This window comes from Triturus cristatus, chromosome 1_2 (genome assembly GCF_964204655.1).
Source record: "Triturus cristatus chromosome 1_2, aTriCri1.1, whole genome shotgun sequence".
Lineage (NCBI taxonomy): Eukaryota > Metazoa > Chordata > Amphibia > Caudata > Salamandridae > Triturus > Triturus cristatus.
This window is the reverse complement of record NC_140580.1, coordinates 1,000,896,563-1,001,184,920: the sequence shown is the minus strand read 5'-3', so window position 1 is coordinate 1,001,184,920 and position 288,358 is coordinate 1,000,896,563. Positions and strand designations below refer to the sequence as shown.

Below are 288,358 nucleotides of genomic sequence, written 5' to 3'. Positions count from 1 at the left end.
AGAGGGCTGGGGGCAAGGGGGCAGGGCAGGAGCAGCAAGATGACCATGGAGGTCAGGCAGGTTGGGCACTAGAAACAAGACACACCATGGAGAGCAACAATGAGACTATGATGGCATACACACAGACCATGGAGGGAAGGTGGGAGGGGGTCAGGGGCAGCTAGCTGACCACACAGGAAAGGTGGGAGGGGCCATGGCAGCACAGAAGAACATGCATGGCAAGCGGGAGGGTTAGTGGCAGCACAATAGCTATGATGGGTAAGAAGGAGGGCGCAGGGGCATGCATAAAGGACCATGGAGGATAGAAGGGAGGGTCAGGACCTGGGCACAGACAAGAGAGTTTAGGGGAAGGGGCCTCACAACAGACCGCACGGGGCAGGCAGGAGGAGTAGTTGCAGCACAACAGACCAGGGAGGGCAGAAGGGTGTGGCAGTAAAATGAACCATGGAGGAGAGGAGGAAGGGGACAGGGGCATGGCATGTGGACAGGCAGGGTGGAGGTGGCAGGGACAGGTTACAGTCATCTGACAATGCTAAGCAGGTGGGAGGGGAGTGCAGCTCAACAGAACACTCAGAGTAGATAGGAGTGGCAGGTCCATGGAACATGGTGGGCAAAAAGGATGGAGCAGGGGCATGCACAAAGAGGGCAGGGGGAAGGAGAATAGGGGCAGCAAGCTAAGCACAGAGGCTAAGCAGGAGGTCAATGATGGGCCATAGAATTGGGCAATGGAGGGCAGGAGGAGTGGACTGGTACATCATGCTAAATGGAGGGCAGTGGCAGCACATCAGACCATGCATGGCAGGAGGGAGGAGGCTAGTCCGTGGATTCAGACAACAGAGGATAGGGAGGAGGTGGATGGGACAGCAAGCTAACTGTTCAGAGAAGGTGGGTATTAGGAACTTTATTGTTTTTAAAATGTGTGTCTGTGCGAACTACTTAAAATATGAACAAGTATGCAGCATAATCTCACTTTTATTCTGGAAGAAGAGAACGTTTGTGACTGTGACTCCGGGCTCACTTGGCAGAAACACCCCCTGACCCTCCACCCCCATCGCAAAATGTAATGCCCGTGAAAAGGGTAGGTGGACGCAGTGTTATATAGAACATAGTCCTGGGAGCACGATTGAAAATGAAAACTAGATATAGTATATGGTATAAACTATGCACCAAAAAGAGTGATATAAGATAAACCGGGGCGTGAAATATAATATGCAATACATTGTGCGCAAAGACAGATTCATTGGAGAGCGCGAGATAGCACAGGCACTAGCGTGTGCTATGCGATATGCGCCTTGGAGTGTAATATGCACAGGGCAGTGTTGTGTAACCTAACTAGTCTCTAAAGTTGTAATATAAAATATGTGCTGAGGAGTGTAACGTTGCATATGCACTGTGACAAAGATATGGATCCCAGATTGTAATATGTATGGCATAGCACTGTGCGTTATAACATAGGCATCGAGGAAGGCACGTTAGATGGGGCAATATAACCCGTGTGAAGGCAAGTGTGGCATGACATATTCACGGGGTGGTGTTACAGTGCACATGGGCTAGAGAGTGTCATAGCATACGCACTAGCTGGTGAAATACAACACAGAGGTGTGAGGCACTCGGCGGGCACTGGTGGGTGTAACACAGCATTGGGCTCAGCCAGGAGCACGCTGTGACTCTCAAGTGAGGTTCGTCTGCTTTCCATAGAGTAAAATAAAAAGTATTACACATCCGGCGGTGGATGTGTGTTTTATTAACCGTGAGGGGGGTTTCTTGCATAGTTTGGTCGAATTTTTGTCGAATCCCCTTTGAATGGCTTGGTGTGCGTGTATATTAAATGTGCCCGTCAATAGCTACCCATGTTTGTATAAATAAACGCCAAGGGTGTCTACTTGGAGAGTACCCACCGGCGGTGCCACCGGGATTAGGCACGGTAGGGCGTCAGACACGTCAGAGCTTCACTAGCGGTGTAAATACATTCCATGTGGATTCATTCTATGAATAGTCGCCTTTTAATGAATATCACGCAAATCGTCATAGTGATAGGTACATACGGCTTGTCCAGCATGTCCTAGGTGTTTCTATAAATATATATTTTTTAAAAATAATAAAAAACAAAGGCCGGCCCCGGGGTGATGGGGTCCCCGGGGCCATAAGTGGCCTGAGGAGGGGGGCAACGCAGCCCCCTCCTAAAGAATTTTTTTTAAAAACGGCCATGACCCTGGGCCGATTAAGGCCTTGGGAGGGCCAAATTAATTTTTTTCAACAAAAAAAGTTAGGGTGCAGGCCCTGGGGGATGGGGTCTCCAGGGCCAGTAAATTAGAAAAAGAAGGGGGGCCACACAGCCCTCCTTCTTAAAAAAATTAAATAAATAAAAGACCGGCATCGCGCTGGAGGCCACGCCCCCTCCTTGCAGCACTATGCAAGCGCGCCCCCTGGCCAGTTGTAAGTTGGGGAATTAATTCCCCTTCAATACTGAGGGTCCCTGAGGGCCAACTAGCCCAACAGGTATCTCCAGTATGTGCCAGGGAGCTGCGTTGCAGACAGGTGTTCTTAGGCCACGCCCCTTTTTTCACCTCTATGCAACGCAGCTCTGTGGCGCTTACTGGGCTAGTTTGACCCTAGGGACCCTTAGGATTCAAGGGACCTAATCTTTCAATTTAGAACGGCCACAGGGCGCGTTGACACAGTGGTGAAGGGAGGGGACAGGGCCTGAGATGACGTGTGCACTGCAAACACGCCCTGTGGTGCATTTTAAGTTGGGGAAATAATTCCCTTTCAATCCTGAGGGACCCTGGGGGCCAACTAGCCCACCAGGTGCTTCCAGTAAGCGCCACTGCTCTGCGTTGCAGAGAGGTGGTGCAGGCTGTGCCCCTTTTTACACCTCTCTGCAATGGTGCTTACTGTACGTACCTAGTGGGCTATTTTACCCCTAGGGATCCTCAGGATTCAAGGGGACTTAATCTCCCAACTTAAAAAACGGCCACAGGGTCTGTTTACACAGTGGGGAAGGGAGGGGACGGGGCCTGAGGTGACGTGTGCAAACACACCCTATGGCGCATTTTAAGTTGGGCAAATAATTCCCCTTCAATCCTGAGGGCCTCTGGGGGCTATCTAGCCCACCAGGTGTTTCCAGTAAGCGCCACTGAGCTGCGTTGCACAGAGGTGGTCCAGGCCGTGCCACTTTTTACACCTCTCTGCAATGGCGCTTACTGGACGTACCTAGTGGGCTATTTTACCCCTAGAGATCCTCAGGATTCAAGGGGACTTAATCTCCCAACTTAAAAAACGGCCACAGGGCGTGTTTACACAGTGGGGAAGGGAGGGGAAGGGGCCTGAGGTGACGTGTGCAAACACGCTCTGTGGTGCATTTTAAGTTGGGGAAATAATTCCCTTTCAATCCTGAGGGACCCTGGGGGCCAACTAGCCCACCAGGTGCTTCCAGTAAGCTCCACTGCTCTGCGTTGCAGAGAGGTGGTGCAGGCTGTGCCCCTTTTTACACCTCTCTGCAATGGCGTTTACTGGACGTACCTAGTGGGCTATTTTACCCCTAGGGATCCTCAGGATTCAAGGGGACTTAATCTCCCAACTTAACAAACGGCCACAGGGCGTGTTTACACAGTGGGAAAGGGAGGGGACGGGGCCTGAGGTGACGTGTGCAAACACGCCCTATGGCGCATTTTAAGTTGGGGAAATAATTCCCCTTCAATCCTGAGGGCCTCTGGGGGCTAACTAGCCCACCAGGTGCTTCCAGTAAGCGCCACTGAGCTGCGTTGCAGAGAGGTGGTCCAGGCCGTGCCACTTTTTACACCTCTCTGCAACGCAGCTCTGTGGCGGTTACTGGAGGTACCTAGTGGGCTAGTTGGACCCTAGGGACCCTCAGGATTCAAATGAACTTAATCTCCCAACAAAAAATGGCCACAGGGCGTGTTTACTCAGTGGTGAAGGGAGGGGACGGGGTCTGAGTTAACGTGTGCAAACAAGCCCTGTGGTGCGTTTTAAGTTGGGGAAATAATTCCCCTTCAATCCTGAGGGACCTTGGGGGCCAACTAGCCCACCAGGTGCTTCCAGTAAGCGCCACTGCACTGCGTTGCAGAGAGGTGGTCTAGGCCGTGCCCCTTTTAACATCTCTCTGCAACGCAGCTCTGTGGCTCTTACTGGCGGTACCTAGTGGTCTAGTTGGACCCTAGGGACCCTCAGGATTCAAGGGGACTTAATCTCCCAACTTAAAACGGCAACAGGGCGTGTTTACACAGTGGGGAAGTGAGGGGATGGGGCCTGAGGTGACGTGTGCAAACACGCCCTGTGGCGCGTTTTAAGAGGTAGTTTTAATCCCCTGCCCTATTATATACTAGGGGCTTACAGAGGAGGTCATGCTGATCACAGGGGGACCCCAACGCATAGTGTTCCCTAGTGTATGTAGGTGTTTTCACTGTATTCTGAGTGTCTTTTAACATAGCACTGGCTCTAGGACTGGTTAGTCAGACTCAGTTACCACCAGTATCCGTCTGAAAAAGTTGAGGGTACAGGATGATTTTGCAACAAGGCTTCTTTCTGCTCTTCTGTTTGTTCTTTCTGCACGTTATCCTTCTTCCTGCACTTTTCTTCGTCTTTGAGGACTTCTGTTGCTTCTTTCGCATTTCTTTTTTTTATTTCTGTGCGTTTTTTCTTCTTTCTTCACATGTCCTATCCCTGTAGGCATAGTTAGAAATTAGCATTGAAAAAACCTTTGAAATTCACTGAAAAAAACCATAGGTTTCAGGCACGTTATAGTTAGGAATTAGCATTTAAAAAACCTTAGAAATTCACTAAAAAAACCATAGGTTTCAGGGGCGTTATAGTTACCTGGACTTTTCACTCGTACAAAACCATTGAAATTCTCAAAACAATGGACATACCAATATCAGTTACAACAACCTATTCAGTAATTCTAAGATCCACATACACATCCACTCATTCACCAACAGTCATATACAGTCACTCATACATGTACTGACTCATCATATGTACTCATACACCTATACATCCTGTTACACAACGCCACTCATCCATAGAGTTACTCACACACATAGTCACTCATGCTAATAAAGAATCAAACATCCATTTACTTGCATATACAGTTATACACACACCACCACACTTACTTCTACAGAAACCTACACATACTTAGTCTTTTAAACCATCACTTATAGAAGCACATACTTATTCATACTGGAACTCTTTCAATCTCTCACTCTCACATATACTCACTTATACACACCAATAGTCACATATACTAGTTTAAAACATATGTAGTTACTCATAAAGACACTATTGAGACAGTCATTCACTCACTAACACACCCATGCACACACTCATCCACCCATTCAGTCCTGCACTTATGCTGTCTTCAACGCATACAAACAGTGAGTCACTCATTCATGCACCTATGCACTACGTAATACCCCCCACCGAACCATACAGACACTCAGACACTCATATTTATACTAAAAAAAACAACTAATAACCTATATAGACACTCATGTAGCTACTCACCAACCCATGCAGCCACTTATACACAAAGAGAGAGACTGATACAGATATTTACATATTTAAACATTACTCACTAAGCCATGTATTCACTAAAATACACTTAATCAGTCAGTTATACAATCAATTTTTCAAAAACAAATCATCCATTTAGACACTTATATACCCATGTATTCTTCCATCGACCTTGAGATATACATATATAAAACATATGTAATTTTCAGAAAAACACACATTCACTGGATGATGTCATCAGTGATGTCATTTGAGATGTCATCAGTGATGTCATCAGTGATGTCACTGACCATGTCATGAGTGATGTAATATGTGACGTCATCAGCAGTGCATTGCGGGCGCGCGAGTTATAGTTAGCTGAACTAACTATAACGGGGGAATTTCAATGGTTTTGTACGAGTGAAAAGTCCAGCTAACTATAACGCCCCTGAAACCTATGGTTTTTTCAGTGAATATATATATATATATATATATATATATATATATATTCCTCATGTCTGCCCTCCTCCTATCTGTGCTGCTGTCAGACAACAACAAATAACGTGAATTATTTATGTATTTAATGTAAAGGTGGTGGGGCAGGAGTAATTGTATGGGCTGCTTCGCTAGTGTAAAGGGACTTCTCTCAGGGATTGGTGGGGGGAGCAGGCTGTCTGGTTCGAGTTTGGGGTTTAAGCTTCGTTTGGGCGGCGTGGATTAACAGTATGTACTCCGTTCCCCGAGCCGGCGTTTTTACTATTGATTTCCCTGAAAGTTCCACACGCATTGAATGCAGCAAACACACACAAATGCGGTCTACCTGGAAAAAAAAACGGGGGGACCTAGATGCTCGCCCGTATGGTGTGGAGGTTTGCAAGCATATAGTCTAGAAAAGGTTATTTTGGGGATCATAGTAGTAGAAAGGGGTTTGGGATGAGTCAGAGTGTGGAGGTAGAGGATATATTGAGAAATGTATAATGTGAAAAATAGGGTAGTGCATTGGAGAGAGTGGAAGAATGAGGTATGGGATGGGTCAGAGAGTGGAGGTAGAGGATATATTGAGAAAGGTATAATGTGAAAAATAGGGTAGTGCATTGGAGAGAGTGGAAGAATGAGGCCTGAGATGAGTCAGAGAGTGGAGGTAGAGGATATAGGTATAGATGCTGAATTAGGAGTAAAGAAATAAATTTAAAAAATATACGTACACAGAAGATATATATATTTATTATATATGGAAGGTAATATATCTTCTTTGTTGTTTGTTCACGGGGCTCTGTAGGGCACAGAGAGGCTGGGGCTACAAGATTAAGCGTACCATCTAGTTTAGAAATTAGTGTGGGTGCAGAACTGTCCGTGCAGAAAATCACCAAGTTACTGACGTCAAAATGTCTCTCACTGCAAACAGCAATGCCAATTCAGTACCAAGTATGAAAGCAAAGACTCAGTAATGCTGCAGATGCGCCAATGATTGACAGTTGGCATCTGCTAAAACAGGAGTGTCCAACATAGGTTAAGAAGGCCCAAAACACAGTCAAATCTTTAGGACATCCACATAAAATTACATAGAATAAATGAAACATGTAGAGACATTCTAGGAAGAATTCGATTTTGATTTGGAAATGCAGACAATACAGGTGGCTAATCACTGCACATTTCACTAGGGGTGGGCGGAATTTGCGAAATTCACTTTCGCAAACTATCGCGAAAATGTTAAAAATCTCCGCAAACACACGGAAATATCGCGAAGACGCCGACGTTTTTTTCCCGCCCGTTCGCGGTATTATCTGCGTGATCGCAGCTCGCCAACTTACCCATGCGGTTGCTCACGGGCGCGGCCATCTTGTTTTCACTTGTCTCGCGGTGCATGATCGCGAGAAGAAAGACGTGCTCGCGCGATGAATGACGTGATCGCGCGATGAATGACGTTAATACGGGCACGAATTGTCGCGAGACAGCGCAAATGGCTACCAACAATCCAACATCTCGTGGAGAACGCGACTGGATCGGGAAAACTTGTCGGCGAACGCGGGGATTCAGGTAAGGCGATCGCGCGCACGCGAGAATGTATTTTTTTACAGCGCGAGCAAGAAAAAAATTTCCGGTAAGATGCGGATTGCTGAAATGTTGACATTTTCGCGCTCTCCGCGAAACGCGAAAATGTCAAATTATCGCAATTTCCGCGAGCGGAATGGAATTTTCTCCCAGGCCTACATTTCACTACTTTGCGAAGTGAAAATTCAAGGGATCAAAGTAAAAAAAACATCCAGATAACAACCTAAATATCATCACCTTAATTTCTTGTCAACATATAGAGCGCATGTTATCTGACATAGTGGGGTTTAGCCCTGATGGGGAGGGAGCCAGGATATGAACATCAGAAGAGGTATAGCACGCACCGCGCAGTTTAAAGTTAAGACTGCACATTTTAGTCAGACGGAGGACAGGTTCCAATTTACCATAAAAATCACAAAACTAGTTATGTTGGCATTAAGAATTTGAACGAAAAATACACATCTGGGCAGCTGCGGTGATAACAATTGGGGAGGAATGCTCCAAAAGGCGGTGTAGATGGCCCCCTGCCCACCCCCAAGCCATGTGCTTGTAATTATCCTGTCATCTCTGTGTGGATCCTTAGAGTGGAGCATGAATAACAATACTGCTAACCTGCTGGGTCTGAACTGCTGCTTTTCAAACGCAGCATATTTAAACTATTGTACAACACTTTCACTTTGTGAAATCCAGCCATTGATTTGTAGAGCTCAGCTGGCAGTTGGTACAAGAGGCGCAACTAGAGCCAAATTTCAAGAGGGGCTATGAAAAATTCCGGGTGGGAGGGTAATTATTCCATTAATAGTGGAGACGAAGGGGTGAAAAAACAACAAAGCCTCGTTAATACGTAAATGGTCTTTTAAAGACCTGAGAAGTACTTTGGTGCGGCTGTGCTAAACTCAAAAACTGTCTGCGTGTCAGCCCGGGAAGCTGTCTCGGGGCTGACACACACGACAGGGGGGGGACATGGTGCTGAAACCCTTTGAGCCCAATGAGCTTTGCGCACCCGTAACTTGGGAGGGGTCGCCTTATTCCAAGTGTGGCTTTAGTCAACAGCAGAGGCATGCTGGGACTTGAAATTCTATGTTCTCGGATCAAAGTATGGGTCTGCGAGTCCCAGTATGCAAATCGTTAATTAAAAAACTCAGGACACGATGGCTGCTTAGCAATGTGGCACACAGTTAGATAAACACTCAGGGCTGTTTGTGAGGTGGTAGAGGGGAGGTGGCATGAATAAGAGGCGGGACGGTGGAGGGGGGGATTGGCGCACCTTTACTGCCTTCTTTCTGAGAGTCTGTGTTCTGCCGAATTCTGAAAATATTGTTTCATAAGTAAAGTTGAATGTGGTGCTGCTGGGCTGTTTCCGATAATACTCGCAAGGCACAGGAAATAGATCTATTAAACAGCCATAATGTAGCATTTGGGGCAATAGCACTGCAAATAAAATCACTAATTTGCACAGGATCACACACCCTGTGCAAGTTCGTATCAGGAATTTGATCTTTTGAGTTTCCAAACGACTGCGCTGCCAGTCAACTTGTCACACTTCCTTTACTAAATTGACAGCCAGCAGCCAAGCTCTCATACAATGCACCCATGCTAGGGAAACAAACAATGCAAATCCCACAAAGAGAGCAGCAGCTGTGGAGTTTCTGTTGCCCAACAACACTTCCCGGAGTGACCTTTTAGTAACAGATTAAATCAACTGAATGTGGGGCGCTTGTATAAAATCTAAATGCAATTGGGAGTGGTTTTATATGCTTTAGCTCCCTCTAGTGGCCACCCAGTGGAACATGTGAAAAATCAGTGACACTCGGTTTAAACCGGGTCTGCTGATTTTCAGCCGGTAGGGTGCTGTCGTGTATACTCAGTTTTAACCGATTTCCGGACAGCCTAGCTATAGTATATATACTTATAGCAGAAGAAAATCCTCACCCTGCCTTGAGTTAGTGTTGATTCACCACATCCTCCCCAGCAAGTGTGTGATCAATAATTGGTGTAACTTTAATTTAGTCATGCCTCTATATAAATCACACAGCCCGTGGGAAGAGGGTTAGGGTTTGATGAATGGTTGGGAAGGTGGATTTGAGGGAATGGTTTGACAAAGACAAACACTACACATGGACAACACATAACATCTTGGAAGCTGACCATCATATAAATCTGTTTAGAGAGAAAAAGGAAATGCATGCATGATGATGATAACTTGATGAGTGTAGTCCTAGTCTAGTACAGGGCAGTACATTATTAATTATTATGCAATTGTCTTGTCTGTCTGCCCCCAGAGAAACCCAAGTTACATACATTTTATGTTCTGTTGTTATACCGGGCTTCGTCTGAAAGATAGCAAAGAAAATTAAAAAATATCTGTAGGAGTCAAATATATGAGCAAACATAAACAACAACACACACAGTCGTAATGATTGAAGAAAAATAATTAATCAAATGAAAATGATACTGTAATTATTACCAAATTGGGAGTTGCATCTCCGCATTCCTCTTGGTCCTTTCTTGGACTGTCCGTCTGTCAATCTTGTGTGCCTGCCTGGTGGATGTAGTTTGGTAAGGTCAGGGTGAGTTGTTTTTCCCAGTATAGCGCAGGGTAAAGGCCGGCCTGTAGATGGAAAAACAAAAAGGAGAAAAGTTAAACTGCATAAATTAAGGGGGAGTGCAACAAGAAGACTTTCAGAGGTGGCATGGCTAAATCATGTCTGTTTCCAGCAGTTACCTCCAACAACAGGAGCAGGCCCGCCTACCCAACCTCCACTTAGCTTAGAATTTGAGGCAGACAGCACTGAGCACACATACACACACAGCAACATAGCATTTTCCAAATTAAGTAACAAAATCAATGCACCGCAGTCAGTCACACCACCACGCTCACCTCCACCACTACACAGACATGTAGGTCTGGTGTTGTTGTTTACCTGTTAGGCCACTTCATAAAATGCCCTGAGTTATTCCATCAATTATCTACTGACTGACTGCGAGTATGGTATGGTCATGGTGTCCAACTCTGTAGTGTCCTGAGTGAGTCCAGACTAAAAAATGCACTGGATTGGCCTGCAGTAGTACAATTTTGTATTACAAAAGGGAGACATTGACTTGAGTCCCTTTTTTCGTGTGTAGATTAGAATACTAGTAGACATCATGCACAACAAACACCAATCACTCAGAGTCAGCAAGCAATGCATGCCATCATTTACCTGTTCTTCTGGGTCAGTCCCTCAAGGCTCAGAAAGGAGGATAGATATATTGTCAGGTTTGGAGGGACTCAAGACGGGCACACATTTCACATTTGTTTTACTATTCTCCATCCAAAGTCTTGCTTGAGGGAAATGGATTTAGGGCGAGTCAGGTCTCGGAGGAGTGGACTGACTGCACACAGTTACAACTCCAATCCGGTAATAAAAGAGTAAGACGGTAGTGATGGATTTATTGTGATTCGAATGAGAAAGACAGTGACACACACACAAATAATAAAGTAAATAATATTTGTTAGCTATATCTTTTTGGGGGGCTTTTTTTATGGGCTTCAAAGGAAGAAAGAAAGTAACTCGAAAGCCTAGTTGTCACAGAAGTAGAGCTCGTTCTCAAACTCTAATGGTTCACCCAGAAGTAGGTCACCTAACACACTACTTCCATGACCTGAGTCGCCATCATAATCTCTCTGCTGTGCTACTTCAAGTATGGTGTAATCCGGATAAAGTGCTGATTAATTTTGATCATTGTTAACCTCCCCACATTTTGGGGTGAGAGACTGGTCCTTCTCACTGTCAGAAAAGCACCAACAGCACTAAAAACATGCTCAGAAGAGACACTTGCGACAGGGCAAATCATAGTTTATCGCCAGCCTGCTTTGCACTGGCCATTGGCACCTTTTCCCATACCAATACAGCAATGGGTATTGATCAAAGTAGACCTCTGTTGGGTCATCCAGATAGGCCTGGACCATCCGCTCAATGCTCATGGGTGCTCCGCTTTGCTCGGACTCTTTTGCCTTTGCCTCAGAACTGGACTTAAGCCCTGCCTGTAGAAACCATTCCTGTCCCAATTTTGAGGCTCATGCTCCTGTTCTTGTTATTGTTGATGTTGTTCTTGGTGTTGTTGGTGATTTTGGCTGCTGTGAGCAAGCTGCACTGCCCTCAGGCTCTAAAGTTGAACTTGAAGGCTGACCTGCAGTACTGTTTGTGCCCTGGAGGAGAGGGCCTCCAATTCCCAGCTGTTCTTTTTCTAGCTGACTGCCTTGCACAGCTATCTAAGTTTTGTAGCTGGCAACATCCCCGTCTGAAAAAGGAATGAAAGTGTGGAGTAACGGTTTGTACCATGGATCAAGAATTGTGGCACAGATGTAATGGTTGGATGGCACAATGCCTGTTTGCACCCTTGTATTTTCAGATAAGCGAAAGATTAAGCTCTCTACCAACTCATATGCTTTTATCCCTCCACATCTGGAGCAGCGGCCAGGGCGACTGACTCCAGAACCCGGGGGGTCACGGTTCGATCCCCGGGGAAGGCGGCAGATCAGCCCAGCACCATGTGACTCTGGGCAATAGCTCGCTTAATCTTCCTGGCGGTCCCCAGCGCCTTGACACCTTTGGGTAATTGTTTGCGCTTTACAAATACTGGACATTTAGATTTACATTGCAGACACCTCATTTAGCTGTTCCTGTAGCATGTGCAACAATGGGATAACTTGGTCCATAGTACAGTCCTCCTTGCTGACTTCACGTGTGAAGACCTGGAAAGGAAGCAGCATCTCTGTCAGTCATTTAACTAGGCCCAATTGGTTCATCTCAATGATCATGCATTTCACAGTTTCATACCCTCTTTGCATGACTTATTCATTGATTGGTCTGTACTGCTCAAACAGATGTTGAAGCGTGTAATAAGTTGAGTTCCAACGTGTTTGCATCTCCTGGATGAGTGCTTTAACTGGCATTCTATTATCATGTTGAATGATCCTCAGCTGCTTCCGGGCTTTAAAAGAATGGCTAAAATGTGTGCAGATTCTTCTGCAGGTGGTCAGTAAGTTTCTGACTTGGTCTTTTTTTTCATACGTCTTGAACAATTATGTTAATGCAGTGCACCAAACCCAGAACCCTGAAATAGCCCTAACTATATTATTGCTATTGTCCGTGGCAACAAAACCAATGTTAAGCCTTCTTGGTAGCAGCTATTCAAAGACCGTAGTGTTAAAGCCTTCCAAAATGTTTACAGCATTTTGGGATTTCTTCATGGCGAACATGGCTACTGTAGCACACATCCGAGTGCCATTAAGAATGTCAGCAGTATCAAGACCTGCAGATATCTTTTCTTTAACCCCCACAAAAGAGATCCAGTGTGCAGTGATGCACATGTAATCAGTGGCTTGGCAACTGGTCCACTTGTCTGTTGTCAGGTGGATAGTGTGAACAGCCCGACACTGTTCAACATCTACATGGTCCCCTTCACACAAGTGGCTCGCCATCACAACCTCAACATCATCTCCTATGCCGACGACACCCAGCTCATCCTCTCCCTCACCAAGAACCCACACAAAACCAACCTCCACGAGGGTATGAAGGCCGTCGCCGACTGGATGAAGAACAGCCGTCTGAAGCTGAACTAGGACAAGACGGAGGTCCTCATCCTCAGACCCACCCCCTCAGCGTGGGACGACTCCTGGTGGCCGACCACACTGGGAACAGCACCGACACCCACCGACCAGGCACGCAACCTAGGATTCATCCTCGACTCCTCCCTCTCCATGTCCAAGCAGGTCAACGCCGTCTCCTACTCCTGCTACAACACCCTCCGCATGCTTCGCAGGATCTACAAGAGGATTCCGACTGAAACAAGAAGAACGGTGACGCAGGCCCTCATCAGCAGCAGACTGGACTACGGCAATGCACTCTACACAGGGACCCCAGCCAAACACCTACGACGAATACAACGCATCCAAAATGCCTCCGCCCGACTAATCTTCAATGTCCCCCGCCACAGCCACATCACCCCCCACCTGAGAGACCTACACTGGCTCCCCGTAGACAAGAGGATCACCTTCAAGCTCCTCACCCACGCACACAAAGCACTCCACAAAGCCGGACCAGCCTACCTGAACAGCAGACTCAGCTTCCACACCCTCACCCGCCAGCTCCGCTCCACCAATCTCGCCCTCGCCGCTGTTCCCCGCATCCAACAAACAACCTCCGGTGGCAGATCCTTCTCCTACCTCGCCATCAAGACCTGGAACACCCTCCCTTCCCACCTACGGCAGACCCAAGACCAACTCACCTTCAGAAGACTCCTCAAGACCTGGCTCTTCGAGCAGTAGCAGCACCCCCCCCTCCCTCAGCGCTTTGAGACCCTCACGGGTATGTAGCGTGCTCTACAAATTCTCTGATTGATTGATTGATTGAACAGCACTCTGCTGCAAAGCTTTTCCAAGCAATTCCAGCACGTCGTGATGTAGTGCTGGAACAGCAACGCTGGCAAAATAGGACCAGCTGGGAACATTCCATTTCGGGTAGATGGCTGCCACAAATTCAGGAAAACCCACCCCTTCCACAAAAGAACAAGCATTTGCAATGCAATCGGTCTCGCCTTTGGAAACCTATATGTATTTAGCTATGCAGCACATTAGCCTGGGTGCTGAAGATCTACTGTTCTTTAAAATGGAGGGAGATTAAGCACCAAACTGCGTGACACGCCAGGTATGGGAACACATGGAGAGAAATATTGCCTTTCAGCGGGAAATGGTATAGTCCAAAGCTCTGTTTTTAAAATAAAATCCGGACCATCGGTGGTCATATCACTGAAGATACAAGATTTGCAAAAAATATTTTTATCTACGGGTGCTCATGGAAGAAAATTTCTATGGACTGGAATCTAGAGCATGCTAAAGTGATTCTGGTATTTTACTGACCTCTGCTGGACATTTTCTATCAAGACAAATAGAGGCAGCTGAACAGAAAATAAGTCCTTAAGCGGAAGCAGACAAGTCCTAGGGCTGATCTCCAGAGCCCACATAGTACATACATATATAAGTATACAATAAGTATATACTAAAGTATATACAAGAGGTCTCGAATGCGTGACCTAAACACACAAAGAGGAAAGAAGGAGGATGAGAAAGACTTAAGTACCGTCACAAAGGGAGACAGCAGGAACCAGCCAGGGGAATCAACGAGCCAAGGGTGTCAGGTACTGGATGAAAGAGGCCTGGGGTGGTTTCAATTCTAGAGAGCCCTAGTATTCGGCCTGCTGACATTTATTTAATAGGGCTTCCGAGCAAAGCTTTGGCCACCGGTACTCATCATTTGACAAATTAAGCACTGACCCATCTGAAAAATATTTTTCCTTCGACGATGCACACAGCACTCCTCCCACTGTGGCGCAGTGCTTTCCTAATCACATTCCACTTGCAGGCTCCCGCACCCTGTGTGTGTAAGTGCTTCGGGCTCGTGCTCTGACCAACTTGCTCCTTTAATGGACTGTAATGGTAATGAAGTTCCTTGTGCGCTGCAGGGCTCGGGGTTTCCTGCTCCGGTGTCCCGGTGGGAGAAACACCGAGCAGCTGAAGCACGAGGCAGGAAACGCGGAAATTACCAGAGAGCATAGCTGCCATGGTTTTAGATTGCTATGTGTGACATTTTCATAATTTCTGTGTAATTATGAGTGCCATTAGAACCACTATGAGTGACACTTTTCTCGCCAGCAAAATCAACCAATAAAAGATGAGGGAAACATAAATATCAGAAATCTGACCTATTTGAGCAACGAGAAAGATCTTAAAACTGCTGCAAATTCATGAGGTGGCTGAGTCATAATTACAACGAAATTATCAAAATATCATACATAGCAATCTGGAACCTTGCAGATAAGAAAGAGGGCGAGTATCACTTCACATGACATAGCATTGAAGACCATGCCCAAACTGTTCTTGACACCGAGTCTTGTTTACTTAAATATTTCATAAAAGGGATTGGAAGTATTTGTTTTATTCTATTGCTATTTTATTGCTTCTCATGTGAAATGCTGATCATATTATAAACCTGTGAATTTTGGTTGGCATAATGTATTGACTAATAAGAATAGAAAGGCAGAAGCAATGCCAATTAGACAAAAATAAAAGAAAAGGAGCATGGTAAAACAAGGAGAATAAAACAAATCACTTTTACCAGGTGGTTTTTTTGTCCAAGACGAGGCCATGCAAAAAATTCATGTGATTGGAAAAGGTTTTTCACTTGAAGTGGGGTGAACTAAGGGGCATAAGACCCTTGCGCCACTTTTGTGTCACATGGGAACATGGGAAAAGTCACGCAAGAGTGGCGCAAGGGGCTTGTAAATGTGCCCCAAAGTCGGTAAAGCTGTCACTGCAGGGGCCACCTTATTCATAAGCGAATGCTGTAAGCAGGAAAGTAAGACTTGTGAAGTAACTACTAATATTAGCCTCAGATGTCACCACTTGGAAAAAAAAAGCAGACAGCTAGAAAGCAGGTCACATGGCTCCACTAAGAATTAACACTAAAAAGAGCAAGGACTTGCGTTTATACTGCAGAACCACCTAACAGGGTGTGAGAGGCCCCAACACAGCGCCCAGCTGCCTCGGGGCCTCTAGCGTACATTAATTAGAGTCAGCTGACTTGCGGACTCTGGCTGGTGCAGTTAGCAGTGTCATGACAGCATGGTGCTGGGCAAGCCTCAGGAGAGGCTGGGAGATACACATAGTGGTCGCAGCAGGCTGTATTATTTCAAAATGTAACACCAGTGAAGTGAGCAGTCCAGGTGTCTGGCGCACCACAGCTACACAATTCACTTACTTGAACGAGTCAATAAACTAAGAGAACTGCATGTACTCTGTAGCAAAGAGTAACCTTTTAAGTAATTTTTAAAACATTCTTACTGCATATTTGCTATGCCGTGGGTTTTAGAACAAGCTGCGCACGGTTCACCCTGCAGCAGAGCCAATCTTCTTCCTGCAGAGTACATCTTCTTGCTCTTGCTGTGACCTGGGAAATGTCTGGTAGCCCCAGGAGATTGTCACATACAGGAGACTGGTAGGGCCAGGACAGGTAGGGGACACGTTTGTACTCAGCAAGGAATGTTCGAGTACTTAAATCTTGGATTTATTTTCATTAAATCCCGGATGTTTATTTTCCAGTGTAAAAAACACTTAAGCCGCTCTTCTTAACAAATGGATAAACCTTTCCTCTTGAAGCAATATCGTGATCAGAACAAGAGGACAATACTCCCTGGGGCTCACAATTGAAAATGTCTGAAATCAGTTCTTAAGTGTGTTGGATTGCTGAATTTTACTTAGTCCACATGTATGTAAATAGAGAGTTTTCATATTCTGCAGTGTACATCGAAATGATGGTTCTGAGATGGACAGTTTGATTGTCTTGAAAATAAATTGCTGCAAAGTCATTTTGTTTGGAGCTCTGCTGCCCTCTTGTGGGCTCTGTCGGCACTGACATTGGTGCGGCGAATAAGGGAAAGCCGGAGAGCATACATTTTCTTTTGTTGCGGGGATTCTGCTCATGCACAGAACTATGCACAGGAAACCAGGACCTCAGTGAATTGTGGTGTACAAAAAAACTCACCTCAGTACCCAGAACCCCTATCTCATTCATTCTCCATATCATCTCGAAGCTACCAATGATTAGACAACCCAGAACAAGCGACTTAGAATACTCTCAGGAATGGTGGGAATCAGAAACACCTTTTTGTTATTATTCTCATATCAGTCCACAACAAGAGTAATCAGATACACGGAAAAGTTTAAAATGTTTATTTTTAACTACGTGCTCTAAGGTGCAGTACTTTGGCTAACATAAGCAGACAAGTGATTGAAAATAAAACCATCAGCATTGTTACAATTCCATAGAAAATGAAGGGAGAAATCATATTAACCCCTTCAGTGCGACGCGGATTACCGCGCTGTGCTGAAGGGTTCGTGCGTGGGCAGGGCCATGAAGGAGCGGTTCCGTCATCCGCACAGCGCAACCGATGCGCATGACAGAACCGCTCCGTCATACGCATTGAAGGGGTTAAAAATTATAGTGGAAAACAAGTCCTATAATACTTTGTGAACCACCCTTCCTTGGCTAGTGAACTAGTTTTATAAACTAATAGAAGGTCTCTAGGTTTGAATGGGGAACCCCATACCTCAAAGATCAGCTTAGGTGGATCACATCACAGGATCAGCTCTGCTCTCTGTGTCTGGAAAGGTTTTCTCCAAGTGCCCGAATCATGCATGCAAATGCAATATTAAAGGCAACTGAGTTTCAGATATTTGCAGCTGTGTGCTTGTTGTGTCTAGAGCGTGGGCGGATCAACCTGAATTCAACTGCATACATTGTTATTTGACCTTGACGGTTTCTGCACACAGTGTTCAGACTAAGGTCACAGTGCACGTCTAGGGATGTGAACAACAGACCGTTCTCATGTAAAGAAAAAGCAAGCAAGCAGTTTTACTTGTAATAACAGCTACCTGTAGTGTTGTGTGCAAAAAAGCAGCAAAGTGGCAAGATGGCGTTTAACTTCTAAAGCGCTTATGCTAACATAGCAATGTGTGCACATAAAACTCTGCCTCCCCTACACCATCCCTTGATCGGACCATGCACAGAATAGGGAAGCAATGTAGGAATGCAGAGTTAAAGTTCGAGTGAGACAGAACCAAGTCCATATATTGCCAATTTATATAATTGGTAGTGAAAGTTCAAAAAATTTGTTGGGAAAACGTAAAAAATTAAAACATCTCTCAGGGGTGGTATACAGCCCATTGTGGAGTAAAAAAAAGAAAATTAAAAAAATTTGGATTAGGACGTGCGGAAGATGGAAGATGGAAAACTGGCAATTTAATCCATCAACGTATAGGCCCAATATGTTGAAACTGCCTCCAAGAGGAAGTCATTGTAATGTTCAGTAAATGAGTCAGCCATCCAGTCAAGTAAAGTAAAGGAACATACATGTTCTTCGACAACCGGAGCCTCTAGCACCATCAGACGACAACTTGCGTGTTCTTCAAGATAACTTTGCATCAGGAAGTCATGGGCTGCAGCATATATATCCCAGTTCCATAGGATTCCGTGCGCCGCTCCACAGGCCATAATCCCGATACCAGAACAGTCCAACTCATGAGCCACTAAGGGACTCGTTAGTCGATCGTAATCCGAGGCAGGAGACGCCGTGTTCGACAGGCACAAATCCAGAGCCCATTCGAATGGACAATCTAGGCAATGGAAAACAGGTTGCACGCAAATAAAGTATGAGAACCGGAAGGACAATCTTTAGGCTACGCTCAAAGTGGCAAGTGGTAGTGTTCCATAGTATTCAAGCATTCGGTTGCGCAGTTGAAGCAGCCAGCGCAGGTTGTCTTGTGGCACAGATCGTGCAGCCATTGCTGAGTAAACAAATCAACAGCAGCACACCAACAGTCAAGGCGACAATTAACGGAAGCCTGCCGAAGACGCTGTAAAAAATAGAATGAAAAAATGCCGGTATCACACCAAATATTGTTTGGAACGAGGTCACAAGGCCGGAGCCCACACCTTTGAAAAAATGCACCAAGCCAGCTGTTGACGAGGCATTGAATATAGTGTGAATCAGAGCACCAAAATGAAGTGGGAGATCAGTATTTAAAAGCGCATGCACCTCGGTGCGGGTGTTTGCTACGTGAAGGTCAGATGTTTCACAGGAGGAAGTCAGGGCGACTTCTTTTTGAGACAATAGAGCCCTTATTCTGCTCATCTTGTTGAGCTCTGCTTTCAAGGTTGGAATTGAAGGCCAGATGGATACATCCAGTCTCCCATGCGGGGGTGGAAAAAGGACATTCTTACAACAGACTACTCGTTGTGAGACAGTTACAATGTACGGAATCCTTACTAGCATCCCGCAGCATGCTCTATTATTTAAAAGCAAATAACTACCGTTAGCTAATAACGTGAAAGTGGGTGTAATCACTGGTACAGGATTTCCCTTCAGAATGCAAGCTAAATTTGGTGCGTGAACGTTGCATGCGCCATGCAATTGGATGTTCCTGCAGACTACTGAGTGATCAGGTGTGGAAGTGCATTCTTCTCCTTTTAAATAAACCTCTTTACCCTCTCTCAGGCACCTGTATGTAAATGGGAGTGACCAAACTTCATGCAGGAAAGCGGTACCCAATGGTTCGTACCTGCCTAAGGCATAGTGTTTTCATACATGAACTGAACTTAAACAATGGAAATGGTAAAGTGATCAATCCATGGATAAGCCACACAGCTGAGTTTGATTCGGCCACAGAGAATGGTAAAGGTTCCAACTTTTCAATATGCAATAATGAGTATGTCGCATCCTCCATGGACATGAACTGTTGTTTATCAGTCAGATTAAACAGTAGGAATAAAGATGATGGGCCCGATTCACGGAACTAACTTAAAACAAAATCCTAAACTTACTACCAATTTGATATTCACAGAAGGCACTTACTCATTTTGGTATTCACAGAAGGCACTTACTCATTTCGGTATTCACAGAAGTTAGGAGTCTTAACTTTAGGACTCCTAAATGCCTTCTGTGAATACCGAAAGTCTTAAAATTAGGATTTTTCTCAGTTTAGTAATAGTATAGTTAGGACTCCTAACTTTAGGACTCCTAAATGCCTTCTGTGAATACCGAAAGTCTTAAAATTAGGATTTTTCTCAATTTAGTAGTAGTAAAGTTAGGACTCCTAAATTTAGGACTCCTAAATGGCTTCTGTGAATACCAAAAGCCGTAAAATTAGGATTTTTCTTAGTTTAGTAGTAGTACAGTTAGGACTCCTAACTTTAGGACTCCTAAATGCATTCTGTGAATACCGAAAGTCTTAAAATTAGGATTTTTCTCAATTTAGTAGTAGTAAAGTTAGTACTTCTAACTTTAGGACTCCTAAATGCCTTCTGCGAATACCGAAAGACTTAAAATTAGGATTTTTCTCAGTTTAGTAGTAGTAAAGTTAGGAGTCCTAACTTTAGGACTCCTAAACTGAGAAAAATCCTAATTTTAAGACTTTCGGTATTCACAGAAGGCATTTAGGAGTCCTAAAGTTAGGACTCCTAACTTCTGTGAATACCGAAGTGAGTAAGTGTCTTCTGTGAATACCAAAATGAGTAAGTGCCTTCTGTGAATACGTAAATGGTAGTAAGTTGTCTTAAGTTAGTTCTGTGAATCGGGCCCGATGTGTTCATGTAGTCCCAGGGAACTTTACCAGCCTTGAATGTGTGTAAAGTCCATGCAAACTGCATTATAGAACGCAATTGATTTTGACCATGGTATAAAACAGACATATCATCCTGTACAATATCCACAACAGATGAACCAATATTATCTAATGTGCAAATTCTGCAAGAAAGGGTGTTAATGCTATTATCAATAACAGCAAGCACTTTTTCCAAATTAGCTTTATCAATAGCTCTTAATCTAGAAGCAGCTTCAATTTGAGATGATTTCCAAACTTTGTTGTAAATAGCATACACCCATCTTTTGGATCTGCCACCCACATGACCCTTAACAAAATCATTCACATCTACTTTGTCATTTAATTTCGATAAATGATGTTTAACTGACGCTAAGGTGGAATGTGTAAGCCAGTTTTGACATAATTCTCCTACAGAATAGGTAGTAACAAAATGGGAAGATTCAAATCAGGGATCCAGCCTAACCTGTGTATAACCGGGGAGGAGACCCAGAAAACGATGCGGACAGGAATCTGAACTTTTATGCCATATTAACCATCCTTCAGGATTTAAGTTGGAAATATTGAAGGATGTCTTAGACCTGTCAGCCCTTTGGGTGGTCCCTCCTCATCATTATTTATTTTGTCCCACTTTTGCCTCAAACCCTGTTATAATTTTTCCTTTTTGGGAACCACCAGACTTTTTAGTGTTGATGCAGGGTCAGGGAACCATTTTCCCTACCCCTGGAACTTCTGTCTGAGGGCCTGAGACACAAAATGGTGGCCACCCATTGTCACCTGTGACATCACCAGAACCTCCTGGAACATTCTAGAACCCTGTGACAGTGGGAGGCAGTTTAGAATGTTGGGAGGCCATCTCAGAGTGGCAGTTGGCAACTGACTGGAGAAGAGAGAGGACAGAGGTAGAAGGAGGTCGGAGTAAGGCAGCAGAGGTGGAAACCAGTGCTTGGAGTGGGGTCCAGAAACCCACCCTTGATGCTAGTCTCTACTGACCAAGCCCAAACTAAAGCCCTGTGTGGGATCAAGACCAGAAGAACCATCTTAAAGAACTGAATATTTGGAACAGGCCTTAAAGAAGAAGAACAGCAAGTTCCTGACCTGTTCAGCAGTGTCCCCCTGGAGTCCTGACGTCGAGAAGCCTAGAGACCTGGGGCCTGAGGTCGAGAAGCGGCGCTGACAGAAAGCAGACGTCGTACCCGGAGCCGCCAGAGGTCGAGTGAGGGCGCCAACAGAGGTCGTGGAGAGACACCGGAGGTCGAGTAAGGAGTCACCCGAGGTCGGGTGAGGGCGCCGACGGAGGTCGTGGAGAGGCGCCGGAAGTCGAGTGGAGAGTCACCCGAGGTGAGGGCGCCGACGGAGGTCGTGGAGAGGCGCCGGAGGTCGAGTGAAGAGTCACCCGAGGTCGAGGTGAGGCGTCGACGGGGGAGTGAAGTCCGCCCACCGGAGTCGCCGGAAACTGAGGTGAAGCGCGCCGGAGGTCGGGAGTGGAGATCGCACTCCGGAGACACCAGGAAGTGGGGAGTCCGAGTCCCTGTGACGCCGGAAGGTGACATTGAGTCGAGACCGCCCAGCGACATCGAGCTGAGGCCGCCCAGCGACATCGAGTCGAGACCGCCCAGCGACATCGAGTCGAGACCGCCCAGCGACATCGAGTCGAGACCGCCTAGCGACATCGAATCGAGGCCGCCCAACGACATCGATCCGGAGCCGCCTCACGGCGTCGACACGGTGCCGAGCGGAGCCGATCATCTTGAAAAGGGCAGTAAGTGGTAGAGGGGGCGTCTGAGGTCCCGTGGAGCCCTAAAAGACCATTCTAGGGGCTAGAGGGGTGTTAGAACCAGCCTGGGAGTGCCAGGGGTGAACTGAGACTGGTACAGTGACCTCCATAAAGGGTTGTGTAGTTTGGAGGGCCAGATCTTTAGACTACTCTTGTTCTGCCTCAGCCTAGGCCCCAGCCTTGACCAATCTAGTTGGGACACCCCCATGCCATCCAAGTGTCCTTAAGTTGTGTATGGGCAAAGTAAGACCAAGTGACCTCATGAAAATGATTTGAACTGTAACTGTCATTGATTGTTTTACTTTATTTATTGAAGGTGCTTTATTTATTGTCATCCACTAATTTATTCCTGCACTATATTTATTGTCTGACTGTATTTATTTGCCATCTGTATTTATTGCACATCTATTTATTCTCTGCTTAATGAGGACCTGAACCTATTTATTGAAATTCCAATGTAGTATTATTTATTTGACCTGCTCTTTTAAAGGAAAATCTTATTGTATTGTATTTATGTTATGAAACCTGCAACTAAGAGAAAATAAGATAAAGACATATATATATTTTCAACTTGACTTGCATTATTTTTACGGTGTAGTGTCGTTTTTGGAACGGATGAACGCATGGTTATTGTGTGGGTGTGACGTACGCTTAACACGGTGCCTGACACCCAACCGCTCGAGCCAAGCTACCATTGTGCTGGGAACCTGGTGACTGCTAACCCGGTTGCCCGGTTTCCAACATAAAATTGGTGTTCAGTGGTGGGATAGAGCTGTGCTTGCGTCTACTCGACAATAACTGTGGGTAGTCCATAGGCCTACACCGGGAGTTTTCTCCAAGCGGACTTCCTAATTTTGAGTTTTGTTTTTTCCAAATTTACTTCTGGTGGTGGGAGGAGGTATTACAAAAGGTACCCCCCTGCATAGCTTCTGTAAGCAACTGTCTTCTATCCTGAGTGGGCAAAATGGAGTTTGTGTTGGAGGATGTGGAAACTTATACTGTGGCCCAACTCAGGGAGTTTTGTCAGCGAGAGGGGGTGTTTTGTCCCCAAGGTGCAAAGAAGGGTGAACTCCAGACCAGCTTCAGGGCTTGGGGGGAGGCACAGCGAGAAAGTAAGGTTGAGAAGGAGGACAGGGATGGAGAGCCTGACAGCGAGGGGGCTGGTTTGTACCAACCTGAGGTGGGGGACCTAGTGGCGGGGCCCAGAACACTTTCAAGGAAGGGCAGCAGTGTCTCTAGCCACGGCTTATTAGAAGCAGAATTCACTGACCGGAGGGAGAAAAGACAGCTCACATGAGAATTGGCGAAGCTGGAGAAAGAAAAGGAGGAACGGAGGATGGCTCACGAGTTGAGGCTCAGGGAGATAGATCTCCAGATCCTACGGGTTGGGGCACACCCTGTTCCTAATGGTGGCAGCGAAGAAAGAGAAATCACCAGGGAATCCAAACCCTATTTGCCAAAAGACATAGTAGCTAGCTATAGTGCGGGTGATGATATCGCCAGGTGGCTAGCAGCCTATGAGGTCTCTTTAAAAGTCCATGGGGTTCCAGAGAAATATTGGGGAGGGGGATTGTATAGATACATGCCTCCAGCTGGTAGGGATACATTATTGGCCCTGGAGCAGGATGAGCAGACCCACTACCCCACCATGAAAGTGGCGCTCGTGAGGAAGTTTGGACTAACACCCGAGAAGTACCGACAGAAGTTCCGGGGTAGCCACAAACTGGGCACACAGAATTGGGTGGATTTCCTGGACTATGCAAAGAAGGCATTAGAGGGTTGGATACAGGGCAGTGAGGTGAGGGACTACGAGGGGTTGTTTGATTTGATGTTGAAGGAACACCTGCTCGAAAAATGTTCCCCTGAACTGCGTCAACACCTGGTGGATAGCAAGCTGACCAATCCCCGGAAGCTTGCTGAGGAGGCGGACATTTGGGCTAGTACCCGGGTGTCCACAAGGGGGACTGGAGGGGACTCTCAAAAGACCGGACAGGGCGCCCCCCAGAAGAAAGAGGGAGGGGAAAAGAAAACGGAGTTCTCTAAAGGCCCCCAAAATAGTTTCCAAGGGAAGGAACAGGATTCACCCCTAGGGCTAACCCACCCAAAAACCCTAATCCTGGCCAGAGTCAGCAGCCAAGGGTTGTCCATTGCTTCGAGTGCGGTGGTGTCGGACACTATAAGGGAGATGTGAAGTGCCCGAAAAGACCACCCCCTCCCATCGGAGGAAAGACCCCCGGAGTAGCTAGTGTAGTGCTCGGGGAGGAGATGCCTTTAAATAAGGGGAGGGAGTGGGTGGGCGTCACTCTAGTGTCCCTGGGAGAACGGGAGATGGTTCCTAAGATCCAGGTGCCCGCAAATACCACAAAGTATGGGCAGTGGGTCACCATCAACGGCCAAAGAGGGGAGGCTCTGAGAGACACAGGAGCCAGTATGACTATGGTACGTAGCCAGCTGGTGTCTCCAGAGCAGGTGATTCCCAATGCTCTCCACCCTGCCGCGATGGCTGACGGCAGAATGGGCCACTATCCGGTGGCCGAGGTTCCATTTGAATGGGAAGGGGTTGCAGGGTTACTTCGAGTTGCCGTAAGCCCTGCCGTGCCAGTCGATTGTCTGCTGGGGAATGACATGGAGCATAATGCTTGGAAGGAGGTGGAATACCGGACTCATGCTGAGATGCTGGGTACACCTGACTGGGCCTGTGTCAGCACAAGGTCTGCGACTACCCGGAGGGGGAGTTCGTTTAGGCGGGAGCCTGGAACAAAGGCACAGCCGGCTGCCGATCAAGGGAAGAACCGAGGGCGGGAGGAGCCTGCCTCGGCATCCGCGCCCCGTGTGACGGATAGGCCACCGGAGGTGGTGGACCAGGAGTCCGCGGAGGGGGATGTTACCGAACTAGAGAACCTACCCATCCCGGCCGAGTGGCACGTGGAGGGAGGGCCGACCAGGGAGGAATTCTGTAAGGGCCAGAGGGAGTGTCCTACACTTGAGGGACTGAGGCGACAGGCCGAAGCCCAGGCAGCAGGGAACGTTGAGGGGAACTACAACATTTACTGGGAGGATGGCCTCCTCTACAGTGAACCCAAGGCACCCATGCACGGATCGTCACGGGCCTTGGTTGTCCCTCAACGTTACCGAGCCTTCCTTCTGGAATTGGCTCATGAGATCCCCTTGGCAGGACACCTGGGGCAAGACAAGACCTTTGCCCGTCTTGTCCCACACTTTTATTGGCCTCAAATAAAAGTGTCGTCCGACACCTACTGCCGGACGTGTGTGTCTTGTCAAGCCAGTGGGAAAACAGGGGTGAAGCTGAAAGCTCCCCTGGAACCACTTCCTGTCGTTAGCACCCCCTTTGAAAGGGTGGGCATCGACATTGTGGGTCTGTTAGATCCGCCTACTACAGCTGGTCACAGGTTTATCCTGGTTCTGGTGGATCATGCCACACGGTACCCAGAGGCTATACCTCTGAGGACCATTACTGCACCTGTTGTGGCTAGGGCCCTGATGGGAATCTTTACCCGAGTGGGTTTTCCCAAGGAAGTTGTGTCCGACAGGGAGACCAACTTCATGTCAGCATACATGCAGGCCATGTGGAAGGAGTGTGGAGTGACCTACCGGTTCACCACCCCTTACCATCCCCAGACCAATGGTCTGGTGGAAAGGTTCAATAAAACCTTGAAAGGCATGATCAGAAGTCTGCCTGAAAGCCTGCGGAGGAAATGGGACGTCCTCCTACCCTGTCTATTGTTTTCTTACAGGGAAGTGCCACAGAAGGAAGTGGGCTTCAGCCCCTTCGAGCTTTTGTATGGGCACCCTGTACGTGGACCTCTCAGCCTGGTGAGAGACGGATGGGAAAGAACTCCCAGAAAGCTTCCCCAGGACGTGGTGAGCTACATGCTGGCCTTCCGGAGCCAAATGGCTAAGTTGTGGAAGCAAGCTTCTGACAACTTGGAAGCCAGCTAAGCAGTGATGAAGGCGTGGTATGACCACAATGCTCACCCGGTGGAGTTGGAGCCTGGCCAGAAGGTGTGGGTGATCGAACCAGGAGAGCTTAGCGCCCTCCAGGATCGCTGGTCAGGACCCTTTGAGGTGTTGGAGAAGAAGGGTAAGGCTACCTACTTGGTTGATCTGAAGACCCCTCGCCAGCCCCTACGGGTGCTGTATGCCAACCGCCTCAAACCCCACCATGAGAGGCCCGAAGTCATATTGCTGATGGTGACTGACGGAGCAGAGGACGTGGAAAGCGAGCCTCTCCCCGACTTATTTGCGTCTCAAGAGAAGGATGGGTTGGTGGAGGGAGTGATTCTCTCCCCGTCCCTAACTCCTGAACAGCAGGAGGACTGCCGCCAGGTCCTGGGGCAGTACTCTTCGTTGTTCTCCCTTGTTCCGGGTAGGACTCACCTGTGCGTCCATGACGTGGACACAGGAGACAGCCCACCTGTGAAGTCAAAGATCTACCGGATGACAGACAAGGTGAAGGCCAGCATTCACAGTGAAGTCACTAAGATGCTGGAGCTAGGAGTGATTGAACCTTCCAGCAGCCCCTGGTCCAGTCCGGTGGTACTAGTACCAAAAGCTACACCACCGGGGGCCCAACCGGAACTGAGGTTCTGTGTGGACTACCGGGGACTGAACTCAGTAACCAAGACTGATGCTCATCCGATTCCAAGAGCGGATGAATTGATTGACCGGCTGGGAGCTGCCCAATATCTGAGTACCTTTGACCTTACTTCCGGGTACTGGCAGATCTCTCTGACTGATGGAGCTAAGGAAAGGTCAGCCTTCTCCACGCCCAAGGGCCACTACCAGTTCTGCGTGATGCCCTTTGGGCTCAAGAACGCACCTGCACGTTTCAGCGTCTGGTGAACCAGATCCTCACTGGAATGGAGAGTTTCTCTGCTGCTTATCTGGACGACATTGCCGTCTTCAGTAACAGCTGGGAGGATCACTTGCGTCACCTGCAAGCTGTTCTCCAGGCCCTGAAACACGCTGGTTTAACAATCAAGGCCAGTAAATGCCAGATCGGGCAGGGGTCGGTAGTGTACCTTGGACACTTGGTGGGTAGGGGAGCGGTGCAACCCCTCCAGGCGAAAATCGAGGCTATCATGGCCTGGGAACCCCCCAAGACTCAGACTGAGGTCCGAGCTTTTCTGGGCCTCACCGGATATTACCGCCGCTTCGTGAAGGGGTACGGTACCATTGTGGCCCCCCTCACGGAGCTTACGTCCAAGAAGCAACCTCGACGGGTAGTCTGGACGGAGGCTTGTCAGCAGACCTTTGTGAAACTGAAGCAAGCCATGTGCGAGGCCTCGGTCTTAAGGGCCCCAGACTTTTCCAAGGAGTTCATTGTCCAGACGGATGCATCGGAACATGGCATTGGGGCAGTGTTATCGCAACTCAATGAAGAGGGTCTGGATCAACCCGTGGTCTTCCTATCCCGGAGACTACTTCCCAGGGAACAGAAGTGGAGTGCAATAGAGCGTGAAGCCTTTGCCGTGGTATGGGCTCTGAAGAAGTTGCGGCCATACCTGTTTGGCTCGCACTTCCTAGTTCAGACCGACCACAGACCCCTTCGGTGGCTGATGCAGATGAAGGGGGAGAATCCCAAGTTGCTAAGGTGGTCTATCTCCCTACAGGGAATGGACTTTCAGGTGGAACATCGGCCTGGAGTGGACCACGCCAATGCAGACGGTCTCTCAAGGTATTTCTGCCTTAGTGATGAGAACTCCCAAGGGGTTGGGTAGCTCTCCCCACTTTCAGCTGGGGGGGACGCGTGTTAGACCTGTCAGCCCTTTGGGTGGTCCCTCCTCATCATTATTTATTTTGTCCCACTTTTGCCTCAAACCCTGTTATAAATATTTACTTTTTGGGAACCACCAGACTTTTTAGTGTTGATGCAGGGTCAGGGAGCCATTTTCCCTACCCCTGGAACTTCTGTCTGAGGGCCTGAGACACAAAATGGTGGCCACCCATTGTCACCTGTGACATCACCAGAACCTCCTGGAACATTCTAGAACCCTGTGACAGTGGGAGGCAGGTTAGAATGTTGGGAGGCCATCTCAGAGTGGCAGTTGGCAACTGACTGGAGAAGAGAGAGGACAGAGGTAGAAGGAGGTCGGAGTAAGGCAGCAGAGGTGGAAACCAGTGCTTGGAGTGGGGTCCAGAAACCCACCCTTGATGCTAGTCTCTACTGACCAAGCCCAACCTAAAGCCCTGTGTGGGATCAAGACCAGAAGAACCATCTTAAAGAACTGAATATTTGGAACAGGCCTTAAAGAAGAAGAACAGCAAGTTCCTGACCTGTTCAGCAGTGTCCTCCTGGAGTCCTGACGTCGAGAAGCCTAGAGACCTGGGACCTGAGGTCGAGAAGCGGCGCTGACAGAAAGCAGACGTCGTACCCGGAGCCGCCAGAGGTCGAGTGAGGGCGCCGACGGAGGTCGTGGAGAGACACCGGAGGTCGAGTAAGGAGTCACCCGAGGTCGGGTGAGGGCGCCGACGGAGGTCGTGGAGAGGCGCCGGAAGTCGAGTGGAGAGTCACCCGAGGTCGAGGTGAGGGCGCCGACGGAGGTCGTGGAGAGGCACCGGAGGTCGAGTGAAGAGTCACCCGAGGTCGAGGTGAGGCGTCGACGGGGGAGTGAAGTCCGCCCACCGGAGTCGCCGGAAACTGAGGTGAAGCGCGCCGGAGGTCGGGAGTGGAGATCGCACTCCGGAGACACCAGGAAGTGGGGAGTCCGAGTCCCTGTGACGCCGGAAGGTGACATTGAGTCGAGACCGCCCAGCGACATCGAGCTGAGGCCGCCCAGCGACATCGAGTCGAGACCGCCCAGCGACATCGAGTCGAGACCGCCCAGCGACATCGAGTCGAGACCGCCTAGCGACATCGAATCGAGGCCGCCCAACGACATCGATCCGGAGCCGCCTCACGGCGTCGACACGGTGCCGAGCGGAGCCGATCATCTTGAAAAGGGCAGTAAGTGGTAGAGGGGGCGTCTGAGGTCCCGTGGAGCCCTAAAAGACCATTCTAGGGGCTAGAGGGGTGTTAGAACCAGCCTGGGAGTGCCAGGGGTGAACTGAGACTGGTACAGTGACCTCCATAAAGGGTTGTGTAGTTTGGAGGGCCAGATCTTTAGACTACTCTTGTTCTGCCTCAGCCTAGGCCCCAGCCTTGACCAATCTAGTTGGGACACCCCCATGCCATCCAAGTGTCCTTAAGTTGTGTATGGGCAAAGTAAGACCAAGTGACCTCATGAAAATGATTTGAACTGTAACTGTCATTGATTGTTTTACTTTATTTATTGAAGGTGCTTTATTTATTGTCATCCACTAATTTATTCCTGCACTATATTTATTGTCTGACTGTATTTATTTGCCATCTGTATTTATTGCACATCTATTTATTCTCTGCTTAATGAGGACCTGAACCTATTTATTGAAATTCCAATGTAGTATTATTTATTTGACCTGCTCTTTTAAAGGAAAATCTTATTGTATTGTATTTATGTTATGAAACCTGCTACTAAGAGAAAATAAGATAAAGACATATATATATTTTCAACTTGACTTGCATTATTTTTACGGTGTAGTGTCGTTTTTGGAACGGATGAACGCATGGTTATTGTGTGGGTGTGACGTACGCTTAACACGGTGCCTGACCCCCAACTGCTCGAGCCAAGCTACCATTGTGCTGGGAACCTGGTGACTGCTAACCCGGTTGCCCGGTTTCCAACAGGATGTATTAGTAATGAATGACTGCAATTCATCAAGGGACAGATCTGTGTGATTATCCCAGGTTGGATAAGCGGCCAGATCAGAAATAGTAGGGGAATTCATCTTTTTAGAAGTAGCCAATCCAAAGCAGGTGGTCTGAAAAATGGTAGAATTCAAAAACAACATGTGGTTCGGGATAAGGCACGCACGATGCAGAACTTCTGTGCATTGTGCCTGCCAAACTTTAGAACCCCAAACAGATTTAAGATCAATGGTATCTTTCCACAGCTCATAGCCCCCTATAGCCAATTCATCCATAAAGGACATGGAATACAACAATTTAGTATGGGTCAGTCTAACTTTGGAAGCTGGCTCAGCAGCCATTTTGAAATAAAAGGCTTCAGGTTTAGATACGCTGAAATCAGTAAAATATGTAAATTTTTTCACTAGAGTTTTGGAGCTGCCTTCAATAGGAGCTGGACAATGTTCCCATTGCGTATAATTAATGACATTTCTAAATGTAGAGCTTACAAATCTTCAGGATCAAAAGCAGCATAATATTTCAAATCAGAAAAAAGAGCCTCTACGGCTTGGACATCCCAATCATCAGGGCGTATGTTTTGTTTCACAACATCCCCCATAGAAGCACGAAGTACATTGGGGACATTAATCACCTCTGTGGGACCATGAATTTGAAATTTTACAGCATCCCATACAATCCCATCTAACACAGGCCAGGCAGTAATATTAACAAAAGTCTGGTCTCTCTTCATGATGTGTGATGAGGAGTGGGGTGCCAAATTTCCATCAATAAATCTAATTGCAGATCTTTCGGTCAGATAGTGTCCATTTACTAGACAAAAAAATACAACCACAAATCCAATCGACATAAACAAAAAAATAGATATGAGCCCCAGACAAATGTAAGTCCAAGGGGGAATTAAAACATTTCTTTTAAACCAAACAGCAAAAATAGAAATTTTCGATCGGGCATTCGATGTTGTAGAGTTAGTGTCAAATGAAAAACGTGACTTTTCAACTGCACTCGATTGTAAACCAGACAACAACACATCTGTGGGATAAGTATACTCAGAATCTTCAACTGGATCACCAGCCGGTGGAGGCAATAAAGGATTTGCAACTGTATGCATCTCGATGGCAACGTCAGGCCTGTTGGTATTTGCCGGAGCCAAAACAGAATTTCTCAGCATTGCTGGACAAGAGACTGCTGGAACCATACTAAGACGAGTCGACCACTCGTTGTAGTTTAACATTGTCAATGGAGATGTACCTGTTATCCTTGCGACCAGGAAGTGGAGGTAAAATAACTGTTCTTGTACCCTGCATGGCAAGCACTGGAACCAGTGCACGATAAGAGGGGCCGAACTCCTTCTTTTTCTCCACCTTCTCACAGACCAGGTCACCAACTCGAGGTAGCCAGCCCACAACCGGAATCTGAAGTGCAGCATCAGTTGTGGAGGGCAAGTGTTCCTTTGCAAGACTGTTTCGCGTCTCTTGTAGAGTCTGTAATACAGCAGAATGATCATCTACGTCAAAGGGTGCTGCCGACGCTGCCATGTCTAGACCATCAAGGTCTGGGACAAACAGCATTTCGTATGGGGTCCGCCCACCCATAGGCCTTCTAGGGAGATTATTAAGTGCATGTTGAACGCTATACAAATGGGCCAACCAGTTCGTGCCAGTACCTAAAACCCGAGCTGTCAGGGATTTCTTTAAGTCACGGTTTATGCGTTCCACAACGCTATTGCCCTCAGGCCGGTATGGAGACGAACATTTGACTTGGACCCCCAAAGATCTCATGGCATCCTTGTACGCCTTAGAGCCAAATGCAGGACCCTGGTCCGAATGAAGGGTACCACTTGCAAAAATTCCCATAAAGACACGCAAATCCTTGATGACTGTTCGAGCATCAGCACTCCGTTGTGTCCAGACCCATAGAAAACATGTGCACGAATCCACTGCAACTAAGATGTACTTATACGCAGTATCAGAGGAGAAAGGATCGTAGTGATCTAAATAAACACACCCAAGTGGTTTATTAGATATGTACAACTGAGTTTGAGGTGTACGCGCAGCAGTTGAAGGTTTAATCTGCTGGCAAATGTCACAATTAAGGACATAAGCACGAGTCTGTTTATACAAACTGCGCCACCAGTAACGTTGTTGTAAGATAGTAACAGTCGCTGAAACCCCAGCATGGGCAGAAGCCATACCTTCGTGAGCGGCTGTTATCAAGGAAAGTCTGCAGTCCGCGTTGGGAATCAATCTGTCACCAACGTTGTTAATCCTCGCATAGGGAACTTTATCAGGACTTAAATGATAAGAGTATTTAGAAGGGAAACCCCGAGGGTAATTATCACCCTTCTCTCTTGCAGCAATTGCTGCCAAGATGTCATCATCAATCTTACTTTTGGATCTTGTAACTGTTGCTACTAGATATGTTGCCATTGCTGTTTTCGCTGCTTCGTCAGCTAAACTGTTGCCAACAGCGTGGACACCTACGCGTTGGTGCCCAAGAGTATGAATTACATTCACGAGCGACAGACGTTGTTTAAGTTCTGTGACTCGAACCCAAAGCATTTTGTGTTTGATTGGGCTACCTTTGGAATCACGATATTCATTTTGAGACCAAAAGAATAAATTGTCATTGTAAGACTGAACACAGTAAAAAGAGTCACTCACTATAAGAGTAGTCACTTGAGGATCAGCAAACTCCAGTGCAAGCACCAGAGCACGAAGCTCTGCCAACTGGGCGGTACAATCACCCAATGTCTGCGTGTGCACGACATCAGACTTGAATTCTCCATTCAGAAAAGTACCTGCCACTATTGGGCAGGCTGCTGAATAAGCATGCTTAGATTCCGTCGCCGGTAGCACCGAACGGTCAGTGTAAATGATACAATGGTAATCCTCAAGCGGGCACAAGGACAGGGGAGCTGGATGAACAAATTCATACTGCAAATACTCCTGAGTCTGCAATGAGGCCTCAAAGATGAAAGTGACATCTGGAGACGTCAATGAAGTGGCCCATTGTATCCAACGTGGATGCAAAGTTTTTGAATTCGGTACACTGGCTTTCGTCACTGCCTCTAGGGCAGGATGCGGTGTGACAACCAACATGCGTTTCCCTTGCGACAATGCTCTCTCTTTCAAAAACGCCATCTGCACTGCAGTCAAAACGTTTTCGACAGTGGAAAAGCGCATTTCAGCCGAAGTGTACAGGTGTGACTTGTAAGCAATAGGGACTGTGTCGCCCTCATTGAACGTTAAGTACGTGAAACCCACTGTGCCAGGCACAATTCTTATTACCAGGTTTGTGTGGTTATCACGCGTCAGTAAGTATTTAGAAGCAAGAAAATCAGCCTGCAAAGATTGCAGGATAGCTGAATGATCTGGCAGCCAGCTCGATTTGGAAAAAGTAGGTTGTATCAAGGCATATAGTGGCTTGATACGCTGGGCATAATCGGGAATGTAAGTACGCCCGAAATTTAAAAAACCCAGCAAAGACTGGTTTTTTCAGAGTTGTAGGAGCGTGTAAACATGCGTATTCCTCCAGGAAGTGAGGTGCTAAACCCCGACCTTCATTGTTGAGTTCATAGCCCAAAAACAACACTGTATACTCTGCAATGTGTGATTTTGCAAAGTGAAATTTGTAACCGAAGTCCACAAACATAAAAATGATGCAGCCAACGCGACACAAATGCGGACATAATTAGTCGTCTGTGAGATAGATGTCATCAACATACGAGTACGCATCAGGGTCAATGCTCTCCAACAGAGAGACTACACGTGCGGCAAAGACACCAGGACTGTTTTTACAGCCCATGGCTAATCTTTTAAACTGTTTATGTTTGTCGCCGGAAGTAAAGGCTGTCCATTGACTACAAATAGAGGACAGGTTATGGCTATAAAAGTCATTGGAGATGTCAAGAGTGGTCTTAAACCTTTTTCTCACGAGACTATCAACGAGGGAAGAACTGTGGGTATTTTGTACCGCGCACATCCGACAATGAGAGTTCAAATGCCGCTAATCCAAAACTAGGTGGTACGAACCATCAGGTTTGGTTACAGTGAAAAGAGGATTATTCATGGGTGACACACATGTTTCAATTACACCTTGATATTCCAATTGTTCAAGGATATCTGCGACGTGAGATCCAGCTTCTCGGCGCATGGGTTGTGGCTGTGGCATAGAACGTAACGGAATCTCATGGCTTGGTGATAATTTATCCCACCCAACCTGAGTACGATACAACGCCTGAGCAAGCACTTGTGCCCACTCTTCTGCAAAGTTCTGAGCCTGCTCCTTCGGCACAGTGTGTGTGTAAGATGGGAGGATTACCTCCTCCCCTCAGGGAGCGGCCAAAACAAAAGCTAGGGGCCAGTCCGCCTCTGCGAGCAAAATGTCATATGTAGAGGTCAGATTCTCCCCAAAAATCCCTTTTATGGTACGTTGTATGTCACCTTCAATTAAAAGGACTATGTCATATAGTCTGTCAGGGGGAGCCACTCTAGTGTCAGCGGTTTCTACTGTAATAAATGTGTCCGTTGCTGTCGCCTTCAGATATGGACGCAGCGCTTGCCGCACTATAGTAACCTCTGCTGCGCTGTCTAGTAGCGTTAGTGCCCATGTCAGGTTCCGAAGCTGCGTTCTCACTATCTGTGGCATACCTCGCTGTTAGTGCAGCAACTTTCTTTTTCTGAATCAGAGGTCGTTGACGTGCAAATTTGTCCTGCTTTCCTTTACCGCCAGCTGGGCAGGGCTGCTCACGTCCTTGGGGGGCACCCCGACCTTTGCCACGTTCTCCTCCACCGGATTGTGAGACTGATGTTTCCTGTGAAGAACGAGGAGAGCGTTGTTCAGGAACCTGAAATCTATCAGGAGACCTAATTCTAGTGCGATCTAGCAATTCATAAGTGCGTTCACTAGTCACTTGTACCGGTGACGTGGGACGAGACCCCTGTTTCTGTTGCTGCTTCCCTTGTTTCTTAGTTTTTCAATTTTGTTTAGGAATAGTTGGACGGTCATCTTTAGAAGACTTAACCGTCTGAGTTTGCGGTTGTGCTGCTGTTTTAGCAAAAGGCTTAACGCCCAAACTATGGTCCTTTAAGCCTCCGCAATAATTTTCAGTAACTGCCGGGGTTTATCGACGTCGTTGACAAGGCGCAGGGCATTCGACACCTGAAAGTTAACCGCATCTTCCTTGACATTAGCAAGGATGAGATCAGCAACTACGTCGAACACACCGACAAGCCTCATTCCTAACTCGACCGCCGCCTTCGGACCATGCTGATCCTGAACACGCTTGATCACATAGGGCAGTACAGTCATAGACGGTGTGCCGAAGCACTTCGAGTAGACCACTGCAAACACTTTACCTCAGTTCTCACAATCAGTTACCTCCAGGACTAAGTCTGTCTGCAAATTAATGGTAAGGATCCTGTGTTTTTCCACAGGGGTAGAATTGGGAAATATCGCTTCCAGCTGGTCAAATTTCTCAACAAGACAATAAGGCATATCGTCCTTATCCTGGGGGCGCTTGCCCATTACCAAATTAACCATGACGGGACTAATAGTAATCCCGGCCGGTCCAGCAGGTTGCGTCGCAACTCCAGGTGCCCCCACCTGGACATTGCGAGAGACGTATTGCACTAAAGCCCTATGCACCGCAATCAAGGCGGTGTGGAGTTGACATAAGTCATCCAGCGGGGCTAGCAAATATCGTGGATGTGGTGTGGACTGGCCAAGTGGCCCATGGAATAGACAAGGGACCTAACCAAACCGGTGTAACGGTGTGGGGGAGGGCGCCATTGAACCAAATACAATGCTGCCAATCAGAAATAGGAATCTCTTACGTCCGATATGACGTGTAATTAGCTGGAACAGCTGTAGGAGTATATGCGTGAAACGTCTTATCATCCACATTCACCTCCGGAAAAGTAACCCAAGAGTAAAACAGCTCATAGGGGAACGATGCATCGGCACTCACTACAAAGATAATAGACATTCCATCGTCTGGCACCCTGAACTGCGTCAAATGACGCCGGAGAGGTGCGCTGCAATAGCGACTTCAGCCATAAGGACGCAGAGAAGAAAAATAATCTATATGAACCCGTAGCACAAAATGGGTAGTAATTGAAAAAGAAAACCTTTTTAATTGTCATGCTTGAATAAACCTATAAATCAACTATATATGGGTAGGTTTAAACCGTCACTCCCGTCAACCGGAAACAAGAGTGAGGGTGTTGTGGACAAATATAAACACTACTAAAGCGTCTCAATCATAAGACCAAAACGTTAGGTGCGCCATGTTGCGGGGATTCTGCTCATGCACAGAACTATGCACAGGAAACCAGGACCTCAGTGAATTGTGGTGTACCAAAAAACTCACCTCAGTACCCAGAAACCCTATCCGACTCTCATCAGTGTCTCATTCGTTCTCCGTATCATCTAGAAGCTACCAATGATTAGACAACCCAGAACAAGCGACTTAAAGTACTCTCAGGAATGGTGGGAATCAGAAACACCTTTCTGTTACTTTTCTCATATCAGTCCACAACAAGAGTAATCAGAGACACGGAAAAGATTAAAATGTTTATTTTTAACTATGTGCTCTAAGGTGCAGTACTTTGGCTAACATAAGCAGACAAATGATTAAAAATAAAACCATCAGCATTGTTACAATTCCATAGAAAATGAAGGGAGAAATCACATTAAAAATGATAGTGGAAAACAGTTCCTATAATACTTTGTGAACCACCCTCCCCTGGCTAGTGAACTAGTTTTATAAACTAATAGAGGGTCTCTAGGTTTGAAAGGGGAACCCTATACCTCAAATATCAGCTTAGGTGAATCACATCACAGGATCAGCTCTGCTCTCTGTGTCTGGAAAGGTTTTCTCCAAGTGCCCGAATCATGCATGCAAATGCAATATTAAAGGCACCTGAGTTTCAGATATTTGCAGTTGTGTGCTTGTTGTGTCTAGAGCGTGGGCAGATCAACCTGAATTTAACAGCATACATTGTTATTTGACCTTGACGTTTCTGTACACAGTGTTCAGACTAAGGTCACGGTGCACGTCTAGGGATGTGAACAACAGACCGTTCTCATATGAAGAAAAAGCAAGCAAGCAGTTTTACTTGTAAGAACAGCTACCTGTAGTGTTGTATGCAAAAAGCAGAAAAGTGGCAAGATGGCATTTAAATTCTAAAGCGCATATGCTAACATAGCAATGTGTGCACATAAAACTGTCTCCACTACACTTTCGTCTAATTGCTGAACCGCGGATATTGTCTCATCTGCAGGGTGGGTTATATAATGTCGTGACCCTAAAGCACTACGTAAAACAGATTAGAGTAAACCAACAAGAATTGGCAATGCAATAGGACTCGCATTTACGTGAGACCTATTGCATTGGAAATAGCAATGCGTGCGTGCGTGTGATGAGGCACGAAGGGGGGCGGCGGCGAGAAGGCATCGGACTGCAGGAGGGGGGGCACAGGAAGAAAGTAGTCTGTGCTGTGAAGGGGCCAGTAGCCGTGGAAGGACACAAATGACTGACATGGCTGTTATGAGGAAAGACTAACCAGCTTAAAACCAATTGGAAGGCAGCATTTAGAATCTAAGCCAATGAAGAAAATGGGCCAGAGAGTGGGCGGAGCTTACACAAAGCTTCCACACTATAGTGTATACTGCATGCCTCACAAAGCGATGGCAGCGCATTCGTGGTACAACGCTAGGTGAGACCTAAGAAGAAGAAAGTAGTCTGTGCTGTGAAGGGGCCAGTAGCCGTGGAAGGACACAAATGACTGACATGGCTGCCGTGGAAGGACACAAATGACTGACATGGCTGTTATGGTGAGGGACTAACAAGCTTAAAACCAATCGGAAGGCAGCATTTAGAACCTAAGCCAATGAAGAAGATGGGCCAGAGAGTGGTCAGAGATTCCACAAAGCTTCCACAGTATAGTGTATACCTCATGCCTCACAAAGCGATGGCAGTGCATTCAAGACCTAAAAAGGGAGGAGGTCTGTTGCTAACATTTTAGCCAGCTTCGCGTTGTACAAACATGCCTTTGGGTGGTTGCGTTCGTACAGCCCCTCCGACCTAAACATGCTGAGAATGGTAGCCTGGATTTTTTTCTCTTCTGGTGCCACTGATGCAGGTGACTTGACGCCAGATGTCAGGCTCAATGCACATTTTTCGTGGTGGTACTCACTTGCCTTGGACCCCTTGGTGTCTCAGCCTGACTCTTGTGCCATTGCGATGTTGCTGATTATGATGTGGGCTGTACCACTGCACTGCGGGGGACAGGGCTGCTTTGTGTAATGAAGAAAATGTCTCCTTTTTGTTCACCATCCACCGGCGTCGGATCTTCTTCTTCTTCATCCCCTCCACCAACATGTGCAGTTTTTTGGCCGCTAAGGTGCACCTCCCACGGGATCAAGTGGTGTTTTCTTGGATGGGTTGTTTGGCCTCTGGTACCATTGTTTGTACCAATCTTACCCCGACTAACACCTTGTCCACAAATGGAGCATATAGCAATGTTCACCTCCTTCTTGCTAACCGAAAAAAAGTCCCAAACTGGGGAGGTCAATTTTCTGATGGTGCTGGTGCCACTTGCAATGTCGGGTGAACTGGTAGGTGGGCGTGACGTTTGACTCTTTGCAGTACCTACTTCTACTGAGGTGGTTGTGGTGGATGTAGGTCGCTGCCGGCAAAATATGGAATCTGGAGGTGGTGTTGGTGGTATCATCTGCGTTGGTGGTGTCCATGCCACATCCCTCACAGCAATTGGGATGGGGTAATGTCAGTCTCCACTGTGGTGGGACTATTGTCAATGATGACTGGCTCGCCATCATTCTCCTCTTCTATATCTACCTCCATAACTCTAAGTCTTTCTGGAACCTTCCTTTTCCCTAGCCTTGTTTCGTTGCTTGTCTCACTCTCAGACTGAGGTGGCTTCCAAGTGGCGTCTAGATCATCAGAAGGGGGGCCTGCAGAAGAAATTGATGGACTAACCGTCCTTTTCCTTGCTGGGGATCTGGAAGATAATGGATCTTCTGAAAGAATAGCTTGCTCTTCTTCTTCCTCTGTAGGAAGTTTGATCTCCTGAACTGCCCCTACTTTGGGAGGAACAACTACTATTGGGGTGGTTGCTGCTGTTGTTGCCCACGTATCTGATTTTCCTGCATTGATTGGGTACTACTTTGTGCACCTAAAAGCAAAGAAGCAAGAAGAACATCAGTGAAAGTGGCATTCATCATTGTTGTGTTCAATTACTACTAGTACAAACAAACAAATATAATATATAACTTAGTGTGTGGTCACTCTTGTTAGTGTCATTAATATTATTAAATGTATTACCTCAGTTATTAAAAAAACATAACAATACAGTGTAGCTTTTTTTGTGAGACTTTGACAACAACAAAGGCTTTCATGGTGTACTGTACAGTACGCTCAAGAAGGATAGGAAAGAAGAACAAAAACAAAAATACAAATGTAACGGACCCGGTTTGGCATTGTGCATCACATGGGATGCAGCATTCAGAGTGCTGCAGCTGACAATGTATGGAAGCAATAAGACAAGAGGAATAAAGGAAAGACATACAGGCCTATGGCAAAAGCACACCAACTGCCACCACAAAATGGCTGCCAGCCACATGGTCACTCACATCTACAACAAGCAGCAGGCCTGGAAAACAATGAACTCAAGCAGGCCTATATGGACACAGACTTTACAAAAAGCTCCCTGGCCACATGGGGAAGCTCAGCCAAGGCAACTGCTGGCCCACTATTACAAACACACTCACACACTGGCCAAACAAAGGAGGCATGCTAAACAATACATCTTTAATGCAACAGTGCCAAAAACAAAAATCCACAGGGCTAAAAAAGATTTGCAAGTTACCACAAACATCCAAAAAAGGCAAATGAAAGCAAGTGAAATACCCCCAAAAAACGAATTTTGCATTTCAGTCCAATGCCATCCATGCCCTAAATGATGTTTAAATTCAACAGACCCCACAGAACAGTTGTTTCATGCACCCATGGGTAGCTCTGGGACTATTGGTTGGAAAAACCCATCGGCAGACTAGGCCACATAGTGAATCAATTCAAATCAATAATGCAAATTTATTAGAAAATGTGGTGAACTGTGCTAAATTTTTTGCTTGGTAAAAGAAGAAAAAATTGCATGCAAAACAGCAACCAGCAAGAAGGCATGGCCACCGCAAAGAAGGCATGCAGGCCTAATGCAGAAGCACAATGCTGCCACTTCATAAAACGTCCACCAGCCACATGGCCAGGCCACAACAACAAGAAAGGGAAGACAGACAATGCAGCCCTCTGGCAAAAGCACACTGGCTGCCTTCACAAAATGGCCGCCAGCCACACGGCCAAGCCACAACAACAAGAAAGGGAAGTCAGTAAATGCAGCCCTAGGGCAAAAGCACACTGGCTGCCTTCACAAAATTGCCACCAGCCTCATGGCCAGCCTACCACAACAAGAAGCAATAAGCCAAGAGGAACAAAGGAAAGACATGCAGGCCTATGGCAAAAGCACACTAACGGTCTCCATAAAATGGCCACCAGCCACATGGTCACAAAGTCACAACAACAAGCAGGAGGCCCGGGAAAACAAATAAACAATGAACTCCAGCAGGTCTATCTGGACAGAGACTTTACAAAATGGCCCCTTGCCACATGGGGAGGCTCAGCCAAGGCAAATGATGGCCCACTATTACAAACAAACATACTCACAGCGCTTGGATGCTTCCGGTACAGCACTGGGATGCTTCTGGATAGCCATGCGCTATATAAAAAATCCTTCTATTCTATTCTACTCACACACTGGCCAGACAAGGGAGACAGGGTAACAACACATCTTTAATGCAACAATGCCAAAAACAAAAATCCACAGGGCTAAAAAAAGGGTTGCAAGTTACCACATACATCTAACATAGGGACATAAAAAAAAGTCAAATTCCCCCCCAAAAACACATTTTGAATTTCAATCCAATGCTATTCATGCCCTAAATGATGTTTAAATTCAACAGACACCACAGAAACAGTTGTTCCATGCTCCTATGAGTAGCCCTGGGCCTACTGGCTGAAAGGCCCATTGGCAGACTCCTGGGATATATAGTAAATTAAATAAATATTGCATATTGATGATTTCAAAAGTTTGAGAAAATGTAGTGAACTGTGCAACATGTTTCCTTTATAAAAGAAGAAAAATTACTCACAAAGAAACAACTAGGCCCCTACTGAAACTACAGGCCACCCACCACAATAAATTAAAAAAAAACGATGAAAAGTACAAATAAATCTAGGTGCATTGCCCCAATCAAACAAACAACACCAATTTTCCAACTTACCTGTGAAATCTCAAATTCAAAAATCCTCAAATCCAATGATATATGGTGAAGCAGCCACTAACAGTGATCCTTCCAGATCCAAATCCAAATGAAAAGTGAATAGGAGATGGAGAAAGCACTGGGTGGAGCCTGCTGGGCATGAATGGGAAGGTGGAGACTCGGGGGCACTTCCTTCCTTCTAAAAAACAAAAAGTAAAAAAAGCACTCCTTGCAGCCAAATGTCCATCTGAGGAGTTTTTTTAAAACCAAATTGTCATTTCGAGAAGCTTTTGATGCTGCTCGGTAGATAAACTTCGCCAGATTGCAGATTCTGCGTATTCGGGATAGTGTTCTTCGCAAAACTTCTGGCGGAAGTCTGATGGCATGTCCGAATGACGTGTTCGCGATCGCAAACTCTTGCGGGACCATGCGACCACCTAGCAAATCTCATCAGAGATCGCAGGCACCCGGTAATGTTGCTCCCATGCAAGCAAAAACACATTTCGGGCATGCAAACAAAAAAAACAACTCTGCTCCGCTACGAGGAACACTGAGTTGACAGAAATTCGCAAACTCCACGAACGAAGCTGAGTTTTACGCCCAGGGTTAATCACTATATGTGCGTGGAATCGTGGGAAGGGGAGCGTGTTTCTGTTTGGTGTTGCTTGTGCTTGCTACATGTCCCGTGAATGCATTTTTATGCCTGTGCGTGATGTGCAACATGGCCCTCCATTTTCACCTCAGATACCTGACTTGGCTAATGTCAATTCTCAACCCTAATTTCTTGTCTGCAATCTTCCTTTTGGGCTAATTTTGGGCGAATGTTTCTTTAAGCTTTGGGCATTTTCCTCGAGCAGTATTATTCATTGTTTCCCTTGCCCAGTGGGGAGAGGGTCAGAGGCTGCTCTTTGGATCTTTCCCCCTACCCTATACCCTAACTTTGGGCGGCTTTTCTTTTAGTTTTGGGTGTTTTCCTTGAGCAGTATTATTCGCAGGGAGAGGGTCAGAGGCTGCTCTGTGGTTCTTCCCCCTTACCCTATACCACCCCTGTTGGGTCGGCTGTCAGGGACGGCTGTTTCCTGGATGGAGCCTACAAGGTTTAGGTATTGTGAGTGGACTATGCTGCTGGAAATGGAGATGAGCCTCGAAGGGGAGCACCCGGTGCCCCTCGTTCCCTCTCGAGCAGGGTTACAGACTCAGATGCCTCAATCCCTGGCACCGCCTCCCTGGGACCACACCCAGTTTTCTATCAGTGTTTCTGGTGGGCCCGCTGTTCCTAGCTTTTGGCTGGGGTCTCTTATGATCTGCAGGCTAGATACAAATGTTAACTGCCTAACAAAATTGATAGTGAGAGGTAGAGAAACCCCCAGCTGAAGTCTCTAATTCATTATCATCCTGATGGTGCCAGATTTCTGAAATCAAAAAAATCGGGACACCTCACAAAAATAGTAATAGGACAACAATTTCACATTACAGAGGGGCGCAGAATGAATTGAAAGACAAGACCGTCACCCACGCACTCATAACCAGCAGACTCGACTACGGAAACGCCCTTTATGCCGGGATCAACAAGTGTCAGCTCCGCAAGCTCTAAACCATACAGAACACCGCAGACAGACTCATACTCGGCATCCCTCACGCAAACACATCACTCAACACGTGCGGAACCTCCACTGGCTCCCCGTTGAGAAGAGAGTCACTTTCAAGATACTTACCCACGCCTACAAATGCCTCCACAACACCGGACCCCAGTACCTCAACGAAAGAATCTACTTCCACCTACCCAAAAGAAACTTTCGATCCACCAACCTCACCCTCGCCAAAACCCCTCACATCCGCAGAGCCAGAACAGGTGGAAGAGCCTTGTCCTACACCGCAGCCAAGACCTGGAACGAGCTCCCAATCAACATCAGACGCTCCCCCTCCCTGAATATCTTCAAGAAGACACTCCAGACCTGGCTCTTCGACTGAACGAAGCTGCTACTCCCCACCCCCCCAGCGCCTTGAGACCCTAACAGGTGAGAAGTTTGCTTGCAATTCCCCTGATTCACCTATGGAGCTAGCACGGACCCCGAGGCGTTAAGGGGCATACTATCATGGGTGCTATTTAGCCTCGTTTCTGCAAAGGATTGGCACCTATTCCTGCACCAAAACTCATAAAAGCTAATTCAATGGAGCTTCTCTTAAAACATAGGAAACTCTGTGGGAACAGATAACTAAAAAGAAAAAACTGGACTGTCTGGGCAAATCTGAGACATCTGTTCACATTACTCTGAGGCTTCCTAGCCTACTGACTTTTGCATGTGAGGGCAATGGAGGTTTAGGATACTAACATCCCAAGTGCAAGAAGAACATTGCTCCCGTCACCCGGGATGGCTTCCTTTTTAACTAAAATGGAGGCCTCCATTGACTCAGAGGCTCATGGGTCATTTGGGGGCGCTGTTGGGTATCCACACCACAAAGGAAACGTCAAGCTTGGGTGTGATGCCCAAGGAAATTGGGACATGTTGGCCTGGTGATTGGAGTACGACTCATTAGACTTTGGTTACAGGACCTGGGTGACTGCTCTTTAAAAAGTTTTTTCCTTCCGCCCCCTCGCCAGTCTGTCCTAACCCTGGAGATGGCCAGTGAACCTTCCCTGAAGGATCAGCACCAGAGTGGGGCCTACTTTCTGTAGGTGCTTTAGACAACCTGATTATTCTGTGTTCCCACAGACTCGTCATCAATGTCGGACCTAATGTTGACACCTGATGACACAGACCACAGAAGCCCTAAATTCCTGGAAGCAATAAAACGTTTTGAAACCCCAAATACTGTCTGTCGTCCTTTCTGTTTTGATACAATTTTTGGGAAAAGTAGTTAGGGGGATGCTGGTCGTTTTATCATCGGAGGTGAACTACTGGGGGATGAGTCGTTGGGGTTCATACTGCCTGTCTTCATCTACTGGGAGGTCTACTTGGCTGTGGATTCTGCTTCTGAGATTGTGTGAAGGTTCTACTTCCCCACACTGTCACCCCTCCTTGCTGTGGTTGTGGCCTTGGGACATCTGTGCTGGGTTCACTTTCTTTGGTTGTTACTGCCATTTGCTTGCCCAGTTGCTTCATCCCTACTGCCATTGCTGTCATCACTTGTTTGTGCTCCGCCTCCTAGGCTGTCTTTTTGGAACCCTCTAAAGTTTTGTGGTGGAACCCCCATTGTGACTGGTGCCATCTGCACAGCTGCTCTGTATCTCAGTGGATAATCCTTTCTTAATATTATTGTAGAAAAATATGACTTGTGGGCTGATACGCCTACGGTTGTCTGGTTTCTTGTCCCCATCTTTCCCTCATTCTATTTAAGAGATTGTTTATGCTTTCCTCTGGCTCCATTAGCCCTCTTACATTTGGGTGGTGAGAGAATAGTTTTCTCAGGGCGGTCCGGAAGCGGTGCCTGTGCGAATTAAACGTGGCCCCATCATGCTGGATATTTGTTAGCGTGATTGCTGGAACGTGAGCTTGGGTGAACACCAGGTTAGTCTGCTCCCTGATTGGACTGCTTAGCAGACTGTTTATAACTCCTATCGCTAGGTTCATACCTACGATGTTTTCCTCGAAGCACACAATCCTTTTCCCTGCCCCATCCAGCAATGATGGTAACTTGGTCCTCAACCCATCTTCCATCATGGCCCAAAGCACATATACATCCCTGCCACACCCTTCTGTAGTACTGGCCACACTTTTACGCAAGGTGACTACACAGGTTTCTCCTCAACATAGGATTCTCATCTGGTGAGGCATCACTGCTTGTCGAGGAAGTCCTTAATAGGGTTTCCTCCTTCATGCCTAACGCAATCCTCCACTACTGGCAGCTCCTCTGGCTCAAACAATCCTTCTCACAGCCAAGACCTATCATATTGGTACCTCTCCTCAGTCCAATATGCTAACAGGTTGCAAAATGGGTAAGTAAAAGTCCTGCCTTCCTTTGTCATGCACCCAAGTGGGGGCAGCGTGTATCCTCATCGCTGCTCCCCTTGTGTGCACGCACAGGTACCATATTGTTTTTACTACATCGCGTGTGGGTAAGCAGCAGGCTGCCTTGTTCCTTTGTCTCTTGGTCAGCCCCTCTCCATTGTCAACTGAACAGTGTGGCTCTGAGCCCTGCTAGTAGCCTTTTATCTACTTCTGATTCTTCCTAGCACTGCACCCTGTGCCTGGCCCCGCTTTCCTTGTAAAAATAGTGCACTGTCCTATATTCTCATTCTAACTCCCGGTTGCACGCCCTTTCTCTCTTGAGCATCAGCTCACACCTCTCTTCCTCGCGCCATCTGGTCTGCCTCTTTAGCTTTGAGCTCCTCTCTGCTTTTGTTAGCCTTGCTTCGCTTTCAAATTCGCTCTGTTTCTTCCTCGGCTATTTGGACACACCCTGTAGCCCCACGCTCGTCATAGGTTCGCGGAGGACTGGAGCTCCAATCATATCCCAAGCTTGCTGAGTTACTATCGAAAACCGCCACAGACTTTCCAGATACTCGTTTTCACTCACCTGAACCGGTGGAATGATTTTTTTTCCTGCCTTTGAGGTGTCATGTGTCAAGAGTACTGTATGGGGAGTTGAGTTTCCCTAGGGACTTGGGCTGCACTGGAGGTGTCTCGGCTCACTTGCTTTTAGATTTCTTAGGTTTGGACTAAATTGTCCTTTTTCAGTGGGGTGTTCATCTGCTTCTACTATTATTGAGTTTGACTATCCTTATGCAGGAGAGCTTTTATGAGTACATCCATTCCTGAATATGGTGGGAGAGGTGCTGATGCCTTGCTCACTATCGGCATTGTGGAGTTATCGATTTGAACCTCTTCGAAGATTGCCCATAATTCTAACACTGACTCTCTTTTGTCTCTAATCTGTCCTGCATATTTAGGGCCTTATTACGACTTTGGCGGTGTGGCATAACAAACTCACATTACTGGATTGAAGTAGGCTCCAAAGACCAACTGAGAGCGAACTATGAGTGAAAACGGTCAAATTGAAATTGGAATTGGGCTGCCAAAGGATTTTACCTCCTCTTTGTTCAGGAAACATTTGTCCAACGATTCAAACCAGATCGCTTTCCCAAGCTATCTGGCTGTGGAGTTAGATATGCAAGTATTGAAGCGTGAGTGAAGCAAACTGATATGAGTCAAAAACCTTCACACCAAAGAAGATACTTTATGGTGGCTGGAAGAGAGGTCGAAGGGTTTGAGGGGTGTTTGGACAAAATATTGAGCTTTTAATTTTGTGATCGAAAATAGTGTGTCACAAATATCGTTAGTGCAGAAATATTGTCACAAATAATATAGTTTTAATAAATAATCTTTATTTAAAAATAGTTGTAAAAATATATTTTTTTCTGTAATTTAATATTTTGTAACCATAATATTATTTTAGGTGTTAATATTGCTAGTATAATTCTTATTAATGTTTTGGAAGGTTCTTCGTAATTTAAAATTATTAATTTTAAATGTTTTAATTCTGTTTATCATTTAAAATGTAGTAGCGGGCTGTTGAGTTCCAGGGGAATAGGGTGGGAAGTAAATTAAAATACAATTTATTTAATGATGTTGCTAATTAATTATTGAAATTATTGATTTATAATTATTTAAATAGTTTATTTTTAAAATAGTTACTTTATGTATTTAAGTTTCATTTGTTATTTGTATCCTATAATTTCATGTGTCAGTTTTCATTAATTAATTTTATTGCAGTGGAAGGACTTTGGTTTTTGCTGGGGAACATGGTGACGTTTTAAAAATGACTAATACTTTTATGCTAATGGTAAATGATTTTTAATTGTTTATTACTGATGTAATGAATTATTCCTTAAATTACTTTCTTTTTGAATTGTTGGACTTTTTAATTTGCTGTATATTGAAATGTTATTTTCGTATGTAATTAGTATTTTAGTAGTTTGTTGTTGATTTTGTAGAGGAATTGGGTGGGAAGTTAATTAAAGGATAAATGATTTAATTGTAATTCTAATTACATTTTAACTGTTAATTATGTAATTGATGATTAATTATGTAAATGTTTGTTTTGCAATTGTTCTGTCAATGTATACTTTTATAAAATGTTAGAGTATATTTAAATGTATACATCTATGTTAGTAATGTAGAATTTACTAGCGGGTTGTTTGTTTTGCAGGGGAGTCGAGTGGGAAGGTATTGGCACTATAATATATGCTTAATTAATTGGTAATAATATATAATTGATTAATTGTTATGTTTTTTATATTTGGATCTGTTATGTATATTATTTGCATTATTTATTTTTTGATTGCTTTTAATAATCATGCTTGACCCATGCACTTTTTTATGTAAAATTGAGGTTTTTGAACTCATTATGGCGCCAATGTCTTTGTCCATCGGTAAACAACGTCCCTTCTTCAGTAGAGTTTAATTTGTTTATTTTGAAATTTAGGACTGGTTTAGTTGTTTCATGTTTGTATATGTGCCTCGCTCCAAACTATGGAGGGTTCTCGACGAAGCAGGGATAGCTCCAGAACTGCTAACATTACTCGTCCGCTTGCACGAGAACAATTATGCACGAATTAGGTGGGGAACGCAGGGGGAGGTTACTGACACATTCCCTGTAGAGCGTGGTGTTCGGCAGGGATGTGTCCTGGCACCCACGTTGTTCTCCCTGTTTATTAATGGCATTGTAGAATATCTGAGCCGTTCGCCCACAGACGCTCCCGTATTGGCTGGAACCCGCGTGCCTGTTCTCATGTTCGCGGACGACACACTGATAGTCTCACGGACACCTAGTGGCCTGCAGAAGGCGCTAAATGCATTCGGTGAATTTTGTCGAGAACGTGGTCTTGAAATAAACACCTCCAAAACAAAGTTTATGTGCTTAAATAAGAGAAAATTTTTTAGAGGTGTTATTAAATTCAACGACACCCCGCTGGAACAAGTAGAGGCATTCACATATCTAGGGATATCCCTCCAGAACAATATGAAGTGGACAAACCATATTGATATGGCTGCCCTAAAATTTCATCAGTTAGCGGGAGCAATTGTTTCAAAATATAAATCATCCCTGACTAAACCTATCACTCCAGCCTTAGAGATTTATAATATGAAGGCTATTAGTGCTGTATTATATGGATCAGAATTATGGGGCTTTGGCAACCTGAAACAACTAAGTCTAGCTGAAAATAAGTTCTTACGTTGCTTAACGGGAGTTCCCCGAAGTACCCCAATGATTCCATTAGCCTATGACCTTGGTAGGAAAAGAGTTGAGGATTTGGCACGATTGCGCCAACTCCTTTATTGGCGACGCATCATGGTCACACCGGAACTTGCCCACTATGCTACCGCCCTAAAAGACATTATTAGGGCTGACCAATTTCATTCTATAGCATGGCTTAAAGAAATCAGAGACTTATTAATAAAATTAGACCTGGGGCATCTATGGAATGATTCAAATGAGTTAAAATTTCCTCCTAAGTCTGCACTCAAAAAAATGTACTGGGACATGATTATAACATCTGCTTTTAACACTGGCCAGAATACCAATCTAACAGGACGATATCTCGACATCAAATGTATTCCATCTTGTGAGGCTTTTTGGGATTACATAGAGAGGCCTTTTGATAGAAAACTGTATTTTCAGTTTAGAATTGGGTCTCTCCCTGTTAAAGCATTTACTCAAAATTGGTCATCCAACCATGATAATTGTTGTCCTCACTGTCGAGATTTGATCGAAGATGCTGGTCATTTATTATTTGTTTGTCCATTGTATGTTATTCCACGTCGTAGATGGATAAAACCAGTATGTTTAAATTTGGGAATACGTAGATACAAGGATGCCCTGAGGACACTCGAATCTGATTGTACCCCATACTTGGTTATTGCTGTAGCAAAATTCTTGGGGTGGGCCTGGGTAATACGTTCAAGCACCCTAAAAATGCTAGAAGATGGATAATGAATATCTGACACCAAGGACATTGTTCCATTTTTATCACAAAGGTTTGTTTTAAATTGATGGTATTAATTCATTGGAACTATTCGCCAGCATCATGGTTTAATGTATTTTTAAAGATTGTACATTGTTTTTAAATATAGTATTTATATTTATTGTTAGGATGTAAATATGCTTTTATGACATGCTGTCGAATAAAGCTTTGAATTTGAATTTGTATATGTATTTTTCAACACAAATGTCTTTTGTCATGTTGTTTCACAATTGTGTTTTGCTTTATGTCACAATGAGCTTTGTATGACATTGTATCAAATGAGTTTTGTATTATGTGGTGTTCTTTAAATATGTGTTTTCCATTTCAAGACATGAATAAATAAAATTAACTGTCTTGTGTTTGAAAATAACTCAAATTAAGCTGAATTAAGCTTGGCACTCTAGAATTTTCGGTCTAAGGTTCCTTCTGAATGTGAGTGGAATAGTCTTCCTGGACATTCTGTTTGTTGCCAATTAGTATAGTGGTCCAGTCCAGGTGGTTGAGGACCCAAGCCTTGCTTGTTTATACTGTTAGCAGGGCAGACAATGTTCGCAAGGCTACTATTTTTATAATTTATTATATACACATCTAGTGTTCCCTAGCCAGCCCTCACTAGGCTCCCTAGGCAAATTGTCATGTCAGAGAAGGAAACCTTATCCTTTACTGAGGACCATATTCAAAGACTCATTTCTGACCCATCCTTGTTTTCAACAGTTACACTTAGTAGTTCTGCAAAACAGCAGAATATTTCTGATAAATTGATTAGGCTACAGAAAAAACATACTAGAAAATAATTTCATGGTCACTTCTTGGTTGAACATCTAAAAGCTGGACCATCCCATGGGGTCTCCTGGTTAAGAACGTTCCTGTAAAATTTAATTGAGGACACATAATATAAAAAGGGTTTCAGTTATATTAACACCAAGTGCAGCCGTGACTTGATGGTCCACTCTATTGAGACGGCGCAGCGAATTTACAAAAAAGAGGCAGAGGAAATTGAAGAACAGCTACAGGCGATGAAAGATAATCATACAGCAGCAGAGGCTAAAATTTTGATTGATAAAATCGAAAAGGACATTGCAGCCTTTAAGGACCACACAATTAACTTCAAGGTTAATAAATTTGAGTAGGAAAAAAAAGCCTCTAAAATTGAAGATGTTTATCCTTACTTGAAGGACGATTTTTATTCAAAACCAGACTCATGAAGATTTCTACCAGAGTACCAGGGGAGGTCTAAACAGAGATTCTTGACATTTTCGGACACTTCATCTTCGGAATCGACAGGGGACTCCGATCCAGGGGAGGGGTCTTCCAACCGCAACCAACAAAAGAAGTCTTTTTGAGGGGACGGCCAACAGAAGCCACACGGGAGGTACAAACAACAGCCATGGGAGATGAGAAGCCGGAGACAATATTACAAGTCATGAAAATTTCGTCGATCATCAACCTGTCTGATATGATTCTGACTAAGGCACAAACCAAAGTTTTGGAAATGGGGCTCACCTTTGTTCCCGAGGTGCCCATGGATTTCACAAAGGTCAAGATGGAAATTTTGGAATTTTTCCAGAAGATACACCTAAGAGCATTTTTTTTGGACAAGGAGGACACAATGACATCTGAAGCATCTGGGCTATGCAATAAATCCACTTTCTGCCCCCGACACATAGGTGCCGATTCCGATCCGTTTAAAATTTTCCCCGTACGAATCGTATCCGGATTTTTTTCCGTACGAATCGTACAAGTCCCGTACAAACTGGCAAGTACGATTCGTATGTGGAAAAGTCCATACGAATCGCATTGGGTGAATTCCCCGACACGTCCTCGGGTCGGGAAAAGTGTCCGACACGTCCCCGGACAGTTTTACGTACGAATCGGAAAAATGAAGTCCGAGCGCGCAAGTACGATCCGTACCGTCTGTCCGATTGTACAACCGGATGGAAAAAAGACCGTCCGGAGTGAACTCCTATACCAACCATGGAGATGTCCAAACAGGTGCCTGGCACGTGCCGAACACCCCCCCTAGCCCCCCGTGTGTACGCGCCGTACCCCCAGCCCCCCCGTGTGTATGCGCCGGTCCCCCACCCCACCCGTGTATGTCCGGAGCGTACCCCCACCCCCGTATGTACGGAGTGTACCCCCACCCCGTATGTCCGGAGCGTACCCCCACCCCCGTATGTACGGAGCGTACCCCCACCCCCGTATGTACAGAGCGTACCCCCACCCCCGTATGTACGGAGCGTACCCCCACCCCCGTATGTACAGGGGTGGGGGTATGCTCCGGACATACACGGGTGGGGTGGGGGTCCGGCGCGTACACACGGGGGGAGCTGGGGGTACGGCGCGTACACACGGGGGCTGCGGGTACGTCACGTACACACGGGGGGGCTGGGGGTACGGCGCGTACATACGGGTGTCTGGTGGGGTGTTTGGCGCGTACCGGGCTCCCTTTTCCTCACGCCTCGCGGCGTACTTTGCTTTTCCGGCAAGTTCTAGGTGCCGTAGAAATATTGCCATCCGGAGTGCTGTCGGTACGAATCGTACTTGCTGGTACGTAAAAAGCTGCCTCACTCCGTACGAATGTCGCATATGCGCTATCCCGGATCACATTCGTATATATTTTTTCGTCGGTCGGTGTTTTTTCTGATTCGTACGGAAATGGTGTTTCCGTACGACTCGTACTTGCATGTTTGTACGGTCTTTTTACCGGGTACGAGTCGGACGGAGAAGACGCTCCATCCGACGATTCGTACCCGGTTTCTCCAGGATCAGAATCTACACCATAGTGTACCAAAGAATAGCATAGCATTCTAACATGCCGTTTGGTCCTCGCTCAATGTACTTGAAAGAAAGCTGGTATATATCAAGAGAAATATTTCACAAGACCACAGAAAAGCTATTATGGCACTGAAGGACCAACAAGTAGTAGTCATTAAGCCAGCCGACAAGGGCAGGGCAGTGGTCATCTGGTCCCAGCAGGCCTATTTGGCGGAGGGAAAAAGTCATGTAGAGAATGCAGTATGGCATCTTATGCATTCCACAGGACCTTACCAATGAGATTGCCCATGAAATTTCGAACGCAGTTGCTGATGGCATTGACCAAGGTATATTTGGACCTAGGGAAGCAGAGTATCTAATAAAGAAACACCCAAGGATTCCAGTATTATATTTTCTTCCAAAGGTGAACAAGGATGCCACCAATCCAACTGCCCGCCCCATCGTGTCGGGTGTGATTCCATCTTGGAACCATTGTCTAAATATGTAGATGTTTTTTTAAAGCCATTTCTTCATGAGGTTTCATCGTACCTGGGTGATACCATGGACTTTATGAATAAAATTGAAGGTTTTCCCTTTGATACACACGTACATATATTTGTCATGATGGATGTCTCATCCTTATATACCCAGATCCCTCAGCAGGATGGACTTGATGCTATGGAGGCATGCCTGTAACCTAGACCACACCAGGTGCCCACAGATTTCATCTTGAAGTTGGCAGCAATATCTTTACGACGTAACTTTTCAAATTTGATGAGAAATTCTTTGTTCAAATCAAAGGGACCACCATGGCTTGTCACTTTGCGCCAGAAATGGCTGTGCTGTATATGGCCAAATATGAACAAATGTTTGTATATCAGAATAACCCTTACAGTACCTATATTAAGCAATGGTATAGGTATTTTGACGATGTGTGGTGCCTCTGGGAAGGGCCTGAAACAACTCTGAAAGAATTCCAAGTATGGCTTAATGATCGTAGCCCGGATATAAAATTCAGTCTGGCGCATAGCAACAAGAGTCTTCCTTTTTTTGGATGTTAATGTGAAAACCTCTCCAAGTGGGCTGATTACTACACTACATACCAAATCCATGGACAAAAACAATGCTTTACATTACCAAAGTTACCACCCGTTGAATCTCAGGACAATTTGCCATACAGGCAATTTTTGCGCATTAGGCGTAATTGTTACAGACGTGAGGAATTCGAGTTACAAGCCGAGGTACTGGTTAATAAACTTAGGGATAGAGGGTACCCGAAAAAAACTGCTAAAATACTCTTTGAAAAGAGCATGGTTCACCCCTCAGGAACATCTGCTGACAAAGAAACCTAAGAGGCCAACTGATTGCATTGTGTGCGTGTCTGTTTGGACCCCATACACATCCTGGAAAAAAGATCATACGCAGTAATTGGCATTTAATTGAGGGTACCATACCTGACATAGGGCTTCCATTGTTTGCATTAAAAAGAATCTGAATATTGGGCAACAAGTCACCAGTTCAGCGGGAATTCCTAAGAAACCAGCCACTTTAAGTACAATGCTAAACCTTCACCCTATACAAGGCCATCATAAGTGTGGAATCTGCTCAGTCTGCAACTCTACTGAAGAAGGGACGTTGTTTTCTGATGGACAAAGACATTGGCGCCATAATGAGTTTATGAATTGCAAATCTAAAAATGTGGTGTATGCCATCACATGTCCATGTAGAAACACTTACATTGGGAAAATCAGTTAAGAAGTACGTCAGCGTATTGTTCAACATCGTTCTCGTCTTAAAAATAACATTCTGACTGCTCCCATGGTGGAACATTTTGTGTCTCTGAAACACAAACACAATGATTTTACCTGAACTGTTCTGTCCCTCATAAAGAAAACAAACAAAGAGGAGGTGACCCTGAAGTTCTTTTGGCCCAGAGAGAGCTCTTTCTCACTATGAAATTTGACACAGCACTGCAAGGGCTGAATGAACTTTCAGAGATTGTGAAATTATAGTGGAAGTTATTCCACTTCCAGTTTCTGTAACTACATGGTCCACAATGCATTGTGTTTGATGACTTCAGTGTATTCCTGCTGGGTGAGGTGGTCAGCTGGTTTTAAGAACCACCCCTCGCTGGTTGTTGCACAGATCTCTAACGGAATAGATTTTAAACGCGCTGCTTTGCACCTGTGATTGAAAGCCAGGCAATTCGCATTGTGTCTGCACTTTCCGCCGGTTTAACTTTCAGGTGGGCGGACACTTACGATGTAATAGCATTCCTTTACTATTTGTAGGGAGGTTTAATTTATCTGTTCCATGGAGGTCGGCAAAGCCGTACCAACAGAATGCAGTGACTTTCAAACAACGATAAGGTAAATCAGTGGGTTACACGCTTGAAATTTTACATCTTGCCACAATGTTCCCATATTTCCGTTGCTTTCACCCTGAAGTTGGGTTTTATAACTGTGGAAATTTAGGACTGGTTTAGTTGTTTCATGTTTGTATATGTATTTTTCAACACAAATGTCTTTTATCATGTTGTTTCACAAATGTGTTGTGCTTTATCTCACAATGAGCTCTGTATGACATTGTATCAAATTAGTTTTGTATTATGTGGTGTTCTTTAAGTATGTGTTTTCCATTTCAAGACATGCATAAATAAGTTTATCTGTCTTGTATTTGAAAATAACTCAAATTAATCTGAATAAAGCTTGGAACTCTAGAATTTTCTGTCTTATGTTCCTTTTGAATGTGAGTGGAATGGTCTTCCTGGACTTCCTGTTTGTTGCCAATTAGTATAGTGGTCCAGTCCAGGTGATTGAAGACCCAAGCCATGCTTGTTTATACTACTTTCCAAAAGTGGCATTTCTAAAAAAGTAATGTTAAATTCAATTTTAACAGTACAAAGGTGTTATTATTACCTTTCCAAAGATGTAAAACATGATACAGCTACTGCTTTCGGTTCAGGAATTACAGCTGAAAGTGTTTTAAGGAATTCCCAATGTTAACCTATGAGAGGAGTAGTCCTAACAGTAGTGAAAAATGAATTTGGGTGTTTGTCACTACCAGGACATGCAAACGTTAAAGGTACATGTCCTACCTTTTACTTACACAGCATCCTGCTCTATGGGCTACCTAGGGCCTCCCTTATTGGTGACGTATATATTATAAAATGGTTGTTCAAGAATTGACAAAGGGTTTTAAATGTCAATTTGAAGTGGCAGTGACTGCACACACAGGCCTTGCAGTGGCAGGCTTGAGACAGGGCTGAAGCGCTACTTGTGCGGGTGGCAAAAATCAGTGTTACAGGCCCATTATAGCATTTAATTTACAGGCCCTGGGTATATGGGATACCACTTTACAAGTAATTCAACTATGCCAATTGGGTATACACCAATGTTACCATGTTTAGGGGAGAAGCACATGCACTATAGCACTGCTCAGAGTCCTAAGGCCAACAACAAATATCAGCAAATAGAGGAATTTTGGGTCAGGACCCCCCTAAGGATGACAGGTCTAACAACATTGTATTTTATTTAACTATAATGATATTTTGAAAATATTCCTTTACATTTTTAATTTATTTTTTTTAAAAATGTATTCTTACCTTGTTTTGATAATATTTTCTTCTATTATATTTTATTCCCTAATACGTCCCACTTCACATTTTAAATTAGAGTGATTTCATCATAAGGGAGGGCAAATCGACTTCTATTGAATGGTATCTTAGAGGTCATATCCTGTCCTGTGTAAGTTGGCACAGGTCTCTCTTGCAGAGAAAAACTTCTAAATGGAAAGAAAATCCACAACATGGACTTAAGGAACATTTCAAATCTCCCAAAAAGGCTACTATTAGTAATCCTCTTAGTCCCTTGAAGCAACTGTGCTTAGCCTGCTCCCTAAAAGGCAATGGAAGAGATATGTGAACATGTCATGCCATAATACAATGTGACCAACTGTGCCGAATCCCTTACCTTCCATATTGAGAGTGACCTCAACTTCAATGCATACAATGCTCCCAAAAACCATGGCCAACTGACATCATGTATCACTGATTCACAGAGTGATCCAATAGAAGAGTTGGGACGTCATTTATAGTTTGGCTGATGGTCCGTTAACCCATACCCTCAAGGGGACTTTGGCCTCCACTACCCCGCTGAAGAACCGCACGCCAAAGTCAAGATCCTCACCTATGTGTGTGCTCAAGTATGAAGGTTAAATATAATGAGCATCAAATCTCTGATGTAATTATATCAAGGTAGGATTTGAAACCAAAGGATGTCTTTGCAATCACACATTCACACAGCAAAGAACCCTCTCTATCTCTACCAGCATTTAATGTCTTCTTTAAGTGCCAGGAGGGTGGCTTGCTGACAGAAGAGGTGGACACGTTAATTGATCAGAGGTGCTCACATCCACTTTGTTTGATGCTTTCTTTACACGTATTTCCCATTGGCACTTTTCGGAATCTTTCATGCGCATGAAGTTTAGAAAGGAATTTACGTACATCCCGAGGGCAATATTCACATGTCTGATCCAAAAACAAGCGCGAAAGGAACGGAGGTGCACACCTAAATTATTGCCTAACTGTATAGTCTGAAATCTACTTCTTTTTGCTTAGCTACTGGTGCTACATTGCTGCACTTGCTGTCATGCCAAGTGCCTAGTCAAACGCAATAAAATACTAGCAAGAAAACTTGCTGGCACCGTGCACTGTTCACTGTGTTTCAATACAACCCTACTAGTTACACAGTGTTCTAAATAAATAAATCAAGGGATACTCAGAATTAATTAATTCATGAAATCTCTTATTTTCAATCTCTGTTGTAACCAAATTATAAATGAAACCATGGATATTTATCCATCATGATAACCCTAAATATCAACAGTGTTCACATGGTTTACAATTTGTTTATCATAAACAGTACATAGCAAAAAGGTAATTATTTATTCCATGTAATTCTTCTGAAAGCCCGATGCATTTCGGGACTGTGTCGTCCCTTCCTCAGGGGCCAACCTATAAAGAAAAATAAAAGTTTGCTTACTCAATGATGCATTCACAAATTATAAAGCCAACCACATATATGAGTTACATTACCCACATTGACTGCTGATCAAACATATTCATATTGCGGTCACTGATGACCCTGTGAATAGTGAGTCATACTGTGTCATACTGTGTCTATTATTTTTGAAATGTAAAAGTGGAGTTAATAACACACTGTGTACACCCAACGTGGAATACAGCTAACAAACCAAATCATGCCACATAAATACCTCCAGTAAAAAATGCTGCGCGATGTAGTATGGCTTCAACAAGCAACCTGAATCAAATAAATAAATAAATGGCAAACAACACAAACTCTAATCTTCCGATGTCCCCACCAGTGGGCCTGCCCCAATGGTCTCCATCACTCACCTCCTATGTCTTAATGAACGCCACAGTTCTCCCAAATACGATGTCGATGCTTATACCAAGGTGCTAAAAACACAAACCACAGAAAACTTATTTCCAAAAACAAAACAGACTGCAGGTGGATCACATAATCGATGATATTAACGCAAGTGTCACTCGAGTGATCTATCAAAGTGTCAGGCCAGCCTCACTGTAACAAAAGGTATCAGCCCCATCAGCTCAATCACTGTGGCCCAGATTTACAAAACTCTCACACAACTCAACGCAGCACCCAAAGTAGGGGGGAGAGGGACAGAGGAGGACAGAGCTATACCTACAGAAATATGGCACTCTCCTCCTCTCGCCCAAGTGCCGGAGCACAATCAGGCTGCTGGGTGCCAAGCACACACCGTTGCGCCATAGTGCAAGGGTGTGTGTCTATTACAGGTCTTGTACAGGAAGGGTACCCTTCCACTACAAAATACTATGCTAAGACTAACTTTAAAAGTTTGCCACGTTGAATGTGTGCTGTACAGTACAGCACACATGCAAAGTGGGAAGCGTTCTGAGAAATGAAAGCATTTCTCATTTTTAACGCTAACTTCAAAGCGGTGTTATTTTTATGCGAAAACCCTATCTAGTATGGTTAGTAGATAGGGTTTTGCACCAAAAGACATGGGTGGTTGCATGGGAATGCCCATGCACTATCCATGGAAGGACCTTTGACACAGAGTAATGCAAAGCAGGGCTCTGCACTGCTTTACATTACTTTAAGGAAACTTTGTACCGCAAGACAAGTTTTGCACTTGAAATTACATTAATGAAAAAGCATATTGCGCAGGTGTGCGTCATTTTTTTTATTCAAATCCAGCAATTTCTTCAGGGCCTCCACTGTCCCTAAATTGGATTTTAGAATGGCACAGTCATTCCCCAAGAACATTTCAGTATACACTTATGTAGGAGCCATCACAGAATAATGTCGACACTTAGGGTTTGGCGTAATCACCTTTTCCTTTTTTTAAATCTAACTCCAAATAGTTTTCAATAGGTTTGGAGGTTCTTCCTTCTCAGCCTCAGTATACTTTATGTTGTCTTTTAATCCACGAGACCCTAATTCTCCTCTGGGAACCTTGGTTATTCATGCACCGTTACAGGGTGCATGTATATCTTGGTCTATAACAGTCTCGCTTTTAAATGTAGCTGATTTGCTGTGCTTTTACTTCATCCTTTTTCGAAACCTATCTACTAGCAGTGTTCTCTACTGTAATGGGTCTGCATTGACAGGTTAAAATTTACCTTTCAACTCCAGCCAGAGGTTTCCACGCTATGCACCTTTCACATTGTACTATGTTTTTAAGGCATTTAAGACTTCCCAAGTGGATGCCATCATCCTAGCTTAGGCCCAGTAACCTGTCTCCCAATCCTGGATACACTACTTCCTTTACCTCGGATCATTCTCTCATAGAATCTCCATGACAACTTCATGTAACCTGTAGCACTAGTTCCATCAGGAACGCAACCTCTTTCCTAGAAATCGTGGGGGTCTAAATTCAATCAGAAAAGATCAGTAATCAGCCTAATCTAGTCTCCCCCCTCCTTTATCCAAATGGCTCCCCTAACAATGTGTCTGCATTGGATGGGGCCTTGTTACTTATGTGGGGAATTATATTCTGAGTGCAGCTCACTCGTCTCAGAGAGTCTGGGAGTACCTTTAGTCCAACCGTCACTTTTAGAAAGATAGTCATAAATGTATTTAGCCAACACTGCATCAGGTGCTATGATACACTGTGGCCTAAAAGGAGTCACCCATCCCTCATTCACACTCTCAACCATCTGTCCTGCGGGCTGCCACTCAACATCTAGTGAATAAGAACACATGGTAACCAAAGCATCTATCAAGAAGATCCTGGAAATCCACCTAGACGTATACACTTGTAAAAGTCCCCTCACAGCAATGGTCATCCCAGTCTCAAGGACTGGCACTGCGAGTTTGGGCCTGAACTGGGAGGCAAGGTACTCTCCCATGCTGATTATGTGAGGTGCCCTAAGTAGCATGTGAAAGCAGGAATGACCCTAGGCTATGTTTCTGATGACTTTTTTATCATCACCACCTCCTTCTGACAGGAATGCCCTGTCCTTTCCTTTCACCTCCTCCTTTAGACTTCAAACTCCACCACCACTCTCTTCAGAGAGAGAGAGAAAGAAAGAGAGAGGGACAGAGAGAGGGGGGAGAGAGTGAGAGGGAGAGACAGAGAGAAAAGTAACTTGTGATAAGGAATCACATGAGCTTTTCCAAGTGGCACGATCACTTGACCATTTGCTGTCCTTGTAAAGGGGCTTTATTTCTTAACACTCTCGGCCACAGGCAGCCATCAACCCACACCAAACTATACAATAATCTAAATGCCCATATCAGATGGAACCTGCACCAAGCCATACCTAATTTGACTTCTATCTAAACATCAAGTTTATCACATCAACCAGCACTTGTACAACTCCAAAATATAAAGTGCCAGCTTATCCTAAAGGTAAGTAGATGTGGAGTTAGGAATAGTAAATCTATACTTACTAATATATGCTTACCTTGATAAGTTGGTCATCGACATTCTAGAGTCAATATAGGTGCATATAGATTTTATTTGCATCTATATTTTTCCATACAACTGCATAAGTAAACCATACAGTGGCTACACCCATGTTCCTGAGGTTCTCATTCTGTCTGATGATGTACATATGGTCCTGCAAGGAGGCTTTAACTCTATCAAGGGTCACTACCATGCACAGATCCAACCTTTGGCCACGTATTTTTTAAGTGTCTGGCGCTGTGAGGTACTCTTATCACAAGCACAGTTGTTGCTTTGCAACGTTATTGATCAAAGTTGCAGAGCCAGCAAGAAAGTGGTAGCAAAGGTAGAATTTTGCAGTAAACCTGCCACAGAGATCAATTAAATGTGAGCAAGATAAGGGATAAGAATGAAGAATTAGTCATTATAGACTAAGAGCCAAGAGATAGGTGCACACAATCATTGGACTTTAAGTAGCTTTTACTGTATAAATTCACACCCAGAGGTTTGGGTGGAGAAGAAAAGACCTTACGTGGGAGACTGACCAGACCGTTGGGGAGATCCACAGTAACAGTGATGCACCTCCCACCTTCAAACATGCTTGTAGTCTGGTGGATGGCAGCAGTGGTTTGCATTGCTGCGGACACATGCCCGGGTGAGTTTCAACATGACTAATTGTCCTTTAACCCAATTATTCTTAATTTATCCTGTCTTGTAATACATAATATGTCCAATGTATGTTTAATAATGTATATTTATCTGAAAATAGTTACACCCACCTGAAGGCATTCTTACCAGTATGGAAATTCAGTCTTCATAGTCTGAGAAAATAACACTCTTTCTCCAAGATAATCACTCCATAATAGTTAGTATATTAATTTTATTTCATTAAGGTACCAGTCATCCAATCCAAACCATTGAATTATGGTTTTAAATAGGGAAATGTAATTTTATTCATGTCATTTGCCATTTGTATGCAATTAAGATGTTTGTAAGCACATGTTGCTTTTACTTAACCGCCCTGAAGAAGCAACTGTGTTGCGAAACACGTGTTGGCTGTGTTGCTCATGCTTATATTCAAATGACGAATGTTACTCTGACCACGTTTTGTATTTGAAGACTGGTATCTGAATGAAATAAAAGTCAGCTACTGATTATTAGGGAGTGGTTAGCTTGAAGAATGAGTGTTTTTCTCAGAATATTAAAACTGAATTTTCATATGGACTAAACATCGGTTGGTGACTGGTGATCCGCGAATGTTAGCGCCGGGACAATCCTACAGCCATCTTTGATTATTTCTGTATTCTTACCTATAGCCACCTACTCACAAACCCTGTCTCCAGAGCTGACGGCCACGGTATCTGCCAACTTACTATCCAAGACACTAAACAAAGGAATCAAACAAAATATCATGTATTGCTTGAAAAAGGGCCAGTCTCAGTGTTAGCAGAAAAAAAAGTGCAGCGTATGGACCTGATACATCAATTTTGCATGCCATCAGCTCACCGATCAGTCAAGTAAACCTAAAAAACATAAAAGACTAAGATTAACATAGAGGTTTATGGATTTAATATCTATCCATTTTAGCTCATTTATAAATTATTTGGGAGAGGTGTAGAGCTGGTAGATGTTTGTTGAATAAATATTGTTCAAGCAACAGCTTGAGCTTGCCGCTCAGGTTTTTCTCTCTCTGGAGTTTCTTCTGTTTTTTTTCTTTTCTTTATCTTCTCTCAGTTCTGTGTGTTATTGTACACATGGTATATTAATGTTTGAATACTTCGGATAAAGTACCCTCTGCTGTACATTTTATAGAGGAGTTTCATGGCAATATATAGGAACGAGGCAGAATGACAGCAAATGTTTTCTAAACTGATATGAGAATCTCACTAGCAGCATTTATGTGTTATGAAAGAGACGTTTTTGTGAACACATACCCTTGCTGAGTACGGGTTTATGTATGGTGTTTGTTTCTTATATACAGATAATTTAGGGATCACCCCAGAAGGCATATAGAACACATTGCTCCACAAGGATGATTTTAGAACAACCGAGTTTAAATCCCTGTTTTCCTTCTTGATCAAATTGCTCATCCTTAGCAAATTGCTAATTCTTTCATTACTTCCAGTCCTTTAAACTCCAAATTTTAGCAAGGGCTTAAAAATAAATTAACCATTACTTCTGGGCATTGTCTAAAATAAAAACTGTACATTTACTGCTTTTCTCACCCATGGACTTTGATTGTTGATTAACCTTTCAAAGATTTGATTTCAAGCTTTGAGTTCTACATAAATGTGTGGCACACCTTAGATTTTGTGTTTTACTGGCATCATTGATTTGCCCCACTTCCCTTTTATCTAATTGGTCAGCAGTCTCGGTTACACTCGGTACTTCAGAGCTCGGATGCAGACAGTGAGCGGCATTTAATATGCAAAGTAATGTCATTGTATGGAGTCCATTAGCATATTGTGGCATATCTTCCCTCATTTAAATATTCTAAGAAAACTTGTTAGAAGATACATCTTCAAACAATGGAACACAATCAGGTGTAAACTTCAGGATGCTTTTACATAGTTTATGATGCATATTAAATTAAAGACTACACTATAGGCTTTCTTTGGAAGAACACACACAGACGGCACACTTCTTGTCAGATGGTAAGCAAAGGTCTCAATTTCCATGTGGCCAGAGAAAGCAATTGCTTGTCAGTGGTGCATGTCCTCAGACAGATGGCCTTTCACTTTTTAATTTTTCATTTCATACTTTATTTTATCCTGTTGGACTTGGCCCATCTTGCAGGGTCATCCCAAAACTTTTTGCCTTCCCCCTAGGCTTTTTGCTGTAATGGCGTTGGTGGGTTCAGGATTCTGGACACTTTAGCGCTGGTTAGCAGTGCAAAGAGTGTGTGTTGTCGGCCTCACATAGGCTTAAATTAGGAACCCCCATGGTAGAGAATATATATGCCATGTTTTGTATGTGTCTGGAATGCAAATGTTAAATGCTGCGCAATGGTGTACGCAGGGTTCTTTGCAATGCTTTAGAAATGTCACTTTTAGAAGTCACCGTTTCTGTCTGCTTTGTGCCTGCCTGCCTGAAGTGGGTTGCAGGACTAGTGATCGAAGTGACCAAGGCTGACTCCGCCCCCTGGGGTGTGTCCGTCTCACACACCCCCAGCTTTTGGAGGGAAGCATGGCAGACAGGGTGCTCTTCACATCCCCCGAAACCAGTTGGGACCGGTTTCCCCAGAGAGCCTTCTAGAAGGTTCTGGCCCTTTCTGGTAGGTGGGGTGAGGAGTGCATATATAGAGGAGCTGAGACTCCATGTGGGGGGAGGGTGCATGGACTTTGAGTGAGAGGGGACACTCTGCCAGGAGGTACCGCCGCAAGGGCCTGTGTGCTGGCCCTTGTACCCATCTATACCCCTCTGTTGTCCACAGGGCCAGTGAAAGCCCTTTACTGGAGTGAAGACTGCTATGCCAGGAGGAGTGCCACATTATGGGGGTTGACTGTTCCTAGGAACTGCTGCCCTGTACTGATGAGTGCCCACTGCCTGCTGATCTTGCCCAGCATTGCCTGTCTGCTCTCCTGCCCTAGCACCTCATGCGTGCTATCGGTTGTTGGCCTGCACTCCAAGGAGGTGAGGAGCGCGGGCACTACTTCCTTGTCTGGGACTCTGGAACTGTGAGCCACCCAGCGCCTCGTGAGCGTTGCCTCCAGCGCCTTCCCAGGAGAAGAAGGTGCGTGGGTCCCGCAGCACTTGCTGCCAGGGAGAGCGGTTTATCTTAGAAGTACAGCAGGGACCTGCCCTGCGTTTGTGGTCCTTCGCGAGTGCTCACCCCGCGTTATTGCGCCTTTGGCCTATTTGAAGTAAGCGGGAGCCCACCCCGTGTTTGTGTCGCAATTGCCTGCTTTAAAACCAGCGGGAGCCCACCTCGCGTTTCTGCAGCTGAGCGCACCGCACTTTTGCTGATTTAAAAATAGCGGGAGCCCACCCCGCAGCTGTTGTGCCAATTTGGCGGGAGCCTACCCCGCACTTTGAAGTTGCCAGGGATCACCTCCACAACCTGGGTTGCGCAGAAGAAGAGAGCCGCCACGCTGTCCACGGTGACCCTGAAGCCGAAGTCTGGTTGTGGGCGGGGCCTTGGGAGGCCGTCCGGAGCCTCGCGGGCTCCCTAGCAAAGTCCAGATCCCCAGGATGGGGCCTGGGTGAAGTCAGGAGAGGAACCTGGGATGAGGCGGGAGCCTACCCCACCTCGTGTGAAGCCGCCGGTGAGAGGAGCAGCGAGGGCGGGACTCCTAGGACCAGAGAGAGCCCCGCAGTGTCAGAGGCCTTCAGGAGAGGACGGCGGAGAGGGGCCCGAGGGACATTGTCGGTGCTTGCCCCCGCCACATTGAAGTCCCCGCATGCTGTCTGTCAGTGCCCGGAGCTAACCGCACGGAGCCCAGCGAGCCGGTGAGTGGGGCTCAGGCTTCCCGTGGTTGGGGGGTGTGTCGGGCACATTGCCGGTGCCCGCCCACGGTGCCTGGGTTTTTCGAAACTGCACAGCGGCGCCACTGTTGCGGGCCGCTGCACCATGTTAGGGATAATTTGGCTTAAGAGCCCCAGAGCGGGGCCCCGGAAAGGCCGGTGTCGGACTATTGACTCAGCGGCACCGCAGTAGCGGGCCGCTGCAACGATTGTGGGCATCGTTCATTTGAGAGCCCCAGGCGCAGTGGCGCCGCCAGCTAAACTGTGACGTCGGCGACAGTTATAATGTGCACTGCTTTTTCCTAACGGTTCCCCTGCTGATGGGGGTACATTGTATTTGATGACGCCGATTGCCTTTATGCCCACTGTGACGCATGCTGATAAAATGCGTAATGTGTTTCAGAGCCGAGGGGTTTCCATGCCTACTGTTCTCAGGTCACTGAGAGGCCGCATGCTCACATGTTTCCCCCTAATGCAGGAGGTGATTTAGGCTCATGGTTTATGCCTCGATGCTCACATGTTTAGGTAGACTGTGATTTATGCAAATGGAATTATGCACACAGGTTTCTATGCCTAATGCCAATGTGGTGATGCCTTATGTTCACAGGTTTATGCTACTCTGATTCATGTTGATGCACCTTATGACGCCTGATTCTCATGCTACCCAGATGCCACAGGCGAATGTGTCCATGCCCACTGAGACTTAGGCTGATTTGGTACCTGATGTGTTTACCCTAATGCTTTTACACCTAATGAGGTTTTCATGCCTACTGTTATGCCCAAGGGGTTGTGATGCATAATGTGTTCTTGTTATCCTAAAGATGCATTCAGTCTATACCTGGGCTCATGCATTTATGCTAATAGGGTATGCCTAAAGGGATTCATGCCAATGTACTGAGCGGAGTTCAGTCATTCACTAGCAGGTACGGACTGATTACGTTTATTATTGCATATGGACCTTCATTTATCCTTTGCAACCTGTGTTTTAGCCTACCCGCTCAGCACCACGCTACCCCATTTCTAACATATCCGTAGGTGTTTTTAACTGTTTTAAGCACGGTAAATAACAGGTGCTACTATTGTCGAACGTAATGGTACCCTCTCAACTTCACAAAGCTCAATTGTCCTTGACAAGATTCAAATTAGTGCCCAATAAACCACATCAGATGTCAGCGACCACTGCTTGGCTAGCTGAGCTATCTGCTGGTTTATAATAGAGCACAGAGTGCAAAAGTTAAACTGGAAGAGGGATGGGTGATATGTGCCCTCCAGTAACCCCAGATTAGGAAACTTTGTTATCTACTCGCAACTTTAGTAGTAGCCAGAGTGTGTTGAACTAAAGCATTATAAACATAGGGGTATCACGTGAACTCCAGAATAACAATATGGGCTCAATTATGAGTCAGTAGGAGCGGAAATACCATATGGAATACTACTCTGCTCGGTCACAATTGGCCTCGTATTCCTTCAATCGGATTTTACCAGCTGCGGAGTGCCGCGCCTGCGCGCAGTATCTGTGAAGGCGTATGCTAAACAGATATTAGACACCACGAAAGCCCCTGATTCCATTGAGTGGCCATTCATGTGCATAAAACTACATGGCGCGGAGATGCCCAAATCGATACACCTGTTATTTACTAACCCGGCAGCCTGGGTGCGTATTAATGGTAACATGGCGGAGGTACTGCATATACAGGGGGGCACACGTCGGGGTGCCCACTACCCCTAATGTTATTTTCAATCACCCTCGAGCCCCTAGAGTGCATTATCCACCACCGGCATGCAGCTTCCGCATTGCGGTTCTGGATGCAGCCTATTTGCATATCTCTCATTCCGGATGATGTGGTGTTATACGTCTGTAACCCCACAATCCATTGACCACCGATAATCTGGGAATACTTTGGCTCCAGTTTAAGTATTAATTGGTTGAATTAATTGGAATTCGGTTGTAGTCTCCGTGACCCGTGTACCCAGCCACACCTACCAGCATTTCCTCTGGAGTGGTGCTTGGATCCTGTCAAATATTTCGGGATTTGGATAAATAGGGATCCGGGGGTGATTCTTTGAGAAAATTATGGAAGGGCAATCTCGAAATTGGAGGAACAAATTGCTAGATGGTCCAGACTGCCAGGGTAGATAGAGTGGTGGTCATGAAAATGTGGGTGAGACCCAGATTTCTTTACCTTTTTAATAATATACCTATAGTGTAGCCACAACACTTCTTCAAAACTATTAGATCATACATGATCACACTAGCATGGGCAGGGAAGCAACCTAGGTTCTGCTAGGACATGTTGACACTCCCACATGCACAAGTGGGATTTAGTGCATCAGATTACACCTATATTATCTGTGCACCCAGGCTCAGTTTGCACATTATTGGTATCACCCCCATGCTTGCACACCACATTTGAAGATAGAGACAGATGATGCCCACCCCATTCCACTTAGTGGTATCATGCCACACAGACGCACTGACATCAATAGATCGGAGATTAACGCCATTCATTGCACTAAGAGGGCTTGGAAAGGGCTTGGAAAGGGCTTGGGGCGCGGGCCAATAAAAATCCTTTGTATGCTCCCACGCTTCCCCTGAAGTTTCATCCTGCGATATCAGTCACACACGAGTCTGGAGCACTCACCATGCTTACCAGAGTGCGGTTGAAGACCATGGGAGATGCATATCCGGGAGGGATCCTTGTCACCTTAGCGGACCTGTCACTCAGGCAGCGCCAGACTCCATTCCTGACTTTCATATACTATGGTCTTCGGTTGACGATGAGGGAGCTGTGCCCCTCCTTCCCTGTAGAACCTCCAGCGCTGGGAGTGCTTCAAACTCTACTCACTAGCCCTACATGCCGAAGCCTCATCACAAGATTATACAATGTAGACAGACAGACCATCAGACAGGAATCTGGCTTTTGACAAATGGAGTGCTGTAGGAGACAAGCCACTGGAACTCGAGGATTGGGGTTTCTGTTGCACGCTAACCAGCATGCTCACAGCAAACTATAACGTACGGATCACTAATTTTTTTATTTACAACAAATGCACTATACTCCTGTAAGGTTGTTCAGGTATGGTCTGAGGGCAAATGAGACCTGCATGCGGTGTGGGACATTCAAGGCAGATTACATGCATCAAGCCTTGATTTGCACTCCAATCCTTCACTACTGGGCCCAGGTGGTACATGTCGTATCGAACATGGCAATGGAGCCAGTGAACTGCATCCCCCAGATGTGATTGCAACCTGCTCATCATAAGCTCATAGCAGTGTCATTACTGATGGCAAAACACAGGGTGGCAATGCATTGCAATAAAACATGGGTACCCCAAACTTAAACTGTGGTTTATTGATCTAGTATATTTCAAAGAGGAGCTGGAACTATTTGCCGAGGAACTACCACTGCCCTCGTGCCCTAGAGATATTTGGGGTCCACTCACAGCCTACCTACTGTCAAATTTAGATATGGACTAGTGCGTTGGAAAGTTCCGGTGGTGCTTGTCCAGTAAATGTGGGGTTAGAAAAGTGGTAATGACATCAGGGGTATTCTACTGTAAACGTGATATATTTTGCTGCATGTTCCAATTTGATGGCATTGTCTTTATACTATGTTGTTATATGCTGAAAAACTCAATAAACAACCATTGGCATAGCCAATAGATCTCGCCTTTGGAACCTTATAAATATTTAGTTATGCAGTACAATATCCTTGGTGCAACAACATCAACTGTTGCATGTCTAAACACTTATAAGGTCCCAAAGGCGAGACCTATTGGCTAAGCCAATGTTTGTTACTCATGCAAGCACATTCAAATTCAGGATGTGCAATGTACAAAAAACACTTATGTTTAATTTAATAAAATAAAATATCGCTCCATATATTAAGAATCTAGGCCACATACAAGGGACCGATGATGACTGACAACTCTTAATTCAGCAAAGGCAATTGTCGTCGGGGTGAGGTGCACAAAGGTTTCTAAGATTATGCTTATAAATTATCACTTTTAATAATTACCTCCCAATGCAGTGATATAATCTTATGTGCTAAGGTAAAATACTTCTATGTGTTAAACACACTTGAATTTTTAAAGACATCTTTTGATACTGATGTTTGTTGCATGCTTTACATGTCAACTATTTTTAATGCTTGGCTCGCACACGGGCTCGCAGAACCAAGCCAGACCCTTGGCTCGTTTTTGGTTCTGCCTCTTAACTTGTTAGCTCGCCCACCTCTAGGTATGATAGTAGCATATAACCCTACAGATTCTATGTAGTAAGGTTTCTTCATGCTGCAAGAGGAAAAATTATTATTTTGGTTTAGAAACACTGCACAGTTTAATTTAAGATGATAGTATTGGCATCACTTTTTTACTTTATCAAAAAACAAGAAACGCTACAGAAATCCATAGTGTTAAAAATGCACTGATTTAGTAAGCTTTTAAAAAGGTGTGACATAGCAAACTAGGAAACCCTGGGGACATTACTGTAAAACAAGCACCGCTTGGTTCCTAAGAATTTTTTGGGAAGCACTGTTGGGCGTTGGATGTTTGGGGGTGGGGGAGAGATGGGCGGCGGTTACAGTTGCAACAATCATCTGCAGTCCCTTAACAGAAAGCACATAAGTGTTGCCAGACAAGTGGCGCAATTCCCACATGAACCTTCTCGAACACAGATATATCCTTGGAAGCTCGAGAAGCGGCTTACCGCTGGGGGCATCACACACTACAAAAGTCACTGAATTTTGTAAAGCTCCCACATCAACAATTGGAACCATACAACGTTCCGGTCTGTCCGGCTTAGTTATTAAAAAATGCATACAAGTTCCCTGATTTCAAATACGTAATTTTGAGTTTGTAAACTATAAAACAATACCATGCTGTAGTTCCACAGAAAATCGAGCCGGCAACGACAGAGCATGCCTCCAGTATTTACCAACTTCTTCTGCTTCCACCAAGACCTAGGCTAACCGCATTCCATCTCCAGGAGGATTTTGCTCACAGCTGGAGTCACAACAAACAGAAGAGCCGGTAGACTCACACAAGCGAGGCCTGGGGCACTTTACATTTCAAGTGCTGGAGAGCTTCTTCTCGATAGTACCTTCTAAACCCACTGCAACTTTTTTCTGTGCCGACTGCCTAGAGATCAATTTCATGGTTCTGTGGCCTAGGCTGCGGGGACTGTTATTGTGCAGAAACAAGACTTGCTAAAAAGGGGGAAACACTGGTATCCAATTGGCTTGTTATAGACATCAGTAAGATAAAAAAACAAGCGAGGTGCACGCGCAGTGCAAGGAATGTGTGCTATGCAGCTGGCACCCGACCGTGCTGCTGCTTGCTCCCGAGCTCCCTAGGCCAGGGGAGGGAGAAGGTGGGAAATGCACCAGCCTTTGGCCAATTGCATGCTGTCTTTCTTAGAAAGACGCATGCAAAGGCCAATAGCGTGAAAAAGCACACGCACAAGTGTGTGGTTGGAGTTTGGAGTCCTAACTAGAAGCCGCACAGAGCAGCGCATGCTCGCTGGCTCAGGCGAGACCTACAAATAAAATTAAAAAACACTTAGCAGAATGAGCTACATTGCAGCGTGACCCATTTCCAACTCCTGCCCTACATAAACAATGCCACTGAGGGATTATATAATCTCCCTCTCAACCCTGCACAGGCGACAGTCTCTCATGCCCTTTCCTACCTCTCCCAATACCCTCCCTAACCCCCACCACACTCAGCCCCCTAGCTCTTATTTACCACCTGTAACCAGGTGGTGAATGTGAGCATTAATTCTCTTGAAACACGAAATACTGTGAGGCATTCCACCAGGTAAACCACGGGTGTGGCAGAAATTCCCATTTCATGGGATTTCATTGGTAATTGGAGGAATTGCATGAGGAAACTCTGGTCAGTATGAATAATTCTGGCTGCCTGCACTTTCCTCATGGAATTCTAAATTTACGAGCAACAGCCAAAAAAAGCAGTTAACTAAGGGGCTTATTTAGAAGCCCATTGTGCTGCCGGTGCGTTACTTTTTTTGACGCACTGGCGGCCCAGTGTGCCTGGACATATTTACAAGGCCCTGGGGAGGCATAAGGGAGGCACAACAAGGAGAAATACCATTATTTCTTCTTCTTTTTTCCTTTTTCTTAGAAACAGGACAACACCTCTTGTGAATATTTTTTGTCGAGGAAGGTTTCTTTCACTGCACACAAGTAATCAGCCCTAAAATGCAGACACCCATGCACCATGGTGCAAGGGTTCCTGTGTTGGTGCATTGTAGCCCATCGTGCGCCCGTGCAGGGGAAAAGGACAGGAATGTGCTGTATCCTGTAGATATGGCACATTCCTGCTCTTCACTTTCAGAGCACAGCAGCACAGGAGGAAGACTTGCTGCGCTGCTATGCACCAAAATATTGTAAATGAGGCCATAAGAGTTCACTCCAGCGTGAGGGAGCTTGCTGCAGGGAGATTTGTTTCTGTGCCGAGGGTCCATATTACAAAGCGCACTGTAGCACCTCAAACTACCCCAGTGCAGCCAGAAACGTGCACCTGCCCTGGGTGCAGAGCATTGATGTATGATGGGCCTTTAGTTTGAAACCACTGGAACTCTTTTCGATCTGTATGCAGTAACCAGCCTGCATTTGAAAAGGGGGAGAGAGCTCCCTTGGCAGACGGGTGCAGTGAGTGACTCCGCCCACCTACAAGGTGACGCCTAGGGTGTCCCTGAGACCCACTCCCCCCTCTCCTGACGGGCGTCCCTAGGGGGGCTGCACTATCACCTTCCTTTTTATCTTTTCTTCCTTGCTTCCTTTTCCTGTTTCACATTAACTTGTGTCCCATTGTGTGCCCGTTTTTGTATCCCAGGCTGCTTTTGTATTACAGAAGGACCCTCAGAGGCTTGCATGTCCCCCTCTTTAATATGGATTGCACCAGCACAAGATGTGTACCAGTGCAATGACAAGCGGATGTTTCCTCATGGAACCATTTGCCATTGTGAATTTGTGACCACACCATGTTGCAGATGCTTGAGCAATCACAAAGAAGATATCTGGAGGTGCACTGATTGTGCACCACATAGATGGTGGCATGATCCTTGGGCAGGGGTTGTCGGAGTCCATGAACCCCCAGGCATCACCTTGCAGGCAGGTGCAGTATCACACCAAACCTTGTTCTGGGAGATATCCCTACCGCCTCTTGCAATTGAGGGGTCTTGGTTAGACTTAGGGCCTTGTTTGTAGTTTGGCAGAGTGGGAACACTTTCCTAATTTGTTTGTGCTCGTTCCCTGATAAACTTTTCCCTGCCAGTGTAAAGCTCTGACCCGCACCCCTCACACTAAAGGCTGCTAGGTTGTAGAGAGGGTCATCCTGCCCTATGCGAGGCATGACAGATACAGTCAGGAAAATAAAGTATGACCCCCATGCACAGCAAGAAAACTAACGAGTTGGAAGTTTGTTTCATCTATACAAAAACGTTTGCACGCAGCGAACCTTCAGTCCTATGAATGGAGCTGTCACTGCTTTATTCACAGCCCAGAGATTCCCACCTTGTAAAAAAACAGAGCAGCCGATGATGGAGCGACAGTTGCCTGAAACTCACAGTTACCCCTACATTTTGCTAATGGTTGTAAAGTAATTTTCAGTACCATGTCTGGCTTTGTAGAAATGTTCCTTCACCCAGTCATTGCAGTTCATGGTGCACGTCTGACCTCATAGAAAGGGTTTGCACATAGCCTGTGAACCTTCCACATCTTGGGAAGATCTCCAAGCAATGTTTTCCTCAGCAATGCTTGTTTCTTTCTTTAGAGATAAAGATTATTGGTCTGGGTGAGCAGGACAAGCTGGCTGTCCTCCAAGGATGTCCTGGGTTTCCTGGAGCCCCGGGTGCCAAGGGAGAAACAGGACCCGCAGGAGGGAATGGTAAGTGGTACTCTTTGTGTTGTGGATAGAGTTTTGGGTTAGGCTTGTTCTTGTAAACCCAGATGGCGAATCAAGGAGTGCTCCAATTGACTCTGACACGTAAATACTGATCGAAGAATTTAAAACAAAACATTTTTCTCCTGTAGATTGCCATTCAAAAAGAAGTGTTGTTACTAAAAGTAGTTCCACAATATTGTTCCCCTGCACGCTGAACCAATTGGTAAAGAACAAAAAGATACCAGAAGCAGGGCTGATCTATAGGCATTAATTCAAAAGCACACTCACAGATACTTCTTATCTCACCAGATACACAAAATATGTTTTCACATTTACTGTGTTATCCATCACTTCTATTGCTTTTCAACACACCATTCCGCACAAGTACTAGATGCCATGCTGCACAGCTTCTCTCTTTGTAAGTCAGTCAGATACAATTTTACAAACAGAAAAATTAAAACAAGAAATGATCTACAACCAATAACTGTGGAAAACTATTCTGCCTTACTTTCCAGACGTCTCTACTTCCTTTCAAAACATTCAATCAAATTTCTTGGTACCCTTATTAATGATTCAAGGCTTTAACGTGCTGTCTTTCATTCAGCACATAGCTATCCACATCTCTCCATAATAACTGCAAGCCTCTAGCTACTAGCAACTGCTTTACATCGATTTTAGTGCTGGGTGAAATTAAGTTTCTGAATTTGCAATTTTGATCTGTGATTAAAGTTTCCTGTGAAGAAAAAAAGTTGTAGGAGAACTTTTATAGGCTTTTGCTGAGTTTTTCGCCTTCAAATTCTATTTTGAACAGGTTTTTCATCATATTATTTAAATTTTGCCAAGTTCATGAAGTTTTACAAAATGTGGGAATTTCACCCCTTTTCCCCATTTACATTCCTTTTGCCTTTGACGTGAAATTCTTCAGCGTTTCTGTTTACTCCGCTTCGCTTGCACTAGAACATTTGGACAATTATTTGTAAACACCTCCGGCTTGGATTCTGCATATCCTGGTCCACCTGCTGAGGTGTCCGCCTTTTATTAATTCCTCCAGTGGCCAATTAGTTGTTCCTTCCTTTTTTTTTTTAAAAGAAACCTTTATTTGACTTCAAGGAGTTACAGACATGGGCCTACAACCCTTTGGGCCGGCCGCTAATTACCATGAGACGTATCATTCACCGTTATACAGATTGATCATCGCTCCCAGTGAAGGCAGAAGCAATAGTTGAGTGACAATATTAAATACGGTTTCAGTTTTCAATTTAAAACTAAGAAACATTACACACAAGCAAGGCATTAGGCATTGTAAATGTCAGGACGCGCTCCCCGGGGTAGGGAATCAATGATCAGCGGCAGAGAAGGGAGGGGGGCACGGGAACAGAGGAAAAATCAAATTGTAACTCACTCGTAGCCTAACAGACGAGGAATGCTCGGCTAGGGGGACAAAGAGGCATCCAATACAACAGCCAGAGGAGGAGCACAGATGTCTCCGTGATAAGCGTTCCACGGACCCCACACCTCAGTCCATTTCCTCGGCTTGCCTCTCGCTACATACACCGTCTTTTCTCTAAACATGCACCAATCCATATTCTCCTTCCACACCGAGACCGTGGGCGGCCTTTGGGAACCCCATAACTGGGCAATATTACGTTTAGCCACCATATTTCCCAAAGTCGCCCACCGCGTCTGTGCCACATTATAATCGTTCGGCTCCCACACGTTCAGCAGGCATCTCCTAGCTTCTGGAAGCAGAGCAACGTGAGTGACTTGTTCCATTACCGCATGCACCTGACGCCAAAAGAGCGCCACCTCAGGGCACTCCCATATAACGTGAAGAAAAGTACCCAGCGAACCACAGCCACGCTTACACATCCCATCCACGGAGAAACCCATGCGCATCAGGCAGGGACCAGTGACATACACTCTATGGAGTATCTTTAGTTGTACGAACCGAAGGCGGGCCGGAATTGCCACCTCCCGCGGGGAGGCTATTGCCGAAACCCAGTCCTCATCATCTAATTCCAAACCGTCAGCCACCCAGGTCTCCCTCAAGCGGGTCAACAGATCCGCCCGATCGTTGATAAGCTTTTTATAGATCAAGGAGATTGTGCTGTCAGGCACGTAGCCATCGAGCACCCTATCCTCCAGCGGGGAATTTTCCGGGATAGCAGTAGCATCAGGGAAAACCGAGCACAACGCATGACGGACCTGAGCATACCGGAAATACTCCCTATCGTTTAGCTTATATTCCGCTTTCAGCATTTCAAACGTTTTAAACTCCCCTTTCACCCAGAGGTCACTCACCTTACATATGCCAATCATATCCCATTTCTCAAACCCTTTAGTTTTCCACAAACAGCCCAGTATTTCCGAAGCATACAGTGGAGTCGCTCGAGTCAGGCGGTCCTTCCAACCCATTGCAGCATTAGCAGCATGCCACACACGTACCGCTATCTTTGTTTGGCCTGTCAACTGCACACCAAGAGACTTCAAATAGAGTGCTCTATTATAATCCCCCCCAGGCAATAGCATTTTATCCATCTCCAACGCCGGGTTCAGGGCCGGCCCGTACATCCTGTGGTTCACCGCCGCCAATTGGGACGCCCAATAATATCGCTTGATAACGGGGAGTGCAATACCGCCGTCATACCAAGGGAGTGTCAATTTTGTGAGAGCGATTCGGGATCGCCCATCCCAAAACAACCGCCTCTGCAAGCTCTCCACCTCACGGAAATAGCGGGCCGGTATGACGTCGAGTGTATTTTGCAGTGCATACAGGAATCGTGGCAGCGACATCATTTTAAACAACGCCGCGCGTCCGAGCGGCAAAAGCGGAAGCCGTCGCCACCTCGAGACGTCGGCCCTCAGTCGTTGGAGTGGGGGGAGTAGGTTCCGCTCATAACGGGCCGCAGGGTCCAAAGTTATGAACACTCCCAGGTATTTAAACCCTGACTGCGAAATCTGGATAGGGCAGCCACGCGGAAGGAGAGGAGCATCCCCAGAGAGAACATAGACGCATGACTTGGCCCAGTTAATGACCAAGCCGGAGTTGCGACCAAATGAGTTCAGAACATCGACCAGTACTATCAAAGACTGCCGGGGAGATGTGAGGTACAGGAGAATGTCGTCCGCATAAAGAGAGATGCGGTCCTCAAATTCAGGCGTCCACCTAATGCCGCGCAATGAGGGCTCCCATCGTAACCAGGCAGCCAGAGGTTCCAAGGCAAGTGCAAAGAGGAGGGGCGACAGCGGACAACCCTGCCGCGTGCCTCTTCCCAACCCGAAGGGTGCCGACACTCTGCCATTCACAACAACCTGAGCCAACGGTTCCTCATACAGCAACTTCACCCAACCGATAAACCCGGGGCCAAAACCAAATTTCGCGAGCGCCGCCCAGAGATACGGCCATTCTAGGGTATCGAACGCCATAGTGGCATCCAAGGACGCCAAAACGTCCGGTTCACGTATGTACTCCACTCTGGCGAGCACTCCATGAAGACGCCTCAGGTTCAGAGCCGTATTACGGTGAGGTATGAAACCGGACTGGTCCGGATGGATCAAGTCGCCAACAACCCTAACCAAACGATTAGCTAAAACCTTAGCAAGAATCTTAGGCTCAGCATTTAATAATGAGATGGGCCTATAAGATATACACCGATCCCGCGGCTTCCCCTCCTTGTGAATCACGACTATGGTAGCGAGACGCTGATCATAGGGGAGGGAGCCCACGTCACGTGCCTCAAGAAACATGTCACAGAGATGAGGCGCCATCTTGTCCGGGCGCAGTTTATACAGTTCGATGGGAAGGCCATTGGGACCCATGGCCTTGCCAGAAGCGACCGAGCGAATAGCCAAAGCAATCTTATCAGGCGACAACGTCGCATCCATCAGTACCCTATCCACCTCTGACAAAGACGGCAACACTATATCTCTCAGCAACAGATGAGAGTCATCCTCAAGGCCATTCGAGACTGGAGAATATATGTCGCGGAAATAAGTCGCGAAGCATTCAACAATTCCCACAGGGTCAGTCACACGCACGCCATCCGCTCTCTCAATCACCGGCACCACTCGGCTCGCTCTCTCCTTCTTGTCCAACCATGCAATCAATTTTCCAGCCTTGTCCCCCACATCGTATAAGCGCCCCTGTTGCTCTCTACTCATCACTTTGGCAGCGTCAGTAACAAACGCTCTATAGTCAAGCTGCTTAAGGCTGAGAACATGCAATTTATCATTCGTAACACCCAGCTCCAGGTCCCCCTCCAACTTGGCTATGTCGTTTTCAAGGCGAACCACCTCTTCAGTCTTGCTTTTCTTGGAGTGGGAAATTAGAGAAAGAGCCTGCCCACGGAGCACTGTTTTGAAGGCTTCCCATAACGAGACAGCGGAGGACACTGACCCCACGTTTTCAGTGAAATAGCGCTCAATAGACTTGACCAGGTCCGCCCGGATTTTAGGATTACGCAGGTACCAGGGGTTGATCGGTGCCACCCTCCCCTCAGCCCCGGGGGTGACCTCAATGTGCAACAGTAGTGGGGAGTGATCGGAAATACCCCGGGCCAGATGTCTTGCTTCCCTAATCATCACAGCTTGGGCCGCCGGCATAAGGACATAATCAAGTCTCGACAAACTCCCATGAGCCCCTGAGTGAAAAGTATATTGCGCCTGCCCTGGGTGCATTAGTCTCCAGCAGTCTATCAGTCCGAGGGTATCTATAAACTCACTCAGCCCTGTGCCCCCGGGAGATCCCTGGGAGGGTGACGATCTGCCCCACCAGATACGACAGAGTTAAAATCGCCCCCCACCACCAGAACCCCCCCCGGGAGTCCCAAGACCATTCGCCCCACATCAGCAAAAGTTACGGTCTGCAATCCCGGTGGGACGTAGACAGAAACGAGCGAGATGGTTCTGCCCTCCCATCGGCCTACAAGTGCAGCATACCGCCCTCTATCATCATGGATCACATCATCCACCTCCAACGGGAGAGAGGCTCTAAGCAAAATGCCCACCCCACGCGAGCCAGAAGTGAAACCAGAATGCACAACGAGACGATATCCCCGCCTATTCATAGCATGGCAAGAATTCCCAATTAGATGCGTTTCCTGCAGAAAGACAATATCTGGCGACAGCCGTTTCAAAAACTGCAGCACTACTCCACGTTTGATCCTATCCCCCAGGCCATTCACATTCCACGAGAGTACTCTCAATCCCCTACCCCCCATCCCGACCCCGCGCACAACTCCCCCCCCCCCAGAGAACACGATCCCGACCACCAGTCGTATGGCGTGACGCTGCCTTGTAGAACATTCAAACATTCCCCAACTCCCCCCCTCCCCACCAACCTTCCCGTTACAACTCCCCCCACCCTGCACCCCTGCGTGAGCCCATGTAGCCCCCCCAACTTGCAGTGTGCCTGTCGCCCTAGCATTAACTACGCTACAAAAGAAAACCCAGAGGAGGAAAGAGCCTCACTGGGCACCCCACAACCCCCGGGCATTGAAGGATAAGGCACTGAATAGAAACACCAAACCAAAATATGGAAGTGTCATCACAATAGTCAGTCACCGGGAACCAAAAGTCTATTCCTGTCCAGCCGAGCCCACTCCGTTCCCCTCGGTCTGTCCCTCTCGACGTCGCTGCTGAGGCAGGGTATCAAGCCAATCTCCAACCTCCTCCGGCCGATCGAAGAAATGCGTCCGATCCTCAAACTCAACACGCAACCTGGCCGGAAAGAGCATCGCATGTTTCAGGTCCATGTCTCTCAATCGCCGTTTAACACCCATGAACTCCTGTCGCTGCTTTTGGACCAATTGTGTAAAGTCCGGGTAGAAACTTATATGAGTGTTCTCGAACTTCGTCGGGCCACTCACCCTCGAGGCCTGCAGTATAGCATCCCTGTCCCTGAAATGAAAAATTCTGGCAATGATGGGCCGTGGGGGAGCGCCCGGTTTAGGCTTACCACCCGGAACTCTATGGGCCCGCTCAACCGCAAAGAATTTACTCAGGCCTTTGGGTGCGAGATGGTTGATCACGAGGTCTTCCACGAAGAGGTCAGCCGCAGGGGCCTCCGATTTCTCCGGCACCCCGATTATGAGCACATTATTCCGCCGAGCCCTACTTTCAAAATCCTCCAGCCGACGGACAGACAAAGCAGTGGACGTCCGCAGATTACGGACCTCGGCTTGCAGGTCAGACACGTCCGTTACCAGACTCGACGTCGTCAGACCCAAGGATTTGACCTTTTCATTCGTTTGTGAAAGATCCGCTCTGACTAGTTTAACGTCGATCAAAACCGTGTCCAATTTATGGGCCAATGCATCGAATTGCTGGCCGACCGCCGCTTTCATCTCATCGATGGCACCCATGACGTCCTGTAATGTTAACTCCGTAGACGATCCCGGGCCATCCTTGGGTCTCTCCGGTGACTTATGCAGGCCACTAGGGGATCCTTTCGACTGGGTATAGCGGTCCATGTTGTTAGCTTGGGTATGAGCTCCCCGCCTAGTCGTCTTGGATTTGTGCTTATCTCCGTCCAATCTAGCCGCCATTGTGTGATGGTCGCCAAGGGTATCGGCCACCAACACGATGAGCGATCCCCGGAGAGCCAATCTAGGGAGCCTCGGCAATCACGAAAGGTAGTTCAGGCTAGTGTCCAAGAGCAGGCAGGATAACCAATCGTCCCACTATGAATGTATGCTGACAATCCAGGGCCCCTCAGTCAGTTTCAGCGAGGAGACCCGAAACCGAAAGTGAAAGTATGGGGTGCGCACCGGCCCAAGTCCTGTATGCCGTTGTTGTTCACTTTCTGCCCGGGCATCATGCCAACTCGAGTCCGGGGCAAGGTCCGGAGTAGGCCGCCAACTTGGAATCGATGCTATTCCGGTTCCCGAAGTCCGATTTGGATTTGGACAACAGGTTTCACCTCCACAGAGGTTCGCCCGTAGAAGCCCATCGATAGAATCAGGATAAATTCAGGATAGACGTGGGAAGTTGTGGAGGCCCTCGGGAGCCCTGTGCCTACGCGGCCATCTTGGTTGCACGCTAGGCTCCTCCCCCTGTTCCTTCCCTTCTTAATGCAGCAGGTGAACTGCTAGTTTATCGAAGCCTGAGAATCATATGTTAAATCTGAATGCCTCTCTATGCTCCTGCTAACGACTTAAAGGCATGACGGGCAATTCAATCTTTTCATAAGATATTGCCTCAGTCAGTGGTTCAACAAACCACAATTTTTCTTGATGGTGATGAACACTGAAATTAAAAGCTATCCCTTCAAGAGATCCAACAACTGCGTAGTGAATGATGTCCCTAAATTCCAGCGCATTTTACGTAAGAACCAATTCAACCATGCTTTATACTAAAACATTTCAATTTTATGGCAAGAAAAGCATGAGAAATATTCTCTATGATGTGTAGTATAGAAGATAAGCCTTAATCATTGATTGTTCGGGGGAAGTAAATTATCACATTATAACTCTCTTATCTTGGCCTTTAAAGCAAATTGAGTCAGAGAAAATGAATAATTCTCCCTGGCAAGGAGCATAAAACATCTGGTGGTTGCAAGACTCTTCAGCCTGCAGAGACGTCCATCTATTAACATCTGCAGTCTGATGCTACTCTTTCTTGCTTTAGATTTTTGAACATGACAGTTCTTTTTAGCACACTTTGTCCTCTCAATTTTTCTTTGTATTCAGGAGAAAAAGGAGATCCAGGGATTCGCGGAGAGATGGGACCTGCAGGAGAAACAGGTAAAATGGAAACAGTTTTATTTGGCTTTTTATTATGTTTCAATTCAATCTCTCTCTGTCTCCTAATGCCTGCTTCAGGGCTTTTCTGTGGATATCCAACACACATCAACACCTCCTGCAGTGCAGTGAGAGAACAGCTTTAGGGATCTATTAAATAGTTCTCTACGCGTGGTTTGATAAAGGTGAGTCTTCAACCTTTTCCAGAATATCCAGACATTAGTTTTGAGGTGCAGGTTCTAAGGTAAATTGCTACATATATCCAAGCATTTAACAAAGATGGATTATCCTTACAAACATTCACGGATGAATACACAGATGGTCAGATTCATTGGAAATTAAATCTGTCTGGCAGATTGACAGGGATGGAAACGATAGGAGTGGTACTTTGGACTTGAGTTGTTTGGAAAATTGGGTGTAGTCATATGTTTCTCAAGTCAGATAATTTTTAAGGGAACTTTCAGTGGTCTTCAGGAAAGTTTTGATGTGGTCAGAGTATCTCATGTATGATATGAGGTGGCAGCATAGGTTTGGATTTGCTGAAATGTTTTGCCTGGGAGGCCCAAGTAAATTCTTTCCGGCGATCAAGCTGAGACATTACAACTGAAAGGATGAAGGCATTCACACAGTAAGGAGCAGCAAGAGGATCTCATTGATCAGAGACTGGTGAGATAAACATGACTTGACAATAGAGATTTCAAGGGGTCACTTCCGCCTTCTATTTTATCTAGCAAGAATAGCACTGGATAGTAAACTATTATTTGGCCACGGTCATGGTGAACTTGTATGAATCTCTCATTGGCTGATCATGTCTCTAATCTAGCAGTCCTCATTTCTTTTTCGTGAAATATTTGAAGTCGACAAAATTGATTCTTGAATTGGTAAAAAGATTAAAATAAAGAAAACATTTAATATTTTGGGCCAAATATAGCTAGGTTTAACACCTTGTTGCTTTCTTGTCAATGTGTAGGACAGAGTGACAGAATGCTCAGTCAAAGAGGAAGTGACATTTTCACATAACCCATTAGTTTGGCGTTATCAAGAGCCATTGTACTTTAGAGGTTAGGTCATTCTTTAGGCATTCCTGCACATTCTTTTTGTGGTAAACCATCCATGTCCGTGATGGTGTCACTGCAGCTCTATTCCTACTCGATCTTTCTTAGGTCTTCAGCACCATCTTCCACCTTATCCGTATCCAATAGATACACAAAGATGGCATCTAAGGTCCTGTGCTTCACTGGTTTTGCTTCTTCCTGACAAACTGCACCCCATGGCTAGCCTGGTCCCCTTCACCTCAGATGTGATCAACTTCATCTACACCCACAAGGAACCTCACTAAGCCCCACTCTGTTCAATGGCCACATGACCCCACTCGCCATTATCATTGGCGCTGAAGGAATCAAAATCAGATTCTATGCTGATGACACTGAGCTCATGCTCTCACTCTCCTACAAGATGCCAAATATCTGGACCATTTTCTCTGCCGGCATGACAGAGGTCGCCAGATGGATAAAAAACGAATGCCTCAAGGTCACCACAGACAATACGGAAGTAGTAATCTTCGGCAAAGGCACCTGGTGGCCTGCCGAACTCAGACCCACACTCCTCCTGGCAACCCATGCAAAAGAATTGGAATAGTAATCGACAACCAACTCACCATGACCATTGACATCCAACTCACCATAACCGGCCAAATGAATGCATTCTCTGTCTCCTGCTTCCTTACAATCTAGATGCTCAAGAAGATGTTCAAATGGGTCCCCATCAACACTCACAAAACTGTCATGCAAGCCTTCATCACCACCAAGCTGGAGAACAGCAACACACTCTATGCTAGAATCGACGCTCAACTGATCAGAAGACTTCAGGTCATATAATACTCAGCGGCCAGGCTCAACCTCCTACCTGGTACTCACATCACCCTGCACCTCAAGTCGCTCCACTGACTCAATCCACAAACGAGCACTCAAACTCCTCATGGACACATGACAAGCCTAACACAACATTGGCACAATGTACCTCAACAACTGCATAAACTTCCACAGACCTACCAGACACCTCTGCTCAGCTAGACTCTTACTCACAAACACACGAATTACATGGAACCAGAATAGTCGGGTCTTCTCCTACCTTGCTCCTAAAGCCTGGAAGGACCTGCCCCTGCACACCAGAGCTACTGCCTCAGTTATTGAATTTCACAAGAAGCTTGAGACGTGGCTTTCCACCTAGCCCTGACCCTGGCCTTGAGAATACAATGCCAGGATACACTTCCAGGTAAGGTGTGTGCTATACAAATATACACAACATAACATGATGCACATGCAAGGGGTGGCATAATGAGGAGACACAACTTTATTACTCCTAGTTTTTTCCTCTTTCAATGTGTGAGGAGTCACAACTTTATTACTCCTAGTTTTTTCCTCTTTCTATGCGTGCTGCATTCTGCAGTACACAAAGAAAAAGGAAAACGCCTCTGTTGATTGTTTTTGTGCAGGAAGGTGTCCTTTCCTATAACGCAGACACCCTTGCGCCAGTGCAGTGAATGAGATACGGCGCATTTATGCCCTATTCTTTTGACGCAGGGTAGCACAGCAAGAAGCCTTGCAGCGCTGCCCTGCACCAAAATGTTGGATTTAAAACCTTTGTTCAACTGGGCAGGATCTTGCAGTTCCCTATCTGTTCCTGGGGACTGTAGGTACAGGTGTATTAGTTTTATGCCCCAGACATAAAATACATGCTTCTTATTGTCACTTTAAATACAGATGGATTGTGAACAATACCTGTTTGGAGAAGGGAAGTGCAAATAGCTCTGACAAGTAGGCCATTGACTTACACATTTTAATGCTACTGTTGCTTACTCTGCGTTCTGGAGCCTCTTCTTGTTTCAATCACAATGTCTTATCAATGTTTCCTTATTTTCAGGACACAAAGGAGATCCAGGGATTCCTGGAGTGGTAGGACCACCAGGGTCAACAGGTAAATCTGGAAACAGTTATGGTGTGTATTTTATTTTGTCTTTTTTTATTGTGGGATGTCACCTGATACCTGCTTCATGGCACTTCTGAGAATGTCAAACGCAAATCACCACCTCAAACAGTGCAGACACAGAGCACATGAGAGTTTAGGGATCTAACACTTTGAGATGTTTATGCACGGTTCGAAAAAGGTGGGTCTTCGACACTTTCCAGAATTTCCAGGGGTCAGATTTGAGGTGCAATCTCTGCGTGAAATTGCTGGACATAATGACCCTTTAACCGAGATGTTTCATCCTCAAAAGCATTCAGACTGCTATAAAAGATTATCAGATTGTGTTGTACACAATGAATGCTTTTGCAGGCTGACGGAGATGGAATGGGTGGGAGAAGAAACTATGGGTCGAGTATGGTTCAGAGACTGCATATTGATCTGTTTCATTGTACATTTGTTTGTAAAATGTCTGGAGTTTTATTGTTTGTTTGACGTTCTTTATGGAGTTCCCAGAAAACAACATGTTGTGCAGTTTTGAATAATTGTCCCACAATTGGATGAAAAAACCTATGCAATGTCACACACCTATGGTCATTTAAGGTGAGTCGAGGAGCAAAAGAACAACATTATGCCCTAGCTGTTCCGGCAGTATTTTTCCCCAAATATCCTGCTCTAGACCTCACTGGAAGTAATGAGTTCATTACTCTATGCGTTTACCCTGAATACTGACTCTCAAGAAAAACTAGCATAAACCTGCACTTGAATTATATCTGGCACTCTTTTGTAGGAATAAGGCAACAACACGTGCAACTAGACTAACACATGGCAACCATAACCATGGACTCCCTAGAATTCTTGTTATTGATGCAATTGGTCGTCATAAACCAGAATCCTCAAATAAATATAAAAATTTAACATTTTGTAAATGTTTTATGTCTATAGAGTGTGACATGAGTGATTTGCATTGAACGGTGAAGAGCTGTTAATTGGAGCACTCTTGTTAGAACAATACAATTGCTTTAGGTGTCAGATTATATTATTAAAAGCTTTACGACGCAAACAGAGTGTTCCAGGTGTTCTATAGGTGACTACCTTTTCCACACAGTTAAAGGCTAATAATAAACAAACGTTACAATAGTGGTCTCACCATGACTTTCATGAACCCTTTCTAACATTGTTCTGGGTCAAAGTCTGATGGTAAAAAATAAGTCCCAGTTCACCAAATAGAGTGTAAATCACACCCACCGGCTTTAGTTAAGCACCGGGTGTTTTGCGCCTAACACCACACCCACAAGTTTTCACCCAATATATTTGGTAGGTCATTCCTGCAGAAATTTTTGGGAATGGTGGGGGGTGCCTGATAATTAACCCAAATGGGTATTTTCATGCTCGTAGCACAAACATCTACATTTTAATTTCTATTATCGGGGGGAAACTCGTAATTGGGAGCTGTTAATCAGACCAGATAAATTCTGATGCAGAAAAGTTCGATTTTATCAGGTCCGATAAATATTGTCCTAAACACTGGGCCTTAGACACCAGGAACACCAGAGGAAAACTCTGCCCCAGTCTCGATGTTAAGACTTCTGTTTGGTCAGATTACTATTGGCAAAGGTAAAACAGCGAAGTTTGGGATATTACAACCTAATCATGCACTTTGTGAACTTAGAAAGGATAATTCAACTTATCCCTGGTGTGAACAAAAACGTGTAATTGGTTAATAGCATGCTGGATAAGATCAAGCGAAGGGCGGTGCAAAAAGCGGCTCATAAATCCAACCCAGATATTCTCCTGATTCAAGAGACACATCTTATGGGCAATAACTGCCCCTTTCTGGCCCGCAAGGGGTACTCAAGGCCTCACAGCATTGTTAGAATCGAGAGTCGATGGACTCTCCGGGTATTCTTTGGGAGTCTCTTAAGGCATCCTTCACGGTGATATCATTAGCTACTGCGAGGGACAGTGAGAATGGGTCTAGCAGAAGGTGAGGGACTTAGAAGTGCGGGTGCTTGACCTGGAGCAGCGTTATATCATTAGATGAGGAAGCCATCCTACAGGACTCCCTAGACACACAAACTTTGCTCAAACAAGAGTTCATGCAGGAGGCCCATGAGGTGTGGCTGCCCACCTGTAACCAGGTTTACGAATTGTGAGACAAATCAAGTAAAACTCATCACTGGTTGTGTACCCCCCGTGTGGCTGGAATTCCTGTCACATGCTTTGAGGCCAGCAAGTGCTCCCGGATGACAGGAAGTGAGCCATAGCGAACACGTTCCTGACTTACTATAGGAATCGAAATGGTCCTGACCCATCGGGTGGACCTCAACCAATTTGTGGCGGATCTGCAGGTGCCATGCCTAACCCCAACAGACTGCAAATCTCAGAAGGTGGACTTCACCTGTGAGGAGCTGAGAAAAGCCCTTTCACAATGGCTTCCATGAGGAGTTTTGGCACATTCTTTGGCCCCAGATGAGCCCACTGCTGTTCCAAAGATTTAACAAAGCTCTGACGAAATGCAAACTGCCACAGGACCTCAGAGCAGCAGAGATAGTGGTAATCCCAAAGCCACGACTCAGCGGCATCCGATGGGAGGAATATAGGCCAATCTCTTTGGTGAACTCAGAGGTCAAAGTATTGCCCAATATGCTTGCTAACCAACTTAAGGGAATGAGGGCCCATCTTACTCAGTTGGATCCAGCTGAGTTTATGCCCAGATGGGCCACCCAGCACAATATATAAGGAGTCCACAATGCCATAGAGCTGAGCAGCAGATTACCTGGTCATCAGGCCCAGCTCCTGGTAGATTTCCAAAAAGCATTTGACTCGGTGGACTGGGACTACCTGTTTGCCCTCTTGACTTGGTTTGGCTTTGGATCAAAGTTCATCAGCTCTGTGTTTGCTCTATACTAATCTCCAAGCAAGAGTGTTTTTGGGGGTCTACATAGGATTGGTTTAATATAGAGAGGGGCACTCACCAGAGATGTTCCCTTTCTTCATTGCTGTTTGCCTTGGCAATTGAACCCTTGGCGGCATGGTTCCAGTGGTCACCAATGGTCAGCGATAGTATATCCCTTTAAGTTGACAATGTTCTTCTGTTTATGGATGACCCTGTGGTGACGTGTCTTTGGACCCCCTAAAACCTCTCGATCTTTGGGGCCTAGTCTGGCCTACTTATGAACAAGACCCATCACTCCATGCCCACCGAACATGTCATGGGCACCTGAGCTACGGGTGCTCCCATTGGGGTTCAAATACCTGGGGGTCTTCATTACAGAGTTTAGGGCATGGGTGTATGAGTCCAATCTGCAGTCTCAGTTAGATGGCCTAACAAAAGACGTGAAATACTGGTTTGCCCTCCTGTTGTCCCTACTGGGAAGCTCAGCCATTTTCAAGATGGCCTCCCTCACGAGGCTCCTTTATGAACTCCAGAACTACCCCTTCCCAGTGAGCTGGACATTTTTTGGCAAGGTTAACGACCTTATCAGAAACTTGTTGGGGGGAGTCCCCCATATTGCCTTCGGAAAGTGCTGCCGGCAAACAATTGAGGGTGGGATTGCTATCCCTGACATACTCCAATACTATAGAGCTGCACACAACTTATACCTAATGACTTGTGGTTGGAGGGGTTTGACGACCCCGCGAATGCGGCGAAGGGGTGAAACATGGGTCTCAGTAATCACTCTCACCTGCTTTACGGGGGTATGTCTGGAGTTCCCTACCTGCTGCCACAAGGGCTGTATTGGCTGTTTCAGCAATGCAGCAAAATCTATGAGATGGGCAGACAAGCTCACCCTGGAGTCGCTGCTGTAGAGGGGGAGTAGATGCCCATAGGTCGTAGCCCTCCATGTCTTTTCCACTTGGAACACCATAGGCATTTAATCAGTGTGCGACATGATTCACAATGGGTCACTGATGTTTTTTCAGGGCCTGCAGACAGAATACCGCATGCATTTTACCCAGTTCATCTGTTACCTCCAACTCTGACATGCGCGGATGCCATACCAACAGTCCACCATGGACAACTCTGAATACCTGCCCTTGGAGGCAAAGATCCTACTTACCAATAATAAGGACCACAAACTGTTTGTCACCATATGCTATTGGGCAATCTGTCCGACCCACTGGTTGGGGGAGAACGGCGTGGGTGCCGGATCTGGGATCACTAGAGGACGAAGACTGGATTGAGGCAGTGGTCACCCCCAGGGAGGTGGTGATAGCCTCCAAATTCTGTATAATTCAGCTCAAGCTGCTATACCACATGCACCTTACAAGGACAGGTTGTTTTGAATCTGGCTGATTAGCATGGGAGGTTGCTTACACTGCAACGACACTACCGGAGATCTGTGGTAAATAAAAATTCCTTTACCGGGACTGAATTTGATACAGAAACATTATAAAATAGCTCAGTAAAAATGAGAGGCAGAATCCGTGATATTAGAGTTTCGGAATGGGCTTTATTCCAATAATCGATTATAATCGGATGCTTCAAGTTCCATCACCACGGGGATTCAGGAAGTGAAGTACATACTTTATTGACAAGAAGTAACTTTTATAGTACATACATTATAATGAAGTGAATACAGTAGGCGTAACAATTGATAAGGACATTGACGTTTGGTCTGCGTAACCGAAAATGGGTGTAATAATGAGTAAAAAGGAACATGATTGGTTATGATGTAATACATAGGTGGATCTATAAGATAATACTTGGCATTGATGCGCGCGCAGCAGTATGACGTGTAATTGACGTGTAACTAGGGGGTGACGGGGACTTGACATTTAGCTCTATATGTGGAGACGAGAAGTCTGGGGGGTCAAGTCAACCTAATCCCAAATCATATCTAACATCCTATGTTTAAAGAACTATGTTATCCATAAAAGAGGGACTCTCGGACAGAATCTATTCTATACTGACTGTGCGTGCGTGTACAAGCGTCTAAGTGTCTACACTGAATGCGAGGGGGTAGGAATATTCCATGGTAACAGGGCTATGAATTACTTGCATGAGGACAGAGAAGATGGGCCTTTTTGCTTGGTAACTGGAAGAATGTTTACTTAAACTACTAGGCAGGAATGCATCGGCTGAGGGGGAGGCAGATAATTCGAAGGTGAAATACAGTTCTTGGCAGAGAGTAAGCTGATGTCAGGCTTCGTGAGCCGCGCAGAGAATGAGACAAAGTTCATGGTCACAGATGCAGGCTCGGGCTGGAGCTTTCAGAGGCAGAAGGCAAGAGGAGTTTTGATGACAGAATCAGGGCCTACTTGCCTGGACTGAAAAGTGGCATAAGTGAACCATATAAAGCCGATGGCCTTTCATATTTAGGAATGGGATATCCGGCCTATACATGGCGGATCTGTCAAAGGACATGTTGACGGTGGACGCACATGTATTTGCGTCTTCATAACTGGAACTGGAGGGAACATACATGTACTTGTGACATGCACATGGAACCGTTGGGGTCCAAGATAGGGGACATAACTGACCAGAAAAATCCATATTTCCACATTCCCTCCTTGTCCCCTACTTGCCCTTCAAGAGATATCAATCTTCATCAATCCATTGATCTGTTCATATAGCATCATTTGTTCTTCTTTCTTCTTCCGGGATCTTGAATGAAAATCTTGATGTGGAATGCACGATGTGGCACACAGACCACAAATTGCTGGTCCACATTGTAGACATAGACAGCAACTGAATAGTATGAGAAAGCCAATACCTAGGAAGGATAAAACTCTCCATCCCCAGGCTGATACCGCATTCCAAAACCAACTGGACCAAGTCCAAGTGCCTGGGTTCTGGTGTATCTGGCTTACAATCTTATGAAGGCGAGTGATGGCTTTATATACAGATGGCGAATTTTCTGGTATGAATACGCAGCAGCTTGATCCGATGACCCTACAAGCTCCGCCCCTATCAGCCAGGATGACGTCAAGGACAAGACGATTTTGAAGCACAACAATCCGCATAGCAGACTGCTCTTCCGTTAAATTGCCTAAGGCGGAAATAGTCTCATTCACTACTGCTTCAAGCGTTCTAGTTAATCTACGTATCAGCTTACTATTAGTAACAGTACCTATATAGGGAAAGATGCCTTTATTAAAATCTACATACTTGTCCCATGCCGTCTCAGTGTAATCGACAATGGGGAGATCTCTCCGTTCTCTGTTGTGTACTAAATGAATATTTCTGTAATAATCAGGAGGAGCTAGGAAAACAGGTGGCAAAAGGAATGCAATGTAGCAGGTACCATTCCAATCTAGAGGTAGACGCATATATGCAGTCTGACCACATATAATGTAGGAGTGGCGAGAAGCTCTAAATGAAGATTTTCCTTGATCACTGAATTCTACCATAGTAGTGCATTTACTATGGCCCATATGTATGGAACCAACCTTTCTTACACATAATTCACCCCTCGCTGGGAATACTGACATGGTGGGTAAGACTAGTTCAATTTCAGATACGACATTTAGAATCATGAGATTAGGTGTAAAATTGCCTAATCCATATACTTCATTTTCTAGATCAGTTCCTGTTCTTTTGGGGCGACCCTCCTTGTCAGGGTAACAGACCTTGAGTAAAGCTAGGTTCAGATTTCCCCATACCCAATGATCTTGGTAAACTGCTGTGTCTGAGTCTATGGAATTAATTAAGCTAAACCATGCTCCACAGGAGCCATTATGTGTAAATGGATGTGGAAAGAAAGGCAGGACTCCTTCATAATTCTGATAGGGAGGGAGTCGGCCACACACCCAACAATTGGTGACATTACTAGTCTGATGGGAATGATGTAACATACTAATGAAAGTGTTATTGCGCAGCGCAAGTCTATAAGACAATTCATGCGGAGGTAAGTCACTAAAAGAATGTTCAGCAGCAACATTATAAACATGTCTAGAAATAGGGTAATATATGTGCAACAACATACTTGTAATAATTATTAAAAGACTCAATAAAAACAAAATTAATAATGTCACTATGCAGTGGCTACGCAGTGATTTACAATACGCCTGTCGTTTCAACATTTTTCGGGTATTTTCTCTACTCAGGTCCAAGGGATACATGTCAGAGACAATTCAACCGCTTCACCTTGGAGAGGACTTAAACAATCAAATTGCTCGACTGGTTGGGCCTAAGCTTTAGTTTGTAATTTTCAGATTTGTTAGGTTCAACAAAAGGGAGTTTTGTATCAGTCTGTGAGGGAGTGCAGGGCACAATGTCTATATCCGAAGATAGTCCATGAAATTTCTTGATGTGGCTTGAATGAATCCAGCCCTTGCGGCCCTCGATCTTCACGGCTGTTCTTGTGGTCAGCAGGACCAACTTGGGTGCTTTCCACCTGGGCTCCAGCTGAGTCTTTCGGTCGAAATTCCTCACAAAGACAAGATTACCCGGAACAACGTCATGGGGTTTCACCTCAGTGTTGTCGGGAAAGGCTGCAGCTACCTGTGAACGAGAAGATTGTAGTGCAGACATCAAGGAAGCCAAGTAATCTGTCAGCATATTACAGTCAATATCAGTTATTTTGCGTGGTATAGGCGTCCCCCACATATTCGGTGGTCTACCGAAGATCACCTCATACGGGGATAGCCCTGTTCGAGAGTGTGCTACCATTCTCATGTAAAAGAGTGCAACTGGTAACGCTACTACCCAGTCGACACCTTTCTCTCTGCATATTTTGGACATTCTAATTTTCAGTATCTGGTTATGTCTTTCTACGAGACCTGCTGCCTCGGGATGTCGGACACAGTGGAATTTCCACTGATATCCTAACAGGAGTGAAACGTGTTTCATTAATTCGGATGAGAACGGTTGGCCGTTATCTGAGTAAACAGCACGTGGTAAACCGTATCGTGGGAAGAATTCTCGAACCAACTGTTTGGCAGTAGTCGGGGCAGTGTAATCTGAAACCGGGTATGCCTCCGTCCAACGGGACAGAGCGCAGACAACTACGAGAACATATTTGAATCCTCTGCATCGTTCCATCTGGATATAATCCATCTGGAATACTTCAAAAGGATGATTAGGGGTATGAAATCCACCCTGTTCTACGGGAACGCTTTTTCCTGGGTTGAACTGACAACAGATCATACAGGTACGGACCTTTTGTTTTGCTGCTGCTCGTAAATGTTTATTGAACCAAATGTGTTGAATGCTGTCTAGCATAGCTTTTTCTCCTAAATGTGCTGGACTATGTATAGTGTTAATTATGACCTGGACCATTGAATCAGGAAGGAACCATACAGACCTTTCCTTCATCATCCATCCTTGGTCCGTTTGGATCCCTCCTAATTCAGTCCATTTCTTTATTTCGTCTGGTGTAGCATGTGTCTGTATGTCAATTACGTCAAGAGTAGGATCTTTAACTGTCATACAATGTGTCGGTGTCGGGACTATTGTCTTTGTCAAATCGGGGGTTTGAGTTTGAGCAGTCAGTTTAGCTGTTCTGTCGGCTAGATCATTGCCTTGGGAAATGATATCAGTAACCTTCGTATGAGCCTTACATTTCATAATTGATATTTCAGTGGGTAGATGTATTGCATCTAATAATGCATGAATGAGGGGTCCGTGCTGAATGTGGGCACCGTGGGAAGTTAAATAACCTCTCTCTCGCCACAGCACGCCGAAGTCATGTACAACTCCGAATGCATAACGTGAGTCAGTGTATATGTTGACTTTTTTATTCATGGCTTGAATACAGGCTTGTGTCAGAGCGATAAGTTCTGCGGCTTGAGCTGACAAAGTAGTTATACGATTAGTTTCAATGACCTCAGTATCTGTTGTGACTGCGTAGGCGGCTACTAACTCTCCTGTACTTGTTCTCATGCATGAACCATCTACATACAAGGTCAGGTCTGGATCTGACAATGGGACATCGGTTAAGTCTTGTCTGGGTTTTGTTGTTATTGTAATAACTTCAATACAGTCATGGGCTAGTGGGTCTGTTCCGACTACTGGTAAAAGTGTGGCAGGATTCAATGTGTTACAGCGTCTGATTTCTATATGTGGCTGAAACAATGTAAGCTCGTATCCTGTAAGTCGCGCTACAGTCAAGTGTTGTGTTTGCGTTCTATTTACAAGAACCTCTACTGCATGTGGTACTTGAACTGTCAATGGATGTCCTAACACTATGGCATCGCTTTGTCTGATTGCTAAAGCTGTTGCTGCTACTGATTTTAGGCATGCAGGCAAAGCCTGAGCTACGGGATCTAATGTACTAGAAAAATAAGCACATGGTTTGTGTGCTCCTGCTTGTTCCTGTGTGAGTACTGACAAGGCCGTACCTTCGCGTTCTGTAACAAAGAGTGTAAACTGTTTTCTGTAACATGGCGTTGCTAAAACGGGTGCTTGACATAAAGCTTTCTTTAAGCTTTCAAAAGCTTGTGTGTGTTCCTGAGTCCAAGGGAGAACAGTCGGTGTGGCTGCCTCCTGTGTTGTCAACTGAATGAGTGGTTTTGCTAGAAATGCATACTGAGGGATCCACTGTCTACAATATGAAGTGAGGCCTATGAAAGCCCGCACCTCCTTCTGTGTCTTGGGTATTGACATGTTAGCAATTAACTGAATGCGGTCGGGTGTAAGCTGCCTTCCCTCCTTGGACAGCGAGTGACCAAGATAAATAACTCGCTGGACACAGAATTGCAGCTTAGAAGGGGACACCTTGTGCCCCTTTTCGGCTAGAAATTGTAAAACTGTCAGTGATGCTCTCTCACATTCGGGTTCGCTTCTAGCGGTGATCAGCAGATCATCGACATATTGAAGCAGGGCAGTGTTAACCGGCATGTGGATACTGTCAAGTTCTCGTTTCAGTGCTTGGCTATAGATGCTGGGGCTTTCTGTAAATCCTTGAGGTGCGCGTGTGAATTTAAAGCTTCGCCCATTTAAACTAAATCCGAACAAATATTGGCTTTCCGGATCTATTGGGACGCTGAAAAAGGCATTTTTGAGATCAATTACAGTAAACAATGTTGCTTCGGAATCAATGGCTGTCAATAATGACGAGATATCTGGGACCACAGGAAATTGTGGCACAATACATTTGTTTAACTCGCGCAGATCAATAACCAATCGATATACTGGCGGAGCTGTAGGATCTGTTCGTTTAAGAATCGGAATTATCGGTGAATTACATACATTGGAGTCCGTTTCTACAACTACTCCTTGGGCAATAAGCTCGTCAATGATTTGTAGTAAAGCCGTTACAGCATCTGGTGGTAACTTGTATTGTCGCATTCGTGGTAGCACCACTCCTGCCTTTAGCGTGACTCGATATGGTGTAATATTCATGCAACCAACATCAGTAGGGCCTTGTGCCCATAGATGTGTAGGTAAAGTCTGCAGTCGGGGATCCATGTCTCTAGATACATAGTGACCTTTAAAATCACGTAAAAACAACCTTACTCCTTCCGGAGAACAACATATTATGGCTCCTAGGGCTTTCAACGTTTTTATTCCTAACAAGTTTTCTGGACATGATTTAGTAAGCAATAAATCTGTAGTTCGGGTCAGAGGTCCTATCGTAAGTGGAAGAGGCTGTGACACTTCATTAACAATAGGTTTTCCTGAAAAACCAAGGGAAATATTCTGTGAGCCTGAGAGGGGTGCCCCTGGGACTTCACTTCGTTTTATAGTTGTTCGACTTGCCCCTGTATCGAGTAAAAATTTTCTATCTTGACCTAATAATTCACTATGTACATAAGGTCCTTCTTGATCTACAGGAATCTCGATAAGGGGTAAGTCAACTTCCCTCTCTAGGCTAGTTCATGCGTAACGTTGATACTCCGGATATTCATACTGTGCAGTCTGATACATTTGTCGTGTTGTTGTCTGTGTGGCAGCAACAGGCGACGGTGGTGCAGCTGGCACAAACTGTATTGGCTGTTGTGCGGCTGGCATGGCCTGGGCATGCTGCGTAGCTCCTTGTTCATTCTGATCTTGTCTTAGTGGCCGTGATCTTTCTTGTGTTTTACCTATGGCGATATTATGTTTTAGCACTGGACAATCGTGTACGTAATGACCTGGCTTTTTACAATAATTGCATGTCCCTTTTACAGGTCCTGCTGAATCGGAATGTGTCATACCCTTTTTATGTCCTTCAGCTGGAACTGTCTGGGAAACTAGCATTTTCATTTTCGTGTCTTTCATGCGTCTGTGTTCATGTTCTTGTTCCTCTTTAATTCTATTGTGGTGGTACTGTAACATTTGTAACATTTGTGTTGGAGTGTTACCTTGCCAGGTACTCTCGAATTTTAATACTCTATTCTTTACTGGGGGCAGGGCATTTTCCACTAATTTTGTTACAAACAGATGCGGGTATGATTCGCTACTTGCTTTTATGCCACTATTTATACCAAAACATTTCTCGAATCGGGCATAGTAATCGCTAGTGTCTTCATCTTGCTTCTGTTTGCAGGCTGAAATTGTACCCCAATCTTCCTTTTTCGTAGTTAATAAACGTGGCAGTACCTGTACTAGTAGACCTGGTAGTGCTTTAGTTTTGTCCCCAAGCCCCGAACCTGGACCTCGGGCCCTTTCTTCTGCTTCTAATGCTGACCATTCTATCTTTTGATCACCTACCTCCCACTCTTTTTCCTTGAGTTTCTCATAAATGCCAGCAGGCATCAACACCTTTAATATTGTCATAATGTCGGGGTAGGTATACTCTCCCATGAGTAACATGTCTTTAATTTCTCGGTGAAAACCCGCTGGGTCCTTGTCATGACTGGGTACTACTTTCTTCATTTCTAACAATTCTATTTTCGATATAGGCGTATATACAAATACACGTTTAAACTCATTGTCCTCGCCTTTTATTGGGTGTACTTCTCGTAAGGGATTCTGTCTATCCAGGTGATACGTCGTTCTTTCCTTGACAGGCAATGAGACATGCTCTGAGCATACAAAAAGAATATACTGCTTTCTAGATACTAGAATTTCTTTAATTAATTTGGTACCTGGACCTCTCCATTTATTCATAAGCAATTCAGTCAATATGTCAGGTAAGGGACCAGGGTCCGAATGCTGACTCTGATATAGTATAATGAGTTGTTGAATCATATAAATCCCAGCTAACCTCTGCTCATCTGGGGTGAGATTCAAAAATGTGCGTACTACTGTCTCATCACTATATTTTCCGGGACTGTCCACCCAATGAACAGCTGCCCTCGCTAAATCTTGTTCATCCATAGAATCGAGAAAATGATAACCCCTTCGTTCTCGGAGTAGTTTGTCGGCGGTTTGGAACGAATGCTCGTTAGACCTTATGTTAATTATAGGTATTTGGAAATTCCTGTCATTATCTGGACATATTGGACGTATTGGGTCAGTATGACATCTAGTCTGATTCCTATTACAAGATCTTCCTCTACCTACATAGGCTATGGTGTCCGACTGTCCGGTGGACAGTCCTGACCCTTCTTCCTCGCTTTGCTCGAACTCGTCTGTCTCTAATCTCTCTTCGTGTAGGCGTTCTATTTCTTTACGGATCTTTCGGCACATGGCTATTATACAATTTTGCTTATCGTGTCTCCCTTCTGATATATTCTGGCTCCATTTTGTAAGAATTTTCATTGCTTCCGGATCTACCCCCGGTCGGTCTTGATTTCTGATCACACAGTTTATGCGGAACCGCAACAGTTCCCCCTGTATCTCTACTTTCTGGTATTCCATAGCTCTGTTAATACATTCTGGATCTCGCCCTGTTTGAACAAAATGATATATTTTATCTAGATGCGCAGTCATTCCTGGTAGCTTCGCTAAATACCCTGCGGCTCGTCTGATACGTAATGATGCCAGGATCATTTCGTCCTCTTTACCGAGCACCGGGTCATATCTACAATCTATAAGAAGTTCCTTAAGCGTACGATCACTTACGAATTTGGGTGTACGTGAATGCGCTGACTCTTGGAAAATAAGTTTATTTATTCTAGGTGGCGTAGAAAAAATATTGGTAGCACCTCCAGTGGCCCCGTCTGGGGCGTCGGGTGTGAAAGGATTCGTCGAACGTGACACAGCAACTATAGGTGTGGACTCAGCTATAGAAGTACTTGTAGGAACAGATGCAGAAACAGATGTGCTTGCCGGAACTTGTGACTCGATTTGTTGCTGCAGGGATACGGGTGCTGGATCTTGGCGTTGGACCTCCCTGGTATGCGGTCTACGTGGGGCGGAATTAGCATACTCGGGAGCTGCGTCATCTAAATATGAGGAAAGAAAAACATCTTCTGCGGTTCTAGGATGCCCCTTAGGATGTACCTTGATTGGGAATAATGGGGGTGGCAAGTCTTTCGGTATCTCTGGAGTAGCCTTAGGTAATCCTTCGGCCAGAAGGGGATACATACCATTCATAAGGGCATTTCTTTGTCTGTCTACTTGTTCTGATTTCACTCGGATACCTTCCTCAATTAATAGATTCTCTCGAACTTTATTGGAATTCTCTTTACTCTTCTCTTCCTGTCTACGTGCTTTTTCTGTTCGTCTATGTGATTCTTTACGCCATAATTCAACGGCGTCTTTCTGTGACTGTCTGACTTTTCTTTTCCATAACTCTTCCTCGACTTTCATGATGCACTCTGCATCCCAGGTCCCCGCTGTGGGCCACCTCTGACTTTCTGGTAATCCCTTGGTATAGTCTACCCATAAATCAAGAAATAATATAGCGTCTAAGCCATGTTTATGATACATAAAGTGCCCTGGAGTGTCCCTAGGAGGAATAGGGACGGCTTCTTCGAGAACCCCTTTTCTGGTAGTGATCTGTCTTAATTTCGAAAAGAGCGGCATATTGAGAACTGACCTTATACTTGATTTTGACCTGATACTTGAATTTGAACAGACTTAATACCATAAACACGATAATGAACAGTCATTCATACCACGATATACAGAACATACTTAAACACTTTAAACATTTAACATTAAACCTTTAACTGAAACAACAATGATGATCGTCTGCATAACTAATCACCAAGCTTAATTCTCGACAATAACTAGACAATAACTAGATACTTCGGAATACTTCGGAATACTTGATATACTGCTAAACAGTACAGATACACTGCTAAAACAGTGCAGACCGGATTTGTGTACCCAAACCCGTCTTGACCGGCACAACCTATGTGCACGTCAGAAATGCCTCCCCAGCAATGGTACTCACCGGGTAGCTTCGGAAACGGAAGGCCTCAGTAACTTGAACTTGAACCGGACTGGACTCGACTCGACTCGACTCGTCGGACACTGGGCTTGACTTCGGACTGGTGGGTCTCTGTATACCTCGGATCTTGCTCTCTCAGCTAGGCTCTGGTCGGGATACTTCGCACTTCTCACCGCCTCGTCTGGGTGTTGATCGCAGTCTCAGTCGCCCCCGCTTGACCGGAGGGAGATACAGGAAATCCTGCTGGTACGCGTTATTGTCCGTCCAGCTGTGGCAGGAGACCGGGCCTGCAACGCACCGCCGGCGCGTGAGATGAGAAAGTGTCCCTGTTCGGGCGCCATCATGTGGTAAATAAAAATTCCTTTACCGGGACTGAATTTGATACAGAAACATTATAAAATAGCTCAGTAAAAATGAGAGGCAGAATCCGTGATATTAGAGTTTCGGAATGGGCTTTATTCCAATAATCGATTATAATCGGATGCTTCAAGTTCCATCACCACGGGGATTCAGGAAGTGAAGTACATACTTTATTGACAAGAAGTAACTTTTATAGTACATACATTATAATGAAGTGAATACAGTAGGCGTAACAATTGATAAGGACATTGACGTTTGGTCTGCGTAACCGAAAATGGGTGTAATAATGAGTAAAAAGGAACATGATTGGTTATGATGTAATACATAGGTGGATCTATAAGATAATACTTGGCATTGATGCGCGCGCAGCAGTATGACGTGTAATTGACGTGTAACTAGGGGGTGACGGGGACTTGACATTTAGCTCTATATGTGGAGACGAGAAGTCTGGGGGGTCAAGTCAACCTAATCCCAAATCATATCTAACATCCTATGTTTAAAGAACTATGTTATCCATAAAAGAGGGACTCTCGGACAGAATCTATTCTATACTGACTGTGCGTGCGTGTACAAGCGTCTAAGTGTCTACACTGAATGCGAGGGGGTAGGAATATTCCATGGTAACAGGGCTATGAATTACTTGCATGAGGACAGAGAAGATGGGCCTTTTTGCTTGGTAACTGGAAGAATGTTTACTTAAACTACTAGGCAGGAATGCATCGGCTGAGGGGGAGGCAGATAATTCGAAGGTGAAATACAGTTCTTGGCAGAGAGTAAGCTGATGTCAGGCTTCGTGAGCCGCGCAGAGAATGAGACAAAGTTCATGGTCACAGATGCAGGCTCGGGCTGGAGCTTTCAGAGGCAGAAGGCAAGAGGAGTTTTGATGACAGAATCAGGGCCTACTTGCCTGGACTGAAAAGTGGCATAAGTGAACCATATAAAGCCGATGGCCTTTCATATTTAGGAATGGGATATCCGGCCTATACATGGCGGATCTGTCAAAGGACATGTTGACGGTGGACGCACATGTATTTGCGTCTTCATAACTGGAACTGGAGGGAACATACATGTACTTGTGACATGCACATGGAACCGTTGGGGTCCAAGATAGGGGACATAACTGACCAGAAAAATCCATATTTCCACAGATCAGTTGCTCACGTTCTGGCACTGCTTGGTCCTATTCCCTTTTTGAAAAGAGGGTGCTGGGAACTTTGGAAGGAATACTGGGCTGGAGAATACCTACACAGAATTCCTTACACATAGCAGGAGATATAGAGGGAAACAGATACCAGAAGGTGTTGCTTTGGTTGTGCTTACTGGTGTCACCAAGCGGGACATAACACGCGTGTGTAAAGACAAAAAGGTCCAATGTGTCCTCAGATGGACCATAGGTATGGATCAGTTCCTAAGCTTGGAACGCCCAGTCTATTTAGCAAGAGGGTGCTCCCAGAAACATCATATGATAATGGAAGGGTGGTCCAGTCATGGGGGATACTGTTGGAACCCTGTACAACCAGGCCATTTGTCTATGGGGGAGGACATGGTGCCTTCGCAGTTGATTGATGGCAGGAGGGATGGGGAGCCTGGGTGCTGTCTCAGGGTGTCGCTTTGTCATTATCGATTGTGCATGAAACGTCATGGATCTTTAACAGTCATTCTAATGTGTATTGTTGTGACTTTGCTTTGCCTGGCCATCTGTTTTGTACCATGTGTGGGAGTAGTGTGGTTAAAATCATTAAAAAAATGTTTTTTCAAAAAGAAAAATATATTAAACTATTGAGTGGTGCTGACGATTATGGAACCCTGACGAATCTAAAAACATACTATGTAAGTGCAAAGAGGTGCAGTACACCTGGATCACAGAGATAAAGGATGAGAAGTAGGTGCATCTGGTTTCGATTTAGACATATAAATAAGGCCTGGGAGTAATTCTAATTACGCCAGAGTAATTTCAGTAACTACCCATTACTCTTGTGATGTAAAATACTGAAATTACGCAATTGCTCCTGCTCAAGTAATTAAGAGAAATGTGGGGCAAAAATCCTACCGCAGGAGCAAACAAACAACAAACCTTAGAGAGCATGAGCAGCTTCTGGCTGCTGCTATTGGTGTATTGTTGCATTTAGCACTATTTTCTTAGAGCACACTGCATCCTCTGGTCTATTTTAGACATGAGAATGTGTTTTGTGATAAGACACTAGCACTAAATGCTGGATTATGCTCCTTGCCTAGTTATGAATAATTCAGAGTAATTTTGTGGTAATTATGTGTATTGATGGTAGAGGTAATTATGCGAGTTACGCACACCCATAGTCACAGCATGGAAGTTAGATAGACTTGGGCCCTGATTACAAGTTGGGCAGTTAATTCCGTCCCATGCGTAAACTTCTGTTTGCGCACCTGACCAAATTATGAGATGGATTTATTCAATGCATCTGAACCTGCCCAAAAAAATGTGTACGGTATTTACCGTACCATATTTTTAACACAAAAATCTGCATGTTATTCCCCATTAACTTATAATAGGTGCTATTTATCGCCCCCTATCAATAATGAACCCCAGGGTATTGTTATTTACCAGGTGCGATAATTACCACCTTTTCTTGTAATGAGGCCCTTGGTAGTTTGGAATGTAGATGATGAACTACCCGGTAAGAAACGTCCTTCCTTGTTGTTTGTATCGGTTCTTTATTGCCACATTATATCTGCCTTATTTATCTCTTAAAACCAGTACTATTACCCTATGGACTTAGTAGAAGAGGCTATTGCTCTATGCAATGCGGGTTTTTCTAACACGAAGTTCTTCAGAAATTTGTGTACCTATATTTGCAATAGGTTAATAGCCCCATGCAATTTATTTTGAGGTTTAACTGTATTTGTATTTCAATCTGTGTAGAAGCCTGTTTGAACATTTAAATAAAATGTAATCCAAAACGTCAGGCCACATGTACGACCTTCAGGTTTTGCGATTTGCAAATTGCGATTTTTAGTAACTCGCAATTTGCAAGTCACAAAACCTGATGTACAACAGTGTCTCAGAAACTGTTTGCGATTCCCTAATGGGTCGCAATGGACCTGCCTCATTAATATGCATGAGGTAGGTCGCAAATTGTGACCCATTGGCTATGGCTGGCACTCACAGGGATTGTGGCCTGCAGGGTTCAGCGGACCACCATGTCTGTGAGTGCTTTTTTAAATAGAGCAGTTTTTAAATTTATTTTTTAAATGCATCCCGTTTTCCATAATGGAAAACGGGATGCATTTAAAAAATAAAAATGCAAAGTTTTCTCTATTTCTTTTTTTACAGTGAGCAGTAGTCCGTGGGATCACTGCCTGCTCTGAAAAAATGTTGGCGCCCCCATTCACATTCGTTTACAAATGGCTTACCCTCAATTTCAAATTGGTGATAATTTGTGAATGTTTTGCGACCGTATTCCCAGTCGCAAAACATTCATACATACCAGTGCAACTTGCTAGTAAGAAGGGACGCCCTTTACACACCCCTTCCTAATAGCGACTCACAAACCCTGTTTTGCGAGTAGGTAATAGGTTTGGTACATAGGAAAAGGCATTTTATTGGTCGCAAAACGGCCCAATGGGCTGTTTGTGACCAGTAAAATAGGTCGTACATCTAGCCCAAATTCCCTTCCATACCGTCCCCTCCCCTCTTCCATGGTCAGCTTGATTAATCGGCTACTTGAGTGGGGTAATTCACATTAGCATCCCGCACAGGTAAGAGCAGTGGGGCAGGGTGGGATGGACGGTGGTGGAATTCGACAGATGACGTGATAGGTGATATTAAATAAATAAATAAATAAAACCACTTACTTTGCGCTCACCACATTGCCGACGGCGAACGCAAAGTAAGTGGTTTTGTTTATTTATTTCTTTAATATTACCTAGCCTGTTGTTAGTCAAATTCCAAAAACTCATCCCCAGCCCCCCCCCCCTTTCCCCCCACTGGTAATTCCTTTTCAACTTTGTTGTCACTTGTGTTTGTATCCCGTCCCCGAATAATACTGTGTAACTGAGTAAGAAAGAAGAGGCTATTGCTGGGTATTTCTAACACGATCTTATCAGCCATTTACAATTTATTCTGAAAGTGCTGGCATTGCTAGTGATTGTGGAATGGAATTTAAATATCATTTTTAATACCCGCTGCTGGTGACTTATTAACAATGTGGCGATAAAAAATTATCGACGCTTTTGTGGCTGCTTTCGGCCGAAAAGCAGCGATACTTTTATCGCCTTATCAACAAAGACAAGCTATCGCGTGTTTTGCTGATTTTGCTCCCGTTTCCAGCACGCCTAACTTCGCATCGCTAATGAGATGCAAAGTAGGCGTGTCTGTGGAAACAACATGGGTAAATATCGCGAAGGCAGCATCGCGATATTTACAATGCGGGCAGCGATTATTTTAATCGTGCTAAGTATGCCTTAACACAGGAATTCTTGACTAAGGCATACCTAACATGTGAGGTGGATTCATGTGATACGACCCCAGGGTCGTATCATCAAGCATATCACCGTTTTAGTTGGACCATCACTGGAAAACCAGCGATGTTCCATGGAAAAGGGCGCTATTGCTGGAATATACATCGCCATGGCGCTAAGCATTGTTAATACAACGCTAGCCTGGCGAAATATTTCAGCGATAGAAAAAAATGCGGTATACAAGGTCAGTGATAATTATCGCTGCCTGTTGCAAATATGCCCCCAATTTTTTTTTTATGTTTTGAGAATAGATCCTATCAGCGGTGCAGTGTAAACTTACAGGCGATTTAAAATTCTATTTTATATGAAGTAAGCTGCTGCTAATTATTGGCATTGTCTTATATAAGCGTTACATGTGTTTTCACATATGTATAGGTATGGTAAAATAGAAGATACTCTTTATGGGCCACCCAGGTTCATGATAAGACTTATTTTTAAACCGTCAGTAAAGCTCTGCAAATAATAGATGTTACTTAGCACATAAACTTACTTAGCATTCTTACTACCAAGCTTCACTCCTTATTAGATATTGGTTCGGACTGAACTCATTAAAACAACGAAAGCAAGAGGCCTCTCCTCCCCTTGCAGTATTTTGATGCAGGAATGTAACGTGGAAACAACGAGCCCTGGATAAAGGTTATGTTTTCATTGTGTTTATTAACAGGAGCAAAGGGCGAACAAGGTATTGCTGGAATACCAGGATTCCCCGGATCTAAAGGTGAGAAACTGATCGATTCAATGATTTGATGGACAGATCTGTCACGTCATTATTTATGACTTGCAAAACCGTGCTGTATTTGTATGGACTCAATCGACGAGTCTGTGCACACACTGGATTGTTTTCTTGATTTGCAGATGACTGGGGTAAACAATAAAAAGATGGTTGGCATGCTTGAATTAATCTCAGCCACTTCAGATTACATCAAGCCATATGGAATTCAGACCTGGTCCAACTTCAATAGAACCAGCCCTACCTGAGCTGACAAACCAGGTCTTCTCTGAAATGAAACACAAGCAACCTAAGACCAGTTTCAACCTAGTTGGGGTGTTCCAGATGGGTGCTGCTTGGTTTCAGGGGCACAATAATAATGGGACTCACATCTCGGCAAACCTGTCACACTTGGGGCACTGTCCTGAAGTAAGCAAAAAAGTGATGGGTGGAGTGCTTGGATTGATCTCAGTCACTGGTAATTACTCAGGCTGCATCAATTGTTTTTTCCTGACTATGCCACCTCAGATTAAACCTAGCCATATGCAGACCCACCTTGGTATTACTCCAATGGGAACAGTGTAGGCAAACAGCCAGGCCAGGTCCTTTCTGAACTGGAACACAAGTAACCCAATACCGGTTTCGCCCTAGTTGGAGTTCTTCAGTCAGGTGCAGTTTGGTTTAAATAGTGCAGAGAGCACAGGCCCTGAACTGTATCCATGTCTGGACATGCCCAGACATGGGTCCCTTGCTGACTGTATCATAGGACTCACGCTAAATCTCACTGACAAGACCTAAGTAGGTCAAAATCTACATGGACAGGAACTAGCCTCGCAGTTATGACTGGACTGTACCTTTTGGAGCGGAACCAAGACTGATTTGCACAATGCAGGTCTCTGTTTAGAATGGCACAGAGGGTAAAAAACGATTGTCTGGAATGTGGCCTTGTGCAATCACCAGTAGATGAGATTATTTCAAGCTTTTTTATCATCACCTTTTTGTTTTTGTGGTAGATTCCCTCAGTGTGACGGGTATGCCTAGACGTTGGTCCTGTGCTCTATATCTCACAAACAAGATCTAAGTAGGTCAAAACTGGCCTGGGGTTGTTTGTGATCCCATCTGCAGGGGACCTGGCCTGGCAGATCGGGCTAAGCAGTTCCTGTTGGATCAGAACCAACACTGATTTGCATGAGGTAGGTCTCTGTCTAGCATGGCACAGTGGGTGAAAACTATGGCCTGAAATGCGGCATGAGAGATTGCCAGTGACTGAGATTAATTAAATCAATTGTTGCTTTTGCAGTAGATGCCATATGTGTGATGGGTATGACCAGACATTGGTCTTGTGCTCACTGTGCCATAGGACTCAAGCTATACCTTACTGTCAAGACCTAAGTATGTCAAAGCAGTTCTAGGGTATGCTTGCGTTCCGATCTGGATGGGACCTGACTGGCAGATTGGGCGTGTTTGTTCCTATTTGAGTAGGACCAAGACTCATTAGCATAAGGTGGATTTCTGTCTAGAAGGTCACATTAGACTAAAAGCAATGGTCTAGAATGTAATGTAAGAAAGATTTCAAAAGTGCAACTAATATCCAAGAGATGGGTTTCCAGGCAGTGGGACCTGTTGTTAACTCATTTGAAAAAAAGGACAATTAGGGTGCTATAACTAGCCAAGTTTTAATTCTTTCAGGAATCTTCATCAGTTGGGGATGGTTCTCAATCTTGGCAGTTGTTGTTTCCACTGATTAGCTCCTAGGACTCCAAAGGCACAAATTCCTCTCTGGTTTAAACAATATTTAGGAGTGAGCAAGCAACCATAATTGGAGGATCTCAGTGTTGTTGAGGGGCCAGGGAGAATAAGAAGTGATTACATTTTGGAGGCTACATGGACCACTTTTGCAAAAAGCACAGTAACTAAGAAATGGCTTTTAAATTGTAATCTCTTTCCTATATGAAACCGGTAATTGTCCTTAAATTTGGACGAGATAAAATATGTTTTAGGGAGATTGAGTAACAGCCTGGCAGCTTGGCTGCTTCATTTTGATCTAACTGTAGTTTCTGGGTGAGATTGAGAGGGAAATCTAAATAAAGAGTTTTATAATAGTCCATTCTTGAAGTGATTAGTGCGTGTACCACAATTTTCCTAGCAATCTGTGGGAGGAACCTAATCACTTCTCTTAAAGTTTTATCATGCTGAAGCAAAATGCAGCAGCGGTGATAATTTGATGCTTGAAGGATAGCTGATTGTTAAACGTCATTCTAAGGCTTTTGGCCGATTAAGACTGGGTGGGGGAGGGGAGGGGAACCAAGCCCGTTAGGCCACCAATTTGTGGTCCATAGTTGTTGAGTTGTCAAAGTTTTAGACAATTGCCGTTCATCCAAAAGGAGACTAAGATTAAACATTGCTTAAACCTATCTTGACAAGATGTCAGCTCACTGCTTAAACCTATCCCAACAAAATGTCAGCTCACTGGAAATGGCTACAATGAGCTGAGTGTTGTCTGTTTACGACACAACTTGGAAACCAAAACTGCAGATCATGGTAGCCCAAGCAATCACATAGAAATTAAAGAGTGGAGAGCTCAAGGATGATTCTAGAGAGGAACAAAAGACATTTATCAGTGCCTCATTAGAGAAACATCCTCCACAAAGGCAATGATAGGCCCCATATTCACTACACCAAGAGATCAATTAACTGCCTCCTTAAGGACTTGACCTACATTCCAGTAATGAAACTGGTGCTCATGTAAAGCGCTCCAGTGCCTTCAGGTCAAGTTCACGCCATATGAAATGCAAAAAAACAATACCAATCTACATCAGAACCAATTCAACTGCATTTGAGACTAAAACATTTCAATATTACTACAAAAAAAAAAAAACCTTTTTACAGTAGGAGATGAAGCCTTGCTCATGATCACTAACATGTCACTCAAAACCCTGCATCTCTCCAGGAAATAGTTGCTCTCAGGTAGTCCTGTGTTGTTGATAAGCAATTTTTTAAATTCTAACTTTCTTATCTTATCTTAGCTTTGAAAGGAAATTGAGACAAATAAAATGATTTACTTCGCACTGACCAAGGACAAAAACACCTGGTGCCTTCAAGACCCTTTAGCCTGCAGATGCATTCATCTAGTAACATTGCTCTTTGGTCCTCATACAGTGAATCAGACTTGCACTCTGAAGTAATGTTTGTCTGCATGCAGCTGTCACATAGGCCATTCTAGATGACAATTTGCATATTTGAGGTTTGATAATTCTGAAACAAGATAATGTCGTTTTCAAAAACAGGTATGTACTGGAATGTGTTGAGGAGGAAAGTGGACACAGTTTATTAACAGCCACGGGTGTTGTGTAGTTCCTAGGAATTCCCCAGGACCTGTGAGTTTTTGATGACCTAAACTGAAGGCTTGGTGTCCAAACCGACTCTGGACACCCCCACAGGATATGTCAGCCGTTAGACCAGCTAGCTCCAGTGCTTAATTTGAGCCGGTGCTTTCCAGTGCTCCGCACCGGCACCTTATTGTTAGCACCAGGGCTATAACAGTCTGCCACATGGTGGCGCTGTTATGCTAATTCAGGTATGAACACAACAACAACAGTTTATTTGTTCAATTTACATTAACTATGACTAATACCTGCCTACCAAGCCATTCTTCGGGCTTTGGGGGCCTGGAAAAGTCTGACTTGTCACACTTGTAGAAGTGTGAAGGTTAGAAGGTGTGTATGTACTGTCATTGGCAGCTGGCATGGGTTATGTGAGGTGCAAGCTGCAGTGGCTTCCAGACGAGGGCCCCGGCACTTCTCCTTTTACAAATTAGGCACTGGCTAGCTCTACAGTGCCACTACCACCCCCCCGTATTCTACAGTGGTGTAGGTAGTTCCTGGCAACCACTCAACATGACAACCCTGATTCCTCAGGGATCGTGGAAAACAGTACAGTGCTTTTCGCTCAGTCACTCCTGCTTGCTTATTCTCAAGAAATACACAAGATGGCGATTAGGACGTTTTCAATAAGTATTTATTGCTCAAGCGTCAGTCTTGTGTAAAACATATGTGCTGCACAATCAGGAGACAGAAGCATACAAAAGAGATTGCAAGCACCAATATAGTAAATAGTAGATACACTTCTACCATAGTACTAATAAAGTGAACATAAGCAGCTCAGTAGCACTTGCATATTCCTAAAATGTGCGCACTAAGTAATTTGCCTAAATGTGCCTAGACTAGATCTGCATGCGTAGAATGTATATGCGTGTATGTTGGTAAGTAGCCAAGAAACCCGTAGGGATGAACCAGCCCCCTTACCTGATGGTTGAGAATGAAGGACCCCGTCTCTGTTCTGAAGATGACACCCCGCCAGGGATGTCAGACCGCTTTGTGTCGGAGATTCAGCATGCAGGACCCTGTGTCAACTTGGAAGGAATTCTCCTCTAATTTGCAGGGGGAAGTAAGGATCTTATATATACTAGAGTGGTCACTCCAGGGTTTCTTCTAGAAGCAATATGTTTTTAAAGCAATCATAAATGCTTCGAAAACAATCATAACTGTTTTGAAAACAATCACACAGAATAATTCTGTCATGCCTGGGGACATGTTTATGTTCGTCAGATACAGGAATTATGATAGAATACTAAGAGCCTGGTGTCGAAGAGACAGGAGCAAGCTACTAGGTAAAAGGTCACCTGTTTGGAATCGTTATTGTCATGTGGATTGGACAATGTATGTAAAAAGGGGTATACATGAAAGGACTAGCCTAAAGGACATGACACCCACTCTTCATCAAAAGGTCAACAGGGTCAGTAATTAATGATAAAGCTAGGGCCAGTAAAAGAAAGAATCTTTTATAAAAAAATACAAAAAAGCGTCTTGAAAAGACTGTAAAAAGTGTCCGTAAAAAGAAAGTCATTTTCCCTAAAAGCATTCAAAAGGTCCTCTGAACTTGTATGAGTAGTTATCATTACACTGAGTATCTTGAAAGCCATTACCCTCAATTAAAGCAGAGCACGAAAAAAATAAAACAAAGTCAGTGTTCGACCTTCAATTTGGTAGATGATTAAAAGTTGTCAATTAGATCCCCGCACAGGAGAGGCCAGATTGTTTATGACTCCTGCGCTGAAGACTCAACATCGCTGAACAATGTATCCGCAGGTGGCAATCCCTACAGAACTTCCAGTATCATGTTGATGTTCATCTCTGGTTTCCACAGCAGCCGCCGGGGAAGAATTAGATGCCTGAATGCCTGAAACTGATGCCTGTACCTCTTGAGCAGAGCCAATATCCCTTACAACAGGAAGGGATATTGGTAACAGAGGTACAGAGGTAACAGATTAAAATCAGGTTACCCGCTACTGATTGCAGGACCAAAGGAAGCCCTCCAAAAACGCTTCCAAGAACAGAGTGTATGAAAGCTGGAATTACTCCGAAGATGGTCTGAAAGGTGTTTAAGAGACCTGATCCAAGTCTCCAATTAAGTGTACAATCCCACTCGTATCAGACATGTTAAAGATACGATGAACCATTTCTCCTCAATGGATCGGGAAGTTCGTACGGATCAGGGCCTGTATCTCTGCTGAAGACCTTGCAACCTGGAGGTCAAAAGTCTCTCGGGCTGACGTTAAGGCCACATTTTGTTGAAACAACATGGCTTTCTATCTGCTCAGCTAATCAAACCTCATACTGGAAACATTTAATGAAGGCCACAAGGGTGTCTTCTTAACTGTGCGAGCTTGAGGAAACAATACTTGCTTACAGCAAACAACCCTGAAGTTTACTGTGACTAGATATGCGATGCCTGGCGCCATTTAACAACAGCCTTGATCATTCAGCATTAAATAACTTACATTCAAAAGCAATTAAAAAACTGGATGAATCACTGCAGCTGGGGAGCCTTTCAAGTAGAAAGATAAGTTCTCTTTTGACGCATTACACATTCCATGAAGTGATACTTCTTTGCACACTAAAGACCCTCATAAAGCCTTCCTGCAGTCAGTACCACTTAAGAAAACTTCAGTGTCCATATTTCTGCACCTATATCTATACGGTAACTCCAAGGTTTCCTGTATGCACCCCTCACCTAACGCTTCATACCTGCCTGCTTGGATGTATCTAAGGCAGTAATGGAACTGAAATGTCATGATTGGCAGTGTGATATGGCCATGAATTAACATTTCAGTAGATTGCGACTCTGCTACTGTGAAAGGTAACTTCTCAAGATTTTCAGTGAGCAGCATGGTGTACTTTGCAACTCTTTGTGCTATGGTCAACCCTCTGTCAGCCAGATTGTAAGCCGAGAACAAATTTTTGCTGTTAATGTACCACCATGGCACGTAGCCAGAATGCAATGATTTCAGCATAATGGAGCACAATTGAGATTGCCCATGTTGTAGAATAAACAAATCTTGTTCCATTATGTCAATTGCCGAGGACACTATGTTGCCTAGTGAATAAATACTTGAAGAAAATGTGATCATACCATTGTCTACCACAGCCAGGGCCTTTTCTAGGTTAATCCTGTCAATTTCACGTAACCTCTCAGCAGCATCCTGTTGGGAGACTTTCCACAGTTCATTGTAGATGGCATATAAGAAGCTTTTTTTACGTGGTTTCTTGGAACCCAGTAAGAAATCACTAAGATCCACGTTTTCTGATAGAAGGGACAAGTGTTGTTTCACCTGTAATAGTGTTGAGGTTTTCAGCCATTCTAGGCACAACTTCCCAACACTATAAGAAGTCACTACCCCTGGGTCGTCTGTGTGTACATAACGTGGGTCAGGCCTATGGATACTAAACCCTCTGTAGGTACCCCTGAATCTTGATTGACACCTATTTGTGTCAATAGGCCAAAAAAACATCCCTTCCAATTAGGAGCTGAAGAATTGAATGTACCACTCTGTATCATTATTCCCAGTACCTCCTCATTAATCAGTGTGTTATTTGATATATCTTCAATAGGGATTGGCGAGGGGAAGTTTGGTGTTTTTATGTCTTTAATTTTTGCAAACCCGTAGCAGGCAGTTTGTTGCACTGTTTTGTTAAAGCAATATTATCTGTAACGATATAAGGCAAGATCTCAATAAAGCCTCTGTTCCCTGAACATGCCAATCTTTCGTCCCCCAAATGGATTCTGTGTCCATCCTGTCCCTCCAATAGTTGAAACCTTGTATAGACAGTAGATAGATGAAAGGTGCTGAATATATGAGCATTGTGTTAGCATCATTTTCCTCTCAGTTGCATTTGTCTTTACTAGCTTATAGTAGTATGACATTGGGTCTAATGTATTGAACCCTGAAAAGTATGTACATTTCTGTGCAAATGTGGCAGAACTACCTTTTGGTGGTGTCGGGCAATGTTCCAATTAATGGTAAGTGTTAACAGTACATGGGGCACTTGCTCTGTGCAAAAAGTGATGCCCATAATGCTAGTAACAGTACATACTGTCGTAGTCAGGTGTATCTTCATACAATTCCCTGTAAGAAAATGCAGTAGATTGTTCTAAATGTGCGTGCATAGTATTTACAGTCTCAATGTCCCAATAATCAGAGAGTGTACTCGGGGTAATGAAGTAATTCATTGACATTTTAAACACATGTGGAATTTTCAAGTGTTCAGTAGGACCAAATACATCATATGAAACTCTATCCCAAACTATACCACGTGGTACAGGAACTGCTGAAATGTTTACTAGGATCAGGTCTCTCTGTTCATGGTGTGATGAGGTAAGAGGTTTCAAGACCAAGTTCACAGGTTGTACTGCAGAGCGTGGTGGGAGGTAATGTCCATTCAGTAATAGGAAAAAGACAGTTGCTATACCAATCCAAACTAACAAACCAAAATGAAAACCACAGATGCAACCAAGAGGACACTAAGTGAGTCTTTTTCATCCAGAGATAGAATTGTCAAAATTGTTCTGTTTTAGAGAAGGGTGGCGTTTGCTCAGGTTCACTTGGATTTGAAGAAAAGTCCTCGAAGTAGCCAGACACAATTCGATCTATCTTTGGTAGCTCAGCAGTGTTTGTAGAACTGGAAGATGCTTCTTGTGAAGGCACGTTGATGTTAATGTCATTATTGAGCCGAAGTACAATTTGCTTTTCATTTGTATTTGGATGTTCTTCATCTTCAACTGATGTAATTTGTGCTCCGTTATTTGATACTCCTTCATTTTGCATATTGGAGTCTTGAAAGGTCATTAGTCTTTCCATCTGAACCTCCTGTATAGTAGCGAAAGGAGATCTGCGGCTACTCAGGATTCCACATGGCCTGTTGTTGAGAATCGTCCACATAGTGTGGTTTGATCAGATCAATGGAGACAAATCTTTCTTCTTTTTTGCCGGCAAGAGGCGGAAGAAGTACTGTTCTTCTTCCTTGAACCACCAGGACAGGTACAAGTTTTCTGTAAGATGGCCCAAACTCATTCTTGTCTATGATATTTTCTCTGACCAGGTCCCTGACTTTTGGGACCCAGGCAGGTCTTGCCAGAACCGTTTTCACTTCCCCAGTGGCGCTGCGGTTTACTTGGACGTTGATTTGTAATGCCCGGAATTCATTGAGTTCCTGTAAAACAGCCAAATGATCATTCAGTTCAAATGGTTTTACATCCACCACTGTCCTGGCGCAATTGAGGTCAGGTACCCACATTCTTGTCCCTAACAGGATCTCATAGGGGGTACATCCTCCCAAAGATTTTCTTGACATATTGTTCAGTGCCCTCAGGACCCCATATAGTTGATTGACCCAAGGACTGCCTGCAGCTAACACCCTTGCTGTTAAGGATTGTTTTAGGTCCCGGTTTTTCCCCTCCACCACCGATTTTCCCTCGGGATGGTAGGGGGAGGAGTACCAAAAGGCCACTCCCATACTTTTCCTGGCTTCCTTGTAAGCATGAGAGCTAAACGCAGGTCCACGGTCGGAATCTAACGTGCCAATTGCATATGTCCCAATGAAGACTTGCAATTTTTTTATAACAGTTTGAGCGTGAGCTGAGTGCTGAGGCTGAACCCATAGAAATCTAGAGCATGAATCCACTGCCACCAAGATGTACTTGTAAGCCCCATCTGAATTTAAGGGGCTGCAGTGATCCAAATAGACACATGCGAGTAAGGGTGTTTGGGGTGGCCATGCTATGGTGGAACCTTTAATCTGCTGGCAGATGTTGCACTTTAAGACATAAGCCTTTGTTTGTTTAGACAAACTTGGCCACCAGAATTGCCGCTTCAGTAATGAAATTGTAGCAGTGACTCCTGCGTGTGCAGAGCCCCGACCCTCATGTGCAGCTAGTATTAAATCTAATCTGAGATCCACGTTTGGTTTAACTCTATTCCCAACTCCTGGAATTTGAGCATACAGTGTGTTTTGTGCATCTAATTTATAGGAATATTTGAGTAGAAAGCCCTTTGGAATGGCAGAGCCGTTCTTGGAGGCATTGACTGCTAGCATTATGTCTCCGTCTATCCTCGTGTTAGAATGTTAGATTGCGGCAACGGCAGCAGTTCACACTGTCGCCTTGGTGGCCTCATCAGCCATTGAATTCCCTTCAACGTGTACGCCAACATGCTGATGACTCAAGGTGTGAATAACTTAAGTCCGTGGCAGGCATGCTTTCAGCTTTACCACTTGTTCCCATAACAATTTATGCTTGATTGTGCAACCCTTGAAATCTCTAAACCCATTCTGGCCCCAGTAATGAAGATATTCATTATATGACTGCACACAGTAAAATGAATCGCACACTATCAGTGTGGGGAGTTTGCGATCCGTATATTGTAGTGCTAAAATCAGGGCTTTCAGCTCTGCCAGCTGCACGGTACAATCTCCTAGAGATTGTGTAGTCGAATTGCTGGGATCGAACTTACCGTCCCGCATACGTCCGTTCACTATAGCACAAGCAGCGCTATACTGCCGTTTACTTCCTACGGCAGGCTGAGCAGATCCATCAGTATAAATGATGTATTCATATTTTTCTAGAGGCAAGATTTCATTCAGGTGAGGGTATTCTTGATCGTAATGCAGGAAAACTTGTGTTTTTAAGGTAGAATCATATTTGTAATCTACATCTGTTGCAGTGAGAGAATTAGCCGATTGTATCCATCGTGGACGCAGTGCTTTCGCATTTGGAATGCTCGCTTTGGTAACAGTTTCTAAAGTTGGTACCGAGGTTACAATGATTATGCTATTCCCCTGTGCTAGTGCTCTTTTTTTCACTACAGCAGTCTGTACTGCTGTGAGTATTTTTTCTGTTGCTGCAACCACATTTCAGCATTTGTTTATAAGTGCAATTTGTATGCAATTGGGAATGTCTCACATTCATTGAAAGTGATGTAGGTGTATCCTGATAAACCTGGGACCACCAAGATCACCAAGTTGGTAGTATTCACAGGTGTGTGCAAATGTTTTGATGCTATCATGTCAGCCTAAACTGAATGGAGAGTATCTGTGTGTTGCTGTGTCCACTGATGTGGTGTGAAATCAGGTCTGATTAAGTCGTAGAAAGGTTTTACTTTTTTTGCGTAATCTAGAATGTATGTTCTGCTAAAAGTTTTCGATCCTAAAATGGATTACAAACCATTTAGATTCTTTGGAGGTTGGAGCAGTGCACACTTTTCTAAAAAGTTGGCTGCCAGGCTCTTGCCTTCACTTAACAGCTCATGTCCCAAAAATAGGAATTGAGATGGGCAATTTTTGATTTCTTAAAATTAAATTTGTAGCACAAATTGGGGAAACCCACAATCCTATTGTTCACCCTGCACAAGTGTTCAAGTAAATCATCGTTTGTCAGATAGAGGTCATCTGCATAGGACACTACCTCCTCATCGCATGTTTGTAATATTTCTGATACTTTTGCCGAGCATAGCCCTGGGCTGTTCTTATACCCCTGGGGCAAACAACGGAAATTTCGCTGAGTGGCTAGGGCAGAAAATGCTGTCAAATATCTGCTTTCTGGAGCTGTATTTTGGCCAAAGAATGTATTTGCGATATCTAATGTTGTTTTGTATTTCTTCCGCACAATGTCATTCATTATTGCTGCACTATGCGCATTTTGAACTGCAAATGTTTGTGTGCATGTGTTTAAATGTTGGTAATCTAAAACTAGACAATTTGAATTGTTAGGCTTCATTACTGGAAGCAAAGGGTTGTTCATTGGGGAGGTGCAAGTCTCAATCACACCTTGGTATTCAAGTTGGTCTAAGATTTTTTGACCTGTCTTTTTGCATCATTTTTATAGGGTACTGTCTCTGTGGATTTGGAGTAGATTTTAAAGGGATTTTGTGGTGAGTAGACTCCACGTCCCACCCTACATGGTTGCAGTATAATGCCAGAGCTAGCTCTAGTGCCCACTCCTGCACATATGAATGTTTTAAAGATTCTGGAACGAGGTCGGAGAAAGCAGGCAAAATGACGCTTTCACCCTTTGGGTACTCCATCACCATTTCAGGCAGCCAATCTCTTTCTGCTAACAGTATGTCATATCCATATGTTAAGTTCTCCCAAAAGAGACCTTTAACCTTTCTCGAAATGTCCCCCTCTATTTGTAGTGTCATTTTATATAGTCTATGAGGGACACAAACTCTGGTATCAGGTGTTTCCACCATGATATATTCATTGAATACTGCTGTCAACAAATATTCCTTCAGGTTCTGGTGAGCAATTGCTACTTCTGCCGTGCTGTCTAACATCGTCAGAGCCCATTCCCTGTTCAGAATCTGTGTCCTCAGTGAACTGGACATGTCTAATTTTTAAGCCAGCTACTTTCTTCTATTCGAATTGAGGCTTTGTTTTAGGTTGTTCTTCCGGTTTACAGTGTAATCTGAATTTCGATGTGTTTTCCTTTTTGACTTTGGTTTTGTTTTGGATTTTCCTGCTTTTGTTTTGAATGCCCGACCCTCTCTGAGTATTTTAATTAATCCTGGGTGTAGTTAGCATAGCAGGGCGACTCAGAGGTCCACGGAGTTGTGAACAAACTCTGCTCCACCACCCGCCTCCACCCCCCTATTAACAATTGTTTCTACATTACTTAGAAGTAAATTAAAAACCACTTACCTGTACTGCGGCGTCCCAGGGCTGCCCTCCCCCTCTTCCTCGCCGTCTCTGGTGATCCTTGAGAAAACTGTGCATGCGCATTTCTTGCGAATTGCGAGGTGTTGTCTGATGTGGACCAACTGGAGTATTTCTCGCAGGTTGTACTGTTAATGTACGCATGACAAACTGAACAATGTGTCTCTATAGCCTGACTATGTCTTTATATATTGTACGGACTCCATCCACTGGTAGTGTATCTATCTCTGGATGTGGAGTGCATGTCGCTAAGAGTGGCAAAGTTGCTCCTTCTGTGCTTAGTGGACAGAGTCTCACGACAGATATTGTGTGTGGTAAGGCACCTTTCAACCAGTTTTTATGTTGCTGGTAAGTTAACAGGACTTCAATGTCTTCATATGGAATGTATTCTTCCAGTGGTTCAACAACAATGTATGTGCGAAATAATTTAGTCACCCGATCTGCAGGTGGGAACTGAACCCAAGAATAGAATACCTCTGATCTGAACACCTCGTGTGCCTCAATCACGAAGGTAACACAGCCACCTGTTGCTGGTACACCATGTTCTAAGAATTTTATAGTTACTGCATGTTTGCAATTCTCTGTGATGTTGAGAGCATTAGCAAACTCTTCCTCCCCATTCCCTGAACCACTACTCGTGGACTCAATCATTCCTAAATGGAGAAGAATAAATGTTTTAACAATTTTTGTGTTTTGCAGAATGTGGGAACCTCTATCCTTACAAGCTTGTTTAAACCTTCAGCCAATACACAGAGTATATCTGCTCAGCTAAGGTGGATCCCCTTCCGACTTCAGACGTCTCTGAAAAGTATGGGCAGGGTTCTCTGAGAAAGCCCGATTGAACTACTCAGATTTTCACTGTTTATATACGAATCAAACCAATGTTGGGCCCCATGTCCTGTAGTTCCAAGGAATCCCCAGGTCCTGCACGTTTTGGATGACCTAAACTGAGGGCTTGGTGTACAAACTGACTCTGAACACCCCACAGGATATGTCAGCCATTAGACCAGCTAGCTCTACAGTGCCACTAGCAACCCCTGTAGGATGTATGACGTTACAACGCACACTTTTACAACGCATGCACTTACAACGCATTTTTTACAACGCATAATCCATTACAACGCACTACACTTACAACGCATGACACTACAACACATTTTTAAAAACTACCATTACAACGCATACCATTACAACGCATAATATTTAATTGCATTTAAGGTAAGTATTAGATAGTATAGGGGTAAAAATTACTTTTCTAACTCCAGGGGGTTCAACAGTAGGGTAAGTGTTGGATAGTATAGGGGTAAAAATTACTATTCTAACTCCAGGGGGTGCAACAGTAGGGTAAGTGTTGGATAGTATAGGGGTAAAAATTACTATTCTAACTCCAGGGGGTGCAACAGTATGGTAAGTGTTGGATAGTATAGGGGTAAAAATTGCTATTCTAACTCCAGGGGGTGCAGCAGTAGGGTAAGTGTTGGATAGTATAGGGGTAAAAATCACTATTCTAACTCCAGGGGGTGCAACAGTAGGGTAAGTGTTGGATAGTATAGGGGTAAAAATTGCTATTCTAACTCCAGGGGGTGCAACAATAGGGTAAGTGTTGGATAGTATAGGGGTAAAAATTGCTATTCTAACTCCTGGGGGTGCAACAGTAGGGTAAGTGTTGGATAGTATAGGGGTAAAAATTACTATTCTAACTCCAGGGGGTGCAACAGTAGGGTAAGTGTTGGATAGTATAGGGGTAAAAATTGCTATTCTAACTCCAGGGGGTGCAACAGTAGGGTAAGTGTTGGATAGTATAGGGGTAAAAATTGCTATTCTAACTCCAGGGGGTGCAACAGTAGGGTAAGTGTTGGATAGTATAGGGGTAAAAATTACTATTCTAACTCCAGGGGGTGCAACAGTAGGGTAAGTGTTGGATAGTATAGGGGTAAAAATTACTATTCTAACTCCAGGGGGTGCAACAGTAGGGTAAGTGTTGGATAGTATAGGGGTAAAAATTACTATTCTAACTCCAGGGGGTGCAACAGTAGGATAAGTGTTGGATAGTATAGGGGTAAAAATTACTATTCTAACTCCAGGGGGTGCAACAGTACGGTAAGTGTTGGATAGTGTAGTGTAATATTATGCGTTGTAATGGTAGGCGTTGTAATGGTATGCGTTGTAAAGGTAGTTTTTAAAAATGCGTTGTAGTGTCATGCGTTGTATGTGTAGTGCGTTGTAATGGATTATGCGTTGTAAAAAATGCGTTGTAAGTGTAGTGCTTTGTAACAGTTGCGTTGTAAAGGTTGTTCCCCACCCCTGTATTCTACAGTGGTGTAGGTAGCTTCTGGCTACCAATGAAAATGACAACCCTTATTCCTCAGGGATCGTGGTAAACAGTACAGTACTTTTTGCTCAGTCACTCGTGCTTGCTTATTCTCAGGAAATGCACAAGATGGCGATTAGGATGTTTTCAATAACTATTTATTGCTCAAGCGTCAGTCTTGTTTAAAACATATGTGCTGAGACAATCAGGAGACAAAAGCATACAAAAGAGATTGCAAGCACCAATATAGTAAATAGTAGATACATTTCTACCATAGTGCTAATAAAGTGAACATAAGCAGCTCAGATAAAGACAGTAGCACTTGCATATTCCTAAAATGCGCGCCCTAAATATTTTGCCTAAATGTACCTAGCCTAGATCTGTTTGTGTAGCATGTATATGAGTGTATGTAGCCCAGAAACCCCTAGGGATGAACCAGCCCCCTCATCTGATGGTTGAGAAAGAAGGACCCCATCTCTGTCTCGAGGATGACACCCAGCAAGGGATGTCAGACCGCTGCGTGTCAAAGATTCAGCATGCAGGACCCCATGTCATCTTGGAAGCAATTCTCCTCTAATTTGCAGGGGGAAATAAGGGTCTTATATATACTAGAGTGGTCACTCCAGGGTTTCTTCTAGAAGCGATATGTTTAAAAAAAAATCATCAATGCTTTGAAAACAATCATAAATGTTTTGAAAACATTCACAGATGTTTTTCAAACAAATGTGATCATGCACAGCTGGCTGTTGGCCAAGGATGCAAAAAGTGGTGACCCTTATACAGAATAATTCTGCCTTGCCTGGGGACGTTTATGTACGTCAGGTAGAGGGATTATGATAGAATACTAAGAGCCTGGTGTCAAAGAGACAAGAGCAAGCTACGAGGTAAAGGGTCAGCTGTTTGGAATCGTTATTGTCATGTGGATAGGACAATGCATGTAAAAAGGGGTATAGATGACAGGATTAGCCTAAAGGACATGGCACAGGTTGATGTTGCCCTTTCTTGCTTTATCTGTGTGAACATCACAGTTCTTTTCATCGCCGTGTGTCCTCTCATTTTTTCTTTGTATTCAGGAGACAAAGGAGAATCAGGACTTCCTGGTGGACCTGCAGGCGAAACAGGTAAAATTGGAAACAGTTTTATTTTGTTTCTATTCTGTCACACTCTGTCTCCTGAGTCTGCTTCAGGGTACTACTTTGGGTATCAAACGCCTATCAACACATCATGCAGTTCAGGGCGAGAACAGCTGAGAATTTAGGGATCTCCCACATTGTTATGCCATTGTCAATGCACAGTTCGATAAATGTGAGTCTCCAACCCTTTGCAGAGCTTCCAAGCATTCGTTTTGAAGTGTAGGTTCTGGAGTGCTACTTATCTGAACAAAGATGCATCACCCTCAGAAACATTCACAGATCAATAAAAGGATGGTCAGTTTCATTTGGAAGGAGATTTGCTGTGTCTGTCAGATTGATAGGGATGGAAAAGCTGGTAGTCGAAATCTTGAGTTAAGCTTTTATAGAACGTTGAGTAGTAGTCCTATGCATTTTAAGTCACATCATTTTATTGGTACCTGCAGACGACTTTGGGAAAATGCTGATGTGGTAAATGCATGTTGTTTTTGATATAAGGTGAGCAGTATACTTTTGGACTTGCTGAAATATGTTGCCTGGAAGATCCAATCAAGTTCCCTCCCAGTGGCCAAGCCGGCGCTTTAAAAATGCAATGATCAAGGCACTCATTCCATCAGTAAAGAGCAGTGTGAGCTGAAAGGTGCGACAATCATGACCTGACAGTAGAGGTTTCACACGGTCACCACAGACATCTATTTTATCCACCATCAAGAGCATTGGGTTGTAAACTAGTAATTGACCAAGGCCATGGTGACACTGAACAAATATCTCTCATTGGTTAATCATTTCTATAACCTTACAGTCCCCCTTTCCTTTTAGTTGACATATTTCAACTTGGTCAATACACATCTTCATTTAGTCAAAACATAAAAGTGTAGAAAACATTTAATATTTTGTCCCAGCTACAACTCCATGTTGCTCTTTTTGTAAACGTGCTGGGCAATATAATTGAATGATCAGTCAAACAGGAAGTAACGTTCTCACATAAACACCTCTTTACTTTAGTGTTATTATGAGAACTGACATTGTCCTCTAGATATTTAGTAATCCTTGTCGTGCCTACCTGCACCCCATGTACACCATCACATGGGTAAGATGCACGTGCAAATACCTTTAGACTTGGGGCACATTTTCAAAAGTTTGGTTCAGCTATGCGGGATCTTGCAGTTCCCTGTCTGTTCCTGGGGACTGTAGGCACAGGTGTATCAGCTTTATGCCCCAGACAGAAAACACCGGATTATTGTTCTCACTTTCAGTACAGATGGATCGTGAACAGTATCTGCTCTGAGAAGGGAAATCCAAACAGCTCTCACAGGTAGGTACTGACTTACACAGGTTAATGCTTCTTCTTCTTGCGATATGCTAAGATCTGGAACCTCTCCTTTCTTTCAAATACAATATTTTCTCAATATTTCTTTATATTCAGGCCAGAAAGGAGATCCAGGGATTCCAGGAGCGGTGGGGAAACCAGGAGCAACAGGTAAAGCTGGAAACAATTTTCTAGTGCATTTTATTTGGTGTCCTCTGTATTGCGCTCTGTCACCTGATGCCTGCTTCAGGGCACTTCTGAGGATACCAAACACAGATCAGCCTCTCTCACAGTACAGAGACAGAGCACACAAGAGTTTAGGGACCTGACACTTTGATATGTCTGCGAAAGGTTCAGAAAAGGGGAGTCTTCGACTCTTAGGAGTACTTCCAGTAGTCAGTTTTCTGGTGCAATCTCTAGATGATATTGCTGCACATCGGTGACCCTTGAACCATGATGTTTCATCCTCAAAAGCATTCAGACTTCAATAAAAGATGACCAGATTGCATTGCACACGGTGAATGCTTTTTGGCAGGTTGATGGAGATGGACTAGTTGGGAGAGGCAACCTTGTGTCGAATATCGATCAGAGACTGAATATTGATCTGTTTCATTGCACATTTGTCATATCTTTGGTGGTTTATTGCTTGTTTGACGTTCCTTATGTTTCTGTGGACTTCAGACACAAGCGGTTACTGTTTGTGCTCAAAAGAACACAGCAGCTACTTTTTTAACCCCTTCAGTGCCCATGACGAGCTGGACTCGTCATGGGCCGCGGTGGCGCTGTGCCCATGACGAGTCCAGCTCGTCATAGACCCCGCCCGCTAATGCAACGGCCGGCACTGGGCGGGGAAAGGGGCGGGCACTGAAGGGGTTAATAACACCTAATCTAGTACACTATAAAATGCTGCCGCTTTACCTAAAGCGGGGAGATCGTGTGAGAAAAATACACTAGTATCGAACACTGGACCACATCTCATATCAGTGGCACAGTTTGGGCTTTCTCACACAGAGTGATCCCTGTGACTCAAGCTGTGTTCCGACCAAAACACTCTGTAACTGATAACAAAGCGGTGCTACAGACAATTATAGACAAATACGTTGTGCCAAAATCGCAGTTCGTCTATTGTGTAAGTCTTTTCTCAGCATAGGAGTAGTAAAGTTAGGAGTCCTAACTTTACTACTCCTAAACTGAGAAAAATCCTAACTTTAAGACTTTCGGTATTCACAGAAGGCATTTAGGAGTCCTAAAGTTAGGAGTCCGAACTTTACTACTCCTAAACTGAGAAAAATCCTAACTTTAAGACTTTCGGTATTCACAGAAGGCATTTAGGAGTCCTAAAGTTAGGACTCCTAACTTCTGTGAATACCAAAATGAGTAAGTGCCTTCTGTGAATACCAGAATGGTAGTAAGTTTAGGATTTTATCTTAAGTTAGTTCTGTGAATCGGGCCCACTGTATTTGATCGGGTACGGCTGTGGGGAGATTTTCCCCGTGTGGAAGTTTAGAACACAGCATGTCATAATTACAGTTGACAATCTAGAGCTCACCCTCATATATTCACAGGTGACTCAGCATGTACTCAAGGAATGGTCACAGAGTCACACGTACCAAGGTAGCACACACCATTACATTGCCACAGATGACACAGCTTTGGATTTGCACAGAAAAATGTAGGACGGAACAGCACATATCCAGAGGTGACTAACATCTACAGCATTCCATATTCACAGGCAACAACAAAGAGGGATAGTAGATAGGTCATTGAAAGAGGATAGTGTTGGACATGGCATCACATACTGATATGTGACACATACAACAAAACTCCATAGTCAAAGGTGACAGTCTGGGGAACAGTGTCAAATATTCACAGGGGGCAATGAGTGGCATATTAACGGCAGACGCAAAGGGACAGAGCTTAACATATTCTCAGACAATTATGTGGCATAACTTGTTTACGATTCCAGAGTGATAGAGTATTGTATTAACAAGTGACAATATGGCCGCTGTTGGAATGAAAGTTTCCCTACCCAGTTGTAGCTTTTTGATCCCTGCCTTAGCACACACAACGATCATGTATGTGCACTGGAAGGCATGGCTTGAGATCCAGAGCTGGACTCCGTGCTCTAGATGGGCCCTTAACGTGCACCTCTTATGTACTGGCTGAAGAGGACCAAGCATTGGCAACAATGCTGTATCTAGTGCCAGTGTAGGCCTTTTTTTGACCACCTGTGGTAGGAGCAGTGATTACTGGCCTCCCCCACCTTTTAAAGTGGTCTGCTTGTCCCCTGTAACAGTATCCTTTACCCAACCATGTGGGATATGGATATCATGTTTGTATACTCATCTGCATGTATGAAGGAAATGCATAGAGCAAGTGTGGTGCATGTGGCCACGGCACACTGGGATCCAATATGTATTTCCTCCATCTAAGTGGTCAGACAGCAGATGTGAATTGCAAAGCTCCTCAGAGAACATTCCAGGGATCTTTTGTAGTGGATCAAATGTACTTATATTGTAGCAGGATTTGTATTCTAGCAATGTCCGGTTTTTCTACATTTCCACAAATCTGCATACTGGAGCAGGAAGTAGCAAGAAGTGGGAGTTTTAGGGTTGGAATATTGTGAGTTATGCAGCAGGGCAAATTCATCTTTGTTCAATCCAATACCCTTAGTTGATGTTTAAGACTCAGGACCTGCCACCAAAGATTGGTAGATTTCTTTTATTGCTCGCATCAGGACTGATTCTAGTTTGTTTCTCTTGTCTATTGGTATTATTTGTATCTAGCTGCTAATGTAACAATGCCCTTAAAGTATGCCTTGGGACAATTCCATGGTGTAGATGTTAAAATATCTGTAGAATTGTGTCTGTGGATGTAGCACTCTATTTCTTTGCCTATCTCTGCCTGATTTACTGGATCATGTAGTAGAAACTCAACACCACATTGTCACCCTGTGGGATTGTGTGTGTGTATAATGTTATCATGATGGAGGCGTGACCCGACAAGGCAATCTGACCTATGTCCACTGCTGCGATTGCCCATCTTACCCTAGTAGGTCAAAATCAATAGGGGTATACCCAAATAACCCTTTTATACCTGGGCAAGGGACCCTAGTAGCCACTAAATAATGGTCCAATCTCGTCCATAATTTGTGGGCTGAGGAGTAAAATGTAAAGTCTTACTTAATTTTGTGCATGGTTCTATAAGATTCCAGGAGTCTACCCGCGTTCAACCAGTCTTCGAAGGGGCCAGTGATTGAACCACTCCATTATATTTCTAAAGGGCCCTGCCAATCTTACTATCCATCAAAATGTTTATTTCTTTCCCAGCTAGCAAGTCCCTCTACACACGCTCTTGTGCCGTGGAGATGGGATATTTCCAAAACAGTTCTTATCAAGTGTTCTGTGCATATATGTTGAGAATGGTGAACTGGGGAGGGGGGGGGGGGGCACGAGTCTTTGCCACAGCCTAAGTTGGCAACTCACTAATTGTTCTGAGATAGCCAGGAGAATATGCAACCAGTTTATGAGGCTCAGTGGGGGCAGATCAGCAGACACCAGGATAGGAGACGGAGCCCCTTACACTTCCGAATCACAATCAGGGTGCTAACATCAGTGGCAGCAGTGAAAGTCGTGAATTCAACACCCCTTCTCCTCCCTGAATGGTGACAGGAATTGTGCAGCAGCCATCATACTTTCCAACACCGATCAGGTGACATTCAACTCCTGTGCAAAGTGCAGCAGGGGTACCTATTGGAGAAGCACCCAAAGAAATTGCGAGTAATCCAGAGGCCCACCCAGGCTGCTCTTGATGAAGAATAGAAATCGGCTGACCACTCTTCTGCCTACAGTACCTACAGTCTGAAGCTCCTGGATTATAGAAATGGCTGAGAAACTTTCAAAAACCAAGACTCTGACAGCCCTGCCAAACACACGACTAGCAGTACACCAGGGAACCGCCCTTTACCCGTGAGTACAGCTTAATAATATGCAGCGATACCTTTTAACAAGAATAAGGTTACATTTTTTTCCCTTGAGGGTAGGATACCCAACACATGAACATTCATTAAATAATTTGGTGCTATGTCCTTGTGATGGACTGTCTACTCAAACTATGTCCCATATTTTAGTCTTCTGTTATTTTTATAAAATGGAAAGGAAAAAGACTATATCCTCCCCTTGATAACAAAATGGAGATTATATTCTCACTCTACAGCTTTTGCAGTTATCAATACCCTGGAAACCCTATATATCTGTTTCATGGTTGCGAAATTTTTACATTCAGGTCTTCGGACTAGGAGAAGCTCTACACATCAGGGAGTTGTTTTATGTGACCTTTTTTACTAACTACCGCCATTCCCCCAATTGTTTGAAAATTAATTGCTGTAAGGTTTTAAATATGTTAATTGGATTTTTTATGGAGGTGGTGTCATCTTAACTGCCTGTTGTAATAAATTCTTCTTATAATGAATTGTTGTTCGTTTTAGTAACGAGTTTTTTTGCAATGCTGCTATTTTAAAAGGTTAAAACATAAAATTAATTATCATTTGATTTTAACCTCCTCTTCGATCAAATTGCACTATGAAAATTTTACTCTGTACTTTTATGCATATAACAAATGCGAATAAAGTTATTTGATTGATTGAGTACAGCTTGCAAAGCCTGTTTTCCTTATTTTGGCACTGCTATGGAATGCAACACGCTTAGGGGCCAAATGAAGGTAGTTCATCCTCTGACTTCCTATCCCACCCTGCAATTGTACTGGAGAAGTACCTCCTGTGCAGCATATTTTTAAATGGATGCAGTCATGGTCTTCCATTGGCATTGCTAGTACCGACTGTACTCTGCTGGGACCTTGTAGAGCATACACCTATCAACAGTGTACGTGCAGGACTGGGCCTTCACAGCTAGCAGCAAGACTTACATTAGCTTATGTTACCTACACCTGCTACCCAAGCTGGGCTCAAAGGTAACCAAACAACTGTTCTTTGCTAAAGCTGTATCAGGAGCCCAGGCACATGGCTGCTAAGCCATATATAGTGCCGGAGAGCAAACTAGACACTATTCTTTAGGAAGCCACGAACATGAGGTCAACGATTTCCACTTTTAACACTACCAATACAGATACGGCAGCAGACATCAAAACCCTCAGTGACTGCACAGATAAAAGAACAGATGCGCTAGACAGACTGTACATCCTACAAGTGGACTGGGCACGGAACGACTCAGGCTGCAGAGGAAGGTGTCAGACTTGGGAGACTGCTCCTGCAGAGATAATATACAACTGTATGGGTTTGCAGAGGGCATGGAAGGTGAGAACATGCTTGCGTTCCTATGTTCCCTCCTGCCTACCCTGCTTAGGATTTCATTCACTGAACCACTGACGTTTCAGAGGGCACACAGAGTAAGGGCTCAACCCTCCTGACAGATACATTCTCCCACGGCTATCATTGCCCGCCTTCTGGTGCAATAACACACTAGGACAGTTCTGCAGGTAACAAAGCGGAAAGGTGACCCATTCTACTACGAAGGTAATACAATCCATGTGACGGAGGATTTTTCCCACAAAGGAAACGATATGGGGACAGAAATGTCTGACTCTATGCCCCAACATACCTAAGCCAATTTACAGCCTTTTTACATTCTGCATCGATGAATGTGACCATACAAAGCTTCACTTCAGAATCTTTTCACCCAGAGGCTAGGTTAAAATTCTCATATTTTAAATTACTCCATAATTGGTCCCCTGATTAAGTTACACAGAGCTGGTCTGTTACCACATTCTGAGTGTTGGAGGTGTGGATTGGGTATGTAATATGATACATATCCTGTGGAGCTGAGGTGTGGTCTGTCCTTGGTGATCCAGAGAAAACCCAGCTCGCCCCATCTGCCCGCTTGACTCTCTTACGCGAACGACCTGGTAGGCAGTGCCATGGCTACTAGACATAGGAAATGGGTGGCAACAATGGGTGGCAATGGGACTGACAATTGCTAAACTATTCATCCTCTGCCATTCAAGTGGCACTGAGTGGCTTCCGGAACTGACAAGAATCACAGATTGCGAGCAAATAATTTACAAAATGAATGATCAATAGGGCATTTATGCATTTATGCCTAAATATGAGAACCTCTTTTATACTTCCAGGTAGAGTAGGTTGAGGAACGTTAGCTAATTATATCAGGACAAGAAATCTATTATAATGTTCCCTGGGTGAGCAAGTATATTACATAGGCAGCAACTGTATATTCCTAGCCCTTAAAGCTTGTTGTAACCACTTACACCACCACCTATCAAGGCATACTCATATGAACACAACATATGCAGTACAGACTGATGGGCTACTTCCTCCCTGGGAGACCTGCTGTAAGCGTAACACTACTGAAAGCATACAACATCTACCTTGGGCTCTGAACTTTAATGCTCTAAATAACGTTTTAAAACTTTGTAATTGTTGTGCTTCCCTTGCCCCACAAACCTGAGAAGAGCCAGAGGAATAGTTCCAGCCCAGGGGAGGATCATGTTGGAGGGATGGGGCATACATCTAGGTGTGTTCCTGTAACTAAAGTAGCATTAAGAAAATGTTCCTGGATTCATGTTCTATGACATCGGTTGATATGTTGGTGGACCAGATTTGTTGGTATGTATGTTGAAACTCTTTAACTATTCGATACAATGAAAATTGTGTTACTGCAAAAAAATATTGCAAATCAATAGAAAGGATAATAGTGTACTTATCAATCGCGGCTGGCATGACTCGCAAGTGGGGGGGTCGCGCGGGGGGTTAATTTAAATAAAAATAAAAAAAGTTAACTTACATTTGCTGGTCCGGTCTGCGTCATATCTGCTTTTGTGCTCCTCACAGGAAGCAGGCAGCCTCCCTCCGCTCCCCTAAGCCAATCACAACGCTGCAATGGCAGCGTTGTGATTGGTTGGGACACCGACCAAACAGGTGTCTATGGGGAGGCCATTTTCTCCATGTAGGCTGCATGCAGCCTACATGGAGAAAAGGCAGAGTGTGTATGACTGGTTTGGTGGGCCATGGGCTGACCAAACAGTCAGCACCCTCAGAGTGGGCAAGCCACTCCTCCCCTGCCCTAGAGCAGGACCGTCCACCCGCCTGCCCCTAACCAAACCCTTCTGCTTTTGCACAGTACGAGAAGCAGAAACATAAAATGGTAATTATAATACCATTTTATGTTTCTGCTTCTCGCACTGTGAGAAAGCAGTGGGGTGACGCTCCGCCGCCCACGTGGAGGAGCCGCCCCTTGTACTTATACGCTCCCATCTGGACCAGCCATCTCAGGTGTTCGAAATGGCCTTTCTAAAGTGTCACTCCAAACATTTTGCTTTCCTGGAACTCTTTTTCTGACCTTGTTTATGTTGGCCTTAGGACTCTGACAATTTTTCCACTGTTGACTAGTGCTAAAGTGCATGTGCTTCACCCCTAAACATGGTAACATTGGGTTATCCACAATTGGGATATTCAATTTATCTGTAAGTCCCTAGTAGAGTGAACTATTGACTTCTAAGCACAGTTTTTGGATTTAATCTTTGAAAATTCATATCTCGACTTCTGCTGATTGGATTGTTGTCAGTTTGGTCTTGTTTTAATTAGATAAATATTCTCTATTGTTCTAAAGTGGTGTGTTCACTCTGTTACTGTAAATAAAGTGCTGTACAAATACTTTACCAATTGCATCTTATGTTAAGCATGACTGCTGTGTGCCATGCTACCAGAGGGTGAGCACAGGTTAATTTAGAGTGGTGGTCCCTACTTGGACAGATTGCCGACCTCTGCCAACTCAAGACCTCATTTCTAACAGGAGGCATGCTTTTTTCCTCGAAGCAGGCTTTATTGTCCACCGGCAGCACCTAGGCTAGACCTCGGTGGTTTCAATTTTCGGGCAGCATTCTCAAGGGGCTTCCGCCATTAGGTCATCCGGAACCCAGTCCAATCAAATCCAATCTGGAAGTTACTGTATCTCGTTGAGGAGGAAAATGCAGAGCTCCCTCAGGGACTGGAGCTTCTCTCTGTTGTTTTCTGTGTTTATGGAAATTCTCGGAGCAAACAAGGGTTCCTGACTTTCCAGTAGATAGCATATGCTGAATTTAAGGGGACATAGAGAAGGACCTGAAATCAGCAACTGCTCCATTTCCATGCTGGCCATGCACCCTGTCGCCAGTACAATTTATTTTTAAAGTGTTGGCAATCCTAATGATTATTGAATAGAATGTAAACGCAACTTTTACTCGCCTCTGCTGAGGGCTTCAAGAAAACGTCCTTGCAATGGTGCTACTTTTAGGCTATACAAAATTGCATTTTATATGAAGTAACCTCCTTCTACTTGATAGAATTTTCTTGTACATGTTACGTTTTTATGTATGTATGTTTCAATTATTGATGGAATTAATTACAAGATATTTTATTCTGTATGGGTTTTTACATACACAAAGCAATAGAGCTGTCCGGTGCTTTAAGTGGGCCAGGTCCTGTCAGTGCTCAGCACTGCCAGTTTTAAAAAACAGGTGCTTAGACGCGTCCTTATCAGGCTCTTTATTTTTGCCATCATCCGGAAAGTGAAAGAAAAATCTTAACTCAGCATCAGTGCCACCCTTCACCCTTTGGTGTAATGTCAAAGACATTCGTTATAGTTATTTCACAGTCTCATCATTTCAGAATTGAAACATTTGAATATTATACAAAACAAACTTGTTTATATTATATGTCATAGCCAAAAGTCTTGGCTTGTTTTAGGTGTAATGTCAGTTGTTGTAATATATATTGTACTGTATTGTACATATGTAGCGTTTTCTACCCCTTACGAGGCACTTACTTTATGGCAAGTAGCACTTTACACCGGAATCCATGGTTAGCGGTTAAACCTGTGGTTATTTTGTTTAGTTATGAACACTCAAGAAAAGATTTCATACATTTAGTCCAGTTACTTTGTGATAAATTATATTAATACCAGTTAGGTGTGATCATTACTGCCGGATATGTGGTTTTGGGTGAATGATTGGTGAGACAATTAGTCTGGTGGAGATTAGGTAATGTTAGGTTACAGGGATAGGGTTTTAAAGAGGAGAGGTTGTGAGGTATAAAATGAGGTATCAGCCAATTATAGAATTACAAAAAGAGAGATTAAGGCACACAGGAGTGAGAGGAGGATTTACTCTGAAATGGAAGGCTTGCAGAGGATGGATGGTAAGAAGATGGTCACTCTGAAAAAATAAAGCAGAGGAATGAAGCAGAAGTAAGTATGGTGACTAGTGACTCCCATGGTTATCTGCCACTATGACCCGACTATGACCTGGTGGAATGTATTATGGAGGACCTGCTCTGAACACACTATATGATACCTCACAGTAGTCATGCTGGCTCCTGTGTCTCTCACAGCCTCCACCCTGTGTTCATTCATGGTGATCCTCTGTCTTTACTTGAAAGTATTGAAAGGCATATGGGCATTTAGAACCATCTCTCTATCTACTTGAGACACCAAGCTAACCTCTTTCCTCTCACCCAAGCTAACTAGGACTACCTCCTCCTCAGGCGCTAGACTCACCGACCCAGGTGTCTGCCCAGCGGTGAGCGGTTGTTCCCTCTTAGGACATTTGTTGTCTCCATTAGAGTGCTCATATTTGGAACACTCAGAACACTGGGCAAAGTATCTCCCTGCATTGTGATCAAAGATCCTCTTCTTCTTCTGATAAGGATGGAACTGGTTACTGGTGTTTTCTTGGGAATTACTTTACTGGCCTTTAAATAATTCCTGTTTCTCCCCCCTCTTTCTTCTGGTGGGACCCCTGACCATCATTCTGGTGATCCCACCCCAGATACCTTTTTAGAAACTGTGGTGCTGACCCAGAGTTTACCTCCTTAGCAAGCTCTCTGGGGTCAGTGAGTTTACAATCAATCAAGTGCTGGTGCAGTTGTATCTGGATGCAATAACAGAAAGAAGCAGCTAAATACGGTCGGATGGCACACTATGTTAAGCACAGATTTGTAGCTTATGTTTGTAAGCCTCACCCTTAATTACCCTGGCCACGCCCCTTTGAGACACCCCACTGTTTTTTCAGCCAAATCTGTATCATCACTTTGTCCCCTGACGTAAATTTCTCCTATGCTAAAATGGAACCATAGCCTTTACTGGCCACCTAGGTTGATGATAACCCTTGTTTTTAAACCGTAAGTAGAAGCTCTGCAAATAATGCATACTACTCAGCTCTTGAGCTCTGCACTTGTGGCATGAACCCGCTTAGTAATTTACCACAAACCTGCTACTATTATTAGATAAGGGTTCAAACTGAACTCTTTAAAGAAACCAAAGCAAGAGGTCTTTACTCCCGCTGCAGAATTTTCCTACAGGAATGTAACATGGAAACAAGGAGCTCTGGATAAACAGGTTATGTTTTTCATTTTGTCATTAACAGGAGCAAAGGGTGAACAAGGCATTGCTGGAATACCAGGACTCCCTGGATTCAAAGGTGAGAAAATGTCTGAATCATTCATTAGCCATAGGACTCAAGCTATACTCACTGATGAACCCAGAGTACATTGAAACCCATATTGGGTTGCTTTTGTTACCATCTGGAGGGGACCAAGCCTGGCTGTTGCAGTTGGACTATCCCTACTTGAGAATGACCAAGGGCCTGATTTAGAGCTTGGCGGACACGTTACTACATAACAACAGTGATGGATATCCTGTCCGCCGAAATATGAATCTTATAGGATATAATGGGATTTACATTTCAGTGGATAGGATATCCATCACCGTTGTGACAGAATAACCTATCCACTGAGATCTAAATCAGGCCCTGAGACTGGTTTGCATAAGGGAAGTCTCTATCTAGAATGGCGCATTGGCTGTACAATTATAGTCTGGAATGCCTCTCGAGTGATAGCTAGTGACTAAGATCAATTCAAGTATTTCTTTCATCACCTTGATGTTTTTGCAGTAGATGCCCTAATGGCAACATGTATGACAAAATGTGGATCAAGTACTCACTGTGCCATAGGGCTCAAGGTATATCTCACTGATGAGACCTAAGTAGGTTGAAAGCAGTCTGGCATTGCTTGTGTTCCCTCAGGAGAAGACCCGGCCTGGCAGTCCAGGTGAGACTGTTCCTACTGGAGCAGGTCCAAGACTGATTTGTATAAGAAGAGTCTTGTTTAGAATGGTATGGTAGGTAAGAAACAATGAACACCAGTGCACAAGATTTATTCAAGCAATTCTTCCATCACCTTGTTGTTTTTTAAGGAAACGCTCTAAGTGCGATGGGTTATGCCCAGATGAAGGTCATGTGCTCAATGTGTCAAATCATCCAAGCTGTGCCTCACTAACGAGACCTAAGTAGTTCAAAATTATCTGGGCATGCTTGTGTTCTCATGGCCTGGCAGTTGGGGATGGACTGTTGTTGTTGAAGCAGGGCCAATACTAATTTGCCTTAGGCGGGGTCTCCATCTAGAATGGCAAATTGGGTGAAAAACGATGGTCTGAAAGGGACCTCCAAGTGATCGCAGTGGCTGAGATTAATTCAAACATTACTTCTATCACCTTGCTGTTTTTGCTGTTGACTGGTAGCATATATTTTGCCAGACAGCACTATAAAAAATGAGCACATGCAATGTTCCAATGGGTCTAGGCAGATACTAAACAGTGCAGATGCTGGACAGTGCAGATGCTGGACTGTGCAGATGCTGGACTGTGCAGATATTGGGCAGTGCTGATAAAGGTGAACACATCTCGGGTTGTGCCATACTGAGTAATTTGAGCGGATGTGGTATACTGATGCTGTAAAGAATGTATTGCAATAATGTGGTATTCTGAAAAGTCTAACCAGCTATTTGGTATTGAGCTGTACTGATGTGTATAGGAACACACTGAATTATTCCAAGTGGTCTTGAAGGATCTTGGACAGTGCTGAGAAGTCTGAGCTTCATAATGCACTCTTCTGACAAGTCTGACCAGAATTAAATTGTAATATGTCCTGCTTTGAAGATCTTGAGTGACATACCGTGTTGATAAAAACATGGATTTTTCTATTGTGTTCTTTTCATCTTTCGTTTGAGAGGAACATCTTGCAGCCATAATGTACATAGTCTTGTGAAGCATCGGTGTTTTGTATATAGCATTTTATTTATTTGTTTGTTTATTGAAGAGTTGTAAATCACTATAATATAGTAACAAAAATCAAGCCACCACAGTGCTTGACAAGGATCGATGATTTAGGCTTTCGTTCAACAACATTTCAATTACTATGATATCTCCTTATGCAGCCCTTGGCCTCCATACTGAAAATAAAAAAATATTAATCATAAGAAGGAACAGTTAATTGACTTAAATGAAAAGCAAATCACATAAGGGAGAATTGAGTAGCTATCTTGTACCGACATACATAAATTAATGTGTCCTTGTTTAGTGTAATTAGTGTTAACATAAAGTGCTCCAATACGTTCCAATACGTTTTGGTCGAGTTCAGGCTATATAAAACTGAAAAAAAGAAGGTAAGAAAAGGAAGGAAGGCAGGCAAAAAAGGAAGGAGGGAAGGATGCAAGGCAAAAAAAGGAATGGAATGCAAAAAAGGAAAGAAACAAGAAACAAGACAAAATGACGGAAGAAGCAAAGAATGCAAAAAAGAAAGAAAGGAGAGGAAAAAAAGAAGGACGGAAAAGGAAAGAAGATAAGAAAGCAGGAAACTAGCAAAAAAGGTAGGAAGGAGGAATGTGGAATGAGGGCAAAAAATGAAGAAAGCAAAGGGGGCAAAAAAAGAAGGTAAGAAGGAAAGAAAGAATGTAAGAAAAAAGAAAAAGAAGGAAAGAAGGCAAAAAAGAAACAAGGAAAGACAGAAAGAAAAAAGGAAATATGGAAAGAAATTAGAAAGAAGACAAGGAAGAAATGAAGGAAAGAAAAGTTCAAAAGAACAAAGGAGGACAGAAAGAAAGAGTAAAATGGAAAAAGGCAGACAAAAGTAAAGAAGGCAAAAAAGATAGAAAAAAGGTAAGAAAGCAAATACGAAAGAAAGAAGGATTGAAGGCAAAAAAGAAAGAAAAAGAAAAAAATGAAAAAAATCATAAGCAAGGAAATAAAAGAGAAAATAAATAAAAATGAAAAGAAGAAAGAAGGAAAGAAAGAAGTGAAGATAGAAGAGAAGGAGTGAAATAAAGAACGCAAAAAAGAAAGAAAAAAGGTAAAAATAGAAAGAATGAAGGAATGCAAGAAAGAAAAAGAAGGCAAGACAAAAGGAGGGTGAATTCAAGAAAAAACAGGAAAGAAAGAAGGAAAGAAATAAATAAGATTAAAAGAAGGAAGGAAAGGCGGTTTACATTATAATATATTTCATACTAAAACCCAAATGACACCCCACCTATGTTTAATTAAAAGTGTTACAAGTGTCTAGCAAATTAAACGTGATAAAGTTTGATTTTAGTTCTGGCCAAAGTGTATTAAAGAACCATTGAGAATACCGAGTTCAGGAAATGATAAAGCTGGAATGCTTCCTGTGCTCACTTCAAAGGCATACTGATATTTCATCAGGCAATACCAAAGAAATGATAAAGTAAAAACAAACAACACTGGCACTGAATGGAAGGGACCTTGTGAGCAGATGTCCACCTTGTGAAAGAGCAAAATGCAGTCACTCAAAGTGACGTTAACAAGTGACTGAAGTGTGCTGACTTCCTGCCCCATGCTGTCTGCTGTAGTGGGCTGAAACACCATGTGAATGACACACAACAGACCAATAGATGAAGAGAGGTGAGTGAAAAATCCCTTAACCAAGTATATTATGAATATTATTATAGTAACATCATACGTTTTGTTCAGACTTAAAAATACACAAAAGCCAATAGCTGAAGAGGGCCAATTCTAACCTCACTTTCTCTATGTACTTCTTTATATTTCCATTTGATGTATGGATGACAAGTGCTATCACAGCAGACAGCTAACACTGTCTGTGAAAATACCTAAATATGGGCCTATATCATGCAAAGGACCTCCATTTTTGGGACTGCAATCACAGGGTAATGATCAATCCTTGTTATCTTAATTTGACTATGACACATTAATATTCTTATAAGCTGTCAAGTGAAGTGTGGGGCCCTGCTTAGAGCAGGGCCGAGGGAAAGTGCCAACGCTACAGCCCCTTTCCTATGTTTCCGATCATGCATCAGAAAAAGGGCATTTAGCAAATTCTTATAAAATGTAGTGAGCAGAAAAGACTTTTAAGGGGGATGCAAAATAAGGTTTGCTGTTTTAGGGTCTAAAACAGGAACAGTCCTTTTAAAGAGAGAATGTTGACAAATATGGCAATCGAAGATGACTTCAGATGCTATGTTTAATAATTTATGACACTTCAGTAGTACACAAGTAGACATAGTACACAATCATTACTGTAGTGCAAAGCAGGTACCTGAGACAGATAAGAGTAGTGATAAAGATGAGTACATTGAGAGGGAAATGTCTCACTTTCACCCATTCTCTTGTTACTTATCCTGTTTTTTTTAAATCTTGTTTTAGGAAACAAAGGAGATTCATGCCAGCCAAGCACCAGTGGTAAGAAGTTAATTTCTCTGGCAAGCAAATGTTTAACAAACATTTACTGAAAACACGAAAACTGTGCATGAAACTAAAAGGAAGTGATGCATGGGCCCTGCCTAGCTCCCCTTCCTTCCTTCTGGGAGATGATGTGACTCTTGTGATAAAGTATAGCACACCTCGTGTAATTTACTAGTAAAATCTTGGGTGTCCATTTGGGGGTTGCAAGAGGTAGCAACTGTGGCCTCTGGCTTCCCTTGATACCACTGTGGGTCTGTTTGCTTACCCTATTCTCAGACAGATGTGATGCACTACAGAGCAAGTGCCCTACACAATCTCTGCAATGTCCCTACCACTTGTTTCTCACCAAGACCTTCAGACCACCGACATTGACAGGAGTGTATCTGACAAAGAAAATAATGGGGCACTATCAAAGCAGGAAATGTGCCTTAGTGAAAAGAAGATGGAGCCAGACTGTCATCGTAGCAGGCACAAGACTTGCACAGCCTTCCCATCATCTCACACAAATATAGAGGTAGGAGAATGGCAACATAGGATACAGGATCCCTGTTATGATATCCCCATCATGTCCATAAACTCCTGTATCCAGAGTGATATGGGAGGCACGGCTAGGTTCATTCTTTCTTTCACTCTCCCTCTTTAAGGAGGTGCATCAGTGCATGGTGAGGCTGAGGGAACTAGGAGATGAACTTCCTTGTGAAACGACTACTGGCAATACCACTTTTATAGGATGGCAGTAGTTCTTGCATCTAATAGTTGAAGCATTTCTGTGGTGCTTTCCTGCATCTCCTCCGGTCCTCAAGCACTTTTCCAGATCAAAATAGTAATAGTTGATACTTCTGCAGTGCATAGATGGGAAAAGATTCCTAGATGAAGTCTCATCTAGTAGTGTTCAGTCTTGGTGTCGTGCCTGAGGCCTGTAGAGTGCGATCCAGGTGTGACGTGGTAGTCTGTAGGAGCCTCTTACACATGGGTTTATAAGTGAAAGTAATGTGATGATAGTTTCACCAGCTGCATATCCAAGCCAGTCAGGGTTGTGATCGGAATGTCACTTGGCTACTGATATTGTGAAAAGTGAGTTCCAGAAGTGCATAGGGCTTAGCATATGGTGGTCCACCATTTGTAAACCTTAGTATGGATCGAGTAGGAGTAGAGCAGCAACTTTATCAACAGAGCTCTTGAGGTCATCCCAGGTGGAGGGAAGGTGCTACTTCTGGTTCTAAATCCATTTGGTCTGCCTGACAGTAGTAATTTTTATTCAGTGAAGGTCGACATCTGTGAGTTAGCCACCTTTTCAATGAGTTCATATTGACAGGGTATCAATCTGTAGCTTGCTCATTTAGTACTTTTTAATGTAAGATGTTTTTGTGCCACCTAGGAGTTCACCAGTAGACAGGAAGGAGTAGTCAGTCAATACTTTATTTCGGCTAACAATAGCCATAAAAGTCAACACATAAAACACAATACATGAATCCATAATGTAAATACACAATTCATAAGTCCATGATGAACAAATTACATACAATTTATGATGGTGAATATTTATCCATGATTAAGCAATACCAGATAAAAAATATAAATATTACATTAAATTAGCTAAAAGCCAGAGTTCTTATAATAAGCAATATTAAAAATGAGGTAGACTTAAGGATAATCTGGTAACTAGAGTAATCCATGGTTCCTCTTTCTATAATTACAATTTATGACCACAGCGTTTCCTAATAAGGTATACATTAAATAAATATCTACTTATACCATATACCATTACTTGGGAGGAGTTGAATTTTAATATGCGCTCAGCTACTTTATATGACTCAATCCCCATATTCCTACAGAGGGGTTTGATCCAAGAGGTCCTTGGTACTTGTAGGCCGGACAGAAAAAGAGTATGTGGGGAATGTCTTCCCTAGCCCCAAGGGGACACATAGTGCACAAATCCAATCCATTTTCTCCAGCCCACTTGCATGTGTAGGAGTTTAACAATAGAACCCCATACCTAAATTGTAGATAGAGAGATTTTGCTAAGGGAGGAGCAATCTCATCCATAAATTCCTCAAAATTAGGTGAATCTTTTGCGTTTAAAAAATTCTGGGTCAAAGTACCAATACGAGAACCCAGAGTTAGTTCACTATTAACGTGGGACCAAAAGGTTGCCTTGAGAAGTTTTTTGGAAAACTGAGTCAAATTATGGGGCTCCTCCCAAAAAGTAAAAAGCCACAATCTCTTAAACGATGTACAAATATATTTCAGCCATGGGGTTTTCAAATGAACGTCCAATTTAATAAGTTCGATCAACCCATCCTTATAGTCTATCAGCTCAGGGGTCGACCATATCCTAATCCAGTACAGTAAGGGTCTTATAGAAGCCAAGTGCTCTGTTCTTTTGAGATCGACGTCTAAAAACAGGGGGACAACTGGAGTACGAGTCGGTATTTTAAGTAGACTACGCACAAATGTATTTTCTATCTTCCCAAATTTGGAAGAATTACTGTATCCCCATATCTCGGACCATAAAGGGCTGCTGATTGAGCCTTGGCTTTAAAGACCTCCAGTGCTGGAGTAATGGCTTTGGAGCTACTTGCTCCGTGCACCTTTAGGATAGGGAAAGAGTTCTGTTTGAGAGACAGTAAGCTTTTATTTAGCTGGCCTTGCCAGGACAGCTTGTTGTCTAATATCAACCCCAAATAGTTAAAACTTTCTACCTTTTCCAATGTGCGATTCTCTAAGAGCAAGTTTTTCCTAAACGTTTTAGTTGGGTTTATGGCCATGTATTTTGTTTTCATTGGGTTAATTTCTAGCCCCTTTTCCACGCAATAATTATGGAAAGTATTAACCAAGTTTTGCAAACCTCTCTGGGTCTGAGAGATAAGGATAGTATCGTCGGCAAAAAGTAAGGAGGTAATTGGTTCACCGACTAATTTTGGGGAGTCATGAGCACAGTTCCTCAGGTATGTTGGAATATCATTAACGTACAGTGAGAACAATGTGGGTGCTAACACGCATCCTTGGCGCACCCCTCTATCTACAGGAATCACTTTAGATAGTTCTCCTGCTTTTCCCCATCTAATTTTTGCATAGTTCCCTGTATGGAGTTTGATGAGTTCATTAAGTAACTCGCCAGGGATGTCTAACTTCTTTAGTGTAGACCACAGCAACTTCCGGGGAACGAGATCAAAAGCAGCCCTTAAATCTATAAATGCAACATAAAGACTACCCTGTCTGATCTTTAAGTATTTCCAACAAATGCACATCAATCTGAACACCTGGTCGACTGTGCTTACTTTAGATCTAAAGCCAGCTTGGTATTTTGACAGTAATTTCGTCTCCTCAATCCAAATTAAAATCCTATTTAAAATATGTCTGGCAAAAATCTTTTGTAAAACATCAATTAAACTAATGGGGCGGTAGTTGCTAGGATCATGGCGATCACCTTTTTTAAAAATTGTTATAATTTCTGCCCCTTTCCATGATTCTGGAATAGGTGTACCGGCCACAATTGAGTTACTTAAAAAGTTAATGTACGGCCCCCACACATTGACATCGTGTTTCAACAAGTCACCAGGAATTTTGTCAGGGCCAGGGGCCTTACCTACTTTTACAGCTAATAATGCCTGAACTGTTTCTTCTAAGGTAAAATGTAATGGTACAGTACTATCAGCTGGATTAACATCTACATTAACTAGGGACAAATCATCCTTACTAATCGTGTAAAGTTTAGAAAAGTGATCACACCAGGTCAGTTCATCCAGAAAAATATCCTTGGGTGATCTACCCTTTTTATTTCCCTTAGCAATTAAATTCCAGAACGTACTTTGGTCATGTAATTTAGCTGCACTCAGTAAGTCATCCCAAAGATTAGCATCCCATGCTTTTTTAGCTTTACTCAGGGTATTTTTATAGAGTAGTCTTGCATTTTTTATATCACATTGGCTCCCATTTTTTACTACGTGAATCAATTGTGATTTAGCAACCCTACAATCTTGGTTATACCATTGGTTCCCTGGTTCGACCTGATCCATAGTTTTATTCCCTTCTTTTTTATAAACCTTACTCAGAAGGGGAGATAATGCGTCGACCAACTTCAAGTGTAAGTCAAGAACTCCCCGGGTGCCTGAGGATGGTATTTGGGGAGTCCCTATAATTTCACTGAATTTATTATAAATGTTGGCCAGCGCTTCTTTTTTACCCGCAATGTAAGACCATTTTATGGCACGTCTATTATTAGAAATCTGTATATCTCCAATTTGGAGATTCAATGGGCCTTCTGCAGGTAATCTTAGAAGGAAAAGGGCAGGGTCTAACCATAATTGGAGGGGAAAGTGATCACTCTCTATTCTGGAGTCAACCTTAAAATCAATTAATGATCTCCATAAATTTCGAGAGGCCATTACGAAGTCAATATGTGATCTGATACTTCCCTTGAAATAAGTGGGAGCTGACGGAATGTCTGAAGGAAAACGACCATTACATGATCTTAGATCGTGTGAAACAGTCATCTGTAGGATCTGTATGGAGGCTATTGTACTTTTTGCATAACTTAAGGCCTCCAGGGGCATGATACCACTAGCAGTATCTTGTTCAACAAACAGGCTATCAAGAACCTGGATAGGTTCGTATTTACAGTTAAAATCTCCACAGATTAAAACACGAGCATTAACTCCCAATCCATCTAGGGTGGAGTCCAAGGTGTCTATCAACTTAGATTCTCTGTTTGATGGATAAGGTCTATTGTATATGTTTAATAAGTAAATAACACTTTTGTTACTGGTCACAATTTTTAGTCCTAACAAGTCCGGGCAGGGAATAGACAGCTGGCTAAACTCTATTTCTAGGGAAACTTTAACCCAGATGACCAGCCCCCCGGATGCCCTTCCCCTATTCGATGGCATCGCTTTAGAGCAAAAAGTTTTATATCCTACTCTATGAGGGGGGTCTACCATCCAGGTTTCCTGAAGGGCAATTATATCATTTTTCCAAAGAAAGAGCATACTGCCACATCCATCAGGTTCCTAGAGAGGCCAGCAATGTTCCAAGACAATAGGCTGACATTAAAATCCTCAATTGTCTTTGGGGAAATTCCCCTTAATCCAGTGTCATCACTAGTATTATTGTACGCTGGCAAGTTATCTGGTACCATTGTATATTTATCAATGGCAATTTCATTGCCTAATATCTCTGCCTGTACTGTAGTTATCTTTGGAACAATATCAAACCCAGCTTCTACTTGCACTCCCCGCTTAATTCCAAAGGGCCCATCTGTCTCTGACTGTTCATCCAGTGGGTTAGAAGGGACCCCCAGTGCCACCGTGTTTTTAAAGCCAGGGATTCCACAACCATTAAAAGTTTCTAAAGGGTGAGTGGCCAGCAATGAGACTAGGCTCTTATTTATATCAGCCTCTGGGAGTCAATCATTTTCGTCTAGGTCCCTCAACACTGCATATCTATTTGCCATAGGGATTTCAAATTGTAATGGTTTATTATCAATACGAATAGGACTATCCTCGATTGTTCTTTGGAATAATCTATCTGGGTGTCTGTAAAAATAACCCAAAGGGTGTACACGTACAGCATCTCCTCCTACAGCAAGGGAAGCTGCCCTTAGGAGTGTAGTTGCCACATGCTGGGGATGTCTGAAGTTTATTATAACACAATCCCCCTTACATGTTTTCCTTGCATTACCTAACCAGGCAACTCTTCTAGTGGACAATATTTGGTTTGAGAGGTTCGTGGGGAAACCACAGTTTTTGTTTAGCCAAGCAACTGATTTCCTCTTAAGTGAATCATGAGATTCAACCGAGGCTTTAAGAGGACCAGGGACGAGTGGGGGGACATTAGACAAAATAACCACATATGGTTCACAAGCTGGTGGGAGGTTGGCACATATTGGTTTTTGTGCTATAGCTATAGGACCCTTGTTACTAAATGGATCTGTGTTGGTTCGAATACCACCACCAGCTGGTTGTAATGTTGTCATGCAGCCAGTTAAAGTGAAATTTCCTTCCTCTAGAGGGGGATACGGGGCAGCCTGAACAGGTTTCAGTGGTACCTTAGGCGGTATGATAGGCGGTATAATATGCTGTTTCAATCCCTCTACAAGACCACCCAGCCTTGATACCTCTAATGACAGGGTTTCAATTTTGTCTACAAAAGGTTTAATCATAAGCACCAATTTTTCCTCCAAAATTTTGGCTATAGTCTCAGCGAGAGTAAAACTCTCAGCTTCATTACGGGTCTGTGTTTTAACATGAGCCACAACGGGCCTCCGAGGTTGATCTAACAATGATTTATGATGTACACTACCCTTCTTAAATTGAGACTTTCTACATTTTCTAACTGCTCTTTTCGGAGGAGAAGGAGGGACTTCAAGCTCGCTCTGGGACTCCGATATATCTTGGCTTACAATATTAACCTCATTGTCCACAATGCAATCTGATGAGTTCCCCACTAAGGTTGCTTCGGTTAAAGAGTTCCCTATAGGTAAACCGTGGGCACCATCATCTATACATAACTCTGGATTATCTTCCAGAGTCACCTTCCCAAGGGACTTCCGTCTTTCACTATTTATCATGCTGACCCTTTTGACCAAGTAATTGTCCATCGTTACTTTAGCCTTTGCCATCATAAGCGCTGATTAGGTCATAAACAATTACAGTGTAGTTGATATCACAAATAATCCCAAAGAAACAGGATAGTACTAGTATTCCATAGCAGTAAATTAAAAACTTTTACACCAACAAGTTAAGAATTTTAGGAGGCAGAGCAGTAACCAATAGTAATACACTTGAATGTATAACCTAAGAACGCACGACTCTAACACAATCAGGAGAAGCTCATGTCTGACTGAATCCGTTAAAAAAGAATACTTGCAGGAGCGTGTCCACTACGCAATCAAGGGGGGTGGCCCAACCCGACCGCCTACGACCTCCTAACGGCCTCACAACGGCCCGCCCTTTGCCCGGGCTTAGCCCGGCGCCGACCCGCGCGCGATCCTGCGACGCGGGGGGCGGGCTCAGTTAAGTAGCGCCTCCGGGCGCGCAAAGTGCGTGGCTTCTTCTTCCGGGTCGCTGAAGGGCCTGGGTAATGTAGTCCCCGTGGAGAACTCCCCCCACACAGCGGTCGCGATGTCAGGCGACGGCGGGGGGGAGTCGTGAGGCCAGACACGAAGGAGCGAGTGGTCCAAATAAACACACGAGGCCACACAGGTGAGCAACAGTGATCCGCTTGACAGGAACAGCCCCCGCTCTGCCGGGGGCGGGCTCAGTTAAGTAGCGCCTCCGGGCGCGCAAAGTGCGTGGCTTCTACTTCCGGGTCGCTGAAGGGCCTGGGTAATGTAGTCCCCGTGGAGAACTCCCCCCACACAGCGGTCGCGATGTCAGGCGACGGCAGGGGGGAGTCGTGAGGCCAGACACGAAGGAGCGAGTGGTCCAAATAAACACACGAGGCCACACAGGTGAGCAACAGTGATCCGCTTGACAGGAACAGCCCCCGCTCTGCCGGGGGCGGGCTCAGTTAAGTAGCGCCTCCGGGCGCGCAAAGTGCGTGGCTTCTACTTCCGGGTCGCTGAAGGGCCTGGGTAATGTAGTCCCCGTGGAGAACTCCCCCCACACAGCGGTCGCGATGTCAGGCGACGGCGGGGGGGAGTCGTGAGGCCAGACACGAAGGAGCGAGTGGTCCAAATAAACACACGAGGCCACACAGGTGAGCAACAGTGATCCGCTTGACAGGAACAGCCCCCGCTCTGCCGGGGGCGGGCTCAGTTAAGTAGCGCCTCCGGGCGCGCAAAGTGCGTGGCTTCTACTTCCGGGTCGCTGAAGGGCCTGGGTAATGTAGTCCCCGTGGAGAACTCCCCCCACACAGCGGTCGCGATGTCAGGCGACGGCGGGGGGGAGTCGTGAGGCCAGACACGAAGGAGCGAGTGGTCCAAATAAACACACGAGGCCACACAGGTGAGCAACAGTGATCCGCTTGACAGTAGTCTCTTTCATTGGATGGGCAGCATAGAAGAATTGCTTTGAATTTTTTTTTAAATGTTTAAAGGGTACAATCTCAGCCACTGGTGATTGCTCGGGACCTCATTCCAGTCAATTATTTCTCAGTAGGCGAATAACGTTGGTTTGGAATGTTGCCCGAGTCATGCCCAAGGTATAGCCTAGCAAGATCAGGCTTCCTTATGAAATAATCTGGTTTTCATGTAAAGCACTTCAATGCCCTCGGGCCGAGTTCATACCATATAAAACTACAAAAAAAGGACAACACACTTATTTATCGATTCCTCCCTCTCAGCTAAACTGAAAGCATGAGCTCTACATCTGAAATAAAGTGCACATACATGAGAAATGCTACATGCCTCCCACTTTTTTACTCTGTTTAAACACTAGGGTGATATGGACATTAAGGTTACATCCAAGGACTGGTCACGGAAACAGCAGCTGTGATGTGCTGCTCCAGTGCCCCCCGTCATACTCCCCTGGGTCAGAGCGGGAGAGACTTCTGCTCTCGCCCAAGGGAGTGTGACTTTCCTGCCAATGACTTGATTGCATCAGTGCTTCAATCACAACATTGACTGGACTGGCACCCAGGAAACCAATTCCTGGTTTCCTTGGGAAGATGGAGGGACTGAAACCAGCCCTGTCCTTTGTGCTCTGAAGGAATGATGTGGTTACTCAGCTTTTCAAGATACCTCCCTTTTCATGCAGAGCACCAGGCAATCATACTGTGATCACCTGGCACTTACACTGGGGGAGCGGCACCTTGGGCAATGACCTGCACTCCCCCTCACCCACCTAAGAAAATCATTCTTTCTGCTCACCCCTTGTAGACAGGAGGCCAAATTGTGGGCTTTGCCCTAATCGGTGAACCCCAGGGTGGGGGGGTCGAAAGGCCACTAGACACCTAGGGGGGAGATTTATGAAAAAGTCATGCAACGTAGAGCAGCCACCCACGAGGCTACGCTGCGTTTCACAACAGGGAGGGAGCAGGAGAGCTCCATATAGTCAAAGTTATGGCTATCTCCTCCCCATTTCCCTTGCGCCGGCACTGATTACAGCTGCTGTGCGCCATGCACACACTTTAGCGCTGCAGCGCTATGGTGTGTGCATGAGTCCAGCATAGGTTTGTACAGGAAGGGTACCCTTCCTGTAAAAAATACTATGCTCGACACAAGAGAAAGCTTTTCCCACTTTGTATGCATGCTGCATGCAAAGTCGGAAAAGGAAGGAGAAATGAAAGCATTTCTCCTTACTTGCGCCTAGTTGAAAAGGGCGCAGTTTTCTCACGCTAAACCCAGTCTACTGTTTTCAGTAAATTGGGTTTAGCATGAGAAACCTTGGGTGGTTGCATGGGAATGCCCATGCACCACCTTTGGTACGCCCCAATGGTGCAAAGTAACGTGAAGCAGTGCAATGCACTGCTTCACATTACTTTTACGTTATTTCCAGCGTTAAACAAGTTTAATGCTGGGAAGTAAATTGCGTTGTTTTGTGTTACTTTTGTGACACAAACCGGCGCAAAAGTTTAGTAAATCTCCCCCCTAGCGTTTAGTAACCAAAGAAAACAAAGTGGTGGGGGCAGCCAACAATGCGCAGGACCATGGTCCTATCCCACAAAAGAGCACAACAATCTGTCTGTCTCCTCTGGAAGGCAAACTGTGGGCTTCATCCCAATCGGTCTCCCCTCCCTTTCCCGGGAGGCAGTAAGCCTACTAGACACCAGGGATATTGTATTTGGAGCAAAAGAAATTAGTGCAAGCGTCCCAGCCTGGCATTGGTTCATAGCCCCACCAAAAGGGCCAAAACAGTTTGTCTGTCCGCCCCAGGGAGGCACCCCTCCCTGGGAAGCAAAGAGAGAATTTACCCCCTATTTGCCATTGTGGGGCAGAAAGCCTACTAGACACCAGGGATTTCAAATGGTGTCAAAACAAACGCAAGGATGCAAAAAAACGTTGATTTTGAGTGAAAAAATATGATGTATACATATTGCATTTTGAGCCAATTCCTGTCACACATGATTGGAGTACCATTTCTATTGGGGTACGTGTGGAAACACTGGATGGAAGGAAATTTGTGGATCCCCACAGATTCCAGAACTTTTGCTCACAAAAATGTGAGGAGAATGTGTTTTTTCTTTTCAGAAATTGAGGTTCGCAAGGGCGTCTGGGTAATAAAACCTCACGGTAACCATGAAAGAATGCCACCCTGCACTTCCCCAGGTTTCTTGTTTTAAAAAATGTGCGAGTTTGGAAGATTTTCTGGTATACCAGATGAGCCAGGGCCCAAATTCACAGCTACCCAAAATATGGTCAATTTTGAGTGGAAAAATTTGATTGGTTCATATTGCATTTTGGGCACTTTCCTATCACGGGAGCTAGGCCCACTCACACAAGTGGGGTACCCTTTCACAGGGAGACATATAGGTGCACTTGGTGGAAGGGAATTTTAGGATCCCTGCAGATTGTGAAACTTTTCCTCAGAAATGTATGGAAAATGTGTGTTTTTAGCTAAAACTTGAGATTTGCATAGGCTCTGGGTAAGAACATCTTGTGAGATCCATGTACGTCACACCACCCTGGACTCCCCCAAGTGTATAGTTTCCAGAGATGTGCAGGTTTGTGAGGGTTGCATAGAGCTATGGCTCAAAATCCACTACTACCCAAATAGCAAAAAAGTGTTGGTTTTGAGTGGAAACAGAAACATTTGATCTGTCCTTGTTGCATTTTGGACCCTTTCCTATTGCGGGTTCTAGGCCCACCCACACAAGATGGGTACCGCATTTATTGGGAGACGTCTGTGAAAGCTGAGAGGTAGGAAATTTGTGGATCCCTGCATGTTCTGGTACTTTCCCTCTCAGAAATGTGTGGAAAATATGTGTTTTTTGCCAAGGTTTGAGGTTTGCAAAGGCTTCTGCGTAATAAAACCTCATGAGATCCATGCAAGTCAGACCTAGATCTGGGGAGAATTTAAATTACATCAGCAAACTTGCATAATTTGATGTTACTCTTACTTCTCCAAATTCCCCCAAATACGTCAGTATGCCACTCCGCATAATTCCCCCAAGTGTCTAGTTTTCATAAATGATTGGTTTTGGTAGATTACCATGGTTGCCGGCTGAGCTAGGACTCAAAGTCCCTAGCCACCAACAATGCAAAAAAGGGTTCGTTTTCAATGATAAAATTGAAGTGTTCATGTTACATTTTGGGCTTTTTCCTGTTGCGGGCACTAAACCCACCCACACAAGTGGGGTACCATTTTTATTGGGAACCATGGGGGATGGGAGGACATTTGTGGATCCCTGCAAATTCCGGAACCTTTTCTCACAGAAATCTTAGGACAATGTGTATTTTTAGCCAAAGTTTGAAGTTTGCAAGGGCTTCTGGGCAAAAAACATTGTGAGAACAACACACGTCACACCACCGTGGGCTCCCATAGGCGTTTAGTCTTCAAAAGTGTTTGGGTATTATAATTTCCCTTGGTGGTGGCTGAGCTAAGGACCAAATACCACACCTACCCACATTGTAAAATAAGTATTTAGCAGGGTGAAAGGTAAAGGTAAAATCTCGATGTCACAATACTGGGTGTTTTTTTGTCGCAGGCTCTGGGGTCAGCCACACAAATTGGGTCCCATTTTTATTGGGAACCATGTCAGAACACAGAACAGTAGAATATATATTTTATTGCCATTTGGATTGCTCTGAATTTCTGTTTTCCAATATAAGCCACTTTGCAAGAACAAAGACATTTTGCCAAATGCCCTCCAAATCACATGATAGAAATGGCACCCAAAAATTCAAAGGTGTTCAAATATCCACTGTTTCTAAACTCAGTATCCTGTGTGCATTTCAGGAATATATAGGTTTCCTTTATACCCATTTTTCCCTCTTTATATTTTAACATATGAATTGCTATATAATCAATACAGAATGAAAAATCATTGTAAGGTGCAGCTTGGTTTTTGCCTCTTGGTATCACGTGTTTTTGGAAAATCTACACACCAATATATCACTGTGACCAGAAGGGTCTATCACACATAATGACTTTTGTTAATTGCCCATTGTAACAAAAAGTTACAGATTAAAACGTTGTCACAATGGATGTTTGTTAGATGTTTTGGGAAAACACTGAGGGCCTCATTCTGAATTTTTAGCGGAGCGGTGGTGGGCAGTGCGAACCGCCGCGCCACCACACTGCCAAAGCTTGCGCCACCCACCAGATTACAACTTTTTTGCAGTCTGGCAGGCGGGCAGGGTGGCGGCCCCATGGCACTGCCTCTTTTAAAGGTGGTGGGGCCATTAAAAAAGGCGCCGCAGTTGGACCGCAGTACAAGATTTCTGCACTGCATAGACTCTAAAGTCCAAGCCGTGCACAAACCTATGTGCATGCACACAGGTGGGCACATATTGTGTGCCTCCACATATGTTTGAGGCACAGGGGGGCCCTGAAGGGTTTTTCATGGCAGTGAAACCGTCGTGAAAAGCCTGGCTGAGAGGAAACTCATAATATGCTTGGCAGAACCGTGGTGGTCCCGCTAAACATATTGGGACCTCTGACCACCACTCTTATGCCAGGGAATGCCGGTTCCCTGGCAGAGCCGGTGGTCCCAGGGCAGTCTGACTGCCCAAGTCATAATCGGCAGTTGGACTGCTTGTGCGACAGTGGCTGGATCCACCACTCCAGTGCCACCACGATTCTGGCAGTCCTCGGACCGCCAGACTCGTAATAGGGCCTGAGGGATCTGTACAAATTACCACTTGCTGAATTCAGAATTTTGACTACTTTTCAGAAATATATAGCTTTCTAGCATAACCCATGGATTGCACACCTGTTTCCACCACAAACTGAAAGTAGGCTGAAACCACAAACATTTGGAAAAACGGACTACCTCTTAGAGAAAAGCCAAAACTGTGGGACTGTTTTTTTGGCACATTACTGGCTTCTAAAACCCGGGAAGAAGGTGATTTAAAAAAGAGACTCAATCTCAGCAGGAATATCATAATAGTCCTAGTGTCCCTTGACCCGGTGGCAGGGTGGAACTGAATATGCAGCATTTTTTCTGTTCGTTTTTTTCCTTTTTGAGATAATTACAAAGAAGCAATGAAGTAAGTGATTCCATGTAAGTGCATGATAATTTGTAGCTTGTTAGTATATATGTTTCACTTTCTTTAAAGTTACCTTTAAGGGCTTTATTGTGGATTTCTGTATGTCTTCCATGGATGATTTATAAAAGCTCATATGGCCTATATTGGTGATTTTGTGTGTGTACGCACAAGCATGTGTGGGTTTCCTAAATTAATGTAACTAATTTCTGCTCCATTTGCCTTATCTTATCTTCACCAATCCTTGATGCAGGGGCAAGGAATTGCAAGGATCTACTGCAGAAAGGGACCATTCTGAGTGGCTGGTACACCATCTACCCGGAGGATGCGAATCCAATGACTGTGCTTTGTGACATGGACACAGATGGAGGAGGATGGATTGTAAGTCACAAATGATTTGGAGGGATAGTGTGTGCACCATTGAAGCAGTTGTTCATCAAATACGCATGCCTTATATCTGATATCGAGTCTTAGTCCCCTTGTCTAAGTAGGGCCACATGTCCTTCGATGATTTGCGTAACTTACTACATTGCATGAGCTGCCCTCAACTAATCTTAAAGGTAGACTGAGCGTCCCCCATGATTATAAACTTACTGTCCTCAAACAAGTCACCTATGTGTTACAGCTATGCATCACCTAGCGCTTAAAAAATCTTCATATCTGTTAACTATATAGTGTCTTTTGAGCTTGCTTACGCATTTCAAATTTCCATCTATTCGTCTTAAACATACATCACGATTCAGGGGTCGCCAAACAGTAGTTTGTGAGCTACTGCAGCTCTCCAGCTACTTCTGAGTAGCTCACCTGTGCCAGCCCAGATTATTAAATTAGAAAGCATTTGCTTGGTTAAATTATTATACATATAAAAAAATTGAGACTATACAACACTAATAATATTAGTAGCTTTCAGTACGTTTCATTGAACATAAGTAGCTCTCAGTACAGAAAAGGCTGAAGACCCCTAATTGATATCATTGACATTTGTAAGAAATTGGGTTATTGTTTGAGGGGGTGGAAGCCACACTGATGCAACAATCACAGTCGTTATCCGCCACTAAATAAACCTGTGCTTAACCCCCTTGTAGCCTATCACAAAAGCAGTCAGGCTTAACTTAGAGGCAATGTCTAAAGTATTTATGCAGTACAGAAAACAGAAACAGTAATATAGTGAAAATACAACACAAGAAGAATCCCCAACCAATTTAGAAAAATAGAATAGCACCAAAATATATTCAATCCAATCAACAGAACCGGATTTAAGAATTTTTAGTGAACTTTTAGTGAGCTCCTAAAAGTTGAAAGCGCCAACTGCAGGTATCTGATCTCGTTAGACTGGGTCAAAGTTACAAGTTAAGGCCGACCGCGATGGAGCGTTGTTTGGAACAAGGGATGGATTGAGCCCAGTCTTAGCTTACCTTCGGACTTAGGAAAATACATGAAGGAATGTTCTTAAGAATGTTGAGTCCAGTGGGCAGTACTTTTGGCAGTAGGGCAGCAGAATAGTCCTTCTTCTAAATCTTTCATGGGTCCAGGAGTGTACCGAAGGGTGGCTCTGAGAGGGTTCAATATTTATACCTGGTGCCTTTGATCATACACCCATATTTGGCTCTGGAAAGTTCGTCCCTTCCTCTGTCAAGACTCCAAACTGTCTGCTCCCAATCCAAAGTTAGCACTTATAAAATGTAATAATGTACCTCAGGGTTAGCCAATGGGAGAAATAGAACTCACAGTAGTGAAAAACAATTTTAGGAATTTTTCACTGCCATGACATGTAAAACGTATACCCACATGTCCCATTTTTTAAATATCATTTATCCTACCACCATGGGCATTTGGTGTAAAGGTTGGCCTAAGACATGTTTAAAAAAAGCCCTTTAGTGGGTGGCACAATGAGTGCTGTAGGGCCACTAGTAGCATTAAATATACAGACCCTGGGTACATATAGTACCATATACTAGGGACTTACGAGTACATTAAATGTGCAAATCAGGTGTAGGCCAATTTGACTATATTTTGGGGAGATAGCCCAAGTACTTTACCACAGGTTAGCAGTGGTAAAGGGCTCCGAGTCCTAAAGCCAACACAACTGAATTCAGCAAAACAGGAGGCGTGAAGGCAAGATGACTTGGGGAATACCACACCATGGATGCCAGTCTAACAACCTTGGATTATGAAACTGTAGTGATCTTTATTGCGGCTTATATTTGATTTAATAATACAGTCTAGTCTGCATACAACAATGCAAGCATGTATCCCCCCCCACCATTTTAGTGGTAAAAACAATTACATTTAGGCCTACTGGTAGGCCAGCTAAATATACAATAGATAAAATGGGATGAGAACACATCTGTGCTTGACAATTCTGCACATATAATATATAGCGCTGGTATCACGAATGTTTTCTGTAACATGCCCCTTAATTATTTAAAAGTTTGGCGGATTATATGTTTAGATTTCCAACAATGAATTCAAAGGGTTGATTTTGAGTTGTGAGGAATTTGGACCTATATGAGGGGAGGAGGTGTTAGGAATGCTCCCCTGTCTCCGTTTTAGGGGAATAACATCTATGAATCAGTATAGCTTTGACAGTTTCCCTATTTCTACAAGTGTTTCAGCAAATATTGCGGCGTGAAACACTTCAACGTGTAATCTCCATGGAGCCTACAACTCTCCTACTGCTATTACTGGTTTCATCAGGATTGCTGGTGTCACTCATAAAGATTCTCACAGTGGGTTCATTTTCTGCTCATGTAATGTTTGCTTAAACTCACAGCATTCCCTAAGTGCCTTATGAAACACGTGGCCCTCTCTCCCCATCAGTCCTGAAATAGGGAGAGAGGGAGAGAGTTGCTGCTCTGGAGTTGTCAAGAGGAGGTACAATGTCGCTCCTCTGTCTAAAAGGATTCTTGAATCAGGAATGCTTGTGCAAATGTATTGCTCAGTCAACCCCTTGCCTTCAGGAAAGTTTTGAAGGTTGCGCTTTCTCTGTCAAGTGTATTGTTCTCACAAGAAAAATCCAATTGAATGAGCCTCTGGCCTTTGCTTCCTCTATGTTCTGTTCTCTCTTCTTGGGCGTCAGCCATGATTGTTTTCTCTTTTCTAATTCCCTTTCAGGTGTTTCAGAGACGGGTGGATGGCTCAGTGGATTTCTTTCGGGACTGGAATACATATAAGAGAGGCTTTGGCAACCGGCTGACTGAGTTCTGGTTGGGAAACGATAATCTTCACTACCTAACATCACGGGGTAATGTAATAGTTATTCACATTCGATTTTACTGATAGTTTTGCTATTCCTTTCCTTTATAACCTACTTGAGTAGCTGGCTTTTGGTCATTCAGTAGGGAGGGATTGCCAAGACACAAGGCTAAATCTACAAGTTGGGAGGCAGAGGATACCCAGGCAAGGGAAACACAGTGATCACAAGGTACAATACGCATTGGCAAAGCCAATTAGTCTTGCATAGATATATTAGTTTTGCTCATGCCTGTTCCAGCAGATGCCCTCCATTCATGCATACACATGTCGGCCATCTTGGAACAGGTTTTCTTTTTTAAACAATTACAAGTTGACCACTGTACAAGTGCACAGATGCATGCCCATACATGCATGATTGCACACCCATGGTAGTCATCTTGAAGTGATTTTTGGTGACTAACCATGCTTACGCATGACAGCTATCTTGAGAGATTGCCAAAATGGCCCCGCATGCAAAAATCATTTAAAGATGGTCACCCACCAATACATGGACAACGGACAAAGTAGAGGATGTGGGTCAAGCTGGCACATGGGTGAATGTTTTAGTAAATAAATCAGAAAATGAGGGGAACAAGGAGAGATAGGGGAGAGTAAATAGTCCCTCATGCACTGCAATTTGCTGATGCAGCAGTGGAAGGATGCACCACAAATAATCAAAGCACAGTGAGACCAAAATGCTCCATGCGCAGTACAGACACAGGAATAAGGTGGAAGGTTATCAAATTAGGAGCAGAGAAGAACTCAAATAGACAAGAAAGCCATCAAATCATGAGAAAGGGGTGGACACAAAGTGCTCTCTAATTCTGCATTGGGTAAAAAAGTTATTTGCCAGCTGGGTTTAGTTGAGACCTAAAAAGCAGCTCAACAGGATTATCCCCAAAATGCCAGAGAGGACATGGAAAACAGAACTAAATACAGTAGATTCTCCTGGCAGACTCATCAATTACTGTATCTAGTAAAGGTCAGGGGAAAATGTTCATCTGTATAAGAGCCACTCTGAAAGGCATTTCATTCACCTAGCGACTTAAAAAGTATAGATGGGTGAAATTGCGCTATTTCTTCCTGAAAAATGTTGATTTTTTTTGTGAAAGTATGCTTCTAGAAAGAAATATGGTGTTCAGGCATCTCAAATCACTTTTTCGTTTGAGAATACACTTCAGATAAAAATATCAAAAAATACCTGACAATATCATGATAGTAGAATGGCTCGAGCAAAGATATTTTCTGCAGGAGTGAGTCTCTTACTTGAAAATATTTAACAAAATTGAGTAATGTCAAATTTCAAGTAATTTTGGAAAATGTGCATATGCGGAATTAGGGGATAACACAAATTTCACTTGCTAAATTGAAATTTGTCTCAGACCTTTTCAAATGTTGAATTGTTTCACAACCTACATATTTTTGGTAATGTGGCCAAGAAAGGTCTGTCAGATCAAACGTCTATGATATGGCTTGCCCTTTATCTGAGGAGATTGACATATAATGTATTAGCTAGAAAGACAACAAACAAAAAAATGTACTTCTTTCTTTTCCATGGACTTCACACATTAAGAACTGTACCTTATCATTCTCAGATGGATTTGATGGATGCGGCTACATATAACTAAGATAATTGAGGTTCTAAAGCGAGTGAGGCTGCCAGCACACAATTGTCTCAGAAACTGAATAGGAAGATTAGAAAGGATGGCAAAGCCATATGAGTGTTGCTTTATCGCCTATGATTAAACAGTTGAATGCAAGTGTGGATGTTCATCAATCGCAATACAGTAAACATGACTGCTAAAAGTTTCACATTTCCAAGTCCATGTATTGCCAGTCTGATCCAACGAAGGATCAGGCATATTAATGTGCTGGGTCTCAGCAAGCAAAAGTCTTAAGTGTTGTCCAGTAATGCAGCTGTCTTTCTTGCTGCATGGTTGTGGTTTGAAATGGATGTGTGGCCTGGCCTACTTGGTGCCTCTTTGCCCAGAATTCATCAGTGTGTTTTTTTAACAGGGACTTATGAGCTTCGCATTGATCTTAAGGATTTCGAGAGGAACAGCTCGTTTGCCAAATATAGCGCCTTCAAAATCGAAGGAGAGTCTGAGAAGTATAAACTGATATATGAGGCTTTTACAGATGGCAATGCAGGTGAACTATTCTTCAATCCATACTTGGCGAATTGAATGTAAACACAGCAAAGTTAAAAATTGACCTCATACTTCCAACAAATATGTGATAATCAAATGTATTCATTATGCATCGTTCTTCCATTTTTTTATTTATTGCATTTCTAAATCACACAAACATCCCCAAAAGGATATGCCAGCACGAGACAACACCCCTAATCCAAAAACTGCTCCAGCAACCAAATTCAGAGAACTTTAGAGGGGATCAACCAGGTTTTCAACAATTTACCAAATGTAGTAAGGTCAGAGGTGGAGCGCAGATGGAAAGAGAGCGAATTCCAATAAAAGGCAGCCAAATAAGTGAAGGAGTGACCACACATACGTTACCTTCTGATGCGCCTTCATTGAATAATAGACTGACTGGCAGTTGGAAGAGCTCTCCCTAGTTTATGGAAAAAAATTCTGCATCTTACAGCCCAATATCATAAACCATTTGATGCACATGGCAGACAACTTAAAAACAGCTCTTTTGTGGACAGGCAGGAAATGCAGAAATGAAGAAAATTTAAACAGGCTGAAACTGCATTACTAACAGGAAGATTGCACATCAGTCATGCTGCCATATTTTGAATTGATTGTAGATGAGTAAAAAGGTAGTCGGCCATCTCTGCATATAAAGCATTGCCACCCTCCAATTTGCTCATTCTAAGTGCTTGCACTATAGTATTATACAGCATCATGGGAATCCAATGAAAAATCCTGCGAAGAAATTGTGGAAGACCAAATCATGCCCCGCACACAGAGTTAACATGGTCCTGCATGGAACAAGACTCATCATCCAAGAAACCCAAGTTCTTAGCTGCTCTTCTAGCATTAGGAGCAAGATCCAACAAAGTAGGCCACCATGAAACATGCAAGTCACTATAGGCCTTCCCAAATAGCAAGAGATCTATTTTCTCCCCATTGAGTTTTAAGCATTGGTACAGTATCCAATCTGCCGCTTCCAAAATGTGGCTCACAAAGGGGCATATGTATCAAACTCCCCTTTAGCGAATCTCAAATTGCGAGAATTTGCGATTCGCAAAATCAGATTCGCTAAACGGGATGTATAAAATAAATCGCTAATCATTTGCGATTCCTTAAAAATCGCAAATAATTCGCAGAATCCCGTATTGCGATTTCTTAATAGCGAAATTCGCTAAATAAGAAATCGCAAAAACGGGAATCTGCAAGCCTGGTGCAGGCTGATGACATCACAAACAGGAAACTGTAGTGATTGCCTGCACCTGCTCACCTGAGCCACACCCAGAGGCTGCTTGTGGAGTGTGAGGAGGCTTTCCTGGAGACAGCAACCAGCAATGGATCCCAAACAAAACCAGCAGGGCAAAGATGCAGAAAAAAGAAAGAGAAAACACAAGTTTTCAGAAAAGGAGCAGGAGGTCCTCATTGAGGAGATGGTCTGCAGCCATGAGCTCCTGTTTGGGAAGAAGGCACTCAAAGTCCCAGAGGCCAGGAAGAGGAAAATCTGGCTGGAAATACAGAGCAAGGTGAATGCTGTTGGAGTCACCACACGCACCATCGAGGAGCTGCGCAAGCGGTGGTATGATATGCGCCAGAGGTCCAAGGAGAGGGTGGCAGCCAGACTCAAGGATGCCAGTCAGACTGGAGGAGGACCATCCACTGCAGAGCAGCCAACCCCCCATGAGGAGCTTGTGGAGTCAACCCTCCTGCCTGAGAGCGTTGGTGGTGTGGCTGCAATCGACAGCTCCGACCCCTCATCCAGCAGACAAGGTAAGATGCATGCCAAATCACCCTGCACTCCTCCCCATCCCTTGCACACTCCCCCAAATGCGCATAGTTAACTCCCAACATGCCAATCCAGCCCAGGTCTTACAGCACACCCAGCAATGCATCATGGTACCCGTAGTACTGTGTCTGACTGTGTGTCCATGACACCATCACAAGTAAATGCAACATATGTGTTTTGGGGATCATTGAATAGAAATGTGTCAGAGATTAGCCGTCAAAGATTTGTAACTTTATTGAGTGCCACATGCAGACAGTAACACAAACTCATATAGTCCCCTTTACATCCACAGCACACTCCATGCCACAAGAAGACAGCGCTGAGGGAGAGGAGCCTGCAGACCCTGCGGACTCCAGCGATGAGACAGAGCAGCAGCCAATTCAGCGCAGGAAGCGCGCACATGTGCCCCCACTGCCTCCATTTGAGGATGAAGTCCCAGCAACAGGCGATGACACCGACAGGAGAGAGGGGAGTCAGGGTGTGACAGACATGCCCCGTCATGACGCACCAACACCAAGGCAAAGGGAACAGGCCATTTCCAGGTCAAGGCCCAGGAGCAGCACTGCAACAGAAGGAGAAGGCACCGTGTTCTCCGGCTTGGAACAGTGCATGTTGCAGGAACAGCGCCTGCAAAGCAAGGCAATGCGGTCAATGAATCGCCAGCTAGGCCGCCTACATCAGGACAATCGCAGCATGGTAGCGGCAATACGAGAGCTCTGTGCCACTTTGAGGGACACCCAAGCTGCCAATGACAGGGCTGGACGACGTGCCAATGCACGGCTACACAATTACACCAAGGCAGTCAACCGCCTCTGCACCACCACCAGCGCACTCACACGCAGAAGCGTAACCATGCAGGTGGACATGGCACATTGCTGCCAGGACATAGCGCGAGGGCTGGCGCAGGTGACCACTGCTGTGGAACAGCTGCAGACAGCCAATGCAGGTGGCAGCGCACTAATGGCCTCTGCTGAGAGTGAGGACACATCGAGTCGCAGCAGCATCACTCCAACCTTGCCAGGTGAAAGACGCCGCAGTGGCAGACAGGTAGCAGGCCAAGGGCGCACCATGGGGGTCAACCACCCTGGACGGCACCGACGGAGGTGATCATCTGCGGGGACACTGACTGCAACACGGGTGCATTAACCCGCAAAAGGCTGTTTGCCCTATTTCTTGTGCCTTCTCTGCACTGTGTGTACAACATGTGCTGGGGACAATTACAATTTCTTTCATGTTAAGTGTGATTAAACACTTGACACATCATCAGGCTTTGTAGTCTCATTTCCTCAACACTCACCTAAAAGTAGTTTTGTGTGATCTCAGTCCGTCTCTGGCGTCCAGCAGCTGCCCCAACTCCTGGTGCTGGTCTGGCAGGGGGAGCAGGGCGCTCGTCATCCGATGTGTCTGTATCGCTCACATCAATTGTGGTGCCTTTCCTCATTGCCATGTTGTGTAGCATTGCACAGCTTGCCACGATTTTACAGCAGGTCTCAGGGCTGTATTGCAGTGCGCCTCCACTCTTATGCAGGCACCGGAAGCGGCTCTTCAGGATTCCGAAGGTTCGCTCAATGACACAGCGTGTAGATCTGTGTGCCCTGTTGTAGCTCCTCTCACTTGCATTTGCAGGATCCAGGTATGGGGTCAGGATGAAGTCGCGCACTGCATAGGCACTGTCACCTGCATGGAAAAAAACACAATAGGTGAGTCAATGTCCCCCCCCTCAAGTGATGTAGTGGATGTATTGATGTGTGCAATGTATTTACCGAGCAGGTACCCCTCCCCAAACTCTCCAGCACTCAGACGTCTGTGTATTCCACTGTGTCGGAAGATGAAGGAGTCATGTGTACTGCCTGGGTATTTGGCTACGATGTCGGTGATGTGATACTTAGCGTTGCACACAATCTGTATGTTGAGGGAATGGTAGCATTTCCGATTCCTGTAGACATATTCAGTTTCTGCTGGGGGTGTGATGGCCACATGGGTCCCGTCAATGCAGCCGATGACGTGGGGGAAACGTGCAATCTGGTAGAAGTCCAGTATCGTTTGTTGTAATGCCTGTTGGGTGGTGGGGAAGTAAATGTGATGTGGGAGCCTCAGTAGCATTGCATCTAGGAAGGCATGGAAGAAGCGCGAAAGTGCACTCTGTGACACACCACCAACCTCCGCTATGACCCGTTGAAAACTCCCTGACGCGAGGAGGTGCAGGGAGCACAGGACCTGCACATGTGTGGGAATTGTTTGTGTCCTGCGAGTAGGGTGCTCCAAGTGGGGTTTCAGCTCCTCAATCAGGTCCATTATGGTCTGTGGGTGCAGTCTGTACTTGTCATAGATCTCCTCTTCAGTGTTCTGTAACAGGGTGATGCGCAGCCTGAAGATACGTTCCTGTCTCATTCTCCTGTGTGCAAGGGCCCGAATACGCAGCCTCCTGGCTATCACGTACATTGCAGCCATTGTGGGTGTGTTTGTTGCATTGTGGGCTGGTTTTTGTACCTTGCACCAGTTTACCACCTGCAAGCAATTGGTGTTAATAGCGATTTCTTAATTAGCGAATTTCGTAAAATCGCAATTTGCGATTTTTTCATACATGTGTTTGCGATTTCTTAGCTAGCGATTTCTTGTTAGCGATATTCGCAACGCTAAGGAATCGCAAAATAGGTATTCGCTAGGAAATTCGCAGTTTTCTTGTTTCGCAGCCTAAGAAATCGCTAATTTAGCGATTTCTTATTTTTCAGTTTGGAAATGTGTCATACATATGAAATAGCGAAAAATCAGTCGCAAACGCTGTTTTTTGCGATTCGCAGCGTTTGCGACTAATTTTTGCTTTCATACATATGCCCCAAAATCTTTTCTAGTCTCTACATTGGCCCCGCTTATGAGACTCACATTATCTCCAAGGGGAGAGTCCAGGACTGAAGTTCTTAATTTGTAAAAATAATGAGTGCCCATGCCCAAAGCTCTGCTCAGGTGCCTGAGACTGATGCTACTAAATGTTGGTGTGTCGAATACCAAGGCTGCGTAGTCCTGAATCAGCCCATGCCTCTTTAATTCACTGCCAGACACTAACTGCCCCTTTATCTCATGCTTGTTTTCTTACTTTATGATGTTTTTGCTGTCTTTCTCTGGGTCCCTCTTTCCCCTTTGTTTGTTTTTCCCTCTCTTGATTTCTGTAAATGTCTGATGAGGAAAAATAAGAGCACCAAAAATGACTAGCCGCTCAAATTAAGCTCTGTAGGGCCAGAAGAAATAAATCTGGCCGATATCTTCCCAGGGGATAACAGGGATTATAAGTCACAGAAGAATTGGGATCGAAGTCCGAAAACCCGCACCAATCTAAAACGTCTCAGCAAATTTTAAGCAGCAAACAAGGTGCAAAAGAGCCTGGGACACAATCCCCTACGTCCCAAAGCTAGGGAAACCAGGAGAGAACCAACTGGTTTCTCTAGGTACATACAACAAGAGATAGCTCTGCACACTTGTAAATATTCGATTCTCAGCAATCCACAATAAGGTACAATTATAGTGTAGTTGTATGCTTGTATAAAGAAACAACATTATTCAGTTGATGTTGATTTTTCATCTTTATTCATTATGCAACCGCCAACGCGTTTCGTCCACACAAGGACTTCTTCAGGGCTACAAAAATATATAGAAAAAATACTATTTACAATAATGTAGGTACAAGAATTAAAAACGTTTTATACAAAAATATGTACAATATAGTCAGAATCTTTATAAATTTCTCTTCTTAAACAAACAAAAGTAACCACATGGCATTATGTACCAGGTGTATGTACACCATCCCAAACTTAATTCAAAGATCATATATATAGAAGAAAATAAAGGAGGAGCAGTCATCTATAGAAAATTCTTTTTTAAATATACCCTATTAGGTTCTTTTTTGAAAATCTAGTACATTTTCTTTAATCACTGCAACAATTATATCCATATTAAGAAATCATTTTAAGGGCACACATACCTCAACAGTAAGCTTTCTCTATTGTCAATTATTCATATTCAATATGGTTAACAAAGTCTGTTTGCGAAAAGATAGTGTTACTGAATTTAACTGGCTTTTATATACGCCTATCTTAGTTTCTGTTTCTAAAATTTACACCTCAAAAATACTGCACTAGGACAGTTGAGTGTTCCTACTACGCTATAAGCAAATGTTCATATTACCGAAGCATAGTCTGCACGAAGGTAAATTTCGGCAGCCATTTTAAAGTGGTTAGAACGGCCACAAGTAGTGCCTTATCAAACATATTCTAAATAATATCCCGATCTGACTAATGTATATTATAAAACTAAGTTGAAAAGATCTTATAGATCAACTATAATGATCCGTTTAGTGAAAAAGAACTTCCGATTACGTTCCGATCCGATTTATTTCGGATTTGAAAATAAATACTAAAATCATAGACATCTAGCCTTTGTGTTTAGTGTACTAACAATTCGTAATATATATTCTCGTAGTTATATCTGTATATGTCAGATTGCATTATGGATTGCATATAAGCTCTAAAAAGGCTTTCGTTTTGTTCAGTCAGCCTGTTCCATAATGGCGCTTGATTTCTGTGTCTCTCCTCAGTTTCCTATTTTACCTGGTCTCTTTGGCGCGAAAAAGAGGCACTGATTAGACCAATTGTTTGACCAAATTGATCAATTTACCAATTGTGTTGTATATAAATACACGGTCCAACGTAGATTCACCTAACCCTCAATTTGAACCGGACGGGCGTGGGAGGACGGACGAATACTGTGACCGTAAGTTTCCTTTGGAAGTTCTTTTTCACTAAACGGATCGTTATAGTTGATCTATAAGATCTTTTCAACTTAGTTTTATATTATACATTAGTCAGATCGGGATATTATTGAGAATATGTTTGATAAGGCACTACTTGTGGCCATTTTAACCACTTTAAAATGGCTGCCGAAATTTACCTTCGTGCAGACTATGCTTCGGTAATATGAACATTTGCTTATAGCGAAGTAGGAACACTCAACTGTCCTAGTGCAGTATTTTTGAGGTGTAAATTTTAAAAACAGAAACTAAGATAGGCGAATATGAAAGCCAGTTAAATTCAGTAACACTATATACACGTACCTATTTTTGATGGACTTCATCCAAAATTAAAATAGAATATTTGCATTATTCAAGTAATATAGGATTGATATACATTATTTACTTGCATTATTGTATATACCTTTTTTGGGACCCATTATCTGCCCCAATGGAAACATAAGATGGACGATGTCCAGGTAAATCTTTCGCAAACAGACTTTGTTAACCATATTGAATATGAAGAATTGACAATAGAGAAAGCTTACTGTTGAGGTATGTGTGCCCTTCAAATGATTTCTTAATATGGATATAATTGTTGCAGTGATTAATGAAAATGTACTAGATTTTCAAAAAAGAACCTAATAGGGTATATTTAAAAAAGAATTTTCTACAGATGACTGCTTCTCCTTTATTTTCTTCTATATATATGATCTTTGAATTAAGTTCGGGATGGTGTACATACACCTGGTAGATAATGCCATGTGGTTACTTTTGTTTGTTTAAGAAGAGAAATGTATAAAGATTCTGACTATATTGTACATATTTTTGTATAAAACGTTTTTAATTCTTGTCCACGTGTGGACGAAACGCGTTGGCGGTTGCATAATTAATAAAGATGAAAAATCAACATCAACTGAATAACGTTGTTTCTTTATACAAGCATACAACTACACTATAATTGTACCTTATTGTGGATTGCTGAGAATCGAATATTTACAAGTGTGCAGAGCTATCTCTTGTTGATAACAGGGATTATAAATTTAAGCCCACGAATGGGAAATAACCTGCTGATCCCAGAATTACTGGGTACTTTTTTGCAGGTTATCTTCAATTACAGGGAATTTACCACTGATATTTATCACCTTCTCTGAGCAGGTGTTGGGAGTGTTGGGCAACTGGTGGAAGGCTGTTTGGGGGAAGGAAGGCTCCAGGCTGTCTAAGGGAGACCATTGTCTTTACCCCTTATGGTGCTTGAGAGGGCAGGGGAAGGATAGGCTGTACCAGTGCCCTGCAGCTCCTGGCCCATTTTTCTTGCCACCAGTAAAACTGATCTAGTGTTATCAAACCTAGAAATTTCATGTTCAGAAACATCAGACGACTTGTAGTTGCATATAGCAGTATCTCTCAAGGATACCGCTCCGGAAAACTCGTAACGGGATAGGAATCAATATTTGCAAAACTGCACGGCTGCATTAGTTAATGATCAATCCTCTGTCCCTTAAACCCACGTCATCAACCTTGAGTGTAACTGACGGGCCAGTATTATACAAAATGCACCAGTTTCAGTGACGTTTTGAACCAACACTTGAGAATTGCAACTATTGCAGACTTGCTATACATGTACCATTTTAAACCGACCTATCTATTTGACATAGATCGAATTATGGCTGGTCCCATTTTGTAGTAGTATTTTCACTTACTGAAAACTGAAAACTGCAAAAATAGCAAATGCGGCATCTGACCTGTTCAAGAACATCATACTGCCATCACTCGATTGGTCCAAATGTGCACAACTTCATTGAAATCTATAATTCAGGTATAAAGCAACTAGTTTCAAAGTAATGACACCTCTGATTCAAAAGGTAGCTGGTAGAACCTGGTATAAGAAGACAACTGGGCGGCTCCTCCGCTAAGGCGGAGGAGTGTCGCCCCACTGCCTTTCAGCACGGCAAAAAATAAATAATATAATGATAAGAATGCAATGTTTTTCTCAATTTATTTTCCCATGCTGAGGCAGTTTTGTGGGGTGGAGCTGGGCAGCGCAGGGGGGGAGGAGTGGTGGCACCCTCCTAAGTGCATGTGAATGTTTGACCAGCTCTCTCGTGCTGGCCAAACATTCATGCACAGTTTGTATGTTCTCCACCCAGGCTGTATTACAGCCTGGGTGGAGAACATGCCCAGGCTCCCATTCTCCATCTAAGCACAGAACCACAGCGCTCAGACCAATCACAACGCTGCATTGCAGCGTTGTGATTGGCTTAGGGGAGCCTGGATGCTTCCTGTTGGAACAGAAGCTAGGAAGAGGACGGAGAGGACGGAAGTGAGACGATGAGATAAGTGACCTTTTTTTATTTATTTTTTAACCCCCCTTTCCCTCCTCCCAGTCCCACTACTACCTTACTTGGAGGAGCCGCACCTAGATGTTAGTGAATTTGTAGCGGTTTATACACTGTAGTGTACAAGCAAGCGCAAAAGCAAATCGTACTATCCGGAATCTCTACTCAAATCCTGTGGAGTTTTCTTTTAGATGCCACTTCCATCGCAATATAGGTGTTCCTATACGGCTAGCAATACTTCCCCAGCTGTGTTGCAACACCACAGGAATCCTGATGTGATTTTAATAAGAAAAAAGTCTCTATTGAACTCAATTGTATACTTTTAATTATATATCATAGTATAAACTGTATTGCACTTGGGGCTCTTAACACTTGTGAATATTACCCAAAGCAGTGGATTAAGGCGTCCCAGGACTTAGTCTAGGAATGGGCTATCTTCTATACACGTAAGCATAAGAAAGTGCATGAACCCTCTGAACTACTGTATTAAAATTGATTTAAACAGCCTTATCAAATTATGTTGCTGCTGCTTATTTCTGACAACTACCACCTCTGTCTAGGCTGAATTTGACTTCTGCTAAACTGCAACAAAACTTTTTAGTAAAACCACAAACCTGAAATTATAGCCGGGGGCCAGCTGTCTATTCGTTATGAACAGATAAGTGCACAGAACATTACAGAACTAGAGCTTCACCTATACAGACGGTCAAATTAGAAACCCCTCTACACCTAAATTGGAGCTAGACAGTCTTAGAGCCCATATGTAAAGTATTTATGCAGCACACAAACAGTAATAAAGTGAAAACATAACCCAAGAAAAATCCCACACCAATTTAGAAAAATAGAGGAAACTGTAATAAAATATTTGATAACACAAAAAAAATCCAATTAATAGAACCAGAGATCTATAATTTTAAAGGTTTAAGTAAAAATAGGGACTAAAAGCACAAAGCACCAATTGCCATTATCTGGTCTTGGTGCACCAGGTCCAAGTCACAAAGTCAGGCCGACCGCGATGGCAGGCGGACCAGAAACAGGACTGAGTTCAGTCTGCTTTTAAGAGTACCTTGTGTCATGGTGTGTCATGGTGCGAAGTCCTTGTGTTGGCTTGCACTGCGCGGGTATTGAGGATCTGTCGTTGGGAGCGGCAATATGAGGTCCTGCTTTGAAATGCGTTGCACTGAGTCGATGGAGCCTGCAATGGGAACTTCTGAGGACTTACGCCAAGATGCGTTGGTGCTGAACCACGGTGCATCCAGCTGGGCCGGTTGTTGGCATCGAGATGTGTCATGCTGGGTCGGTGCTTGTGAAGCCGCCGATCAGAACCTGCAATGCGCAATCCTGTGTCGAGGTGCATCGAGATGCGGCGAGCTGGCCTTGTCGTCAGGATTGAGATGTGTTGCGCTAGGTCAGTGCTTGCAAGGCTGCCGAACTGCAGCTGCAATGCAGGGTCCTGCTTTGAGTTGTGTGGTGAACAGGAGGCCAGCTAACCAACCCTCGGAGACACTGTGGTGGTTCTTCATTTAAGTTAGTAGGTTCAGTCCTTCTTCCTCCAGCAGTAGGGTAAAAGAGAAGTCCCTCTAGCAGCAGAGCAGCATGGCAGCACAATAGCAGGGCAGCGGAGCAGCTGGGCAGCCCTTCTTGCAGCAGGACAGTGGGAAAGCACGTCAGCAGAGTAGTCCTTCTGAGTCTTCCACAGGTCCAGAAGTGATCTGAAGAGTGAGCCTGAGGATCCCCATTTTATTCTGCTTTGAAGTAGTAGAGGCTTCTGGAGTTTCCCCGTACAGAGGTATCTGCAATTTTCTGCCTTCCTGCTCTGGTCCCAGTCTGTCTGGGGGCACAGAAGGCCAATGTGGAATCTTTTGTGTATTATCTGATCCAGTGCCTTTGAAGTGCAAGTATGGTAGGTGACAGCTCCGCTTCCCCATCAATTTAGAGATGGACCATCATGCCAACCCCCAGACCTTCTACTGCCTAGAAGACATACACAAAGGCCAACTGCCAACTACACTTAGTCATGTCATCCAGGAAGGGGCTACAGGCACCAAATGGTTATGACAAAAAAATAACATCTTTCTAGAAGTGGCATTTTCAGAACTGTGATTTGAAATCTGACTTTACCATTAAAGAGGGTTTTAAGTTACAATTTCACAGACACCAAACATGACTTCCCTACCTGTTCCCATTCAAAAGTTATCACATATTAAATTTAATAAGGTAACCCAATGTCATGTTGTGGGAGAGGTAGGCCTTGCAGTAGTGAAAAACAAATGTAAGAGTTTTTCACTATCAGGACATATAATACTTTAAAGATACATGTCCAACTTTTTAAGTACGCATTACCCTGCTTTATAGACTGTTTTAGGGCATACCCCAGGGGTGACTTAGGTGGTTAGATCTGGCAAAAGGTTTATGTTGCCAAGTCGAAATGGCAGTTTGAAACGGCACACACAGGCTGTAATGGTAGGCCTGGGAAATGTTTAAAACACTACTTAAGTAGGTGGCACAATTAGTACTGCAGGCCTACTAGTAGCATTTAATTTTCAGGCCTTGGGTACATGTAGTACCACTATACTAGAGACTTACAAGTAAGCTAAACTTGCCAATAGGGTGTAAGCCAAATTCACTATGTTTTAAGGGGAGAGAAAAAGCACATTAGTACTGGTTAGCAGTGGTAAAATACATGGAGTCCTAAGGCCAACAAAAACAAATTCAGCAAAACAGAAGGAGTAAGGCAAACAGTTTGGAGGAAGTCCACCCTAAGGTTGACAGGTCTAACATAACACATCTGTAATTCTGTGATGTTGCCAATGATGAGTCTATATGCCATGTCTTTTACTGAACTCCAGCATGGCGTGCAACCTGAATATTGAGACAACAATATTGGTTGGACAGAATATCGAGGATAATATATAAAAAATATATATTGAAAGGTAGTCAGCTATGGTAGATTTTCTATACCGACCTCCTCATATATGTACCTATGAGGTACATAAATCTTCAACGTACATAAATATGGAGTTACAAATAGTAAATCTATATTTCCGTAGGTAGTCAGCTATGGTAGATTTTCTATACCGACCTCCTCATATATGTACCTATGAGGTACATAAATCTTCAACGTACATAAATATGGAGTTACAAATAGTAAATCTATATTTCCGTAGGTACTCGTACCTTTTGATATTTTGTCCCTCGATATTCTGTCCTTAAAATTCTTGTATCTCAATGTTGTTGGTGTCAATATTCAGCAGTACAATCCTTCAGGATAGCTTGCCACAACTTCAAATGATTGAGTTGTGATATAGGTAGCTTTTATTTTATAACACCAGAGTTGACAAGAGGGTTTTCTAAGATGCTTACTTTTGCAAAAGGAACTCATGATTTGTATGCAGGACGCAATTCTGAGTTGCTTTGAAACTCCCAGTGAAGTCTCATTTTAAGTTTCTATCCCAACCAGGGCTCCAGAACGTCGGACATATTTTCCTAAATGCCCTCCTCTATCATCATCACATTTCAATCTGGCAGGCAGACCACTCTGTTGGAATGATGGGAACTTTGTTGCTGTTGCGACAGAGTTCCATCTCCACCTACATCTCAGTCTCAAAAATGTATATCCAAAATCTTCAGTGGGGCAAGGCAGCAAACTGTAACCTTGGACAGATTTTGGAGGAGGTCCAAGTTAAGGCATTGGTTTTTGGTGGAAAAGCTCCATGCGGGAGTAAAAATTAGAATTTTGTGCACATTGAAGGACCCACACCGGCCACATACTTTTGCCATCTGTGCCCGATCAAGATTCCTACATTTGCACATAGTCACTTTTTTGGAGCTCTGATTCATCCAGCGGGCAAGCCTGCAGACTGTAGCCAAAGAGGGTTACAGAAGTCCAGAGACCTTCTCTGCAAGGACCCTCTGAGCCAGATTTGCTGCTGTGGAAAACTTCAGAGTGGGAGAAACCTGGATCTCTAGTCCAGCTGCATCTGATTGTCTTGGCACATAGGTCCCCGTTCTCCAGAGACCTTTGGAACTAAATCATTTCTTAGTCTCAGGTTTTCATAGGTAATAGTAGAAGTACTCTTTGACACAGCCAATGGTCCTAGGATCATAGGGACAGCAGTTGGGGGCCAAGATACACTCCAGCAGAGGCCACCAGCAGGGCCAGGGCAGGTCTATTTGGCACTGATCAGCTGGACATTTGCAGAAAAAGGCCTCTTGTAGCTTGTTCTGTCCCTGTAGCTTGGAACAGGACATCCGCTGGCTGACCCTTTGAGTCACTTCTTTGTCTTGTCTACAAGGTAGTACAGGTCCAGTCCCTCTGAGCTCTTCTCAGGTCACAGACTTCAGGTCCAGTCCTCTTCTATTCTTCCTCAGGTCCAGAAAGTGTTCTGAGGAGGGTACTGTGGATGCAGCATTTATGCCAGCTACTAGCCTATGGCCTCACACTCACCAATAGGGTAAAAGGTCCCAGGGATAACCCTACCCACATTTTTGTACAGCACACACAGAACAGCAACAGTACAGCAAACAATCCCACAGTGTTCCTTTCTACCTAAATCCAAAATTATGAAACTATTTTCCTCTGTCCAGAGTCTCTATGCCCACACCGGATGTATGGCCAGGAAAATGAGCAGCCCCTCATGGTGTCACTGTATCCCAGTTCTGGGGGTAGCTCCCCTCCAACTGAGAATGAAGGCTGCCTGGCTGGGGTAATAAACAAGGGCCCTGTCCAGGTGCCCGTTAACATATGCCTGTGATCTCTTTGAAGTTAGTAAGGTTCTTGGGCCCAGACCACTCTCAAAGGAACAACAACACATTCCCACATCCAAGCTTTTTGCCTGTGTTCTAGGAGCAGTTTTGACACCTCATCAGGGCTCAAGAACTCAGAGGGCTACAACTGGAGGTTAATGTAAATTAGCCTCCAGAGGATTTAGGTAGGGAAAATGTAACTTTCTAAAAGTACCTTTTCCTTGCTAATTTTTTATTAAAAAAAGATTTTATCATTAATTTGGATTTTTAATCAGTAGTGTTTCCTAGCCGAAGATAGCTCAATTTAATGTAATACTGTATCCAGTATTTTGTAAAAGAACAACCAGCCTTGCTTCAGAGAAAATAGCTTTTGGGGGTGAGTCACAGTAAGGCAGAGGTCTTCAAACCTTTTTACTCGGAGCCCACCTAAGCAAAATGTTTTGAGGTCGGGCCCCCCTCCGAAACTTCATGACAAGGATTGAGGGAGCGGGAGGGACATGGCTGCGTGCAGGAAGCGGGGATTATGAGATGATTTCAGGCATACTTTTTCTATAGCTTATGAATTGCACCAAATATGAGACTTATAAAACAGCAAATGCATCAAACAAAAACAGATATCCCAAACAAACTGCTCCCCATAATTGGGGTGTTGTCAGCCCCTCACACTCTTTGACCCCAATGCAACTATACCTGCTGCACTAATGATAACTGCAGTCCTGAGTAGCAGGCTATCTCCTTTGTATTTTTTACCTCTTCCATTCCATGATGGATCATCACCTCTGTCCTAATGCTTGAAAGGACAATAAGCTCCGAAGCCCCTTTTTTGAAGGTAGACAGTCATAATTGTGATGCAGTGGGCCCCCTAAATCCCTGAGCCCCAGTCCTGTTGCATCTGCTCCTTTATGATAACCAGCAATGGCCACTAACACACTTGACAGCAGTACCAGCTTCACTAATGAATATCCCTTTAAAAAAAATAAACACTTATATTGTCCCCTTCTTTGGGGTATCTCTCTGAAGAAGCGGTCTCTGGCCATTTGTAAACATAAAAATGAGTCCGCATACAGTGCTCCCTATTCTGGGCCTTCTGTTTGACAATGTCTATGAATCTCGCTCCTTTCCTCTGTCTCCTAGACCATTACTGTGAGACCCCAAGGATCGAGAAGATTAGGGCTCTGCACCTGAATGCAACCCTGCTGGCCTTCTACCTGCCGCCCCATGGACTCAGCTTTCACAAAAACTGCCCCTGAATGGTTAATACTGACTTTGAGATGCCACTGCCTGAAATCGAAGTGTGGGTGGTAGTGCAGAAAGTTAAAAAAGAAATCATAAAATTATGAGTTTCTGCAGGAGCAGCAGCGTTTCCACATATTTATCAGTGTACTGCATTTGCTACATAATCTGCAGATTTCAACTAAAGAATCTTGATTCTAGCTCAAACAGAACAAAAGTTACTTAAAGCATGACAAAGTGTTCCAGAGCAGTGAAAGGCCCTTTGCAAAGATTGACTGGTAATCTTATAGTTGCTTACTGCTGTATTTGGGTGCTACACTGGTGCTAATGAGGTGAAATATTTCCTCTGACCCCTGACCGCATTACCGTGATTTCAAATGACAAAATGATGAAGTAATGCTAACCACAAAATGTGGCTCATTGTGCGGCATAATTTACCTTTTCTTGCTGCATAATTTAGTCAAACCTGTCGCATAATGTTGTCCTCTTCTGCTGAATAATTCCAGTGGATCTATTTAAAGCTTTATAGTGGCAAATATCTATTCTTTTTAAGATGTAATCTAAAGGAGTTATCAGCTGGGATCTGGAATAGTGGAGACACTTACAAAAATGTCTGCATTAGATACAGTTTGATTACTTATTACAAAAAAGTATGTTTTTTAAGAACTTGTTTTATCTCAATCACTGAATCATTTTGCAGCAGCCTAGTTTAGAGTATGGAGATACTGTTTTAAAATAATGACTTACATATTCCCAGTGCTTTCTGCCACAGGCTGGGACCTCATAGTACTATAAACAGGGCCATTGGAATTATGCAGCAGGAGAAGGCCAAATTATGCAGCATGGTTGACTAAATTCTGCAGCAAGCAAAGGCGAATTATGCTGCATATCTTGTGATAGCATTACTACACTATTTTGCTATTTCTACACTTAACATTGTCCTGGCCTTTATTGCCCCTCATAAGTACCACATTAACATCCACATATAGCAATAAGCAACAGAAATGTGACCAGTCAACCTTTAGAAAGGGCCTTCCACTGTGAGGTAACGTGTTGCTGCATTTTTTAATCTGCAAATTATGCAGCAGACGATGGATTATGTGGCAAATGCGGGAAAACCATAACTATGCGCTGTGAGTGCAGGGTGAGCGTGAAAGTGAAGGGTGAGAATGAGGAGTGAGTTGTCTGAATGCAGGGTGAATTCCCAGACACTTGAAGTTAATCAGCATGTTATTGATGGGGCATAGTGTTTCAGATATAAATTAAACTATTGCTATTATGGATTTAATCAGGGAATCGAGGGTGAAGGAAATAAATAATGTGCTGATCCTGCAACAAACTCCCGGTTTGATAATTAGGGTTGCCAGCTCATTATTTTGATGTTGCAGATGGTGCAAAAATAAACAGTCACCTAAAGCCCTATTTTCAGCACTTATCTGTGCATACTCCGAAAAGCAAATATAAAGCACTTTTAAATGTGTTCTAGGGCTGCCTGAATGTTTCATGATTGAAAATAAAAGGAACAGACAAAGTCAAATTACAAATGAATACATACTTTTTTTATATAAGACCCTATTTAGTGTCACAGCAAGGTCTTTGCAGGTTCTTTAAACATACATGGCTGGCATTTTTTCTATTGGCAATTCCTTTTCATGAAATGCATTTTCACACTACAGCAGTACATTTACAATACAAATGTAAGGAATAGGCAGAGCCAGGGCCCAGGAAGTACTGGAAAAAGAAAAAAACGCAGCCTTTGTAACCAGTTTCCAAAGGTATGCAAATGGTCTGCAAATGGTCTGAGAAAAACTCGGGCGTGCTGGAGTCTTAATAAGACTCCAGACACTGCCCAGCCGAGCCCCCAGCAGAACACCCACTGACCTCTGGCCCCACGGCACTCTGAGGGCATCGGAGTAAATGAAGACAGCCTGGAAATGCAGCAAATAAACATCGCTGAACTTACAGGCGTCTTGATTTACATGTGCTTAATGAGGCCTTTGCGCCCCCCCTGGGAACCCATCCACGCCCCCCCAGTGGGGCGCGCCCCACAGTTTGAAGACCTGTGCAGTAAGGGCATATGTACAATTATATTTCTACATGTTTTACCTTTAAATACCATACACCCTACCTTCTTGGGTATAAAGCATACATAGGTGTGACTTATAAATATTAAAAAAGAGATTATTTTGACAGGTTGAATTGCAGTTTAAACTTATACAGTCAAGTTGCAATAGTAGGCCTGAAGATATGTTTTACCCTGTCACTGTAGTGGATGGCACAATAGGTGCTGCAGTACACTAATTGCATTTAATTTCGAGTCCTTGGGTACACTTTGGGCCATATACTAGGGACTTATGTGTAAGTTAAATATGCCAATTAGGCGTACCCAATTTAATCATGTTAAACTAAAGAGCACAGGCACTTCACCTCTGGGGTAAAGTGCACAGAATTTTACAGCCAGCAAGAGTAGATAAGGCCCAAATACCAGAGTGGGGTTACCACGCAACAGATGGTAATTTTCTTTTTTCTCCAAGATTCTGTTGCTTTGCCCTTGGGTACTTGGGTACTTCTAAAGTGCATCTTAATTCAAACTAATGCATCTTATATGAAAGTTTGGTCATACAATTGTGAAGCAAGAAAACTTTGATAACAATCTAGCACTTTCTTTAAGTTTCAAAAGAATGGCTTTTAATTGTTATTTTGTGCAGATTGGGGATGCCCAGATTTATTGCTAAGCACATTTTAACACAGAAGTAAGAATAAGAGAAAGGAGAATATATTTTGGCTTTTTGGAGACTTTGCCCTGTGAAAATGTAGAATATCACCCCATTAATATGACTATTGACCAGCTTGCATGTCCTCAATCTGTAATCTCCTCCGCAGTGCATGGCGGTCCCAGGGCACAGCTTCTCCCTCACAGCAGCAGGTCCAGCAGGCGGCTGTGCCCTTGGCCTGCTGTAGGTCTTACTAACCCCACCTCTAACCTGGCCCGGCCCCTAAGGTCAATATGGTCTCCAGATGGCACCCCCCACCTCCCTAGGAATGTTGAGGATCTGTATGCGCGGTATGGTATGATGTCTGATAGTAATAACACAGTGGAGAAAAGCAGCACAAGGTTCATGCAAGAGGTTTGGTGGCAGGTAGTGTTAATGAAGTGATGAAAATAGTACAAAGTCATCTCACCTCCTCCCCTGTTCTTGAGGACCACCACCTCCAGCCACACACCAGGCTGAGCCGTTGGACAAGTGAAGACAAAGGATCTCTCTCCCTCCTCTTTAGCCACTTACTGCTGCAGCACTCAGTAGTAGTCCGGTTGAAGGTCTCTGGTCTTTAAATAATGTGATTCAATAATGCCCAGACTTTTCCCAGCAGCTCCCAGGAGTCAGGCACAGAAGTAAGGGTAGTTTTTAAGTGGGGGGGCTCTTCAAAAGAGAGCTCAACCCTTCCCACGAACTCTCACTGCTCAACCCAACAGGATGTACAGCCTAAGAGATGTTTTTTGGAGACTTCCAAGGATGACGCGCAGCAGCTGCGTATGGATGTGGGGTGTGTGTGGTCGGGCACAAGCATGGGTTCAGGGAAGGAAGTACCGTCCTGTGCAACACTGAAGTCTATAGTTTGCGCAGTCATCACCCCATAAGCAACAAGCATTTCAAATGCAATAGGTCTCACATTTGTTTGGGTTGGAGCTATTGGCATTGTAAATGACAATGTATTTTACTTATGTGTTATGGAGGGTATGTATGTGGTGTGGATTGGAACTATGTGGGTTGGATCAGTTAGCTGTGTAATCATGTGGCATGGAATCGTGTGGTGTGGTGTGGATGTGTGTAGTGGCATTATGTGGTATGATGTTCTGTGGAATTATATGGTTAGCAATTATGTGGCATTCAGCGTAGTGACATTATGTGGAGTGGGATTGTATGTTGAGGAGTGGTTAAGTAGTACAGTTTAATTATGTGTTGTGCTGTTGAATTTTGCAGCACGATGTGGAATTGTGTGGTGTGGATTGGATGTATGTGGTGTGTTATGTAATTATGTTGTTGAGTTCTATTATGTGATTTGGTGTAAAATTATGGGGAAATGTGTGGAGCTGAATTGAGTCGCATGGAACTATGTGTGTAGTTTTGTGTTTTTGGTGATGAAAACGAACAAATAGGGAGGAGCTAAGTATCAGATCTGTGTGTTTAAAAAAGGAAAGATTTGGAACTTTTGGCATTGTAAATGTAAATGTCTCTTACCTATGTGTTATGGATTGGAGTGGATGTATGTGGTGTGTACCAATTATGTGGATTGGATTGGACTTGTTAGTTGTGGTATTGTGTGGTGTGGAACTGTGTAGTGTGGATTTATGTAGTGGAATTATGTGGTATGGTGTGCAGTTTTATCATGTGTATAGTAATTATGTGTTTTTGAGTGTATTGGAATTATGTGGAGTGGGACTGTGTGTAATGGAGTGCAAGTATGTGTAATTATATTTTGTGTTGTGGGGTGTTATGTAGTGGACTTTAGAGAAGACATTATGTGCAATTGAATGACTCTATTAAAAAAAGAATTAACCAAAAATGTCTTCTAGTTTTTTTTGTCCTTGCAATGCAGGCAACCTCTTCCTGCCTGTTGTAATGCTTGTTTGTTACAGCTTTTTTTCTTATTAATAGAGGGACATAAACAATAGGAGGGTGGGGAATGAGAAAAAGAACTTGAATTACAACACAAGCAGCCCACGGACACAAGGAGAGAATCAACAGATGCCAGATTTCGAAGGCATGCTGAGGTGGTGCTGTGTAATGCTGAAGTGGTGATGTGCTGTTGCAGATGTGATGCTCAGGTGATGCTGAATGATACTCAGGTGGTGATGCTCAGGTAGTGGTGTCCTGGTGTGGAGGTGGTGCTGAGTGTTACTGAGGTGGTGCTGAGTGATGCTGAGGTGGTGCTGGGTGATGCTGAGGTGGTACTGAGTGATGCTGTGGTGGTGCTGCATGGGTGCTTAGTTGCTGCTCAGGTGGGGCAGCATTGGTGGTGGTGCACTGGTGCAGAAATGGTGCTATGCTGATGGTTATGTTGTGCTGCCCTGGTTCTGAGGTGGTGCTGTGCTGATGCTGTGTTGCTCCTGAATGGATGAGGAGGTGATGCTGAGGTGATGAGGTGGTGCTGAGTGATGCTGAGGTGCTGGTTCATGCTAAGGTGGTGGTGCTGCACTGGTGCTCAGGTGGTGCTGAGCTGGTTCTCAGGTGGTGCTGAGTGATGTTGAGTTGGTTCTGTTCAGAGCTGATGCTGAGATGATGTTGAAGTGGTGTTCTATTGCTGCTGAGTTGCTGCTGAGGTGGGGCTGACTTGGTGCTGAGGTGGTCCTGAACTGGTGGTTTTGCACTGATGCAGAGCTGGTGCTGTGCTAATGCTGAGGTGGTGCTGGGATGGTGTTGAGTCCTGCTGAGGTGGAGCTGAGTCATGCTGAGGTAGTGCTGCTGCACTGGTGCGCAGGTGTTGTTGAGCTGGTGCTCAGTTGGTGCTAAGTGATGCTGATGTGGTGTTGAGCTGAGGTGGTGGTGCACTGATGTGGATATAGTGCTGTGCTAATGTGGAGGTGGTGCTGCACTGGTGCTGAGGTGGTGTTGCACTGGTGCTGAGATTGTTCTGCGCTAATGCTGAGTTGGTGGTGCACTGATGAAGAGGTGGTGCTGTGTTGATGCTGAGGTGATACTGGTTGTGGTGCTGTGCTGGTGCTGTGTTGAGGGGATGCCGTGCTGATGCAGTGGTGGTTATGCACTGATGCTGAAGTGGTGCTGCATGGATCCTAAGTTGCTGCTGTGCTGGTGGTGATGCACTGATGTGGAGATTGTGCTGCGCTGATGTGGTGCTGCACTGGTGCTGAGTTGGTGGTACACGTAGGAGGCAGTGCTGTGCTGATGCTGAGATGGTGCTGCACTGGTGTTGCACTGATGCTGAGGTGGTGCTGCACTGATGCTGAGTTGGTTCTGCACTGGTGGTGGCTCACTGATGAGAATGTGGTGCTGTTCTGATGCTGAGGTGGTGCTGTGCTGAGGTGGTGGTGCGCTGATGTGGATATAGTGCTGTGCTAATGCGGAGGTGGTGCTGCACTGGTGCTGAGTTGGTGTTGCACAGGTGTTGAGATGGTGCTGTGCTAATGCTGAGTTGGTGGTGCACTGATGAAGAGGTGGTGCTGTGTTGATGCTGAGGTGGTACTACGGAATGCTGAGGTGGTCCTGAGTGAAGCTATGGAGGTGCTGAGTGATGTTGAGTGATGTTGAGTTATGCTGAGGTTGTGGTGCTGCGCTGGTGCTGAGTGATGCTGAGCTGGTGCTGTGTTGAGGTGATGCTGTGCTGATGCGGAGCTGGTTATGCACTGATGCTGAAGTGGTGCTGCAAGGATCCTGAGTTGCTGCCGCGCTGGTGGTGGTGCACTGATGTGGAGATTGTGCTGTGCTAATGCTGAGATGGTGCTGTGCTGATGCTGATGTGGTGCTGCACTGGTGCTGAGTTGCTGGTGCACTGAGGAGGCAGTGCTGTGCTGATGCTGGGATGGTGCTGCACTGGTGTTGCACTGATGCTTATTTTCTGCACTGGTGGTGGCTCACTGATGAGAAGGTGGTGCTGTGCTGATGCTGAGGTCGTGCTCAGTGATGCTGTGGTGGTGTTGAGTGATGCTGAGGTGGTGGTGCTGAACAGGGTTTGAGGTGATGCTGAGCTGGTGCTCAGGTGGTGCTGAGTGATGTTGAGCTGGTGCTGTGCAAAAGTGGTGGTGTGCTGATGCTGAAGTGGTGCTGCGTTGGTGCTGAGTTGCTGCTGAGGTGGGGCTGCAGTGTTGTTGGTGCACTGGTGCTGTGATAGTGTTGTGCTAAAGCAGAAATGGTGCAATGCTGATGTTAAGGGGTGCTGCGCTGGTGCTGCCCTGATGCTGAGTTGGTGTTGCACTGGTGGCGTGGCACTGATGGGGAGGTGATACTGTGCGGATGCTAAGGTGGTGCTGAGGTGATGTTGAGGTAAGTCTGAGTGATGCGAATTCCCTCATCATCACCACCCTTTAGCAGTGTCCTTAAGGCTCTATAACCACTAACGTTCAGATGCATTTAATTAGTTATAGAGCGCCACTCATGCTAGTGTAGGGTGTCGGAGCACTTTGCGTCTCAAAAAAATTACACAGATACAATCAATCATAAGTGTATAAATACGTGTAAAGGAAATGTTACATAAGACAGAGGACTACAGGGTGTAGGAGTCAGAAGTCATGCATATTGGTAGGCAGTATTGCTAAAGAGTGCTTGGGCCCCTGAAGCACAAACTCAAAATTGACATAGAACACCAATGTTTGGGGGTAATCCTAAATAAAAAGATCGATTTCTACCCACATGAACCCTTTTTGCAACATTAATATCTGCTCTAATCTATACTTTGCAGTGTGCATACAGTTATTTGATGACAGTTATAAAATCACTGTCCTACGTTAGGATTTTAACTTATAAGCTTCAAGTAACAGAAAAGCAGTTACCCACTGACCTATTTACATTTTATGCACTTTGTGATCTGCATGGTACACTTTCTTTGTAGTCAGCATGTTAACCCTCTTTGCTTCCTTGCAATGAGTCAAAACTTCTTCCATTAGGCAACTCAGATCTCTCAACAAGAACATTAATCACTGGAGTTATCTTGACATTTTTATTGTCTGGAAATTGCTGGAGGCCATAAATGTGTCAGTGAGTGCTTTTAAAAGTAAAATCAACTTGTAAACATTGCCCCTCTGAAATCAGTATCCAGTGCGATTGCCCTTGTGCTGGCCCTGAGTTCTTGATCTGCATTTATTTAATGTAGTACATACAAATGCACATTTTACAGGGGACATTCTTCTAGAAAGAAACATTTTGGCCTTAGAGCTAAACTAACGAGGAGACGAGGAGAGACTTCGAACTCCTCAGCCAGCAGCCAAGCACAGTACCAGGTGGTGCTAATTCACAGGTCATGGAGGGGAGGAAAAAAACACAAGCAGCATGCATATTAAAGTATCATTTGAATCATTCATTTAATGGAACTGAAATATTACAGTGTGTTTAAGTAGTGGTTTAACTTTTTACATGATTTAGAACTGCAGTAGCTAGAAGGCACAGGTAGCTGCTGCCAAAGAGAGCAAGGCAGAGGTTTAAAGGGACCCGTTAAAGTTGCAATCCATGCCAGTTATAGCCTTGTGGGGCCCAGAGCTGCTGTCATTGTGTTTTTGTGCCTGTTTCTTGAGGAAATTAAAGGAGGCAGACTTAAAACCACAATAATGAAGCGCTTGCATTCCTAGCCAGCCTGGGAGATTCCTTTGTGAAGAATACAAAAGAATGTCGGTCACATGTAAGGAACTGGGAGGGATAAATGCTGCAATAAAATGTAAGCAGCTACTGGTCTGAGCACTCACAGTGTAACATGAGGTTGAAAACAATAAAATAGTCCCCCCAGGAGCAGATCAACAGAACAAAGCGTAATGATATTGTACTAAGTCACTGCTCCTCGAAAGAAAAAAGAGGGACTAAGAAGCAGGACAGGCCACTAGTAAGCAAGGATTTTAAAAGGACATTGAAACAACCAAATTTGAAGCAAGGAATGGCATTTGTCCCACAGAGATATATGTATACTAAAGTATACAAGTGGGCGTATGCTCACGCTCGACCTAAAGAGAATACAAGAGGTTGTACCCTAAGCTCAACCTAAAAACAAAGGAAAACACAAACAACACAGCCCATTACTGAATTTAAAGTTCAAAAGTACTTTATCAGTGCACTGACCTTTAGATGAACAAGCTCCACAAATCCAGATGAGGGTATATTCCAAACACGGGGACAGGGAATTAAAAAAGCACTGGAGCGCGTCACCAAGGAACCAAAAATCACATTCAGAGGATAAACGTGGGTTAAGTTACTTGAAGGTGAGAGAAATTGTGGCAACCTACAAAAGCTGTCTTTCCATTAAAGTGGAATTAGGGACCTTTCCATTAAAGTCAGGATCACTTAAATCATATTATCTTTTTTTCCCCAGGGTTACAATTTTATCAAAATTAAAGCCTATTTTTAATAGATACACTGTTCAAACCTTTACTGATGCTTTGTGCCTACTATATTATCAAAAAAGTGAATGCTGAGTTGTGATTGCATATATATTCAAACCTTCTCCCGTATCATAATATGTAAATTCTTCATTATAAGATTGTAAATGGAGTGAATATTTCTGTGGAAATAATTAAATGAATACCTATGTAAATATATATATATATTTAATGATTTCTCCAGATAATGGTGGTGGCTTGAGTAGCAACACAATGCTACATCAGCAATTACCACTGATGTAAATCACTTTTCCCATTTAACCGTCAAGTACAAAATTAACAACCAACAAGGTTTTTGGACTCCTATGTTTTCCTATGGTAGCTGACTGCAGCTGACTGCAGCTTTATATGAAATTATGAATTTGGCGACTCACAAATACGATGCTGCACTCTGTATCCAGAACTAATTATTATTAACAATTGGGGGACCATTGGTAATGCTTGACCAGTGAAATTGTTTGCCATTGTTAGTTTAATCTCATTACCTTTCAAACTTCGCAGGGAAGTTCTGAACATACTTTTTCTGCTGTTTAGTTGGTAATAGGTTTTCTGCAGTGGCCAAACTGGGGGTAGGCACCCACAGCACAGACTTAGTAGTTACATCTGTTCTGGATGATTTTCGGAGGTTATCAAATCAGTAAAGGGGTGGAATATTGAGTTATTGTAAAACTCTCCACAGCCTTTGATTCCGTTGATCATTCTTTGCTCCTCTCCAAACTAAAGAACATTGGGCTTGACAATCTCACTCTAAAATGGCTCCACTAGTTTCTCACAGATCGTTTGCAGAAAGCCTTATACTCACCATTGTTCTTTTGAGCCCCTTTCTGAATATCAAGTGAATACAGTTTTATATTTAACAAACCAGCATTCAAATGTATCTGCTCCAGGACTTTAGAGAAGATACCCATTGCCTTGAACAGTGCATGCAAATGGCTGGCTCGCAAATTTCTAAACTTGAATTGACTTAAACGAGAACTACCAATCGCAAAAATGCTCTAAAAATGCAATCCAATCTTCAGGCCTTTAGTTATGGGCACTCCCCTTACTCCCAGTGGTGGCTCTCTCGGAACGGGGTTGGTGAGGAGGAGGGATTATAAAAGAATTACAAAAATGAAACTACCTTGTCTGCTGCGCTTCTGGACTCCTCTCCTGCCGCTGCACGACTCGCCTCTGTCTGCTGGAAGCCAAGGAAGCACTCAGGCTTCCCAACTTTCCCATCCAATCACGACACTGCGAGAGCAGCATCGTGATTGATCTCAGTGTCCTGTTTGGATGCTAAGGCAGTGCCTGGGAAGGCAGGGCATGTTCACCATGGGGCTGTGCAACACAGCCCAATGGAGAACATGCCAAGTGTGCATGACCTGTCAGATGCACTTAGATGAGTGCAAATAACTCATACCCTGCTCTGGCGTCACAGAGCCAGCCCCTCACGACTCCTGCATAGAAAAAAAATGATAATAAGGTCATGTTATTATAATTGTTTTCCTTTTTTGCACTGCTGAAATAGCAGTAGGGCAACGCTCCTCCACCTTAACAGAGGAGCTGCCACTGCCTACTCATCACCTATTTTCATCACCACTGAACTCACGTGTGCATGCATTGGCAAATACAATTATTGAGGAAAATGTGCCCTATTTAGCACCGGAATACCATACACCTAAAGAATGAATTTAATAAAAAATGCTGTCCGATGTGTTGTTGGAGACATACACACACCACACACACACACACACACACACACACGCACACACACACACACACACACACACACACACATATATATATCTATATATATATATATATCTATATATATTTCAATACCCCGTATTAGTTAGACATTTCACTCGTACAGAACCAGAGAAATTCCGCCGTTATAGTTAGTTCAGCTGACTAGAACTCGCGCCCCCGCAATGCACTGCTGATGACATCACATATTACATCATTCATGAAAGAGTCAGTGACATCCCTGATGACATAACTGATGACATCTCATATGACATCACTGATGACATCATCCAGTGACTTTAAGTTTCTTTAAAGTTTAGATATGTATTATATATATACCAAGGTGTATTAAAGAATGAGTGGGTGTATAAGTGTCTGGATGGAGGATTTAGTAGATGCGTGACTGACTGTTCAAGTGAGTGATTGCAGAGAGGTGTAAAAAGGGGCTTGGCCTCGGACCACCTCTCTGCAACGCAGCCCTGTGGCACTTACTGGAGGTACCTGGTTGGCTAGTTGGCCCCCAGGGACCCTCAGGATTGAAGGGGACGTAATCCCCCAACTTAAAACGTGCCAGAGGGCGTCTGTGCACACTTGCCACACCCCCTCCCTACACCACTGTGCAAACATGCCCCCTGGTGCGTTGTAAAATGGGGATTAACTCCCCTTGAGTCCTGAGGGTCCCTGGGGTCCAACTAGCCCACCAGCTACCTACGGTAAGCGCCACAGAGCTATGTTGCTGAGAGGTGTAAAAAGGGGTGTGGTCTCGGACTACCTCCCTCCAAGGCAGCTCCCTGGCGCTTACTGGAGGTACCTGGTGGGCTAGTTGGCCCCCAGAGACCCTCAGTATTGAAGGAGAATTAATTCCCTGACTTAAAATGCACCACAGGGCATGTTTGTAGAGTGTTGCTGGGAGGGGTCGGGGCCTCTGGCGCCATGCCGTTTTTTGTGTGTTTTTTTTTAGAAGGGGGGTGTTTGCCCCCCCCTTCTTTGTCTTTTTTTGGGGCCTTTACGCATTAAAAATAAAAAAAATAAAATGGGAGGGGGGCACTTCTAGCCCCGAGGACTCCATCCCCCAGGGCCTGGCCACTTCTTTGGGGACCATGGGGGGAGCCCCAATGCCCCCACGGTTCTGCCGGCTCCCCGCATCGGCATTGCTTTTCCACATGGGGAACTGCTGACATGCTGCTCCACGTGTAGAAAAGCAATCTGCTTTGCTTCATTGTAGTGAGAGCAGGTTTCCCTGCTCTCGCTACAATGAGCCCTGTCATTGCAAACAGCAGTATCTCGGGGGTGGCGACCCTGGGACACTGCAGGAGCCGGCCTTGGGGGTGGCGGTCCCCAGGGCCATGGAGGGCTCCAGGAGGGGGGCCCACCTCCCAATGTGTGCACAGCCCCGGGGAGTTGGTGGTCCCCGGGGTCCGTGACGGACCCCCGCATCTACAACCTTAGTGCCCCGGGGAGGTTGCCGTGTGTCCCCTGTGATAATTTTAGAAATGCCCCAGGGGTTGGCGGTCCCCGGGGCTTGGGGGGCCTTCAGGGGGCCTTGGAGGCACCCCCACACATTAAATAACAAGCCCCGGGGGCTGCGTGCCCTCCTGCATATCATTATCATAGCCCCGGGGAGGTGGCGGTCCCCGGGGTCTCGTGGGCCCCCACAATTATAAATGATAAATAGGGCAATGCCCCCGGGACCTGTCCATCCCGGGCCTCATTTAAATGAAGTGCGGGAGCCCGCGCTTCATTTTTTAAAATAATTTTGGCGGGATTCGTGACCCCAGCGCGAATTCTGACAAAATTATAAAAAAAATGCTTTTTTTGGCCCTGGGGGTCCTTGTGGGACCCATTGAGCAGGCCTAGGGGTCAGGGTGTTTCTACCCTGCCCTCTTTTCTTTTCTTTCACCTATTGTATCACCGAGTCACAAGATGGCTGCCAAAACTTCCTGGTTTGGAGTGTTGGCAGTCAATCACAGTGAAGCTCGTGGTCGTGGCAGCCAAACACAGTGAAGCGCTTGGTCGGGAGGGTGCGCGAACCCACCGCTGCCCCAGATATAGAAACTTTTATTTTTTTGAATTTCTCAGCAACTACTGAACAGATTTACACCATTTAAAAAAAAGACGCTTTCTGAACCAAGCTCTACCTTTTTGCCAAATTTGGTGTAATTCCGTTTACCAGTTCGGGCTGTAGCCTGTAATAAAATTTCCCATGGAAATTGACATAGAGAAAATGGATGCCCCTTTGTGAGAAAGTTACTGTAGCAGTGTCAGTCAGGACACGTTTAGTGGCACTGCTGTGTGCGTTGCCACACAATTTTACTATGGACTGGCCATTGGTCTTTGGTTATGTTTGGTCCCTGTATTTATTAGGACTAAATCAAATCTGGTTTGCTTGTGCACACATTCTTCCTGACATTACATTTCCCTTGCTATTTTTTGGAACTTCAGCAATGTTGCAGGAGTTAAATAGTGATGCAATGTTATTGTGTTTACGCATTATGGCAGGTTATACTACAAATATTTGTTCTTGTACTTTGTTATGTACATGCACTATTTGATATGGTATGTGATGGTGATTACTTTTGTGAGCAGGTATTCATCATAGTATTGACCACTTGCAACACCTATTTGATGTTATGTGACACATTGGAAAGTGTGCTTACAAGTGTGTTTGTTTCACCCTGATGGGTGATCAATATGAGCAGGTTTGTATATTTAGAGCTTGGAAGCAATGCAGGAGTCACACAGGACAAGAGAAAATGTTGCATGGATGGATATGTGGTATCGTTCCAAACTGGGCGAGACATTGATTATTATTATTATTTTTTTTCTTTCAATGTAGCTAAGAAAGGTCCATACAGAAGTAAATCAACCAGTACAGTGCAATTGCAATAATATAGAATCCAAAATTCATCATAAATCCAATGTAAAAATAAAAAGTACGTAGAGAGTTCAAAGTACATAGGAAAAGGGTAAGAACATATAACCATATATATTTCATTTCTGCTGATAAAAAAAGAAAAGTAAAAGGCAAGTTTTCCATTGAATGCATACAGGATTCAAGGTGCCTAGGGACGGGATAAAAAAATAGAACATATTTGCATATCTGATTTCCAATAATAAAGTGCTTGAGATAGGTTTTCCATTTTTTCTTCTAGAAAAAAAGCAAAAGAGAAGTTTTCCCTAAAGTGCATAAAAAGGTTCAGAATATATAAGGTCGAAATCGTTGAGCCTTCTAGAATGCATGCATATCTAATATTAAAGTGCATAAGATAGAATTAGCATCTTTTTCTTCTAAGAGCAACTCTTGCCCAGACTTTGAGGGATTCTTAGATCCCGTAAAGAACTACGTTTTCATCAAGCATTTGAATAGTACCATCAATAAAATGCCAAGTTCATAATAAAAATAGATTATAATATATTAGCAGTACAAACCGAGTTCATTGCAGGTAGTTAAATACCTAAGTTAAACCTGGCCGATTCACACATTATCATATGCGAATTTCTAAAATTGTTAGTTTCCAGTTCTGCCATATTCGGTTTAGTTTAGCAACAGTTTCTTTTATTTTCGCATAGTTACTAAAAACCATTGCAATACGTTAAAAGAATCGATAAAACCATTCGTAAACGTCGTTAAAATCATTAATACACACGTTGAAGTGCAGTGCTGCACATACATGTCTGGTAAACGCATCTAACTGGTGTCGGGTGAGTAAAAATTGGTGCATCATTAAGCGATCTTTTGTTAACGCTGCAAAGTAAAAGAAGAAGTAGCAGCATTGTCAGATTATGAGACAATTTCTTCACGGTCAGCTTGGTTCCCGCAATAAAGTGCAGTGCAATTGATTCATGTTTGAAAATAAGACCTGGCAGGCATGGGGCGGCCAGGATGTAGCTCATTGTGGCACAGTTTGTTATTGCAGCAAAGTGGTTTTAAAAGGAGCAACATTTACATCTAAACCTGGATCTGTTCCTTTAGCCTGATGCCGGATCCTTTGCCAGATGCCCATAGTTCAAGAAAGTAGAGAATGGAAGCAGAGAAAGAAGAGCAAGGGGGGGGAGGTAGAAGGTCTCCCAGGTTTGCATCCCTGACACGATGTGCGGTAGAGTCAATCAGGCTGGTTCTTGCTTTGATACCGTTGCAGACGTGACTTTTTCATTTAGAAGTAAGGGTCTTGGCAAGAGGGCCTAGTGCTGAGTTCTTTGCCTAGGCACACAATGTGGTGAGCTTCCAGCAGTGTCTTCAACTGATAGCCCAATTGTCTCAATAGTTGGGAGCTTGTGGCATTTTTTGTTCGGCTAGAGTGAGATATTTTGCCACTCAACAGTTCAATTGTGTGTCCCCCGGGGCGAAGCATGCCAGCACCGCTTGCCTCCTAGAGCGAATTCCTCTCTGTTTTAAGGATGCCATTAACAGCTGTTTCCTTTCTTGCAGTAGCTCCTTGCAGGTACAGATTAATTGCAACAGAGCCTACCCTTTTTGCATAGATGGTTTCCCGCTTCAAAACTGTTTGCATTTTAGTAAACCATTGGGAGATTGTCGGGATCACCTTGGATTTTCAATTGGCCAAAATAAGTGAACTTGCTACTAAAGTTGCAATTAAAATGAATTGGCGTTGACCAAGGATTAACTCTTCGCCTATATCTGCTCTGCCAAAGACCAGGGGGCAGGTTAATTGCCAATTTTTTACCAATCTCTAAGAAGACATCCTGCCAAAAGTCCTTTAAGTGGCTACGTATAAACCCTATATGAAGCCAATTGGTGGAGTCTATCAAGGGCATAATAGATCATCCATTTACTGAATCATGCCATCCTTCTTAAATTAACAGCTCTTACAGACATGCAGCTCATTTTGTAGTAATTCTGCCACTGCTGAGGATTAAAGCTGCAGCCCGTGGCTAAGTCCACTCTCTCAAGATGATCCGAAATCACCTGTTTATTCTCCACGGACTTAAATAATCAATACCAATTGCCCACCCCTTTAGATGTTAAAATTGGGCCTTCCTAAGATGTGTGCCATCACTGTCTTCTGTGCTGATTAAACCTAAGTAGAACTGCTTAATCAAGACATAGCTGAACATCAGGAGGCTGTTTATGTTACTCTTATACTTTAAAACTTCTTGCCAGGATAAAAATATCTCGTTATAGAAGTCTTGTAAAATGTGAAACCCCAGCTTTGCCAACTGGCCGCAGTTCTGAGGAGACCATTGGAGCCCCAGAGGAATGCATTCCTCTAATTTTATCTGGGGATGGAGCCACGGGATTCTGTATACTTCCAAGATTTTTTGAAAATGCGAAATAATAGCTCTAGGGATCTTATAGTATAACTTTTTGGGTAGGTTAGGCATGCATAGAAACAGAGCAAGGCCAATCTCAAATTCCTTGAGCATTACGGTAAGAGAGAAATTGGCATCAAGCATGTCCCCCGAATTATTATAATTCAGCCAATTAATAAGCAAGGCTTGATGGCATAATCGTAAGTCCGGAAGGGCAAGGCCTCCATCTTCCACTTCTAATTGTGGCACTTGTAAACTTATTCTCAGTTTTTTTGCTTACCAAATAAATTGTCCAAATTGTCTAAATTCTGAATAGATGCAGAAGGATTTGGGAACCTTAATCCTTATATTAGAAAATAGAAATAAAAGTAGCAGGAGAATATTCATCTTAATTCGGGCAACTCATCCCATAATTGATATGGGGAGGCTCTCCCATTGTTTACATAAATTATGTGTTTTATTTATTGTGGGAATAGAATTATGGAAATATGATTCCTCAATTCAGGTGGTCGCAAAAACCGCCAGGTACCTTATCGACTTAGTTGTTGAATAGTGTACCTGCATTGCGGGGGGCAGAATATCTAAAGAGCAATTAAAAAGTAGCACCTCAGACTTTGAATTATTTATTTTATATCCCCTGATATCTGTAAAATCCCTTATTTTGGAAAGAGCTCTCGCTATATTATCAATATCTGCTAAATAGAGAGCCATATCGTCTACAAATAGTTTGAGTTTAGCGGACCCAGGAACAGGGGCAGCAATCGTGTGATCCTGCCTAATAGCACATGCCAAAGGTTCGATAAATAGGTTAAATAGCACAGGAGATAGGGGACAGCCTTGACGTGTCCCTCGGCTAATGAAAATTAGGCCGGCCATGTTCCCATTGATAATTATAGAAGCCTTAGCATTGTGGTATACATTTTTCACCACCTGGCAGAACTCAACTGGGATCGTGAATTTGTTCAGAATTGCAAAAGAACGTTCCATTGCACTCTGTCAAATGCTTTTTCAGCGTCTAGCATTATTATTGTTGCTTTAGTTTATTAGTGTGAAAATAATCAATCTCGTGAATCATGTAATGGGTGTTGGAAGCCAAAAACATATCTTTGAGAAAACCAATTTGGTCATGATGGATAAGAGGGAGCAACTTGCGAGAGCCAATTTGCGAGAATGTTAGTAACATTTTTATAGTCGGCATTTAGTAGACTAATAGGTCTGTATGAATTAACCTCATTCTCCGATTTCCCCTTTTTTAGCAAAACTAATTATCGCAGCTTGGGTGAATGTTTCATGAACTATAGCTCCTTCTAGGATCCCATTGAATAATGACACCAAAAAAACGTACAATTGGGGAGTGACAATCTAATAGACCTCAATAGGAACTCGATCAGGACCGCAGGCTTTGGCCGACGGGGACAAAGCGAAAACTCTCTCTGCTCAGTGGGTAATGTGGGGATATTTATCCCACCTAACCAATCTAAAGCTGCCTCTGGAGTGGTGTTATGCGTCTCGGAGTAGAGCTCCTAGTAATGGTTAAGAAAGATCTCTAAGATCTGAGGGGGATGTGAAGTAGATCTCAAAGTGACCATGCCTATTATTTTTTTTAATAAAATGGCATTAGCTCTCCGCTTAGCAGACCAAGCCAGGTACCTGCCTATGTGACTGCTTTCTTTGTATCTTTTTTACAATACTGAATCATAGCTTAAGATTTCCTTAGATATAAAAAAAACTCTTGTAGGTTTAGCTTAGCACTGGAGAGTTTAACTTTGCCTTCTGGGTTAGGTAGAGCCAGGAAACTTGTTGTCACCTTGCAGAGTTCTTTCTCTAGCTGAAGTCTTTCATCATTCTCTTAAAGTCCGAGTATGCAATTACTTTTCCTCTAAAGAAAGCCTTTAAAGCATTTTATACCGAAAACGCTGAAGCTGTATTAATATTCAGCTTTAAAAATTCCTCTAATGCAAGGTGCAAACACGAGACCCACTGTTGGTCAATAAGGAGGGATTTGTCAAATACCCATCTATGCCCGACCTTAGCTTGAGTTTTAATTTTAAACTTTACTGAAATAACTGCATGGAGTTAGAAGGGATTTTCATGTATCTCATTACTCGTTTTTTAGGAGAGTATGTGAAATCAGGAAAAAATCCATCAGAGAGGAAGAGTGAAATCTTCCTGAATGGCATGTATATTGTCTCTTGCCTGAGAATACATCGCTCCAGCAGTCAACCAATGGAAAATCGCATATTAGGTCTTGACATAGCATTCATGACTTAGGTATTCTCTGTGTTTTATGAGCCCGGGAACAATCGATAGTCGTGTTGATCAATAAATTAAAATCACCACTTATCACAAAATGCTCAGACTGAACAGTTGCAAAATCACACAGAGACTGTAGTGTCGCAGGAGAATCTTCAATAGGGCCGCAATAACTCACACAGTTAAAGAGCAGGTCCAAGATCTTCATCTGCACCCAAAGCCACCTGGCACTATGATCTCGATGCATCATCATGATTTCACATTGGAGGTTTTTAGCTACTAATATGGCCACGCCCCTAACAGCTGTATTTGAAGAAGCAGAAAACTCGTGCTGAATATAGCCGGGAGCCTTATCCATAGGAGAGCCTTGCTTATAGTGTGTCTCAAGGCTTGTAGAGATTTAAACCAGGCAAGCATGGAACATCTCTTCACTTTATTATAAAACCATTTACATTGCAGGACACTACCTTCAATGTCCTAGAAGACATTTTTGGGAAATAGATATTACATGAAAACAGGGAAAAAGAAAAGAAAGAAAGAAAGTTTTTGGGACCTTTGAGATTCTACATGTTCGCTACATTTTATTTTTCCTCCCCTCCTCCCCCCACCCTCCTGTGACCCCTCACCCCTCCATCCCATGGACCCCCTTAGCTCCTGAGACCCCCGCCTGGGGTTCCTTGAGTGCCCCCCCTTCCACCTGGTAGTGATTGCCTACCCCCACTCCATGCCCTTGCCAGCCCTCCCCCTTCCCTGAGTTGGGGTGCTGTGACATGGCACCCAAGGCGGTGAGCAGGTGACTGGCGGCAAAAGAAAGCAGAAAAGTGACAAAACAAAAAGAGGTAAAAATAAAACGGAAGGAAAGAGAAGAAAAAGAGAAAGAAAAATACTGCAGACACATATCCCCATCATTCTTACCTAGGAGTTTAGTTTAGGAGCAAAGCTATCCTTGATTTCCACCCCCGTATGCTGTAGGGACTGTAGAAACTCCTGCGCCGTCTCAACAGAGTGGAAAATACAGGCTCTCCCCTTATGCAAAACTTTCAGTTTGGATTGCTGGATGTTGCCCGCTGAGGCCCCTAGTTGCTGAAAATAGTTATTCATGCCTCTGAACTCCTTCCTATGTCATGCCGAGAAGGCGGACATGTCTGAGAATACTTTAAATTAAAAATTATCAGAATTCTGATATACTATGTCCTGGATGGCACATGCCAAAATCTTATCCTGAATTCTGAAGTCGCCAAAGTTTACAATGATAGTTCTCGGATATTTGCCATTGGGATACTGAACTGCAGGGACACGATGGGCCCGAGTGATTGTAAGGTCATTCTTCTGTGTTGAGACTTCTGGGCATATATGTTTAGATATAAGGTCAGAGACGACTTCTATTACAGATCAGCCATTTTCGCTGCCTTATGGAACCCCTCTTATACAGAGATTGCATCTTTGTGATCGATTTTCTGCACAATCCACCTTGAATTGCAGGTTGATAAACTCAGACTGTAGTTTGGTAACGTTGTCAGTTTGCAGAGGTATGTAATCTTCAAGGTCTGATACGCGCTGTTCTGCATCAGTGATGCGTGATGAAAGTTGCTGGATATAGGATTGAATTGAGCCCAACTGGGATTACATTTTCTTTTGCGCTTCTTCCTGGGACAGTTTCATGCTTTTGAGTTCCATCAGAATTTGTTGTAGCAGGATATGTGAGGTGTCCTCTTGCCCAATCGTGCTCTCAGAGATTCCAGATGTAGTAGAAGTTTGTGGAGCTGATAAACTTAATGGAGCAGTCATGACTGGAGTCTCGGTTGGGGCCTCTGCAGCAGTGGTGAACAAAGAAGTATCAGGATACAGGCTTGTTGTCATTTTCCCGGAAGAACACTCATCATGATTGTCCAGACTTGAATGGCTTCGGTGTAGTTAGGCTGGCCTATTTTTGTTGAATCTTTGCGTTGAGTCCTGCAAATAGTGAATAGGTGCCCTGCTGCATATCTCCTGGGAGCCCCTTTATTGTGGGTGTTTCACTTGATACTGGCGGGCTTACTTCCAGTCCCAGGGAGGAGGCCTACCTTACTGCATGTAGAGGATTCACCGTAGAATTGTGAACACCTTTAACTGGTGCAGAGCTCCAAGAAATAGCCGACTTTTGGGCCTCCTGTGGACCAAACGTGTTTTTTAAGGACCAGATGCCCATTGGTTCACTGCTAAATAGCCTGGATTCCATTTCTTTTGTAGGAGGAATTCGGCTGCTTTGTTTGATAGCCCATGCGGATTTAGCAACTAGCCGGGTTTTTGCAGTACTGTCACAGGAAATTCTTTTCATATCTTTACAACGTATTGGGGCGAGGTGGCCTAAAAAGAGGGTGCCCCAGCCACACCTAGACCTAGCTAGGCCGCTTCCGCGCCCATCATCTGGCCCACTACCCACTCCTACAGCACCCTAATCACAGATAGCATTAGTCCAGGCGACAAGTAACACAACCAGCAAACAAAAAAAAAAATAGCCAGCGTTTGGCAGTTTCCCAAATACGGCACCCAAGAAGAGAAAGCCGATATCTCTGACCTGTAGGATGGACAATAGGAAATGCTTCTCCTTCTTAGTCTTGAAAAGTTTTGTCAAGCCTCCAGAGCTTGTAAATCCTCCTGCCTGCAGTATGGTAGCCGCCTGACGCCTGAGACTCCAGGGGGTGAGCAGGTTGAGCGGCAGACCGAACAAACCAAAAAAGACCTGTCCGTGTCTACCGCTGGTGACTCCAGCTGCATCCCTCGGTGCTGTCTGCCTCCACCTCCAGCCATACTGCTCCTGTTATGGCTGTACCGGATGAACCAACAGCACAAAGCCCAATGCACCATCTCCATGGCAGAAATCCTGAGCCGCTGCACACCACACACACGGCGTGTCTGCTGCTGTGCACGTATGCAATCGTCAGCCGCCCAGCCCACCTCACCTTCACTCGCAGAGCATGACAGGAGCTCACGGGTGAAACTTGACAGGGCATTGATTGGGGTACTATTTCGCATGGTAACGTTTCAGTTTGTCTTGAGCAATGTCTACATCATTTTGCTTGCACTTCTTTCTATGAGGTATGTTAGATTTGTTTTTGGTGTGTGCAAGTTTATTATTTATTAATTCACTCCTGGAGGCTGGTTAGTTGTCATACCTTTTTGTTCGGTGTTCTTGGACATTTGTCCAATATTTTGTGTGTACCTTGCACCTAGTTTAGTTATATTAGAAGAATGCTGTTACTGATGTGTTTGTTTTTATATCTTGCACTTACACATTACACACATATGTATGGCACTTGGTGATGGCTTTGGTTATCCCAGTTATGGTTATCCCTGATATACTTGTAGCCAGTGGCTGTGCTGAGACGGTTAGAGACATGGGCAAAATGGTCTCTGGCCCGGGGTGCCCCATGATTGAGTCCATCCTATTCTACAGAGAGTCTTGTCATGATGAGCTTAAAATACTTCTTCAACAGATTGGTTTAATTGACATTTCCCATAAACTAGTGATGTGTCAGGGTCTATTACAGTAAATTTGCAGAAAAGGTGTGTTTCTCTTTCATGCAACATCCATACTTAAGTTTATTTCATATCAACACAGGACCTAGCATGTAGGAAATGGGAGTGTGTCACAAAGGTTATTTGATGTAATTTTAGTGAGGGGCTGCTGTTGTGTTGCAATATTAAAAACACACATCACTATCCACGAAGATTAGATGTAAATATATTTGGAAAGGTGTGCATGTGCAGTGTCAGTGACCCGGCCAAAGAGGGAATCAATGAAGCGCATTTAGATCTTTCATTCGAAGCTGTTCCAGATGGGGACTACAATATAGGTTTGGCCCACCTCTAGATGTTCCTGCCTGTGCATCTGGTAACTGTGAAGTCAATGGAAAGGGGGAAGATTGTGACTTTACGCTTGGTTGCGTCTGAGATGGTGCATATTTTCGACGTCATCAAGCAGCAGCAACAGTGGCAGGACATGTACGATCGGCTTCATGGTGGCACAGCACATGTGTAGCTGAGTACAGGAGAGTTTCAGCCTTATCCGTCCCTTTCTTCCAGCTGAACAGTGGCAGTTTGACCACCACAGTCACGTCAGCGGTGAAGACACATTGTGAATGGGCCAGTAGTAACATTGGCGGTCCGCCCTCTGACAGACTCGTTGGCCTATCCCGCCACCGCCACAGTCAATGTTTCATGGTGGGGTTGCCGCAGCTGTCCTTTATTTAGGCATGCATTGTAATAGGGCAGGCATACTGCCAACTAGGCGGTGGTGAATCCAACGCTGTTTTGACAGCGGTACCATGACTGGCAAACTCATAATCAGGCCCTTAATTTTTAGCCTTCAATTTCCAATTCCTTCATATTTCTGAAACGTTCAAAACATTTTAATTTTGCTTCTTCAGTATATACACTTTATTAATCTAAGCATTTGTGTACTTCCTAAGTATGCATCGCAGACTCACAGGGGTTCCTGGACCACAGATTAAGAACCCCTGTACAAGGGTATGAGATTATGAAGCAGGAATCTCAGCTAGTGTATACGTCAGACGTCTAACCATATACCCTCAGAGTCTATATGTATAGGACAACTGCGATTACTAGACGATAAGAGCCTGCATTCATGACTAAATATTGGACTTATCAAAGTGGTTTCAACCCTTTTGAGAATCATGATGAGTCTTGCACACTTCTTTACCAATGAAAATCTGCTTTCTCTATGATGCTGTTCTTTTCTGAATGTCTCTATCTCATTGTTTTAATCCAAACATCTTTTAAACTAAGTTCATGTAACCTCAAAGCGAGAGCTTGATTTTATTGTAAAAACGAAACATGATAATGTTGTTAATATCGCAAGAAAGTTTGTTTTATTGTACCAATGAGATTGTGTGATTAAAATCTTCATTGTTGGCCTGTGTAGCACAGCTTTGTAACTCAGAGAATTTCCCCAAATTGCAGCAATAGCTGTGATTTACAAGGCACAGGCAATAGTAATATCCATGATCTTGATACCATACACTCCAACTTAGCATTGGCTGATGAAGGCTTACATAAAGCCCCTTAACGTATGTAGTTAAACTAAGAAAATTATGTATTTACTTTCAAGATTACAATAGGATGGCGACGGACCTAAAGCTTTATTTAGGCCAGATAAACCCTAATAAAGGTAATTTGTGTTTACTAGCAACTTTTTTTGTTGCCTACAGTTAGGTCAGGATAAACAGAGTTGAACCATTAAAAAACAACAGCTTTAATTAATACCATTTTATCAATAAACTCTCAATATTATTTTACAGGGAATTCCCTCAATGTTCATCAGAACCAGCCATTCTCCACTATAGACCGGGACAACGATTCTAATACAGGCCGCTGTGCTGAAGCCCACAAAGGGGGCTGGTGGTATAATAACTGTCACCGTGCCAACCTGAATGGATTGTACCTGGGAGGTCAACACAGTTCCTATGCAGATGGTATCAACTGGTACTTTGGCAAAGGATACAGCTATTCCTACAAGACTTGTGAAATGAAGTTCCGACCGGTTTAGCCTTTTGCCCGTGTTAGAATATTGAATCACTGACATATTAAAAATTACTTTTTCTCTTCAAGGATAACCAAATTGAATGAACTAGCTTGAGATAGAACTTTATAGTTACTGTAATGTGAAAATGTAGCTCTATATCAGAGGATCTGAGTTTTCACAGTGATTAAGTACAGTGTAAATCTTAAGGATTTTTTGTAATGATTGATTTCTCTGGAAAACAGAGTGACTTCTCTGTATCCATATGCGCATTACGTGGCCGATTCACAGAACTAATCTGAGATAAAATCCTAAACTTACTACTTTTGGTATCCACAGCAGGCATTTAGTAGTAGACTGAGACAAAATCCTAACTTTACGACTTTCAGCAATCACAAAAGGCATTTAGTATTAGTAAAGTTAGGAGTCATAACTTTACTACTACTAAATGCCTTCTGTGAATACCAAAAGTAGTAAGTTTAGGATTTTATCTCAGATTAGTTCTGTGAATCTGCCCGGTATTTTTAACTGACTTCACTTTGCCTCTAAATGACATTCTTCTAACACCGAATGATTCAAACATAGCATGTGGTGCCTTCCCCGAAACAATGGTGAACAATGCTGGACAGTTTCTTGTTAACACCGAGTAACATCTCTCTAATAATGATTGACTTTCCTGTATCATTAAGTGACTTTTATTTACCACACCTTCTAACAATCCTTCCAAAATTCCCTTTGTGTAACGTCTCTGTACAACTGCATTTGCAATATCGAAGACCTCTGTGCATGATTGACACATGAAACACTTTTAACATGGGAAAAAGAGACATTCTGTCGGCGCAAGGGGCTTGTAAATAAGCCCCTATATTTATTTGCTACAGCATTGCTTTTTACTTGTAGCACTTGGACCTTCATTACGAGTGACCCTTTAATTCAATGGCCCATTAGATAAAGTCAGAGGCGTAGCTAGAGCTTGTGGCGCCCGGGGCTATCCCTCAGATTGCCGCCCCTGGGGGTGGGGGGATGAAGGGAGGGGAGGGTGCTGGGGAAATAGGACAGAGAGACACGTAGTATCGCCGCTAATAGTTACCTTGATCATGCAAGATACATGCACATACATGACACGATCCAAGGCTACACAGTTGAATACACTGGTGACCGGCAGTACAAAGGAGAACACACAGACTACCACCCTGCAGGATTTCAGGAAGGGCCTAAAACCATGGTTATTCGATTAAAGTCCCTCATCAGCAGCACCGCCCCCACCCCCTAGCGCCTAGACACCCTTACAGGTGATAAGTAGCGCTATGCAAATCCTGTTTGTTTGATTGAGTGACACCCGATTTCCACACATCGTTTGTGCGCTATATTAGTTTTATCTGTAAAACTGTATGTCTTTGCAAGTTAAGTGACCCCTTCAATGGAGATTGTGCTGTCTATAAATGACAGTGCACGAACACAGCATGCTTTAATGATATATGTGAAACATTGTGAGATCAGTGATGAAGCATTGATGGCAGAGACGCCACTCTGAAAATTGTTCGAGCACCACTGGGTGTTCCCAATCCTGTTTCTCTTGGTTATTACCTTCTCTGACTCAAGGAAATTCTAGTCCCCCTCCCATATGAATGTGTCACAAGCCCTCTGGACATTATTAAGGCCTGATAATGTGTGTGTTTTTAGTTTCTCACGAGAGTGGCCAAAAAAAGAAGCCTGCTGAGGTAGGCCCTTTATGGTTTTCAGAGCTCGATACAGTTTTTGACAATTCTATGTTTATTCGTAAATTGTCTGGATTCCTCCTTGCACAATTGTTGGCATGCACAGGCCTCTTTAGCGTTTCCTTTTTAAACTGTTTCTTATCCTCCTGTCATTTATGACATGATACATTGGCACGACATTAATGAGCACCATTTAGCCTTATCTCCTTGATATAATCTTTTACTAGAGTTTAGTACACTTATTGTGACACATCGGCGCAGCTAGCACCGGAAGTACAGCTAACAACAGGCCGGACAGAAAGGAAGGCAGAGTTAGTCACATATGAAATAGGGAATGGCGGAGTGAAAAAGGCGGGAGTGGGGCACCCCACCTCCTCACCAGTCTTCCACCGTGGTTGGGAAGGCTTTGACTGAGTGCTCTGCCATCTGTCCCTCTTCTCTCTCTGCTGTACTCTCACATAGGATGAAGCCCACTCTCCCTTATGCTGCCGATCCGCAGCCAGCAGGCTTGCTCAGGCCTGGTCCAAGAATACTCCCCCCTCACCACCCGCCTACCTTGTTGGTGAAGGAGAGGAACTTGACAGAAAAGTTGTTTGGCCTCCGATTCACCTGGACAACTTGTAGGACTGGGGCAGAGGAGGCACCAACACCCCCTCTATCGCTGGCAGCATTCCCTCATTGCTGTCAATATGCCGAGTCAAAGGCGACAGACCGGCCCCGCTCCTACCGAGCACGAGGGGCAGGGCGTCAAAAGAGGCAGCATGCCACCCGGCAGTGCGCTGGAGGTTGTCATTGCCCAGGAGCCTGCATGTTCTGACCTCGGTGACCCGGTCGCGCAAGCACCACACCACCACAACTATGCTAGGTGGTGGTGCGTCAGTGTGTGTGCACTGCAGGCAGCAGTTGCAAGCAGGTGAGCTTGCTTGCACTTTAAACGGGGCCGCGCGCGCGGCACTGCAGGCCTGCCAAGTATCACGCATCAGGCGTGACTCTAACGCATTTCAGTGTGGTGTTCCACATCACCGCACTGAAATTCATTGTCATGCATTTTAATGCTGTCTCTCTGGTGTCCCAGCGCTGAAGTATTGGCCACGCCAGACTGCTAACCTGTGTGCATGTGACCTGCGCCAGCTCTGCTGCTCCCCACAGACTTGCCGCCCGGGAGCTGCCACCAGCACAGGCTCAGTTAAGTAACAGTTAATCTTGGGCGCACTCACCACTGCTGCTAAAAATGTATCTAGCTGGCTCCAGGCTGCTGCATTGAAATTGATTCCCGCCTGCGGCGCCGGCGCGGCTGCATAGCTGGCTAGGTTTCAGATTGCCATGTGTGACATTTTCATAATTTCTGTGTAATTATGAGTGACATTTCAACGACTATTAGTGACACTCGTGCGAGCAAAACCAAGCATTGAAGACAAAGGAGACATATAGATATCAGAAAGGAAACCCATATGAGCATCTGGGTCTGTGCCTGGGCTTCTGTTTTTTTCCCAAGTATCCTACATGGTTTATGTTTGTTGAACTCTGCTCAAATACTGGTCTTAACATTACCCTGTTTGATTAATGTGTAAATTTTCGGTTTCTCTTTGAGCTAGCCTCAGTGCCATTCATGCCAAGCCAATTGGTATTGTCTAAAGAGGCCATGCTTAATTTGCAAACAAATAAAAAACATAAACAAGGATCTCAAACTTATTCCTACAAGGCTGTCACTCATGCTGCTGAATGTAGGGGTTTATGAATACCAAGGCTTATAAATTTTGATTCTACTTCATGCTTCTTTTTTCGATCACCCTACATTTCCTATCTACTTATCTCACTCTTGTAGGCTATTTTTCATTCCTGCTATGTCCAGCTGTCACTGTTCCCTTATCTTCCTCAGCCTTTTTCTTGCTCTATTTAAAAAATTCTCTCTTGCAATGGACCAAAATGTGGTGGAAGAAAAATGATTCTCTCAGGCCCCAAAAAATGAATTCCCTCTATACCAACCACCTGCATAAAGTAAGCACTGCATACAGGACATAGATGAGTCACAAGAGGTGGAAGGCCTCCTGCACTTACCTTGCCTAGCCCCGAAGCACTGTCAGTAGATGCTTGCTGCTGCTGCACAGACATGAGCTGCCTAAGTAAAGGACAGCTGGAGCTCTTGGCTGGCCGAGGGTGAAGTATAGTTCATATATACCCCATACACTTCCTCCTTATCGCTCTATTCTCCCCTCTTTCTGCCTTACCTCTCGTTCTCCCCACACAGAGCACTGCTGCCACTAGATGTCTGTCTGTCCCTCCTATACTACCTCCTTATTCCTCGGCCCACCCAGCTCACCTCCCTGCTGATCCATTGCCACTGCTGCAACTGATGGCTTTTCCTTAGCCGATAATGGAGGGCGGGCATCTCGGAATAGTGTAAGCATGTTATGTTGTATACTTATTGTTATATTGTTCCAGGATGGCCATCATGTTGCACAACGATGTAACGTGATGGCCATCTTGGAAGTTATACTAAATAACATTCCAAGATTACCACCTGCTGCTATTGGCTTTGCCACATTTCTGCAATCAGTGGCAAAGTCAATATCGGCAGTGAACAGGCAAGGTCTATTGCTCAGTTTTGGTACGGTAACATCCCGATATGTAAAAGCTTACAAAGGGACTGTGAGAATATGCATTATGTTGTTCCCTTCTAGAACAAGGCTCCTAATAGTGAGCTGTAGAACACTACACCTGATAAGAAATAAGGAGCAGATATCCTTAAGTAGAGTACTTTGTTCACTGACAAAAGGTGTTTCAAAATTAAAGTTGGGCATTCGGTCAAAAAAGAATTTACTCAGTCTCTGTGAGAATGTACATACAGATAAACATACGCACTGGACTCCATGCTGGTTTACTGCGTTAGCAAATGTACTATTCCAAACGTATTCGCAGTGCTACCAACCTTTCTAACAAACTTTGGGTCTCATGAAAACGTTTTATGTTTCAAAATCCTGCCTGTAATTTGAAAAAGCAGAGGGTGAATGTAAAACACCGGTGGCAGACAGCAGTACGCATCCCGGGGCATTTTGGGTAAAGCAGGCTCAGGCAGGACACACTAAATGGTCACAGCACTCCGGCAGCCTCAAGCCTGTAGCCATGCCCTGGGGAACTTTATGACTGGCCCTGGCTGCGGGTAGGTGAGCGAGCGCTGACATGCAAGGCTGCCACAGTCTCACTTACTTGGAGGTAGCCCCATCACTAACTGTACCCAGGACCAGGCGCGCAACATCCATTGGACTCAAAGGGCTTCAGACCCTCCCCACCCCCACACCCCCTCCACCGTCGTGTGTGGCAGCCCGGGATGAGACAGCTTCCCGGGCACCCACACCCGAGTACTTCACAGGTCTTGAAAAGACCATTTGCATGTTAATGAGGCCTTGCTGTTGTTTCACCCCTTCTAAGAGCCCCTCCAGCTCCACTCTGCCTATTGCTTAAAGATTCAGCCCCCCCCCCGAAATCAGCTCCACTCTGCCTATTGCTTAAAGATTCAGCCAAACCCTCCCTCCCCACCCCCCCCAAATAAGCTCCACTCTGCCTATTGCTTAAAGATTCAGCCCTAGTTGCGCCTCTGCCCAGGACTGTACCAAGAGGGCAGCCTGACGTGCTGCACATGCGGGACCCTGCATCACAACAACTGAAACAAACGCAAATCTATTATTAAAAGAAAAATGTTTCCTACCTTACAACGCGAACTAACGGATACCTTTGGGAAAAGGAGGCCCGTGTACTTCGAGGAAAGGAAAGCCAAGCCGATAGTATGTGGCAACTCTGTGCTTCACCATCCTGCTGCCGTGGCTGCCCTGAAGGTGTCGAGGTCAGGGAGGGAGGACAATCAAACTCCCGCCGGCGGCACGGGCAGCTCCTGGGAGCCAGAACCATTGGCAGGAAATTGAAAAAAACACGTAACGGTGGTGCCTGCCTCACGCTGAGTCCAAACGGTGCAACATTGTCAGAGTCTGTTCACGTGACATGAAAGACTGGCGCCAGCGTTCGGGTCCCACTCTAGCAGAGGGCGCCAATTCGATACTGAATGCCCAGCTGTGATCCTCGGCGTATAGTGTCCAAGGCGGCTGCCAAAAGGTGTCCGTGGCATAATAGGGAGGCCCACTGAGGGCAGGGCCCGCCCGGGGCCGGCAGGTGTCATTTACTGTCTTGATCTGGTGACGTCAGGCCTGGGCTGTAGTCTGATTGACTGGTGGCCCGCTGCGGAGGCCTTTAAAATTTATTTGGGGACTCGGGACACTGACTGACACTACTGTAAAGTGTCAGACAGTGATTGTCCCCACTCCCCAAATAAATTATTAAGGCCGCCGCAACGGGCCACCAGTGGCCGCCGCCTCCAAAATAGTGCCGCCTGGGGCGGTCCGCCCCCCACCCCCCCCCCTAGCTACGCCACTGTATAAAGTTATTACCTGGGGGCCACTGGAATTACAACTTGTGGTATTTCACATGGAGATTTCTGCTGCTGAAAGCAGTCAAACTCTCTGTGAAACACCTAGGGAAAACATGCAAGATTCAGCGCAGAAACACCAGTTCCCAGATCTGTTTTTGCAAAATCTTGCAACGCCACTTTATTTCCCCACTAGACCCCAAGTAACAATAATTTGATCGGGGAAAATACAGAAGATTATTCCAGGCCAATTGCCTGGACGGCCTTAGCCATTCCTCTTAAATAACAAAAGGCTTGACTATGACATTATGAAACTTGTGCATAGCTGTGTCTGACCTTTGTCTAACACTAAAATAATTCCTAACAACACCAAGACTTCTCTCTAACAATGAGACGCCATCTTTGGACCTTGGAAGTTTTGACAAATAACTGACTCCTTGCCTAGACGCCAGTGTCACCCGAGTGGCCAATAGAATCTGCCACCATCTATCTTTAAAGGAGTTAAGATTGGTAATCTTCTTTATCCACAACAGTTTGGTCAGAGGTAGGGAGGCCGGTGTCATGTAAGTCAGACAAACTCAAGATTGGAGTATATTGTGTCTATGTCAACTAATGTGAGTAGCGTTTGTCTTCCATGTCACACTCTTGCTCTATTATGATATGATAGAGTTCTAAGTTGAGGCTCTGGGGTTTTTGGTATTCTATGTGTGGCAGCTGATGCCTAGCCTTTGCCTTGTGTGCTATTTGGAGATGCTAAACAAAGTATTAAACTTTCCACACCAAGAAGACCTTCTTTACAGTTTGAGGACTAAGATGGAATCCAAACCCATGCGTGGATGACAGCAAAGTCTAGCACCTCAGCAAGTTAGTTAAATGCAACAAAATCCACAACTGGAATGATAAGATGATAGCAGATGTGTGAATTCTAATGCTTGGCTGTTGGAGGAGGAGTTTGGTGGTGGATGTAGTATGTAGAATTTGGAATCTGACTGTTATTAGGGTCAACAATACCTTACTTCAGGGGAAGACGTTTATGGTGAGATTGTGTAAGATGAAGCACATGTGTTGTCTCATGAACATAAGACTCAGGATGGAGACCTTAAGGTAGCAGTAGTGATCAAATGACCAACTATGGAATAGTAGCTTTCCTGCCGGAGAAGTTTAAGGCTTTCATGGTGTGGCATCTATGCAACTTGTAAACTGCTATCTAGTTGGATCTGAATTCCGTTTTCACTACTTATACTCACTATTAACACTTGTGTATAGTTCCCCTTAGTGGATTTCATTTCTTTTTCTATCTCTCTTATTCCTTCAATCCCCTTCACTTCATGGCGTAGGGTTATATTGTTGTTGTTTAAGGGTTTTTATCTCCTATGTCATCACACTCTTGCTCTAAGTTGGGGTTTTGAGCTTTGGGATTTCCATGTGTTGGGTGGTAGCCTGCTTGTCAGGTTACCCAATGATGTCTATGGAATGTCAGGGTTATGAGGGTTCCATGGTGGGCGGTTGAGCCAGACAACTTAGGGTTGAGCATCTAATTACATCTGCTCCTTGGAGGGTCATTTACGTATCCATTCAACTTGCACTGAACCCTCTCCTAATCTACTGGTGTTGTCTGTGTAATACTATATGCTAACTTGCATCACAACAATGGAAAAGAGCTTCAAAGGACCTTGAAGAATAGTTCAACTTGTATTTTATTGGTTTGAATATAAATCCTATATCTTCCTACCTTGAGGAGAGGTGCTGATTTGTATGCACGTTCGACCCCACTAGTGCCATTCTGTCATGTAGTTCCTAAAAATACATAGGATCTGCATGTTTGTTGGACAACATAAACTAAGGGATTGGTGTCAAGACTGATTCCGGACAACCCCACAGGATATGTCGGCCTATAGACCAGCTAGCTCGTGCTCACTTTTTCTCAGAGAGGTACACAGAATAAATGTTGGGGAAGTTTTCAATAACCATTTATTCTCCAATTGTGGTGCATTTTCCTTGGACGTTGCTTTGCAAAGACCGGAATTCATTGGGTTCCTGTAAAACAGACAAACAATCGTTGATGTCAAATGTTTTTCATTCATCACTGTGCTGTCACAATCGAGGTCAGATACCCACATTCTTATCGCAAACAGGACTTCATATGGAGTATGGCCCCCTGGGAGCTTCTTTGCATGTTGTTTAGTGCCCTCTGCACCCCATATAGGTGATTGACCCAACTGCCACTCAAGCCTAATAACCTAGCTGTTAAGGATTGCTTTAACTCCTGGTTCTTCCTCTCCACAATCAAATTCTCCTTGGGATGATACGGAGAGGAGTACTGCAATGCTACACCCAAACTTCCCATGGCTTATTTGTAAGCCTGTGAGCTAAACGCAGGGCCACGGTCAGAATGTAATGTGCCAATTGCGTATGGCCCTATGAAGACTTCCAAATCCTTTAGAACAGTTTGAGCGTCAGCCGAGTACTGAGACCAAACCCACTGGTCTATCTAAAATCAGTAATGGTGTTTTTGGTGGACGTGCTACGGTGGAACCCTTCATCTGCTGACAGATGTCACACTTCAGGACAAAGCCCTTGGTCTGTTTAGTAACACCTGGTCACCAACAATGCTGCTTTAGTAGTGAAACAGTTGTAGTGATAACTGCCTGTGCTAAACCCAGACCCTCGTGTGCAGCTAGAATTAATCCTAATCTGTGATCCATGTTTGGTATTACTCTATACCCCACTCATGGAGTTTGAGCATACAGAATGTTTTGCACATCTAACTTGTAGGAGTACTTGAGTGGAGAACCTTTTGGGAAGGCTGAGCTGTTGCACATAGTGTTTACAGCTATCATTATCTGTCCATCTCTCCTCGTGGTAGAACAAGTGATTGCAGCAACTGCAGCAGTTCGCACTGTCACATTGGAAGCTTCATCAGCCAATGAATTCCCTCCAACACGCTGATGAATCAAATCAAATCAAAATAAGCTTTATTCGATTTAAACAATTAAATCATAAAAGCACAATACATAAAAGTAGACATCATCTCCTAAACGTATGTTAATGTGCTAAATCTGAAGATACAGCCATGCTGGATAAAAGGAAACATCATAGATTAGAATTACATTGTTTTTCTGCTTCTAATAACGCCCTTCACGTATTTAATTAAGTGAGGAATAAATACTTCATCTTCTAAAAGTTGTAGTTTAAAAAAGGCTGGACGACAATGTCTCAGGCCTAACTCCTTTAGTATTGGCAGAATCCATCTTTTCCAAAGTAAAGTATAAAATTTGCAGAAAAACAGGGAAGGTATAGTGGACTGGGTCGATATACATGGACAGGGGCATGAAAAACACGGCCAGTCATTCATATTTGGAAACTATTTCAATCTATAAAAATTGCCTAAGCGAAACCTATTCAAAAACATCCTGACATATCCTCCCTTTGCGATTGTTAGATACAGTTGCACGTCTGACTGTATTAGCAGCAATTGGTTCTCTCTAACAGATGATTTGATTATGTTAGTAGAGAATCTAATAGACTCCATATACTTAGGGGTGGGCAGAATTTGCGTAGTCGCGCTACGGTAAAAAATCAACGCGAGCACGCTGAAATTTCGCAAACTCGTGGAATTGCTTTTTTCTGTTCACAAGCGCTGTTTGGGTGCTCAGGGGGAAATATCTCGTGAACACAAATTTTGAGAATGCGAACAAGCAAAGCGAAGCCGCGGAACGCAGAAATTTGGGTAATTCTGCGTTCTCCGCGGAACGCAAAATTACCCAAATTCCGCAAATTCTGCGAACGGAAGGGAAGTTACCGTCCAGGACTACAAATAATCCATACAAGCAATCTTCAGAGATTTCCTTGGGATTAAAGTAATGCAGGCCGGGTTGGAAAAGTATTCTGGGAATCCCAGGTCAGCCGTAAAGTTTTTAACTTAATTAAGCCATGGAATACGAGACACCCATTGCAACTTAACCCAGTCATTTGTCACATCACAGTTAAAATGGGTGGTTGAGTCAGACCATATCTTGTGCCATTGTAGGACCGGCTGAATTTTAATTAAATCTGTTATATACGGAAGTCCGAGTTCCGCATGGAAAATATATGTCGCTGTACTATTGGTGACCGCCAGTGAGTTTCTAAAAAAAACCATTCTGGACTAACTATGAGATTGTATATCAGCAAAACCCCAAATTCCGGCTGCTTACATGGCCGTAGAGATACATCTGGCTTTATACATTTTTATCGAGTCACTAATAGGTCGTTTTTCCAGTTTTCTGGCAAAATTCACCAATGCCGCCGTAACTTTTGCGAACAGCAATTTTCTTGATGTTATGGCTTTTGTACCGGAGTTCCTTTTTCCAAAGACAATTCCCAAATATGATAAGCAGTTGGCAAATTTGACCTGACTGTTATTGATAAAAATATCCCGGCATTTTACAATGTTGTAACCACACTTCATAAAACATGTTTTAGTAATATTTACATGCAGATCTAAGTTCGACATAAAGGTTACAAAGCTAGAAACAACTCTCTGCAATCCTGTTTGTGTACGCGATAGTAAGACGGCATCCTCCGTGGAAAATAATGCTGCAATTAGATGATTGCCAATATGGGGGGGAGTCCTGACATTCCCTAGACAGTACTGTGCCTAGTCCATTTATATACAGGGGAAAAAGGAAAGGGGCTAGCACACACCCCTGCCTTACCCCCTTCCTGACAGAGAATTTGTAACTACGCTCACCTGTGCTTCCATATCTGACGCTGGCCTGTGCGTCTTGATATATTTGCCTTAGGAAATTGACAAGTTGGTTTTTAACACCGAGGGCCTCTAAGATGTTCCAGAGTTTAAAGTGGCTAACGCAATCGAAGGCCGAACTCAGATCGACAAATGCCAGAAAAAGGTTCCCGCTTTTAGCTTGCGTGCATTTGCCCCAAATTAGATTCAAGTTTAGGTCTTGCTCAATAGTGCCAAATCCTTGACAGAATCCGTATTGCAGTTCAGTGACTACACCCATGTCCTCAGCCCATGTCTGCAATTTATTTATTACAATTCGCCCAGCCACTTTCCCAAAAAAATCCAAAAGTGAAATTGGTCTGTAGCATACCGGATCATTACGATCATCCTTTTTAAAAATTGGTACACGAATTATCTCAGACCATGTAGGAATAAAACCCTGCTTACAGCATGCTTTTAAAACAGACATCAGTAGCGGGCCCCAGAGGGAAGGATTGGATTTATATAAATCCACAGGAACTCAGTCAGGGCCAGACGCTTTGCCTCCCGCACAAGCGACCCTTGACACTGTCTTCAGGCAGGTCGCTCCTCCATGCTGCACAGCTCCACCAGTAGGACGGTGTGTCCCTGCTGCCCGACACCCCTCTGCCTCGGTAGGCTGGTACTGCTGTAATTGCTTATGTTACTGCCTGCGTTAATTTCGGTTTGCTGCCTCTTTATTTTCTGTCTCCTTTGTTTCCTTCGTTACCCCTGTGCCCCCTTGTTTGCCTTCTGTGCCCCTGCCTTCACCTGTTTTCCTGCCGTGGTGTTCCCTGCATCCCTGCCCCCCTGCTCGTCCATTCGTCACACCACCCCGCCTCCCAGCTGCTCCTCCCTCCCACCTCCCCTTATATAGTGGCTGCTGTGTGGCTGGCCCGCTGGCGCGCCAAAGGCAAACTCATCTCTGCCAGTCCTCGCCTGGACCGCACCCAGCACGAGACCCCCTGGTCCCCGCGAACACCACACCGAATGCCGCCATTACACCGCCAGTACCCGCCACGCTCTCAACACCGGACGATCCCACACCTGCTTCCAGGCCACTCCCAAGCACACCCAGAGACCCTTCTCCTTCCAGAGATGCAGATTCACCAGCCTCCAAGCCTCCAACCCGCCCACCGAGATAGGACGCAACCACCTCAGATGCCTACTAATCAACACCCGCTCCGCACGCAAACATGCCGTCGAACTCTGGGACCTGCTCGACACATTCTCCCCGGACGTCGCCTCAACAAAGCCAGTGCCACCATTGCACCCCATCTTCGCAAGGTCATCAACACCTCCTTTGAGACCGCAACCTTCCCAGGGAGCTGGAAACACGCAGAGATCAATGCCCTTCTCAAGAAACCCAAGGCGGATCGGAGAGACCTCAAGAACTTCCGGCCCAGCTCCCTGCTCCCGTTCCCGGCAAAGTTCATCGAGAAGATCGTCAACAGACAACTGAGCCACCACCTCGAGGAGAACAACATCCTGGACCATCCCAGTCTGGGTTCCGCAGCAACCACAGTACCGGAACCGCCCTCATCGCTGCCACCGACGACATCAGGGCCCTGCTGGACAACGGTGAGACCGCGGCCCTCATCTTCCTAGACCTTTCAGCCACCTTCGACACAGTTTGCCACCGCACCCTACGCACCCGCCTCCACAACGCAGGGATATGAAACAAGGCTCTGGAATGGACCACCTCCTTCCTCTCTGACAGAACCCAGATTGTCCGCCTCCCGCCTTTCCGATGCAAAGCCTCCAAGATCGTCTGCGCCGTACCCCAAGAATCCTCCCTCAGCCTGACACTGTTCAATGTCTACATGGCACCTCTGGCTCACGTAGCCTGACTGCACAACCTCAACATCATCTCCAACGCCGACGACACCCAGCTGATCCTCTCCCTCACCAAGGACCCCAACCCCGCCAAAACTAACCTCCACAAAGGAATAAAGGCCGTCGCCGAATGGATGAAGAGCAGCCGTCTGAAGTTGAACTCTGACAAAATGGAGGATCTCATCCTCAGCTCCACCCCCTCAGCCTGGGACGACTCCTGGTGGCCGACCTCTCTGGGAGCAGCACCGACAACCACCGACCACGCACGCAACCTGGGATTCACCCTCGACTCCACACTCTCCATGACCAAGCAAGTCAACGCCGTCTCATCCTCGATATCCTTCGCCACAGCCACATTACACCTCACCTAAGAAACCTGCACTGGCTCCCCGTCAACCAAAGGATCACCTTCAAGCTCCTCACCCATGCCCACAATGCACTCCACAACAACGGATCGGCATACCTCAACAGACGTCTCGCCTTCTACACCCCGAACAGCCAACTCCGCTCAGCCGACCTCGCACTCGCTTCCGAAGAACGACCTCCAGCGGCAGATCGTTCTCCTACCTCGCCGCAAAAACCTGGAACACCCTCCCCACCCACCTGCGGCAGCCCCAGGACCTACTTACCTTCAGGAGGCTACTCAAGACCTGGCTGTTCGAGCAGTAGCAGCACCCTACCCCCCAGCGCCTTGAGACCCACACAGGTGAGAAGTGCGCTTTATAAATACTTTGATTGATTGATTAATTGCAAGTATGACTTCATCCACAGTAAAATCGATGTCAAGGAGAGGAGTTGGCCTAACGGCTAGGGCGGTCGACCTCCAATCTGGGTAACCGGGTTCGAGTCTCGGCAATGTCGCTGAACATCCTGTGATTCTGGGCAAATCACTTAATCTCCCCGTGCCTATCAAAAAAGTGTCCTCATGTAACGTAACTGGTGCTATGTAAAGCGCTCTGACACCTGATTGGATTCGGGTCAAGTTTGCGCTATATAAAACTCTGCAAAAGAAAAAAAATAATAAATTGGGAGAAAAGTCCCTGGCTGAGCTCCCGGGTCGTGACAAGAATTATCTTTATCACTTTTGCTATATAATTTTGAATAATGAGTCACCCATTGATCCTCACTAATACGTATCTCAATGCTGGGTTGGTTATTGGGAGACAGAAAAAGGGCATTTACAGCTTTCCAGAAACCTGTGTTTTCCTTTAATTCAGAGGCTACGATAAGGGCTCGCCATGATTCTGATCTAATAGCCTCCTTACGCACTTTAAGTGTAGATCTATATGCATTTCTGACCACCTTGATTTCAGATTGAACTCTAGCTGGTTACTGTAATGCATTTTTCAGTGCTGCATGGGCTTTGGAACAGTTAGTATCAAACCAGCCTGTCTTCTTAGTATGTGGTTTGTTGTGAGCTACTAATAGGTTCCTCTTGATCTCTAATGACATACTCAAAAAGGAATTAAAGACATCATGGACTGCAGCAGTTTTGTCAAGACAAACTGGGAAATCAAGTTTACAGTGGGTTAGGAGTGTCTTAGTGCCAATGGGTCCGTTCCAGTCCACTTAATTGAATATCCATGAACTTTTTTCTGAGCGATGTCCTGTACTAGGTGTTCAGATTGGTCTTTTATATTTGACACATTTGAAGGAAGATATATAATGACACTAATAGGGAAATGGTCAGTAAAAATCGACAGTGTGAGTTTTAAAACTATGTACTCTGCTTGCATGTGTATTCAGTACTAGTATGTAATCAATAATAGAATACATCCCTTTTCCGTTAAAGGTACAGCTAAACGGTATTGGGGCGAAATAGTTCATTAGCAAAACCTATATCAGCGGAGCATTTAATGGTATTTAATTGGTCCCCAAAAGGAGAATGCAGGAAGTGGGTAGCATCTGCCCCATCATCAGACAATAGACCACATATACCTCTGTCAGCATGAGGGCACAATACAGTGTTAAACTCCCCTCCCCAGATTACACAGATATCCTTATGTATCTCCATCTGCATGATGTGCATTTCCTTCTGTAAGTGCCTCAAAACCACCTCTGCCTGATCTTTTGGGAAATGATTATAAAAGTTCAGAAGAGCGGTACAGTGTGTGCTGTCGATGTAAAATTTCAGTACCTGATAATAAGTGTTAAAGAGCGTGAAATCAATTTGTTTAACATTCACCCTCTAAGAAACATAAATACATAGACATCCCTTCTTCCTCCCATGACTAAATGATACTGCCAGTGTGTGAAATGTTTTGTATCTGTTAATATGCAGCATACTGTCTACCCAGGTTTCCTGAAAGCATAATAAATCAAAGGCTTCTACAAAGTCTATCCATGCGGAGTTAGAAAGTTTTGCGAGCAGGCCTGCCACATTCCAAAATAATAATTTGCATGATGATGTACTTCCCTGACCTTGGTTTTTAGACCCAGTACTAAATTTACCAGTATCTAAACTAGTGTGTTAATCTACCAGTGGCCTAGATTTATAGCAGGGAACAGGGATGTTTGTGTCATTTATTATGTTTGTATCGGGAAGAGGGAGTTCCATTGAGTCTTGTAGGGTCAATTCAGGTGTAATATTGTGCTTCGCCTCCACCCTTTTTGGATCTATGTGGTTACCCGGGATATCAAGTCAATCAATATCCTCTCGAGTGGGCAATATATCAAATCTATTCTGCGTGGGAATACCAAATGTGTGTAGTGGGACACCGTAAGGACCTCTCCACCGGGGATAAATCTGCATCCGGCTTGGTGGAGGATAGAAATATCTGAGCGGTAATACATTAATGTCCCTGATCCAAATGCAATCATTGCCAAGTCTGGAGAGAATCTCTTGTGTCAATTGGGGTGTTCTGAAAGTCAGAATTATGCAATATCCAGGGAATGTTTTGTCTCTTCTCCCTATCCACCGACTCTTCTGGCCATCTTAAATTCTCCAAACAGAGCTTCTGTCAGCCTGGTTTTAGTACCGAGCCTAAAGAGAGCCTTGTTTCTCAATGCTTCCCATTTTTCGGTCACCTGCAGTGGTATATGAGAGACATTGGCCAGGACTATAATATAGAGGGTTACCGCCAGTGACAGGTCCAACCTGGTGCCTTCCATATCTGGAAGATTTAAAAGGGAAGGACCAATAGACGGATTAGACCCAATATCAGAATTGGACCTTTGTCCCTGTAGAATAATGCTTGTGGCCGTTCTTATTACTTTCAAATAAATTCAGAGAATGTCAACCAGTGGCAGTTTGGTTGATAATATGAGACTCTGGTATTCCTTGCTTAGTGTGTGACAAAATCTGGTAGACACCCTTTGGCGAATAGTCAGCCTGGAGAAGCGGTGCATCATTATCTAGTCCAGCTGCCAAGTTCGGTGTATTAGTCATGGGGTTATTGGGGAGATCTCCTATACATATCTTCAAAATGTCTTCTATGGCTGTTACCCTTGTCATTAAATTCTTTAGGGCTGCAGCAATTTTTTTTTGCAGACCATCTATTTTGAGGCAAATTTTGTCATAGTCCTCGACGTGTTTTTTGCATGTGGTCGTAGCTGATGACCCTTTTCCCCCAAAATCAGATTTAGGTTTATTCTTAGTTTTCTTTAGCTTTTTAGCTAATGCATTTGTCCTAGTTATAAGTGTATCATTGACCAGCATCACTTGTGTTACCTCTGGTTTCTTGGGGCCCTTAGATGGTGGTTGTGTCTCGCGTTCCTGATCAAATACATAGATGGGATCAGACATGTCCTGCACGCACCTGTTCGTAAGATTTGAGGTGTTTTGGTTGACTGGAGAAATGTGGCTCAATGATTAGAGGTCTAGCCCGGGACCAGGGTTCAATTCCCCGCCTCGGCGGGTCTTGGGCTAAAAAATTCCACGGACCTGATAATTCTCGCCTCGGTGCCTCTTCCAATCATGAAGTCCTACTCTGCAACTCTGGGCAATAGCTTGCTTAATCTCCACAACAGCCCTCACAACGCTAAAGATGCCTGGCCTCCACCTTGGGGGTGCCCAGGAGTGGACGCCTCACAGGGAAAGCCAGGATGGGTTCCACAGCGGTATTCGTACAAGCGCCTTGAGACCCTTGCGGATGAGTAGCGCGCTATACAAGTATCAATTTACATTTACTGTCGTGTCAGAGTGTGAGGGGCTTAAAGCGAAATGCCCTAAGTTTAAAGGTCCCGTAAGTCCCTCTCCCACCTTAATACCTTGATTAAACGTTACTTCTACTGACTGGATTTGTTTTTCTATGGCTCCCATTGCTCTCGATAAACACTTCATTAAGGAGTTCTCAGATCCCCCTGCCACCTTTACCATACTTTCTGCCTTTCTTTTACCCATTTTCGCCCCCACAAACAATTTAGGCTTAACCTCCTGTAAAATGAAGCTTGTAGGTGTAGGCCCCCACTAATTTTTCTGGCAACCCCGTACTGTCAAGTTCGGGATGACCATACAAATCATTAACAGTCTTTGGCAATGTGTATTACGTTAGTTCTAAGAATCTCGGGCTGAAACAGAATAGGAGGGATTGACGTAGTATCTTCACAGTCACAGTACCTTAAAGATTACTTCTATACAAAACCGGACTTAAAGAGATTTCTGTCCGATTATCAGGGACAATCAAAAAGAAGATTTTTTACATTTTCTGAAACATCGTCTTCAAAATTGACAGGGGACTCAGATCTAGGTGAAGGGGCATCCAACCAGAACCAACAAAGTCCTCTTTTTTAGCCATAGGCCAGCAAAAAAAACGAGAACATTACAAGCAGCAGCCATGGGAATTGCGAACACGATGCCAGTATTACAAGACTTAAAAAAAAACCTATAATAAATCTATCAAACATCAGCCTTACAAAAGTCTTGGAATTAGGATTAACGTTCGTCCACTGGGTTCACTCTGATTTGGTTAAATTGAAGATGGAGGCCATGGAACTCTTTTGAAAGATGCAGTTAAGAGCATTCCTCTTAGACAAAGAAGACACAGCAAGAGTGGAACCTTCAGGTCTTCGTAATAAGTCATACTTCTGTCCACCTATCTAAGAAATTCCCAAGGACGTTTGATCCTTTGAGGAAGTAGTGTTGTCGTCTTTGAATGCACTTGAAAATAAAAAAGTATTTGTGCAGAACAACATTTCACAAGAACAACGATTGGCCATTCAATCATTGAAAGAGGAAGAAATTGTTTTTATAAAGTCCGTAGATAAAGGCGGGCTGTTGTCATCTGGTCAAAAGAGTCGTACCTATTGGAAGGGAGAAGCCAAGTGTTGAACCCAATGTGATATCGACGCATCTCTTATGATCCTTCAAAAGAGATACATAATATCATGAAGGAAGTGAATGAAGGATTAGAGTCTGTAATTCTTGGACCAAAAGAATTGGATTACCTTAAAAAGAAACATCCAAGAACTCCTGCAATGTATTTTTTACAAAAACTGCATAGGAACGCCGTAAATCCTCCAGGAAGTCCGATCATGTCTGGTTGTGAATCAAATATTAGAGCCAGTCTCAAAATATGTGGATACCTTCCTAAAGCATTTCTTACCTGAGGTTCATTCCTATTTACGTGACACAATGGAGTTCATCACTAAAGTAGAAGGATACAACTTCTACAACCAACATCTTGGTTACATTAGATGTCACCTCCCTCTACACCCAAATGCCCAAAGAGGATGCCCTAGAGGCGATGAAATTTTATCTGGAGCAGAGACCAAGGCCATATCAAGTATCATCTTTGTTTAACCTACGCTTGGTCGCATTGTCCCTCAAAATAAATTTTTTCAAATTCGAAGAGGATTTCTTCCTACAAATAAAGGATCTTTTGCCCCAGAAATGGCAGTGCTATACATAACCAGGTATGAAGATAATTACATTTATAACAACAACCCAGTCATTAACCGAATATAGCATGAGACAAAGCATGCTTTTACATTGCATTCCATTACAACACGGTTGTTACAACAAAGTGTTGTTAGAATGCGATACCTTTACAACGCAAGTCATTAGATCAACTTGCACTAGTTGGAGCTCCAATTTTAGGAATAGTATAATTTACTATTCCAAATCCACCCTGCACAACAGTAGGTAAGGTGTTGGAATAGTAAATCATACTATTCCTTATGTTGGAGCGGCATCTAGAGCAAGTTGGTCTAATGACTTGCGATGTAATGGCACTGTGTTGTAACAACGGGGTCGTTGGAACAACCGCGTTGTAAAGGTAATGCAATGTAACAACCGCGTTGTAAAGGTTGTTTCCCCATTGATCATATAGCGCAATGGTTCCGCTAGATAGATCACATCTGGAGTATTTGGAAGGGGAATGAGGCAGTGTTGATTGAATTTCGTGATTGGCTTAACAGCCGGAGCCCAGACATCAAATTCAGTTTGATGCACTACATGAAGAATCTCACATTTCTGGACATGGAGGTTACAGCATCCCCAACCTGACTAATTACCACTCTGCACACCAAAGTAACGGATAAGAACAATGCTCTACAATATCAATCAATCAATCAATACATTTGTAGCATGTGCTACTCACCCGTAGGGTCTCAAGGTGCTGGGGGAGGGGGGGTGCCGCTACTGCTCGAAGAGCCAGGTCTTGAGGTGTTTCCTGAATGTGAGGTGGTCCTGGGTCAGTCGTAGGTGGGCGGGGAGGGAGTTCCACGTCTTGGCCGCCAGGTAGGAGAATGATCTTCCTCCGGCGGTGGTTCTGCGGATCCGTGGGACGGCGGTGAGGGCGAGGCTGGCGGAGCAGAGTTTGCGTGTTGGAGTGTAGAACGTGAGGTGGTTGTTGAGGTTCTCGGGACCTATGTCGTGGAGTGCTTTGTGTGCGTGGGTGAGGAGCCTGAACGTGATCCTTTTGTTGACAGGGAGCCAGTGCAGGTCTCTCAGGTGGGCTGATATGTGGCTGTGGCGGGGGATGTCGAGGATGAGTCGTGCGGATGCGTTCTGTATGCGTTGGAGTTTTTTCTGAAGTTTGACTGTGGTTCCTGCGTATAGGGCATTCACGTAGTCTAGTCGGCTGGTAACGAGGGCCTTGGTGACCGTCTTTCTAGTTCCGGTAAGGATCCACCGGAAGATCTTATGGAGCATGCGCAGGGTGTTGAAGCATGAGGATGAGATGGCGTTGACTTGCTTGGTCATGGTAAGAGAGGAGTCCAGGATAAATCCCAGGTTGCGTGCGTGGTCAGTGGGTGTCGGTGCGGTGCCAAGTGCTGTGGGCCACCAGGAGTCATCCCAGGCGGATGGGGATGGTCCGAGGATGAGGACCTCCGTCTTGTCTGAGTTCAGTTTCAGACGGCTGAGTTTCATCCATTCCACAATGTTTTTCATTCCTTCCTCAAGGTTGAGTTTGGTGGTGGCTGGGTCTTTGGTGAGGGAGAGTATCAGCTGGGTGTTGTTGGCGTATGAGATGATGTTGAGGTTGTGTTTGCGTGCAATGGTTGCGAGGGGGCTCATGTAGATATTGAAGAGGGTTGGGCTGAGCGATGAGCCTTGGGGTACGCCACAGATGATCTCAGTGGCCACGGAGCGGAAGGGAGGAAGGCGGACTCTCTGCGTTCTGTCGGAGAGAAACGAGGTGATCCAGTCCAGGGCTTTACCTTGGATCCCGGCGTTGTGGAGGCGGGTTATTAGGGTATGATGGCAGACTGTATCAAAGGCAGCTGAGAGGTCTAGGAGGATGAGCCGGTTGTTTCCCCGTTGTCAAGCAGGGTCCTGATGTCGTCGGTGGCTGCGATGAGGGCGGTCTCAGTGCTGTGGTTAGCTCGAAATCCAGACTGGGATGGGTTGAGGGATCCATTGGCCATTAGGAATGTGGTCAGCTGTTTATTGATGATCTTCTCAATAACTTTTGCAGGGAAGGGAAGAAGAGAGATGAGGCGGAAGTTTTTGAGGTCTTTAGGGTCCGCTGTGGGTTTCTTCAGTAGGGCGTTGATCTCTGCGTGCTTCCAGCTCTCTGGGAAGGTGGCGGACGTGAGGGAGTTGTTTATGACGTTCTGTAGGTGGGGAGCGATGATGGTGTCGGCTTTGTTGAAGATGTGGTGAGGGCATGGGTCGGAAGGAGGGCCGGAGTGGATGCAGCTGTGGTCGGTCCAGTGTAGTCTGGTGGAGTGGCTGAAGGCAATGTGGCTGCTGGCAGAGAAGATGGGGTCGAGCATGTGGCTGGCGTAGTGGGTGGGGGTGTTCACCAGTTGCTTGAGTCCGAGGTTGGCGAGTGTGTCGAGCAGGGTGGTGGTGTTGTTGTCATTGTTGTTCTCCAGGTGGAAGATCAGGTCCCCTAGGAGGATGTAGTCTGATGAGGCGAGGGCATGTGGGCTGATGAAGTCGGCGATCGCTTCACTGAATTGTGTGCGTGGGCCCGGGGGTCTGTAGATGAGGGTTCCTATGAGGGTGGTCTTGGGGTCGGTGTGGATATGGAAGTGTAGGTGTTCGGCGGTGGTGAGGGCATCTTCGGAGTTGGTCATGATGCCGATGGTGTACCTGTAGATGATGGCGATTCCTCCTCCAGTTTGGTTGACATGGTCCTTTTGGGTGATCTTGTAGCCGTCCGGGATGGCTATGGCGATGTCGGGGGCTGAGGAGGCGTTCATCCAAGTTTCTGTGAGGAAGGCGACGTCTGGTGCTGTTGTGTCGAGGAGGTCCCAGAGTTCGACGGCGTGCTTTTGGACGGAGCGGGTGTTGAGCAGGATGCACTTGAGGTGTTTGTTGTTGTTGCCTGGTCCAGGTGGTGGGTGCAGGTTCGGACGCAGGTGAATTTGCAGATTTGGCAGGAGAAGGGTCCGTGGGTGCGCTTCGGAGTGGCTTGGTAGCAGGCAGATGGTCGGCCGGTGTTGAATGCATGGAGGGTGGTGGGATCGTATCTCCGTCGGGTTTCTTGGTTTCGGCGGGGGCTAGGGGTTCTGGCGCTGGGCGCAGTCCAGGCGCGGATGGGCGCAGACGGGCTTGCCTTTGGCGCAGCGGCGCACCCGCTGAGCGGCCTCCATATGAGGGGCTGTGGGAGGGAGGAGCAGTTGGGAGGCAGGAGCGGGATGGCGGAATGGGGCACCAGGGGGGCAGGGCCGCAGGGGAGGCAGCGGCGGTAAGCGAGGGAGGAGAGAGGGAGGGAGGTGGTACAGAAGGAAAAACAGGGGGCAGGGGGTGATACAGAAGGAAAAACAGGGGGCAGGGGGAGAGGGCACAAAGGGCACTAGAGGGTGAAAAAGAAAACAACAGTAAAAAAACCAGTCAATCAAACCGTGGAAATACAGTACAGGTCGAACTCAGGCAGCAAGCAGATCCTGGTCACAGCAGGTAGCGGCAGCGGGACAGCGGCACAGGAGGACCGTGTGGCGGCTGAGGGGGGCGATCTACCTGGTGACAGGGTCAAGGGTCGCTACAATATAACGGTTACCATCCTCGCAGTCTGAAAGATAAGCTGCCGTATGGCCAATTCTTGCAGATCAGGCGCGATCGCATTTTTTCAGGAAAGACTACGAGCTACGCGCGGATATACTGATCAGCAAGCTGAAGGATAGAGGGTACCCGCACAACCTACTAAAACACTCCATGAAGGGATGTATGTCGTTACAACGCACACTTTTACAACGCATGCACTTACAACGCATTTTTTACAACGCAACATCCATTACAACGCATTCCATTACATAGCATGACACTACAACGCATTTTATAAACTACCTTTACAACGCATTCCATTACAATGCATACTACCTTTACAACGCATACCATTACAACGCATAATATTAAATTGCATTTAAGGTAAGTATTAGATGGTATAGGGGTAAAAATTACTTTTCTAACTCCAGGGGGTGCAACAGTAGGGTAATTGTTGGATAGTATAGGGGTAAAAATTACTATTCTAACTCCAGGGGGTGCAACAGTAGGGAAAGTGTTGGATAGTATAGGGGTAAAAATTACTATTCTAACTCCAGGGGGTGCAACAGTAGGGTAAGTGTTGGATAGTATAGGGGTGAAAATTACTATTCTAACTCCAGGGGGTGCAACAGTAGGGTAAGTGTTGGATAGTATAGGGGTAAAAATTGCTATTCTAACTCCAGGGGGTGCAACAGTAGGGTAAGTGTTGGATAGTATAGGCGTAAAAATTACTATTCTAACTCCAGGGGGTGCAACAGTAGGGTAAGTGTTGGATAGTATAGGGGTAAAAATTACTATTCTAACTCCAGGGGGTGCAACAGTAGGGTAAGTGTTGGATAGTATAGGGGTAAAAATTACTATTCTAACTCCAGGGGGTGCAACAGTAGGGAAAGTGTTGGATAGTATAGGGGTAAAAATTACTATTCTAACTCCAGGGGGTGCAACAGTAGGGTAAGTGTTGGATAGTGTAGTGTAATATTATGCGTTGTAATGGTATGCGTTGTAAAGGTAGTATGCGATGTAATGGAATGCGTTGTAAAGGTAGTTTTTAAAAATGCGTTGTAGTGTCATGCTATGTAATGGAATGCATTGTAATGGATGTTGCGTTGTAAAAAATGCATTGTAAGTGTAGTGCGTTGTAAAGTTGCGTTGTAAATGTTGTTCCCCTCCATGAAGAGAGCATGGTTCACACCTAGAGAGCACTTGCTATCAAAAAAGAACAAACAATCAGCAGAACGTCTAGTTTGCATCTCAACATATGGGCCACATACCAATGCCTTAAAAAATTGTGCGCATCAATTGCCATTTGATTGAAGGAGCTGTCCCAGGAATCGGACAACCTCTGTTTGCTCTAAAAAAGAATAAAAACATAGGACAACACATAATCCAATCTTGTGACGTTCAAACCAAAAAGATAGGACAACTTACAAGCACTCCTTAACTTGAAACCGGTCCAAGGCCCTTACAGATGAGGGAATTGCACAGTGTGTAACTTTACCATCGAAGGTTACACCTTTACAGATGGTCGAACACAATGGAGGCACAACGAATTCACAAATTGCAAAACTAAAAATGCGGTTTATGCGGTAATCTGTCCCTGCAAGAAGACATACATAGGCAAAACCAACCAAGAAGTCAAACAAAGGATAGTTCAACATCGATCCAGACTAAAGTACTACATTTCCACAGTGCCAATGGTAAACCACTTTGTGGAGAAGAGCCATACAGAAAGAGATTTCCAGTGGACCGTGCTTAGTGCCATTATGCCAAGTCCATGAGGTGGCAATCCAGAAACCTTGCTAGTGAGAAAGGAGGCGTACCTCATCATGAAGTTTAACACAGTAGTGAGGGGATTAAGTAAAATGATGAAATTCAACATACTTTAAATATAGATTAAACAACTGAACATATACCTTGACTCATGAATTGAGTAAGACACATTCATCATGCTTTTTCAAAAAGAGAAAGCAATCCACTCATTTTCCACAAGTCTTGAACAATATCATCAATCAAGCACTACAACATCCATCATACATCTCTGAAAAGAAAAAAACAATCCACTCATTTTCCACAAGCCTGGATCGTCAATTGATTTAACATCCTTGTCTCCTTCAGATCCGGTTGAACACTTCAAGACCAAACAGCCACGAAACAGCAGCAGGAACGTCGAATCACAGAAAGGAAGTCTACAAACGATCAAAACAAGTTTTATGGTCCAGGGGTTTTAATAGCTTTAAGCAAATAATTCAGCAACAGGTTGGCATGCAGAGTAAAGACCGTTGTATTTGGAACATAAAACGCCATGAATCAACATATCTTTAACAAATGGACCATTTCCTTTTAGGCGTCTAACCTTTCAACAAAGGCACAAAGGTTGAGGATTATCCATTTTTTAAGCAAAAGGCGAGTGAAAGCATTGTTTCTGCCACACATTACCTCACTTAAATTAACTTTAAATGCAAATAGTAACATTTGGCACATCCCTGTTTTTAGGAATTTGTTTTTTCAAAACTATCCACCGTTGTCACATCTTACGCATGAGGATCCGAAATTGACATCATTGGAGGTACGCTGGAAGTTGTAATTCATAAGATGTGAAAGCATTGTTTCTGCCACACATTACCTCACCTAAATTAACTGCAAATGCAAATATTAACATTTGGCACATCCTTGCTTTTAGGAATTTGTTTTTTCAAAACTGTCCACCATGGTCACATCTTACGCATCAGTGTTTGAAATTGACAACGTTAGAGGTAGGCTGGAATCTGTAATTGTCAACTGAGTGTAGTGCATCAATAGGGTTTAACCAGAGTCAAAAGTTTCTAACAAACAGTCAAACACCCGTTTTTTTAATATTTCACAGACATTACCAAGTCCAGGTCCTAAGGAGAACCCCTGAATCAAGTGGGGTTTTAAAAGCGTTGACCGATCAATGCCATTGGGGAAAGAATACTCGCATTTACAATTGAGATTGTCTGAGAGAGATTTTATATAAGGGAATAGCTCTCTCCTTGATAACGTTTTAAACTTGCATCCCCAAAGCTACACAAAGAGGCAGTATACACTAAGCACATAATACAAAGGAATCATCCACCTAGTGTGAACATGAAAATAAAGGGATAGGTCAATGTAAGCACACCCACTGTTTCTGTCACATATATGATTATGTCAGTTTGTCAATGTATGATTTAGAAATTCAACTGACCTTGTGTATATAAATGTATATAAATGCATGTTTATATTTTGTGTTTCACCACTTAGTGTTGCCCTTCAACAATGACATGATAACGTAAAAGAACTTTCCGAAAAAGTTAAAGAAAAGTGAAATAAATCACAAGGGCTAAAGAAACAGTAAACTTTGGTACCTTTATTTCATTCGTAAATGACAAAGCTTTCTCTCACTACAGCAGTTTGTACTGCTGTCAGTATCTTTTCCGCAAATGCAAAATGCATTTCAACATTTGTGTACAAATGATATTTGTATGCTCTGGGTACCGTTTCACCTTCATTGAAGGTGTGGTAGGTGTACCCTGATTGACCCGCGACTACATTAATCACCAAATTTGTACTATTTACCCTTGTGTAAGTGTTTGGAAGCTATCAAGTCAGCTTGCACAGAAAGGAGAATCTCTGTGTGTTCCTGTGCCCAATGTTGGGCTGAAAAATTATGTCTGATTAGGTTGTAGAAAGGTTAAACCCTTTCTGCATAATCCAAAATATATGTTCTGCCAAAATTTAAGAATCCTAAAATGGATTGTAATCCTTTAAGAGTCTTTGGAGGTTAGAGCAGGACACACTTTTCTAGACAAATTAGCTGCCAGGCTTTTTCCTTCACTTGATAGCTCATGGCCCAAAAATGGGACATTGAGGTGAGCAATTTTTGATTTTTCAAGTTAAATTTGTAGCCCACAATTGCAAACCCCAGAATTATGTTGTTCAGCCTGTTCGAATGATCCAATAACACATCATCTGTCAGATAAATATCACCCATGTAGGACAATGCCTCCTCATCACAATTTTGAAGTAAATCTGATGCTCTTGCCGAGAACAACACTGGGTTATTGTTATACCCTTGGGGCAGTCTACAGATTTGGCGTTGACAGCAGAGTGCGGAAAATGCTTTGAAATATCTGCTTTCATGTGATATATTTTGGAAAAAGAATCCATTTGAGATATTTAGTGATGTTTTGTATTTTTTACCCAAAATGTTATTCATTAATGTGGCAACGTGTGCATTTTGTTCTGCAAATATCCGTGTGCATGTGTTGAAATGCCTGTAGTCTAAAATGAGAGGGTATGAATTGTCAGGTTTCATTACGTGAAACAAAGGATTATTCATGGAAGAGATGCAATTTTCAATCACACCTCGGTATTCAAGTTGTTCTAAGATCTCCCTGACTTGCTTCTGTGCATCATGTTTTACTGGGTACTGCCTCTATGGAACAGGAGTAGATGTTAATGGAATTTCATGGTGAGGTGTTTCAGAACCTTACATGATTGTGGTAAATTGCGGGAGCTAGCGCTAGAGCCCACTCCTGTGAGTATTAATGTTTAATTGACTCTGGAACAAGGTCGGAGAAGGTGGTAAAATTATGTCTTCACCTTTAGGGGAGTAAATAAAACAGTAAAAGCATGTCGTATCCATATGTCATACTATCCCAAAAGAGACTTTTCACTTTCCTAGGTATGTCCCCCTCCATTTGGAATGTAATCTCATGTAAACGATGTGGGACACTTACCCTTGTATCAGGTAATATGTTCATTTAATGCTGCTGTCATCAGAAATGTCACTAGGTACTGGCGAGCTATTGCTACTTCTGCTGTGCTGTCTAGCATTGTCAGAGCCCATTCCCCATTCAATAGTAGAGTCCTTCTTATTTTAAGACCAGCTACTTTCTTCTTTTAAAATTGAGGTTTAGTTTTGGGTTTATCTTATCTTCTTGTTTGATAATATAGTCTGAAGTGCGATGTGTCTCCCTTTGCGACTTGACTTGCTCTTCTGATATGTATTCTGACTGTCCTTCCCTCTCCGAGTGTTTTGATGAACTCTGAAAAGAAAGAGAGGAATGTGTAGCAGTATCCTGATACCTCTCAGGTTTTTTTTTATATCATCATGATTTCTAAGATTATATCATTTTTCTGAGGGCTCCTGTTGAGGAGACCCAGCCAGTGATCTTGATGTATTCTGTTTATTATGTTTTCATTGTTTGTTATCCCATTTCTTTTTAGAAGAATGAGGTGCTTGCTTAGAGCTATCCTTTTCATGATTACTCGTTACTTGTGGTTTTACAGGTCTAGCTCCCAAGTCTTCGATAATCTTTGGTAATTCTCGCTCCTGTGCAGGAGTGAATTCCCTCAGGCGCTGGCGTATAGCCACCGCTGCTGCCTCCCCCTTTTTTTTAAAAACTCTTTTCATTGATGACAGGGCTAAATAAAAAGCGGTTACAGGTTGAAGCATGGTAAACATCTCATGTCTCATCCCACAATGACATAAGCATAACAACAATACAGTCCATACAGTAAGCTTGACAAAAAGTTACGAGAAACCGTTTCTCACCCACCTCCCTCAGTCAGAAGCCTCATCATTCGCAGTCCGAGGAAGAGTACAAATGTCCCCTCTATACTTATTCTAGGCTCCCCATATTCTCTCCCTCTTTTTGGGGCACCCTCGGTGTAGATATGTTAACTTCTCTGCCTCTATGGTCCCATCTATGTCCCTGCACCAGTCATATAGTGTTGGTGAGGATTGTGATTCCCAGAATTTGGCTATATTATGTTTGGCGAACATCATCCCAAGCGTCCCCCAGTCCTGTGACGCGTGAGTGAGATCAGTGGGTTCCCAAATATTTAAGAGATGTCTTTTGGGCTCTATCAGGACTGAAACTCCTCCCACTTGAGAAATAGTTTGCAGAACTGCTGCCCAGTAGGGCACTATTTGTGAGCACTGCCATATTGTATGGTAAAACGTACCCTCCGCCCCACAGTTTCTCAGACCAAGCGAATTTTCGTCTCCCCCTATTCTGTGTAGGGTCACTCTGGTATAGTACGTATGAAGTATTATTTTCAGCTGCCCAAGTCTTAGTCTGGAGGATATTGCTACTTTGCGCGGGGACGAGAGTGCCTCCTGCCAGTCTGTGTCGCCTAATTCCCCCAGTTTGTTAGACCATTTTCCACTTAGGGGTGTCATAGGATCTGGTAGATTGTTAATGAGTTTGCGGTAAGTAAGGGAAGTGGCCTTCTTGTCCATGCAATCTGTCAATAACCTATCCTCCAAGGGGGAGGCCTCTGGAAGTGTGGTACCAGTTGGTATAGCTGCCATGAGTGCATGCCTGATCTGTGTGTATCTAAATATTTCAGAGGGCACCAGTTCATATTGTTCCTGGAGGTGGGCAAAGGTAACCACCTCACCCTTGACCCACAAATCACCCACCGTAGATATTCCGATGGAGTCCCAGAGGTGGAAACCCCTTTACTATTCCGAAGTCTTCCTAGTCGTTGTGCTTCCCAGAGTGGGGTGAGCTGGGTAATAGCACCGTCCCAGCCTAGTTTTTTAAGTGCTATGTACCAAACCTGGACTGTATGCGCTGGGAGTCCGATTAGTGGGGTAGTCTGCTTTTTAGTATACAGTGCCCGCATTATTCCTCCCTCCTCAATCCATGTCTGTCCGCACTCCTCCCCTTTTATGTTCCCTCAAATAATTGCTGATACCTGAGGAAAATTGCCTATCAATTTCATCCCCTTGTCCAGGGCAGGTTCTGCCCCATACTCATTCTGTATTTGTTTCAATACCTCTGGTTTAACAGCTATTGAGGGGGTACTATGAGTTCTGGTATAAACGACAGTAAAAACCGTACCCCAAGTGGTACAATCCTCTATCAGGGGAGCTATCCCCATTGGCAAGCAAATTGTTAGTATTCTGTGTTTTTCCTGCGGGCCCTTATGGGGAAATACTGCTTCAAGCTGCTCTATTTTCTGTGCTATCTAGAATGGCATTTGCTCCCTTTTAGTGGGCATTCTTCCCATAATCGCATTCAGCGTTTGTGGGCTGATCTTTGTAGTATTATTTGAGATTGACCAGCTTGAATAGCCCTCGCAGGTTGAATTATAAGTGTTCCTATTATGAACTGTGTAAGGTTTCTGTATAGTTTTACTATGTCCCTCTGAAGTGTACATAACTCTTCTGCTGGCAATGTATCAATCTCTGGATGCCGTGTGTAAGCCGTTAAGACCGGCCATATCTCTCCGCCTTGACTAAGTCTCACATTTTCTGTGGGGAGGGCACCTTTAAGCCAATTAATATGTTCTTGGTAGGTTAACACGACTTCTATGTCCACACATGGAAAGTATTCTTCAGGTGTCTCATCGTTAATGTAAGTATGAAACAAATGTGTGCATGTATCTGCATGTGGGAATTTAACCTAAGAATAGAATACCTCTGTTCTGAATGCCTCTTGTGCCTTAATCACAAAGGTAACATTTCCACCCATTGCTGGGAGGCCGTGTTCTTCTAATTTCATAGTAACTACATGTCTGCAATTTTCCGTAATGATAAGAGCACCTTCATGCTCTTCTTCCCCTGCATTTGCAACGCCGTCTTGGACAGACATTGTGGAAGGAAGAAGTGAGAAAAAGAGATAAGGTATGCACAATGTTGGGAACTATAATCCTTCAAGCTTGAACAAACCTACAGCCAACACATAGGATATAGCAACTCAGCTGTGGCGGATTTTCCCTTCCCACCTTAGACGTTTCTTGTTAAATGTGAGTAGTGGTCTCTGAGAAAGCACGACTGAACTACTCAGATTAGACTGTTAAATACGAACCAAACCAACATTGGCAGCGTCATGTCGTGTAGTTCCTAAAAATACATAAGATTGGCTCATTTGTTGGACAACATAAACTATAGACCAACTAGCTCACAGTGCCACCATCAGCTCCCTAACCTTACCAAGGAGCAAATAGTTTCTGGCAACCATCGTACATGACAACCCTTGATCCTTCAGGGATCGTGGAATCAGTACAGTACTTTTCGTTCAGTCACTCATGCTCACTTAGTCTCAGAGAGGAACACAGAATAAACGTTGGGGACATTTTCAATAAACATTATTGAACCAGCATCATTCTAGTATAAAACATATTTGCTGCGACAATAAATAGACAGAAGCTAACATGATATTACAAGCACCAACAGAGTAAAAAGAAGGTAGAATTCTTCCATGGTGCTAAAACTGTGAATATATGCAGGCATATATAAAAGCAGTAATCGTTACGTGTTCCTACGATGCAGACCCTAGCTAAGTGTACCTAGCCTGTATGTGGGTGTAAAGCCAAGAATCCCCTAGGAAATAGCCAACCCATTACCTGATGAAGAGAACAAAGGACTCAGTCTTATTCTCGAGTTGGAGACCCCACAAGGGATGTCAGACCTCTGTGAATTGAAGCTTCTGCAGGCCGGGACACCAGTGTATTTTGTCAGTGTGGAAGTGTCTCCTCTGTCTATCTAGTAAAGGTATGGTTCTTTAATACCATAAAGATAGCCTCGGGGTTTCTACCACCATCGATATGTTGTGAGTACGATTATGTAAATGAGCCTAAGTCAATACCTGCAATTATGCAAAGTAGTTATGTAGCCCTAGGATGAGGATGACCAAGACTTTTATACAGTCTGTTAATCCTGTTATGTACGCCATGTGCAGAGGACTTTTCTAAGAATCCTCATGCATAATAAATGAGGCTAGTTTCAAAGAAACCAATCAACATTTATTCAGTACATGACTGGGTAAAAGGTCAGTGCTAAAACCTTTATGCAGAGCAAGGTAGGACAAATGTAGGTGAAAGGTCGTTTGCTACTTAGGCCTAGTTTGTGGCACATAATTCCACATGGTAGCCTTGTAGAAAGGAAGCTGCCCTATTTAAGAAAGATAAATAAGAACCTGTGGTTCCAAGCTGCATCTGACACCATGCTCTATTTCCTCAATATCCAGGAGGCCTTGTAGCTATCAAATTGTCAAGCTGGCGATGGTTTTAATCAGGAAGTTGCTGATAAAGCCTAATATGCCCAAGATCACAACGTGTCTTAAGAGACTTGTTGCAGGTTCACTCTCTATTATCAAAGTTTGCTAAAGCCTTTCATAGACTTAGCTGCCTGGAATGTAAATACTAATTTGTCAAAGCAATCAACCGTAAATTCAACTGACACTGGCAGTCTCTTCAGATAAATGCTTGCCCATAAAAACCATGTTTCATACTTTCAAATGCCATACAGGAAGGCACTGTGGGATGTTCCATGAGGGTGAACACTGTGGGGAAGGAGTGGATATGCGGCTGTGTGGCATCTCTACACGGGGATTTCAGACCTGTCAACTTACACTGTGCTAACGTGTGTCACACGATTTCGGCTCCTTTCCCATGGTCACTCAGTGAGGAGATGAAATCACACGGTGGCAGGGAAAAAAAGTGAAAAGACATAGTAGACTGTTTACGGAGGCAGTGAGCAGCCGATGTCCAATAAAAGATGTGAAAACACCCGAGGACTTCGGCTGCTTCCTTCATGACACTTTATTTCTTTATTTTTATTTCTTTATTTTTTTTCGGAGGGGGTGGGGGGCTTGGTGAGGGGCAGAGTGTCTCTCAGGGAGCTCGTGCCATGAGGCTACACCCCCTCAAGGTCTCGTCTCTCTCCTCACACCAGGAAATTAACTTGTAAATTGGCAGGTATGGGATTTTAAATAAAGAACTCCGTTCTGTTAATAAATCGTCACAGAACAGCTAGGTGAAACTGCTACCTTTATGTACTATTATCAGTCAATTTATTTTGGTTTAATTTCCCCGCAATAATTCAGGATTTTTACTGCATGTGGTTTTGAAGTCACACAGATTGGCAGGTAAACCGCTGCTTAGTTTAAATTAGGTGTGAGACTTGAGTGCAAGCCTATCGAACTGATATCGTGGGAGTGAGACACACATTTCTATGTCAGTACCGGAGGCAAGGATTCTGTATAAAGTTCTTCACTTTTTATTATATGGCAATCATGTTCAAAGAACACCTTTAATTTATAAAAAACATCAAAATTACAAAAAACGGTCCTCCAACCATATAACAATCCATGTCCATATATAAAGCTACAACATCCTTTCCTGTTACTCTTTCTTCACTGCTACGTTAGTTAAGTCACATTCATTTAACTTGTGTCGTTAGAGATTTATTTTTTGTATGAGATTGATGTTTATTAGTATTTTATTGAGCTATAATTAAGTGCTCTATCTCTCTGTTCGCGGGTCCCGCAACGGCGTTTCATCAGATGCAATACTGACTGACAGGGCAGTCCTTCAGTGTGCTCCCTGACACGTGTGTCGCTCGCTGGGGTTTCCCTGGTGATGATTCCCTTGGGTTTCCCAAATGACCTTCCACCAACCCTCAATTGACTCCACTTCAGCGGTATGATCTTGGGCTGAGATGAGTAGGGCCTAGGCTGGGCGCCAGCTAGTGGCAAGTGTTGATATTGCAGCCATAAATTGGAGCACCAGCGAAGGGCTGCCCAAATTCAATTCCAGCAGGCAATTATTTGACCTGGTAAGTGGTCAATATTGGTGTGCTATCACCCTAAAAAACATGAAATCTTCTAGAGACCATGAGTACTCGCTATATGAAGGGGAGTAGGAATGGCCACCTGCAGGATACTGTTTTCCCACAGAGGGGGACAGAGTCTTTGGTGGACAGAGCCCTTTCTCAAGCTATCACTAGGGCCTTGACCCCCTCCAAGATCAAATTATTAGGATTGCGGAGCAAATCCCTAAGAGGTTTGGTGACCCTGGTTAGGCGATGGTGGGGCCTAGTGGACTCTGATGTTCATGACCAAAAAGGCTCACAACCATTATAAACCAATGGGGTAACCCAATCACTGTCCATGAACCTGGGTATCGTACGATATAGAACAGAAAATAGATACCCACTGTTTTAAACAAAAAAATTAAATTTTATTCATAGTACCAAACAACAAGGTAAGGCATTACTAAACAAGTAGTCGTTAAGAGGTTGCTCCAAAGAAAAGAAGGGAAGTGAAAAAGAGTGCTCTTGTATATGAGAGAAATTGGAAAGAACAAAGAATGAAGGTGGTTTGATAAAGGGGGTTACAATGATTTAACATATACAACTGGTTATAACATTAGCACCAGTTGGTTGTGGCCTGTCTATGAAACATCATTCTTTCTTTAGTTCAAGATAATTCATATGACTTTGCTGAGAAATATATCATCTGTTCAAGGGACGGGGTGGTGGTATCATATGGTACAGGCCCTTATTGGGGGTAGATGTCGACATCCCAACCCAACTAAGGTGTGGGGGTACTGTGGTAAATAATTTAATTACCGGGACTTAATTTGATACAGAATCTTAATAAAATAGCTCAGTAAAATAAGAGGCAGAATCCGTGGTATAAGAGGTTCAGAATGGGCTTTATTCCAATGGACGATTTCGAAATCGTGGACTCCAGGTTCCATCACCACGGAGGCTCAGGAAGTGAAGTACAATACTTTATTGATAAGTAATCATTTTTATAGAACAGACATTACAATGAAACCAATGTAAGAGGCGTAACAATTGATAACAAGGATAACATTTCACATGCGTAGCTGAAGGAGGCGTAATTGGGAGTAACAAGGAAACGTCATTGGTTGTGATGTCACATATGGGTGGACCTATGAAATAATTTCGCAATGTCAGCAGAAATACTTGGCAGAGATGCGCGCGCAGCAGCATGACGTATGATTGACGTGCGACTAGGGGGTGAAGGGGATTTGGCATTTAACTCTACATGTGGTGACAGATGTCTGGAGAGTCAAGTCAACCTAATCCCAAATCATATCTAACATCCTATGTTTAAAGAACTATGTTATCCAAAAGAGAGGTCTCTTAGAATAGAATCTTATTCTATACTGACTATACTGACTGTTAGTGCGTGTACAAGCGTCTAGGTGTCTACACTAGAAGCGAGGGCGAAAGTCTTCCATAATAATAGGGCTATGAATTACTTGCATAAAGACAGAGAAGCCGGGCCTTTGCTCGGTAGCTGGAAGAATGTTTACTTAAACTACTAGACAGGAATGCATTGGGCAAGGAGCGAAACAGATAACTTGAAGGTGAAATACAGTTTTTGGCAGGCAGCAAGCTGATGTCAGGCACCGTGAGCCGCGCAGGGAATGAGACAAAGTTCATGGTCACAGATGCAGGCTCAGACTGGAGCTCTCAGAGGCAGAAGGCAGGGAAAGCTTGATGGCAGAATCAGGGCCTACTCGCCTGAACTGTAAAATGGCATAACTAAGCCATATAAAGTCGGTGGCCTTTCGTATTTAGGAATCGAATATCCAGCCCATTCATGGCGGATCTGAAAGAGGACATGTTGACGGTGGACGCACATGTATTTGCGTCTTCATAACTGGAACTGGAGGGAACATACATGTACTTGTAACATGCACATAGAACCGTTGGGGTCCAAGATAGGGGACATAACTGACCAGAAAAATCCATATTTCCACATTCCCTCCTTGTCCCCTACTTGCCCGTCAAGAGATATCAATCTTCATCAATCCATTGATCTGTTCATATAGCATCATTTGTTCTTCTTTTTTCTTCTGGGATCTTGAATGAAAATCTTGATGTGGAATACACGAAGTGGCACACAGACCACAAATCGCTGGTCCACATTGCAGGCATAAGCAGCAACTGAATAGTATAAGAAGGCCAATACCTAGGAATGATAGAACTCTCCATCCCCAGGCTGATAACACGCTCCAAAACCACCCGGACCAAGTCCAAGTGCCTGGATTCTGGTGTATCTGGCTCACAATCTTATGAAGGCGAGTTATAGCTTTATATACAGATGGCGAATTTTCTGGTATGAATACGCAGCAGCTTGATCCGATGACCCTACAAGCTCCGCCCCTATCGGCCAGGATGACGTCAAGGACAAGACGATTTTGAAGAACAACAATCCTCATCGCAGACTGCTCCTCTGTCAAATTGCCTAGGGCGGAAATAGTTTCATTCACTACAGCTTCAAGAGTCCTGGTTAATCTACGTATTAGTTTACTATTGGTAACTGTACCTATATAGGGAAAGAGACCTTTATTGAAATCTGTGTATTTTTCCCATGCTGTTTCAGTGTAATCGACTATTGGGAGATCTCTCCTTTCTCTATTGTGTACTAAATGAGTATTTCTGTGATAATCAGGAGGAGCTAGAAAAACAGGTGGCAAAAGGAATGCAATGTAACAGGTACCATCCCAATCTAGAGGCAAACGCATATATGCAGTCTGACCACATACAAAGTAGGAATGGCGAGAAGCTCTAAACGAAGACTTGCCTTGATCACTGAATTCTATTACAGTAGTGCATCTACTATGGCCCATATGTATGGAACCATTCTTTCTTACACATAATTCACCTTTTACTGGAAATACTGACATGGCGGGCAAAATTGGAGTAGCTTCGGAGTCGACATTCAAGATCAAGAGATTAAGCGTAAAATTACCTAATCCATATACTTCATTTTCTAGATCAGTTCCTGTTCTTTTGGGACAACCCTCCTTGTCGGGGTAGCAGACTTTGAGTAAAACTAAGCTCAGTTTTCCCCATACCCAATTGTCTTGATAAACTGCTGTGTTTGAGTCTAAGGAATTAATTAAACTAAACCATGCTCCACAGGAGCCGTTGTGTGTGAACGGGTATGGAAAGAGAGGTAGAATTCCTTTATAGTTCTGATAGGGAGGGAGTCGGCCACATATCCAACAATTGGTAGCATTACTAGTCTGATGGGAATGATGTAACATACTAATAAAAGTGTTATTGCGCAGCGCAAATCTATATGACAATTCATGCGGGGGTAGGTCACTAAAAGAATGTTCAGCAGTAACATTATAGACATGTTTAGAAATAGGATAATATATGTGCAACAATATACTTGCAGTAATTATTAAAAGACTTAAGAAAAACAAAATTAATAACGTCACTGTGCAATGACTACGCAGTGATTTACAGTATGCATGTCGTTTCAACATTTTTCGCGTTTTTTCTCTATTCAGGTCTAAGGGGTACATGTCAGAGGCAAATTCAACCGCTTCACCTTGGAGAGGACTTAAACAATCAAATTGCCTGACGGGTTAGACCTGAGTTTTAATTTATATTGTTCCGGACTACTAAGTTCAACCAGAGGAAGCTTTGAGTCAATGGGTGAAGACACACGAGGTGTGGCATTTACATCCGATGGTAGTCCATGAAATTTCTTGATATGACTTGAATGTATCCAGCCTTTTCTGCCCTCGATCTTCACGGCTGTCCTTGTGGTGAGCAGGACCAATTGCGGCGACTTCCACCTAGGATCCAGCTGAGTCTTTCGATCAAAGTTCCTCACTAAAACGAGATCCCCCGGAATTACGTCATGGGGTTTCACCTCAGTGTTGTCAGGAAAAGCTGCAGCTACCTGTGAACGACAAGATTGTAGTGCAGACATCAAGGAAGCCAAGTAATCTGTCAGCATATTACAGTCAACATCAGTTATTTTACGGGGTATAGGCGTCCCCCACATATTCGGTGGTCTTCCAAAGATCACCTCATAAGGGGATAGCCCTGTTCGAGAGTGTGCTACCATTCTCATGTAAAAGAGTGCAACGGGTAAGGCTACTACCCAGTCGACCCCTTTCTCTCTACATATTTTAGACAATCTAATTTTCAGAGTTTGATTATGTCGTTCCACGAGACCTGCTGCCTCGGGGTGTCGGACACAATGAAACTTCCACTGATATCCTAGCAGAAGTGAAACATGTTTCATCAGTTCGGATGAGAACGGCTGGCCGTTATCTGAATAGACAACACGTGGTAAACCGTACCGTGGGAAGAATTCTCGAACTAGCTGCTTGGCAGTGGTCGGGGCAGTGTAATCTGATACTGGGTAAGCTTCGGTCCAGCGGGAAAGAGCGCAGACAACTACGAGAACATATTTGAATCCTCGACATCGTTCCATCTGGATATAATCCATCTGGAGGACTTCAAAAGGGTGATCAGGAGGCTGAAATCCACCCTGCTCTACGGGGATGCTTTTACCTGGGTTAAACTGACAACATATCATACAGGTGCGGACTTTTTGCTTCGCTGCTGCTCGTAAATGTTTGTTGAACCAAATATGTTGAATGCTGTTTAGCATAGCTTTCTCTCCTAGATGCGCTGGACTGTGTATTGTATTTATGATAGCTTGGACCATAGAGTCAGGAAGAAACCATACAGATTTCTCCTTCGTCATCCATCCCTGGTCCGTTTGGATCCCTCCTAATTCCGTCCATTTCTTTATTTCGTCTGGTGTAGCATGTGTCTGTATGTCAATTATATCAATAGCGGGATCCTTAATCGTCATACAACGTGTCGGTGTCTGGACTATTGTCTTTGTCATGTCGGATGTGCGAGTTTGCGCAGTCTGTTTAGCTGTTCTGTCAGCTAAATCATTGCCTTGAGAAATGATATCAGTAACTTTCGTATGAGCTTTGCATTTCATAATCGATATTGCAGTGGGTAAATGTATTGCATCTAACAGAGCATGAATGAGGGATCCGTGCTGAATGTGGGCACCGTGAGAAGTTAAATAACCTCTCTCTCGCCACAGCACGCCGAAGTCATGTACAACTCCGAATGCATAACGTGAGTCAGTGTATATGTTGACTTTCTTATTTGTGGCTTGGATACAGGCTTGTGTCAGAGCAATAAGCTCTGCTGCTTGAGCTGACAAGGTATTTATACAGTTTGTTTCAATGACTTCAGTATCTGTTGTGACTGCATATGCGGCCACTAAATCTCCTGTACTTGTTCTCATACATGAACCATCTACATACAACGTCAGGTCTGGATCTAACAATGGGACATCTGTCAAGTCTTGTCTGGGTTTCGTCGTTATTGTAATAACTTCAATACAATCATGAGCTAGTGGGTCTGTTCCGATTACAGGTAAAAGTGTGGCAGGATTCAATGTATTACAGCGTCTGATTTCTATGTGTGGCTGAAACAATGTTAGTTCGTACCCTGTAAGTCTTGCTATGGTCAAGTGTTGTGTTTGCGTTCGGTTCACAAGAACCTCTACTGCATGCGGTACTTGTACTGTCAATGGATGTCCTAACACTATGGCATCGCTTTGTCTTATTGCTAAAGCTGTTGCTGCCACTGATTTCAGGCACGCAGGCAAAGCCTGGGCTACGGGATCTAATGTACTAGAGAAATAAGCACATGGTTTGTGTGATCCTGCTTGTTCCTGAGTGAGTACGGACAAGGCAGTACCTTCTCGTTCTGTAACAAAGAGTGTAAAATGTTTTCTGTAACATGGTGTTGCTAAAACAGGTGCTTGGCATAGAGCTTTCTTTAAGCTTTCAAAAGCTAGTGTATGTTCCTGAGTCCAAGGGAGGACAGTCGATGTGGCTACCTCCTGTGTTGTCAACTGAATGAGTGGTTTTGCTAAAAATGCATACTGAGGGATCCACTGCCTACAATATGAAGTGAGGCCTATAAAAGCCCGCACCTCCTTTTGTGTCTTGGGTATTGGCATATTTGCAATTAACTGAATGCGGTCGGGTGTAAGCTGCCTTCCCTCCTTGGACAGCGAGTGACCAAGGTAAACAACTCGCTGGACACAGAATTGCAGCTTAGAAGGGGACACCTTGTGTCCCTTTTCGGCTAGAAATTGTAAAACCGTCAGTGATGCTTTTTCACATTCAGGTTCGCTTCGGGCGGTGATCAGCAGATCATCGACATATTGAAGTAGTGCAGTGTTGACTGGCATGTGGATACTGTCAAGTTCTCGTTTCAGTGCTTGGCTATAGATGCTGGGGCTTTCTGTAAATCCTTGAGGTGCGCGTGTGAATTTAAAACTTCGTCCATTTAAACTAAATCCGAACAAGTATTGGCTCTCCGGATCTATTGGGACGCTGAAAAAGGCATTCTTGAGATCAATTACAGTAAAGAATGTTGCGTTCGAATCAATAGCTGTCAGTAATGAAGAGATGTCTGGAACTACGGGGTATTGTGGTACAATACATTTATTTAATTCGCGCAGATCAATAACCAATCGATATACTGGTGGAGCCTTTGGATCAGTTCGTTTAAGAATCGGGATTATCGGTGAATTGCATACATTGGAGTCGGTCTCCACAACCACTCCTTGGCCAATAAGCTCGTCAATGATTTGCAGTAAAGCCACTACAGCATCTGGGGGTAACTTGTATTGTCGCATTCGTGGTAGTACCACTCCTGCCTTTAGTGTGACTCGATATGGTGTAATGTTCATGCAACCAACATCTGTAGGGCCTTGTGCCCATAAATGTGTGGGTAAAGTCTGCAGTCGGGAATCCATGTCTCGGGACACATAGTGCCCTTTGAAATCTCGTAAAAACAATCTCACTCCTTCCGGAGAACAACATATTATCGCTCCTAGAGCTTTCAAAGTTTTTATACCTAACAAGTTTTCTGGGCATGATTTAGTAAGCAATAAATCTGTAGTTCGGGTCAAAGGTCCTATCGTAAGTGGAAGAGGCTGTGATACTTCATTAACAATAGGTTTTCCGGAAAAACCAAGGGAAATATTCTGTGAGCCTGAGAGGGGTGCCCCTGGAACTTCACTTCGTTTTATAGTTGTTCGACTTGCCCCTGTATCAAGTAAAAATTTTCTATCTTGGCCTAATAGTTCACTATGTACATAAGGTCCTTCTTGGTCTATAGGGACCTCGATAAGGGGTAAGTCAACTTCCCTCTCTAGGCTGGTTCATGCGTATCGTTGATAATCAGGATAGTCATACTGTGCGGTCTGGTACAGCTGTCGTGTCGTGGTTTGTGTGGCAGCAACAGGCAACGCTGGTGCAGCTGGCACAAACTGTATAGACTGTTGTGGAGCTGGCATGGACTGTGCATGCTGTGGTGCTCCTTGTTCATTCTGATCCTGTCTAGGTGGCCGTGGTCTTTCTTGTGTTTTACCTGTGGCGATATTACGCTTCAAGACTGGGCAATCGTGTATGTAATGACCTGGTTGTTTACAATAGTTGCATGTCCCTTTTACAGGTCCTGCTGAATCACCGGACTGTGTCGTACCCTTTTTATGACCTTCAGCTGGAACTGTCTGGGAGACTAGCATTTTCATTTTTGTGTCTTTCATGCGTCTCTGCTCATGTTCTTGTTCCTCTCTAATTCTATTGTAATGGTACTGTAACATTTGTAACATTTGTGATGGGGTATTACCTTGCCAGGTACTCTCGAATTTTAATACTCTATTCTTCACCTGGGGCAAGGAATTTTCAACTAATTTTGTCACAAACAGATGTGGGTATGACTCGCTACTTGCTTTTATACCACTATTTATACCAAAACATTTTTCGAATCGGGCATAGAAATCACTAGTGTCTTCATCTTGCTTTTGTTTACAGGCTGAAATTGCACCCCAGTCTTCCTTTTTCGTCGTTAATAAACGTGGCAGTACCTGTACTAGTAAACCTGGTAGTGCTTTAGTTTTATCCCCAAGCCCCGAACCTGGACCTCGGGCCCTTTCTTCATTTTCTAATGCTGTCCAGTCTATCTTTTGGTCTCCTACCTCCCACTCTTTTTCCTTGAGTTTTTCATAAATGCCAGCAGGCATTAATACCTTTAATATTGTCATAATGTCGGGATAGGTATACTCTCCCATGAGTAACATGTCTTTAATTTCTCGGTGAAAACCCGCTGGGTCTTTATCATGACTGGGTACCACTTTCTTCATTTCTAACAATTCTATTTTCGATATGGGCGTATATACATATACACGTTTAAACTGATTGTCCTCGCCCTTTATTGGGTGTACTTCTCGTAAGGGGTTCTGTCTGTCCATGTAATACGTCGTTCTTTCCTTGATGGGCAGTGAGACATGTTCTGGGCATACAAAAAGAATGTACTGCTTTCTTGATTCTAGTATTTCTCTAATTAACTTAGTACCTGAACCTCTCCATCTATTCGTGAGTAATTCAGTCAATATATCAGGTAACGGACCAGGGTCTGAATGTTGACTTTGATAAAGTATAAGAAGTTGTTGAATCATATAAATCCCAGCTAAACGCTGTTCATCTGGGGTGAGGTTCAAAAATGTGTGTGCTACTGTATCATCACCATATTTTCCGGGACTGTCAACCCACTGAACGGCTGACCTGGCTAATTCTTCTTCATCCATAGAATCGAGTAAATGATAACCCCTTCGTTCTCGGAGTAATTTGTCAGCGGCTTGGAACGAATGTTCGGGAGACCTTATATTTATTATAGGTGTTTGGAAATTCCTGTTATTTTCTAGACATATCGGACGTATCGGGTCAGAAAAACATCTAGTACTATTACAAGATCTTCCTCTACCTACATAGGCTATGGTTTCTGACTGTCCTGTGGGCATTCCTGATCCTTCCTCCTCGCTTTGTTCGAACTGATCTATCGTTAATCTCTCTTCATGTAGGCGTTCTATTTCTTTACGGATCTTTCGACACATGGCTATTATACATTTTTGCTTATCATGTCTCCCTTCTGATATATTCTGGCTCCATCTGGTAAGAATTTGCATTGCTTCCGGGTCTACCCCCGGTCGGTCTTGATTTCTGATCACACAATTTATGAGGAAACGTAACAGTTCCCCCTGTATCTCCACTTTCTGGTATTCCATAGCTCTGTTAATACATTCAGAATCTCGCCCTGTTTGGACAAAATGATATATATTATCCAGATGCACAGTCATTCCTGGTAACTTCCCCAAATACACCGCGGCTCGTCTGATACGTAGTGATGCCATGATCATTTCGTCCTCTTTGCCGGGCACAGGGTCATATCTACAATCTACTAGAAGTTCCTTAAGCGTGCGGGCATTTATGAGTTTGGGGGTACGCGGATGTGCTGTTTCTTGAAAAGTAAGTTTATTTATTCTGGGTGGCGTAGAAAAAATGTTGGTAGCACCTCCGGTAGCCCCGTCTGGGGTATCGGGCGTGAAAGGATTCGTTGAACGCGATACAGCAACTATAGGTGTGGACACAGCTGTAGAAACGGCCGTGGGAACAGATGTAGAGACAGATGCGCTTGCCGGAACTTGTGTCGGAATTTGTTGTTGCAAAGGTACAGACACATGGTCTTGACGTTGAACCCCCCCAGCAGACGGTCTATGTGGGGCGGGGTTAGCATACTCGGGAGCTGCCTCATCTAAATATGAGGAAAGAAAAACATCTTCTGCTGTTCTAGGATGCCCCTTAGGATGCATTTTTATTGGGAACAATGGGGGTGGCAAGTCTTTTGGTATCCCCGGAGTAGCCTTAGGTAATCCCTCGGCCAGAAGGGGATACATACCCTTCATAAGGGCATTTCTTTGTCTGTCTACTTGTTCTGATTTCACTCGTGTACCTTCTTGAATTAATAGATTCTCTCGGACTTTATTTGAATTTTCCTTACTCTTCTCTTCCTGTCTACGTGCTTTTTCTGTACGTCTATACGATTCTTTACGCCATAATTCAATGGCGTCTTTCTGTGACTGTCTGGCTTTCCTTTTCCATAATTCTTCCTCTACTTTCACAATGCAATCTGCATCCCAGGTCCCAGCTGCGGGCCACCTGTGACTTTCTGGTAGTTCCTTGGTGTAGTCCACCCATAAATCAAGAAATAATATGGCGTCTAAGCCATGTTTGTGATACATAAAGTGCCCTGGAGTGTCCCTAGGAGGAATAGGAACAGCTTCTTCGAGTACCCCTTTTCTAGTTGTGATCTGTCTTAATTTCGAAAAGAGCGGCATACTGACAATTGATCTGATACTTATTCTTAAACACACTTAATACAAAAGCACAATAATGAACAGTCATTCATACCACAATATGCAGGACGTATTAACACATTTAATATTTAACGTTTAAATGAGCAACAATGATGATGACGATCTAAGAAAACTTTATCACAAGACATAATCCTCGGCATTTTAACTGAATTATTCTGAATTTATATACTTGATATACTAGATATACTGCTAAACAGTACAGATACACTGCTAAAACAGTGCACACCGGATTTGTGTACCCAAACCCGTCTGGACCGGCACAACTTATGTGCACGCCAGAACGCCTCCCCAGTAATGGTACTCACCGGGTAGCTCGGAACGGAAGGCCTCGGAACGGAACTGAACTGGACTGGACCGGACTGGACTCGAAAACTTCGGACACTTCTGGACATCGGAAACCTGGTGGGCCTCTGTATACCTCGGATCTTGCTCTCTCAGCTAGGCTCTGGTCGGGATACTTCGCACTTCTCACCGCCTCGTCTGGGTGTTGATCGCAGCCTCAGTCGCCCCCGCTTGACCGGAGGGAGATACAGGAAATCCTGCTGGTACGCGTTGTTGTCCGTCCAGCTGTGGCAGGAGACCGGGCCTGCAACGCACCACCGGCGCGTGAGATGAGAAAGTGTCCCTGTTCGGGCGCCATTCATGTGGTAAATAATTTAATTACCGGGACTTAATTTGATACAGAATCTTAATAAAATAGCTCAGTAAAATAAGAGGCAGAATCCGTGGTATAAGAGGTTCAGAATGGGCTTTATTCCAATGGACGATTTCGAAATCGTGGACTCCAGGTTCCATCACCACGGAGGCTCAGGAAGTGAAGTACAATACTTTATTGATAAGTAATCATTTTTATAGAACAGACATTACAATGAAACCAATGTAAGAGGCGTAACAATTGATAACAAGGATAACATTTCACATGCGTAGCTGAAGGAGGCGTAATTGGGAGTAACAAGGAAACGTCATTGGTTGTGATGTCACATATGGGTGGACCTATGAAATAATTTCGCAATGTCAGCAGAAATACTTGGCAGAGATGCGCGCGCAGCAGCATGACGTATGATTGACGTGCGACTAGGGGGTGAAGGGGATTTGGCATTTAACTCTACATGTGGTGACAGATGTCTGGAGGGTCAAGTCAACCTAATCCCAAATCATATCTAACATCCTATGTTTAAAGAACTATGTTATCCAAAAGAGAGGTCTCTTAGAATAGAATCTTATTCTATACTGACTATACTGACTGTTAGTGCGTGTACAAGCGTCTAAGTGTCTACACTAGAAGCGAGGGCGAAAGTCTTCCATAATAATAGGGCTATGAATTACTTGCATAAAGACAGAGAAGCCGGGCCTTTGCTCGGTAGCTGGAAGAATGTTTACTTAAACTACTAGACAGGAATGCATTGGGCAGGGAGCGAAACAGATAACTTGAAGGTGAAATACAGTTTTTGGCAGGCAGCAAGCTGATGTCAGGCACCGTGAGCCGCGCAGGGAATGAGACAAAGTTCATGGTCACAGATGCAGGCTCAGACTGGAGCTCTCAGAGGCAGAAGGCAGGGAAAGCTTGATGGCAGAATCAGGGCCTACTCGCCTGAACTGTAAAATGGCATAACTAAGCCATATAAAGTCGGTGGCCTTTCGTATTTAGGAATCGAATATCCAGCCCATTCATGGCGGATCTGAAAGAGGACATGTTGACGGTGGACGCACATGTATTTGCGTCTTCATAACTGGAACTGGAGGGAACATACATGTACTTGTAACATGCACATAGAACCGTTGGGGTCCAAGATAGGGGACATAACTGACCAGAAAAATCCATATTTCCACAGTACTTTAGAACCTTCGCATGCGGGTCTACCTCAGGACAAGGAAGGAAAGGGGCAACCTAAAACAGGTGCCCCTGATGGAGCAGGGTTTTCAATATAAACCCAAATATCTGTACGTCATTATTAAAAATACTACTGATTAATTAGTCATTACTAAAGATTTGTCGTGTTTTGTCTAACCAACCTTATTAACAGAAGAATTACACGTGGGAATGCAATTGCATGGCTAAAATAATAAGTGAACTAAGTTGGTGAGCGAATTGACAGAATAGATGTTGCTTATGTGATGTTATTATGTTTTGCGCTTATAATTAATATGCATTAATGGCTTTTGATGTCGCAATTGGCTAGATAAATACATACACATAAGGGTATTAGCAGGGGAATAACACTGTATAGTCATTTCCATGTAGTAAATATGTTTTGTGTTTCCTTTTTGCTTAAGTTGACCATTGTGGCCTGCTGAAAGATGGCCACCATCCGCAGCCTGCATTCGAGTAGATATAATATGAAAAGAGGCTTTGCGCTGACTGCGACCCTGTCCTCTACATGAACCGAAAAGCCATGTACATGACGACAAATCTGGGAGAGATGCCAGATGCCCCTGAAAGTGAAGAAAAGTAGCAATTGAATGAATCCGACCTGATGAACTTATAATGGTCTCATAAATAAGATACATTTTATCCGGAGAAGACATCCGTAAAAGTAACGAATTAGCTATGGACTTATATTTTCTATTCAGAATTTGAAGTTATCAATACATGGGAAAATTTCTTAATGTATCAAGACGACATCTTTTCCTGCCAAACGGATGTTTGAAAACTATGTTTGCAACATTTAGAATGTAAAATTTGGTATAAATATTAGTAGACTAGAGAGGTCTAGCGCCACTTCTTCCTGAACCAATGATCAGAGGTCCCGACGCTGACGGAGAGGACGGTGACTCTACATGATGGCTAGAAACTTTAACTTTTGCTGAGGACCAGTTCTGACCTAGAAAACGACTTTTAGCCAGAATAGGTAAATATGGAGAAAATGATCTTGCATTTATTTGGCTTTTCTTACAAATTAATTTAGATAAACTATATTCTGTTTGAATTACTGTGTCGGGTGGTTATTTCCTTGTTATGTTTATTGAATATTCAGAATGTTTTACCAGATCTATAGCAACTAGTTGATGCCATTGACCTCAAGGTATATGCAGATTGGTTAGGTATAAAGGAAAGTGTTTCCCCTATACAAGGCACGGATAAAGTGGTTAGGTTTGTATGTTGGTGTAATGGGCCCCACTAGCGTGTGATGTGTGTGTGTGCGTGTGACTGTGAAATCACTCCGTCCGTGGAAGTAGAGGGGATTCGGAAGCTCCGATCTGCACCAGTTTCTTGGTAGCAGAATGATGGTTAACTATTGTCTTGATCTGGTGAATTTTGCGTGTATATAAGCTTATTGATTATTGATTGATATTGATATATGTACTAACACTATATGTTGAAGTCGTATTGAGTTTTATGTAGTGTGTACGGCTTCTGGGATGTAGGAAGTCGGTGACAGTTCCGTAGTAGGGCAGAGGGAAGCGCTGCTCTTGGAAGAGGCGGGATTGTTGGCCCTGTATGCAGACAGGGGGAAACGTGTGACAATAGAAGTTGCGCGTCGCATTGTCTGGGTTCGATTTAGTGGCATCGCCGTGTGCTACCATTAGAGACGTATTTTCTGTGTGTAAGAAGAGTGTATGATAGCGAAGGTTACCTGTGAAGATCTGGTCTAAGGTATCAGGAATCCTTATGGCATTCCAATAACGCTTATCACTAGGAAGGTAATAGGTATTCTCTGAGCTTGCTAGAAGGACAGAGCAGAGGTAAGCGCTGCTTTGTTAACGTGTGATATAATTCTGGAAGTAGGACAGACTGTTCGCTGTTCTCGGGAAAGACAGGATTCTGTGTGAATGTACTACATTTTCTGGTGTGAAAGTGCGTGAATGAGAAGGCATTCTGGTTAATTGTGAAACTCTTAGGAGCATTCCGGAGAAAACAGTTAATTGGTGCTTGTAAGAAGGGTAGAGTAGAGGGATGTGCTACTTTATCAACGGAAGGAACGATTCTGTAGTGGGGCAGAGGTAAGAGCTGCTCCCGGGAAAGGCGGGATTCTCGTGGGAAAGGTCTTTTGCTATTCTGTGGTTAGCGAAGCAGACAATGGAGATGTTTGTATGTTGTAACTAACAGACTCGTAGAAGTTGAAACAAAGTCTACCGAGTAGTTTTGTAAAGGAGGGGTAGACGAGAGACAGGAGACAGGAGCAGGAGCTGCTGCAGCGACTGCTGACGTCAGGAAGACCGCGCTGTGATTGGACAGTGGGTTAGAACGGTGGAAGCACGGTGATTGGTGTGCAAGTGTACGCCGCGCAAGGATTGGGAGACATACAGGGTGACGTAGACGCTCCAGGATTGGTGCGTTAGTGTAAGTCGCGCTGCAATTGGACAGGAGATCGTACAGTTGTAGAAAAGACTAAAGGGTTGCGGAAAACACGAAAATGTATTACCATGCTGAAGAAAAGAAAAAGAAATCCTTGTTTAGTAAAGTTAAGACCTGGTTTGACAAGGATAAGGATATTGTGACTAGGGAAGGACAGTTACTTCCTCCGACAAGAACCCCCGCATCCTTTATGGTTGCAAAATATGGGTATCATACCTGTATTTGGTTAGACAACTGGGTAAAGTATACCAAAGAGGATGGAGTTTTAGCTTTCCAGGAACATGGCTCATTTAATCTGGCCATACTGAGAAACTTACGAGAGAGGATGATGAGTCTAGAGCCTCGGCCTAGGCCGACGCAGTTCGAGGCATTGACTGAATGGGAAGATGAAATGCATGAGCGAGAAAAGCAGAGGAGTGGAGGAAACTACCGATATATGTTCGGGCGAAAGTATGATCGTGAAACTCATCATGATCGGATGAGAAGATGGCGAGATGCCAGTATGACTGAGGGATAATATCCTGTAATAAGTACCGGAGAAATAGAAGGGAAAAAGTGTACAGAGAAAGCACATAATGTAGAAACAAGGAGGTATGGGGCGAATGAGTCTGAAGATGATGTCTTAGAGGACATGTTTTACAAAAGACCACCCCCGTATAGACGAGAACCAGAAGTAAGAACACCATTTACCCCAATGAGAGACACCCTGCGGGTTATAACGACGGAAGTCATGACCCCTGAGTTGAAAAGCAGTAGTTCTCTTGTGGAGAGAGAGAGAGAAAGAGAGAGAGAAAAAGAGAGAGAGAGAGAGAAAGAGATAGAAAGGGATAATGAGATTGAGGATGAAAAGACAAGAGAACTAGCAAGAACCACACTTGAATTGACAGAGAAAATCAGAGAACTGACTAAAAATCTAGAAGCAGTTACGGTGCCAGTAACAATAGGTCCGGTTATGTCTATTTTTGATAAGCAGAGGACGGGTGAAAGTGGTTTAACAGTACCATATATAGGTAACAGATTGGTTGTTCCTCCAGAACAGACAGAAATGAGATCGGGAGAAAATCAGTGGAGATCAGGAGAAAATCAGTGGAGACATACCATATGTGGTGGAGAGTTAAATGAGCAGACTAACTCAGTTTTGAATTCCGGTTGTATGGAAGGGAACAGAATGACTGGAGGATCGATCCTAGAACCACAAAGAGTTACAGAACCAGTGGGTGCAGAAAAATCTACGGGGATAACTGCTGAAGTCTTGAATGATTGGCTGAAAGTTTTGCAGAGGAAAGAAAAGGATTCCCAGGCAATTGATGTAGCTAGACTACGTATAGAATTGGAGGAGCTAATAGTGGGAACAATTCCTACAGAAATGCTGAAAGACCATCAGGATGGGGAGTTATTATTTATGTGTAAGAGCATCACATGGAGAGCAAGGAACACACATGACAGGTTGAAAGGAATAGCCAGTGAGATGGGAATTGACATTGACAAGGTAAAAGCTTTACAAAAGCCTTACCGAGTGGATTTTACAGATAAGGACATCGAGAATCTGAATAATGCAGGCTGAACAGGGCAGATTAAGGAAATGATTGCTTTACTGCGAAAATGGGGAGATGTGGAGAAATGGAAGGATAGATGGTATAAAAAATGAGAAGATGCAGTAGATAGAACTTACTCAACATTCCCTTTGAAAGAAAAAGAGAAACCAGTGGCAGCTTATCCCATGAGGGAGATTTCAGGAGGAGGGTATGTACATGTCCCATGGACCAGACAAGATATTTTATCATTTACAAATGATTTCCCTCGACTGTGAGAGAAGCCCGTCGAGTGGTATAGACAGGTTGACAGATTTGGGAAATTGTCAAAAGTGCTGTGGATTGACCTGAATAGTCTGTTTGATATAATTGTACCAGCAGACTTGTGGGCAGAATGCAAGATAGTCGTAGATTGGCCCACTAAAGAATACCCAAGAGATCCCAAGACAGGAGCTCCAGACCCAGAGGTAATCAAAAAGTATGAGCAGGTCATGGTGTTCCTGAAAAATAAGGTACCCCCCAAAGAAACAGACTGGGTTAAGATAGATCGAACACATCAAGAAGTGAAAGAATCAGTCCATGCTTACTATGAAAGACTAATACTGGCTTTCAAACAGTTCAGTGGAGATGAACAACTGGGTGACAAGGACCTGAGCCATTTTGTATATAGATTTGTGTATGGCTTGCGACCTGAAATCAGTGAAATGATAAGGGAGCATACCGTAGACTGGCAGAGTAAAAAGATTGATGAGATCCTGAGACATGCAAAATACTTCAGTGATGAGATTGAGGCAAAGCAGAGAAAACTGAAAAAAAAGGCGATGTGGGCACAGGTGAAAGTTGCAGAAAGACAGGAAGCACAGTTGGTTGAACAAGCAAATAATCCAGGAAATAAACCCAGATTTGGCCCAGGAAAAGGGAAAGGCAATATTGAGGAAGCAAAGAAAAGGTTTCCCTGCCACAACTGTGGAAAATTAGGGCACTGGAAATCCGAGTGTAAGAATCCACCGTCTACTAACGATGACAATCCATCATTGAATTCACAGGTGCAGAACGAGGGGTGTGGTCAGCAGCAGCAACAGCAGAAGGCTGTTAAGCAGCAGAATCAGGTGCCAAAACCGCCCTTGCCACAAAACAGAGGATCCCAGAAGTACAGAATAGGGAAATTCACAGACATGCACCGGTTCGTGGTGTGTGACACCAGTCCTGTGAACTTGTTAGGCAGGGATTTGCTGTGCAAGATGAATTGTACCATCTTTTGTACACCAGATGGAATAGCCTTTGAGACACCAGATGAGGGTGTCCTTTACAGAATGACCCTAGATAACAGGGAAAGTGAGGCTATTGGAACATATGCAGTGTTCAATCCGGATGGATTACCCCCAGAATTAAAACAGACAGTAAAAGCAGCAGTTTGGGATTTTACTGGAGAAGATGTGGGCCTGATGAGAAATGTAGATCCAGTAAAAATTACTGTAAAGGATGGAATAGCTTAGCCAAACATCCCGCAATATTGACTGACACCTGAAATAATTGAAGGAATAACCCCTATAATTGAGAAAATGATCCAGCAGGGGGTGCTAAGAGAAATATTGAGCAGCCCATGTAATTCACCTATAATGGGACTGAAGAAACCCAATGGGAAGTTCAGAATAGTACAGGATTTGAGAAAAATGAACAAGATTGTTGTGCCATGCTGTCCCATTGTGCCAAATCCATCAGTGATTTTGTATCAGATTCCCCATGATGCACATGTACACAGTAATTGATTTGTGCCATGCTTTCTTTTCAATCCCGTTACATCATGACAGCCAGCCTATTTTTGCATTTAGGTTTGGACAGCGAATTTTGGCATGGTGCCGAATTCCACAGGGGTATATAGAGAGCCCCTCGATATTTAATCAATTGTTGAAGAAATCTCTGGAGAGTTTAACAATGCCTGAAAATTCAGTTTTGGTCCAGTACATTGATGACCTGCTTGTGGCATCAAAAACACGTGAAGCTTGTGAAATAGACACCATTGCTTTACTGAATCACTTGGCAGATGGAGGATTAAAGGTATCTCCAGCCAAATTGCAATTCTGCAAGAAAGAAGTCCAGTATCTGGGACATAATATTGAGAAAGGCCTGAGGAAAGTGACCATTGACAAGATCAAAATCATTAGAGGAATGAGAGCCCCAATGACACAAAGAGAAGTAAGAATGTTTCTGGGAATGGTTGGTAATTGTCGTCAGTGGATAAGTAACTTTTCCTTAATTGCCAAGCCACTGATTAAATTGACTAAAAGTGAGGTGAAAGACTCATTGGAATTAAACACAGAAGAAATGGCAGCATTCAAAGAATTAAAGAATAGGCTATGTGAAGCTCCTGCCCTAGGAATGCCAGATTACGAAAAAGAATTTGAGCTGTACTGTAGTGAGAGGAATGGATGTGCACTTTCAGTGTTAATCCAGAAACATGGACGTCTGAGAAGGCCAATTGCGTACTTCTCATCAACACTTGACCCAGTAGCGGTGGGTTTACCAGGTTGCCTGAAAGCAGTAGCTGCTACATGCAGAAGTCTGGAACAAAGTGAGGGCATTATAATTAGGCCTGGGCCAAAATTCCGTTCCGTTCGCGGAAATTGCGATATTTTGGCATTTTCGCGTTCCGCGGAAAGCGCGAAAATGTCAAAATTTCCGCATTCCGCAGCTTAGCGATAATTTCTTTCTTGCTCGCGCTGTAAAATAATACATTCTCGCACGCGCGCGATCGCCTTACCTGAATCCCTGCGTTCTCCGACAAGTTTTCTTGACCCGGTCGCGTTCTCCACGAGATGTTGGATTTTGGTAGCCATTTTGCGCTGTCTCGCGAGAGTTCGCGGCCGCATTAACGTCATTTTTCACGCGATCACGTCATTTGTCGTGCGATCACGTCTTTCTTCTCGCGATCATGCACCGCGCGAGTATGAGAAGATTGAGATCTCGAACATGTCATTCTACATCGCGACCCAGAGGATGAGGATGCGGGCACGTGAAATCGAACGCGAACAGGAGAAAGAGACCGCGAACACGTCATATCCAACGCGACAGGGACAAAGAAGAGAACGCGATCATATCGTTTTCGACACGCCGGCGGAAGTAATGTGAAGCTCGAGAACTCAACAACGTAAAATTTACAATTTGGAGAGGAATATCGGCTCTAGCAGCATGACACCATCTGCAAATACTGATTTTGGATGAAAAGAACTCCTTACATTGACATTTGGCTTTCCTTTTTTGTGCAAGGAGTCATTTTTTTACAAGGTGGAGAGAGGGAGGAAGTGACACAGAATCTCCAACTTCCTGTTCCTGTCCAGCAGGCTCCTCGCAGTGCTTTGTCCATCTCCTGCTCATTCTGCCTTTGGATTTGGAGCCGGAAAGATCACTCTTTTTGTCTGCTGCATCATTGCAATTGGATTTCAGGTTCTTTGGAATAGGATATTTTACAAGTAAGTGGTTGTTGTGTTTGATTGTGGGCATTGCAGTTGTTGAGTAACTACAATTTATTTTTGATAATTAATTAATTATCATCATTCCTTTTTTTTATTTTTTTTATTTTGTGGGTTGTAGTAGTAGGCCCTAGCTAGCCATGGGCATAGCCTCATGGGTGTGTGTGTGCATGATGAAGCAACTGTTCCTTTTGTTTTTTGAATGTATTTCATTTTCAAGCACATTTAGGGCATGGATGGCATTGGATTGAGTTGGGGAAGTGTGTTTTTTGGGGTGGCCTTTGTGATGTTGTTGGGCTTGGCCATGTGGCTGGTGGCCATTTTGAGGCCTAGGCCTGCAAGCTTGCCTGGCCTTGTCTGCCAACAGGCCTGCTTTCATCCACTAGGACCAGAGCAGGTAGCCACAGCTTTATTAATCTACTGTTTTCTGTGTGCTCTGTTGAATTTAGACATCATTTAGGGCATGGATGGCATTGGATTGAGTTGGGGAAGTGTGTTTTTTGGGGTGGCCTTGCTGATGTTGTTGGGCCTGGCCATGTGGCTGGTGGCCATTTTGAGGCCTAGGCCTGCAAGCTTGCCTGGCCTTGTCTGCCAACAGGCCTGCTTTCATCCACTAGGACCAGAGCAGGTAGCCACAGCTTTATTAATCTACTGTTTTCTGTGTGCTCTGTTGAATTTAGACATCATTTAGGGCATGGATGGCGTTGGATTGAGTTGGGGAAGTGTGTTTTTTGGGGTGGCCTTGCTGATGTTGTTGGGCCTGGCATGTGGCTGGTGGCCATTTTGAGGCCTAGGCCTGCAAGCTTGCCTGGCCTTGTCTGCCAACAGGCCTGCTTTCATCCACTAGGACCAGAGCAGGTAGCCACAGCTTTATTAATCTACTGTTTTCTGTGTACTCTGTTGAATTTAGACATCATTTAGGGCATGGATGGCATTGGATTGAGTTGGGAAAGTGTGTTTTTTTGGGGTGGGCTTTCTGATGTTGTTGGGACTGGCCATGTGGCTGGTGGCCATTTTGAAGCCTAGGCCTGCAAGCTTGCCTGGCCTTGTCTGCCAACAAGCCTGCGTTCATCCACTAGGACCAGAGCAGGTAGCCACAGCTTTATTAATCTACTGTTTTCTGTGTGCTCTGTTGAATTTAGACATCATTTAGGGCATGGATGGCATTGGATTGAGTTGGGGAAGTGTGTTTTTTGGGGTGGCCTTGCTGATGTTGTTGGGCCTGGCCATGTGGCTGGTGGCCATTGTGAAGCCTAGGCCTGCAAGCTTTCCTGGCCTTGTCTGCCAACAGGCCTGCTTTCATCCACTAGGACCAGAGCAGGTAGCCACAGCTTTATTAATCTACTGTTTTCTGTGTGCTCTGTTGAATTTAGACATCATTTAGGGCATGGATGGCATTGGATTGAGTTGGGGAAGTGTGTTTTTTGGGGTGGCCTTGCTGATGTTGGGCCTGGCATGTGGCTGGTGGCCATTTTGAGGCCTAGGCCTGCAAGCTTGCCTGGCCTTGTCTGCCAACAGGCCTGCTTTCATCCACTAGGACCAGAGCAGGTAGCCACAGCTTTATTAATCTACTGTTTTCTGTGTGCTCTGTTGAATTTAGACATCATTTAGGGCATGGTTGGCATTGGATTGAGTTGGGAAAGTGTGTCTTTTTGGGGTGGGCTTTCTGATGTTGTTGGGACTGGCCATGTGGCTGGTGGCCATTTTGAAGCCTAGGCCTGCAAGCTTGCCTGGCCTTGTCTGCCAACAGGCCTGCGTTCATCCACTAGGACCAGAGCAGGTAGCCACAGCTTTATTTATCTACTGTTTTCTGTGTGCTCTGCTCTGTTGAATTTAGACATCATTTAGGGCATGGATGGCATTGGATTGAGTTGGGGAAGTGTGTTTTTTGGGGTGACCTTGCTGATGTTGTTGGGCCTGGCCATGTGGCTGGTGGCCATTTTGAGGCCTAGGCCTGCAAGCGTTCCTGGTCTTGTCTGCCAACAGGCCTGCTTTCATCCACTAGGACCAGAGCAGGTAGCCACAGCTTTATTAATCTACTGTTTTCTGTGTGCTCTGTTGAATTTAGACATCATTTAGGGCATGGATGGCATTGGATTGAGTTGGGGAAGTGTGTTTTTTGGGGTGACCTTGCTGATGTTGTTGGGCCTGGCATGTGGCTGGTGGCCATTTTGAGGCCTAGGCCTGCAAGCTTGCCTGGCCTTGTCTGCCAACAGGCCTGCTTTCATCCACTAGGACCAGAGCAGGTAGCCACAGCTTTATTAATCTACTGTTTTCTGTGTGCTCTGTTGAATTTAGACATCATTTAGGGCATGGATGGCATTGGATTGAGTTGGGGAAGTGTGTTTTTTGGGGTGGCCTTGCTGATGTTGGGCCTGGCATGTGGCTGGTGGCCATTTTGAGGCCTAGGCCTGCAAGCTTGCCTGGCCTTGTCTGCCAACAGGCCTGCTTTCATCCACTAGGACCAGAGCAGGTAGCCACAGCTTTATTAATCTACTGTTTTCTGTGTGCTCTGTTGAATTTAGATATCATTTAGGGCATGGTTGGCATTGGATTGAGTTGGGAAAGTGTGTCTTTTTGGGGTGGGCTTTCTGATGTTGTTGGGACTGGCCATGTGGCTGGTGGCCATTTTGAAGCCTAGGCCTGCAAGCTTGCCTGGCCTTGTCTGCCAACAGGCCTGCGTTCATCCACTAGGACCAGAGCAGGTAGCCACAGCTTTATTTATCTACTGTTTTCTGTGTGCTCTGCTCTGTTGAATTTAGACATCATTTAGGGCATGGATGGCATTGGATTGAGTTGGGGAAGTGTGTTTTTTGGGGTGGCCTTGCTGATGTTGTTGGGCCTGGCCATGTGGCTGGTGGCCATTTTGAGGCCTAGGCCTGCAAGCGTTCCTGGTCTTGTCTGCCAACAGGCCTGCTTTCATCCACTAGGACCAGAGCAGGTAGCCACAGCTTTATTAATCTACTGTTTTCTGTGTGCTCTGTTGAATTTAGACATCATTTAGGGCATGGATGGCATTGGATTGAGTTGGGGAAGTGTGTTTTTTGGGGTGACCTTGCTGATGTTGTTGGGCCTGGCATGTGGCTGGTGGCCATTTTGAGGCCTAGGCCTGCAAGCTTGCCTGGCCTTGTCTGCCAACAGGCCTGCTTTCATCCACTAGGACCAGAGCAGGTAGCCACAGCTTTATTAATCTACTGTTTTCTGTGTGCTCTGTTGAATTTAGACATCATTTAGGGCATGGATGGCATTGGATTGAGTTGGGAAAGTGTGTTTTTTTGGGGTGGGCTTTCTGATGTTGTTGGAACTGGCCATGTGGCTGGTGGCCGTTTTGAAGCCTAGGCCTGCAAGCTTGCCTGGCCTTGTCTGCCAACAGGCCTGCGTTCATCCACTAGGACCAGAGCAGGTAGCCACAGCTTTATTAATCTACTGTTTTCTGTGTGCTCTGTTGAATTTAGACATCATTTAGGGCATGGATGGCATTGGATTGAGTTGGGGAAGTGTGTTTTTTGGGGTGGCCTTGCTGATGTTGTTGGGCCTGGCCATGTGGCTGGTGGCCATTTTGAGGCCTAGGCCTGCAAGCTTTCCTGGCCTTGTCTGCCAACAGGCCTGCTTTCATCCACTAGGACCAGAGCAGGTAGCCACAGCTTTATTAATCTACTGTTTTCTGTGTGCTCTGTTGAATTTAGACATCATTTAGGGCATGGATGGCATTGGATTGAATTGGGGAAGTGTGTTTTTTGGGGTGGCCTTTGTGATGTTGTTGGGCCTGGCCATGTGGCTGGTGGCCATTTTGAGGCCTAGGCCTGCAAGCTTTCCTGGCCTTGTCTGCCAACAGGCCTGCTTTCATCCACTAGGACCAGAGCAGGTAGCCACAGCTTTATTAATCTACTGTTTTCTGTGTGCTCTGTTGAATTTAGACATCATTTAGGGCATGGATGGCATTGGATTGAGTTGGGGAAGTGTGTTTCTTGGGGTGGCCTTGCTGATGTTGTTGGGCCTGGCCATGTGGCTGGTGGCCATTTTGAGGCCTGGGCCTGCAAGCTTTCCTGGCCTTGTCTGCCAACAGGCCTGCTTTCATCCACTAGGACCAGAGCAGGTAGCCACAGCTTTATTAATCTACTGTTTTCTGTGTGCTCTGTTGAATTTAGACATCATTTAGGGCATGGATGGCATTGGATTGAGTTGGGGAAGTGTATTTTTTGGGATGGCCTTGCTGATGTTGTTGGGCCTGGCATGTGGCTGGTGGCCATTTTGAGGCCTAGGCCTGCAAGCTTGCCTGGCCTTGTCTGCCAAGAGGCCTGCTTTCATCCACTAGGACCAGAGCAGGTAGCCACAGCTTTATTAATCTACTGTTTTCTGTGTGCTCTGTTGAATTTAGACATCATTTAGGGCATGGATGGCATTGGATTGAGTTGGGGAAGTGTGTTTTTTGGGGTGGCCTTGCTGATGTTGTTGGGCCTGGCCATGTGGCTGGTGGTCATTTTGAGGCCTAGGCCTGCAAGCTTTCCTGGCCTTGTCTGCCAACAGGCCTGCTTTCATCCACTAGGACCAGAGCAGGTAGCCACAGCTTTATTAATCTACTGTTTTCTGTGTGCTCTGTTGAATTTAGACATCATTTAGGGCATGGATGGCATTGGATTGAGTTGGGGAAGTGTGTTTTTTGGGGTGGCCTTGCTGATGTTGTTGGGCCTGGCCATGCGGCTGGTGGCCATTTTGAGGCCTAGGCCTGCAAGCTTGCCTGGCCTTGTCTGCCAACAGGCCTGCTTTCATCCACTAGGACCAGAGCAGGTAGCCACAGCTTTATTAATCTACTGTTTTCTGTGTGCTCTGTTGAATTTAGACATCATTTAGGGCATGGATGGCATTGGATTGAGTTGGGGAAGTGTGTTTTTTGGGGTGGCCTTGCTGATGTTGTTGGGCCTGGCCATGTGGCTGGTGGCCATTTTGAGGCCTAGGCCTGCAAGCTTTCCTGGCCTTGTCTGCCAACAGGCCTGCTTTCATCCACTAGGACCAGAGCAGGTAGCCACAGCTTTATTAATCTACTGTTTTCTGTGTGCTCTGTTGAATTTAGACATCATTTAGGGCATGGATGGCATTGGATTGAGTTGGGGAAGTGTGTTTTTTGGGGTGGCCTTGCTGATGTTGTTGGGCCTGGCCATGTGGCTGGTGGCCATTTTGAGGCCTAGGCCTGCAAGCTTGCCTGGCCTTGTCTGCCAACAGGCCTGCTTTCATCCACTAGGACCAGAGCAGGTAGCCACAGCTTTATTAATCTACTGTTTTCTGTGTGCTCTGTTGAATTTAGACATCATTTAGGGCATGGATGGCATTGGATTGAGTTGGGAAAGTGTGTTTTTTTGGGGTGGGCTTTCTGATGTTGTTGGGCCTGGCCATGTGGCTGGTGGACATTTTGAGGCCTAGGCCTGCAAGCTTGCCTGGCCTTGTCTGCCAACAGGCCTGCTTTCATCCACTAGGACCAGAGCAGGTAGCCACAGCTTTATTAATCTACTGTTTTCTGTGTGCTCTGTTGAATTTAGACATCATTTAGGGCATGGATGGCATTGGATTGAGTTGGGAAAGTGTGTTTTTTTGGGGTGGGCTTTCTGATGTTGTTGGGACTGGCCATGTGGCTGGTGGCCATTTTGAGGCCTAGGCCTGCAAGCTTGCCTGGCCTTGTCTGCCAAGAGGCCTGCTTTCATCCACTAGGACCAGAGCAGGTAGCCACAGCTTTATTAATCTACTGTTTTCTGTGTGCTCTGTTGAATTTAGACATCATTTAGGGCATGGATGGCATTGGATTGAGTTGGGGAAGTGTGTTTTTTGGGGTGGCCTTGCTGATGTTGTTGGGCCTGGCCATGCGGCTGGTGGCCATTTTGAGGCCTAGGCCTGCAAGCTTGCCTGGCCTTGTCTGCCAACAGGCCTGCTTTCATCCACTAGGACCAGAGCAGGTAGCCACAGCTTTATTAATCTACTGTTTTCTGTGTGCTCTGTTGAATTTAGACATCATTTAGGGCATGGATGGCATTGGATTGAGTTGGGGAAGTGTTTTTTTTGGGGTGGCCTTGCTGATGTTGTTGGGCCTGGCCATGTGGCTGGTGGCCATTTTGAGGCCTAGGCCTGCAAGCTTTCCTGGCCTTGTCTGCCAACAGGCCTGCTTTCATCCACTAGGACCAGAGCAGGTAGCCACAGCTTTATTAATCTACTGTTTTCTGTGTGCTCTGTTGAATTTAGACATCATTTAGGGCATGGATGGCATTGGATTGAGTTGGGGAAGTGTGTTTTTTGGGGTGGCCTTGCTGATGTTGTTGGGCCTGGCCATGTGGCTGGTGGCCATTTTGAGGCCTAGGCCTGCAAGCTTGCCTGGCCTTGTCTGCCAACAGGCCTGCTTTCATCCACTAGGACCAGAGCAGGTAGCCACAGCTTTATTAATCTACTGTTTTCTGTGTGCTCTGTTGAATTTAGACATCATTTAGGGCATGGATGGCATTGGATTGAGTTGGGAAAGTGTGTTTTTTTGGGGTGGGCTTTCTGATGTTGTTGGGCCTGGCCATGTGGCTGGTGGACATTTTGAGGCCTAGGCCTGCAAGCTTGCCTGGCCTTGTCTGCCAACAGGCCTGCTTTCATCCACTAGGACCAGAGCAGGTAGCCACAGCTTTATTAATCTACTGTTTTCTGTGTGCTCTGTTGAATTTAGACATCATTTAGGGCATGGATGGCATTGGATTGAGTTGGGAAAGTGTGTTTTTTTGGGGTGGGCTTTCTGATGTTGTTGGGACTGGCCATGTGGCTGGTGGCCATTTTGAAGCCTAGGCCTGCAAGCTTGCCTGGCCTTGTCTGCCAACAGGCCTGCGTTCATCCAGTAGGATCAGAGCAGGTAGCCACAGCTTTATTAATCAAAGTGTTTTCTGTGTGGTCTGTTGAATTTAGACATCATTTAGGGCATGGATGGCATTGGATTGAGTTGGGGACATGTGTTTTTTTGGGGTGGGCTTTCTGATGTTGGTTGTCTTGAAGACATGCTTTTGTTGTGTGTGTCTGGTGAGTGTTGGTGTGCGATGCATGCTCCCTGCAGACCTTTTTGGGGCCTGTGAATGTTCGTATTTGCATTTTGTTGCATTAAAAAGGCAGAGCAGTGTGCTTCAGCATGCATCCTTTACCTGACTTTTATAGGCCTTTTGTCAGCTCCTGGTGTTTCCCAGGCCCCCTGCTTGTTTGTGATTTGTGAGTGTCCATGTGGCTGGTGGCCTTTTTTTGTGTTGGGAGTTATTAGTGTCCTACTTTTGCCATATAGGCCTGCATGGTTTTCCTATTGGCTTACTGCTTCCATCCATCCACCCCCTTTCCAGCAGCAGCTCCATGGATGCTGAGATGCTCAAATAATGCAATGGTCCACCCCACTTCCATTAGTTTTTTATTTTGTTGTTTATTATTAACTTTCCTATCCTTCCTGAGAGAGTAGTGTGTGGCTGTACACAGTACTAGTAGTATAACATAGCTCTAGTTAAAAAAATAGTCATAAATGGCTAGACTATCTTTTGTTTGCACTAGTACAGTACTAAGTAACTGAACCACAAAAACAAATGCAACATTTCACTGATGTTCTTCTCCTGTCTTCTTTGCTTTTAGGTGCACAAAAGACAGAGTAGGAGGTGTCATCGGCATCACCTGGCTACCCGTTGTACTGCCAGCCAGACAGAAGTCCTGCTGCGCATCACGCCCACGTGTGACCAGAACTTGTTGTGCATCTGCCTCCTGCCTGACATCTGAAGAAGATGGCCCCAAAGAAAGGTACCAGGTCCAGTACCAAGAAAGTTGCCGGTGAGAAGAAGGAACAGAAAAAGGAAGTGCCATTAACCACGACTGGTGGTGTGCCGGCTGAAGGACTGGGTTATTCTAAGACCCAGCGGTGCCAGGGAACAACACCTGAAACCTTCGTGGGTTACCTGTTCTGGCGTTCGAAACACAGAGACACGGGACACTTCCAGCGACGTCAGAGATCAGCGTTTATTTACTGCAGGGATACAGAGATCACAAGAAGTACACAACGTGTAGGTTCTCGGAGACTGCTTCAAATTGCAAAAGTGGATCGCTCCTTTTATACACGTTTTTGCCATTGCACAGTATGGCGAACAAAAGTTACAACTCAGTTCCCACAATAAACTTCAAAAGAGTCGCGTTCATGTTTCAGGAGGCCGGAACATAATTACAGCAGCATTGCCGGTTCCCAACTGTAAAAACATATCTACCCCGCAATAAAACACATTCCACTCTGACCGTAAACACATTAGGAGAGAGGACAAGAACAGATGCAAAGAAAGGACAAGGATGCACAACAGGTTAAAGAAGAGTGTCGGGAGTAATAAAGGAAACTTGATGACAGGATCAAAGACCTCGTGTCCAATGCATGCATGACTGAAACAATAGGCTAGCACGGCAAGATGAGTCCCGAGCGGGGCCATCTGCCTTCGCCGTGTCCTTTCCCTTATCGTAAAAGTCACCCTCAAGGAAACACGTATCCCTCATGTAAGCTTGGGAGTCCCAGGGTCATGAAGCGGGCAACGTCCGTTCGCTGGCTACTTGAGGGCAAGAAACAAAATGGATGTCGTATCTAAAATGAAACCCGAGGGTTCGGATGAACAAACCCAAAAATGAGACGAACCATACGTGGTTGCGTAGCGAAACTGCGTACACCCACTATACTCGTCATTTGCGGTTCGTAGACACCAAACTCATCCATATTCGTCACCACTCAAAAAGTGTCGGTCCGTCTCACACGGAACCTCAGACGCTCCTTTTGCCCTCAGGTAGGCAAGCACTAGTCAAGATCGGAATCGATTTCAATATTCATCAGATCGTTCACCTGCTGCTGAAACATCATTCTACTCATCAATGTCTCCTTGGTAACAGATGGCCGTCTTATACACATTGTAGCACAAAGGCCACATAAGGCAGGACCACACTGTACACAAAGACAACACGTGAATAGAAACGTGACAACAACCCCTACGATCATCAGAATTTTCCAACCCCAAGTGGATATCAAACCCCAAAACCATCCTAGAAGTGTCCAATTACCTTCGTCCACGTGTATGGACTCGGAAATCTTGTGCAACTTTGAGATGGCTTGGTAGACAGTTGGAGCATTGTCAGGAATGAAAATGCAACAGCTCGAATGGATAACTTTACACACACCACCTCTATCTGCGAGAACGACGTCTAGAACCATCCGGTTCTGCAACGTCATGAAACTATCCGCCTGAAGTTCAGCTGTTAAGTTACCAAGGGCACTCGCGGTAATATTAGCAGTTGACTCGACTACACGGGTCAACTATCTTAGGTTCCTACTATTAACCATAGGTCCCCAAAACGGCAGGAAACCCTTAAAGAAATCTCCTGCTTCTTGACCGGCAGTATCCTCTTTGCTAATAACGCCTCTCACAACTCTAGTCTTGTGATAGTCTGAGGCCACTGTAAAAGTCGGTGGTAAAAGATTCGCAATATAACAGGTACCCGAAAAATCACGGGGTAGCCATGTATATGCACGTTCATAACATATGAAATAAGTGCCCTTAGCAGTCAGGAAAACAGGGGAAGAGAGCATCGGTAGGACATACGTGTCAGTACTAGCACTGTTCCCAAGTTGTGCTCTCGGATTTCGACCCAAACCTTTCAAGCAGAAATTACTGAGGTGTGGTACAATCCATATTGGGGACGAGCTCTTAAGCTGTCTATCACCCACTGAAACACTGTACTCGGCCTCACTCAGATCCTTATAGGCTTGCACCTCTTCATCTGGGATAAGCGATGCATCAAAAACATCTCTATCTAAATCCGCTATCGCTATCGCCAAAGGCTTATGGTACGGACCAGGACCAAAATGAACAGAGCGTGGCTCTCTACTGGGGTAGGAATCTAGTGCACTGCGAAACATAGTTTGGAATGCTCGAGCGGAACCCTGGGAGCTGTAAGGAAGAACCAAATACGGAATACCCCTATCCATGGTATGTGGCATTAATCCACACACCCAACAGTTGGTAGTATTCATCACCAACTGATGCTGATGTAGGAGTTGAACGAAGGAGTTATTCATAAATTCCGCACGTCTAACCTGTTCGTGTTGAGGCAAAGGATGAAAAGAATGTGGGGAAACAGTGGTGAGGGAGCTTAGGTTAGGAGAAAGGGTAGGTGAAACAGAAGGCAATAACAACTGTATTCCAAAATACACTCCGCCCACCAATAGCATAGATACAGTCAGAAACAGTAGGAATACCTGAAACCGAAAACATTTTGTTCGTACAACCCTATACAACTCTGATCTCTGCGCTGACATCCTTTCTACTTCCAACAGCTTAGAGAATGCCATCCTCTACAAACCGTCCGTGACGTACTCGACGCACTTCGTTCTGAGTAGCGATTATCAATCCCCAGGAGTTCCCAGGAATCGACAAAAGTAACCGACCTAGTGTCAGAAACCTGCTAAACAGAAAGGAGTACCCGCACGGCCCTACGGAAACCCGGATGGTAGGTTTTCCTCAAAACGTTCAGTTTTAATACAAATCTCTTTAGCAGTGAAAAACACATAAAAACTCAAAAAGAAAGGATGTAATTGTCCATATTGCTCATCGCACCGAAAAAGGAAAAAAACAAATATACGACTTAATTTTTATTAGTCCTTGAACGAAGAAAGTATCGACTTCTTCCAGGTCGAGTTTGCTCTGTAAACAATTGTTCTGCTGGCGCAACAGTGTTCGATAAAGTGGACAACGAGTCGGACCTTGGGTTCTCTGCTACTGATGACTCCACAAGTGGGTTTGGCAGCGACAGATCATCTCCTACAGGTTGAGCGTCACTAAACGGCACAAAGTTTAAAGGAGTCTCAGTTTCCGTTGCCGCAATCCCAGTTCTCACCCAACCGTCTGTTGGTGAGGGGATCGGTACCTTTTTCTTGTGGCCGGCGTGGACCCAGTTTTTCCGGCCCTCCAATCGAACCGCAGTCCTCGTTGTCAACAAGACTTGAAAAGGTCCTACGAATCTTGGCTCCAAGTTACGTTTCCGACCAAAATTTCGGGTAACGACCCAATCGCCTGGCCGGAGCTGATGTCCAGGACCCTCTGTCTGCGCCGGTAGAGCTTCAAAGACCTGTTGATGAATCAACCGTAGTTTAGTGGTCAAATCATGAAGGTAATCAATTAGCATTGGATACTCAAGACTATCAAAGGCCTTAGGTCTCGGGACTCCCCAAATGTTGGCAGGGCGGCCGAACACAATCTCATATGGGCTAAGCCCTACTCGAGAGTGTACAGTCGCCCTGGTTGATAAGAGAGCCAGAGGCAAGGCATCAGGCCATGATAGACCAGTGGAAGCTTGTATTTTTGCAAGTTTCAGTTTCAGGGTACCGTTGTACCCTTCAACCAAACCCGCTGCCTGAGGATGATTAGCGCTATGGAATTTTTGACAGATTCCAAGGCCCTTACACACACTCTGCATCACACTTCCTACAAACTCACTTCCATTATCCGACAACACAATCCGTGGCATTCCATACCTAGGAAAGTATTCCTTCAGCAGGATTTTCGCTGTGGACAGGGCAGTATTATCCTTAAGAGGATAGGCCTCAATCCATCTAGAGAACGCGCAAACCACAACCAAAACATACTTCAGGTTATTGCATCTCTCCATATGAATAAAGTCCAGTTGGATCACCTCAAAGGGACAAACAGGGGGAGCAAAATGACCAGGTGGAGTGGGGGTGCCCTTGCCAGGATTGTGCATCAAACACACCATGCAATTCTTAACCACTCTCTCAGCACACTTAGTAATACCTTCATTCTTCCATACAGGGGACAAGAACTTACATATCCCTTTTGCACTAATATGTGACAACCCATGAGCCATCGTCACGACAGCTAATACGTACGCATCTGGTAACATCCACCTCTGACATTCCGTCAAGTCAACCCAACATCCATGCATATCCAACCTTCCCGTGCTTTCTTTCCACTTGATCTTTTCAGCTTCAGTTGCCTCGTTCTGAATTGCTTTCACACTCTCAACAGTGTTTTCACACATACCAGTTTCCGTCAGCCATCTCGCTGAACTCGTCACATACATTCGAGTTGTAAGATTCTTAGCCGTTTCCTTAGCAATCTCATCCGTAAATGCATTACCACGACCAACATCATCCGTCACTTTCCGATGTGCACTACATTTAACAATCGCCACTTGTTTAGGCAACGTAAGTGCATCCAAAAGATCATTCACGAGCTGCCCGTGTTGGATCTTTGTCCCATGCGATGTCATAAATCCTCTTTCTCTCCAAAGTCTTCCAAAACTGTGCGCAACGCCGAATGCGTACTGACTGTCGGTAAACACATTCACTCGCTTTCCTTTAGACAAAACACATGCCCTTGTCAATGCAATCAACTCTGCCGCTTGTGCTGAATTCTGATTCAATCTCGCACTTTCCACAACCGTGCTCAACGTCACTACAGCATACGCAGTCGTCACATCGCCATTCGGCAATTTGAAGCAAGAACCATCAACATACAAAGTACCATCAGGATCTGCCAAAGGAGTGTTTTTCAGGTCCACACGACCCTTTGTTTCTTCCTCAGTTCGTAAGTAACAATCATGTGGTGGTACATCATCTGATTCCGTATTACTCGGCAACAATGTCGCCGGATTCAGTACATTACAACGCTTGATCTGTATATGACTTGCCAAAAGGGTCAGCTCGTACCCAGACAACCTTGCACTCGTCAGATGTTGAGTGTTTGTACGATTCAGAAGAGTATCAACTGCATGCGGAACCATCACTATGAGCATATTATCCATGACAAGGCCTGCGGATTGTCGAATAGACGCCGCAGCTGCCGCCGTCGCCCTCAAGCAACTCGGCAACGCTCTAGCTACCGGGTCTAAAGTCGAGGAAAAATATGCACATGGGCGCTGCTTGTCACCAAATTGTTGCGTTAAAACACTCAACGCACAACCTTCCCTCTCGTGGACGTATAGTGTAAATGGCTTGCTGTAATCAGGAGTACCTAACACAGGAGCCGAACACAACGCATCACGAAGTTCAGAAAAACTTTTCTGACATTCCTCCGTCCATGGCAAAGGAGTCGAAACATCCTTGCACGTAAGAGCTATCAATGGCTTCGCTAACAGTGAAAAATTTGGAATCCACTGTCTACAGTATGACGGGATACCTAAAAAGGCACGCACGTCTCTCTGAGTCGTCGGCACAGTCATTCGGGCAATTGCTGCGATTCTTTCAGGGGTCAACTTCCTTACCGCCTTTGACAATAAGTGACCTAGATAGGTAACTTCTTGACAACAATATTGCAATTTAGAAGGTGACACCTTGTGGTGTAAGTCACATAGATGCTGCAACAGTGCCACAGTAGCAGTCTTGCAAATTTGTTCAGTGTCAGCAGCTACCAACAGATCGTCAACGTACTGAATCAAGGCCGCACCAGCTGGCAGTACAAATGCATCAAGTTGGCTTTTGAGAGCTTGGCTGTAGATCGATGGGCTCTCACAGTAGCCTTGAGGTGCGCGTTTGAACCGGAAGCTACGACCACCTAATGAAAAACCAAACAAATCTCGACTTTCCTCAGCAATTGGAATGCTAAAGAACGCATTCTTCAAATCAATTACCGAGAACCATGATGCAGAAGCTGGAATCAGAGTCAGTAAAGCTGTAATGTCGGGCACCACAGGAAACTGCGGGACAACAATTTTATTTACCTCCCGTAAGTCAATAACTAGACGGTACACAGGGGGCTTGGAGGGATCAGTTCGCTTCAGAATAGGCAACACAGGACTATTACACACGTTACCTCGTGTCTCCTCAATAACATCTTTATCGATCAAATCATAGATGATCGCTAATAGTGCCCGTTCACCATCAAGGGAGATACGATACTTGGGTATGCGCGGTAACCGCGCATCAACTTTCAATTGAACAACATAAGGTGGTATTTCCAGCAGGCCCACATCATTGGGACCTGTCGCCCACAAAGAAGCCGGAAGAGAACTTAATTCCGGTGGGAGCTTGTCGATCGATAAATACATAGGGGAAATCACTCTCTGACCCAATGTAAGCTCTACTCCCGTAGGAGAGCAGTACAAAGTCGCATGTAACCTTTTCAACAAATCCAAGCCCAAAAGATTCTCACCACAACCAGTAGTCAAAATCAAAGGAGCTTCTAACTCATGAGACCCAATCGTAAGGGGCAAGGGGCTAGAAACCGGATTGCTAACGGGGGCGCCAGAGAATCCAACGGAAACATTCGTTAAGCCAGACAAAGGCGCGCCAGGGAGTTTCGAATGCATGATGGAACTTTTTGCTGCACCAGTGTCCAACAGAAAAGGCTCAACGACGCCCAATGTGGCAACTGCGACTTAAGGCCCTCTCTGATCTACCGGAACTGATACTTCTCCCTTCCTTTGTCTATGGCCGTCCTAGTAGATACCGTCCGTATCAACATCACGCTCGACATACTAGTCGTCCACATGATACTGTGCAGATCTACCAGACGAGAGATCGCGTCGATCGAAACAATTCTGCGAGTCTGACGAAGTCGCAAGATGCTCAGCCTGAGTCTGAGTAACACCGCGACCTCTACCACGTGAATCTTGTTGAGGACCACTACGACCTCCTCGAGCCGACACACCATTGTTCCTATCACGTAGAACTGGGCAATTAAACTTCAAATGGCCCTCCCCTCGACAATATGCACATTGATTATACCCCAACACAAAGCGAGGTGCGGGAGAGTCATTGCGCACCTGTGATCTGGGAAACTGCGATTGTGAGCGATTTGGCTGTTGCGAGTCATTGGAATTTGAGCGCGGAGGATACGCTTGCTGCTAAGACCTTAGTTTTAAGATCCTTCGTTTTCTTATCTGCACGTTCACTTTCTTCCTTTTCTCTGTTTTCATAATATTGGGCCGTAGCCAATATTTGAGCAGTGGTAGAAACAGCCCACGAACTCTCAGAATTCTTCAACTTGTTGCTGAGTTCGGGCAACAAGTTCGATACAAATTTATCAACTAACAACCGCTGACCACCCTCCGAACTCATGTCCTGACCACTATGATCAACAAATGCTTCCTCAAATCTCGTAAAGAAATCGGAGACACTCTCATCCCTCTTTTGCTTACACGCGGACAATTTGTCCCAATTGACGCGCATCGCTGGCATAAGCGTTTTCATAAGAGTAATAATCCTCTGGGGCAAATCAACAATAAGCTGTTCAGGTTTAGCCCCACCAACTTGCTGGGCGTCTGCCGCCGTAAGAGCAGCCCAGTCACCGCCTAACTCAGCCGCGTGATTCTCGTGACGAATTTTCGCCCAAATCGGCTGAGGCACTACATTGCCAAACAACATGTCGATATCAGCAAGATTCATAACAGTAGCATCCACTAGTTGGGACAACTCCTTATAATAACCTGCAGGATTTTTACGAGGATCGGGCAAAGTTTGCTTCACCTGCAAAACTTCCGATCGCTTCCAAGAGAGGTGTATCCACACTCTCTGAAAACGTCCTGGGACAGCAGGATTAGCATTAGGATCACCTGGCATCCACACTGGGGGAACTTCTCGCATAGGATATTGACCAGGTTTTGCCATCCACTCTTCGGTCTCGTCTTTGAACAACGCTCGAGGTTGCACTGTACATCAAAAGGATAACAGACGTTCTAAAGCAGCTCGAACCTTATCACCTACAATCACACCAGTTGTAAATTGATGCTGAAGCTCAGAAACCTCAGACGGTACATTGTCGTCCACATTGTCGCTCACATCATGATCCCATTCTTCCCTCAACGATTTACACATTTCCTCAAACACGAATCGTTGCGTGGGCGCATTAAACTGGGAAAATGTTTCAAACACTATACGCGAAGTGTACTTAACAGGATTACGAATCCATTTACGTGCCATTTTTACCAAGGATTCACGTTCCCTACCATCAGGAAGCTGGCTACGCCTCTGAGCAACATCAGAAAGAGTCGATCCAAGTATTGGCCCAAAAAGCGGAGAATAAAGAGTAGCAACAGCATTCAGGAGATGGCTACGAACAGAAGGAGAAGAAGAAGACGGCACAGGAGCAACAACAGTAGGAGTGGAAACAGTAGAGGTGGACGCGGCACCAGAAGTAGCGGGAACGACATGCTGAGGAGGGGCTGGAAAAAGCGCAGTAGGAAGAGAAGCCGGTAAAGGAGGATTGACAATTTGCGGCACAAGAGGATTCGGGGGAGCGGGAGGAACGACGGGCTGACCAGCAGCCGCCAAAACAGCAGGTTGAGGAATAGGAAGAATCATAGGACCCACAGTATCTGGAGCATAGGGAGGTGGTGATTTCAACAAATAAGATAGGAGCGAATCTTCTATCACTTCTTCTCCCGTCTTATCAGCATTATACGGTAACACCGGGTAACACTTATCCACCGCCATATGATGAAGTCGAGCACTAACTTCCTGCTCTTTCTCATCTTTGTCTCGCTGATACTGTTCAGCATTTTGCATCACCGTAATGACACCTTCTCTCTTATTCTTCTTACTCTGTTTGATTTCTTTCTGCTTGGCCTCTTTACGCCATAACCGGAAGGAATCAAACATGGCTGGCCTAGCCTTCTTTTTAAACAGTTTAGCTTCCAAATTATCTAAAACGGCAGTTTCGAAACTACCATGTGATGGCCAACTAAGAACACCATCATTTTTAGTATAACGGACCCAATATTCGTTATATACGATAGGACCCACACCATGGCGACTATAGAGCTCATAAATTGGAGTTACAACCGGAGGTATCGGACATGAATCCTCCAGCCGGGAATCCATTCTGCAACATTTAAGAAACCCAAACAAAGTACTACGGCCAGGCATCATGCACACTAACCGAGTTTACAAACTTCAAGGGCTATCGAATTATGATGTCCTCGCACAAAAATGCGAGACCCTCGGTTTTGGCAATTGCAATTGTCAAATAAAACCCAACAACTAAGAACCACAAATGCTATGGAACCATGCAAACAACAAAGGAACACTGGGAGCGACCCACAAATACTTAACTGAAAGAGCAATGGCGTCACCAGGAAGGCCCGTCTATCGTCTCGCCGTACAAAGGACTACGCCAGGCGCCAAAACAGGTCGACAGGCAGGGCATCAGTCCGTCGCAGCCGTCAGGAGGCGGGGATCTTCGCGGGAAAAGACGTCGGGCCACTTATTTCGACAACTGGATCGATGAAGCGGGGTGCACCTTCCCTCGGAGATTTAACACGAAGTTCCTCACGATCGTCGGGCTTTGGACCGGTACCGCTGATGTCGCCCCACGTTGGGCGCCAACTGAAGGACTGGGTTATTCCAAGACCCAGCGGTGCCAGGGAACAACACCTGAAACCTTCGTGGGTTACCTGTTCTGGCGTACGAAACACAGAGACACGGGACACTTCCAGCGACGTCAGAGATCAGCGTTTATTTACTGCAGGGATACAGAGATCACAAGAAGTACACAACGTGTAGGTTCTCTGAGACTGCTTCAAATTGCAAAAGTGGATCGCTCCTTTTATACACGTTTTTGCCATTGCACAGTATGGCGAACAAAAGTTACAACTCAGTTCCCACAATAAACTTCAAAAGAGTCGCGTTCATGTTTCAGGAGGCCGGAACATAATTACAGCAGCATTGCCGGTTCCCAACTGTAAAAACATATCTACCCCGCAATAAAACACATTCCACTCTGACCGTAAACACATTAGGAGAGAGGACAAGAACAGATGCAAAGAAAGGACAAGGATGCACAACAGGTTAAAGAAGAGTGTCGGGAGTAATAAAGGAAACTTGATGACAGGATCAAAGACCTCGTGTCCAATGCATGCATGACTGAAACAATAGGCTAGCACGGCAAGATGAGTCCCGAGCGGGGCCATCTGCCTTCGCCGTGTCCTTTCCCTTATCGTAAAAGTCACCCTCAAGGAAACACGTATCCCTCATGTAAGCTTGGGAGTCCCAGGGTCACGAAGCGGGCAACGTCCGTTCGCTGGCTACTTGAGGGCAAGAAACAAAATGGATGTCGTATTTAAAATGGAACCCGAGGGTTCGGATGAACAAACCCAAAAATGAGACGAACCATACGTGGTTGCGTAGCGAAACTGCGTACACCCACTATACTCGTCATTTGCGGTTCGTAGACACCAAACTCATCCATATTCGTCACCACTCAAAAAGTGTCGGTCCGTCTCATACGGAACCTCACGGCCAATGTTTTTTTTGGTACCAAAGCGTTGTCCGGCAACCAAGCTGGGAGCAGCACAGCGGTCCAACCCCACCAACCTAGGCCCAAGGGCTTTAGTGTCGCAGAGGTAGCCAGTCTACTAACGAGCAGCGATGTTGAAGAAATGTCATTACCGCAAAGTAGTACACAATCAAGTTCAACGCAGGTGCAAACTCAGCAGATCAGTGTCAAGCCGCCGCAACCAGAACAGCAGCAGCCGCCGCAACCAGAACAGCAGCAGCCGCCGCAACCAGAACAGCAGCAGCCGCCGCAACCAGAACAGCAGCAGCCGCCGCAACCAGAACAGCAGCAGCCGCCGCAACATCCCACCATAGTAGTTGTTGCTCCTGACGTAGGGGCATTTCAGGAAATCGAGCTTCCTGCAGACAAAGTGGAGCGATGTCAAACCACTGTTTCAGAAGATCAATTGTCTTCCAGACCACCAGCAAGGAAAAGGAGGCTTAGTCCATCATCTTCTTCTTCAAGCCCCGCTTCTGATGATCGTGATGACACTTGGGTCCCACCAGCTCGGTCTGAGAGTGAAGTACGCCACAAGACATTGCTTCTGAAAAGGAAGGTCCCAGAAAAACTTATAGTTATGGAGGTAGATGTAGAAGAGGGGGGTGATGATGTTGATCAAGACGAGCCAGTCATCACGCACATTACTCCCGCCCCAAAGGGATTGGAGACCGACATTCTCACCCTATCCAGAAAGGCTGGTACTGAGCGGGATGTAGCACGGATCTCACCAACACGGTTTACACCACCACTACCTCCAGCTGCCATATTTTCCAAGGCCCGGCAGGGACCTACATCCAGCTCAACCATCTCAGTAGGAAGTGGTAGTAAAAGTCCCAGTGTAGGTGGACAGGGTCACATATTTTCAAGCACCCCCTCAAGTTCATCTGGTGTTGAAAGTGGCACATCCAGCAGTGCCAGAAAGTTTTCCTCCCCAGTTTGGGACTTTTTTTCTGTTAGCGCCAAGGAGGAGAACGTTGCTATATGCTCAATTTGTCGGCAAGGTGTTCGGCGTGGTAAGCTTGGTACAAACTATGGTACTGGAGGACAAGCAAGTCATCTCAGAATACACCACAATATCGTGTGGGAGGATCACCTACTTAAGTTAAAAGAAAGTAGAAAAACTAAACCCATTGAAGTTGGTCAGCAATCAGGGAGCGATATTATTGTGGTGGCAGGTGAAGAACAGGGAGACATTTCTAGCCCTGTCTCCAGTAGTGCAGTCACTGCAGTGGTAACGCCCACATCCTCCTCAGTAACATCAGAGTGGCACCGCAGTAAGAGCCATACTCAGAGTGTGGGTGAGACATCAAGGCGACCGGCGAGTACCTCAATGAGACAATCTGTGTCGTTGAGCCTTAGTGGGTTAATGAAAACAGCACCACTAAGGAAAGTAAGCCAGCCTACCATTGACAGCATGTTTAGGTTGGAGGGGCAGTTCCAACGCAACCACCCAACGGCACGATTGTACAATGCGAAGCGGGCTAAAATGTTAGCGCTGGACCTTCTTCCTTTTTCATTTGTGGAAGGGGTGGGTTTCCTTGAATTTGTGTCTGCCATCTGCCCGAAATGGAAAGTTCCCAGCCGGTCCTATTTCGCAAGAATTGCTGTTCCGGCACTACATCATGATGTGCTGGGATTGGTTGGTCAAGGTTTGCGGCAGAGTGCTGTGCACAATATCCACCTGACAACAGACATGTGGAGCAGTTGCCAAGCCACAGATTACATGTGCATCACTGCACACTGGATCTCTTTTGTGGGGGTTAGAGATCAACTATCTGCACGAGGTGTTGTTGACACAGCTGCGATTTTTGAAGGTACTCGGAAACATGCAACTGTAGCCATGTTCGCCATGGAGAAATCTCATACGGCTGAAAACATTTTAGAAGAGTTTCGCACCAAGGTTTTGGAATGGCTGCGGCCCAGAGGGCTTGGTATTGGCTTTGTTGCCACAGACAATGGCAGTAATGTACTGAAGGCCATGGAACTTGGTTCCTATTTCAGGGTTCCGTGTTTGGCACACTGCATAAACATTATAGTGCAAGACTTTCTGAAAAAAGAACCCATAGTAAGCAATTTACTGGCCATCTGCCGAAGAATATGCACTCATTTCAGCCATTCTTTTAAAGCTCGGAAGCAGCTGAGGATCATCCAACGTGACTTTAGGATGCCAGTAAAGGCACTCATCCAGGAGGTGGCAACACGTTGGAACTCAACGTATTACATGCTTGATCGTCTGTACGAACAGCACAGGTCACTCAATGAATATGTCTGGTACAAAAGCAGTGATGCTAGTGTTAAAGGCATGACCCTTCAGAGGGAGCAATGGACCCTAATTAAATGCCTGACTGAGATGCTGTCTCCTTTTGAGGTCTTCACACGTGAAGTCAGCAAGGAGGACTGTACAATGGGCCAAGCTATCCCATTGTTGCAAATGCTAGAGCATGAGCTGAATAATGTGTCTGAATCCTACAAAGGTGTAGAGGACAGAAGGCAAGCCCATGACTTGGTGGAGAGCTTATCCAGGCGCTTATCAGAAAATGTAAGGATACAAAATAAAATGTTGTCACAAGAACATTACATTTGTGCCACAATTCTGGATCCACGTGCAAAATTAGGACTATTCCTTTCTTTTTCCGACAATGATGTTGCCCGCTACAAAAGTTGTATAGCTGAAGCAGCCATCAAGTTTGAAAACGAAGGGCTGCTAATTAAAAGCCCGCCACATCAACCCCCAACAAGTACTGATACTGAAGCAGGCCATGCAGAATCAAGTGCAACTTCGTCGGCTGAGGGCAGTGCGGTTGGCTCACAATCGCAACACTCACCATCACCATCGACTACAGAAACAATAACTGGATCATTAGGCCGAGTACAATCATTATCAGATTGGTATGTAAAGATGGGCTATTGTAAGCACAGTGCTGATGCACAGAAAAAACAGCACAAAAGCTTACCAGCAGCAACCCTGAACATTGACCGGATGGTCCAGGCCTATCTGGACGACCCAACAGAGGTGTACGTTGATCAAAACCCAGTGCAGTATTGATATAGGAAAAGGTCTGAATGGCCACAGCTCAGCTGGCTGGTGATAAGCTATCTGGCTTGCCCTGTCGCAAGTGTCTCTTCCGAACGTGTTTTCAGTGCTGCTGGTTCCATTGTAACCTTGAGAAGGACCAGTCTATCTCCAAAAAACGTGGAGAGGTTAACAATGATCAAAATGAATCAGCACTTCATACCACCGAATTACACAATGCATGAATCAACAGAGGAAGATGAGGACAGCGGCTCAGGTGACGGAAGTATTGTGTCAGATGATTACCTACTACTGGAAGATCCCCCAGAGTTTGATGATGAGCTATACTTCCCTGACAATTAGGCTTGCACTTACTGTCTTCCTCCCTTTTTTCCCCCTTTGTTTGTGTCTGTCGTTCCGGTTATAAACTTGTGAATCGCAACAAATGCATTATCACCGTCTTCTACTCTTCTAATTTAAGATACAAGTTTCAGGTGTCTGCCATTTGACACTACAGTCCTCAGAATCCAGCTCCTCTGCTCGATCATACTGCATCTCCTGCTCAATTCCATTTCCCTCATGAATGATGATTGGATGATGGTAACAACAAATTCAAACTTTCCTCGTCCTGCCAATAAGTGGACCATGAATCTGATGACTTCTATAGCTATCCTCCTTCAGAGCCGAGAGAGACTGGCCATTAACTGAAAATAAGATGCAACAGGTAATGATTGATGCCATGCATTGGCCGCAGAATCGCAGACTGAATGATGTAGATTTTGTTGTGTGTGTTGCGCATGAATTGATGTAATTGTGCACTGCCACTAATCAACATTCTACAGAACACACTAATTTTCCCCTTCTTGCAAACAAGAAATGTGTACTTCTCCTGCATCTTGGTGATACATTGCTTTTAATTCAATACAGGAAGGGGACTCACTCAATCTGCGCAATGCAAATGACTGTGACTTAACAGCACCGTCCATCATGATGATGGCGAAAGAGACGGCCTGCAGCGTTAACGAGATGAGATGCAACAGGTAATGATTGATGCCATGCATTGGCCGCAGAATCGCAGACTGAATGATGTAGCTTTTGTTGTGTGTGTTGCGCATGAATTGATGTAATTGTGCACTGCCACTAATCAACATTCTACAGAACACACTAATTTTCCCCTTCTTGCAAACAAGAAATGTGTACTTCTCCTGCATCTTGGTGATACATTGCTTTTAATTCAATACAGGAAGGGGACTCACTCAATCTGCGCAATGCAAATGACTGTGACTTAACAGCACCGTCCATCATGATGATGGCGAAAGAGACGGCCTGCAGCGTTAACGAGATGAGATGCAACAGGTAATGATTGATGCCATGCATTGGCCGCAGAATCGCAGACTGAATGATGTAGATTTTGTTGTGTGTGTTGCGCATGAATTGATGTAATTGTGCACTGCCACTAATCAACATTCTACAGAACACACTAATTTTCCCCTTCTTGCAAACAAGAAATGTGTACTTCTCCTGCATCTTGGTGATACATTGCTTTTAATTCAATACAGGAAGGGGACTCACTCAATCTGCGCAATGCAAATGACTGTGACTTAACAGCACCGTCCATCATGATGATGGCGAAAGAGACGGCCCGTTAACTTAAGATGAGAAGGAACAGGTAATGAATGATGACAATTAATGGCATGCATTGGACACCTGACTCTGAGCTATTGGTCTTTGTGTTTGCGTTGTTTGTTTGTTATGCACAAAGTGATGTCAAAGTGTACTAGTAGTAATCTATCTTTCTGTACACAATAAAGAATGACTCAACAAGTCAGTAATATTTATATTTCTACTCTGGTTGTGTCATAAAAATTATACTTATACTGCAGGCCGATCTTCAGTCAGTAAAAGTATCAGAGATGATGATGAAGTCAGGAGGAGGATGTTTCAGGAGTGGCATAAAACGGAAAAGCCTAAAGGTAAACACGTCAACAACAACCACAGCAGACCCAAATGTCTGTGTAGAAGTTGAATAGAGTGTAGCGGTGGGATGACTGCAGTGCATTGATTTTACTAACTTTAACTGTAAAATGCTATGTTTGGAATGGATAATGTGCTTTGCGTTTGTCCAACTCTTTGAGAGAAAAAAAAAGGACTCTAAAGTGTTAACGTAGGATGTGCTAATGGTAAGCACTGTGGGCCTGATCTCTCCTGTTACTGTTGAAGGTCAATGCTGGAAACAGACTAGAGTAGAGATGATGCATATGCATACATGCCACCTCGGAAAGTGTTCTTGTTGCACTACACCATCACTTGTGCATTTGTTTTCACTTTCTTTCTCAATATCCCCTTTGGTTTTCAATCTAAAATTACAGGCCGGGCCTTGGCCAAAACTTTGTAAAACATTACAATGCATATTAATTACCTTACCAATCAATCACCTTTTTTTTCCAGCCGGGCAGTGGCGAGTGGCGAGGCGACACACCCAAGATTGATGGACGAGAGGAGCAAGAGGAATGCCGAGATGCAAAAAAACAGTCCACATTTTTGACAAGGATAAGACAGTAACAGTATCCACTTTTAACTTCTTTTAAATAATTTGATTAATATCTTGTATACAATCTTTACAACTGTGTGTTCTTGGAGTTGTTATTATCAATCATCATTACGTTTGCTATGTGTTTACGATTTTTGACTACCAATATTTAACATTTCTATTTGCTATCTGTTAAAGTATTAAGGCCGGAACAGAACAAGAAATAGAAGTGTATGTAATCCGGGTCTCATCATCATGCATGCATTGCCTTTTTCTCCCTTAACATATGGAATGGATATGGTATGGTAGTCTTCAATGATTGTTGTTTGTTTGTCTATGTATGCATACTGTTTTTCTATGTCAAACCTTACCCAAAATCCCCCTTCCCATCCATTCAACAAACCCTAACCCTCTTCCCCCTGGCTGTGTGACTTATTGTCGAGGTGTAACTAAATTAAATGTACACCAATACTTAATCACACACTTGCTGGGGCGGATGTGGTGAAAGCAACACTACTTCAATTTCAATGCAGAGCGATGATCTTCTTCTGCTTGCCCACCCATGAGTAGGATATTTCAGAGGTTATTTTATTTAACAAAAGAACATATACCTCAGCATGAATTGCCGGCATTGATTGGATTTGTTTGTTGTCATTCCTCATATACAGCACTAACTGTTAGACTGTTGGCATAGTCAAGTGACTCGAGTCGACAAAACTATAGTTTGTAACTCTGTCTAGTAGGCTATCCTCATAATAACCACCATTCAGTTTTTTTGTCAAATATTTGAGCATATAATTGTTGCTCGGTAAATTCTGTGATGTACTTCATTCAACTACTCCTCTAACAGTCTCTCAAAGGCAATTGACTATCTCCTTTTCTTTTTTTGGAAATGCTGCCACCCTGCCAGTGTATACTACTACTACTATACTACCACCACCACCACCCCAATCATGGCATGTATGAAAAAGGAAACCATCTTCACCATGCAGCCAGTGCTGTGCCACAGTTGGACATAAACATCAAGCACCGGTAAGAGAGAAGTTTGGGGGAGGCAGAATTAATAATGGACATGTTGAAAGAATGCATAGACTAGAGGACAGACTGAAAGTACTAGAAGGACCAGTCAATGAGTGAGGTGTGTCGCATCTATCTGTTTGTGTCTTATACAGTCAGCAAATTATTGAAATCAAACACAGGCTATGGGCGGCCATGCACCAGTAAGGAAACAGTGTGATGTAAAACAGTTACCCCACCTATAAAACATTAACAATATTGCATGTAACATAGAAAAATATATTTAATTTACCCTAACAAATAAACTAAACCCACAAAAGCTGACCCACCCACTCCCCTAACCCCAACCACTGTCCACAGTAGAAAAAAGTCAAACGCCAAACGAGTAAAGAACAGGAATTAAAAAAGGGGCAGTGACAGGGACTAACTGGTGGGGCGGGACTGGAGGAGGACACGCATCTGGCGCATCTCGTCCTCTAAATGGGCGACGCGGCGTCTAGGGCCGCGGCAGTTGCAGCCACAGTGGGGGGGGCACCGGAGATGACACGGAGGCGGCGGGCAGCCGCCAGGCGATGGCGCCGTACCGCTGGAGGGCGGTGGCTGGGGCCCGGGGCACTGGAGGAGGCTTCAATAGCTGCTGCAGTCTCCTCCTCCTCCTCGGCTAGGACCACCAGCCGCCGGTATTCATGCTGGATTGCCTCCAGCTTCCGGCGCCGTGCCTTGGCGGCCAACTCCTTCCGGTTGAGTTTCGGAGTTGCTGTGTATCAAAAAGAAAAAAACAAGACAATTGTAAAATATAGTCTTAATAAAACAGTAGTACAAGGTAATTATTTATACACATACACCCTTATGCATCAAGCCAAAATCCAGTCGGTAAAATACCGATTCCTTATTAGCTCCCGGTATTAAGTAAAAAATACCCAATCCCAATGCATCAACCCAAAAGCAGAAATCGGTATTTAAGGAATCCTTAAATAGCGATTCTTTAAATAGGGATTCCTTAAATACCGATTCCTTAAATAGCGATTGCATTTAAGGAATCCCAAAGTGAGATTCCTTAAATGCAATGCATCAAAGTTAAAAAATTAGCGATTTCGCTAATAAGGGGAGCAAATTACCATGAAGATGAACTGCATGGTAATTTGCAAAAACTGTGAAAAATGCACTTTTGTGCATTTTTCAAAGTGTCATGTTGCGCACACACATGCCCTTAGAGCATGTGTGTGTGCAACATATGTGCACATATAATTTTCAGGGGTGCAACAGGGTGTCCTTTTGACACCCTGGCACCCTTGAAAGTGCTCCAGCTATTAGCGATTCGGTAATACCGAATCGCTAATACAGAATGGCTTTACATTCATTCCTATGGGCCTCCAAGCCCATAGGAATGAATGGGTAGGTATTCCTTATTACCGATTCGGTATTACCGATTCGGTAATAAGGAATGTTAAGGAATCGCTATTTGAATAGCGATTCCTACATGCATAGCCTTTTGCTATTCCTTATTAGCGATTCCTTATTTTTCGCTAATAAGGAATCGCAAATGCTAATGTTGATGCATATGCCCCATAGTGGCATGGTAGAGTAGCACTATAAAATAAAGCACAGTAGTACATAACATTTTAAATGGCGCCCGTCCTTCTTCCTTCCACCTGTCTTACACTTTTTAGTTGAACAGTGCACCAGGTGCTCTTCTCCATAAAACTTTCAAAGCGGAGTTGAAATCAGATAGATGAGGCCATTGGTTACTCAATACTCCGGGTCCTAGTCCTATACCAATTAAAGGGAATTCTAGTCTTCTAGTTCACTCTTCAAACGTCCCCAAGAATAAGGGTGGGCGTAGTTCGCGAAGTAGCACTTCGCGAAGCTACGCAAAGTGAAGTTCGCACTACGCGAGCTACGCGTAGCACTTCGCGAACTGCGTAGTAACATGTTTGCACTGTGCAAGATGTTGTTTTCAATGATTGCACAGTGCGGACAAGCAACCGGCACTGTGCAATCATTGAAAATGGCATCTTGCACAGTGCGAGCTGTAGTTTTCTGCTGCTCGAGTAGATTTTTACTCGAGCGGCAGCTTTCTCAACGCGAACTGGTAGTTTCTCATCGCGAGCGGTCGCAAGCATACGCGACCCCTCGCAATGAGAAACTTGACCTCCTCGCGTTGGGAATCTCGCCGGGAGGTTTATTTTCCATGCTCGCGATCGCGAACAAGGAAAAAGTCTCGCCGGGATGTCATTTTGCTTGCTCGCGATCGCCAACTTGACGTTGAGGACCGCGAGCAAGCAAAAAATGACTGCAGCACTGCGCAACACTACGCTACGCGTGTTCGCACTGTGCTACGTGCAGTTTGCGTAGTGCGAAGTAGCGCGAACTTCGCAAACTACGCGAGCGTAGCGTAGTGCTTCGCCCAGGCCTACCCAAGAACTCATACTTACTTTCGACATCGGATAGCGGGCGGACTTTGTCCACCCGCCATCCGACTGCTAAAAAGGGTGGGTGTCCCGTGGGGACAATTAATTAGGATGATGCGCCCGGCACAGTGGCGGGCGCACCCTGTTTTTTTAAATTTAAATTCTGGTTGGCTTTGCTGAAAGCAATGCTAAAATGTTGTGCTGCTTTTCCAAGCACAACATGACGGGCCCCGCACGGAGCCTGTCACGTTTTGCTTTGAAAGTCGGGGGGGTACCATAGCATCGGTAGGTACCCTCCATGGGGGCCCCCAAGCATACTCTGCAATGTGTGCATGCCTTTCCTTGGCGGACGGCAATGCCGCCACGCAAAGGCATTCCAAAATGCAGATTATATGGCTGGCGGTGTGGTGAGAGAGACACCACCGCCATATTGAACCCTTTTCCGCCTGGACATGTCTGAATATTTTCTACAGGGATGGCGGGAGGTTTGCCCCTGTGGTGACGGCAGTGAATTCCAGCCGGCCCGGCGGGGGCAATACGCCCACCATCCTAATGGGGCCCTAAGTCACAACTGTACAGTATACATATACATACAGTACACCCTTGCAGTGAGTGTGCTGTCAAGTTCAACAATAGTTAAAGATTATGAATCTAACTTACCACCGCCTGCCACTGGTGCTGCCACTCCCCCTACCGCTCCGTTGCTATCTGCAACTGCCGCATCCTCGCCCTCGGCGTCGCCTTCGCTGGCCCCAGCAATGGTGGTCGGTAGTGCGCCTAGAAAACATTACACATTTATTAGGCGTCATATACACCTCCCCCCTATTAATCAGTAGCAAGGTAGAAAAATTAGTTAATACTAACATACATCACTAGTACAAATCAGGTAGTAGTAGAGTAGACACTAATAGTTATATGATCATTGTAGCCTTTGCTTGATTAGCCCTAGCCATGCACATGTGACGTTACCTTTACCTTGCAGCTTCTTAAGACACCTTTGAGCCCACATGACCTGCCTCACACTGCTACTGTCTAGTCTACGCGCTGCGTACAAGCGGTCAACAAACATTAACAAGCCACTTTTTTAGGAAGAACTGGTGTACTACTGTTACTGTTAGTCCATATTGTTTATCCATAGATGCTACACTTTTTGGCACGGCTGAGAAATGCTTGCAAGTTGCAATATACTAACGCACACCATTTCTTTTTTCGCATTACAGACGCAAGATTCCCTTCTACGAACCAGAGCTTCTGAACGATGCACCAACTACCAGTACTAGGTTCTTCTGAGGTGAGGGGTCCCTTCACTCACATCTTCATTTATAAATGTATATAAACTAAATTGCTATGGGATGGTGGTGCTGCCTTCCACCACTGTTCAGTTATCATGATTTAATTCCCAACTGTATAAGTGTAACAATGTATATTGTTTTAATGTTATTGATTTGCCGGTTGGTGCTGCTAAGAAAACAGTGTACAGACCTTCTCAAATTGAAATAAACATTTTAAACTTACATAGACTTCGTGGTATTTGGTGTGGAGTGGACTAAGTTACACGAGTGAGCAAATTAAAGTAAGGGTGTGCATGTGAATTGCTTCCACGACAGAGGTTGGGTGTGTTATGTTCTGGGTTGTCTACTTGTTGGGTATCTTGGGGGGAGGGTTCCGAGACCTAATAGGTATGACAAGACAGTACTATAGTCAAGCAGTGGAATTGTGGTGGGTGCGGAATTTCTGATTGAGGTGTGCAAGGAAGGTCCAACCTACCATCACCAACATCCTATTTTCTGGTGCAAATGTATGTGCAAGATCCCTACAACAGTGGTATGTCCTATAGGGTATCATATCAAAATATTAAGAAATCTGGTAGGGCTGTTGCTGTGAATTTTCAAAGCCTCAACATCAATAAGAGTAAAAGTAGTACAAGACAACGACCCAACGGATTGTACGAGCTACTGGTGAATATGAGTTTTATATTACAACCTTTCACAAAGAGTGGCACTGGCCAACTGGGCAAGACTAGCTACTACAGTACAGACAGACTGATAGTATGTAGTAGTACTCAGTCATCATAGCGGAGGCAGGGATAAGATTTTTGAAACCGTACAGATCGAAGGATAATTGGTGGTAAAAAAATAGCATTTGGAAACACACTATAGTTCGGGAGAAATGGGGCAGTAAAAGTTATGGAATAAGAAATATTATTAAAAACAAGAAGACTTACTGGGGCCAGCAGAGGAGCCCTCAGCGGTGTCCTCCTGGTGGTGTTCCTGTCCCGCCGACTGCCCAGTCCCTGTCGGTCTGCCCCTGGGTGCTGATGGACAGGAAAGATATAAGAAAGAGACAAACATTGATGGATGGTGTCAAACAAATACAATATTTTTCAACAACGGTCAAAAAACACTTATGTAAACAACAATTGCAATAACTACATTGACCGATCTCATCTGGTCAACATGTAATATCGGGGGATTCGCAGTTCGACTACTTAAGTTACTATTTATCAACAGTAATCCAGTCTTCCATTCTGATTCCAGAAAACTAAGTTACAACTAAGCCTAAGTAGTAGTACAACGTACCACCCAACCTAGCCCACCTATTCCAGGCATGCCAATTGTACATTAAGTATGCATTTCCACTGTATTCCTCAACAATGTGTATGGTCCAATCATGGAGGACACATGAACATGACTACATTTTTTGTATACACCAAATTTTGGTTTGATTGATGCTGATCTGCTACTGCTAAGTAACTGCTAAGCCTACCTCCACTCATTGAACAAACTAGAAAAGGTTCTAAAGACTGCCGTACTAGCAGCACGTCATGTAACTGAGTGAGGGGGGGCATCACGCATACCACTAACCAATTAGAAGGTCCTTACAAAGTACCTAAACCTAAGTATCATTCCGCCCCTATCTATTAGTGACAGGACAAAGTAAGGAGTGGACGTGAGTCACTGTAGCATTACGTAACTTAATTTCTCTAAAATAAACTCGTAAAGAATCACGCTAAGCAAGCGCAAACGCAAAGCTGCAAACAAGTAAGATTAGTAGTAGCGCAGAAGAGCACCTGTGTCATAATCACAGAAGACTTTTAAACGTTATTAACCTGGAATGTATTGTAAGTAAGGCTCCCTGTTTTCCGTTTTTACTGATTTTTACATATAAATACAGACAGAAAACCATTTATGTAATTGTCTGTATTTATTCTTAAATGTGGATAAAAACGGAAATTGGGTGCTTTTTGAGTGATTCTAAATACACTTTGCCATGACTGCCAAGCCAATAACTGTGTAGATTGGTAGGTAAGGGGGTTAAAAAAGATGACATTTTTAGTAAAAAGGCTTAGACAGCAGTAGATATGCACAAGGCTGATGCTGAAATGGGCCTATTTTCATATAAGAGCATTGATTTATCTTCTGCAGGTGTTCATATCACTGCAACCTGGCAGGCATTCAAGCATGACTGCATATTTATTGGTTAAATAAATGCGTAAATATACCAGTTTCAGCTTTATTTTTTTCACAAAACCCATAATAAATATGGATAAATACAGATAAAGTTGACAAAAAATAAATATGGATAAATGCAGACGGAAATGTCAAAAAAATAAATACCATAAAACCGGGAGCCCTAATTGTAAGCAGCAACATTCTAGCTGGTTGGAAGGAAAAAAAGATGTTCGCAATATATAACATAGAGCAGAAGAACAGACACAAAGTTGTAATAATTAAATAGGTACTCACCAAGCCCCGGGACCTCCACTCCTAGCAGGTCCAGCAGGTCCTGCTCACGGTCCAGGATGTCGGACCACCGGTGCGTCAGCTGTGCCTAGGTGCGCCGGACCCCAGAGATGCGCGACACTGCCCGGCGCACCTTCCCCCACCGCTGCCGACGCTCCCGGAGGCCGTACCCGGACCCAGGCCTGCCACCTGCTGCTAGGGTTGAGGGGAGGTGGCGCTGCACAAAGAAAATGAGTGCAGCCAACTCCACCTCCCCAAATAAGGCCCGTGCCTGCACCCCTTGTGGGCGCCGCCTTCCACATGGAAGGCGGTCGCAGCTCTGGCTGCGGCGAGCCCTACCCTTTGACATGGTTCTGGGGATGAGAGACGGGGTGGGAAAGAAAAGGTAATAAAATTAAAAAAGTAAGTAAAGGAAATAAATAGGCAATAGAAAGAGTGAAAAAGTAGCTAAAAAACAAAAAAAAAGTAGACAAAAACCAAAAGTATAGAAGCAGGAAAATAGTTAGAGAAATAATAAGTAATAAAGATCCAAAAAAAGTGGCTATAAACAAAGGATTGAAAAGATTTAGGGAGGATTGAAAATCAGGCCCCAGAACCATGCAATAGAGTGAAAAACAAGATGGCCGCGCCCATTGCGACCACGTGCGCAAGTTCGCGCGATATTTTCTCCCCGAGCAAGCAAAAAGCAACGCGATCAAGTAAAAGCGGTCGCGAACAGGAAATATCGACCGCGAACAGGCGCGAACATGCATTGCGCGACCCGGAACAGGAAGTAAGCATCGCGAGAGGGCGGGACAAGTGAAAATAAGATGGCCGCGCCTGTGAGCAACCGCATGGGTAAGTTGGCGACCCGCGATCACGCAAAAAATACCACGAACAGGCGGCAAAAAAACGTCCGCGTCTTCGTGATATTTCCGGCGTGTTTGCGGAGATTTTCTGCATTTTCGCGATAATTTGCAACAGTTAATTTCGCAAATTCCGCCCACCCCTAATTATAATGGGATATCCTGTACGGGTATTTGCACCTCATGATGTGGCAATCCTTTTAACAAGGAGCCGGACACAGTTCATGTCTCATAGTCGGCTGACTAAATATGAGAAAGTCATTCTTGGTGCAACAAATGTGAGTCTTGAGAGATGTGTGAATGTGAATTCAGCAACGCTGTTGCCAGATGCTGAAAATGTGGGTGTGAGAGATGATGTTGATCATGATTGCCTGGATGTGCTTGATTACTGTACAAAACCAAGACCAGACATAAGAGATCTACCACTGCCTGAGAGTGATCATGTGTTGTTTGTGGATGGATCTTGTTTGAGAACTGATGAAGGAATGCTGAGTGCTGCATATGCTGTGTGTACAGTTTCAGGAGTTGTGGAAGCATCACCCTTGAAAGGAGTTAAATCCACTCAAGTGGCAGAATTGGTAGCACTGACGAAAGCTTGCAGGATTGGAAGGAATGTAAGAGTGACTGTAATGACTGACAGCCAGTATGGCTTCGGAGTTGTCCATGATTTTGGCCAGCTATGGCTACAAAGAGGTTTCCTGACCTCAAGTGGAACTCCCATAAAGAATGCTGAAGTGGTTGGAAAATTGCTTGAGGCGATACAGCTGCCTAAAGAACTAGCAGTTGTAAAATGTGCTGCTCATAGTCAAGGTTATGATTTTGTCACCCTTGGGAACAAATTTGCCAATGACATAGCACAGTATTGTGCAAGGAATAATCACTCCATCAACCGGAGTAAAGAAAAAGAAATGTCTTCTTGTTCCTTAATGTTTACTAATGTGGTAGGAACATGGGAGGAAGAGAAACAGTTGCAGGATGAGGCAGGAGATGAGGAAATGAAAGATTGGGTGAAAGCAGGTTGTGCACCAAGGGAAAAGGACCACGTGTGGGTCTACAGAGATGGAAGACCAGTCATGCCCAACAGCATGATGTCAACAATGGCAAGGATGTATCATGGCCAGGGACACCTGGGGAGGGATGCTATGATAAGGGCCTTTAAGCAGACCTGGTACAATGCAAAATTCAGGCTGATAGCAGAGAGTCTCTGTCAGAGATGTCTGATATGTCAGCAATTCAATCCTGGAAAGAAAACAGTGGTAAGCCTAGGTACAATAGGCAGAGAGGGAGGAGCCTTCACCAGAATGCAGGTAGACTTCATTGAAATGCCCCAAGTCAATAGATTAAGGTATGTTCTGGTGGTAGTCTGTTTGTTCTCCAGGTGGGTGGAGGCATTTCCAACAAGAAGAAATGATGGGATAACAGTGGCCAAGCTATTGTTAAGAGAATTTATCCTACGGTACGGGTTCCCAGTAACCATTGAATCAGACAGAGGAGGACACTTTTATAATGAAATCATGAGTTTAATCTGTGAAGCATTGAGTGTACAGCAGAAGCTACATTGTGCTTACCGACCAGAGGCTTTTGATTTGGTTGAACAAATGAATGGTACCATCAAAAACAGAATTGGCAAAATGTGCCTGGCCACCGGAATGAAATGGCCTGATGTCTTGCCTCTAGTCCTGATGACAATTAGGTCTACTCCAGACAGAACAACAGGTTTGAGTCCACATGAAATCATCATGGGACGTGCAATGAGACATGCGTTTGTACCAGTCAACAAGCTGATGACTATAACTGATGACATGATTTTGGATTACTGTAAAGGCCTGGCTGACGCAGTCCATTCTGTGTTTCACCAGGTTGGAGAAGACCCCACCACACTTGAAAAGAAACCAGCCCATGATCTGAGCCCAGGGGACTGGGTAAGAATAAAAGTCCACAGAAGAAGAAACTGCCTAGTTCCAAGGTGGGGAAGACCAAGGCAAGTTGTTCTGACCACAACGACTGCTGTGAAGTGTGCTGGAGTGAAAAATTGGATACATGCAAGTCACACTCTGAGAGTTCCAAATCCAAATGATGGTACTGGAAAGGAATACTTTGAAGAATCAGATTCCAGTGATGATGCAGACAGTGAGGCAGTAAAAAGAAAGAAAAATCCTGAAAGGGGGGAAAGTGAGTCAAGAGAAACTTTTGTCCCGCCAGAAGGAATTCTGAAAGGAACATTACCAACATCAGAGACGAGTCTAGATTCTGAAGAAGTGCCTGAAGTCCCAACTAACAGTGACGAACACAAAAAGAAAGAAAGAAAAGAAAAGAACATTTCCACAGAGGTAATACCTGAATCAAATGAGGAAATTGGAGAAGTTCCACCTGAGATAATTCTTGAAGAAGAAGGGACAGAAAAAGATAGAGAGGGACAGATTGCGGAAGAACCTCGAGGAGGTGTAGGGAACATCGACAACAAGCTAGGTGAAGGGACAAGTAGACAGCAAGAAGATTGCGTGTCGGATACCCGAGGAGGGACAGAAGTAGGGAAATCTCAAACGGTGGGAAAAGAGACTGTTGGAGAAGGGAAAATTGTTGATGAACAAGAGGCAACTGAAACAGAATCTGATGAAAGTGAGAATTAGATACCTGAAGGTCGAGTTCTAAGAAAGAGAACTTGGATTGGAGAAAGAAACAGTAAAGAGGGAAAACAGAAAAGAAATGCTAAAGGAGATCTTTGGCCCAATAAGATAAAGAGACTGAGATACCTACTGACACGAGTTAACTCTTCGAAAGCTGAACAGGTGAACGAAGTGTCAAGTCAAAACCAAACGAAAGGAGAAGAAACAAAGAAATCTGAAGAAACTAAGAGAATCAGAAAATCAAACCAGAAGTATAAGTCACCAGAATGGACGTATGTGGCACTGCCTGAAGAAGGAGAAGAGGCAGATAGTCAAGGAAATCCAGAGGAGACTTTACTGAAAGTGGTTGAAGAAGAAGAAGCTGTTGGAATCCTGATAGTCATCTTGTCCGACATTGGAGAACAAACGGATGTTCAGGACCTGATACAGTTTGATGATGATGAAGAGACAGTGAAGAATGATGAAAACCCAAATTGAGTAAATCCAAAGAAAATCACTTGAAGAAGAAAAGTGAAGAAAAATATTAAGAACTAATAGATTGTATTAATCTGGTGGGTACTTGCTGCCCTAAAAGAGTTCGGTAGTGGAGTAGAAGAGGCTAAGTCAAAAGACACGGTCAAAGTAACAAGATGGCTAACACTGAGAATAATCAAAGTAGATGTACCTTCTTGAAAAGATGGTGCAAGATGTGCTGCTGCCGTACAGGATTATTAATGCTGCTTTGGAGCGTGCTTGCTCTACTAATTTCTTTTAGAGTTACAATAGACACTTTAAAAGGACATACTGGGAACATGACTAACATAGGGAAGAGTTCACAGAAGATAGTTCCAACTAGAATGAGCAATATACATGTACATAAGGATAGGTCTATTAATGATTTTTCTAGCAATGTGTTTTCAAAATTATTGTACGAATATGTAAAGACAATGGATGTAAGGGATTGCTACGTCTGTATGCAATTACCTGCCTCTGTTTCGGAAGGAGTGACTTATCATCACCTTCCGGCTACGTATGGAATTTCATGTAGTGTGTTGATTAGTATATTTTATATATTAGGGAAATTAGATTATAACATGTCAAATGTAGATAATATTCTTGGGCAACTGCCAATGAATAAAGAATTGAATCCTGCTAAAGAAGCTAACATTTTAGGTGAGATTTTTATTGAAACTAGAGCATTAACATTAGAATATGTTTTTAGAAACAATTTAACCTGCAGTTTGAAGGAGGAAGAGAAAACATTCCTAGACATGGTTGAGAGAAGAAGGTTGAACATGCATAAGAAAGCTGAAGGACATAAGATGAGTGAAACAATGTGGGATATTGAGAAAGAAAAAGAGTTGAAAAATGGGGCCAGTCCAACTTTGGCTCTAGATGCACCACAGAAAGGCAAATTATGCATTACCAGGAAGAAATCCCAGTATGATTATTATTTCATAGGGACTAGTGAGTGCCATGATACATACTTTATTGCAACCGGATGGGGATTTAGAGGTGGAGAAGATCCAGTTTTTCCGGGAGTGTAATATATTTGTGGGAACAAGGCTTATTACAGGTTGCCTGACCATTGGTATGGCACATGTTATGTTGGCCTGGTCTTTCCAAAGATTTTTCACATGGATAGAGTAGAAAATGCTGAACAAACTAATCCATTAACACGCTATAGAAGAGAAACATGGACAGAAATTGTAGGAGATATTTTTGGAGCTTTGATACCAGCAGTGGGAATATCATTGAATGCAATTGGCATTCGGAAGCTGTCAACAGTGGTGGATTGCTTGTCAACAAGCACCGCTGGAGGCTTTCTTTTGGTAAATACTGAAATGGTTGCTTTACGCGCTATGGCGATGCAAAATCAACTTGCCCTTGACATTCTATTGGCAAAAGAGGGTGGAGTCTGTGGAATGCTGAAAGTTCAACATTGTTGCACTTACATTCCTGACGAAAGCAAAGATCTTAAGGTCTATATCAAAAATATTACTGATTTGCATGAAGAATTAGTACCACTGGAAGCTGAAAGTATCTGGACTAAAATGGCTAATAAAATGATTGCTATCAAGGATTTTATAGCTAAAATAGGTAGTACTATATTCGGTAAGGTATTATTTCCATTAACATGTATAATTGTAGCATTATTAATTCTTAGATTAGGGTGTCTGTGTTGTAGATACAGAAGAAATAAAAAGAAAATAACACGAGAAAATGTTAAAAAGAGACAAAAGAAACCAGAAAGAGATCCACAAGAAATAGAATTAGAAGAACTTAGGGAAAGCATGTATATAGAAACTAAAAGAGAAGATGATATGGAAACAAGGGTTTGATAAATGAACAAGAAGACATTTTGAATTTCCTCAAAAGGGGAAATTAAATTGATTTTTGGGTTTTTGATTTTTGTGGTGATAAGATATCACCAAAGGGGGGATTGATGGAGCAGGGTTTTCAATATAAACCCAAATATCTGTACGTCATTATTAAAAATACTACTGATTAATTAGTAATTACTAAAGATTTGTCGTGTTTTGTCTAACCAACCTTATTAACAGAAGAATTACACGTGGGAATGCAATTGCATGGCTAAAATAATAAGTGAACTAAGTTGGTGAGCGAATTGACAGAATAGATGTTGCTTATGTGATGTTATTATGTTTTGTGCTTATAATTAATATGCATTAATGGCTTTTGATGTCGCAATTGGCTAGATAAATACATACACATAAGGGTATTAGCAGGGAAATAACACTGTATAGTCATTTCCATGTAGTAAATATGTTTTGTGTTTCCTTTTTGCTTAAGTTGACCATTGTGGCCTGCTGAAAGATGGCCACCATCCGCAGCCTGCATTCGAGTAGATGTAATATGAAAAGAGGCTTTGCGCTGACTGCGACCCTGTCCTCTACATGAACCGAAAAGCCATGTACATGACGACAAATCTGGGAGAGATGCCCCTGAAAGTGAAGAAAAGTAGCAATTGAATGAATCCGACCTAATGGTCTCATAAATAAGATACATTTTATCCGGAGAAGACATCCGTAAAAGTAACGAATTAGCTATAGACTTATATTTTCTATTCAGAATTTGAAGTTATCAATACATTGGAAAATTTCTTAATGTATCAAGACGACATCTTTTCCTGCCAAACGGATGTTTGAAAACTATGTTTGCAACATTTAGAATGTAAAATTTGGTATAAATATTAGTAGACTAGAGAGGTCTAGCGCCACTTCTTCCTGAACCAATGATCACAGGTCCCGACGCTGACGGAGAGGACGGTGACTCTACATGACGGCTAGAAACTTTAACTTTTGCTGAGGACCAGTTCTGACGTAGAAAACGACTTTTAGCCAGAATAGGTAAATATGGAGAAAATGATCTTGCATTTATTTGGCTTTTCTTACAAATTAATTTAGATAAACTATATTCTGTTTGAATTACTGTGTCGGGTGGTTATTTCCTTGTTATGTTTATTGAATATTCAGAATGTTTTACCAGATCTATAGCAACTAGTTGATGCCATTGACCTCAAGGTATATGCAGATTGGTTAGGTATAAAGGAAAGTGTTTCCTCTATACAAGGCACGGATAAAGTGGTTAGGTTTGAATGTTGGTGTAATGGGCCCCACCAGCGTGTGATGTGTGTGTGTGCGTGTGACTGTGAAATCACTCCGTCCGTGGAAGTAGAGGGGATTCGGAAGCTCCGATCTGCACCATGATCGGACACGACAAAAGACTTCTGCCATTATGCCTGCAGGACAAGATCTCTGTGACAGTGGAATACCTCCTGGGGATGCCGAACGAAGAAGAGGACTGGAACTCCAGGTATATCACAGAGATCAGTGATTGGGGACTGGATCGCAGGATTTTCACAGTGCTCATGAGCATGGGATCCTTGCCACACGGGCCTCTTTGCCTCCAGACTGAATTATAAACTGCCCAAATGCGCCAGTTGGGGACAGGATTGGGGACAGCAGCAGTGGAGGCCTTCATGCAGGTTTGGTCATTAGGACAGATGTATGCTTTCCCCCGATTTTGGATGATTCGCATGTGGCAGCTCAAGTCAGGCATTATAATTAAGCGTCTTTTGGTACTGGTGACTCCCATCTGGAGATCACAAGCTTGGTTTTCAATGTTGATGGATCTAGCATTGGACCTGCCAATAGCAATACCCTTCTTCCATAAGATGTTGCAGGGTCATATAGGCTGCCCACACTCCCTGGTCCTGCAGGGTCAAGCTAATGGCATGGAGGATTTCAGGTGACATTGGCAGAACAACCGGCTTTCAGCAGACGCTGCAGGATTCAACCAATAGGCTTGAGCCTCAGGAACCATCCAGAGGTACAATTCCACCTGGAACAGATGCAATCGTTTATGTTTAGGGAGACACGTGGCTCCCACGGAGGCAAAAGTTACAGATATCTTGTATTTTTTGAGTTGGTTCAGGCTGGGCTCATGTACCGCACTGTGAATTCTTTCAGATCTGCTATTTCGGCGGGCCTCCTCTATCTCAATGATGTTCCGGTGGATTTGCAGGTTGATGTAAGGATTCAGGCTGTCGAAACCCCTAGAGCCGAGATATTCAGGGCTACAGGATGTCAATATTGTTCTTCCTTTTCCTATGGGTTGGCAGGATAATGAGTACCTCTCTCAAAAGGAGTTATCTGCCAAGCTGGCAATGCTCTTGTGCCTGATATCCTGTAAAAGGGTCTCAGACGTGAGGGCATTAGATGTCTCACCTAGAGTTTTTACTCCAGAGGGAATAACCTTTACGGTCTCGCAAAGGACTAAGACGAATACCAGGTTAGTATCCTATTCTGCTTTTCCCAATATACCCAAACCTTGTGTAGTCAGATGTATTAAGACATTTGAGGATCAGATGGCAGAGGTAAGGCCGGCCAGGGAGAGACACCTGCTTAACGCATTGAAGGGTGGTATCCTCTCTGTCTAGTGCCAGGTGGGCAAGATGGATCAGGCAATTATGTTAGAAGGTTTGGAGCCCATTCCATAGGGGGGACATGGAATCCAAATAGATTCAGGTGGGTGGAAGAATGGAAGACATTATTGATGAAGCAGACTAGCCATCAAAATCTACTTTTAAAAAATTCAATTTCAAAGCGATCTCAGATGCAGTGGCCTTGGTAGTGATGAAGCTTTGAACATGCATAATCCTTCCCTCTGATCCTGATACAGAATTAACAATTTTCTACTTGATATGATGGAAAGTTTAAATTCTATTAAGGACATTATAATGATAAAAGGGGTCAAGGAGTTTTCCAAAGTAGATCTAGACTTGGCCTAACAAAAGTCATTCCCTCACAAGACTTCGGGACTTAAGGACTGTGAACGTCTTAGATGCCATGGGGAAAGGGGTACATGTGGTGTTGTCCCAAATTGATAAGAATTGCCAACAAATGGTTAGGAACCTGATTTAGATCTTGGCGGAAAGGGTCCCACTGCCACTTTTTCTGTGGTCTTCTTACCCGCCGCCTTGGCAGTCCACCCACTCTATTTAGATGTTGGTTGGTCACTAGAGGGAAGACAACCACAGTCCCTCCACATCTACCAGGATCTTTCTCCTAAGTCGATGGCATCAGAGGCAGAAGTGGCTCTTGTAGAAAGTGCCACCAAGATTCCTGCTGTTCAGGTTACGAATGTGCCTTTCCATTGAGGCAACTGTGGTGGGGAAACCTCCAAGCTCAAATTGTCAGAATCAATGATAAAGAGGTGAAAACTCACCATTTTTCAGGGTCCCACCACCAAATCCATCTTGTACACCAATGTCCAGGTCCTTCTTGTGGTGCTGCTGCTACTTGACCACGACGCTCAGCCACCTCGTTGTTGCTGGAATCTAAGGTAGGCTTTTATGGTGGGTGTGGGTGTGTATTCAATAGTGTGTGTATGTTGGTTTGCAATGTTATATGTAAAATAAATGGCAGTACACATTACCTACTTATACATTTTGACAGATTCGCAACTCATATGTGAATTGAGATGAAAATAAGTAGCACTTACCTATCAACACACCACCATGGCCTCACTTTGTCAGGACTCCGCTGCCAGGACACCACCAGCACAACTGGAACATCTAAATCATCTCGGCACAATCCAGTGGGCCTGACTATGATGGAGTACTGTTAGCCAGCAGAGAAGTCCGCTGCGCCGGCGGAAACATCTTAATACAGTGGTTGGACCTTCATCAACTCGACGGAGTACTTGGGACCGCTGCCAAGACAGGACTATGGGAATACCACCAAGATCTAAATCAGGCCCACATTCATTTGAACAACATTATCGTTCTCTCACAAAGAAGGTGTGCTCTGCGATTTAGAGAAACGTGTGTTCATGGAGCATGGAAAGATTTAGGCAGTATATGTGGGGTTGGGAGTTTATTTTCTGCATGGACATAAGATGCTGACATCAATGTTATCATCCAGTGGGATACTGAAGGCCACACCTCACATTCCCAGAATGTCTCTAAAATTGTTGAATTATAACTACAGAGGACAGTATATTCTAGGTGCTTAGAATAAGGTGGCTGATTATCTAAGTGGGTCTCTTTATCTCTCATAGAACATGTTCCAAATGTCTGCAATACCTTTTCTGTTGCTTTTGTGTAGGGTAATGATGAGTGTGCAATCTAAATAGGGAATGGGTGTATGTTTACACTAGTGATAATATTGTGTACAAAATATGTGAATATATATCCAGAGGTCATGGGCATGCAAGAAGCATGTGGGTGAGGAATTAAAAGTCTTTTAGCAAATCAATAATTAATTGTCGGTGTATGATGATGGTTTCTTGCACCTCCCAAATGTTTAAAAGACAGAATATTTTGAATAAATCATAAAGGCCATCTAAGCATTGTTAAATTGAAAAGAAGGGTCATGTTCCTTTTTTGGTGGCCTAGCATTCATTTCCAAAATTGAAAAATGTGTGGGAAATTGCATAGAGTATTCTGACAAATCTCATTACCTTCAAACCGCCCTAAACTCCCCAGGAATGCCTTGTTAATCTTTGGGAAGATGTAGCAAGTGACAATTATGGGGCATCTTTTAGATTCACAATGTTCCTTTAAAAATATCATAGTATTGATTGATCTTTTCTCTAAGTGGCATCAAGAAGATGTTATGAATAAAGCAGTCTGTCGCTGTAGTGAAGTTTATGGATGAAATGTTTTTGCTGTAAGAAATCCCCATGTCTGTCAAAAGCGACAGCAGCCCACAATTAGTGTCTGAAAATGTGAATTGTTTCCTTTCCTGGAATCGTATCTGATGGAGTACACTCTGAATATCGAATCAACAGTATCGGTGTGACAGAATATTGATGACAAAACATCGAAAACAAATATTGTCATGGAAGTCAGTCTAAATTTTCTATACCTACCTTCACATAAATATGTACCTACCAGGTACATATATATATATATTTTATATCTTCAAACAATGTAGACGTGGAGTTATGAATAGTAAATTTATACTTCCCTATATGTACTTACCGTTTGATATTTTGTCCTTCGGTAGTCTGTGCTCGATATGCTTGTATCTCGATATGGTTGGTGTTGATATTCAGTTGTACAATCATATCTGAGGCAAATGCAACTTCCTTTATCATCCTGCTGGGAATGGTGCATTAGAATGTCTAAACATGGGAATTGTGCAGATGGCCATTCATAGTAGGAACATTTGGGTGAAGGTGCATATCATGATATACCTACTCTTACAGGTGTCAGCCCTTTTAGGATAGTGAGAGGAAGAGAAACTTTTACCAAAGACTACGAGGCATGATTGGTTGTAAAATGTCAAGGTGTATGAACAGGAGGGCAGAGCAGATCTATGATGTCTGTGATATCAGACCCTCGCACGTAACTTTGTCTAAGCCCATTCATGGATCCATCCATGGGGATGGCATATAACTGTGGGTGCTTTGATAATTGCAGTTAAGTACTCCTTGGGTAGCTTGGACCAACATTAAAACCCACAGGGTTGACCGGTTGAGGGTATAGGATAATGCTATTTACACTGATACCAATATGTGCTTTATATCTGATTCCTCACTAAATGTTTGCTCGGTTAGATGATCAAGTAGTCATTTTGGCTGTAAAACACACTTTGGTATGAGAGGGGTGCCAGGGATGAACAGTATGGTAGGTGCTGACTATGCTAAATAGCCCATTACATATAAACATTTCCAGCAAGCATAAGTAGGTACTTATCAGTCTACTCCTATGGTTTCCTCGAGGGCAGCCCCTTAGTCAGGTATGGGGATCCTAAATATATTTTACCTCTACTGATTATCGGTTTGTTTTGTTGCAGTAATGGGAAGGTGATATTCACTATCTGGTTGGGGAGGCTGGTGTGTGGAGGGCATTTACAGATCACACACTAATCTTCATAGGTACTATTAGCAAAATGGACATGACTGACACGTGTACCCACATCTGAGTGGGTGGCAAGTAGGCTTTACTCCTATTTTCACACAACTCCCAATTCAATGACTAATGTTAATGTGACCTAACAAACTATGGAGAGGATGCATAGCAACAACCACAGGTTACAACAGAATGCCACACATATTTTATTTCAGTCTAAATATGCTAGTCTTGTCGGAATTGGATGGTTGAATCACCCATCCAATTCCGACAAGACAAGCATATTTAGACTGAAATAAAATATGTGTGGCATTCTGTTGTAACCTGTGGTTGTTGCTATGCATCCTCTCCATAGTTCCCAATTTTCTGCTGCTCAGCCAGTGTGAGTGTGATGTAATGGAATGCTTATGAATGTCTGTTTGGTATGAATGTTAGTTGGAGAGAGTGGGCTGGGCAGCAAGGATGCTGCTCCTGGAGGGGCTACTTATACTGAACTTGTAACTTGTAACTTAAGTGATTCTTCTACAATAAATCTAATTTATTAATTGAATATAATGCAGTTTGACGCGTGGAAAGGTGAACTTGCGCCTCCTGGGATTTTTGGAGATGCTTTTAGTGTGAGTAACATTTCTGATTGAAGAACATTAGGCCTAGGCAGTGCTCTTAAAGAACTGTAAGTGTTTGCAAGCATCAGAGAGCTGCGGGTAAATTCAGGTAAGAGGTTGCTCACCGGCATCGAGGATCGTGTTGCCAGCCAGAGAAAAATGTTGAATGTCGCATTTTTGTATGCTGTGGTCATGTAGTTCCTACAAATCTATATAGGATCTGCTCTTTTAGACAACATAAACTAAGAGGATATGTTCACCTGTAGACCAGCTGGCTCACAGTGCCACTATAATCCACCTAACCTCACTAAAGAGAGAATATTTTCTTGGCAACTATGGAACATGACTACCCTGATCCTTCTGGGATTGTGGAAACAGTACATTCACTCGTGCTCACCTTTGTCTCAGAGACATGCACAGAATAAACAATGGGGATGTTTTCAATAAGTATTCATTGAACCAGCGTCATTCTAGTATAGAATAAGTGTGCTGCAACAACCATTAGACAGAAGTAGATATATACAATTACAAGCACTGATAGAGTAAATAAAAGGTAGACTTCTACCATAGTGCTAAAACAGTGATAGTGTATAGATACATGGCTGTACTCATGTGTACTCCTAAGATGCTAACCCTAGTTAAGAGTACCTAGCATGTATGTAGGTGTAATGCCAAGAACCCCCCAAGCATAGAGTCAACCCCATTACCTGATGTGAGAGAACGAAGGTCCCCATCTTGGTCTCGAGTTGGATGCCCCGCGAGGGATGTCACACCACTACCTGCTGGAGTGTCTCCGTGCAGGGACTTCAGCATCTCAAATCAGCGTAGAAGCTACTTTACCCAGCGAAGATATGGTGCTTATATACCCGTAAGGTACGCTCAGAGGTTCTACCTAGATGTGTCATGGTGCTGTGGGCCTGTTGTCCAAGGATGATGGTGGCGGTGACTTTTGTACAGAGTTAATATGCAGAAGATGGTAATCCTGCTGTGATACTAAGAATCCT

The 288,358-nt window shown here is 44.3% G+C and overlaps 1 protein-coding gene and 1 long non-coding RNA gene across 2 annotated transcripts; one reads left to right on the top strand and one right to left on the bottom strand.

Annotated features, from left to right (window-relative positions):
- Nucleotides 1-60,799: 60,799 nt before the first annotated feature.
- On the top strand, nt 60,800-195,065 carry LOC146868573 (ficolin-2-like). The gene is made up of 13 exons (XM_085611394.1): nt 60,800-60,956; nt 72,560-72,673; nt 80,359-80,412; nt 83,332-83,385; nt 103,048-103,101; nt 118,524-118,571; nt 120,007-120,060; nt 130,321-130,374; nt 134,406-134,441; nt 147,785-147,912; nt 150,646-150,775; nt 152,782-152,916; nt 191,446-195,065. Exons 1-13 carry the CDS (start codon nt 60,878-60,880, stop codon nt 191,691-191,693), a joined length of 1,188 nt encoding a protein of 395 aa, XP_085467520.1. The 5' UTR covers nt 60,800-60,877; the 3' UTR covers nt 191,694-195,065.
- A 74,338-nt stretch (nt 195,066-269,403) lies between these two features.
- Nucleotides 269,404-273,488, bottom strand: LOC146868572 (uncharacterized). The gene is made up of 3 exons (XR_014966282.1): nt 273,397-273,488; nt 271,833-271,949; nt 269,404-269,518 (listed from the first exon to the last, which is right to left on the bottom strand). It is a non-coding gene; the product is annotated as an uncharacterized LOC146868572 (long non-coding RNA).
- Nucleotides 273,489-288,358: the final 14,870 nt, after the last annotated feature.

Excerpts from the sequence above, each read along its gene's own strand:
- LOC146868573 (XM_085611394.1), top strand. The coding sequence starts at position 60,878 with ATGCACCTCCCACCTTCAAACATGCTTGTAGTCTGGTGGATGGCAGCA. Across the intron at positions 134,442-147,784 it reads ATGCCAGCCAAGCACCAGTG|GGGCAAGGAATTGCAAGGAT; the intron begins GTAAGAAGTTAA and ends TCCTTGATGCAG. Across the intron at positions 147,913-150,645 it reads CAGATGGAGGAGGATGGATT|GTGTTTCAGAGACGGGTGGA; the intron begins GTAAGTCACAAA and ends ATTCCCTTTCAG.